Source organism: Rhamphochromis longiceps, linkage group LG23 (assembly GCF_057381845.1).
Source record: "Rhamphochromis longiceps isolate RC_006_pf linkage group LG23, R_longiceps_female_GT1.1, whole genome shotgun sequence".
Taxonomy (NCBI): domain Eukaryota; kingdom Metazoa; phylum Chordata; class Actinopteri; order Cichliformes; family Cichlidae; genus Rhamphochromis; species Rhamphochromis longiceps.
Window position 1 is genome coordinate 44959796 of NC_140578.1, and position 288358 is coordinate 45248153.

Consider the following 288358-nt stretch of genomic DNA (forward strand, 5'->3'; position numbering starts at 1 on the left):
CTATGAGAAGTTAATAAAGGAGTACTTGGTGAGCCATTGTGACAGCATGTTGTCTGTAACATTCTCATACAAATTGTGACGTTGCCTCAAATGCAAATCATTAAAATTAAAATTTTGAGATTAGCAACAAGACACCTGGTATTGGGGAAAGGATGTCTTGAATACCAAACAGTATTAAGCGTTGCAATAAAGAATTTCTGGAATTTGGTATTGGAAGGAAAGAAATTTATGCCTACTTAAACTTGATACACAAACATACAATGCATTTAACATGCATCAAGACTATATTGCTTTTGAATCTGTACTTGGATTAAAACAAGTCCTGTTGTTTTTTCATTGTTATGGTCATCAGTATTTGTAAATAGAAATGTCTATGAACTTTGAGCTGTTTAGTACTAACACTTCTATACCTGTTTTATTTTAGCAGCTGAGTTAGCCTTTTCTCGAGTCCTGTCCCCCTAAGTTACTCTTGCTACGTCCGACAAACAAATGGTTTCCTCTGCGCACCAATGGGTACCCGAATGTGCGAGCAGACATGCTTCATAATGTTCGGTACATTTACCTGGGAATGGGGCCATACACACTGTTTAATCCATTCACGTTGTTTTTGACTTTGTGAATGGAAAGAACACAACTCCTCCAGACACAATCTCTCGGCATATCGGTGGGCACACCGCTTCTCCATCTTGCTTGAGGTTAATGTTTGTCAGACACAGTAACGGTTGCTATAATGTGTAATTGGACAATGGCCCTTTCGGGGGAGGGGCCGGTGAGAGGTCAATTATGCCACCTCTTTTGACATGAGAGGTGTATTTTATAATTTATGTATTGGAGTAATTACTAACAACTACTTTAGTGGTGTAATTTTCTGTTTATTACTTTGACTACTTGGATTTTATGAACAGCATAGAAACAGTTGTTTAAACAATCTCTTAAATTTTACTTTGTTGTCTTATACTTTTTCATGTAGGATACGGACAGCGAGGCAAAAAGCTGCATGGAGCAAACTGTGATGGGGGTGTACATCATCCAGAAGGAGGGTGCTGAACCTGAAGATGACCCAGAGGACGTTGGTGTCGTGATTGAGGGTGTGGAGGCTAACACTGATTTGGGTAACATTGCACAAGCATGTGCTCTGTTGTTTGGACTCATATACCGTTTGAACCTGAGCTACCCACCAGAACTTAAATGCACCTTTGAAGTCCTCCAGAAGATACTTTTAAATCTTGATGGACAAAAGCTGTCTTCAAAGGTACAGTTTCTGAAAAACAAGCTTATGGGGTGAGAGCACTTGAAAATGACTGATAGGTCTTGAATGGTTCATTGGTGCAATGGTGATTTCCAATATATAATGTTAATATTTGAGTTGTTTATATTTTTTTTCTTTCATTTAAAACATTTTTTTTAAGTTTTTGGATTCTCTCTGTTGGGCAATTCACCTTTTATACAGCACTGCAGATGATTTTTGTTTGTCCTTATATAGATGGCTCAAAATGGATCAGAAGTACTGACAGAAGTACTATGTTGTGTTTATGTATCAAGGTCCTGTAAAGTTTAAGACCACTGCCACCTGTTAAGTTCACTGTATTATTGTTTCCATTTTGCTTGCTAGCATGTTTTAAAACACAGCAAAACTATATTGCTAGCTGTGGAGGACTGCAACCAAAATTAAAAAAATAAATACAGAAATATAAAAATTGGTCAAACTAATAATTATTTCAATGAGATACACCAAACAAATATAGATTTTCATCACCTATGGAATTTTTTGTTGTTGTTGTATTGCCCCCAAAATATTTCTAATTATTTTATTTTATTTTTCCAAATTCACACAATTCGATTTTGTCACATGTTTTAACTTGCCAAGTGGGAGATGTATTTTTATCTTTTAGTTTAATTTTTTAAAATGCAGTCGATATATTGAGCAAATTTTGCATCTGTTTTTAGTTGTGGAAGCTTTGGTTCCAACATATTACCTATGTAAATAAGTATTCTAACATTTTACCTTTTGAAGTATATGCTTGCAGGTGTACAAAAATGGTAAGCTTTTATATTGTCCACTAAATCCAGTTAATAAAGATAATGTTATCATAATCTGATTGTGACTTTTTTTGTAAAGTAGTGGGTTTCTAAATGTGTAACAAATGTAAACAAATCTAATTGAAATAATTTGGTTGAAATGAGTGAGATCATTGCCTTGATTAACAAAGTAGTTGTTGAAACAACAAGATTTAATTCTGTTTTCCTAAACTTTTTAAATTGTGTAGAATGAATTAAAACAAATTTCACTCTACATACTTAAATAAATCACTTCAAATCAATGTAAGTATAGTATGTTGATCCAACGTAATCTGATTACATTAAACCACCAAATGCTAAATGTGTTGGTTTGACATGATCGAAAAGGGTTTATTGTACTTGGTTAAATTGTGTGCAAAAAGGGTGCCATGATTAAATTGTGTTCATCCAACAACAGATTTTTTTGAGTGCATGCTCCCAGGATGTAGGCGTGCATTCCAGTGTGGAATACACACCAAGCCTTTGCAGCCTGCTAAAGATCACACATCCTATCAGTACACAATTGATTATACACCTCTAAGCATCAGAATCAGAATCAGAATCAGAAAGGGTTTTATTGCCAAATGTTGAGCAGGTTTACAACATTAGGAAATTGCTGCGGTGCTTCAGTGCAAACATACTGTCATAAAAATATAAAAATAAGAATAAGAATTAAAAGTGCTAAGTAGATAGATATATACATGATATATACATGAGTGCAGGTGGTGATCAGTGCCAAACATGGAATGATGCAGTGAACACAGCGTAGGGTGTTAGTGGTGGGAACAGTCATACGGTTATTGTTCATGTGTCCGACAGCAGAGGGGAAGAAACTGTTCTTATGGCGAGAGGTTCTGGTGCGAATGGACCGGAGCCTCCTGCCTGAGGGGAGCAGGTCAAACAGACTGTGTCCAGGGTGAGAAGGGTCAGCTGAGATCCGAGCTGCACGCCCCAGTGTCCTGGAGGTGTACAGGTCCTGCAGAGATGGGAGTCTGCAGCCAATCACCTTGTCAGCAGAGCGCACAACACGCTGCAGTCTCTGTTTGTCCCTGACAGTGGCTCCAGCGTACCACACAGTGATGGAGGAGGTGAGGATGGACTCGATGATTGCAGTGTAGAATTGCATCATCGTCCGTGTTGGCAGGTTGAATTTCTTCAGCTGCCTCAGGAAGTACATCCTCTGCTGGGCTTTCTTAATGACGGAGGTGATGGTGGGCTCCCACTTCAGGTCCTGGGTGATGGTGGTACCCAGGAAGCGGAATGAGTCCACAGAGGTGATGGGGGTGTCAGTCAGGATGATGGGGGGGAGTGGAGCTGTGTGCGTCCTGAAGTCCACAATAATCTCCACTGTCTTCTGGGCATTCAGCACCAGGTTGTTGTGGCTGCACCAGGACACCAGACGTTCAACCTCCCTCCTGTAGGCAGACTCATATATGGTTAAATATTTCTAAGCATAAATGACAATCAACAATACAAAACCTAACAGCGGGGCTCAGGCAGCTCCGCCCACACAGTGACAGTGAAGCAGGTGAAGAGTAATAAATGAAGACAGCAGACAGGATTTGATAAGCTGATGTACAAACATGTAGAAATGGGTCCATACAGACTGAAGCGTGTCTCCTTTGCATCTTCCATATTTGATACTGAGAGTTTCCAGAAGAGCAAACATCAAACACGCCTCCAAACATGTGACGAGTCAGACTGACATCATTTCTACAGAGAACAGTGTGAGCTCTCAGCAGGTCACTTCAATAAGAAGGACAAAGTGCAGCAGGAATGACTAAACCCACTAACAGTCTGATATCCCCGTGTTCCTGTTGTTCTACAGCGTCATCATTAATGCTGCTCCACCACCATCACTGCAGCTGACCAATCAGCTTCTGTCACGTCATGTGACGCTCTGTGACTCAGACTGGAGAAATGCTAAATGGCTAACCTGAAGCTAACCTGAGAAACAGTCAAAGTACTGATGATTCCTACAAAGTGTGTGTGTTCAGTATGAGATGAGTGTGAATGAAACCATGGAGGAGCGGGCCGTGGCTGCTCTCACACACGTTTGCTGCAGGGGCGGAGCTACAGAAATGTTCATAGGGGGCAAAATCAAAGCCATTATTGTTGACACATATGCAGCTGTTACATCCTGTAATATGCATTAAATATGGTTCAAATACATTAAATGCATTAAATATACATGTTTCATATAAATACAGTCTACAACGGTGTTTTCTTCAGCCCACATAAGGAAACAGTTGAGTCAGATAAAGACAGAAGGCCTTTTCCACGTCCATCTGCTCAGTGTTAAAGTGCTGATGATGTTCAAGCTCAGGCAGCAGGAGGGATTTCTAAGCATCCTTCACTGATCCACAACAAAGGTCCAGAGTTTGATCCATCCTAGTAGGACAGGAAACATTCTGATAAGAGTTTCAAAGTGTCTTTGTAAGCAGACATGATTGAAATGAGCCAGTCTGAGTTTGGTTCCTGCAGTTTGTGCTTCATAAACAGAGCTGAAGCAGAGGCAGCGTGTGCCTGCAGGTGAATGTACACTGCTGTTATAAGAGCTGTGGAAACTCAGGTCAAAAGGACGTAACCACACTGCTGACAGTTCCAGGACAGTCACAGAGTTACAGCATCATTTGTGAACATAAAGACAGAAAGCTCATCCAAATGCTGGGATTAAAAGTCTGTCCTGGTGGTGTCCAGTCAAATACGTCTCTGTGAAAGCTTCAGTCCAACAGGCTCCAAAGTCCTTCTGCTCATTTCCTCGCCGGGTTCTTGATGCTCCTGTACCATCTCTCTGTCATCCTCCTCGCTCCCTCTTTGCACTCACAGTCTTTGTGCATCATTAACACTCACATGTGGAAAACCAAAGTTTTACTGGGCAGAAGATGATCATCAGTGACGCTGTCTTTAAAACACTCTTGTTAGAAATGTTCGACTTTAATGTGAAACATTCAGAGTTTTTTCTCTTGTTGTGTTTGTTTGAAGCTGCTTCCTGTTGGCTTCAGCTGTTTGGAGTTTCCATTTTCTAAACTTCTACATTCTGAACCTTCTTCAGCTCTGAACAGATGATGAAACACTGAATGATTTCAAGCACTTTGTCTAATAAACTTACATCTTTCATTCTCTATACAGATTGAAGAGCTGTGGTTTGTCAGATATTGGCCTTGATTATCTGGCAGCAGCACTGAAGTCCAACCCCTCGTATCCCACAGAGGTGGACCTGAGTGGAACCTACAGCAACCTGAAGGACACAGGAGTGAAGCATCTGTGTGGTTTCCTGGAGAGTCCACGATGTCGATTTGAAACTCTGAGGTCAGTCAGCATGTTTTAGTTGTGCTGAGATGAATATGATGTGAAAGTTGTGCTGACACTAAACTGCAGACATCAGGCTGATATTATACTGATCCACACTGAGGATCTTCATGGTAAAGTCTGTTTTCTTCTTCTCTGGTTTAGTCCATTGACTGCAGCAGAACAATGTTCACATTTCAAACAGTGATACTCAACGTATGGCCCGCGGCCCACACGCGGCCTGCCCACCTTTCCTGATTCAGAGAGAGGGGACCCTGATTAACTGTGTAGCTTCTTCCTCACAGTTCTAAGTATCAGACACAACAATGAATAATCCACAGCTGACTGTCTTTAGCAGGTCAAAGGTCACGGCACACAGCACTCTGTGAAACAGTTTGAAGCAGGAATTCTTGCACATTTACAAACTGACACTGCTGCATGGCATGCTGGGTAATGCTAGCTGCTCAGGTATGGGTGTGGTAACGGCTGTGAGGCTCTGTGGCTGCAGAACACTGAAGAAGAAAAAAGAGAAGTGGAGGATGAAGAAAAGAGGCGGAGATGAAGCAGAAGTTTAGCTCTAGAGAGGAGATGTTTCTGTGTGGGCGGGTGATAGGTTTGTAGCTTGAACCTATTCGCTGGAACGTTGAAGACAATATAATTACACAGCAAGCAAGACACGAAGTAGTACGTGTACGACCGACAAACCTTACTGGACATAAAAGACGGTCTTTCTTATAACTTTCCGGAGTTCAAGTTTTGCAACACGGACGCTCCGTTTGCAGACCCCCCATTCATCTCACCTGAGACGCCTTTGTTCTCTGGCCCTGGAGGCCGCAAATGCCGACGCAGAGGGAGAAGATCTGGCATTCTTGTTCGACTGAGACGGCGCACTAACAGACCACCGTTACCCAGTTTATTACTGGCTAATATGCAGTCTCTGGAGAACAAGCTGTGCGAGCTTCGGGCACGGATCTCATTCCAGCGAGAGAAGCGAGACTGCTGCGTGATCTGCCTCACAGAAACCTGGCTATCGGACAAGGTACCGGACTCCGGAATACAACTACCGGGGTTCTCCATGCATCGCGCGGACAGGTCACAGGATCTTACTGGGAAAAGCAGAGGCGGTGGTGTATGTTTCATGATCAACAACAGATGGTGTGATTATGCGAACGTGCACCCGGTCAAATCCTTCTGCTCACCGGATCTGGAGTACCTGATGATTAAGTGCCGGCCATTCTGGCTACCGAGGGAATTTACAGCAGTGATTATTACGGCTGTTTACATTCCCCCACAAGCCGACACTGACCGAGCACTCAGGGAACTGTACAGCGCGATCAGCAGTGAGGAAACCGCACACCCAGAGGCAGCGTTTATCACAGCCGGAGACTTTAATAAGGGAAACCTGAAGAAAGTCTCACCCAAACTCCACCAACACATCCTTTTTAACACACGTGGAAACCGGCTACTTGACCACTGCTACACCTCTTTCCGGGATGCGTACAAAGCCCTCCCCCGCGCCCCATTCGGCCAATCAGATCACCGCTCCATCCTGCTCCTGCCCGCCTACAGGCAGAAGCTGAAACAGGAAGCTCCAACCCGGAGGGCGGTGCACTGTTGGACGGACCAATCGGAGTCTGCGCTGCGGGACTGTTTTGATCACGCGGACTGGGAAATGTTTCACGTGGCTGCTAGGAACATTGATGAGTACACAGACTCAGTCTGTGGATTTATCAGGAAATGCGTGGAAGATGTCGTCCCATCCATAACAGTTAAATCCTTCCCAAATCAAAAACCCTGGATTAACGGAGATGTTCGCGCGGTACTGGCGGAACGGAACACCGCCTTTGCCTCCGCGAACACATCGGACTACAAACACGCACATTACCAACTCCGGAAGACGATCAAAGCAGCCAAACGTGAGTACAGGGACAGGGTGGAGCAACAGTTTGACAACCCTCGGAGTATGTGGCAGGGACTAAACACGATCACAGACTTTAGAGGGAAAACCAGCACACCACAGACCACGGCCTCTCTGTGTGAGGATCTAAACGTATTCTACGCTAGATTCGACACAGCGAACACCATGAGACCGGACAGTGTGCGCACCGCGGATGACGTCAGTGCGCATGCTGTGTCTGAGGAGGATGTGCGGAAGTGCTTCAGGAAGGTGAACGCACGCAAAGCTACTGGTCCGGACGGGATTCCCGGCCGCGTCCTCAAGTCATGAGCGGCTCAGCTGGCTGGAGTGTTCACACACATCTTCAACCTTTCCCTCTCTCTGTCTGTAGTCCCAGCCTGCTTCAAAATGGCCACCATCGTCCCTGTACCCAAATCCTCCACCATCTCCTCATTGAACGACTGGCGACCTGTAGCCCTGACCCCCATCGTGAGCAAATGCTTCGAGAAGCTGGTCAGGGACTTCATCTGCTCTGCACTACCCGACTCACTGGACCCTCTACAGTTTGCGTACCGCCACAACAGGTCCACTGATGATGCCATAGCCCTGACACTACACACTGCCCTGTCACACCTGGAGAAGAGAGACACGTATGTGAGAATGCTGTTTGTAGATTACAGCTCAGCATTCAATACCATCGTTCCCTCGAAGCTGGACAGGAAACTGCAGGATCTAGGACTGAGCAGCTCCCTCTGCAGCTGGATCCTTAACTTCCTGTCTGACAGACGCCAGGTGGTCAGACTGGGCAGCATCACCTCATCCCCCATCACACTGAACACTGGTGCACCACAGGGGTGTGTACTGAGCCCTCTCCTGTACTCACTCTACACCTATGACTGCACAGCCACTAACAACTCCAACATCATTGTGAAGTTTGCGGACGACACTACAGTGGTGGGTCTTATCACCAATGGTGATGAGACGGCTTACAGGGAGGAGGTCAGCGCCCTGACCCACTGGTGTCAAGACAACCATCTCACCCTCAACGTCGCAAAGACAAAGGAGTTGATAGTGGACTTCCGGAGGTGCAGAGAAGTACACACCCCCATCACCATCAACGGCGCTGCTGTGGAGAGTGAGCAGCTTCCGGTTCCTTGGAGTACATCTGGCTGAGGATCTTACGTGGTCAGTACACATAAACAAAACAGTGAAGAAGGCGCAGCAGCGCCTCTTCTTTCTCAGGAGGCTGAAAAGATTCGGCATGAGCCCCCGCATCCTCAGGACCTTCTATCACTGTGCCATTGAGAGCATCCTCACTGGATGCATCACCACCTGGTACGGCAACAGCACCGCCTACAACTGCAAAGCTCTCCAGCGAGTAGTGCGGTGCTCTGAACGGATAATTGGAGGTGAGCTTCCCTCCCTCCAAGACATCTACAGGAAGCGGTGCCTGAGGAAAGCGGGGAGGATCATCAAGGACTCCAGTCCCCCCAGCCATAAACTGTTCAGACTGCTTCCATCAGGAAGGAGGTTCTGCAGCATCCGGTCCCCAACCAGCAGACTGAGAGACAGCTTCTTCCACCAGGCCATCAGACTGCTGGACACTTCATAGACACCTCACCTTCACTACTGGAACTTCAACATTATGCACTACATACTGTACAGTAATGCCACTGTTTTGCACATGTCTCAACTCAGTATATTTTTATATATTTATTGTTTACTCTATTTAATTTGTAAAATATGTGTACACACACACACACACACACACACACACACACACACACACACACGTAGGAAAATATTTAGTATACACATCCAGAAATGCATACACTATTATATATTGTACATATATTTATTAGTTTCAGATGTAGCCATTCTTGTATTCTGCTTGTTTACGTTATTGTATTTTTGCACACCTCTGTTGCTTGTGAAGCTCGCACACAAGAATTTCACTCACATGTGCTGTACCAGTGTACCTGCACATGTGATGTGACAATAAAAGTGATTTGATTTGATTTGATTCCTACAAAGTGTGTGTGTTCAGTATGAGATGAGTGTGAACGAAACCATGGAGGAGCGGGCCGTGGCTGCTCTCACACACGTTTGCTGCAGGGGCGGAGCTACAGAAATGTTCATAGGGGGCAAAATCAAAGCCATTATTGTTGACACATATGCAGCTGTTACATCCTGTAATATGCATTAAATATGGTTCAAATACATTAAATGCATTAAATATACATGTTTCATATAAATACAGTCTACAACGGTGTTTTCTTCAGCCCACATAAGGAAACAGTTGAGTCAGATAAAGACAGAAGGCCTTTTCCACGTCCATCTGCTCAGTGTTAAAGTGCTGATGATGTTCAAGCTCAGGCAGCAGGAGGGATTTCTAAGCATCCTTCACTGATCCACAACAAAGGTCCAGAGTTTGATCCGTCCTAGTAGGACAGGAAACATACTGATAAGAGTTTCAAAGTGTCTTTGTAAGCAGACATGATTGAAATGAGCCAGTCTGAGTTTGGTTCCTGCAGTTTGTGCTTCATAAACAGAGCTGAAGCAGAGGCAGCGTGTGCCTGCAGGTGAATGTACACTGCTGTTATAAGAGCTGTGGAAACTCAGGTCAAAAGGACGTAACCACACTGCTGACAGTTCCAGGACAGTCACAGAGTTACAGCATCATTTGTGAACATAAAGACAGAAAGCTCATCCAAATCCTGGGATTAAAAGTCTGTCCTGGTGGTGTCCAGTCAAACACGTCTCTGTGAAAGCTTCAGTCCAACAGGCTCCAAAGTCCTTCTGCTCATTTCCTCGCCGGGTTCTTGATGCTCCTGTACCATCTCTCTGTCATCCTCCTCGCTCCCTCTTTGCACTCACAGTCTCTGTGCATCATTAACACTCACATGAGGAAAACCAAAGTTTTACTGGGCAGAAGATGATCATCAGTGACGCTGTCTTTAAAACCCTCTTGTTAGAAATGTTCGACTTTAATGTGAAACATTCAGAGTTTTTTCTCTTGTTGTGTTTGTTTGAAGCTGCTTCCTGTTGGCTTCAGCTGTTTGGAGTTTCCATTTTCTAAACTTCTACATTCTGAACCTTCTTCAGCTCTGAACAGATGATGAAACACTGAATGATTTCAAGCACTTTGTCTAATAAACTTACATCTTTCATTCTCTATACAGATTGAAGAGCTGTGATTTGTCAGATATTGGCCTTGATTATCTGGCAGCAGCACTGAAGTCCAACCCCTCGTATCCCACAGAGGTGGACCTGAGTGGAACCTACAGCAACCTGAAGGATTCAGGAGTGAAGCATCTGTGTGGTTTCCTGGAGAATCCACGATGTCGATTTGAAACTCTGAGGTCAGTCAGCATGTTTTAGTTGTGCTGAGATGAATATGATGTGAAAGTTGTGCTGACACTAAACTGCAGACATCAGGCTGATATTATACTGATCCACACTGAGGATCTTCATGGTAAAGTCTGTTTTCTTCTTCTCTGGTTTAGTCCATTGACTGCAGCAGAACAATGTTCACATTTCAAACAGTGATACTCAACGTATGGCCCGCGGCCCACACGCGGCCTGCCCACCTTTCCTGATTCAGAGAGAGGGGACCCTGATTAACTGTGTAGCTTCTTCCTCACAGTTCTAAGTATCAGACACAACAATGAATAATCCACAGCTGACTGTCTTTAGCAGGTCAAAGGTCACAGCACACAGCACTCTGTGAAACAGTTTGGAGCAGGAATTCTTGCACATTTACAAACTGACACTGCTGCACGGCATGCTGGGTAATGCTAGCTGCTCAGGTATGGGCGTGCTAACGGCTGTGAGGCTCTGTGGCTGCAGAACACTGAAGAAGAGAAAAGAGAAGTGGAGGATGAAGAAAAGAGGCGGAGATGAAGCAGAAGTTTAGCTCTAGAGAGGAGATGTGTCTGTGTGGGTGGGTGATAGGTTTGTAGCTTGAACCTATTCGCTGGAACGTTGAAGACAATATAATTACACAGCAAGCAAGACACGAAGTAGGCAAAGTTCTTCTTGTTACTCATTCAATTCAATTCAATTCAATTTTATTTATATAGCGCCAAATCACAACAAAAGTCGTCTCAAGGCGCTTCATAGATACAGAGAAAAACCCAACAATCATATGACCCCCCTATGAGCAAGCACTTTGGCGACAGTGGGAAGGAAAAACTCCCTTTTTACAGGAAGAAACCTCCGGCAGAACCAGGCTCAGGGAGGGGCGGGGCCATCTGCTGGTTGGGGTGAGAGAAGGAAGACAGGATGAAGACATGCTGTGGAAGAGAGACAGAGGTTAATAACAGATATGATTCAATGCAGAGAGGTCTGTTAATACATAGTGAGTGAGAAAGGTGACTGGAAAGGAAAAACTCAATGCATCATGGGAGTCCCCCGGCAGCCTACGTCTATTGCAGCATAACTAAGGGAGGATTCAGGATCACCTGGTCCAGCCCTAACTATATGCTTTAGCAAAAAGGAAAGTTTGAAGCCTAATCTTAAAAGTAGAGATAGTGTCTGTCTCCCGAATCCAAACTGGAAGCTGGTTCCACAGAAGAGGGGCCTGAAAACTGAAGGCTCTGCCTCCCATTCTACTTTTAAATACTCTAGGAACAACAAGTAGGCCTGCAGAGCGAGAGCGAAGTGCTCTAATAGGGTGATATGGTACTACAAGGTCATTAAGATAAGATGGGGCCTGATTATTTAAGACCTTGTATGTGAGGAGCAGGATTTTGAATTCAATTCTGGATTTAACAGGAAGCCAATGAAGGGAAGCCAAAACAGGAGAAATCTGCTCTCTCTTTCTAGTCCCTGTCAGGACTCTTGCTGCAGCATTTTGGATTAGCTGAAGGTTTTCAGGGAGTTTTTTGGACATCCTGATAATAATGAATTACAGTCGTCCAGCCTGGAAGTAATAAATGCATGAACTAGTTTTTCAGCGTCACTCTGAGACAGGATATTTCTAATTTTAGAGATGTTGCACAAATGGGAGAAAGCAGTCTTACATATTTGTTTAATATGTGCGTTGAAGGACATGTCCTGGTCAAAAATGACTCCAAGGTTCCTCACAGCGTTACTGGAGGCCAAGGTAATGCCATCCAGAGTAAGAATCTGCTTAGATACCATATTTCTAAGCTTTTCAGGGCCGAGTACAATAAGCTCAGTTTGATCTGAATTAAGAAGCAGAAAGTTATGCATGAGGGAGACCTGCCTGGAGCCAAGTGTCGTTCCCCATAGCACTCCTTTTATTGTGGTTACATGAATATGCATAGGGTCATTAACATATGACGTCTACATAGGTATACATGTGAACAAAGAATACTGTGTGTGTGTGGGGGGGGGTCAGAGTGTGACCCCATAAATGACTTCCCTAAACCTGCTGGTCTGGAAGTCCAACAGTTCATCTAAACAAAAGGCACTTAGCATAAAACAGATACAGCCACGTTTATCCTGCCATAAAACAATAAAACAAGGTACGACCTCTTCCCATGCTCCCAGGATGTAGGCGTGCATTCCAGTGTGGAATACACACCAAGCCTTTGCAGCCTGCTAAAGATCACACATCCTATCAGTACACAATTGATTATACACCTCTAAGAATATATGGTTAAATATTTCTAAGCATAAATGACAATCAACAATACAAAACCTAACAGCGGGGCTCAGGCAGCTCCGCCCACACAGTGACAGTGAAGCAGGTGAAGAGCAATAAATGAAGACAGCAGACAGGATTTGATAAGCTGATGTACAAACATGTAGAAACGGGTCCATACAGACTGAAGCGTGTCTCCTTTGCATCTTCCATATTTGATACTGAGAGTTTCCAGAAGAGCAAACATCAAACACGCCTCCAAACATGTGACGAGTCAGACTGACATCATTTCTACAGAGAACAGTGTGAGCTCTCAGCAGGTCACTTCAATAAGAAGGACAAAGTGCAGCAGGAATGACTAAACCCACTAACAGTCTGATATCCCCGTGTTCCTGTTGTTTTACAGCATCATCATTAATGCTGCTCCACCACCATCACTGCAGCTGACCAATCAGCTTCTGTCACGTCATGTGACGCTCTGTGACTCAGACTGGAGAAATGCTAAATGGCTAACCTGAAGCTAACCTGAGAAACAGTCAAAGTACTGATGATTCCTACAAAGTGTGTGTGTTCAGTATGAGATGAGTGTGAATGAAACCATGGAGGAGCGGGCCGTGGCTGCTCTCACACACGTTTGCTGCAGGGGCGGAGCTACAGAAATGTTCATAGGGGGCAAAATCAAAGCCATTATTGTTGACACATATGCAGCTGTTACATCCTGTAATATGCATTAAATATGGTTCAAATACATTAAATGCATTAAATATACATGTTTCATATAAATACAGTCTACAACGGTGTTTTCTTCAGCCCACATAAGGAAACAGTTGAGTCAGATAAAGACAGAAGGCCTTTTCCACGTCCCTCTGCTCAGTGTTAAAGTGCTGATGATGTTCAAGCTCAGGCAGCAGGAGGGATTTCTAAGCATCCTTCACTGATCCACAACAAAGGTCCAGAGTTTGATCCGTCCTAGTAGGACAGGAAACATACTGATAAGAGTTTCAAAGTGTCTTTGTAAGCAGACATGATTGAAATGAGCCAGTCTGAGTTTGGTTCCTGCAGTTTGTGCTTCATAAACAGAGCTGAAGCAGAGGCAGCGTGTGCCTGCAGGTGAATGTACACTGCTGTTATAAGAGCTGTGGAAACTCAGGTCAAAAGGACGTAACCACACTGCTGACAGTTCCAGGACATTCACAGAGTTACAGCATGAACTGCAAACATGAATAATGACAGTAGATGATTGTGTGAAAGTGCTGGAAGCAAATGAGTGTGTGATGTTCTTTCAGTGTTGCACTTTGTAGACGCTCCCTGAGCACTGGTCTCACAGCCAGCTGCACATAGAGACCAGTGTTGTTAGTCCAGGTCAGAAGATGACTTGTTGGAATGAAAATGAGCTTGTAGTTTGTCTGCTTTAATAATGTGACTGGAAAAAGGTGTTGGACTTCAAATATGTCCATTTCTTTCACACTTCACCTTTAAAAGTGAAGCCATGTGGTTCCTGGAAGGAAAAACACGACTTTTTCAAGTCTTTGTCCTGTTTTTATGAGAAATGTACGACTTTAATGTGAAACATTCAGAGTTTTTTCCTCTTGTTGTGTTTGTTTTTAAGCTGCTTCCTGTTGGCTTCAGCTGTTTGGAGTTTCCATTTTCTAAACTTCTACATTCTGAACCTTCTTCAGCTCTGAACAGATGATGAAACACTGAATGATTTCAAGCACTTTGTCTAATAAACTTACATCTTTCATTCTTTATACAGATTGAAGAGCTGTGGTTTGTCAGATATTGGCCTTGATTATCTGGCAGCAGCACTGAAGTCCAACCCCTCGTATCCCACAGAGGTGGACCTGAGTGGAACCTACAGCAACCTGAAGGGTTCAGGAGTGAAGCATCTGTGTGATTTCCTGGAGAGTCCACGATGTCGATTTGAAACTCTGAGGTCAGTCAGCATGTTTTAGTTGTGCTGAGATGAATATGATGTGAAAGTTGTGCTGACACTAAACTGCAGACATCAGGCTGATATTATACTGATCCACACTGAGGATCTTCATGGTAAAGTCTGTTTTCTTCTTCTCTGGTTTAGTCCATTGACTGCAGCAGAACAATGTTCACATTTCAAACAGTGATGCTCAACGTATGGCCCGCGGCCCACACGTGGCCTGCCCACCTTTCCTAATTCAGAGAGAGGGGACCCTGATTACCTGTGTAGCTTCTTCCTCACAGTTCTAAGTATCAGACACAACAATGAATAATCCACAGCTGACTGTCTTTAGCAGGTCAAAGGTCACGGCACACAGCACTCTGTGAAACAGTTTGGAGCAGGAATTCTTGCACATTTACAAACTGACACTGCTGCACGGCATGCTGGGTAATGCTAGCTGCTCAGGTATGGGTGTGGTAACGGCTGTGAGACTCTGTGGCTGCAGAACACTGAAGAAGAGAAAAGAGAGGTGGAGGATGAAGAAAAGAGGCGGAGATGAAGCAGAAGTTAAGCTCTAGAGAGGAGCTGTCACTGTGTGGGCGGGGCTCAGGCTGCTCCGCCCACACAGTGACAGTGAAGCAGGTGAAGAGTAATAAATGAAGACAGCAGACAGGATTTGATAAGCTGATGTACAAACATGTAGAATGATGGTGGCAGCTACAGAAACAGGTCCATACAGACTGAAGCGTGTCTCAGTCTGAATGTACACTGCTGTTATAAGAGCTGTGGAAACTCAGGTCAAAAGGACGTAACCACACTGCTGACAGTTCCAGGACATTCACAGAGTTACAGCATCATTTGTGACCATAAAGACAGAAAGCTCATCCAAATCCTGGGATTAAAAGTCTGTCCTGGTGGTGTCCAGTCAAACACGTCTCTGTGAAAGCTTCAATCCAACAGGCTCCAAAGTCCTTCTGCTCATTTCCTCGCCGGGTTCTTGATGCTCCTGTACCATCTCTCTGTCATCCTCCTCGCTCCCTCTTTGCACTCACAGTCTTTGTGCATCATTAACACTCACATGAGGAAAACCAAAGTTTTACTGGGCAGAAGATGATCATCAGTGACGCTGTCTTTAAAACACTCTTGTTAGAAATGTACGACTTTAATGTGAAACATTCAGAGTTTTTTCTCTTGTTGTGTTTGTTTGAAGCTGCTTCCTGTTGGCTTCAGCTGTTTGGAGTTTCCATTTTCTAAACTTCTACATTCTGAAGCTTCTTCAGCTCTGAACAGATGATGAAACACTGAATGATTTCAAGCACTTTGTCTAATAAACTTACATCTTTCATTCTCTATACAGATTGGAGCGCTGTGATTTGTCAGAGATCAGCTGTGATTATCTGGAAGCAGTGCTGAAGCTCAACCCTTCGTATCCCATAGTGGTGGACCTGAGCTCCCACAAGCTGCAGGATTCAGGAGTGAAGCAGCTGTGTGTTCTTCTGGAGAATCCACAACATCAAATTGAAACTCTGAGGTCAGTCTCCACGTTTTAGTTGTGCTGACACTGTCGATCTGTGGAACTAAAACCTTTATACAGGAAGTCTGGTTCAGCTCTTTGTAGACCTTCTAATCTCTGATGCTCTGAGTCTTACTCAGTAGATGATGCAGAGTTGTGAAGCCGATGTGGGTGAGGACACTCGCCCAGCTCTAACTACTTTGACGTCCAGGCGGCTTCCCTGCTTGTCCTGATACAAACAAACCTGAGTAACGTTGCAGGTCAGATCTCATCAGTCACACCTGTTATGGCAGCTCTCCTCTAGATTGTAGTTCTTGTTAACCTGGGATGGTTTTAGAAGCCTGGACCACAGACTGCAAGGGAAGATATTACTGGGAAAGGCCAAAGCAACCTATTAGACCCATTAAACACTAACATAGATGAATACTCAGATTTAAACCTTTATTGTTTCACAAAGGGTTAAAAAGGGAACGTCCACAGTTTAGACTGCAGCAGATTTTATTAAAGCAGTTTGACAGGAGCAAAGCAAAAACACAAAGAATAAGTGTTTCACATATTAATACATATAACATAATAATAAAAGAAAAGCAAAAGAATGATAAAAAAGAATGAAAAAGTTGTCCAGAGCAGCAGGATGTCTGAGGTCTGCAGAAACACAAAAACACAGCAGCTAAAAATAGTTGTTGAAAGAAAACGAGGTGGGAGCTGCTGATTCCTGAGCTTTGATACTGGATTAGCTTCAGTAGTTATTCCCATCACTGCTGTAGGAGCTACATTTAGTCACAGCTGATTGTCTCCTTTGACCAATCAGAAGACTACTGTTGTAAAAACAAGCAGACAAAGAACCAATGAGAGTGAAGAACAGGATAAAGAGCTCGTGTGATGGAGGCAAAGCAATAATCAGCAGACTGTAGCAGTTTCTATCTGGATGAAAGTAGAAGGAGCTCAGCGGAGCTCAGTCCCATATCTTTGGTTAGAAACAACATCAGTGATTTCCTGCTGCTCGAGATGATTCCAGCAGCTCTCATTACAGCAGCTGATGAGAGAAACAGCTGATGGCTCACAGCTCGTGCACTGTTGGATCTCCAGATGTTCACGTGGCTGAAGTCTGTGAAGAAACTGTGGTCCACGTAGTTCACACGGCCTCAGATTGGACCGAGCTCCCTGGATCACTGCAGCATCCTCAGCTGGTACATGGACGTCTCTGCTCCTCAGTCTTGGAGCCCCTGCAGGTCCGTCCACACCACCGGGGTCTTCTCACTCACCTTTCCTTTGTCCTCGTCCTTCATCGGCCGTGCTGTGTCTTTGTTCCTGCGGTGTTGTTCCCACGATGCAGCGCTGATGTTCCCTCCTTGAATGCACAACAAGTACGGTGCTGGTCTTTCTCGGGTGGAGCAGAGACAGATTGAAGTCTTTCAGGCTTTAGTGCCGACTTCCCTGACAGAGGCTGGACTCCATGGTCTGCACAGGAGGCTTCTACACTGTGTGGAGGTGACTCCTGGACTCGAAGACAGGCTGCAGGTACATGTGTGATGAAGAGGAGCTACAGCAGTGTGATGGAGCTGCAGGTGTGAAGGAAGTCCTGCTGTCCTGTCCCACCCTCATCTTTGCTTCCTCTGTCTTCTCTGGACTTGTCCTCCTGTTTCAGAAACAGCACTGCTTCATGCCGAGGGTGGACGGGAGCGTTGGCTCTGATTCTTTTACCGTCCACCACAAGGAGACACTGATGCTGACCTCCTGATTCATCTGCATGTGTTCTGCTTCACACTGCTCACCTCCACCAAAGACTTCACAAACATCTTCTTTCTTTGAGTCCAGTTTGTCCCACAAACACTTCCAAATCTCCTCCTCTGAGATTCTGCAGCTTCTTGCAGTGTGACTCAGCTGACTTCTGACAGACCACAGACTGGCACAGCATCCACATGTGTCTCCTTTCAAACAGGCTCTTGATGTTTCCTCCCACATCATTCTGGCCTCTCAGTCTCCTTTGTTCTCCAGCTCTGTAGCTCCAGCTGGTGAAGCTTCAGTTTTCCATGTTGGTAACAGTAAACTACAGCCTCTGCTGTCAGCTGGGTAACTAAACAGAGCTGCAGCACGTCTCTGCGGTGGTGCTACATCCAGCCTGCAGACGGCCGTCTACATGTTGTAGTGGTTTACAGTCACCAGGGGGCGCTGTCCCAGCCATGCAGGCAGTGGGCTGCTCTGCTTGTGCTGTTGTTGGTGAAGCTGAAGTGAAAGCGAGAGTTAAAACCCTGAACAGTGTCCACTGAGCTTCTTATGCTCTTCTCATGCTCAAAGAAGTTTCACAGGAAGGACGACTCGTCCATCAGGCGTCCAGCTGTCCGTGACCGTGTCCACAGCAGAGTGTGACCGAGGCTTCATGCTAACACGCACACATGAAGCTAATACCACCACGAGCAGCTGCTCAGTGGATTTGGAGGACAAATGTCTGCAGCTTCTCACAGGCAGTATGCAGAATGTGGATCTCCACAAAGACTGTGGAGAGCTCGTCCCACACTCTAAATCCACACTTGTCTGCACAAAACTTCTCACACGTTCCCGTCACAAGTGTCTTCTAAGTGAAGCTACCAGGTTCAGGTGCAGCTTGTTTATCTGGAACTGCAGGAGATGATCCATCCTCACAAAGCAACACAGCAGATATGCAAACGCACAACACAACCAAAGGATTCTCTCTGCATGTCTGTGGCTGATGCTGCTGGAACGAAGCTGTTTGAAACCTTGTTGTTCTGCACTTTGGGACCAGAAGAGGAAACTGAAGCTCTGTGCAGAGGGTCCAATGGAAGCAGCCAAGCGCTGTAAGTGTCTGCTGTACAGGGATGCTGGTTCAGCTGTGGCTCAGTTTCACAGTGTGACTCAATAAAAGCAGCAGGAAATCAAAGCTTGATGCTTTCATCAGTGTGGAAATAAGAAAGTTTCCTGTGACAGACGCTGGAGCTCTTTCACTCTCAGCTTCACAGTTTCAGCTTCAAACTTCTTCCAACATGTTTCTAACACGGCCACATTCCACCTTAATGGAGCTGATATCTTGTGCATCAGCACATTTTCTAAAGGCAGTGATCACATCTTTAGTTTTGGATGTTTAACTGCAGATTGTTTATGTGTTTATAGCACATTAATTACAGCAGCAGCGTTGACCACAGTGCTGTACAAGAATCCAAAATAACGATTAAAATAACTCCTAATATTAATATCACACATCAAATATCAAATAACTCTCATGCTGTATTAAAAGCCAGTGAATACAAATGTGTTTTAAGAGCAGATTTACAGAGACTGACAGCAGGAGCTGGGGCTGTTCGATAGAACGATGTATATATGATGACCATATGAAAACGTCTATCGTTTCATATCACGCTCTTTGTTTCCTGCTTATGTGTTTGTGTTTTCCAGATAAACCTTTCAAAATAAATCTGAAGATCCTGTTGAGAGTTTTCAAAATAAACACAATACAGTACTGCGGTCGCTGGTTTATCGAGTTACGTTCTAAAAATAAGTCTCAGAATGAAGTAGCAGCTTTATGTTTTACAAGTATTATAGAAGTTTTAAGGCAGTTAAACCCTCACTGCACACTTTCTACACTTTTCTCAGACAGGCATGAACATTTTCACACTTTTCTCTCTTGTTTAAACAAAGTTCAAACCTTCATAGAAAAATAAGTTCATTATTAAAGAGTGAAAGCAAAGTGTTTCTGAAATGTGTCAAATCAGCCTTTGCTGGCATTAAATGAGCTTCTGTGTGAGGAGCACTCGTCCATGGCCTGGGCTCCTCGCTGTCAGGTAAAGTTTCATAAAGCTTTTGAGTTTTTCTGCAGATAATGTTGGTGTCCAGCACGATGTTCTTTTTCCTGCGGTCACTGAGCCACAAAGCCAAAGCTGACTCCATCCTTACGATGTTCTTGTTGTGGACAGTTACAACCTTTTTGCCTCCTTGTTGAAACTATGATGGTCAGCATCTTCCTCTGCCTTTGGCTGCTACCACAGGTGCAAAACGTCTCGTCATCATTGTTGTTTGTTGGGACAAAACGTGCAAACATACAGTGCAGCACTGCAGAGTCACACTGCTGTAAATTTGAACACATTCTGTACTGTACAGGAGACACGGCACGAGATTGGCTGACAATGGTCTACAGCCAATCAGGACGCAGAACACAATGCGCTGTAAAAAACAAAAACATGCAAAATTGCACAAAAAAGATCAGCGAAACAGCGAGGCCGCCAAAGGTGAACTGTGTTACAGCGAGGGACCAGCGTATATGTGGTTGTTGGGACGATAAATGTCTTTGAGCTTGTGTCAGAAGACGAGCTGCAGCTTTCTGGACCAGCTGCAGTCTTGCCAGGCAGGTCCCACTAACTCCAACATATAAGGAGTTACAATAATCCAGCTGGGACGTCATGAAAACGTGGATCGCCCGTTCAAGGTTTTTAAAAGATAGAAATGATCTCACCTTAGATAAAAGCCTCAGTTTGAAGAAAGACCGCTGTACAACTGAGCTCAGCTGTTTTTCAAAGGTCACATTGCCGTCAAATATAAGCCCCAAATGTAATAATCAGAATCAGAATCGTGTTTATTGGCCAAGTATATGTGCAGACACATACAGGGAATTTGGTTCCGGTAGATGGTGGCTCTCAAGCACAGCAATGTAAAACACACACACACACACACACACACACACACACACACACACACACACACACACACACACACACACACACACACACACACACACACACACACACATGTCTATATATACACATTACACATACATACACAAAGCTGTGTAAACCAACTGTAAATAACGAATCTAAACGTATATACATAAAATACAGAAATGAATGAGGTGGAATGAATACTACAAAATGTACATAAGGTGCAGCTGCAGTCTGGCAGTGGGAGCAGTGTGACAGGTCAACGGTTAAGAAGGGAGATGGCGAGGGGAAAGAAACTGTTCCTGTGTCGGGTGGTCCTGGTCTGCAGGCTTCTGTACCGTCTGCCAGAGGGCAGCAGATCAAAAAGTCTGTGTGCAGGGTGTGAGGGGTCTGTGATGATTTTCCCTGCCCGTTTCCTGGTTCTTGAGAGGTACAGATCCTGGATGGAGGGCAGGGACGTGCCGATGATCCTTTCTGCTGCCCGTACAGTCCGCTGCAGTCTGCTCCTGTCCTGTTTAGTGGCTGCTCCATACCAGACTGTGATGGAGGAGCACAGGACAGACTCAATGACCGCAGTGTAGAACTGGATCAGCAGCTCCTGTGGAAGACTGTACTTCCCCAGTTGTCTCAGGAAGTACATCGTCTGCTGGGTCTTTTTGAGGATGGCGTTGATGTTGGTCTCCCACTTCAGGTCCTGGGAGATGGTTGTACCCAGGAACTTGAAGGTCTTCACAGTTGACACAGGGCTGTCTGATATGGTGAGAGGGAGCAGAGTTGAGGGATGTCTCCTGAAGTCCACTGTCATCTCTACAGTCTTAAGAGTGTTCAGCTCCAGATTGTGCTGACTGCACCAGAGTACCAGCCGCTCAACTTCTTGCCGGTATGCAGACTCATCACCATCTTGAATGAGGCCAATGACAGTGGTGTCATCTGCAAACTTTAGGAGTTTGACAGCCGAGTTCTTGGAGGTGCAGTCGTTAGTGAAGAGGCAGAACCGTAGTGGTGAGAGGACACATCCTTGAGGGGCACCAATACTGAGGGACCGGGTTTCAGAGGTGATCTCCCCCAGCCTCACTTGTTGCTTTCTGTCTGTCAGGAAGCTGGTGATCCACTGACAGGTAGCTGGTGACACGATGAGCTGGGAGAGTTTGGAGGAGAGAAGTTCAGGCACAATGGTGTTAAAAGCCGAACTAAAGTCCACAAACAGGACCCTGGCATAAGTTCCCGGGCGGTCAAGGTGTTACAGGATGTAATGCAGCCCCATGTTCACTGCATCATCCACCGACCTGTTTGCCCGGTAGGCAAACTGCAGAGGGTCCAGCTGGTGGCCTGTAATGTCTTTCAGATGGGCTAACACCAGTCGTTCGAAGGATTTCATGACCACAGACGTCAAGGCGACAGGTCTGTAGTCATTCAGTCCTGTGATGGTGGGTTTCTTGGGAACAGGGATGATGGTGGAGCGTTTGAAGCAGGAGGGAACTTCACACAGCTCCAGGGATCTGTTGAAGATGCGAGTAAAGATGGGAGCAAGCTGTTCAGCACAGGTTTTGAGGCAGGAGGGTGAGACGCCATCTGGTCCGGGGGCTTTCCTGGGCTTCTGTTGGCTCACATCCTGAGTGTGTATTCTGAGTTTCAGGGAGGAGGAAAGGGGGGTGAGAGGTGTGGTGGAGGTCGTTGAATCTGGATGCGATTTAATAAAAGAGCTGAACCAGTCTAATAGAGCGCCCTTGATGCCGCCATGCTCCAATGGTGAGATCAAAATGCTGTGGTCAAGGCACCGGTCAGATCCAAAAGCACAGCTGAGTCTCCTGATCAGTGGCTGATAAAAGATCATTAAGAACTTTTCAAAGTGCAGTTTCAGTGCTGTGAAGAGCTTTAAAACCAGACTGAAACCTTTACAACAGATTGCAGCTGAACAAATATAATCTTTTACAAAATCTTCGACAGGAAGGGAAGCTTTGAAATAGGCCTGAAGTTTGAGCGGACAGAGGATCCAGATCAGGTTTTTAGTACAGGCTGTACAACAGCATGTTTAAAACAGGCTGTACAACACCTGAACTAAGACTGCTGTTAAAAATCGCTAAGATGTCGGAACCAACAACCTTTAAAATCTTTTTAAACACGTGTTGGAACAACATCATTTGGACAAGATGATGTCTTTATAGCATCACATCGTTCCTCCACCTGATCAAACCACACAGGCTCAAACTGATCAAAAACAGCTGAGCAGGTGAATATTTTAGCCCCGGTGCGATCTCGGGCGAGAGTATCGATGATGGCCAAAGGGCAGCGTCCAGCTCTACGGCCGCTGAAGAGCAGACTCAACAGACGCGCGTGATGTGGATCCTACTGCTCTAAAACTGGAGCTTCTTCAATCCATTAAAGAGGACATTAGTACGCTGTTAAAAGAAGAAGTCAGAAATGCATTGAAAGAAGATTTTGACAATATAAGGGCTGACGTGCAAGGACTGAGAAATGAGATCGCTAACAGCATGGCGGCGACGTGCGGCGAAGTTGATGGAGTAAAGGTTACAGTGAAAGAAGCTGAGGATGGGCTGTCAATGTGGAGCGATGAGGTGACCACCCTGCAGTCTACAGTAGAGAGTATGAAGGAGGAGCTGTCTGACCTGAAGGATAAATGTGATGAAGGCAGGAAGCGAAGAGCTAACATCCACATCATAGGGATCCCAGAGGGCCTGGACTCGAGCTCCTCCACGGCCGTATCCGTGCTACTACGTGAAGTGCTGGGTATGGATAAAGACGTTATTGTCGACCGCTCACACAGGAGCCCTATCCTGAGAAAGCCAGCTGGTAACCCGCACGCCGTCATAGCCGAGCGTCACTACTACCAGGATTGTGTGGCTACGCCGTGCCAGGGCCCAAGCCCCGCTTGAGTTTAACGGACAACCTATTGCAATATTACGACTGGGCGATATGACCCAAAGTTCATATCTCGATATTCTTTAGCTGGATGGCGATATACGATATATATCTCGATATTTTTAAAGCCAGAAAGTTCGAACAAAAAGAGAGTTCTTAGTCAAAGCTGTGTCCCAAATCTCACACAGGCACATTTATTAACATACAGCGTAGATGTACATGAAACAATTACTCAGAAATAAATGATCAGCATTTATTAAATAATAATGCTCCATAAATAAAAGAAAACTGTTGTTTTTGTGCATAACAAAAAGCTCACAATCGTGCAGTCAAAATGTAAACCAACAGACGCTGAGCATAATAACAAGCAGCTGCTCTGTTCCCAGGTTCTACTGCGTGACTGACAGCCTGGAGTTTGAAACCCTCTTTGTAACCGTGTCTCTTACAGGTGCCATTTATGGTCCTTATACACACTCAATACAGTAATATTACGTTGAAGCAGAGTACGTATCACTCCGCGAGGCTCCTCGTAGCTGTAATGCTCCAACAATCCATCAAGCGGTGCGGCCTCGTAGCTGAGCAAAGTCGTACCAAAACATCTTTTGAAAGGTTTCTGAGCGCCGTGTAGCACATAAAATCGGTTCGAGGTCAGTAAGCACAACCAGAATTCATCCATAAGCCGCACTGTCGATTTATGAGAAAATTACAGGATTTTAAGTGCAGAAAATATAGTTTATGGTTTTCCTTTGATCTTAGCAAATATCTACGCCTCTAATTGGGACGATCACAGATTTTTCACTAATGTCTTTGCGCGGCTCCCCAATATGTCATCACACAATATCATCTTTGAGGGAGACCTAAACTGCTCATTATCTGCTATGGACCACAGTTCACACAAAAGTACACTTAGTCCAAAGTCAGCATGCGTCATTCAGAGCTTTCTTGATAATTATGGGCTGGCTGATGTATGGAGATTTCATAATCCTGCTTCACATCAATACTCTTTTTTTCTAATGTCCATAAAACATATATTTGTATAGAAAAACGTCTCCCTTTAGTTACAGAATGTGATTATAAGACACTGGTGATTTCTCCTCTTGTTTTTTCAATGTGTATTCCTGATGCCTGCTCCAACTATCAGCCATGGAGATTCAACTCAGTGTTGTTAGCAGATGAAGAGTTTGTCAGTTACAAAAGGTCTCAAAGACATTTTTTTTCTATCAATCAGACCCCAGAGATGTCATCATCAGTCATTTGGGAATCTCTAAAAGCATCTGAGAGGCCAAATAATTTCATTTTGTGCCAAACAAAGTGCAACACTGAAAGAACATCATCCATAAATATTGAGTAAGAACTGGACTCTCATACAGCGAGACTCAAATGCCTTTAAACATCAGCTTATCCTGCTGATCCAAGTCCAACACTGAGTTTGTAAAAACATGTTTGTCAATCATTTTGTTTGGTTTCTGAGGAAAAAGATTCAATAAGTTGCTGCTAATACACAACATTTCATCATATTTCCTCATAACCCTCTTTTGTCTGACCATTTGATCCCATTTGAATTTGCAATAAAGGATCCACAGAGTTTGGTGACAATAATGACAGTAGATGTTTGTGTGAAAGTGCTGGAAGCAAATGAGTGTGTGATGTTCTTTCAGTGTTGCACTTTGTAGACGCTCCCTGAGCACTGGTCTCACAGCCAGCTGCACATAGAGACCAGTGTTGTTAGTCCAGGTCAGAAGATGACTTGTTGGAATGAAAATGAGCTTGTAGTTTGTCTGCTTTAATAATGTGACTGGAAAAAGGTGTTGGACTTCAAATATGTCCATTTCTGTCACACTTCACCTTTAAAAGTGAAGCCATGTGGTTCCTGGAAGGAAAAACACGACTTTTTCAAGTCTTTGTCCTGTTTTTATGAGAAATGTACGACTTTAATGTGAAACATTCAGAGTTTTTTCTCTTGTTGTGTTTGTTTGAAGCTGCTTCCTGTTGGCTTCAGCTGTTTGGAGTTTCCATTTTCTAAACTTCTACATTCTGAACCTTCTTCAGCTCTGAACAGATGATGAAACACTGAATGATTTCAAGCACTTTGTCTAATAAACTTACATCTTTCATTCTTTATACAGATTGAGGAGCTGTGGTTTGTCAGAGATCAGCTGTGATTATCTGGCAGCAGCACTGAAGTCCAACCCCTCCCATCTGAGACAGCTGGACCTGTGGGGAAACAACCTGCAGGATCCAGGAGTGAAGCATCTGTGTGGTTTCCTGGAGAGTCCAGGATGTAAACTTGAAACTCTGAGGTCAGTCAGCATGTTTTAGTTGTGCTGAGATGAATATGATGTGAAAGTTGTGCTGACACTAAACTGCAGACATCAGGCTGATATTATACTGATCCACACTGAGGATCTTCATGGTAAAGTCTGTTTTCTTCTTCTCTGGTTTAGTCCATTGACTGCAGCAGAACAATGTTCACATTTCAAACAGTGATACTCAACGTATGGCCCGCGGCCCACACGCGGCCTGCCCACCTTTCCTGATTCAGAGAGAGGGGACCCTGATTAACTGTGTAGCTTCTTCCTCACAGTTCTAAGTATCAGACACAACAATGAATAATCCACAGCTGACTGTCTTTAGCAGGTCAAAGGTCACGGCACACAGCAGACAGTCAGAAATATTCTAACTCTGATCATTTATCAGTTGTGACACTGTGAGACTTGATCAGAGGTGTGATCATCACAGCAGAGGCCTTTGTGTCAAAGTCACTGAGGATCAAACAGAAACACATGAAGCAGATTTTCCTCTTCTGGCTTTTTATAGCAGATAACCTTCAAAATATTCTGCAGTCGATCAAAAACTGAAGCAAACCATGAAGCAACATGTGAACATGAGCTGATGCTGCTGAAGTGAAGCAAAGTTACAGAGGTTTGATTACAGACACAGCTGAGAGTTTGTAATCTGTCATCATTTTAAAAAGTTTCCATGGAACAGCAGAAATGAGGCTTTACTGTCAGAGGCCGACAGCACTGAACACAACAGCAGACTGGTGGCTAATAAACAGTGAATGATGCAGAAACAGATGTTTGAAGCTGTTCTTGGAGTACACTGAGAGAGAGAGAGCTGTGCAGGCAGGAACAGCCAAAGTCAGAGAGAATTCATGAGCATATTGATCAAACGTGAAGCAGAGTTTGGATCTTCTTTTGCTGCTGCTTCACTCAGTTTTGGTTGGAGACAGATGAAACCTGCAGCTTCAGGATCTGTGAGCTGTCCACTTTCAGCCCCGACGGCGTGTCCGTGTACGTGCCGTCGAGTGAACGATCCACGCTGTGTTTCCATCTTTGTGTGTTTAGCTGCTCTCATTTACTGTTTTATCTGTTTGCTGCTTGTTGAAATAGTTTGTGAGCTTTAACCTGAGATTCTGGCAAAATACATTTATATTAAACATCGATTCAGGATTGAATGAATCAACATCGTTTTATTCAAATTAAAACCATTTAAATGGGAACATGAATTTTTTACAGCCGCCTCTAATGCTGGGTAATGTCAGCTGGTCCATGTGCAGCTGGCTGTGAGGCTCAGGGAGCGTCTACAAAGTGCAACACTGAAAGAACATCATCCATAAATATTGAGTAAGAACTGGACTCTCATACAGCGAGACTCAAATGCCTTTAAACATCAGCTTATCCTGCTGATCCAAGTCCAACACTGAGTTTGTAAAAAGATGTTTGTCAATCATTTTGTTTGGTTTCTGAGGAAAATGATTCAATAAGTTGCTGCTAATACACAACATTTCATCATATTTCCTCATAACCCTCTTTTGTCTGACCATTTGATCCCATTTGAATTTGCAATAAAGGATCCACAGAGTTTGGTGACAATAATGACAGTAGATGTTTGTGTGAAAGTGCTGGAAGCAAATGAGTGTGTGATGTTCTTTCAGTGTTGCACTTTGTAGACGCTCCCTGAGCACTGGTCTCACAGCCAGCTGCACATAGAGACCAGTGTTGTTAGTCCAGGTCAGAAGATGACTTGTTGCAATGAAAATGAGCTTGTAGTTTGTCTGCTTTAATAATGTGACTGGAAAAAGGTGTTGGACTTCAAATATGTCCATTTCTGTCACACTTCACCTTTAAAAGTGAAGCCATGTGGTTCCTGGAAGGAAAAACACGACTTTTTCAAGTCTTTGTCCTGTTTTTATGAGAAATGTACGACTTTAATGTTCTTTTTTTTTTATACTCAATTTTTATTATAATTTACAACATTGCAACTTGTACTTGTCGATGTTCACAAGTAGGACAGTTACAGGAACTGCAATGCAGAAATGTAGATTAAAATAAGAACTGCAATTAGGAAGCACAAAACAAAACCCAAGCAAAACAAAACCCAAACAAACAAACAAACAGACAACAACATAACAAAAAGAAAACAAAACAAAAACTTTATGTAATATTAAATAACATGTGACAAACTTAGCCGTAAATGGACAAAACGAAACAGACCTATGCTAAATTATTGAAACAGTAAAGCATGTATGGGTCGCCAACGCTCAGTAAACTATTCTCTCTGAATCCGCAGAGCAGATGTTATTTCCTCCATCTGGTAAATTTCTCTTGCTTTATCAATCCACATATTATATGAAGGTGGGTCAAGATTCAGCAATTTAATAGTGATACACTTTAGTGCTGCTGTAAGCAAGATTCTTAAGAGATACGTTTTATTGTTTTTCCCGCAAAACCCTTTGGTAAGACTCCTAAAATGGCTAACTGTTGGTCTTTTGTTAATGGTTGTTGGAAAACTGTACTGAGGACTTTAAATATGTCATTCCAAAGTGAGCAGATTTTTGGGCATGACCAGAATATATGTGAGTGGGTTCCTAAAGAAGTACCACAATTTCGCCAGCAGGTGTCAGGATTTGTAGGCTTCATTTTGGCAATTATCTCTGGGGTTCTAAAATATCTCATGACCACCTTCTATTTAAATTCTCTCCACAGCCCAGAATTAGTCACCAGATGGGCTTCACCGAACACCTCTTCCCAGGTGTCCTCTGAGATTTGAGTGCCAGTCTCAGCTTCCCACCTTGCCTTAATATCCAAAGTTGCATTTGTATTGAAACTCATAAATGTGTTATAAAAATGACTGATTAATTTTGGGGAGGAATTACTTTGAAATATTTTTAGAAATATTTCCTCAATGGGTGAGGGCTCCAAAACTTGCCTCCATTCTTTATGTTTTGTCAAAAAGCTTCTTAGCTGCAGAAATCTAAAAAAGTCAGAAGAAGGAAGCCGAAACTGACCTCAACTGTTCAAATGAGCTCAGGTGCCCATTCCTCACAACATGACAAAGTTGATGAAGCCCGCTATGTGACCATGCTCTGAAGCCAGAGTCTTCCACAATAGGAGAAAAACCCTGCAGGGAGGAGAGGCTTGATAACATTGAAATTTCTTTCGGAAGACCAAATGATTGTTTGATTCTACGCCAAATCTTTAGTGTGACCCTCGTCCGTTCCCCCATATGCACATTTTTAATTGAAATGTTAGAACAAAGCAGGGATTCCAATGATCTTTCGCACATTGTCTTCTCAATGTTTAGCCACTGAGTTTCAGACAAATCCCGCACCCATACAGTCAGGGGTCTCATCTGAGCTGCCCAGAAATAATATTTCAGGTTTGGAACAGCCAATCCCCCCTGCAGTTTTGACAGTTTTAATGTTTGGAACTTGATCATCCCTCATGTGTATTTAGTCTCTGTGTTTCATGTCTCTGTGTCGCATCGTCTGTGTTCCCACCCTCCATATTTTCATGCCCAGTCTTTTGTATTCTTAGCCATAGCTTTCCGTGTCTTCATGATTTATTATAGTATTAGTTCCCCAGTTTAGTTCTCTTCACTGTGATTCTGCCTACAATTTTTTTGTAGTTTATTGCACTTTTTTGCAATTAATGTAGTTACTATGGACTTAATGCATACATATTATTAAAATATGGGCTATAACAGTTGTATAGCAACTTGAAATGCTCCCACAAATGGCACTACAACATGTAAAAAAATAATATAAGCTCTGGCGGACTTGGTTCTATAGTAGGTCTTAAAGGGTTAAATAAATATCGTCAAATAATCGAGATTTCAATTTCAGTGAAAATAATCGTGATTATCATTTTTGTCATAATCGAGCAGCCCTACTTTTGTTTAATGAATCTGAAATTGCCCTCAATTTTCCCTCAATTTTCTCGTTTATTAAACTATTAAGCTCAGTACGTAACATTTTAAGATCGGAAAGCAAATTGGCTGTCCGTGCTTTTTTGTGTTGTTGCTCTAGGTGTTTAATTTTGGCCTCCAATTCACACCGCCTAGCCTCTTTTCTTTTCTTCCTGTCACTTGCAAATGATATTATGCGACCTCTAATGTATGCCTTGGCGCAATCCCAGAGAGTTAAAGGCGATATCTCCGGAGTTGTGTTCAACTGCAAGTAAGTATTTAGTTCAGTATGTATGAACTCACAAAACTGGCTGTCATTTAGGAGTGAGGCATTTAGTCGCCAGACTTTAATGTTCTTGATGCTCCTGTACCATCTCTGTGTCATCCTCCTCGCTCCCTCTTTGCACTCAGGCTTTGTGCATCATTAACACTCACATGAGGAAAACCAAAGTTTTACTGGGCAGAAGATGATCATCAGTGACGCTGTCTTTAAAATACTCTTGTTAGAAATGTTCGACTTTAATGTGAAACATTCAGAGTTTTTTCTCTTGTTGTGTTTGTTTGAAGCTGCTTCCTGTTGGCTTCAGCTGTTTGGAGTTTCCATTTTCTAAACTTCTACATTCTGAACCTTCTTCAGCTCTGAACAGATGATGAAACACTGAATGATTTCAAGCACTTTGTCTAATAAACTTACATCTTTCATTCTTTATACAGATTGGAGAGCTGTGGTTTGTCAGATATTGGCCTTGAATATCTGGCAGCAGCACTGAAGTCCAACCCCTCGTATCCCACAGAGGTGGACCTGAGTGGAACCTACAGCAACCTGAAGGATACAGGAGTGAAGCATCTGTGTGGTTTTCGGGAGAATCCACGATGTCGATTTGAAACTCTGAGGTCAGTCAGCATGTTTTAGTTGTGCTGAGATGAATATGATGTGAAAGTTGTGCTGACACTAAACTGCAGACATCAGGCTGATATTATACTGATCCACACTGAGGATCTTCATGGTAAAGTCTGTTTTCTTCTTCTCTGGTTTAGTCCATTGACTGCAGCAGAACAATGTTCACATTTCAAACAGTGATACTCAACGTATGGCCCGCGGCCCACACGCGGCCTGCCCACCTTTCCTGATTCAGAGAGAGGGGACCCTGATTAACTGTGTAGCTTCTTCCTCACAGTTCTAAGTATCAGACACAACAATGAATAATCCACAGCTGACTGTCTTTAGCAGGTCAAAGGTCACGGCACACAGCACTCTGTGAAACAGTTTGGAGCAGGAATTCTTGCACTTCTACAAACTGACACTGCTGCACGGCATGCTGGGTAATGCTAGCTGCTCAGGTATGGGTGTGGTAACGGCTGTGAGACTCTGTGGCTGCAGAACACTGAGGAAGAGAAAAGAGAAGTGGAGGATGAAGAAAAGAGTTGGAGATGAAGCAGAAGTTTAGCTCCAGAGAGGAGATGTTTCTGTGTGGGCGGGTGATAGGTTTGTAGCTTGAACCTATTCGCTGGAACGTTGAAGACAATATAATTACACAGCAAGCAAGACCCGAAGTAGGCAAAGTTCTTCTTGTTACTCATTCAATTCAATTCAATTTTATTTATATAGCGCCAAATCACAACAAAAGTCGTCTCAAGGCGCTTCATAGATACAGAGAAAAACCCAACAATCATATGACCCCCTATGAGCAAGCACTTTGGCGACAGTGGGAAGGAAAAACTCCCTTTTTACAGGAAGAAACCTCCGGCAGAACCAGGCTCAGGGAGGGGCGGCCATCTGCTGGTTGGGGTGAGAGAAGGAAGACAGGATCAAGACATGCTGTGGAAGAGAGACAGAGGTTAATAACAGATATGATTCAATGCAGAGAGGTCTGTTAACACATAGTGAATGAGAAAGGTGACTGGAAAGGAAAAACTCAATGCATCATGGGAATCCCCCGGCAGCCTACGTCTATTGCAGCATAACTAAGGGAGGATTCAGGGTCACCTGGTCCAGCCCTAACTATATGCTTTAGCAAAAAGGAAAGTTTTAAGCCTAATCTTAAAAGTAGAGATAGTGTCTGTCTCCTGAATCCAAACTGGAAGCTGGTTCCACAGAAGAGGGGCCTGAAAACTGAAGGCTCTGCCTCCCATTCTACTTTTAAATACTCTAGGAACAACAAGTAGGCCTGCAGAGCGAGAGCGAAGTGCTCTAATAGGGTGATATGGTACTACAAGGTCATTAAGATAAGATGGGGCCTGATTATTTAAGACCTTGTATGTGAGGAGCAGGATTTTGAATTCAATTCTGGATTCAACAGGAAGCCAATGAAGGGAAGCCAAAACAGGAGAAATCTGCTCTCTCTTTCTAGTCCCTGTCAGGACTCTTGCTGCAGCATTTTGGATTAGCTGAAGGTTTTCAGGGAGTTTTTTGGACATCCTGATAATAATGAATTACAGTCGTCCAGCCTGGAAGTAATAAATGCATGAACTAGTTTTTCAGCGTCACTCTGAGACAGGATATTTCTAATTTTAGAGATGTTGCACAAATGGAAGAAAGCAGTCTTACATATTTGTTTAATATGTGCGTTGAAGGACATGTCCTGGTCAAAAATGACTCCAAGGTTCCTCACAGCGTTACTGGAGGCCAAGGTAATGCCATCCAGAGTAAGAATCTGCTTAGAGACCATATTTCTAAGCTTTTCAGGGCCGAGTACAATAACCTCAGTTTGATCTGAATTAAGAAGCAGAAAGTTATGCATGAGGGAGACCTGCCTGGAGCCAAGTGTCGTTCCCCATTGCACTCCTTTTATTGTGGTTACATGAATATGCATAGGGTCATTAACATATGACGTCTACATAGGTATACATGTGAACAAAAAATACTGTGTGTGTGTGTGTGTGTGTGTGTGTGTGTGTGTGTGTGGGGGGTCAGAGTGTGACCCCATAAATGACTTCCCTAAACCTGCTGGTCTGGAAGTTCAACAGTTCATCTAAACAAAAGGCACTTAGCCTAAAACAGATATAGATACGTTTATCCTGCCATAAAACAATAAAACAAGGTACGACCTCTTCCCATGCTCCCAGGATGCAGGTGTGCATTCCAGTGTGGAATACACACCAAGCCTTTGCAGCCTGCTAAAGATCACACATCCTATCAGTACACAATTTATTATACACCTCTAAGAATATATGGTTAAATATTTCTAAGCATAAATGACAATCAACAATACAAAACCTAACAGCGGGGCTCAGGCAGCTCCGCCCACACAGTGACAGTGAAGCAGGTGAAGAGCAATAAATGAAGACAGCAGACAGGATTTGATAAGCTGATGTACAAACATGTAGAAATGGGCCCATACAGACTGAAGCGTGTCTCCTTTGCATCTTCCATATTTGATACTGAGAGTTTCCAGAAGAGCAAACATCAAACACGCCTCCAAACATGTGACGAGTCAGACTGACATCATTTCTACAGAGAACAGTGTGAGCTCTCAGCAGGTCACTTCAATAAGAAGGACAAAGTGCAGCAGGAATGACTAAACCCACTAACAGTCTGATATCCCCGTGTTCCTGTTGTTCTACAGCGTCATCATTAATGCTGCTCCACCACCATCACTGCAGCTGACCAATCAGCTTCTGTCACGTCATGTGACGCTCTGTGACTCAGACTGGAGAAATGCTAAATGGCTAACCTGAAGCTAACCTGAGAAACAGTCAAAGTACTGATGATTCCTACAAAGTGTGTGTGTTCAGTATGAGATGAGTGTGAATGAAACCATGGAGGAGCGGGCCGTGGCTGCTCTCACACACGTTTGCTGCAGGGGCGGATCTACAGAAATGTTCATAGGGGGCAAAATCAAAGCCATTATTGTTGACACATATGCAGCTGTTACATCCTGTAATATGCATTAAATATGGTTCAAATACATTAAATGCATTAAATATGCATGTTTCATATAAATACAGTCTACAACGGTGTTTCCTTCAGCCCACATAAGGAAACAGTTGAGTCAGATAAAGACAGAAGGCCTTTTCCACGTCCCTCTGCTCAGTGTTAAAGTGCTGATGATGTTCAAGCTCAGGCAGCAGGAGGGATTTCTAAGCATCCTTCACTGATCCACAACAAAGGTCCAGAGTTTGATCCCTCCTAGTAGGACAGGAAACATACTGATAAGAGTTTCAAAGTGTCTTTGTAAGCAGACATGATTGAAATGAGCCAGTCTGAGTTTGGTTCCTGCAGTTTGTGCTTCATAAACAGAGCTGAAGCAGAGGCAGCGTGTGCCTGCAGGTGAATGTACACTGCTGTTATAAGAGCTGTGGAAACTCAGGTCAAAAGGACGTAACCACACTGCTGACAGTTCCAGGACAGTCACAGAGTTACAGCATCATTTGTGACCATAAAGACAGAAAGCTCATCCAAATCCTGGGATTAAAAGTCTGTCCTGGTGGTGTCCAGTCAAACACGTCTCTGTGAAAGCCTCAATCCAACAGGCCCCAAAGTCCTTCTGCTCATTTCCTCGCCGGGTTCTTGATGCTCCTGTACCATCTCTCTGTCATCCTCCTCGCTCCCTCTTTGCACTCACAGTCTTTGTGCATCATTAACACTCACATGTGGAAAACCAAAGTTTTACTGGGCAGAAGATGATCATCAGTGACGCTGTCTTTAAAATACTCTTGTTAGAAATGTACGACTTTAATGTGAAACATTCAGAGTTTTTTCTCTTGTTGTGTTTGTTTGAAGCTGCTTCCTGTTGGCTTCAGCTGTTTGGAGTTTCCATTTTCTAAACTTCTACATTCTGTTTCTTGTTTTTGTTTTTCTATTGTGGACTGCTGTCCCCCACAATGGAGCTCAGAGTTTTAGGGACAATGGTGTTCTTTATCACATTTTTCACGGCATCTGTGTCCGGAGAGTGAGTGGAGGTCCGACCTCCCATTGTTTACAGCAGGGATCAGCTGTTTGCCCTCAGGGCCTCCGCTGCCCTGCCTACCGCCCTGCGAGCCAACATCCCCTGTGAGGAGGAAGAGACACGGTTCTCGGGCCGGGATCGGGTGTCGCAGTAAAGTTAGGAGGTACCGGCCAGTGATTCCATTTGTTATTACGGGGAATGTGAGATCGCTCCCCAATAAAGTAGCAATGATTGTTTTATAATAGAAAAGCTGTTTTTATATGTTGTTTTTGTTGTTGGTTAGGAAAAACAGATATAATGTATCTTATCACTCATTTACCACAAGGAGAAAAATAAATAAATAATACTGCTACTATACGATCACAGGTTTGGTTTCAGCTAGAACTTTTAAAAGAAAGACTTTGTTGATGTTGTGTTGTATAAATATATCTTAGTAATTTGTTAAGTGTTATGTTTAGAAAGAAAAAGGAAAAAAACTCCCAAGCTGGTGAACTGAATGTTGCAGTTGCTTTGCACACTGTTAATGAAGACTGTGTGCTGTGTTCTTTGTACCAGTTGCCAGAATAAAGAGGGAGCCCAGAGTAAGGGCAAGTCCAGCGTTGCAGTGCCATCCTTTCTACATGGGCATATCATACCACTTGCAAAATAGACTCACAGAACAGTAACAGCTACATTGTGTTTTGAGATGTAAGAGATTTGAGATGTTGTGTAGTTAGTGTGTAGTGTAGTCAATAGTTTTGTTGTGTGTGTCAGAACAATGAGGCGACTGCTGAATGTTACAGGTGTTACAGCAGTGATACATCTGCTGCTGTCAGGCCTGCAGGTATCAGGCTGTTGTTCTCCTTAATCTCATAGTGGACAGAAATTATTTTTGGAGTGGCACAAATAATTTGTGTGGCATCAGATTTGATGCAGAACAGCTGATTGTTCTGTAAATAGTTTGAAATGTTTGTTTTTAGGTAAACAGCTGCAAAAAACTTTGTTGTTTGCAAAACTCAGTAACTTTTTTTAAAGAACTATATAATTAATTGCCCAACATTGGTCTTTATTTACTGTATTTTGCAGACAGAGTTACAGACTCTCTCCCAGACCACAGACTCATAATACAGGTCAGAGCTTTAGATAAAAAAAAAAAAAAGAAAAAAGAAAGTTGTGTTTTCAAATTCGGAGTCCAAGTTATTTTTACTTCCAATAGTATTAAGATACTACACAGGTCATGAACAAGATTTTTTTTTATTTTCATTGTAAGTGGGCTAAAGCAGTTAATTGAAAGTAGTCTAAAATAAATGTAAATGCTGTAATTTGATTATTTTAATAAACCATGTAACTTGGATGGATTCGATGCTGGCGTGACCACAGTGCACACGTCTGCTGTCGCTCACAGTGGTCCAAAGGACCGCTCAGGGGGTTTGTGTGTTCGCTCAGACACATGAAAAATTAGAGGGAACATTGGTCGGACATGCTGTGGTTGACTTGTTAAATAGTCCGTAATCCAACCTAGCAGTGGGACATCCACCTGCATTTCCGTGAGCTTATTCCCCAGCAGTGATGGTCTGATTGTGTTAAAAGCACAAGTCAAAGAACATGACCCTCACAGTGCTCCCAACAATGTCCAGATGAGAATAAGCCTGGTCCAGCAGGTAGATGATGGCATCCTCCACGCCGATACGGGGTTGATAAGCAAACTGTAGGGGGTCCAGCCAGGGCTCCACGAGCAGACGCAGATGTTTCAAGATGAGTCTCTCTAGCGTCTTCATGACATGTGAGGTCAGAGCCACTGGCCTGTAGTCACCGAGGGTCGACGGGTTGATCTTTTTAGGGAAAGGAACCAGGCAGGATGTCTTCCAGAGTGATGGGACTCTCTGCATTTCCAGACTCATGTTGAAGATCTGTTGTAGAACTCCAGACAGCTGGGAAGCACATCACCTGAGGGTCCTGGGACTGACACCGTCAGGGCCAGCAGCTTTTCTGGAGTGGAGTCTGCCCAATTCTCTTTTGATGTCATCTGCTGAGAGGGACAGGGTGGAGGGGGCAGGAGAGGGGGGAGGAGAAAGGAGAAGATGGGAAGAGCTGGGTGTGGAGACAGGAGACGCAGAACAGTCAAACCTATTGAAGTGCAGATTTAGGTTGTTAGCACTTTCGACATCCCCATCCATCCCAACACCTCTCTTTTGTCTCAGGCCAGTGATGGCCCGCATCCCATTCCACACCTCCCTGTTGTATATGTGTCTTTCTGGCTGCTGTTACAACCAGATTTCCCCTTGTGGGAAAATTATAGGATTATTCTATTCTATTCTATTCTATTCTGAGCCTTCTTCAGCTCTGAACAGATGATGAAACACTGAATGATTTCAAGCTCACACTTTGTCTAATAAACTTACATCTTTCATTCTTTATACAGATTGAAGAACTGTGATTTGTCAGAGATCAGCTGTGATTATCTGGAAGCAGTGCTGAAGCTCAACCCTTTGTATCCCAGAGAGGTGGACCTGAGCTCCAACAAGCTGCAGGATTCAGGAGTGAAGCAGCTGTGTGTTCTTCTGGGGAATCCACAACATCAAATTGAAACTCTGAGGTCAGTCTCCACGTTTTAGTTGTGCTGACACTGTCGATCTGTGGAACTAAAACCTTTATACAGGAAGTCTGGTTCAGCTCTTTGTAGACCTTCTAATCTCTGATGCTCTGAGTCTCACTCAGTAGATGATGCAGAGTTGTGAAGCCGATGTGGGTGAGGACACTCGCCCAGCTCTAACTACTTTGACGTCCAGGCGGCTTCCCTGCTTGTCCTGATACAAACAAACCTGAGTAACCTTGCAGGTCAGATCTCATCAGTCACACCTGTTATGGCAGCTCTCCTCTAGATTGTAGTTCTTGTTAACCTGGGATGGTTTTAGAAGCCTGGACCACAGACTGCAAGGGAAGATATTACTGGGAAAGGCCAAAGCAACCTATTACACTCATTAAACACTAACATAGATGAATACTCAGATTTAAACCTTTATTGTTTCACAAAGGGTTAAAAAGGGAATGCCCACAGTTTAGACTGCAGCAGATTTTATTAAAGCAGTTTGACAGGAGCAAAGCAAAAACACAAAGAATAAGTGTTTCACATATTAATACATATAACATAATAATAAAAGAAAAGCAAAATAATGATGAAAAAGAATGAAAAAGTTGTCCAGAGCAGCAGGATGTCTGAGGTCTGCAGAAACACAAAAACACAGCAGCTAAAAATAGTTGTTGAAAGAAAACGAGGTGGGAGCTGCTGATTCCTGAGTTTTGATACTGGATTAGCTTCAGTAGTTATTCCCATCACTGCTGTAGGAGCTACATTTAGTCACAGCTGATTGTCTTCTTTGACCAATCAGAAGACTACTGTTGTAAAAACAAGCAGACAAAGAACCAATGGGAGTGAAGAACAGGATGAAGAGCTCGTGTTATGGAGGCAAAGCAATAATCAGCAGACTGTAGCAGTTTCTATCTGGATGAAAGTAGAAGGAGCTCAGCGGAGCTCAGTCCCATATCTTTGGTTAGAAACAACATCAGTGATTTCCTGCTGCTCGAGATGATTCCAGCAGCTCTCATTACAGCAGCTGATGAGAGAAACAGCTGATGGCTCACAGCTCGTGCACTGTTGGATCTCCAGATGTTCACGTGGCTGAAGTCTGTGAAGAAACTGTGGTCCACGTAGTTCACACGGCCTCAGATTGGACCGAGCTTCCTGGATCACTGCAGCATCCTCAGCTGGTACATGGACGTCTCTGCTCCTCAGTCTTGGAGCCCCTGCAGGTCCGTCCACACCACCGGGGTCTTCTCACTCACCTTTCCTTTGTCCTCGTCCTTCATCGGCCGTGCTGTGTCTTTGTTCCTGCGGTGTTGTTCCCACGATGCAGCGCTGATGTTCCCTCCTTGAATGCACAACAAGTACGGTGCTGGTCTTTCTCGGGTGGAGCAGAGACAGATTGAAGTCTTTCAGGCTTTAGTGCCGACTTCCCTGACAGAGGCTGGACTCCATGGTCTGCACAGGAGGCTTCTACACTGTGTGGAGGTGACTCCTGGACTCGAAGACAGGCTGCAGGTACATGTGTGATGAAGAGGACCTACAGCAGTGTGATGGAGCTGCAGGTCTGAAGGAAGTCCTGCTGTCCTGTCCCACCCTCATCTTTGCTTCCTCTGTCTTCTCTGGACTTGTCCTCCTGTTTCAGAAACAGCACTGCTTCATGCCGAGGGTGGACGGGAGCATTGGCTCCGATTCTTTTGCCATCCACCACAAGGAGACACTGATGCTGACCTCCTGATTCATCTGCATGTGTTCTGCTTCACACTGCTCACCTCCACCAAAGACTTCACAAACATCTTCTTTCTTTGAGTCCAGTTTGTCCCACAAACACTTCCAAATCTCCTCCTCTGAGATTCTGCAGCTTCTTGCAGTGTGACTCAGCTGACTTCTGACAGACCACAGACTGGCACAGCATCCACATGTGTCTCCTTTCAAACAGGCTCTTGATGTTTCCTCCCACATCATTCTGGCCTCTCAGTCTCCTTTGTTCTCCAGCTCTGTAGCTCCAGCTGGTGAAGCTTCAGTTTTCCATGTTGGTAACAGTAAACTACAGCCTCTGCTGTCAGCTGGGTAACTAAACAGAGCTGCAGCACGTCTCTGCGGTGGTGCTACATCCAGCCTGCAGACGGCCGTCTCATGAGCTTCTCATGCTCTTCTCATGCTCAAAGAAGTTTAACAGGAAGGACGACTCGTCCATCAGGTGTCCAGCTGTCCGTGACCGTGTCCACAGCAGAGTGTGACCGAGGCTTCATGCTAACACGCACACATGAAGCTAATACCACCACGAGCAGCTGCTCAGTGGATTTGGAGGACAAATGTCTGCAGCTTCTCACAGGCAGTATGCAGAATGTGGATCTCCACAAAGACTGTGGAGAGCTCGTCCCACACTCTAAATCCACACTTGTCTGCACAAAACTTGTCACACGTTCCCGTCACAAGTGTCTTCTAAGTGAAGCTACCAGGTTCAGGTCCAGCTTGTTTATCTGGAGCTGCAGTAGATGATCCATCCTCACAAAGCAACACAGCAGATATGCAAACGCACAACACAACCAAAGGATTCTCTCTGCATGTCTGTGGCTGATGCTGCTGGAACGAAGCTGTTTGAAACCTTGTTGTTCTGCACTTTGGGACCAGAAGAGGAAACTGAAGCTCTGTGCAGAGGGTTCAATGGAAGCAGCCAAGCGCTGTAAGTGTCTGCTGTACAGGGATGCTGGTTCAGCTGTGGCTCAGTTTCACAGTGTGACTCAATAAAAGCAGCAGGAAATCAAAGCTTGATGCTTTCATCAGTGTGGAAATAAGAAAGTTTCCTGTGACAGACGCTGGAGCTCTTTCACTCTCAGCTTCACAGTTTCAGCTTCAAACTTCTTCCAACATGTTTCTAACACGGCCACATTCCACCTTAATGGAGCTGATATCTTGTGCATCAGCACATTTTCTAAAGGCAGCGATCACATCTTTAGTTTTGGATGTTTAACTGCAGATTGTTTATGTGTTTATAGCACATTAATTACAGCAGCAGTGTTGACCACAGTGCTGTACAAGCATCCAAAATAACTATTAAAATAACTCCTAATATTAATATCACACATCAAATATCAAATAACTCTCATGCTGTATTAAAAGCCAGTGAATACAAATGTGTTTTCAGAGCAGATTTACAGAGACTGACAGCAGGAGCTGGGGCTGTTCGATAGAACGATGTATATATGATGACCATATGAAAACGTCTATGGTTTCATATCACACTCTTTGTTTCCTGCTTATGTGTTTGTGTTTTCCAGATAAAGCTTTCAAAATAAATCTGAAGATCCTGTTGAGAGTTTTCAAAATAAACACAATACAGTACTGCGGTCGCTGGTTTATCGAGTTACGTTCTAAAAATAAGTCTCAGAATGAAGTAGCAGCTTTATGTTTTACAAGTATTATAGAAGTTTTAAGGCAGTTAAACCCTCACTGCACACTTTCTACACTTTTCTCAGACAGGCGTGAACATTTTCACACTTTTCTCTCTTGTTTAAACAAGGTTCATAGAAAACTTTTTCATAGAAAAATAAGTTCATTATTAAAGAATGAAAGCAAAGTGTTTCTGAAATGTGTCAAATCAGCCTTTGCTGGCATTAAATGAGCTTGGTTCTGTGTGAGGAGCACTCGTCCATGGCCTGGGCTCCTCGCTGTCAGGTAAAGTTTCATAAAGCTTTTGAGTTTTTCTGCAGATAATGTTGGTGTCCAGCACGATGTTCTTTTTCCTGCAGTCACTGAGCCACAAAGCCAAAGCTGACTCCATCCTTACGATGTTCTTGTTGTGGACAGTTACAACCTTTTTGCCTCCTTGTTGAAACTATGATGGTCAGCATCTTCCTCTGCCTTTGGCTGCTACCACAGGTGCAAAACGTCTCGTCATCATTGTTGTTTGTTGGGGACAAAACGTGCAAACATACAGTGCAGCACTGCAGAGTCACACTGCTGTAAATTTGAACACATTCTGTACTGTACAGCAGACACGGCACGAGATTGACTGACGATGGTCTACAGCCAATCAGGACGCAGAACACAATGCGCTGTACATAACAAAAGCATGCAAAATTGCACAAAAAAGATCAGCGAAACAGCGAGGCCGCCAAAGGTGAACTGTGTTACAGCGAGGGACCAGCGTATATATGGTTTTTGGGACGATAAATGTCTTTGAGCTTGTGTCAGAAGACGAGCTGCAGCTTTCTGGACCAGCTGCAGTCTTGCCAGGCAGGTCCCACTAACTCCAACATATAAGGAGTTACAATAATCCAGCTGGGACGTCATGAAAACGTGGATCGCCCGTTCAAGGTTTTTAAAAGATATAAATGATCTCACCTTAGATAAAAGCCTCAGTTTGAAGAAAGACCGCTGTACAACTGAGCTCAGCTGTTTTTCAAAGGTCACATTGCCGTCAAATATAAGCCCCAAATGTAATAATGCGATTTAATAAAAGAGCTGAACCAGTCTAATAGAGCGCCCTTGATGCCACCATGCTCCAATGGTGAGGTCAAGATGCTGTGGTCAAGGCAGCGGTCAGATCCAAAAGCACAGCGGAGTCTCCTGATCAGTGGCTGATAAAAGATCATTAAGAACTTTCCAAAGTGCAGTTTCAGTGCTGTGAAGAGCTTTAAAACCAGACTGAAACCTTTATAACAGATTGCAGCTGAACAAATATAATCTTTTACAAAATCTTCGACAGGAAAGGAAGCTTTGAAATAGGCCTGAAGTTTGAGCGGACAGAGGATCCAGATCAGGTTTTTAGTACAGGCTGTACAACAGCATGTTTAAAACAGGCTGTACAACACCTGAACTAAGACTGCTGTTAAAAATCGCTAAGATGTCGGAACCGACAACCTTTAAAATCTTTTTAAACACGTGTTGGAACAACATCATTTGGACAAGATGATGTCTTTATAGCATCACATCGTTCCTCCACCTGATCAAACCACACAGGCTCAAACTGATCAAAAACAGCTGAGCAGGTGAATATTTTAGCCCCGGTGCGATCTCGGGCGAGAGTATCGATGATGGCCAAAGGGCAGCGTCCAGCTCTACGGCCGCTGAAGAGCAGACTCAACAGACGCGCGTGATGTGGATCCTACTGCTCTAAAATTGGAGCTTCTTCAATCCATTAAAGAGGACATTAGTACGCTGTTAAAAGAAGAACTCAGAAATGCATTGAAAGAAGATTTTGACAATATAAGGGCTGACGTGCAAGACTGAGAAATGAGATCGCAAACAGCATGGCGGCGACGTGCGGCGAAGTTGATGGAGTAAAGGTTACAGTGAAAGAAGCTGAGGATGGGCTGTCAATGTGGAGCGATGAGGTGACCACCCTGCAGTCTACAGTAGAGAGTATGAAGGAGGAGCTGTCTGACCTGAAGGATAAATGTGATGAAGGCAGGAAGCGGAGAGCTAACATCCACATCATAGGGATCCCAGAGGGCCTGGACTCGAGCTCCTCCACGGCCGTATCCGTGCTACTACGTGAAGTGCTGGGTATGGATAAAGACGTTATTGTCGACCGCTCACACAGGAGCCCTATCCTGAGAAAGCCAGCTGGTAACCCGCACGCCGTCATAGCCGAGCGTCACTACTACCAGGATTGTGTGGCTACGCCGTGCCAGGGCCCAAGCCCCGCTTGAGTTTAACGGACAACCTATTGCAATATTACGACTGGGCGATATGACCCAAAGTTCATATCTCGATATTCTTTAGCTGGATGGCGATATACGATATATATCTCGATATTTTTAAAGCCAGAAAGTACGAACAAAAAGAGAGTTCTTAGTCAAAGCTGTGTCCCAAATCTCACACAGGCACATTTATTAACATACAGCGTAGATGTACATGAAACAATTACTCAGGAATAAATGATCAGCATTTATTAAATAATAATGCTCCATAAATAAAAGAAAACAATGTTGTTTTTGTGCATAACAAAAAGCTCACAATCGTGCAGTCAAAATGTAAACCAACAGACGCTGAGCATAATAACAAGCAGCTGCTCTGTTCCCAGGTTCTACTGCGTGACTGACAGCCCATCCATTTTCATCCGCTTTATCCGAGGCCGGGTCGCGGGGGCAGCAGCCTAAGCAAAGAGGCCCAGACCTCCCTCTCCCCAGCCACCTCCTCCAGCTTATCCGGGGGAATACCAAGGCGTTCCCAGGCCAGCCGAGAGATATAATCTCTCCAGCGTGTCCTGGGTCTGCCCCGGGGCCTCCTCCCGGTGGGACATGCCTCGAACACCTCACCCAGGAGGCGCCCAGGGGGCATCCTTGTCAGATGCCCGAACCACCTCAGCTGACTCCTTTCGATGTGGAGCAGCAGCGGCTCTACTCTGAGCCCCTCCCGGATGGCCGAACTTCTCACCCTATCTCTAAGGGAGAGGCCAGCCACCCTTCGGAGGAAGCTCATTTCTGCCGCTTGTATCCGCGATCTCGTTCTTTCGGTCACTACCCACAGCTCGTGGCCATAGGTGAGGGTAGGGACGTAGATCGACCGGTAAATTGAGAGCTTCGCTTTTACACTCAGCTCCCTCTTCACCACGACGGACCGGTGCAGCGTCCGCATTACTGCAGCTGCAGCCCCAATCCGTCTGTCGATCTCCGGCTCCCTTCTCCCATCACTCGCGAACAAGACCCCGAGATACTTGAACTCCTCCACTTGGGGCAGGAACTCATCCCCGACCCGGAGTGGGCACTCCACCCTTTTCCGGCTGAGAACCATGGCCTCAGATTTGGAGGTGCTGATCCTCATTCCCGCTGCTTCACACTCGGCTGCGAACCGCTCCAGTGCGAGCTGGATGCCCTCACCCGATGAAGCCAACAGAACCACATCATCCGCAAAAATCAGAGATGAGATTCTGAGGCCACCAAAGCGAAAGCCCTCCGCCCCTTGGCTGCGCCTAGAAATCCTGTCCATAAAAATTATGAACAGAACCGGAGACAAAGGGCAGCCCTGGCGGAGCCCATCACCCACCGGGAACGAGTCCGACTTATTGCCGGCAATGCGAACCAAGCTCTTGCAACGGTTGTATAGTGATCGAATGGGATCGAGTGACTGACAGCCTGGAGTTTGAAATCCTCTTTGTAACCGTGTCTCTTACAGGTGCCATTTATGGTCCTTATACACACTCAATACAGTAATATTACGTTGAAGCAGAGTACGTATCACTCCGCGAGGCTCCTCGTAGCTGTAATGCTCCAACAATCCATCAAGCGGTGCGGCCTCGTAGCTGAGCAAAGTCGTACCAAAACATCTTTTGAAAGGTTTCTGAGCGCCGTGTAGCACATAAAATCGGTTCGAGGTCAGTAAGCACAACCAGAATTCATCCATAAGGCGCACTGTCGATTTATGAGAAAATTACAGGATTTTAAGTGCAGAAAATATAGTTTATGGTTTTCATTTGATCTTAGCAAATATCTACGCCTCTAATTGGGACGATCACAGATTTTTCACTAATGTCTTTGCGCGGCTCCCCAATATGTCATCACACAATATCATCTTTGAGGGAGACCTAAACTGCTCATTATCTGCTATGGACCACAGTTCACACAAAAGTACACTTAGTCCAAACTCAGCATGCGTCATTCAGAGCTTTCTTGATAATTATGGGCTGGCTGATGTATGGAGATTTCATAATCCTGCTTCACGTCAATACTCTTTTTTTCTAATGTCCATAAAACATATATTTGTATAGAAAAACGTCTCCCTTTAGTTACAGAATGTGATTATAAGACTCTGGTGATTTCTCCTCTTGTTTTTTCAATGTGTATTCCTGATGCCTGCTCCAACTATCAGCCATGGAGATTCAACTCAGTGTTGTTAGCAGATGAAGAGTTTGTCAGTTACAAAAGGTCTCAAAGACATTTTTTTCTATCAATCAGACCCCAGAGATGTCATCATCAGTCATTTGGGAATCTCTAAAAGCATCTGAGAGGCCAAATAATTTCATTTTGTGCCAAACAAAGTGCAACACTGAAAGAACATCATCCATAAATATTGAGTAAGAACTGGACTCTCATACAGCGAGACTCAAATGCCTTTAAACATCAGCTTATCCTGCTGATCCAAGTCCAACACTGAGTTTGTAAAAACATGTTTGTCAATCATTTTGTTTGGTTTCTGAGGAAAATGATTCAATAACTTGCTGCTAATACACAACATTTCATCATATTTCCTCATAACCCTCTTTTGTCTGACCATTTGATCCCATTTGAATTTGCAATAAAGGATCCACAGAGTTTGGTGACAATAATGACAGTAGATGTTTGTGTGAAAGTGCTGGAAGCAAATGAGTGTGTGATGTTCTTTCAGTGTTGCACTTTGTAGACGCTCCCTGAGCACTGGTCTCACAGCCAGCTGCACATAGAGACCAGTGTTGTTAGTCCAGGTCAGAAGATGACTTGTTGGAATGAAAATGAGCTTGTAGTTTGTCTGCTTTAATAATGTGACTGGAAAAAGGTGTTGGACTTCAAATATGTCCATTTCTGTCACACTTCACCTTTAAAAGTGAAGCCATGTGGTTCCTGGAAGGAAAAACACGACTTTTTCAAGTCTTTGTCCTGTTTTTATGAGAAATGTACGACTTTAATGTGAAACATTCAGAGTTTTTTCTCTTGTTGTGTTTGTTTGAAGCTGCTTCCTGTTGGCTTCAGCTGTTTGGAGTTTCCATTTTCTAAACTTCTACATTCTGAACCTTCTTCAGCTCTGAACAGATGATGAAACACTGAATGATTTCAAGCTCTTTGTCTAATAAACTTACATCTTTCATTCTTTATACAGTTTGTGGGACTGTGGTTTGTCAGAGATCAGCTGTGATTATCTGGCAGCAGCACTGAAGTCCAACCCCTCCCATCTGAGAGAGCTGGAGCTAGGCTTGAACAGCAACCTGCAGGATCCAGGAGTGAAGCATCTGTGTGGTTTCCTGGAGAGTCCAGGATGTAAACTTGAAACTCTGGGGTCAGTCAGCATGTTTTAGTTGTGCTGAGATGAATATGATGTGAAAGTTGTGCTGACACTAAACTGCAGACATCAGGCTGATATTATACTGATCCACACTGAGGATCTTCATGGTAAAGTCTGTTTTCTTCTTCTCTGGTTTAGTCCATTGACTGCAGCAGAACAATGTTCACATTTCAAACCTTCAAAGAAGAAGAAAAATCCTCCACTGGAAAATTCACTGTGAAACTCTCAAACTCTTCATTGCACCTTAAAGTCTGTCTGACACTGAAATCCAAAGCAAAATGTGCGTTTGCTTTACAGACAGCAGTCCAACACAAACATACACACATCATCCAAAACACAGTCCAACATCCAAATCTCCTCCACTGCCAGCATGAATGATGGGAAAGAGAAGGAGGAACACTCTGACATTCAGGGTTAGAATGAGTTTCATCAAGCAGACTGTGAAGATCAAAGCTGCATTAGAAAGCTTACATGAATGAATGAGTGGACAGAAGTGGACAGAGATCATCTGAAGCACTTCAAAGGCTTTAAATCAGCACATTTCTCTTTATTCTTTATCAACTCTGTTAGTTTCTCTCAGTTTTCTGTGGAATGAAGCTAACAGCAGGCTAATAAGATGCTGACCAATAGGTTTCTATTAAAGGTTGTAATTTGTATATGAAAAAGTGCTTTGGCTCAGCAGGGATCAGCTTACAGGTAGAATACAGCTGCTGGATGGGATTAGCATGTCATAGCTATCTACCAAACTGCTAACTGGGGGATTTCAGGCCATCTATGGATCATTTTTGCTAACTGTTTATTCAGCTTAGGCTCACAGGGCTGCAGCCTGTGCCCTAGCTGTCATAGGGCAAGAGGCGTGGTCCACCTGCACAGGTGAGCAGTCCATCACAGGGCCAACAGAGAGCGACAGAGAAGCACTCCCTCACATCCACACCTACAGCCAATCTAGAAGCACCAATGAACCTAAGCAGCATTTCATTGGACTGTGGGAGAACATCCAACCTCCACAGAAAGGCCCAGCTGACCAACAAGCTTCAACCTACAACCTTCTTGCTCTAAGGCACTAGTGCTAACCACTTTTGCCCATTTCAGCCCAAATCCTGCATCTTCCTGTTTCTGACTCCAGGCCAGCTCCACTAACACTTTCTCATCAGACACTGCCACCTAGTGGAGGAAGTCTTAGTTCCATTTGAAGCTTCAGATTACAGTTAGTTCCTTTACAAAGAGGTGGAGGTGGTGGGGCCACAGCACCATCATCACTGAGTGCCATAGGACACTTAACCTTTGTTTCCATATGCTGGGAACTTCCTGTTGTTCCAAGGAGGACTGGAAAATGTGTGAAAATCTCCCAGTCAGTTCCTCACAGCACACTTCAATCATTTCCCTCCCACAGCATCAGGACCAGGGCTTTTTCTCTCTTTGGTCCCACTAAGAGATTTCCACACAAACACCTCATCAGTGGGACTCTCAGAGCTACCAGCCCTTTGCTACAATCACAAAGCTCTTCATTGAAATCAATGATATCAAAGCTGGAATCAAATGAGTCCAAGTCTTCTGCTGATTCAGCATCACATTCATCTTTGCTCCTTGTTCTGCATCCCCACCATGGACTTCATTCCTTTCCAAGCCAGCCTTGAGTGTCCTTTATTCAGCTCATCCTCTGCTTTACTTTTACACCTGATTTTAGCTGCTTTATCTCTCTTTCAACAGGTTTCTGTGCCTCAATCTTTTTCTTCTCTCCCTCATAACAAGACAGCTTCTTCTGCCTGAGAACATGTTGGAGTGATTTACTAATCCAGGGCTGCTTATTGGGGAAAATACTTCCTGTTTCCAAAGTAATCCCCATTTTTCCCAGAAAGAAATGTCAGTAGAAATCGATGATCTAAGTGAGAACATGAGCCTTTAAAAAGTCCCAGTGGGTGCAGTCAAAGCAGTCCCTCAGTCCCAGTATAGAGTCTTTGGTCCAGACTGGAACAACTGTGTGCCCAGTTTGAGCTCTCTTCAGTGCTGTGACCTGACAGACCCAGAGGGGCCATCACATCACATTTAGAAGCTCCCCTGATGGAGCCACAACACATGTCCAATACTTAGTCTGTCTTGTTGGACCAACTGGAAGAAATGATTCAAGGACTTAGTCACAGAACAGAGATTCAAATCTCCAAAATCCAACTGGCTGCATCAGGACATATAGTCTGAAACTCTGCACAGTTTCCTGTTTGAAGCTGCTTCCTGTTGGCTTCAGCTGTTTGGAGTTTCCATTTTCTAAACTTCTACATTCTGAACCTTCTTCAGCTCTGAACAGATGATGAAACACTGAATGATTTCAAGCTCTTTGTCTAATAAACTTACATCTTTCATTCTTTATACAGATTGATGTGCTGTGGTTTATCAAAGATCAGTTGTGATTATCTGGCAGCAGCACTTAAGTCCAACCCCTCCCATCTGAGAGTGCTGGACCTGAGCTGGAACAACCTGAAGGATCCAGATGTGAAGCAGCTGTCTGATCTTCAGCAGAGTCCAGACTACAGACTGGAGACTCTGGTGTAAGTAGAGTGATGGAGTGAGTGGGTGGTGCTGTCAGCAGTATTGTACTAAACACAGTCAGTATGAAACAAAGATCCAGTGTTTCCTGTAAAGCTGCAGCTTCTCAGTGAAGCTGTGAGAGGAGAACGGTGACAGGCTTCAGGATTGGACACAAGCACTTCCTGTTTCTCACCTTTATGGTCACCGTAGTAACGGCTGACACGCTCTGATCAAACACTGTCAACAGCCAATCAGCTCTCTGAACAAAGCAGCATGCAGACCAATGACTGCATTGATTTCCAAGTTTAAAGCAGTGAAGAACACAGTCTGTAGGTGAGGAAGAATTTAGTGAGAGCAGATGTTTGGATGGAATTCCTCCAGTTAACAGCTGGAACCGTCCATCTGGATTGTTGGGCTTGTTGTTGGGGTTCCTACAGAGCTCAGAGTGGACACACCAAGGTTCTTCTAATGAATGAAAGTCCAAACTCAAACTAGGAGGGAAAAACATTTTCAGCAACTTCAATAAAAATCCAAAGATTAGAAAAAGTGAAGCAACAATGAGTCCTAGTACAGTCCCAGCACTGACGTCCCTGCTGCTCTTTATACTGGATGTGCTGCATCACTGACTGACAGCTGATGAAGAGTCTCTGGAAACACTCGTTTATCTCCTCTGCTCTTCCTCCTTCTCTCTGCAGGAGGTGGTGATGATGGTAAACAGGACGGTGTGTGTGCTGAGAGAGGAGCAGCTGTGTCCTGATGATCCAGAGAGGTTGAAGCAGCAGCAGCTTGTGTGTAGAGACGCTCTGACTGGGCCATGTTACTGGGAGGTGGAGAGGAGAGCTTCATCCAGCAGTGACTGACAGAGGAATGAAGTGCAGATGACTGTCAGTGCTGCAGAGTGAACTGCTCTGAGAACAGCTCCACTGTCAGACACAATGTAGAGTCCAGCATCAGCCCTGTGTGTCCCTCTGGATCTGACAGAGGATCATCAGTGTATCTGGACTGCTCTGCTGCTGCTCTGTCCTTCTACAGTCTCTGCACAGTCTCTGTCTCACTCTGGAAAGATTTTACAACTTGTTGTAATTACAGAACGTTAATATAATATTCAAACATGTGATCTTCTCTTTATTTCTGAATCTTTACCAAATAAAGAAAAACCAAACTAACAAACAGAAGCTGTCGTGTCCTTTTTCACCACATCTGTGAATCTTTTCTGTGTTTTTCCTCTTTTCCTCCTTCCTGCAGCTCCATCTTCATCATTCTGTGTCCAGTATATGTGAACACGTCCAAAGCATCTGAGCCTCATGTTACCCGTTTGTGTGAGTTACGCCTGTCGTTGTGTTGTGGTGTATAAATAAGGGGCAGGAGACAGCGCTGGATCTCTGAGTTCTTTACTCTCAATTTCTGCAACATCTGCAATATATAGAAATGCAAACCTGTGAGCTGTGTGTGTTGTGCGTCTGCTCGGCCACCTCTCCTCCGGCCGTGCTGGAAGCAGCTGTGCGTTTGACAGTTTTATCGACTCGACAATAATCGAACAAATTAAATGTTCAAAAATATCAACTTAAGCACTTCAAAGTCAACAAAAAGCTTAAAACAATGAAATAATATTTCACTGACAAAACAACAGCTCATAAGAACGATACACAAAATAATACAGAAACAAACAAATAAAAGTTATTAACCAGGATCCATGTTTTTGTCACAAACACTGAATCAGCTGATTCACTCTTTATGTTTCTGAGTTTGTTTTGTGATTATAGTTCTGGTTTCTGTTTCTGTGTCTTCACTGTGTCCCACGTCTCCTTACTTTGGACTCTGTGTTATATTTCCTGTTTTACTTTGACAGTCCTGTGTTACTGTTTCCTGTCTCGTGTGTGTAATTGGTCCCAGCTGTGTTTCCCTCCTGTCTCCCGTTCCCTGATTACTAAACTGCGTCCACGCCGCCGGCGCTCCTCTCCACAGCTGGATTCCAGGATTTCAGAGCATCCAGCTGTGGTGAGTGATGGAGACACTTTCTCTGCTCCCTCAGTAATCAGGACAGTTTATTGAACATCAGAGGACATAAAGGACTGTTTTTCACCTGCCCGTTCTGAACCTGGACATTAAAGACTGCTGGCTTCAAGGACATTAATCCCAGTGTCAGCCAGCCAATAACAGCCTGTGTTTTTCAGCTCTTTAGGAGTCAGAAATGAGAAAGACACAGACTGCTAACCTCTCCCTGCAGGAAATAAGCTCCGCCTCTTCCTTTCCTGTATATGAGTGATTCTGACATGAGACACAATGAGTTTCCTGTTTATTGTGACTTAAAGCGAGCAGCAAAGACACTAAACTGTGTGTTTCCAGCTGAAGCTGCTTTTTGTGTTGCTCCCACAATCCTGTCTAAAACAGTCAGTGAGGAAAACTCAATGTGACTTCAGAGTGTCAGAGGTAAGCGACTCATGTTGTAACTGACGTCAGACGCCGGAGATTTTGGCAGAAAATTAAAGCGAATGGTAGTTTAGAATTGAACAAATTCCTTTAAGCTTCAGTATTACCAAATACACTTATCAATAGTCTTCTAACTAACAATATTTGTCTAAATCATCTCCAACACCCTGGAGAACAACGGGGAGAGTTTAGAGGCTCTCCAAGATTACATTGATCAGTGCTTCCAGGATCTTGTGATGAAGAAGGCTCAGAGTGCAAAACCTTCATCAAAACCCACCTGAAGCTGCCGGAGGACACGGTGAAGAACATCGCCTTTGATAGAGTGCATCGCATCGGCCCCATGCGGGCTGCGACCGGGAGACCACGTCCTACTGTGGCCAAGTTCGGCCACTTCAAACAAAAGGAACAGGTGAAAAGTCTCCGTGTCCATCGGTGTTTCTCCACGTCTCTCTTCCTTCTTCGTGTCATCTCTGTGTTTCCCTGCTGCCCTCATGTTTTCTGCTTTGTCTGTTAGTTTGTCCCAGTTTAGGTTGATGTTCACTTCTTCCCTCACCTTTGTTATTTTCACTGTAAATAAATCTCCACTCGCATCTCCACCGCCGTCTGCATCTTGGTCCTCATTCACTCCACCACACGACTGCTGCCCCAGCCGTGACAACTTTTGATGTTTCCTCTACATTTACTTTTAAAAATTATTTACTTTGCCTTCTTTGGTATCATTTGGTATCAGATGGCCGACTTCTAAATGGCCACCATGGTCACCACCGAACTTGAGGAGTTTGCCCCCTCACCTATACTAATGTGCCACAAACAGGACTTTAACATCACCAACCATTCCTATGTTATTACGGTGTATCCATATAACTGGCCCACCCTGTACAGTTATGCTTTCATGTTGACATACTGTATTAACACAATTCAGGGAGGATTCTAGGATCAGAGCTTCGGGGGGCTGAGCACCCAGAGAGCTACCCAGCCAGCCAAGATACACGTTACTCGTCACAATGAGACTTCTTCCCCGTCTCTGTCCCTGCATCCTCCCTGTCCTCATCGTCTGTTGTCTTCGCCTCCTTTATCAGTCATCATAATTTTACCATCTCTGTGCAAGTCTGCAAATTTCTTTATTAAATCAAAAGATTCTTAAATCCATCAAGTCTCTCTGTGCCTGGGTCCTCGTCACAAAACATGCCATCACTGTTTTGTACTTTTTAACAATTTAATCCCACATTTGTGAAAGAAAAGCAAAACACTTTTTTGAAAAGTCTGTAACAAAACCATCAATTCTGATCAAGGTTATTTAAATGCTGCCAAAGAAGAATGGATTGGAATAAAAAAAATACATATCCTAACCTTAATTACTGGAGGAGAATAATGAATGATGCTCATAGTGAGTAAGAAGTAAACTGAGTGCATATTTTGGACAGAGATTCACTTTTAATGAGTTTGTATAATATAATACAGATGCATAAAAACACTCCTGAAACAGAATAAATTATTACAAATTAGTTATTACAAAATATTAAAAAATATTATGGATACTTTTGTTGTTAAAATGTTACCTCTCAACCAAGTTCTGCCTTTTATATTTTTAGTAGTGTGTCACACAAACAGGAAATATTGTTAAAAAAAAGTAAGTAAGTGCTGAAGCACCCCCAAAAATGAACCAAAGCACCCCAAAAATGAACCAAAGCACCCCAAAAATGAACCAAAGCACCCCAAAAATGGGCTAAAATCGCCCCTGTTAACAAATAATAGCCCAACAGTCGCTTTTATGCTTACTGTAGCTGTTAGCTAAAAACACTAATTTAGCTTAGTTTGCCCTGAATTCAGCTTTGACAGACATGATCGACTGTTTCCAGTAGAATTCCTCGTTGTCATCTTGTTCCCTCTCAGAGCCCCGTATGCTTGCAGAGACCCCTACAGTAGGGAAATGTGCCAAAGAACGTCCAAAACATTGCATTTTAGGTTTATTTATGCCTTACACACAATCCCAACTCTTTAGCTAACTTAACAACTTTGGCTAAAGTCTATAGTTAGTCTTACTCGTTTGTACAACATTTCTGGATCGCCACTGTTTGAAATGATATGACATATGACTCTCACTGAAACAGCAAACTTTGTAGAAAACAACACTTCTGATTCTCTATCTAGCTGTTTGCTCACAGCTGTAGATTACATTATAAGTGGTTGTTCACTCTTGTCAATAATTACATTTCTAAATTCTATTTGTGCAGTTACATGTAAACAAAGTCCAATATTGTATCTAAATGATTGTGTTATCGTGGGACAGTTTCCAAATTTGTTGTATTATTGTACTAGGTATGACTGTGCAAGAGTTATCTTATCTTCCTTGCTTGCACCACACTCTTTGCAGAAATGGTGCACAGCAGCACTGCATCATGTTATTGTGTTGTATAATATACCAGAACTAATACAAAGCAACATCCATGTACACTATAGGTCCATGCCAATGTGCCCAAATGGGACCTCCATAAATGGTAAGGGGCGCAAAGGCACTTTAAGACCAGTGGGCACACCGTCGGTGCACATCCGCTCGGATGCTTTTTTCTATTCATTTATTTCCCTGTTTATTTATCGATGCACAAAAGCAATTATCTCAGAGACACCATCCTCTTAACAGAGACTCAAATCAGGAACCTGCAGATTATTAGTCAGCAGCTTTAACTTCCTGTCTTTGTCTCACTAAACCTTCCACGTGGAAACTTGAGCTGCCCACTCAAGCACAGTAGGCTTTAACTGGCTCTGCTCAAGTCACTTCAGTATCTGAGAAACTGTCTCGATGCATGCCAAAGAACACTTTGACAATACGCTTGTGTTGAGTCAAATCCACCACAAGCATATTCTATGGCAGTTTAATTCCACTCCACATAAAAATAGTCACGTATTATTTCCCCCCACCACACTTCCTGCCAGTAGCTGGTGCCCCCACCCACAGTGCATTAGTGGTTCTCTGTGTTTAGTGGCTCACTCTGGGCGGCTGCTCGGTGGGGCCCGGCCCCCTGGCTCTGTTGGGCCTGTGCTGCGGGTGGGGTGCCCTCAGGTCTCGGCCCTCTGGGCCCATTTACTGCTCAGTAACATTTAATATCTATTATTTACTACTACTTACTAGCCTACTTACTGCATATTATTGGTTGTTGCTGTGGGTTCCCCACTGTGTTGGTTTTTCCTTGTGTTTTTCAGCAGATGATGAAATAGATTTTCAGTATTTTTTCTCTCTTCCTCTCCATCTATTTCTCTTCTTCTCTATTTTTCCCTCTTCTTCTGTTAACTTTCTCCCCAGCTTATCTTTTTTCTTCTTTCCTGACCCCCGTTCTGATTCTAATGACTCAAAATAAAGTAAAATCATCATCAAATATGACTATCAAGTGGACCAGTATAGCAAAAACCATAATGGTGGCAGAGGCCACAGAGCCAAGTGGCAGGATTTTCAACGTTCAAACCAGATAAAAAACAGAAATTAAATGGTGTTAAAAGCCATGAATTAAGGCAATTCATTCACAACATCATTACAAGTTTTACTGGACGTTAATATTTTTCTCTTTTTTCAGTGCAAAACAAACTAACAGTACACATGATGCTGGCAAGTTAAAATGTCAGTGTCTTTTATAGATAGCATGTCTAGCATCATAGTTTTATAGATCACGTAGTCAGGGTAAAAACTCCATCTCTGATTATTATTGTACATGACTGTGACATGCAGTGGCCTCAGCATCATGATGAAGGCGACCGGAGGAGATAGTTTGGTAGACATCGATGTTTTGCCGATGAAGGCTCATGTAGCGGTCCTCTTTGTCCTAAACAACAATTTACACTGTCATTTACATTTAATTAAAGTGCAGCTTAAAACACAGACATAATGCACTGCAGCCTCGGCACAATTAAGTGTAAAACAGAACTATGGAAAACTCACAAACATCTGGCGAGTTTCAGATCCTGTTAAGTTAGTTAGACCTGATCTGTTTTCTCTGTTAGGATAAAAACATCAGAGGTCATGGGGTGAAAAATACCTCAAAAACAAGACTAGCTATGTCTACAACTAATGTGTGGTGTTTGAAAAGAACCTATGAGATACTTTGAACACCACAGTGGCTGCTGTATGCAGTAATGTGCTCAAGTGATTTCAAAGGGTCATTTCATGAGTTTAAGTGCGTCAGTAAAAGTTTTCACCTGCGAGGATTTCTCCTCAGGCTGTAACCACAGGTTATCACAGCCACACTGATGAGTGAAGCAGCAGCAGAAATGATGGGAACTGTAGCCATGAACTTCATGCTAGAAGAATCTCCATCGTCTGTTGAATGTTGCCACACACACACAAAAAAACTTCATTTTGAAAACAGGAAAAGTCACGAAATTTGCATTAGCCTGTTATATTAAAGTGGAAAACATGTTTATCTTTTCATTACATTAGAGTTACAAATGCATCATTCAAACACTTCACTGATGAAATAACACCAAAGTTGTGATTGGAGCAGTTTTATAATGAAATTTTAAACAAATTAGCCAGAAGAAGAGCTTAAAAACATTCCAGATGTTCATCTCCTGACTGAAACCTTTCATTAATCCGCTGCAGGCGGGAATGACGACCTCAAACCATGTATGACAGAAAAGAAAGTGTTAACGCAGTTCCAAACATCCACCTTGAATCTGCGGTGTGGGTATAAATAGAAAATGTTTTTACCTCTCACAGTCACACTGAGATGGAGAACATACAATCCACCACGAAATCCACACTCACAGGTGTAGTTCCCACTGTCTTCAGATGTTAAGTTGAGCAGGTGGAGAAACACAGTCTCATTTTCTTTGATCAGTGTGAACCTGCAGTCACAGCCATGAATAAAGCCTCGGTCGTAACGATAGAGCAGACGACGCTGTTCTCCTCGGCTCCTCTCTGTGCTGATCTCACACAGTATCATCACAGTAATATTCAGAGTTGTTTTGCTGCATATTTGAGTGGAATCGGGTTTCTTTCCAATTGTCTTCACAAGAGTCTCTATAAATTGTTCCAGTTAAAATGAAACAAAATCGGGATTATAGTTTCTATATATTTGTTGTTGTGGGAAAATCAATCACATATATTATTTCACTAACCTAACTAAAGCTTTCTTCTTAAACACCTGGCTTTACAGCTTTTCTTTTTTAATTATATATATTTACCTTCACTGCTAAAAACCACAAGCAGAAGCAGGAGAAAGCAGAGTTTCCGTGCAGTCATGCTGGTGAGGAAGTAACTGTGGCTGACAGTGTGAGGTAGACTATAGTGAAAGCAGGAAGACTTGCACCCTCCTTATTTCACCTCTTGTGTCTACACTGAAACTTTTACTATGTCTAAAATAGAAGTGCATAAAAGTGGAAGGACAGTAGAAGGTAAACCACCAACATTGTTTAAGCCAGACTGATCTCTCTGTTTATCTGGATGGACATTGTGTTCAAATTATGATGAGATGTTTGTTAAAAAACAAAACTAGTCTGATACAAAGAGTCATGTTTGCCACAGTTTATTGTGTTTGTATTGTATTAAATCTGAGAGCCTGAGTTGGAGTATTATGACTGAATGGTCTCCATTACTGGGAAACAACTATCCAGTGTGAAAAGATGGACGTTTATTATAATATATGAATATTATTATATTAGTATGTCACCTAAAGTTTTATATACTTTAAAATGTTTCATAGAGCTTTATTATCCACTCCCACAGTTCCTGTGCTTCTTGCTGAGCGTGTCTTGTTGTCGTGTTGATGGTTCACTGAGATGATAGTCTGGTAGGAATCACTCGATGGCTGCTGAAGGTTTGTATAGGGCTGATCTGGCTCATCGTCATCCTTTAGAAAAGTGAAATATTTTAGGTATTAATCAAGTTCAACCCGGTCTACCCACACACTCTATTGATCTTTAAATCTCTCCATCTGTTGCCTGGATTATTTAATGTTTCTGCTCATTTCTGTAAGAGCTTCTTCACAAAATAAAGGACACTGAAGTTGGCACTAATAGTATTATAACACTAATCTGTAATTATCTATATAAGTAACATCCTAAAACATAAATGTACATGTTTTACCAAGTCTGCCAGAGCTCATATTATATTTTTACATGCTGTAGTGCCATTTTTGGGAGCATTTCAAGTTGATATACATCAATACAACCATTATAGCCCAAATTCTAATAATATGTCTGCATTAAGTGCACAGTAATTACATAAATTGCAAAAAAATGCAATAAACTACCAAAAAATTGAAAATCGTTTTTGTTTTTGAACATATATTTCTAGTTAGAGAAATTTAAGAGGCTTATCTCTCAAAACTGTAAATACAAAATAGTTGCACAACATAGTTTCCCACCACAGGAAATTTATTTTGAGTGTCTTCATAGTTTTATTTCTGAAATACACCAATTTTTATATAATGCAGGAAAAACAAAAATAAATATTATAATGCAAAATTAATCATCAAAATAAACTATTTCCAGCAGTGCAATATGAGTTCTAAGCATCCCAGAAATGAGACAGAAAGTCATAAAGTCAAACATAACTTTTAAAAACACCAGTATAGGCTCATAAGGCCCTGATGGTAAAAAACTACATTTCTGCAAACTTTTAACTAGCTGCTGTAGATCGTAGCAATAAATTGCTCACCAAACCGTTGGGATTTTCAGGTACAGACACTTCAGATGTTCCTGACCTTAAGCAGCCACGTTGATAAGAAAGGATGTCAGCATTAGTGTAACACTATTCACATTCAAACAGAGAAAAATCAAGTAAGAACATCTACATTTATATTATCTTCTATATTAATAATGATAATTATTTTTGGAAGGATAAAAAGTGTTCATTCTAGACATGATGTTTAACATACACCGAATTCTCATTTATTGAAATGTGATGTTTCCTTTTACTTTCTCTACATCTATATCATCTTTGAATTACTGCAGCAAAAATAGTCTCACCCATTACTTTTCCTCCAGTAGATAAATCCCACGATAACTCCAGTTATAAAGATGATCACAACACCGGGCAGATAAACGGAAAAAGATTTGTCTGCTGAAGTGTGGGCCTCGTTTGTGTCTAAATCATTGAAAAGATGCATTTGTCAGTAAAATCATTTACTTTCATTTCCTGGAAATCAAAACACAAATCAAACACAGTTTACGTCTACTGAAACTCTGAGTGAAGTAATGAAACCCCAGTTTTATAACCACAGAGCTTTAAATATTGTCACTGTGCTCTTTTCTTTTGTCTTCTTCTTCTTTTGCATCTTTTCTGAATATTACTATGAACTGAAATTGGTCCAGCTGCTTATATACATTCACTGGCCACTTTATGAGGTATACTTGTTCAGGGTGTAACACAAATATTTCAGTGTTCATTTCATTTGTCAATCACATGTCAGCTTCATCTTCCTGGTTAAATAAAGGTTAATAAAATAATAAAATGTCAGCAAATCAATGCTCAAACAGAGCAACATGGCACATGTTACTGGTCCCAGTGCTTCACAAACTGCTGATCTGCTGGGATTTTCACACACAATCATCTCTGTTCACAGACAATGGTCTGAAAAATAGAAAATATCCAGTGAGCTGTGATTCTCTGGGTAAAAATGCTGTTTACACATCAAACCTTGAGGCAGAGCGGACCACACTGGATATCACTGCTGTCCTCTAACAACAGCAAGCTGAGGCTACAGTTTGCAAGTCTGGACAACAGAAGACTAAAAAAACGATGCCTTGCCCGATGAGTTGATTTCTAACAGTTCAGACTGCTGGTGGTGTAATGCTCTGTGGGGGATTTTCTTTGCAAACTTTGGACCCTGTAGTAACCACTGAGCATCATTTAAACACCACAGCCTGCCTGAAGGTTGTTGCTGACCACATTCATGTCTTTATGCCCAAAAAATACCCATCGTCTGATGGCTGCTTCCAGCAGGATACCACACCATGTCACGGCGCTCAAATCATGTACGGCCTGCGCAGTCACCAGATCTCAATCCAGCAGAGCACCTTTGGGATGTGGTGGAACGGAAAGTTTGCTTCAAGTAAGAGCAGCTGACGAATCTGCAGCAACTGTGTGATGATGTAATTTCAATATGTCTTGAGAATCTTTGAGGAATGTTTTTAGCGCCTTGTTGTGCCACAAAAAATGAAGACATGTTTGATGGCTGAAGGTGGTCCAACTCGGTTCAAAGATGTACCTGATAAATGAGTCAGTGAGAGTATTTAAACTGCTGTAAGTGAAAATAAGAAGAAAAGAAATGAACAAATTACAAGAATAAAAAACACATAAGCAGGTCAATACAATGCTGACACAGTGCTGAATAACTGTGTCAGATAAAGAAACCAAAATGCATTTACCTTCCACAGTGACACTGATATGGACAATATAAGTCCCTTCAGTGTTTGTACACTCACAGGTGAAGTTCCCACTATCAGCTGGTGTTAAACTGGTCAGCTCCAGAAAGGCAGTCTGATTTTCTTTTGTTATTGAGAACCTGGGGTCACATTCCTGAGTAACGTTCTCTCCGTGTCGATACAGCAGATGACACTCTCCTCCTGTGTCCCTCTGTCTTTTGATCTTACAGATAATCAAAACAATAGTAGTCTGACTTTCCTTGTTGCAAATCCGAGTGACATCGTGTTCTCTCCTGACTGTCTTCACAACAGTCTCTGTAAACAGGGACAGCAAAATACGGTAAATACAAGATTCAGCCTGTGTCAGAGAGGACTTTAGTTTCTATATTTTGTGAATGTTAAACCATCTTTTTAATCCCATAATAATGTGTTTAGTTTAAACTAAAAGCAAGGAGGTTATAAATTTAAAAATATTAATAATGCATAATGAAAATAGTTTCCTTGTATTACCTTCAGCATCATGGGACACAGCTAGTGGTAACAGCAAAATCAAGCAAAGTTTTGATACGTCCATGCTTGTTAACATGTCTGTAAGCCACCGACAGTGAAGAGGAAGATGTGCGGAAAGAAACAAGCTGAAGCTTTCCTGGCTAAGCAGACGTCAGACTGTTGCCCTTCACGGGGCAAGTGTGAAATGATGTAAAAAGGAAGTGTACTGACAGGACTTTCATATTAAAAGGCTGTAAAGTTGAAACACTGTGCGAGCTCCCACACAAAAAGAAAACAGGCTAGTTTTTCTTTATCACAGAGGAATTATTACACTGCTAACTGTCATGTTCGCTGAAACTGAAGGATGGATAATATTGTAAAAGTAACAACAAAACTACCATTTATCATAACATTATAAGTATTTTAAACTAAAATAGCGTGTGTTATGGTTCAAAATATTGGGGATGGAGACAAGAGGAAAAACCACAATAACAACACTGGTCCGGTCGGGTTGAGTCAAACGATGATTTTAATGAACACACGCGTGGGAGATGGACACTGATGCAGACAGCCTCAGATCTCAAAATGGTGGAGCATTGCTCAAACTCTTATAGCCTCTGGTGCCTCCACCTTATCATAAAAAGCCTAAACATTCACATGCTTTCTCTCACACAGCGCCTAAGCTACGACCTTGGCTCCCCGTCTATCTGCTCCTGCTGAGATGGGGCAGAAAACTCCAGTATATTCTGTTCTCTTCTAATCAGACAAATAAGACAATTACTTTCTGCGAACAGTATTTCTTATAACTCAGCAGTATAATGCATCATAAAACAATATCATTCATTCACAACAAGTCAGCAGTTTAATGTAATGCAAATCAGTTTAACTAATGCAATAGTTATCAGCTTCTTCTAATTCAGGAGAATAATGCCAACTAAAACTACATAATAATTCACCATCTTTAATTAGGGGTCTAACATGGCATAAAATAATATTATAATCTAATACGTGTTACGTCATCAAACCGCTTCATCCAAGCACTCATATACTTACAAAGTTTTGACTGCATTACCTTTAAAATTTGTACGAAGATGAGCATAAAATGAATAAAACTGACATGCTTGCATTTGTTGTGTAGTGCAACAGGTGTATGTGGCTGAGGGATTCCCATGATGCAATGTGTATTTCTCCTTCAGTCACCTTTCCTACTCACTGTGTGTTAATGCAGCTCTCTGCATTGAATCATATCTGTTATTAACCTCTGTCTCTCTTCCACAGCGTGTCTTTATCCTGTCTTCCTTCTCTCATCCCAACCAGTCGCAGCAGATGGCCCCGCCCCTCCCTGAGCCTGGTTCTGCTGGAGGTTTCTTCCTGTTAAAAGGGAGTTTTTCCTTCCCACTGTCTCCAGACTGCTCACTCATAGGGAGTCATATGATTGTTGGGCTTTTTCTCTGTATGTATTATTGTAGGGTCTGCCTTACAATATAAAGCGCCTTGAGGCGACTTTATATTGTTGTGATTTGTCGCTGTGCAAATAAAATTGAATTGAAAATTGAATTGTGAAGGCCACACCAGAAGCTACACAATTGGGAAGTCAGTAACGTCAGACACCAGCATCTTTATTTTAATTTTAATGCACATTTCCACAAACATAAATAACGACACATGTCCCATAAACAATTTCTGGTTAATGTTTTACTGGTGCTGGAGGTCTGTTGGACTGCTGAGGGTAACTGGAGAGAAAATGATGTGTTTTTTTTCACTGGACGTTAAGGTGTCTGGGAAGGGATCTCAGACCATTTACATCCTGGGCCATCTGACCTCAGGAAATCACATGATAAGGTGGGGCCAGGTTTCACAATGAGCTCACCCGAAACCCTGGCTGATTAGGACCCACACCCGCTTTCACATCTTGGCTCATGTGATTAGGTAGAGGATCATCAGGGGTCCTTTGTCCCTCTTTGGGGGGAAACTCCCACTGGTTTTAAGTCTGGGACTCCCCACCATTGACCCTTAGAACTGAAGAAGCTTCTCGGATGAGAGGTGAAACGTCTTCAAGCAACTCAAGAAGTCCAGACGCTTTTCTTTCCAAGCTCCTTAGACTACGATGACCTGGATGACTGAGAACCTTCACAGACTTAAGTATTAAATTAATAGTTGGTTTTCATTCTTTGTTTTTAGATATTTTATTTTCTATTCTTATCCCCTCGTGTATTTAACTGGCCAGTTCAGTCCAATTTACTTTGGGAAATATTTAATCTGAGGTAGGGTTGCACTGATACCGGTATCTGGTATCGGCCTCGATACCGCATTTTCTAAAGTACTCGTTAAAAGTTCCCCGATACCGAGGACCGATACCACGGTCTGAGACCTGTCTATGTTTGAGCGGCATGTAAGGGGTTAATCACAGGCGCCGAGTACCTGCCCCCAGGCCCCGGCTGCATCTCAGAGCTGGGAGAAAGCGAGGCGAGACAAGTCAGCCGTGTGGAACTATTTCAAAGTGAACGAAGACACTAAAACAAAGGCGGACTGCAAATTGTGCTCATCGAAATTGTCCAGAGGAGGCTCTAAAGGTAGCGCATTTAACACAAGTAATTTAATCAAGCACCTAAAATCCCAACACGACAACGAGTACAAAGAGTTTGCCCACGCTTATTTACCCACGCTTATTAGCACAGAGGAGCATAGCTGATGCTAATTCCAAACCAGTCCCTTGTTTTTTTGTTGTTAAATTATAGGACTAAAGCTGTTACCTGTAAATTTAAATCATGTTTTTATTAAGTACTCGGTATCGGCGAGTACTGAAATGCAAGTACTCGTACTCGTACTCGTTTCCAAAAAGGTGGTATCGGTGCATCCCTTATCTGAGGTAAACATTTTGCTTTTCATTTGACCCCTGACCTGTCTGCTGTAATGCAGGAGGCAGGTTTATGACCTATACTGCAGACAGACACCACAGGAAGCCTTCCTCCATGTTTTCTTTACAGTAATTGATTCAGCCAGTTTAAGTCTCCTTTGTTTTTGTGCATTAGATCACTGTGTGGGTTGTGTTGAGTGGTTATGTATTTGTAAGTAGCCATTATGACTTGACTAGTGGTGTTTATCTCTTTTAAGGGTCTAGTATCATCAGTTAATTAGTTTTTACACTTTGCAGGCACTTTGCTGTAAATACAACAACACTGCTGAAAACTCTAATTTAAATAATTACTACTGATGCACCTATCAAATAAACTAACATTTGCACAGGTGTTGAAATGCTGGACTCTTCCTCTCCTAAATCTGTGGCAGAGAAAAAATGCTGCAGGAGTGTTTTTTTACATGATATGTAAGAAAAATAAGAAAAAGAAAGAAACCCTGTGATTTTAATGTGAATGCATTACTGACATCTTATCCAAACACACATTGTGCACACCACTTTATCCCCTATTACAACTGCAGCTTTTATTAGTGCATGTTCACGGGACTTCTGATTCTATAGGGTCTTGACAAAAGTCTCTGCAATCAATTGATTACAATCATGTGATTCAATTGAAACATGGAAATCAGCATTTCACCATTTTATACTATACATACATGTTTTGCTTTCAAGACTGGACAGGAGTGGCACGTGGGCGGCATTGTAGAGTGTGTTGACAGGAGGAAAACTTACACGCTCAGTAAATCACCCCCGTCACTACCTAAACCTCAAAGTCTCTAAATAGGAAGTGCATCTGCATGAAAGCTTCTGTTTTATATGCAGACAGATGACCTTTTGATGTAAAACCTTTCTCTGTATCTAGAGAAACACTTTAACTATATATTCAACTATATAGTTTAACATTTGGTCCGTAACTATCATTTAAAAACAATAAAAAGGTTTAAAAGAATATACATAGGCGGCTATAAAGACTGCAGGTCAAACATCGTGCAGATACAGAAGGACCTCCTGGGGTCCAAAATGTCGCACTATTACAGAGCAATGCTTACAATAGTCTTGCATGGTTAGCCAGTTAGACAGATGCAAATGTTAAAGAGCTAAAACAGACATGTAAATAAAATACAACATCATGTTAGCAGCTTTTTGGTATTAATGTCTCTTAAAGCTCTCCATGACCTAGCTGCATCTTAACTCTCTGAGCTGCCACAGTCTTATAAACCCACCCGCTGTCTCAGGTCAGCTGATCAGCTGTTCCTGAATGTTCCCAGGACTGAGCGTAAACTTAGAGGACATCGTGCTTTTGCTGCAGCATCTCTGAAACTGTGACACGATCTGCCTTTAGAGATTAGACAGGCTTCTTCTCTGCCTGTTCTTAAATCACTCCTGAAAACTCATCTCTTCACCCTGACCTTTGACACCTTGTAAGATGTTGGTTTTTAGTTTGAGTTTTTTAGTTTATTTTTGCTGTTTTATCTTGTTTTGAAATATAGGGCTGTTTACATTTTTTATGTATTATGTGTTTTATTTTTTTACTGTTATGTTTTATTCTATTGTTCTTAACTCATTTACTGTACAGCACTTTGGTTTTGTCCTGGGTTTTTTAAAGTGCTTTCTCAATAAAGATGGATTGGATTGGACTGGAAGATAAACACTTTAGTTTGCAGTACTGTGGTGAGTTCACAGTAAAGCACTGTGTTGGACTGGCGCACAGTGATTGTGGCGTTCATGGTCAGTGTTAGGTTACCTCAAGTACAGTGGATTCATTTGCATTTAAGCTGATGATGCTTCGATTAAGTCATCAAATTTCACCTTTATATCAGCTCTATAAGCCAATTCTCAGGATACTGTTAGTGTAGGAAATGGAAAGACAACCAAGATATCTGTGAAACGTCTGCTTACATCTTGAATTCAGCTCCGGCGTATGTGGTAAGTTGTTAATGAGTGACTTTAATTGATTCTTTCTTCAGATGTGGCTATACACTCTACTGAGAATAAGCATACTGTCATGATATGAGTGGATCTTCAAAATAGACATCAAAATAGGTCATGGAGAAAATAAGTAGAAAAAGTAAAGATCTTATTAGGAATAATACTGTTTGGATAATTATAACCATCATAATCAACCAAATCATCTCAACACGTATTTGCTCAAAAATGTATTTATTACCACAAACATGTATTTAATTATCAACAAAAGGAAAATCAACAGTTTCTAGAACTCCAACAGGGGCAGGACTTGGAGGTACTGGGATTTCAGGAGGCAGCAGAATGGTACACTGGTCAGTGTCATTATTATTGACCTGTGATGGTGGATGGCCTTGGAGGGAGCTGAGAGGTAACTCAGACCTCTTGTCTTCAGGACACGTAAAGCAAACATACTCCTTCTCAGCAGCTGGAGACTTAGAGACATCCCAACTCATCAGCCTCATGCGTTTGGGCATCAAATGTTCCTCTTCATCATTAACAGAAAAAGCAGTAGAATATCTGCGCTTTCTGCAGAGACCTACCTCTGCAGTGGGTGGAGGTCTCGGAGGCAGAGGAACATCGCTAGGACACATGAAAAACGTCACGTCATCATCCAGGGATGAACGATCGTTTTTCAAATCTGGATTAATGATCTTGTCTGTGTCCTTTGCATGAAAGCTGGCATCAGCAGGTGGTGGATTTGAAGAAACTGGAACATCAGAACTCATCAGCCTCATGCGTTTGGGCATCAAATGTTCCTCTTCATCATTAACAGAAAAAGCAGTAGAATACCTGCGCTTTCTGCAGAGACCTACCTCTGCAGTGGGTGGAGGTCTCGGAGGCAGAGGAACATCAGTAGGACACATGAAAAACATCACGTCATCATCCAGGGATGAACGATCGTTTTTCAAATCTGGATGCATGATCTTGTCTGTGTCCTTCGACTGAAAGCTGGCATCAGCAGGTGGTGGACTTAGGAGCTCACATGCAGGTGCGCTGATAGGTCGGAACATGAAAGCGGGAACTTCATTGTCCAGAGCACAACGGTCTGCACTGGATGAGCGTGGGAGCTTCTCCTTTGCCTGTGGAGGAGGCAGACTTTGACTTTGTGTTGCAGAGGAACATTTAAGTCATCTGACGTTTTGCTCTGTTACATATTATTATTGTTGTTGTTGGATTTTTCTTTAAAAATTCACACGATTTAATGTTTAGAAACAGACACAGTGAAGGGTAACTTACCACAGCTCGAGCCATTTTAGGCGTCTGTCAAGGCAAAGACGCAGGATTTGGTTTCTCTGTGTAAGATTACAGGACAGTTGTCAGTTTCTTTTTCAAGTCAGTTGGATAAATTCATATCAAACTTCTCAAACTGTATCATTAAAGCATTGTTCAGGTGGACAAATATGAAAGATATGAAGATAAAAACAGTAACAGCTGGCAATCAAGGGAAAACAACCTTACGAAAAAGGTCTTAATCATTATTGTTTTAAAGTAAATCTTTCAGTCCTTACTTCAGTGATTGTTTGAAGTCTCTGTGCTTGTTGTCAGTCGCAGATTTGTGTAAAATATTTGCAGTTTGTGAATAAAGTTTGCAGGAGCTCCAAAGTTTGTCTGTTCAATACCAAAGTAATGAGGAGACTGAGTGCAGGTTTGGAATCCTCAGTGACAGAAGAATGCAGCAATGTTTGAATTTGAATTTGTTATTGTTTTATTAACAACAACTACCAGGATCATACCATAGCAACACAGTGATGCCCAATCAAATGTCAGGTACAAGGGATAGCCCACATACACATCCAACAGCACAGTAAAGCAATGGGCACCAATGCCACCAGTCAGGCCTTAAAAATACCTGAGTTATATAACAGCACACTGACAGTGTCTCATCCAAAAATATAAAATGTATAAATACAGTTAATATCATTTTTATTTACATTTTATTTAATTCTCTTCATATAGTGCCAAACAGATGTCTCAAGTCGTCACTGTTACAACATAGATAAACATGAACATGAAATCCATTATTTAATTCTCTTCCATTCACTCCAGTTCAATTCAATAGCTATATAGATGGATAGACAGATACTGTATTATATACTATATTGATTCCAAATGGAGAATTAATGTGTTATATCACCAGGATAATGAATTCAAGTAGTACAATCTCCAATAAACAGACAACACAGTTCAAGTTCAAAGTGCAATATGTGCAGGATCCAGGCTTTATATTGTAAGATGCAAAATGTTTATATATACATAATATTGTTGAAAAACTAAAGAAAGTTAAAAATCAAAATAAGTTTATTGTCACTGTGGCTGATGTGATTGCAATATGAACCCGGAAGCAGACAAGGGAGAGATGGAACTGAATCTTAACAAAAAAACAAACCATTTATTAGGTTGAAAAACACGAACACAAAACAAGGCCCAGCAAACAGGGGCGGAAACTAAAACTAAAACCTATACTGGGAATAACTCGGTATGACTATGACAACTATGACAAGAAAAACATGAACATGAATCCGAGGAGGTGCATGCGAGAAACTCTGATGAAAAAACATGAACATGAACATGGACCTAAACAGAATCAGGAGATAACCTGAAACCCGGAATAACGTGAACGGAGGAAAACGCACCAACACTGCCCAGAGGAAGACAGCGGACTTAAATACACAGAAGAGAATGGAGGGAAGTGGAAACACAGCTGACACAAATGAACCTGACACCACAGGGGAAGCAAAATGAAACACACTGAACATGGAAACACAACCCTTTCATAATAAAAGACGAAACAAGGAGAGACGTGGACGTGTGATGGGCTGAGTTGCCAAATGGCTGGTAGGCTTTTAGCTAGGCTTTAGCTTCAGCCAAGTGGAAGCTAAATTGGCTAGTCATTCATATGTAAATTAGGTTGTTACCTGAGAATTCTGGAGGGGAGTGGGGGTGTGTGAATGATTGCTGATTTCTAACTGCCAACTGCCTCTTTGTTTGTCTGGGGGGGGAGCTGCTAAAAGCTGTGAACTTCCTTTTGTGTTCGTCTTGATGCATTCTCAATCATCCAGGAAAATAAATCTCCAAAAGTCACCAACTTGGAGTGGTTAGTTTCCTGAGCCACAAGGAAACTTGTGTTTCAGTTTGCCATCTTAGGGAGAAGGAGGATCATCACAGTTTTGGTGGTTGTATAAACTAATAATTTGTTTTAATTAAAAAACTTTCCCTCTGTCATTTCCTGAGTGTTTCAAAATAAAAGTCCTCTCTTTCATGTTTTGAATGTGAGGCTCTTCCTGTGATGCCTTCAAATCTGTTTCAGTTTGCAGATTTTTACATTTCAGACCCAAAGTGACTCAAACATTTACTTAAAAGAGGTTTTTGTTCGTCTGGGTTTTCCTGCTCAGCAGCGCTAAACAGGCAAAAGCAGAAACACACAAACAGAAAGAAACAGGAAAATATGTGTTTCTGTGAACAATGCAGCACCAAAATGAAAGACCAGGATTTATTTTTAATGATTGACCAGTGTTGGGTAAGTTACTTTAAATTAGTAACTTAGTTACATTACTAGTTACTTCTATCAAAAGTAACTCAGTTACTTCAAGTTACTCGTTACTTTCAAAGTAACTAGTTACTAGGGAAAGTAACTTTGGTTTTACTCAGAATTCTCTTGTTAATGTGTTGCTTCCATAACTTTGTCAGTCTTCTAGCTTGCTTACCTGCCACAAGTGCACTGTGCCACCTACCAATAGAAAGGAAAAGATAATGTGCATATTTCCACGAGAGAAATCCCACGCCTGGACCGCCACCATGATTCTAGCCTACGTCACAGCATCATGTGCGCCTTTTACATCCAACACAAAAACTGCAGTCGTGGTGCTGTCGATTGTACTCAGAACTCGGAAATTCTGCCTTCTGAATAGGAAGATGTAGGTAACACCAGACTGCAGATGAGCTGCATACAGGGCTGGACTGGGACAAAAAAATCAGCCTGGGCATTTTGACTAGAGACCGGCTCACCATTATAGCAAAAATCCTAAAGCCTTTGAATGAAAACAAACGCTGTTGTGACAGTGATGCTCACTGTCTTGATGGTGTATATGCATCAATCTATCAATCGTTTGTTGTAAGATTCAGATAATTATTTTTTAAAAGCGAGACATTTTAAACGAGAATAAGAAAGAAAAGTATTTCTTTGTGCCCCCCTCTCCCTGTTAATGCCCTACCTGGCCCCCCTGGCAAAACTTTGCTAGACCCGCCCCTGCACAGTTACCAGCTGTCAGCTACCTAAAAAAGGATCCTGGTGTTATTTGTCTCTCAGAAACAGTTCATAACTTCCCTTCAACTCATTCATGTCACCTAAAAGGTAAACCTGTTTCTCCATCACTGTTCAGCTCTGATGATTCAGTAAGGACATCTCCTGGTTTCATCTTCATGTTTCCCTCTCATCACATAACCAAACCGACATCATGACCAGCAGCTTTTTTGCAGCTGTGGCTCCAGCAAACATCAGCTGATACTAGAAATTAATATTAAATAAATTCTAACAACAGCTGATCAAGCTTAAACGTGCTGCTGTTGTTTAACGTGAACTCCGCTGGTTTCCTCTTTCTGATGCAAAGTGGGAGATAAACAAACAAGAGAGACGATCAGCTGATCATTGATCAGTTTTCATGATTGAAGTAGAAACAGGAGAGGGAGGGGGAGAATGAGAGAAGAAGAGGCAGCTGTGCAGCAAAGACACAGAATAACTCCAGCTTTGTGCCTTTTTCATTGTAGCTGAATTACGGGACTAACTGTTCCTTTTCACCTCAATAAGAAATGCGTAATATTTTCTCTGAATACCAGATGAGACGGTTGGCAATTCTAATAACTTATGAACAAAATAAAGTTCAACATCATTAACTTCATAGCACCCACCCAGCTGTATAGAAACTCTGTCATGCTAGCTAGCACGCAGTACGGAAAAAGTCAGAATAACAAAAATAAACTCCACCTAAACTTGGTTTATATCTGACCCAGAGAGACTGCAGGTCATAACTTCTTACCTGAAGTTCAGTTCACACTTGGACCGGCGGCTGCCTCGGGTCTCTTTTCCTTCTGCATCCCCCTTTCCCTCCTCCACCTGCTGGCTTCCACCACTTGCTAATGTTACTGAATCTGTGGAAGCTCCGCGATAGCCACCACACGAAGTAACGAGTAACGAGCCTATCTAAATCCCAGTAATGACTAACGCGTTCCTGATTTTAGCATAATAACTAGTTACCGTGCTCGTTACCACAATAATAACGTAGTTACTGTAACACGTTACTTAATAACGCGTTAGTCCCAACACTGTGATTGACAAAAACATTAAATGATCATGTTTATTTTCACATCAATGTTCCATCGGTCCTTCTTTTACAATAAGTTTAGAAATGAAAAATAATAATAACACACCAGGAAAAAGCCAACAGCACGAGTCCTGAAAGGCTTAAAGAGAAAATAAACGCACAAAGAATGAAACAAAAAGGCACAAAACCTCAAAACAAGAGTGAATTAAATCTGACCGACACACAAAGATGCTAAAAGCCCCAAACATGAACCTGTGAGGTCATTAATACCTGTGTGTGTGCATGTTTACATGTATTGTGGGGACCAAAATGCCCGTCCCCACAAGTTTGAAGACATTTTTGAGACTCAGAATGTGGTTTTAGTGTCAGGGACAGTCAGGTCAGGGTTAGGCATTCAGTCTTAATGGTTAGAGTAAAAGGCTGAGGAGAGCATGATGTCAAATAGATGTCCCCACAAGGATATGAAAACACAACCGTGTGTGTGTGTTACTGTGAATTTGTGAGACAAGTGAAGATTTCAGAATCAGTGAGAAATGTTTCACTTCCTGTTGGTGAAGAAGAGCAGACTCCTCTTCAGCCACAGAAATGAAGAAGCTTTTATTTTGTCAGCCTGACAAACACGAGCTCAGCCACGAGCAGAGGCGACCCTGCAGAGGTGAAGGTCACAGTCAGAATCAGCGCCAGAGAACCGCACAAGGACGGCCTCATTGGTCACGGCTGAGTTCATTATGTGATGGTAACAAGCTGATTATTACAGAACAGGAAACACACGTCTGCTCATCAAACACCAGCTGCTGCTGCTTTTATCAGTCTGACAACAAAACCTCACAAGAAAGAAGTTTTTATGAGTTTGCAGCGTTCCTCTAAACTGAAAACTAAAACAGACTGAAAATGGGAACATGCACCCACACTCGAGAGTCAGGCAGCTTAAATGTGTTTGTCTTCATCTGTAGTTACGTTTCATTGGCTGGAAATGTGCTAACTGGAATCATTCACGAGTCCAGATGAATAAAAACAAGTGTTTACTGCTCCACGCTGCACGAATCTGAATCAAAATCACTCAGACGCGCCCACGTAGGCATTCCACTAAAACCATGTGACCACCTTCACCTTTAAACCTGTCGTGAATATAAATTTAGACTTTTCACTTTATTTTGAAAGAACAGATTTGCAGGAAGTGCGGCTGCTGCAGAAACTCTTCACTTTTCACTGGCTTTAATCTTGAAGGTTTCTCCAGATGTGGAACATTCATGCTAAACATTCAACATCTGACGACCGTCTCCGTGTAAAACACTGACAAACTCAAACTTTATACGGTAACTGACAGATTTATTCCTCCATTTTCAGGCATTTCACAATGAACTTGGATTAGTTTGATGATTTTATTCACGTTGGTGAATAAAACCAGCCAAGAGGCTGATTCCTGCAGAAGAGGAGGCAGAGTGGAGGAATCTGCAGGTTCTGTCTCTAACACACAACCAGAGCTTCAATCATAACGTGCACATAATAAAACCATGATCCCCCCTGATCGACTCTTTTAGCCTGTTTTCTCTGGATCGAACAGGATCTAACAAACCCCAGCTTCTGCTGGGACACTGGTCATCATGGGAGGAAAAAGATGGCTGCCGTGTTGCCGTTTCCTGTCTTACACCAGGGTTATACTTCCTGTATCTGTGGGTCTGAGCTTTTAATCAGAGGATGAACTTAAAGCTTTCAGTCTGCTCTACAACCCACCACCTATCCACACGTCTGCTAAGTGGACTGGAAATCAGTAAAACTTCTACCAGACTTTAGTAAATATTGCATTAAGATGAGCAGACAGATTTTAATCTCAGCATCGTGCACACAGATTTTTCAGGACACTGGAAGAGTTCCTGCCGTGGATTTAGATGTTAGTGTTGTGTGGATGATCCCATTCTGTCATCTTTGTGTTACTAACACTGATGCTTTTACACTTTAGGACCCTCGAGACCTCTGCTGCTCAGCCGTCCTGATCGCTGCCTCCACTTTAACCAGAGGCTGTAACCTCTGATCATTTCACCTGCACCGACAGTAAAACTCTTCTCCAGAACCAAACGTGCCATAAACCCGTCACAGCTTCATCATCAGCTCAGTCTCAGCAACATGCAGACGACCGAGCAGCAGAAACTCTGCAGGGAACGTCTGAAGTCTGTTCTTCAGTTTTCCCAGCTCACTGTTTATTGAACATGAGACAGAAAAATAACTTCACCTTTAATGTGAAACTTTTATCGCCTGTGACATGTTTGCAGGAAGTTTTCATGCTGTGATTTAGTGTCACAGCCATAAATATCACACAAGGTAAAAACTACAAGTCCCAGCATCCTCTGTGTTTAGGGAGGAGCAGTGAAACAATGTACATTTCAAATTCCTTTAATTTTAAATATGTTTATATTGTCTATCCTGTAAAATAGTCAGATGTCTATTCATATTAATGTACAGAATTCACCTGCTTGCTGCTACTACTGTACATTCACCCAATATATATATATATATAATGTTCTTCCTCTACCCCCCCAATTTTTGCACATGTCGAGGAGCGTGTCAGGCTACATTTCACTGTGTGTTATACTTATATAACTATGCATGTGGCAAATAAAGAACCTTGAACCTTGAACCTTGAAAGTGAAAGTGTTGATCCTCCGTTCAGAGCAGCAGGAGGGGGAAGGTGGAGCTGAGGCAGGTGAGTGTTAACATGAATATGTTTCTTCTTATGACATAAAATAATTCCACGCTGTTCGTGTCTGTGGGTGAAACGTGAGGCCGCTCGGCTCCTCTGAGCGCTGGTTTCCTGTAAGTAGAGAGGAAGTGAGTTTAGCTGAGAGAGCAGGAGGAGAGTGAGAGCTGTGCTGAGGCAGGTGAGTGTTAACACCGCTCTGACATTACTGTGTCTCTGTGGCGGGAACAACAGGCTCCGTCAGTGGAGGCAAAAATAATCAGACTTTGGTTTTTCAAAGGAAACTACTTTATGTTGGGAGAAGCCGCGCGCTCATTGGATAACGACTTGTCAATCTCAAGTTATTAGCCAATGAGCGCGCAGGTTCACAGTAAGACCCGCCCTTATCACGACGGGTTTTAAAACTAAAATGGCGACAGAAACTCTGTGAGTGGAGTTCAGGCTGACTTTATGTAAGTGCGACGTTTGAGCCACTTCCTGTTCTCAGTCCCGGCGTCCTGATCACCGAGGTTTCTGTTGCTCTGATGTCTGATATTGATTATATCGGTAAACAGGCTGTAGGCAGAAACATCAGGTCTGATCTGAAAATCCCTTCAGAAACAAACTTTAAGAGTTTTATGTCCGTGAGGCTGTAAAACTGTAACGTGTCCTGTGATCCATAAACACTCTGTGATGAATAATCTGAAGTCATTTTGAGCCTGACAGTAGTTTCCTGTCACAGAGCAGAAGCTGCAGGCAGTTTTTGGCACCTTTATATTTAATTTATTCCAAAATAAATCAATAAAGGTAGAAAAGAACTCTCAGTGACATTAAAAATCTATTTTTAAAGACAGATGTGACCAAGTGCAACAAATATAAGATGACATGTTTACAGATATTTGAAGTATTGATCATATGTAGAACACAGAGCAGGTCCATTAACAGAGTCATGCTGCTCACAAACAGCAGTTTGGTTTCATGAGCTCACTTCCTGCAGTGATCCTCAGCTTCTCTCCAAAGGAGCCGTAACATGTGGGCTCCTCACCATGATGATGATCCCAAACACACTGAGTTCCTTCATCCACCTGATCATGTACTTATTAAATAATGTGATGGTTTTGGTGTTTTTTAAAGACGTTGAGCCTCTAAAATAACTGGTTTGGACTTTAGGGCCAAAGCTCCAACATTAGAAAGCCGTCAGTGTGATGCTTCCAGTACAACAGCACCTCTGAGTGTGTGTGTTTACCTCTCAGACTAACTCCACCCTGACATCAAGAAGATGGAGGAAGAGGACGGAGCAGCATCCAGCTGTATGTCTGTGAGGAGTGACGGAGTTACACAAACACCTCCACCTTACAGTCATGGACCTGCAGCAATAATGTAAGAACACTACTAACTTTATTAGTCATTTCAACATAACCATGACAGAATCATTGATCTGTGATTGGTTCAAACTGTTTGATCTGAGTTTGATTTTTATTGACTTGTTTTCTTGCTAAGATCTGAACTCTGTAAGTTTAAGTGAAGTCAGTGCAGCAGAATCAGAGAGAAGAGCTGAGAACAAACTGAGTTCATTCAGAGACAGAAAAAACTGGCTGATGATTGGCTGACCTGTCAGCGTTATGAGGCAGACACAATATCACAGAGGGATCAGCTGATCATATGGCTGTCAGAGAGAACTGATCAGTTATTGATGTTTGTGTTTGCAGAGGTCAGAGGTCACAGTCTCCAGCATCCAGCTGTGTGTCTGTGAGGAGTGACTGGTCCAAAGAAAAAGTTCCTCCACACTTCAGTCATGAACCTGCACCAACAATGTTCTTCAATCATGGAGCTCAGCTGACCATGTAAGAGAGCTGCTGACTCAGAGTTCAAAGGTTGTTTCTATAAATGTTCTGCCAGTGACATCATAACTTAACCTAACACTGGTCTGTGTATGAAGTATCATTTAGTGGCAGTTGTTAAAGTTGTATAATGATGATGCTAGTTTGGGGTGTATTTTCCTGCTGATGCAAATGCATCTACTTTGCCCTTTGTCTGGTGCTTTGGACAAAGACGTCCAATGAAACTCAGAACAACACAGTTTGCACCACCAGCAGGCAGAGGAAGTGGCTGACATCCAGAAATCCTACCAGTGGCTGAACAAAGCTGGACTGAAAGACAGCACAGAGGCACTAATCATGGCAGCACAGGAACAAGCTCCGAGCACAAGACCCATAGAGCCCGGGGTCTACATGGCTCTTTTTGGGGGGGTTGTGTTGTATTAATAGTGACTTTGTTTCTTTGGACCAAAATCTTTTGTTTTTCAGTTCAGTTGCAACATTGACTAACACTAATGCAGGGGTCGGCAACCTGCGGCTCTTTAGTCCTTACAGTGCGGCTCCTCGTGGTTTGGGAAAATAAATTAGAAGTATTTAGCTGAAGTGTATTTTATTTATGTTCTTTTTTAACTTGTAGTTCTAAATTGGAAGATTATTGTGATATTGAAATCTAAAAATAAAATTATATTTTATTATTTTTTCATCGCTCAAATAAGCGTCACACTCGTGGAAGCCGGTGTACCCGCCGAAACGCCGTGCATTTATCGAGACTTTCAGCCCCAGGTAGGCCAATTATGGATCTTCGGATCCACATTATGTCAGCAGCTGTTCTCCACCGTGAACTATGTTAAAAACAAACACCGCTCACGCCTCACAGACGACAGCTTACAGTCCTGTAAAGATGAAAGTGACTTCGTACAGCCCCGACCTGCAGACGCTGTGCGCAGAGGTTCAGGAGCAGAAGTCCCATTGTAAACATGTCACGGCAGACCCGACGATGTTTGCATGAACACGCTTTTCAGCTTCTCTTTATTGACCACTTTTCACACACGGTTGCTGTACGCACACAGCCGGCTGTAGCTTTGCAGCTCACAGCCCGACACACACCAACACAACAGCACAGACGTTAAGGCGGCGAGGCGTGATTGCGGGTGCCGCTCAGGTGCGTCCGCCTCCCCTGCAGCGGCGCTGCAGACCACGCCCCGCCACACACATTAACCAGGTAAAATACATATTTAGGCAGAATTTTGCAAATATCTATTTTTCATCTTTCAGCAGCATAGAGCTTTTTTTCCAATTATTTTTTAAAAGTCAGCTCAAGGCTCCAAAAGCCCAAAGGAGATATAAGGGTGGCGGCTCACAGCAGTTTTTGTTTGCTACATCATTTTAGTTCAGCTGGGTGTCTTTCCTTTGGTTATATTTCTTTAAGAGTTCAAATGTGTTCATTACATAAATAACATGTAATTTTCTCTGTAGCACTTCATGGATTTCATAAGCAACACACCTTAGTTGTTCACACAAAGCATAAAGGTAAAAAACAGTATATACAGTGTTATCTTCATTCTAGATGTCAAAAAGTATTTGTGGCTCCCAGTGTTTTCTTTTGCGTGGAAACTGGCTCCAAATGGCTCTTTGGGTCCTGAAGGTTGCTGACCCCTGACCTAATGGTATATTTTTTTTAGCTGGATCGTTCTATAAAAACATGAATCAAATCTGAGAAAAGTTTCCACCTGACCTGTTGAATGTTATTGAAGCCAGAAGTTTGCCTTCATACTGTGTTTCTTGCATGCCTTTTGTGGTGTACTAATTGATGTGAAATGAATGCAATGTGGTTGTGTTTGCAGAGGTCAGAGGTCACAGTCTCCAGTATCCAGCTGTGTGTCTGTGAGGAGTGACTGGTCCAAAGAATATCCTCCATATTTCAGTCATGAACCTGCAGCAACAATGTTCTTCAATCATGGAGCTCAGCTGACCATGTAAGAGAGCTGCTGACTCAGAGTTCAAAGGTTGTTTCTATAAATGTTCTACCAGTGACATCATAAATGATTCCTAATGGTGGTCCGGGTACGATAATGCTAGTATCAATCGTAGTAGTAATGCAATCCAAGGTAATGATTTCTTCTCTGCTGCTGTGAACGTCTCTGCAGCCGTCTGTACTCTAATCTGAGACAACTATTACTGACAGAAACCATCACATCATCCAGTTTGTGTGTTTGCAGCTGCTTAAAAGATTTTAAACAGAGATTAATCAGTAATTCATGTGATGTGTTTGTGTTTGCAGAGGTCAGAGGTCACAGTCTCCAGCATCCAGCTGTGTGTCTGTGAGGAGTGACTGCTCCAAAGACAAACCTCCAGTCTTCAGTCATGAACCTGCAGCAACAGTGAACTTCAATCATGGAGCTCAGCTGACCATGTAAGAGAGCTGCTGACTCATTTACGGGTGTTTGAAATTCTGTGACCACTTTGTAATTTTAGTTTATATTTTAAAGTGTTTTTATTTGTAGTTGCCTGTATTTTTATTACACTGTGTGTAACGTGGTGGTTTGTGCTGTTTGGGATTGTTTTGGTGTATTTGTGTCAGAACATCAGATAAATGATTTCATCACATTTTAAAAGAAAGTATCAGGATAATAATCTGAACTGAGTCATCAGAAATAGAAAGATGGTCTCAACAGGCCACTGAGCTGATCTCCAAAGAAATGCAGAAGATTGAAGAGTCCGAGGCTGTTTATTTGTCACAGGCATCGTCATACACGTACAACACAGTGAAATGTGCTGAGCTGCTCCTGTGACTGGACAAAACATTAGAAACAATCATTAAATGAAATAATGAAACATTGTGCAGATGTAATGTTAAAGTGCTTTGTGCCACATTAGCACAGCATGTACTGACAGAGCAGTGCAAGCAGAACAAAGCAAATGAGCAAAGTGATGTAAACAGAGTAACTGAACAGAGTGAGCAGAGTAATATCAGCAGTAATGAAGCAGCAGGATCAGTGTAGCAGCGTGTGACGTCATAATGAATCAGGTATGATCTGAAATATGACAGTGAGACAAGAACATGATGTAAGGTCCTGTTTAAACCCTGATGGTGATGCTATGAGGGGAGCATGTTCTGATTTAGGACTTGGATGGTCTGAGGATAGAAGCTCCTCTCTGTTTGTGTCCTGATGGTGCAGAAGCTTCTGCCTGATTGTAGAAGGAGCTGAAGCCAGCATCATCCCAGAGGTGAAGCTCCTCTGTGTGCAGACCTGAGGTCAGATTCCTCCAGGCTGATGTTCAGGATCTACAGAAACGTGTGGTTGTAGTTATTGCTGCACTGTGTGCTGACAGCAGATACTCAGAACAAAGCGCTGCACACGTGTTCTTTACAAACATCTGTACATAGAAAATATGGATCATGGCAGTGAATGAACACGTTTCTGTCATTTGTTTCATTGGCTTCTTTTTTCTGCCTGTGTTCATGTGATTAATGTCTAACACATAAACAGGTTTGTAATCAAACATCACATCATCAGGGAGGCATCATGAAACAAAGTTACTGCTGGAGGCTGAACTCAATTTGGTGGCAATGTTCAAAAATATCACTCAGATCATTTCAAAGCTTTTAGTTCTTCTTCTTCACTTCTGTAAAAGAATAGAAAGGAAATCAGAACCCAGAAGTTCACTTCCTGATGACTGAACTCTTTCAAAATAAAGCTGAAAGCTCTGAATGTGACACCGCTGCTCCACCACAGTTTTTAGAGGAGGTCAAAGGTCAGTTCAGAGTGATGGATCCCAAACTTCCAGTACATCCAGTGAAGGACATAATCAGCTCTGTGATGAAGGCTTTTACTGTGGAGTTTGTAGGCTGATCACTCTGTGTTTAATAAGACAGGCAGGAACAGCAAAGGAAACTTGGATTCTGAACTCAAACACAAGTTTCTCCACTTTGACTTTTCTCTGTGACCATCAGAGCTTCTGCACAGTGTCATCAAATCTGGATGTTTGTCACTGACAGTCAATGATTTTAGTGATAAAGAAATGTGTTCACAGAGGGAGGAAGAGGAAGAGGAGTGGTGTCTGTGAGGAGGAGCAGCTGTCCTGCTGTGCTTTGTGTCAGGACGTCCTGAAGGATCCAGTCTCTACCAGCTGTGGACACTGGTTCTGCAGACAGTGCATCTCCTCATACTGGGACCAGTCTGCTTCATCAGGAGACTGGTCCTGTCCCCAGTTTGGAGAAAGATCCAGAAGCAGAGCTGGACTGCAGACAGCCAGTCAGAGCAGCTGTGTACAAAGTAAGACTGAACATCTGTCTGCTGATGGACTCATTTCTGAAAACTGGACTTCTTGTTGTTGTTCAGACATTGAAGAGTTTTCTTTCTGTTTTTCTTTCTTTCAGCAGATGTTGGTCTGCAGGAGGTTTTAGATGAACATAAGATCAGTCTGAGGAGGAGATGTGAACGTGTGACTGAAGGAAGTGATGAAACAGGAAGTAGAACCCTCCTCAACAGGATCTACACTGAGCTCTACATCACAGAGGGACAGAGTGAAGAGGTTCATAGCCAACATGAGGTGAGGCAGCTGGAGACAGCTTCCAAGATGGACGCCCTCCATGACACTCCAATCAGGTGCCAGGACATCTTTAAAGCCTTACCTGACCAACAGAGACCCATCAGAGTGGTTCTGACCAACGGCGTGGCTGGTGTTGGAAAAACCTTCTCAGTGCAGAAGTTCACTCTGGACTGGGCAGAGGGCTTGGAGAACCAACATGTCAGTGTGGTGGTTCTGCTTTCATTCAGGGAGCTGAACCTGATCAGAGAGGAGCAGTACAGTCTTCTGGAGCTGCTCCATGTTTTCCATCCAACATTACAGAAGGTCACAGCAGAGAAGCTGGCTGTCTCTCAGCTTTTGTTCATCTTTGACGGCCTGGATGAAAGCAGACTTTCATTGGATTTCACCAACAGGAAGCTGCTGTCTGATGTCACACAGAAGTCATCAGTCAGCCAGCTGCTGACAAACCTCATCCAGGGGAATCTGCTTCCCTCGGCTCTTGTCTGGATAACTTCCCGACCTGCAGCAGCCAATCAGATCCCTCCTACATGTGTTGACAGGCTAACAGAAGTACGAGGATTCACTGACGCCCAGAAGGAGGAGTACTTCAGGAGGAGATTCAGTGATGAAGAGCTGTCCAGCAGAATCATCTCCCACATGAAGACATCCAGGAGCCTCCACATCATGTGTAGAATCCCAGTCTTCTGCTGGATCACTGCTACAGTTCTGGAGCACATGTTGACTACAGAGCAGAGAGGAGAGCTGCCCAAGACCCTGACTGACATGTACTCACACTTCCTGCTGGTTCAGACAAAGAGGAAGAAGAACAAGTACCACGAGGGACATGAGACGAGTCCACAGGAGCTGACGGAGGCTGACAGGGAAGTTCTTCTGAAGCTGGGGAGGCTGGCGTTTGAACACCTGGAGAAAGGAAACATCATGTTCTACCAAGAAGACCTGGAGCAGTGTGGTCTGGATGTGACAGAGGCCTCGGTGTACTCAGGAGTTTGTACAGAGATCTTCAAAAGAGAGTGTGTGATCTTCCAGAAACCAGTCTACTGCTTTGTTCATCTGAGCATCCAGGAGTTTCTGGCTGCAGTCTACATGTTCCACTGTTTCACCAACAGGAAGTCAGAGGTGCTGAAGGACTTCTTGGGAAAAAAATACAACGAGTCATCTCTGGATGATTTTTTGATGGAAACACTAATAAAATCCTTCAGGAGTAAAAATGGTCGTCTGGACCTGTTTGTTCGCTTCCTTCATGGCCTCTGTCTGGAGTCCAACCAGAGACTCTTAGGAGGTCTGCTGGGTCAGACAGAGAACAGTCCAGAAACCATCCAGAGAGTCATCAAGAATCTAAAAGGAAGGAAGACAAAATCCTCTCCTGACAGAAGCATCAACATCTTCCACTGTCTGATGGAGATGAACGACATCTTATTATCTCAGGAGATCCAAGAGTTCCTGAAGTCAGAGAACAAATCAAAGAAACTCTCTGAGATCCACTGCTCAGCTCTGGCCTTCATGCTGCAGATGTCAGAGGAGGTTCTGGATGAGTTGGACCTGAAGAAGTACAACACAACAAAGGAGGGACGACTGAGACTGATTCCAGCTGTGAGGAACTTCAGAAAGGCTCGGTGAGTCCAGATGTGATCATTAATATTATCAGTTGGTGATAGTTTAGTTACTCAGTCATAAACTGCAATCATTTCTTATTTGAGGTCACACTAGGGCTGCCACAAACGATTATTTTTGTGATTATTTGACTAATCAGATCAAAAATAAAACATACAGCTTATTGCACCAGCATGCATCTGCTGTTATATAACTATCATTAGCTTACAGCTTAGAGTTTTTAAGGTATGTGCTAACTAAAAATAAAGACCAGATGATAGTTTATTAAACTTTTAATGAAATTTGCAGATTGTAGCAACAAACAGAAAGGCCCCCAAAATGTGTGCCGAGTTCTTCAGTGTGATTTCTCCACGGTGAAAGCTCACTGTGCTCCACATAGTTATGAAGATCTTTGTTAACCACATTAGCTTCACATTAGTAACTTTGTCCTCGACAGCTCGGCCATCTTCAGAACCTGCCCAGGAATTGAACTGCACATGTGCACTGGCTCCAGACGTGGGGTTGTCCTGCATAGTCAGTGGTGTCAGTAGATCATTAAGTAAAATAATATGTAACTAGATTCCTTTGAAAGAGCAACCATGGACGACAAAGCTGGGCGGAGTCTGCTCTAAGACACCAAATGAGCAAATGTTTGCTGACCTGTATCAGTGATCACCTTTTTGTTGGCCTGGTCCCCCAGTCCTCCCACTCCCCCCGGTCCTCGGTGGATGCTGTCACTTCCTCTGACACTGGCTCACCATTTATGTTGTGTCAAAAATCAAACGTGAAGATCTAATTTACTCTAAACTCTCTGACTGTTACTAATATAGTCATAAAATATGCAACAACCACTGGAGATGGAGATGAAGCTTCAACTTGCAGAAAATAGTTTATTAAAATCAGTTTGAATAAACCCAAGGCTCAGAGCAAAAGAGACAAAAGCGCCCCCAAGTGGTCAGACTGTAGACGAACAGAATAAACCCTATCAAAGACAAACACGCTGGAAGCATCTTTTCTAACACTCCAGTATTTATTAGCATTTATTATAAATTTATTGTGACTTTGAAGACGTTCAGTGTTTCCTTTGGTATAACGGAGGTCTGACTACAGTCCAGTAAACACACTGATTAGGATTATAGATTAAACTGCAGTAATACTTTCACAGTGTGCAGTGATGCACAGGTCCGAGTGGTTTTACACTGAAATTCTCAACAACAGGAAACTATAAGAATTTGTTACTCTAATAATAAACAAAGAAGAAGAAAAACATTTTTCATTTAGAGTTGATGAATATAAATGAATTTGAACTTTACAAACCAATCAAAGACAAACTGATCCATGTGAGTTTATAACAATATTCAAAGGCTGCTGCTGGACACAGACAGGTAACATCATTTTGACTTGCTGTCACCTGGATCTGGAGTCATAAACACTGAAGCGCTGAACATTAATACAAGTCTGTTTCTGCCAACTAGTGATAAACCTGCAGACTAATGGCTCAGAAAGCTAAAACGAGCCAATCATTTCTGTGTTTAGTTCCCCTGAAATCAGATGTGATATCAGCAGCTCTGAGTTCATTCATCATTATTGTCCAGTGATGACATTTCTGCTCCGTTTGGTGACAGTCCGCAGATTTTTCCTGAGTGTGGACGTGAACAGTCGTACCTGACAGCAGCAGGTAGCAAACAGAGATCGTCTTTCCAGCTGGAACTCTTCACTGAGCTGAGCTCATTCAAAATGTTCTGGATTCAAGACAGGAAACAGTCCACATGTGTGTCTTCACTCTGACTCTGGATCAGATCTCACTGACAGACTGTGGACATTATGGAAGCCTAAATGTGACACCATCTTCCTCCTTCATCTGCAGATTAAAGCCAAACAAAGATTCTCATTAAAAGTCTGCAGGTCTGAGAGAGACTCAATCGTTGTGTCATGTCAAACACAGTAAGAAGAGCTGAAGCACAGATGTGAAGAGCAGATGTTCATCAGATTATGACCTCACTCTGTTTTGTCTTCATATACATTCAGTCTGTGTTTATAATGCAGACTTTCTGCTTTTATAATAACACATTTTGTATTTTCTATGATCACAGACTGGCTGACTGTGGACTCTCAGGGACTCATTGTGAAGTTGTGGCCTCGGCTCTGAAGTCCATCCCCTCCCATCTGACAGAACTGGACATGAGTGAGAACAAGCTGCAGGATTCAGCAGTGAAGCTTCTGTGTGCTGGACTGGAGAGTCCAAACTGTCGACTGGAGACTCTGAGGTGAGTTCACTGACTGCAGCTGTTGTTGTTTTTCTATATTTCTGATCTTTGATATTTGAAACGTTCTTTAGTTCCTAAATGTTCAGGATGTGTCTGAAGACAAATGTGTCTTTGAGTGCTTTCAGAAATGTTGTGTCTTTCCAAACGACTGAACAACAGTTTTTCCTCTTGGCTCCAAATAGAAGTGACAGACTTGAGCAGCGTTCATTTAAAGGCTGACAGAAGTGGAGTGGTGACGGGGAGATGTTTGTCAGGACAGCTTTTCAGCCTCCACAGGTTCATGTTGTGCTCCATCAGTCAGTGAAGATGAAGTCAGTACTGGTGAGGCTGTAGAGTGTGTGAGGGATGTGAATGAGGCTGTTGGAGATCTGATGATAGCAGATAAAAACAGGCTGCAGAGACTTTGAGCTTGTGTGGAAACAGACAGAGAAAAGAAAGACATGAATGTCAAAGCTAATAAAGGTGAAGTTAGGAGCTGTGATGATGTTCATGTATCAGAAGCTGTCGGGCTGCTACAGAGACGACCCACACAGCTGCTGTGGTGAGGTTTGTGTTAAAGCAGAGGAACACAGGCCCACACATGACAGCAAAGCAGGTTTCAGGCTCTGTGAGAGGATTTCAAACAGAAGCTGGAGAAGAGAAAGGACTACAGAAAGAAGGCAGCTGAGACCAGTCCAAGTGTTTCCATGGAGCCCAGTCTAACATTCATTTATACACTAACGTACAGAAGTGAACGGGAAAATGAATCCATAGTTTCAAATGTAGAAATAGTTCTCAGTTCATTTACAGAGTTTAATACATTTCATGAGGAAATGTTCAAAACAGCAGCTGAGAAGAAACCTGCTTCACAAAGTTGGATCCAATTCCAATAGTTTGTGATGCACTTGAACGCAGCGTGAGCAGTTCACTGCCTAACCCCACAGAGACTGTCAGTCTGGACTTTTCTTTATTGCTATTGGCTGTCAGTGAGATTTCAGAGCAATCAGAGACTGTGGGTCTGTGTATGAAGTATAATTCATGTGCAGTTGTTGAAGTTGTAGAATGAGAAATGGCAGTTTGGGGTATTTCCTGCTTTCATTGTCCTGCTTGTGCTGATGAAAATGTTTATTGACGTGTGAATTCATTCTTCAACGCTCGATTCTGCCTGAACAACGAGAAAACTTTGCTTTGTGTAACAATTCAAAGCACTGAAGCATCGACTTATTTCATTATCCAACAATGAAAACAGGAAACACAGACAGCTGGCCTTCAAAGTAAAAGCTGCTCCTTTTGAAACATGTTGGTGGTAAAATGTAAGAAGAGCTGAAGCACATAAATGATCTACATGCCAAAATATTAAACACAGTTGATATATTTGTGTGAGTGTTGTGATTCAGGTGTAGATGTAATAATGTACATATAGCAGAGTTTTCTCTTCTAGATCAGCTGATCAGAGTAAGGCCAATCAGCTCTGAGCATGCTCAGTCTGAGTTATGGAGCCACATACTATGATTCACCATGGCAACGGCATGAGCAGAGGCTCCGTGTGAATCCAGAGGAGCAGAAACATGAATGATGACAGTAGATGATTGTGTGAAAGTGCTGGAAGCAAATGAGTGTGTGATGTTCTTTCAGTGTTGCACTTTGTAGACGCTCCCTGAGCACTGGTCTCACAGCCAGCTGCACATAGAGACCAGTGTTGTTAGTCCAGGTCAGAAGATGACTTGTTGGAATGAAAATGAGCTTGTAGTTTTTCTGCTTTAATAATGTGACTGGAAAAAGGTGTTGGACTTCAAATATGTCCATTTCTGTCACACTTCACCTTTAAAAGTGAAGCCATGTGGTTCCTGGAAGGAAAAACACGACTTTTTCAAGTCTTTGTCCTGTTTTTATGAGAAATGTACGACTTTAATGTGAAACATTCAGAGTTTTTTCTCTTGTTGTGTTTGTTTGAAGCTGCTTCCTGTTGGCTTCAGCTGTTTGGAGTTTCCATTTTCTAAACTTCTACATTCTGAACCTTCTTCAGCTCTGAACAGATGATGAAACACTGAATGATGTCAAGCACTTTGTCTAATAAACTTACATCTTTCATTCTTTATACAGATTGGAGAGCTGTGGTTTGTTAGATATTGGCCTTGATTATCTGGCAGCAGCACTGAAGTCCAACCCCTCGTATCCCACAGAGGTGGACCTGAGTGGAACCTACAGCAACCTGAAGGATTCAGGAGTGAAGCATCTGTGTGGTTTCCTGGAGAATCCACGATGTCGATTTGAAACTCTGAGGTCAGTCAGCATGTTTTAGTTGTGCTGAGATGAATATGATGTGAAAGTTGTGCTGACACTAAACTGCAGACATCAGGCTGATATTATACTGATCCACACTGAGGATCTTCATGGTAAAGTCTGTTTTCTTCTTCTCTGGTTTAGTCCATTGACTGCAGCAGAACAATGTTCACATTTCAAACAGTGATGCTCAACGTATGGCCCGCGGCCCACACGCGGCCTGCCCACCTTTCCTAATTCAGAGAGAGGGGACCCTGATTAACTGTGTAGCTTCTTCCTCACACTTCTAAGTATCAGACACAACAATGAATAATCCACAGCTGACTGTCTTTAGCAGGTCAAAGGTCACGGCACACAGCACTCTGTGAAACAGTTTGGAGCAGGAATTCTTGCACATTTACAAACTGACACTGCTGCACGGCATGCTGGGTAATGCTAGCTGCTCAGGTATGGGTGTGGTAACGGCTGTGAGATTCTGTGGCTGCAGAACACTGAAGAAGAGAAAAGAGAAGTGGAGGATGAAGAAAAGAGGCGGAGATGAAGCAGAAGTTAAGCTCCAGAGAGGAAATGTTTCTGTGTGGGTGGGTGATAGGTTTGTAGCTTGAACCTATTCGCTGGAACGTTGAAGACAATATAATTACACAGCAAGCAAGACACAAAGTAGGCAAAGTTCTTCTTGTTACTCATTCAATTCAATTCAATTTTATTTATATAGCGCCAAATCACAACAAAAGTCGCCTCAAGGCGCTTCATAGATACAGAGAAAAACCCAACAATCATATGACCCCCTATGAGCAAGCACTTTGGCGACAGTGGGAAGGAAAAACTCCCTTTTTACAGGAAGAAACCTCCAGCAGAACCAAGCTCAGGGAGGGGCGGGGCCATCTGCTGGTTGGGGTGAGAGAAGGAAGACAGGATGAAGACATGCTGTGGAAGAGAGACAGAGGCTAATAACAGATATGATTCAATGCAGAGAGGTCTGTTAACACATAGTGAGTGAGAAAGGTGACTGGAAAGGAAAAACTCAATGCATCATGGGAATCCCCCGGCAGCCTACGTCTATTGCAGCATAACTAAGGGAGGATTCAGGGTCACCTGGTCCAGCCCTAACTATATGCTTTAGCAAAAAGGAAAGTTTTAAGCCTAATCTTAAAAGTAGAGATAGTGTCTGTCTCCCGAATCCGAACTGGAAGCTGGTTCCACAGAAGAGGGGCCTGAAAACTGAAGGCTCTGCCTCCCATTCTACTTTTAAATACTCTAGGAACAACAAGTAGGCCTGCAGAGCGAGAGCGAAGTGCTCTAATAGGGTGATATGGTACTACAAGGTCATTAAGATAAGATGGGGCCTGATTATTTAAGACCTTGTATGTGAGGAGCAGGATTTTGAATTCAATTCTGGATTTAACAGGAAGCCAATGAAGGGAAGCCAAAACAGGAGAAATCTGCTCTCTCTTTCTAGTCCCTGTCAGGACTCTTGCTGCAGCATTTTGGATTAGCTGAAGGTTTTCAGGGAGTTTTTTGGACATCCTGATAATAATGAATTACAGTCGTCCAGCCTGGAAGTAATAAATGCATGAACTAGTTCTTCAGCGTCACTCTGAGACAGGATATTTCTAACTTTAGAGATGTTGCACAAATGGAAGAACGCAGTCTTACATATTTGTTTAATATGTGCGTTGAAGGACATGTCCTGGTCAAAAATGACTCCAAGGTTCCTCACAGCATTACTGGAGGCCAAGGTAATGCCATCCAGAGTAAGAATCTGCTTAGATACCATATTTCTAAGCTTTTCAGGGCCGAGTACAATAACCTCAGTTTGATCTGAATTAAGAAGCAGAAAGTTATGCATGAGGGAGACCTGCCTGGAGCCAAGTGTCGTTCCCCATAGCACTCCTTTTATTGTGGTAACATGAATATGCAAGGCAAGGCAAGGCAAGTTTATTTGTATAGCACAATTCAACAACAAGGTGATTCAAAGTGCTTTACAGAGACATTAGAAACAAAAACAAATAAAAAGCATGATTTAAAATTGATTAAAACAAGCTAACTAATTAACAAACAAACAAAACAGTATATAAAATCAAAACAGATAAAATCAGAACAGTAGATAAAATCAGTAGTTAAATGTAAGTTTTGAAATTTAAGCTTAAAAGTGTGGATTTGGTGCTTTATTCAAATGCAGCTGAGAACAGGTGAGTCTTCAACCTGGATTTAAATAAACTGAGTGTTTCAGCTGATCTGAGGCTTTCTGGGAGTTTGTTCCAGATATAAGGAGCATAAAAGCTGAATGCAGCTTCTCCGTGTCTGGTTCTGACTCTGGGAACTGATAAAAGACCGGATCCAGATGACCTGAGGGATCTGGAAGGTTCATACTGGGTCAGGAGGTCATTGATGTATTTTGGTCCTAAACCATTCAGAGCTTTATAGACCAGCATCAGAACTTTAAAGTCTATCCTCTGACGGACAGGCAGCCAGTGTAAAGACCTCAGAGCTGGACTGATGTGGTCCACTTTTTTGGTCTTAGTGAGGACTCGAGCAGCAGAGTTCTGAATGAGCTGTAGTTGTCTGACTGATTTTTTAGGTAGACCTGTAAAGATGCTGTTACAGTAATCAAGCCTACTAAAGATGAATGCATGGACTAGTTTTTCCAGGTCCTGTTGAGACATCAGATCTTTTATCCTTGAAATATTCTTGAGGTGATAGTAAGCTGACTTTGTTATTGTCTTAATGTGTTTTTCTAAGTTTAGGTCTGCATCCATCACTACACCCAAATTTCTCGCCTGGTTTGTGGTTTTTAGATGTATAGATTGAAGTTCTCTGGTGACCTGTAATCGTTTTTCTTTGGCGCCAAAGACTATTACCTCAGTTTTGTTTTTGTTTAGCTGGAGAAAATTGTGGCACAACCAGTCATTGATTTCCTCAATGCATTTACCAAGAGCCTGTACAGGGCCTCGGTCTCCTGGTGACATTGTGATATATATTTGTGTGTCATCTGCATAGCTGTGATAGTTTATTTTGTTGTTGTTTATAATCTGTGCCAGTGGGAGCATGTAGATGTTAAACAGAAGGGGTCCCAAGATGGAACCTTGGGGAACTCCACATGTGATACTTGTCTGCTCAGATGTGAAGTTACCTATTGATACAAAGTATTTCCTGTTTTCTAAGTATGTTTTGAACCAGTTTAGTACAGTTCCTGAAAGACCTGTCCAGTTCTCCAGTCGTTTGAGTAATATGTTGTGGTCAACTGTATCAAATGCTGCACTGAGATCCAGTAAAACTAGGACTGACATTTTTCCACTGTCTGTATTCAGACATATGTCATTAAACACTTTGGTCAGAGCGGTTTCAGTGCTGTGGTTCTGTCTAAGACCTGACTGGAAGGCATCGTAGCAATTATTCTGTTTTAAGAAGTAACTGAGCTGTTGGGAAACTGCTTTTTCAATGATCTTACTTAAAAACGGGAGATTTGAGATCGGCCTGTAGTTGTTCATTTGTGTCTTGTCAAGATTGTCCTTTTTCAGTATAGGTTTGATTACAGCAGTTTTTAGTGATTCTGGAAACACACCTGATAATAAAGAAAAGTTGACGATCTGTAACAGGTCTGACTCTAAAGTCTTTGAGACCTTTTTGAAAAAACTTGTTGGCAGGACATCTAAACAGCAGGAGGAGGAGTTCAGTTGACCTAAGATGTCCTCCAGGTCTTTGCTGTTAATAGGTTGAAACTGTTTCATGGTGTTTAAACAGTTTTTTGGTGGACACAGTACATATCCTGGATCTCCTGTTGATGTACCAATTGCTTGTCTAATTTTTTGGATTTTTTCAGTGAAGAATTTGGCAAAGTCATTGCAGGCCATGGTCGAATGAAGTTCAGCTGCCACTGGCACAGGAGGGTTTGTTAGCCTGTCAACTGTAGAAAATAAGACCCGAGCATTATGGCTGTTTTTAGTGATGATGTCAGAGAAGTAGGACCTCCTTGCATTCCTCAGTTGTAAATTATAATTGTGAAGTTTCTCTTTATAAATGTCATAATGAACCTGGAGGTTTGTTTTTCTCCATCTGCGCTCAGCTTTCCTACACTCTCTTTTTTCATTTTTCACCAGTGTGGAGTTTCTCCATGGAGACTTTTTCCTTCCAGAGATAACCTTCACCTTAATGGGAGCAATAGTGTCCATTACATTTAACATGTTAGCATTGAAGCTATTGACGAGCTCATTGACTGACCCTCTGGACAGGTCAGGTGTTAAAGGGAAGACCTGGTTAAAAATTGCACTACTGTGTTCAGTTATACACCGTTTTGTGATCACTGTTGTTGATATATTTGTGTGGGCTGAGATTTTACTTTCAAAGAAAACACAGTAATGATCAGACAGGCCCACATCAGACACAGTAACCTTTGAAATGCTCAGGCCTTTGGAGATCAGTAGGTCAAGAGTGTGTCCTCTATTATGTGTGGCCTCTGTTACATGCTGAGTCAGCCCAAAGTTGCCCAGAGTGTTACTCAGGTCTTTAGTCCCTTTGTCCTGAGGGTTGTCCACATGAATGTTAAAATCCCCAGCAATAATTACACAGTCAAAATCAACACAGATCACAGACAGCAGTTCACTGAGGTCATTAAAAAAGTCTGTGCAGTATTTGGGAGGCCTGTAAACATTAAGAAACACAACTTTGGATGGGGCCTTCAGCTGTAAAGCCACATATTCAAAAGACTGAAAACTTCCAGGAGATAGCTGCTTACATTGAAATGATTCATTAAATAAGACAGCAACCCCTCCTCCTCTCCTGCTCACCCTGACCTCACTGATAAAACTGTAGTTAGGAGGGGTCGTCTCGATGAGAACAGCTCCACTGTTACTTTGGTCCAACCAAGTTTCAGTTAAAAACATAAAATCAAGGCTGTGCTCAGTGATTAAATCATTAATTAAAAATGTTTTCCCAGCTAGAGATCTAATGTTTAATGCATAGGGTCATTAACATATGACGTCTACATAGGTATACATGTGAACAAAGAATACTGTTTGTGTGTGTGTGTGTGTGGGGGGGGGGGGGTCAGAGTGTGACCCCATAAATGACTTCCCTAAACCTGCTGGTCTGGAAGTCCAACAGTTCATCTAAACAAAAGGCACTTAGCCTAAAACAGATACAGCCACGTTTATCCTGCCATAAAACAATAAAACAAGGTACGACCTCTTCCCATGCTCCCAGGATGTAGGCGTGCATTCCAGTGTGGAATACACACCAAGCCTTTGCAGCCTGCTAAAGATCACACATCCTATCAGTACACAATTGATTATACACCTCTAAGAATATATGGTTAAATATTTCTAAGCATAAATGACAATCAACAATACAAAACCTAACAGCGGGGCTCAGGCAGCTCCGCCCACACAGTGACAGTGAAGCAGGTGAAGAGTAATAAATGAAGACAGCAGACAGGATTTGATAAGCTGATGTACAAACATGTAGAAACGGGTCCATACAGACTGAAGCGTGTCTCCTTTGCATCTTCCATATTTGATACTGAGAGTTTCCAGAAGAGCAAACATCAAACACGCCTCCAAACATGTGACGAGTCAGACTGACATCATTTCTACAGAGAACAGTGTGAGCTCTCAGCAGCTCACTTCAATAAGAAGGACAAAGTGCAGCAGGAATGACTAAACCCACTAACAGTCTGATATCCCCGTGTTCCTGTTGTTCTACAGCATCATCATTAATGCTGCGCCACCACCATCACTGCAGCTGACCAATCAGCTTCTGTCACGTCATGTGACGCTCTGTGACTCAGACTGGAGAAATGCTAAATGGCTAACCTGAAGCTAACCTGAGAAACAGTCAAAGTACTGATGATTCCTACAAAGTGTGTGTGTTCAGTATGAGATGAGTGTGAACGAAACCATGGAGGAGCGGGCCGTGGCTGCTCTCACACACGTTTGCTGCAGGGGCGGAGCTACAGAAATGTTCATAGGGGGTAAAATCAAAGCCATTATTGTTGACACATATGCAGCTGTTACATCCTGTAATATGCATTAAATATGGTTCAAATACATTAAATGCATTAAATATACATGTTTCATATAAATATAGTCTACAACGGTGTTTTCTTCAGCCCACATAAGGAAACAGTTGAGTCAGATAAAGACAGAAGGCCTTTTCCACGTCCCTCTGCTCAGTGTTAAAGTGCTGATGATGTTCAAGCTCAGGCAGCAGGAGGGATTTCTAAGCATCCTTCACTGATCCACAACAAAGGTCCAGAGTTTGATCCGTCCTAGTAGGACAGGAAACATACTGATAAGAGTTTCAAAGTGTCTTTGTAAGCAGACATGATTGAAATGAGCCAGTCTGAGTTTGGTTCCTGCAGTTTGTGCTTCATAAACAGAGCTGAAGCAGAGGCAGCGTGTGCCTGCAGGTGAATGTACACTGCTGTTATAAGAGCTGTGGAAACTCAGGTCAAAAGGACGTAACCACACTGCTGACAGTTCCAGGACAGTCACAGAGTTACAGCATCATTTGTGAACATAAAGACAGAAAGCTCATCCAAATCCTGGGATTAAAAGTCTGTCCTGGTGGTGTCCAGTCAAATACGTCTCTGTGAAAGCTTCAGTCCAACAGGCTCCAAAGTCCTTCTGCTCATTTCCTCGCCGGGTTCTTGATGCTCCTGTACCATCTCTCTGTCATCCTCCTCGCTCCCTCTTTGCACTCACAGTCTTTGTGCATCATTAACACTCACATGTGGAAAACCAAAGTTTTACTGGGCAGAAGATGATCATCAGTGACTCTGTCTTTAAAACACTCTTGTTAGAAATGTTCGACTTTAATGTGAAACATTCAGAGTTTTTTCTCTTGTTGTGTTTGTTTGAAGCTGCTTCCTGTTGGCTTCAGCTGTTTGGAGTTTCCATTTTCTAAACTTCTACATTCTGAACCTTCTTCAGCTCTGAACAGATGATGAAACACTGAATGATATCAAGCACTTTGTCTAATAAACTTACATCTTTCATTCTTTATACAGATTGAAGAGCTGTGGTTTGTCAGATATTGGCCTTGATTATCTGGCAGCAGCACTGAAGTCCAACCCCTCGTATCCCACAGAGGTGGACCTGAGTGGAACCTACAGCAACCTGAAGGGTTCAGGAGTGAAGCATCTGTGTGATTTTCGGGAGAATCCACGATGTCGATTTGAAACTCTGAGGTCAGTCAGCATGTTTTAGTTGTGCTGAGATGAATATGATGTGAAAGTTGTGCTGACACTAAACTGCAGACATCAGGCTGATATTATACTGATCCACACTGAGGATCTTCATGGTAAAGTCTGTTTTCTTCTTCTCTGGTTTAGTCCATTGACTGAAGCAGAACAATGTTCACATTTCAAACAGTGATGCTCAACGTATGGCCCGCGGCCCACACGCGGCCTGCCCACCTTTCCTGATTCAGAGAGAGGGGACCCTGATTAACTGTGTAGCTTCTTCCTCACAGTTCTAAGTATCAGACACAACAATGAATAATCCACAGCTGACTGTCTTTAGCAGGTCAAAGGTCACGGCACACAGCAGTCTGTGAAACAGTTTGGAGCAGGAATTCTTGCACATTTACAAACTGACACTGCTGCACGGCATGCTGGGTAATGCTAGCTGCTCAGGTATGGGCGTGCTAACGGCTGTGAGGCTCTGTGGCTGCAGAACACTGAAGAAGAGAAAAGAGAGGTGGAGGATGAAGAAAAGAGGCGGAGATGAAGCAGAAGTTTTGCTCCAGAGAGGAGCTGTGTCTGTGTGGGCGGGGCTCAGGCAGCTCCGCCCACACAGTGACAGTGAAGCAGGTGAAGAGTAATAAATGAAGACAGCAGACAGGATTTGATAAGCTGATGTACAAACATGTAGTATGATGGTGGCAGCTACAGAAACAGGTCCATACAGGCTGAAGCGTGTCTCAGTCTGAATGTACACTGCTGTTATAAGAGCTGTGGAAACTCAGGTCAAAAGGACGTAACCACACTGCTGACAGTTCCAGGACATTCACAGAGTTACAGCATCATTTGTGACCATAAAGACAGAAAGCTCATCCAAATCCTGGGATTAAAAGTCTGTCCTGGTGGTGTCCAGTCAAACACGTCTCTGTGAAAGCTTCAATCCAACAGGCTCCAAAGTCCTTCTGCTCATTTCCTCGCCGGGTTCTTGATGCTCCTGTACCATCTCTCTGTCATCCTCCTCGCTCCCTCTTTGCACTCACAGTCTTTGTGCATCATTAACACTCACATGAGGAAAACCAAAGTTTTACTGGGCAGAAGATGATCATCAGTGACTCTGTCTTTAAAACACTCTTGTTAGAAATGTACGACTTTAATGTGAAACATTCAGAGTTTTTTCTCTTGTTGTGTTTGTTTGAAGCTGCTTCCTGTTGGCTTCAGCTGTCTGGAGTTTCCATTTTCTAAACTTCTACATTCTGAACCTTCTTCAGCTCTGAACAGATGATGAAACACTGAATGATTTCAAGCACTTTGTCTAATAAACTTACATCTTTCATTCTCTATACAGATTGGAGCGCTGTGATTTGTCAGAGATCAGCTGTGATTATCTGGAAGCAGTGCTGAAGCTCAACCCTTCGTATCCCAGAGAGGTGGACCTGAGCTCCCACAAGCTGCAGGATTCAGGAGTGAAGCAGCTGTGTGTTCTTCTGGAGAATCCACAACATCAAATTGAAACTCTGAGGTCAGTCTCCACGTTTTAGTTGTGCTGACACTGTCGATCTGTGGAACTAAAACCTTTATACAGGAAGTCTGGTTCAGCTCTTTGTAGACCTTCTAATCTCTGATGCTCTGAGTCTTACTCAGTAGATGATGCAGAGTTGTGAAGCCGATGTGGGTGAGGACACTCGCCCAGCTCTAACTACTTTGACGTCCAGGCAGCTTCCCTGCTTGTCCTGATACACCACCAAGGTCTTCTCACTCACCTTTCCTTTGTCCTCGTCCTTCATCGGCCGTGCTGTGTCTTTGTTCCTGCAGTGTTGTTCCCACGATGCAGCGCTGATGTTCCCTCCTTGAATGCACAACAAGTACGGTGCTGGTCTTTCTCGGGTGGAGCAGAGACAGATTGAAGTCTTTCAGGCTTTAGTGCCGACTTCCCTGACAGAGGCTGGACTCCATGGTCTGCACAGGAGGCTTCTACACTGTGTGGAGGTGACTCCTGGACTTGAAGACAGGCTGCAGGTACATGTGTGATGAAGAGGACCTACAGCAGTGTGATGGAGCTGCAGGTGTGAAGGAAGTCCTGCTGTCCTGTCCCACCCTCATCTTTGCTTCCTCTGTCTTCTCTGGACTTGTCCTCCTGTTTCAGAAACAGCACTGCTTCATGCCGAGGGTGGACGGGAGCGTTGGCTCTGATTCTTTTACCGTCCACCACAAGGAGACACTGATGCTGACCTCCTGATTCATCTGCATGTGTTCTGCTTCACACTGCTCACCTCCACCAAAGACTTCACAAACATCTTCTTTCTTTGAGTCCAGTTTGTCCCACAAACACTTCCAAATCTCCTCCTCTGAGATTCTGCATATGTGGTTGTTGGGACGATAAATGTCTTTGAGCTTGTGTCAGAAGACGAGCTGCAGCTTTCTGGACCAGCTGCAGTCTTGCCAGGCAGGTCCCACTAACTCCAACATATAAGGAGTTACAATAATCCAGCTGGGACGTCATGAAAACGTGGATCGCCCGTTCAAGGTTTTTAAAAGATAGAAATGATCTCACCTTAGATAAAAGCCTCAGTTTGAAGAAAGACCGCTGTACAACTGAGCTCAGCTGTTTTTCAAATTGCCGTCAAATATAAGCCCCAAATGTAATAATGCGATTTAATAAAAGAGCTGAACCAGTCTAATAGAGCGCCCTTGATGCCGCCATGCTCCAATGGTGAGGTCAAGATGCTGTGGTCAAGGCAGCGGTCAGATCCAAAAGCACAGCGGAGTCTCCTGATCAGTGGCTGATAAAAGATCATTAAGAACTTTCCAAAGTGCAGTTTCAGTGCTGTGAAGAGCTTTAAAACCAGACTGAAACCTTTACAACAGATTGCAGCTGAACAAATATAATCTTTTACAAAATCTTCGACAGGAAGGGAAGCTTTGAAATAGGCCTGAAATTTGAGCGGACAGAGGATCCAGATCAGGTTTTTAGTACAGGCTGTACAACAGCATGTTTAAAACAGGCTGTACAACACCTGAACTAAGACTGCTGTTAAAAATCGCTAAGATGTCGGAACCGACAACCTTTAAAATCTTTTTAAACACGTGTTGGAACAACTTCATTTGGACAAGATGATGTCTTTATAGCATCACATCGTTCCTCCACCTGATCAAACCACACAGGCTCAAACTGATCAAAAACAGCTGAGCAGGTGAATATTTTAGCCCCGGTGCGATCTCGGGCGAGAGTATCGATGATGGCCAAAGGGCAGCGTCCAGCTCTACGGCCGCTGAAGAGCAGACTCAACAGACGCGCGTGATGTGGATCCTACTGCTCTAAAACTGGAGCTTCTTCAATCCATTAAAGAGGACATTAGTACGCTGTTAAAAGAAGAAGTCAGAAATGCATTGAAAGAAGATTTTGACAATATAAGGGCTGACGTGCAAGGACTGAGAAATGAGATCGCTAACAGCATGGCGGCGACGTGCGGCGAAGTTGATGGAGTAAAGGTTACAGTGAAAGAAGCTGAGGATGGGCTGTCAATGTGGAGCGATGAGGTGACCACCCTGCAGTCTACAGTAGAGAGTATGAAGGAGGAGCTGTCTGACCTGAAGGATAAATGTGATGAAGGCAGGAAGCGGAGAGCTAACATCCACATCATAGGGATCCCAGAGGGCCTGGACTCGAGCTCCTCCACGGCCGTATCCGTGCTACTACGTGAAGTGCTGGGTATGGATAAAGACGTTATTGTCGACCGCTCACACAGGAGCCCTATCCTGAGAAAGCCAGCTGGTAACCCGCACGCCGTCATAGCCGAGCGTCACTACTACCAGGATTGTGTGGCTACGCCGTGCCAGGGCCCAAGCCCCGCTTGAGTTTAACGGACAACCTATTGCAATATTACGACTGGGCGATATGACCCAAAGTTCATATCTCGATATTCTTTAGCTGGATGGCGATATACGATATATATCTCGATATTTTTGAAGCCCGAAAGTTCGAACAAAAAGAGAGTTCTTAGTCAAAGCTGTGTCCCAAATCTCACACAGGCACATTTATTAACATACAGCGTAGATGTACATGAAACAATTACTCAGAAATAAATGATCAGCATTTATTAAATAATAATGCTCCATAAATAAAAGAAAACAATGTTGTTTTTGTGCATAACAAAAAGCTCACAATCGTGCAGTCAAAATGTAAACAGACGCTGAGCATAATAACAAGCAGCTGCTCTGTTCCCAGGTTCTACTGCGTGACTGACAGCCTGGAGTTTGAAACCCTCTTTGTAACCGTGTCTCTTACAGGTGCCATTTATGGTCCTTATACACACTCAATACAGTAATATTACGTTGAAGCAGAGTACGTATCACTCCGCGAGGCTCCTCGTAGCTGTAATGCTCCAACAATCCATCAAGCGGTGCGGCCTCGTAGCTGAGCAAAGTCGTACCAAAACATCTGTTGAAAGGTTTCTGAGCGCCGTGTAGCACATAAAATCGGTTCGAGGTCAGTAAGCACAACCAGAATTCATCCATAAGGCGCACTGTCGATTTATGAGAAAATTACAGGATTTTAAGTGCAGAAAATATAGTTTATGGTTTTCCTTTGATCTTAGCAAATATCTACGCCTCTAATTGGGACGATCACAGATTTTTCACTAATGTCTTTGCGCGGCTCCCCAATATGTCATCACACAATATCATCTTTGAGGGAGACCTAAACTGCTCATTATCTGCTATGGACCACAGTTCACACAAAAGTACACTTAGTCCAAAGTCAGCATGCGTCATTCAGAGCTTTCTTGATAATTATGGGCTGGCTGATGTATGGAGATTTCATAATCCTGCTTCACGTCAATACTCTTTTTTTCTAATGTCCATAAAACATATATTTGTATAGAAAAACGTCTCCCTTTAGTTACAGAATGTGATTATAAGACTCTGGTGATTTCTCCTCTTGTTTTTTCAATGTGTATTCCTGATGCCTGCTCCAACTATCAGCCATGGAGATTCAACTCAGTGTTGTTAGCAGATGAAGAGTTTGTCAGTTACAAAAGGTCTCAAAGACATTTTTTTTCTATCAATCAGACCCCAGAGATGTCATCATCAGTCATTTGGGAATCTCTAAAAGCATCTGAGAGGCCAAATAATTTCATTTTGTGCCAAACAAAGTGCAACACTGAAAGAACATCATCCATAAATATTGAGTAAGAACTGGACTCTCATACAGCGAGACTCAAATGCCTTTAAACATCAGCTTATCCTGCTGATCCAAGTCCAACACTGAGTTTGTAAAAACATGTTTGTCAATCATTTTGTTTGGTTTCTGAGGAAAATGATTCAATAACTTGCTGCTAATACACAACATTTCATCATATTTCCTCATAACCCTCTTTTGTCTGACCATTTGATCCCATTTGAATTTGCAATAAAGGATCCACAGAGTTTGGTGACAATAATGACAGTAGATGTTTGTGTGAAAGTGCTGGAAGCAAATGAGTGTGTGATGTTCTTTCAGTGTTGCACTTTGTAGACGCTCCCTGAGCACTGGTCTCACAGCCAGCTGCACATAGAGACCAGTGTTGTTAGTCCAGGTCAGAAGATGACTTGTTGGAATGAAAATGAGCTTGTAGTTTGTCTGCTTTAATAATGTGACTGGAAAAAGGTGTTGGACTTCAAATATGTCCATTTCTGTCACACTTCACCTTTAAAAGTGAAGCCATGTGGTTCCTGGAAGGAAAAACACGACTTTTTCAAGTCTTTGTCCTGTTTTTATGAGAAATGTACGACTTTAATGTGAAACATTCAGAGTTTTTTCTCTTGTTGTGTTTGTTTGAAGCTGCTTCCTGTTGGCTTCAGCTGTTTGGAGTTTCCATTTTCTAAACTTCTACATTCTGAACCTTCTTCAGCTCTGAACAGATGATGAAACACTGAATGATTTCAAGCACTTTGTCTAATAAACTTACATCTTTCATTCTTTATACAGATTGTGGAACTGTGGTTTGTCAGAGATCAGCTGTGATTATCTGGCAGCAGCACTGAAGTCCAACCCCTCCCATCTGAGAGAGCTGGACCTGAGTAATGACTCCTCCTCTTCTTCAACTAAGAACAACCTGCAGGATCCAGGAGTGAAGCATCTGTGTGGTTTCCTGGAGAGTCCAGGATGTAAACTTGAAACTCTGAGGTCAGTCAGCATGTTTTAGTTGTGCTGAGATGAATATGATGTGAAAGTTGTGCTGACACTAAACTGCAGACATCAGGCTGATATTATACTGATCCACACTGAGGATCTTCATGGTAAAGTCTGTTTTCTTCTTCTCTGGTTTAGTCCATTGACTGCAGCAGAACAATGTTCACATTTCAAACAGTGATACTCAACGTATGGCCCGCGGCCCACACGCGGCCTGCCCACCTTTCCTGATTCAGAGAGAGGGGACCGTGATTAACTGTGTAGCTTCTTCCTCACAGTTCTAAGTATCAGACACAACAATGAATAATCCACAGCTGACTGTCTTTAGCAGGTCAAAGGTCACGGCACACAGCAGACAGTCAGAAATATTCTAACTCTGATCATTTATCAGTTGTGACACTGTGAGACTTGATCAGAGGTGTGATCATCACAGCAGAGGCCTTTGTGTCAAAGTCACTGAGGATCAAACAGAAACACATGAAGCAGATTTTCCTCTTCTGGCTTTTTATAGCAGATAACCTTCAAAATATTCTGCAGTCGATCAAAAACTGAAGCAAACCATGAAGCAACATGTGAACATGAGCTGATGCTGCTGAAGTGAAGCAAAGTTACAGAGGTTTGATTACAGACACAGCTGAGAGTTTGTAATCTGTCATCATTTTAAAAAGTTTCCATGGAACAGCAGAAATGAGGCTTTACTGTCAGAGGCCGACAGCACTGAACACAACAGCAGACTGGTGGCTAATAAACAGTGAATGATGCAGAAACAGATGTTTGAAGCTGTTCTTGGAGTACACTGAGAGAGAGAGAGCTGTGCAGGCAGGAACAGCCAAAGTCAGAGAGAATTCATGAGCATATTTATCAAACGTGAAGCAGAGTTTGGATCTTCTTTTGCTGCTGCTTCACTCAGTTTTGGTTGGAGACAGATGAAACCTGCAGCTTCAGGATCTGTGAGCTGTCCACTTTCAGCCCCGACGGCGTGTCCGTGTACGTGCCGTCGAGTGAACGATCCACGCTCTGTGTTTCCATCTTTGTGTGTTTAGCTGCTCTCATTTACTGTTTTAGCTGTTTGCTGCTTGTTGAAATAGTTTGTGAGCTTTAACCTGAGATTCTGGCAAAATACATTTATATTAAACATCGATTCAGGATTGAATGAATCAACATCGTTTTATTCAAATTAAAACCATTTAAATGGGAACATGAATTTTTTACAGCCGCCTCTAATGCTGGGTAATGTCAGCTGGTCCATGTGCAGCTGGCTGTGAGGTTCAGGGAGCGTCTACAAAGTGCAACACTGAAAGAACATCATCCATAAATATTGAGTAAGAACTGGACTCTCATACAGCGAGACTCAAATGCCTTTAAACATCAGCTTATCCTGCTGATCCAAGTCCAACACTGAGTTTGTAAAAACATGTTTGTCAATCATTTTGTTTGGTTTCTGAGGAAAATGATTCAATAACTTGCTGCTAATACACAACATTTCATCATATTTCCTCATAACCCTCTTTTGTCTGACCATTTGATCCCATTTGAATTTGCAATAAAGGATCCACAGAGTTTGGTGACAATAATGACAGTAGATGTTTGTGTGAAAGTGCTGGAAGCAAATGAGTGTGTGATGTTCTTTCAGTGTTGCACTTTGTAGACGCTCCCTGAGCACTGGTCTCACAGCCAGCTGCACATAGAGACCAGTGTTGTTAGTCCAGGTCAGAAGATGACTTGTTGGAATGAAAATGAGCTTGTAGTTTGTCTGCTTTAATAATGTGACTGGAAAAAGGTGTTGGACTTCAAATATGTCCATTTCTGTCACACTTCACCTTTAAAAGCGAAGCCATGTGGTTCCTGGAAGGAAAAACACGACTTTTTCAAGTCTTTGTCCTGTTTTTATGAGAAATGTACGACTTTAATGTGAAACATTCAGAGTTTTTTCTCTTGTTGTGTTTGTTTGAAGCTGCTTCCTGTTGGCTTCAGCTGTTTGGAGTTTCCATTTTCTAAACTTCTACATTCTGAAGCTTCTTCAGCTCTGAACAGATGATGAAACACTGAATGATTTCAAGCACTTTGTCTAATAAACTTACATCTTTCATTCTTTATACAGATTGTGGAGCTGTGGTTTGTCAGAGATCAGCTGTGATTATCTGGCAGCAGCACTGAAGTCCAACCCCTCCCATCTGAGAGAGCTGAACCTGAGCTCCAACAACAACCTGCAGGATCCAGGAGTGAAGCATCTGTGTGGTTTCCTGGAGAGTCCAGGATGTAAACTTGAAACTCTGAGGTCAGTCAGCATGTTTTAGTTGTGCTGAGATGAATATGATGTGAAAGTTGTGCTGACACTAAACTGCAGACATCAGGCTGATATTATACTGATCCACACTGAGGATCTTCATGGTAAAGTCTGTTTTCTTCTTCTCTGGTTTAGTCCATTGACTGCAGCAGAACAATGTTCACATTTCAAACAGTGATACTCAACGTATGGCCCGCGGCCCACACGCGGCCTGCCCACCTTTCCTGATTCAGAGAGAGGGGACCCTGATTAACTGTGTAGCTTCTTCCTCACAGTTCTAAGTATCAGACACAACAATGAATAATCCACAGCTGACTGTCTTTAGAGGGTCAAAGGTCACGGCACACAGCAGACAGTCAGAAATATTCTAACTCTGATCATTTATCAGTTGTGACACTGTGAGACTTGATCAGAGGTGTGATCATCACAGCAGAGGCCTTTGTGTCAAAGTCACTGAGGATCAAACAGAAACACATGAAGCAGATTTTCCTCTTCTGGCTTTTTATAGCAGATAACCTTCAAAATATTCTGCAGTCGATCAAAAACTGAAGCAAACCATGAAGCAACATGTGAACATGAGCTGATGCTGCTGAAGTGAAGCAAAGTTACAGAGGTTTGATTACAGACACAGCTGAGAGTTTGTAATCTGTCATCATTTTAAAAAGTTTCCATGGAACAGCAGAAACTAGAAAAATTTGCATTTCCTGCGAAAATGCAGTGTGGATGCTTAAAGCTGAAGCTGTATGCAAAAAGTAGCTGAAAAAGCTGAAAAGTTGCAGAAATTGTAAAAACTTTGCAGAAGCAAAAGAAGTTTGCTAAAATGGAATAACTTAGCAGAACTGCAATATCTTAGAGGAAACATAATACTTGGCAGAAATACAATAGCATAGCAGAATTTAGCAGAAATATTGTAACTTACCAGAAACATGATAACTTCTCAAAAATACAAGAATTTAGGAGAAATAGTATAAGATAACAGAAAGAATATATTTAGCCAAAAATACTTAAACATTACAGAAACACTATGATTTAGAAAAATAGTACAACAGAGCAGAAATATTGTGATTTACCAGAGACACTGTGATGAAATATGAATATTGTAATTTTAAATTAAGACTATGTTTTAGCACAAATATTATAATTTGGCAGAAATACTATAATTTAGCACAAATACTATAAAAAGCAGAAATACTATAATTTAGCAGAAATACTATATTAAGCACAAACCCTATAAAAAGCAGAAATACTGTACTATGATTTGGTAGAAAAAACTATAATTAATCAGAAATACTATATTTGGCAGAAATACGGTATTTGGCACAAATCTTATAAAATAGCAGAAATAGTATGATTTAGCACAATAGTAATAACTTAAACAGAAAAATTGGAAAAGCAAAAATGGACAGCTGAAAAAATGATGAACATGCTGAAGGTCCCTCAACTATACTTGTTAAATGGAAAAAATCAGCAAAAAAATCTATAACAGCCACACAATCACAAATATGTACACATAAGAAAACACACATGCACAGAGAGACACACACACAAGATCCAATTCAGTCAACCAGTCTAAATATATTGAATTTGAATCTTAGAATGAGATCATCCCATTAAAAGCCTTTCTCTCTCTCTCTGTCACACACACACACACACACACACACACACACACACACACACACACACACACACACACACACACACACACACACAGGGAGAGAAAAGTGAGTTTCTAGGTCAGCCTGGGAGCTGCTGAATTTGAATCCACCAATCAGAGAGCCTGTGCACTCTTTCCCTCCAAAACAGGTGCATCTTTTTACACACGCAGCACAGAGAGACACAGGATTATTGCAGCCTATTTCTCATAGTGAGGACTCCCCTCAAACAAATGACCATAATTTCCTAACCGTAGGAGCTAGAACGGTCATTCTTACACCGTTTTGTTCAGAAGAGATGGGGGAATCTTCAAGTGTTGACAATTTATCATTAAAATATGAATTTTTAGAGATATATGACACGGATGACTTGTTGACTTAGAAGCCACGAATTCCCCAATATGCAAATTTGAATACCTGGAGCCCACATACATGATTGGCTGGCTGGGAAGCTGTGCAGGCCCTGATTTGTGGATTTGAATTCCTCAGCCCTCAGATATGATTGGCTGGCTTAGAAGCCATGAAGTCCCCAATATGCAAATTTGAATGCCTCAGGACACATATATGATTGGCTGGGAAACCGTGCAGGACCTGATTTGAAAATTTGAATGTCTAAGTCCTCACAGAGGATTGGCTGCCTGGGGACCAGGCAGAAATATATAGAAATACTATGATTAAGCATAAATACTACATTTAGTAGAAATACTATGTTTTAGCACAAATCCTATAAAAAGCAGAAATACTATAATTTAGCAGAAATACTATATTAAGCACAAATCCTATAAAAAGCAGAAATACTATATTAAGCACAAATTCTATAAAAAGCAGAAATACTATATTAAGCACAAATCCTATTAAAAGCAGAAATACTATATTAAGCACAAATCTTATAAAATAGCAGAAACAGTATGATTTAGCACAATAGTAATAAGTTAAACAGAAAAATTGGAAAAGCAAAATGGACAGCTGAAAAAATGCTGAACATGCTGAGGGTCCCTCAAATATACTTGTTAAATGAAAAAATCAGCATAAAAATGCACAGGGAGAGAGAAGTAAGTTTCTAGGTCAGCCTGGGAGCTGCTGAATTTGAATCCACCAATCAGAGAGCCTGTGTACTTTTTCCCGCCAAAACAGGTGCATCTTTTTACACACGCAGCAGAGAGAGGCACAGGATTATTGCAGCCTATTTCTCATAGTGAGGACTCCCCTCAAACAAATGACCATAATTTCCTAACCGTAGGGGCTAGAGCGGTCATTCTTACACCGTTTTGTTCAGAAGAGATGGGGGAATCTTCCAGTGTTAACAATTTATCATTAAAATGTGAATTTTTAGAGATATACGACATGGATGACTTGTTGACTTAGAAGCCACGAATTCCCCCAATATGCAAATTTGAATGCCTGAGGCCACATATATGATTGGCTGCCTGGGAAGCCGTGCAGGCCCTGATTTGTGGATTTGAATTCCTCAGCCCTCAGATATGATTGGCTGGCTTAGAAGCCATGAAGTCCCCAATATGCAAATTTGAATGCCTCAGGACACATATATGATTGGCTGGGAAACCGTGCAGGCCCTGATTTGAAAATTTGAATGTCTAAGTCCTCACAGAGGATTGGCTGCCTGGGGACCTGGCAGAAATATATAGAAATACTATGATTAAGCATAAATACTACATTTAGTAGAAATACTATGTTTTAGCACAAATACTATAAAAAGCAGAAATACTATAATTTAGCAGAAATACTATATTAAGCACAAATCCTATAAAAAGCAGAAATACTATATTAAGCACAAATTCTATAAAAAGCAGAAATACTATATTAAGCACAAATTCTATAAAAAGCAGAAATACTATATTAAGCACAAATCCTATTAAAAGCAGAAATACTATATTAAGCACAAATCTTATAAAATAGCAGAAACAGTATGATTTAGCACAATAGTAATAAGTTAAACAGAAAAATTGGAAAAGCAAAATGGACAGCTGAAAAAATGCTGAACATGCTGAGGGTCCCTCAAATATACTTGTTAAATGAAAAAATCAGCAAAAAAATGCACAGGGAGAGAGAAGTAAGTTTCTAGGTCAGCCTGGGAGCTGCTGAATTTGAATCCACCAATCAGAGAGCCTGTGTACTTTTTCCCGCCAAAACATGTGCCTCTTTTTACACACGCAGCACAGAGAGGCACAGGAATATTGCAGCCTATTTCTCATAGTGAGGACTCCCCTCAAACAAATGACCATAATTTCCAAACCGTAGGGGCTAGAGCGGTCATTCTTACACCGTTTTGTTCAGAAGAGATGGGGGAATCTTCCAGTGTTTACAATTTATCATTAAAATATGAATTATTAAAGATATTTGACTTCTAATGCACCATAACTGAGTAGAGCGAAGCAAAAACTGCCTTGACTTGCCCTCAAACAACGCTTTGTGACTTGAAATCTATTTGGAGTATCGATATCATTCTTTCACCGTAAGAGACAGCAGGCTTTGGTGAACAATCATGGAAATTTTCAGGTCTCTGTGGAAATCCAACAAAAAGTTATGACGAGAGAAAAAAGTGGTTCATTTCCACAGTTTGAAATCTGAAGAAATCTGAGCGAAGGACGAATTTCCTACCCTCAAACAAGTCCAACTCATTTCAGAACGGTAATAGGTGAGAAAGAAATTCTTGAATTGTGAGCGTCAGGGGTGTCTGAAGATATTCGGGGACAAGCCTCATGTCTTAACTTTGCTTCGTTAAGGAGATATGACGATTCGAATATGCCTCTCATTACAGAAATCCAGCAGTGATTTTGAACAAGCTCTCCATTCACTTCATATGGAGAGTTTTCTGACATTGTGTTGGTCTGAGGAGATTTGCGAAAATTCTATAAATCCCACAACAATGATAGTGACATTTCCTGAAAGCCAGCAAAAATACCTACGTTTTGATGTATAATTTGTGGAAGTTGAGTGAAAATTGAGCAAGTAGCAGGAAGTTGTTCGGACATGAAGTGAAAATTGCAAAACCTTCAGTGGCACACTGGAAGCCAAGAGCATAGCAACCATAACAACACATGTATTTTGTGAAAAATCACAATTTTGCAACTCAAAACTTTAAGAGGCATAAAAGTAAAACAGTAAAAGATTTGAAAAAGCTGAATCATACCTGAATAGCCCAATAATTTGTGAACATTTTAAAATTTAAATGGTTGTTCTAGGTGAAAGTATGAGGAAGTAGTTAAGTTTCAAAAACAAGCAAATTTTAGCAGAATTGCTGAAGTTTCCCATTCATTTCAATGGGACAAATTAAAGGAAAAAAGCTTAATATTTTAAAAAGTATAATAGCAAAAAATAGCAAAAGTCATAGCCGGAAAGAGCAAAAATAGCAGAATAGTTTAAAATTTGAACGGTGAAAATCGGCTGAAAATTGTGGAAGTAGTTCTACGGCGAAAAGTGTACGGAAGCAACTTGAAGAATAACTAGAAAAATTTGCATTTCCTGCGAAAATGCAGTGTGGATGCTTAAAGCTGAAGCTGTATGCAAAAAGTAGCTGAAAAAGCTGAAAAGTTGCAGAAATTGTAAAAACTTTGCAGAAGCAAAAGAAGTTTGCTAAAATGGAATAACTTAGCAGAACTGCAATATCTTAGAGGAAACATAATACTTGGCAGAAATACAATAGCATAGCAGAATTTAGCAGAAATATTGTAACTTACCAGAAACATGATAACTTCTCAAAACTACAAGAATTTAGGAGAAATAGTATAAGATAACAGAAAGAATATATTTAGCCAAAAATACTTAAACATTACAGAAACACTATGATTTAGAAAAATAGTACAACAGAGCAGAAATATTGTGATTTACCAGAGACACTGTGATGAACTATGAATATTGTAATTTTAAATTGAGACTATGTTTTAGCACAAATATTATAATTTGGCAGAAATACTATAATTTAGCAGAAATACTATATTAAGCACAAATCCTATAAAAAGCAGAAATGGTATGATTAAGCACAAATACTACATTTAGTAGAAATACTTTGTTTTAGCACAAATCCCATAAAAAGCAGAAATACTGTACTATGATTTAGTAGAAAAACTATAATTAATCAGAAATACTAAATTTAGCAGAAATACTATATTAAGCACAAATACTATGAAAAGCAGAAATAGTATGATTAAGCATAAATACTACATTTAGCAGAAATACTATATTAAGCACAAATCCTATAAAAGCAGAAATAGTATATTAAGCACAAATCTTATAAAATAGCAGAAATAGTATGATTTAGCACAATAGTAATAAGTTAAACAGAAAAATTGGAAAAGCAAAATGGACAGCTGAAAAAATGCTGAACATGCTGAGGGTCCCTCAAATATACTTGTTAAATGACAAAAATCTGCAAAAAAATTTATTACAGCCACACAATCACAAATATGTACACATGAGGAAACACACATGCACAGAGAGACCCACACACAAGATCCAATTCAGTCAACCAGTCTAAATATATTGAATTTAAATCTTAGAATGAGATCATCCCATTAAAAGCCTTTCTCTCTTTCTCTCTCTCTCTCTCTCTCTCTGTCACACACACACACACACACACACACACACACACACACACACACACACACACACACACACACACACACACACACAGGGAGAGAGAAGTAAGTTTCTAGGTCAGCCTGGGAGCTGGTGAATTTGAATCCACCAATCAGAGAGGCTGTGCACTTTTCCCCACCAAAACAGGTGCATCTGTTTACACACGCAGCAGCACAGAGAGACACAGGATTTTTGCAGTCTATTTCTCATAGTGACGACTCCCCTCAAACAAATGACCGTAATTTCCTAACCGTAGGGGCTAGAACGGTCATTCTTACACCGTTTTGTTCAGAAGAGATGGGGGAATCTTCCAGTGTTAACAATTTATCATTAAAATGTGAATTTTTAGAGATATACGACATGGATGACTTGTTGACTTAGAAGCCACGAATTCCCCAATATGCAAATTTGAATGCCTGAGGCCACATATGTGATTGGCTGGCTGGGAAGCTGTGCAGGCCCTGATTTGTGGATTTGAATTCCTCAGCCCTCAGATATGATTGGCTGGCTTAGAAGCCACGAAGGCCCCAATATGCAAATTTGAATGCCTCAGGACACTTATTTGATTGGCTGGGAAACTGTGCAGGCCCTGATTTGAAAATTTGAATGTCTCAGTCCTCACAGAGGATTGGCTGCCTGGGGACCTGGCAGAAATATATAGAAATACTATTATTAAGCATAAATACTACATTTAGTAGAAATACTATGTTTTAGCACAAATATTATAAAAAGAAGAAAAACTATAATTTAGCAGAAATACTATATTAAGCACAAATCCTATAAAAAGCAGAAATACTATAATTTAGAACAAATAGTATAAAAAGCAGAAATACTATAATTTAGCAGAAATACTATGTTAGGCACAAATCCTATAAAAAGCAGAAATACTATAATTTAGCAGAAATACTATGTTAGGCACAAATCCTATAAAAAGCAGAAATACTATAATTTAGCAGAAATACTATATTAGGCATAAATCCTATGAAAAGCAGAAATAGTATGATTTAGCAGAATAGTAATAACTTATTGAAACACAAATGCACAGAGGGACACACAAACACAGGCTCTAATCCAGTCAACCAGTCTAACTATGTTCAATTTAAATCCTACAATGACATGCTGTCAAATAAGGGCAGGGTCCTCTCTCTCCCACTAAACACACACACACACACACACACACACACACGGAGAGAGGACTAAGTTTCTAGGTCAGCCTGGGAGCTGCTGAATTTGAATCCACCAATCAGAGAGGCTGTTTACGTTTTCCCGCCAAAACAGGTGCATCTTTTTACACACGCAGCACAGAGACATAGACCTGCTTCTTTCAGTTTATTTCACATAGTGAGGATTCCCCTCAAACAAATGACCATAATTTCCTAACCATAGGGGCTAGAGCGGTCATTCTTACACCGTTTTGTTCAGAAGAGATGGGGGAATCTTCAAGTGTTGATAATTTATCATTAAAATATGAATTTTTAGAGATATATGACATGGATGACTTGTTGACTTAGAAGCCACGAATTCCCCAATATGCAAATTTGAATACCTGGAGCCCACATACATGATTGGCTGGCTGGGAAGCTGTGCAGTTCCTGATTTGTGGATTTGAATTCCTCAGCCCTCAGATATGATTGGCTGGCTTAGAAGCCATGAAGGCCCCAATATGCAAATTTGAATGCCTCAGGACACATATATGATTGGCTGGGAAGCCGTGCAGGCCCTGATTTGAAAATTTGAATTTCTCAGTCCTCACAGAGGATTGGCTGCCTGGGGACCTGGCAGAAATATATAGAAATACTATGATTAAGCATAAATACTACATTTAGTAGAAATACTATGTTTTAGCACAAATACTATAAAAAGCAGAAATACTATAATTTAGCAGAAATACTATATTAAGCACAAATCCTATAAAAAGCAGAAATAGGATGATTAAGCATAAACACTATATTTAGTAGAAATACTATGTTTGAGCAAAAATCCTATAAAAAGCAGAAATACTATATTAGGCACAAATCCCATAAAAAGCAGAAATAGTATGATTAAGCATAAATACTACATTTAGTAGAAATACTATGTTTTAGCACAAATAGTATAAAAAGCAGAAATATTGTAATTTAGCAGAAATACTATATTAGGCACAAATCTTATAAAATAGCAGAAATAGTATTATTTAGCACAATAGTAATAAGTTAAACAGAAAAATTGGAAAAGCAAAATGGACAGCTGAAAAAATGCTGAACATGCTGAGGGTCCCTCAAATATACTTGTTAAATGAAAAAATCAGCAAAAAAATGCACAGGGAGAGAGAAGTAAGTTTCTAGGTCAGCCTGGGAGCTGCTGAATTTGAATCCACCAATCAGAGAGCCTGTGTACTTTTTCCCGCCAAAACATGTGCCTCTTTTTACACACGCAGCACAGAGAGGCACAGGATTATTGCAGCCTATTTCTCATAGTGAGGACTCCCCTCAAACAAATGAAAATAATTTCCTAACCGTAGGGGCTAGAGCGGTCATTCTTACACCGTTTTGTTCAGAAGAGATGGGGGAATCTTCCAGTGTTTACAATTTATCATTAAAATATGAATTATTAAAGATATTTGACTTCTAATGCACCATAACTGAGTAGAGCGAAGCAAAAACTGCCTTGACTTGCCCTCAAACAACGCTTTCTAACTCTAAATCTATTTGGAGTATCGATATCATTCTTTCACCGTAAGAGACAGCAGGGTTTGGTGAACAATCATGGAAATTTTCAGGTCTCTGTGGAAATCCAACAAAAAGTTATGACGAGAGAAAAAAGTGGTTCATTTCCACAGTTTGAAATCTGAAGAAATCTGAGCGAAGGACAAATTTCCTACCCTCAAACAAGTCCAACTCATTTCAGAACGGTAATAGGTGAGAAAATAATTCTTGAATTGTGAGCGTCAGGGGTGTCTGAAGATATTCGGGGACAAGCCTCATGTCTTAACTTTGCTTCGTTAAGGAGATATGACGATTCGAATATGCCTCTCATTACAGAAATCCAGCGGTGATTTTGAACAAGCTCTCCATTCACTTTATATGGAGAGTTTTCTGACCTTGTGTTAGTCTGAGGAGATTTGCAAAAATTCTATAAATCCCACAACAATGATGGTGACATTTTCTGAAAGCCAGCAAAAATACCTACGTTTTGATGTATAATTTGTGGAAGTTGAGTGAAAATTGAGCAAGTAGCAGGAAGTTGTTCGGACATGAAGTGAAAATTGCAAAACCTTCAGTGGCACACTGGAAGCCAAGAGCATAGCAACCATAACAACACATGTATTTTGTGAAAAATCACAATTTTGCAACTCAAAACTTTAAGAGGCATAAAAGTAAAACAGTAAAAGATTTGAAAAAGCTGAATCATACCTGAATAGCCCAATAATTTGTGAACATTTTAAAGTTTGAATGGTTGTTCTAGGTGAAAATATGAGGAAGTAGTTAAGTTTCAAAAACAAGCAAATTTTAGCAGAATTGCTGAAGTTTCCCATTCATTTCAATGGGACAAATTAAAGGAAAAAAGTGGAATATTTTAAAAAGTATAATAGTTAAAAATACCAAAAGTCATAGCCGGCATTAGCAAAAATAGTTGAATAGTTTAAAATTTGAACGGTGAAAATCGGCTGAAAATTGTGGAAGTAGTTCTACGGCGAAAAGTGTACGGAAACACCCGGAATAATAACTAGAAAAATTTGCATTTCCTGCGAAAATGCAGTGTGGATGCTTAAAGCTGAAGCTGTATGCAAAAAGTAGCTGAAAAAGCTGAAAAGTTGCAGAAATTGTAAAAACTTTGCAGAAGCAAAAGAAGTTTGCTAAAATGGAATAACTTAGCAGAACTGCAATATCTTAGAGGAAACATAATACTTGGCAGAAATACAATAGCATAGCAGAATTTAGCAGAAATATTGTAACTTACCAGAAACATGATAACTTCTCAAAAATACAAGAATTTAGGAGAAATAGTATAAGATAACAGAAAGAATATATTTAGCCAAAAATACTTAAACATTACAGAAACACTATGATTTAGAAAAATAGTACAACAGAGCAGAAATATTGTGATTTACCAGAGACACTGTGATGAACTATGAATATTGTAATTTTAAATTAAGACTATGTTTTAGCACAAATATTATAATTTGGCAGAAATACTATAATTTAGCAGAAATACTATATTAAGCACAAATCCTATAAAAAGCAGACATGGTATGATTAAGCATAAATACTACATTTAGTAGAAATACTTTGTTTTAGCACAAATCCCATAAAAAGCAGAAATACTGTACTATGATTTAGTAGAAAAACTATAATTAATCAGAAATACTAAATTTAGCAGAAATACTATATTAAGCACAAATCCTATGAAAAGCAGAAATAGTATGATTAAGCATAAATACTACATTTAGCAGAAATACTATATTAAGCACAAATCTTATAAAAAGCAGAAATACTATATTAAGCACAAATCCTATAAAAAGCAGAAATACTATGATTAAGCATAAATACTACATTTAGTAGAAATACTATATTAAGCACAAATCTTATAAAAAGCAGAAATACTATATTAAGCACAAATCCTATAAAAGCAGAAATAGTATATTAAGCACAAATCTTATAAAATAGCAGAAATAGTATGATTTAGCACAATAGTAATAAGTTAAACAGAAAAATCGGAAAAGCAAAATGGACAGCTGAAAAAATGCTGAACATGCTGAGGTTCCCTCAAATATACTTGTTAAATGACAAAAATCTGCAAAAAAATTTATGACAGCCACACAATTATAAATATGTACACATGAGGAAACACACATGCACAGAGAGACACACACACAAGATCCAATTCAGTCAACCAGTCTAAATATATTGAATTTGAATCTTACAATGAGATCATCCCATTAAAAGGCTTTCTCTCTCTCTCTCTCTCTCTCTGTCACACACACACACACACACACACACACACACAAACACACACAAACACAAAGAGGGAGAGAGCTGCTGAATTTGAATCCACCAATCAGAGTGGCTGTGTACTTTTTCCCGCCAAAACAGGTGCTTCTGTTTACACACGCAGCACAGAGAGACACAGGATTATTGCAGTCTATTTCTCATAGTGACGACTCCCCTCAAACAAATGACCATAATTCCCTAACTGTAGGGGCTAGAGCGGTCATTCTTACACCGTTTTGTTCAGAAGTGATTGGGGAATCTTCAAGTGTTGACAATTTATCATTAAAATATGAATTTTTAGAGATATATGACATGGATGACTTATTGACTTAGAAGCCACGAATTCCCCAATATGCAAATTTGAATGGCTGAGGCCACATATATGATTGGCTGGCTGGGAAGCCGTGCAGGCCCTGATTTGTGGATTTGAATTCCTCAGCCCTGATATGATTGGCTGGCTTAGAAGCCATGAAGGCCCCAATATGCAAATTTGAATGCCTCAGGACACATATATGATTGGCTGGGAAGCCGTGCAGGCCCTGATTTGAAAATTTGAATGCCTCAGTCCTCACAGAGGATTGGCTGCCTGGGGACCTGGCAGAAATATATAGAAATACTATGATTAAGCATAAATACTACATTTAGTAGAAATACTATGTTTTAGCACAAATCCTATAAAAAGCAGAAATACTATAATTTAGCAGAAATACTATATTAAGCACAAATCCTATAAAAAGCAGAAATACTATATTAGGCACAAATCCTATAAAAAGCAGAAATCGTATGATTAAGCATAAGTACTACATTTAGTAGAAATACTATGTTTTAGCACAAATAGTATAAAAAGCAGAAATACTATAATTTAGCAGAAATACTATATTAAGCACAAATCCTATAAAAAGCAGAAATACTATATTAGGCACAAATCCTATAAAAAGCAGAAATAGTATGATTAAGCATAAATACTACATTTAGTAGAAATACTATGTTTTAGCACAAATAGTATAAAAAGCAGAAATACTATAATTTAGCAGAATAGTAATAACTTACAAAATGACAAATATGGAGGCATATTGAAACACAAATGCACAGAGGGACACACAAACACAGGCTCTAATCCAGTCAACCAGTCTAACTATATTCAATTTAAATCCTACAATGACATGCTGCCAAATAAGGGCAGGGTCCTCTCTCTCCCACTAAACACACACACACACACACACACACACACACACACACACACACACACACACACACACAGAGGGAGAGAGCTGCCGAATTTAAATCCACCAATCAGAGTGGCTGTTTACGTTTTCCCGCCAAAACAGGTGCATCTTTTTACACACGCAGCACAGAGAGGCACAGGATTATTGCAGCCTATTTCTCATAGTGAGGACTCCCCTCAAACAAATGACCATAATTTCCTAACCGTAGGGGCTAGAGCCGTCATTCTTACACCGTTTTGTTCAGAAGAGATGGGGGAATCTTCCAGTGTTAACAATTTATCATTAAAATATGAATTATTAAAGATATTTGACTTGTAATGCACCATAACTGAGTAGAGCGAAGCAAAAACTGCCTTGACTTGCCCTCAAACAACGCTTTGTGACTTGAAATCTATTTGGAGTATCGATATCATTCTTTCACCGTAAGAGACAGCAGGCTTTGGTGACCAATCATGGAAATTTTCAGGTCTCTGTGGAAATCCAACAAAAAGTTATGACGAGAGAAAAAAGTGGTTCATTTCCACAGTTTGAAATCTGAAGAAATCTGAGCGAAGGACGAATTTCCTACCCTCAAACAAGTCCAACTCATTTCAGAACGGTAATAGGTGAGAAAGAAATTCTTGAATTGTGAGCGTCAGGGGTGTCTGAAGATATTCGGGGACAAGCCTCATGTCTTAACTTTGCTTCGTTAAGGAGATATGACGATTCGAATATGCCTCTCATTACAGAAATGCAGCGGTGATTTTGAACAAACTCTCCATTGACTTTATATGGAGAGTTTTCTGACATTGTGTTGGTCTGAGGAGATTTGCGAAAGTTCTATGAATACCACAACAATGATAGTGACATTTTCTGAAAGCCAGCAAAAATACCTACGTTTTGATGTATAATGTGTGGAAGTTGAGTGAAAATTGAGCAAGTAGCAAACAGTTGTTCGGACATGAAGAGAAGACTGCAAAAGCTTCAGTGGCACACTGGAAGCCAAGAGCATAGCAACCATAACAACGCATGTATTTTGTGAAAAATCACAATTTTGCAACTCAAAACTTTAAGAGGCATAAAAGTAAAACAGTAAAAGATTTGAAAAAGCTGAATCATACCTGAATAGCCCAATAATTTGTGAACATTTTAAAGTTTGAATGGTTGTTCTAGGTGAAAATATGAGGAAGTAGTTAAGTTTCAAAAACAAGCAAATTTTAGCAGAATTGCAGAAGTTTCCCATTCATTTCAATGGGACAAATTAAAGGAAAAAAGTGGAATATTTTAAAAAGTATAATAGTTAAAAATAGCAAAAGTCATAGCCGGCATTAGCAAAAATAGCTGAATAGTTTAAAGTTTGAACGGTGAAAATAGCACAAAAATTGTGGAAGTAGTTCCACGGCGAAAAGTGTACGGAAGTCCTAAGAATAATAAAGAATAAAGAGAAACAGGAACTCAATAGTGTGGATGCTTAAGCATCCACACAATAATAAAGAATAAAGAGAAACAGGAACTCAATAGTGTGGATGCTTAAAGCATCCACACAACTAGAAAAATTTGCATTTCCTGCGAAAATGCAGTGTGGATGCTTAAAGCTGAAGCTGTATGCAAAAACTAGCTGAAAAAGCTGAAAAGTTGCAGAAATTGTAAAAACTTTGCAGAAGCAAAAGAAGTTTGCTAAAATGGAATAACTTAGCAGAACTGCAATATCTTAGAGGAAACATAATACTTGGCAGAAATACAATAGCATAGCAGAATTTAGCAGAAATATTGTAACTTACCAGAAACATGATAACTTCTCAAAAATACAAGAATTTAGGAGAAATAGTATAAGATAACAGAAAGAATATATTTAGCCAAAAATACTTAAACATTACAGAAACACTATGATTTAGAAAAATAGTACAACAGAGCAGAAATATTGTGATTTACCAGAGACACTGTGATGAACTATGAATATTGTAATTTTAAATTAAGACTATGTTTTAGCACAAATATTATAATTTGGCAGAAATACTATAATTAATCAGAAATACTACATTTAGCAGAAATACTATATTAAGCACAAATCCTATGAAAAGCAGAAATAGTATGATTAAGCATGAATACTACATTTAGCAGAAATACTATATTAAGCACAAATCTTATTAAAAGCAGAAATACTATATTAAACACAAATCTTATAAAATAGCAGAAATAGTATGATTTAGCACAATAGTAATAAGTTAAACAGAAAAATTGGAAAAGCAAAATGGACAGCTGAAAAAATGCTGAACATGCTGAGGGTCCCTCAAATATACTAGTTAAATGACAAAAATCTGCAAAAAAATTTATGACAGCCACACAATTACAAATATGCACACATGAGGAAACACACATGCACAGAGAGACACACACACAAGATCCAATTCAGTCAACCAGTCTAACTATATTCAATTTAAATCCTACAATGACATGCTGCCAAATAAGGGCAGGGTCCTCTCTCTCCCACTAAACACACACACACACACACACACACACACACACAGACAGACACAGAGGGAGAGAGCTGCCGAATTTAAATCCACCAATCAGAGTGGCTGTTTACGTTTTCCCGCCAAAACAGGTGCATCTTTTTACACACGCAGCACAGAGAGGCACAGGATTATTGCAGCCTATTTCTCATAGTGAGGACTCCCCACAAACAAATGACCATAATTTCCTAACCGTAGGGGCTAGAGCGGTCATTCTTACACTGTTTTGTTCAGAAGAGATGGGGGAATCTTCCAGTGTTAACAATTTATCATTAAAATGTGAATTTTTAGAGATATACGACATGGATGACTTGTTGACTTAGAAGCCACGAATTCCCCAATATGCAAATTTGAATGCCTGAGGCCACATATATGATTGGCTGCCTGGGAAGCCGTGCAGGCCCTGATTTGTGGATTTGAATTCCTCAGCCCTCAGATATGATTGGCTGGCTTAGAAGCCTTGAAGGCCCCAATATGCAAATTTGAATGCCTCAGGACACATATATGATTGGCTGGAAAACCGTGCAGGCCCTGATTTGAAAATTTGAATGTCTAAGTCCTCACAGAGGATTGGCTGCCTGGGCACCTGGCAGAAATATATAGAAATACTATGATTAAGCATAAATACTACATTTAGTAGAAATACTATGTTTTAGCACAAGTACTATAAAAAGCAGAAATACTATAATTTAGCAGAAATACTATATTAAGCACAAATCCTATAAAAAGCAGAAATAGGATGATTAAGCATAAACACTACATTTAGTAGAAATATTATGTTTGAGCAAAAATCCTATAAAAAGCAGAAATACTATATTAGGCACAAATCCCATAAAAAGCAGAAATAGTATGATTAAGCATAAATACTACATTTAGTAGAAATACTATGTTTTAGCACAAATAGTATAAAAAGCAGAAATACTGTAATTTAGCAGAAATACTATATTAGGCACAAATCTTATAAAATAGCAGAAATAGTATGATTTAGCACAATAGTAATCAGTTAAACAGAAAAATTGGAAAAGCAAAATGGACAGCTGAAAAAATGCTGAACATGCTGAGGGTCCCTCAAATATACTTGTTAAATGAAAAAATCAGCAAAAAAATGCACAGGGAGAGAGAAGTAAGTTTCTAGGTCAGCCTGGGAGCTGCTGAATTTGAATCCACCAATCAGAGAGCCTGTGTACTTTTTCCCGCCAAAACATGTGCCTCTTTTTACACACGCAGCACAGAGAGGCACAGGATTATTGCAGCCTATTTCTCATAGTGAGGACTCCCCTCAAACAAATGACCATAATTTCCAAACCGTAGGGGCTAGAGCGGTCATTCTTACACCGTTTTGTTCAGAAGAGATGGGGGAATCTTCCAGTGTTTACAATTTATCATTAAAATATGAATTATTAAAGATATTTGACTTCTAATGCACCATAACTGAGTAGAGCGAAGCAAAAACTGCCTTGACTTGCCCTCAAACAACGCTTTGTAACTCGAAATCTATTTGGAGTATTGATATCATTCTTTCACCGTAAGAGACAGCAGGCTTTGGTGAACAGTCATGGAAATTTTCAGGTCTCTGTGGAAATCCAAAAAAAAGTTATGACGAGAGAAAAAAGTGGTTCATTTCCAGAGTTTTAAATCTGAAGAAATCTGAGCGAAGGACGAATTTCCTACCCTCAAACAAGTCCAACTCATTTCAGAACGGTAATAGGTGAGAAAGAAATTCTTGAATTGTGAGCGTCAGGGGTGTCTGAAGATATTCGGGGACAAGCCTCATGTATTAAAGTCGCTTCGTTAAGGAGATATGACGATTCGAATATGCCTCTCATTACAGAAATCCAGCGATGATTTTGAACAAGCTCTCCATTGACTTTATATGGAGAGTTTTGAGACCTTGTGTTGGTCTGAGGAGATTTGCAAAAATTCTATAAATCCCACAACAATGATAGTGACATTTTCTGAAAGCCAGCAAAAATACCTACGTTTTGATGTATAATTTGTGGAAGTTGAGTGAAAATTGAGCAAGTAGCAAGAAGTTGTTCGGACATGAAGTGAAAATTGCAAAACCTTCAGTGACACACTGGAAGCCAAGAGCATAGCAACCATAACAACGCATGTATTTTGTGAAAAATCACAATTTTGCAACTCAAAACTTTAAGAGGCATAAAAGTAAAACAGTAAAAGATTTCAAAAAGCTGAATCATACCTGAATAGCCCAATAATTTATGAACATTTTAAAGTTTGAATGGTTGTTCTAGGTGAAAATATGAGGAAGTAGTTAAGTTTCAAAAACAAGCAAATTTTAGCAGAATTGCAGAAGTTTCCCATTCATTTCAATGGGACAAATTAAAGGAAAAAAGTGGAATATTTTAAAAAGTATAATAGTTAAAAATAGCAAAAGTCATAGCCGGCATTATCAAAAATAGCTAAATAGTTTAAAGTTTGAACGGTGAAAATAGCACAAAAATTGTGGAAGTAGTTCCACGGCGAAAAGTGTACGGAAGTCCTAAGAATAATAAAGAATAAAGAGAAACAGGAACTCAATAGTGTGGATGCTTAAAGCATCCACACAACTAGAAAAATTTGCATTTCCTGCGAAAATGCAGTGTGGATGCTTAAAGCTGAAGCTGTATGCAAAAAGTAGCTGAAAAAGCTGAAAAGTTGCAGAAATTGTAAAAACTTTGCAGAAGCAAAAGAAGTTTGCTAAAATGGAATAACTTAGCAGAACTGCAATATCTTAGAGGAAACATAATACTTGGCAGAGATACAATAGCATAGCAGAATTTAGCAGAAATATTGTAACTTACCAGAAACATGATAACTTCTCAAAAATACAAGAATTTAGGAGAAATAGTATAAGATAACAGAAAGAATATATTTAGCCAAAAATACTTAAACATTGCAGAAACACTATGATTTAGAAAAATAGTACAACAGAGCAGAAATATTGTGATTTACCAGAGACACTGTGATGAACTATGAATATTGTAATTTTAAATTAAGACTATGTTTTAGCACAAATATTATAATTTGGCAGACATACTAAATTTAGCAGAAATACTATATTAAGCACAAATCCTATGAAAAGCAGAAATAATATGATTAAGCATAAATACTACATTTAGCAGAAATACTATATTAAGCACAAATCTTATAAAATAGCAGAAATAGTATGATTTAGCACAATAGTAATAAGTTAAACAGAAAAATTGGAAAAGCAAAATGGACAGCTGAAAAAATGCTGAACATGCTGAGGGTCCCTCAAATATACTTGTTAAATGACAAAAATCTGAAAAAAAATTTATGACAGCCACACAATTACAAATATGTACACATGAGGAAACACACATGCACAGAGAGACACACACACAAGATCCAATTCAGTCAACCAGTCTAACTATATTCAATTTAAATCCTACAATGACATGCTGCCAAATAAGGGCAGGGTCCTCTCTCTCTCCCACTAAACACACACACACACACACACACACACACACACACACACACACACACACAGAGGGAGAGAGCTGCCGAATTTAAATCCACCAATCAGAGTGGCTGTTTACGTTTTCCCGCCAAAACATGTGCATCTTTTTACACACGCAGCACAGAGAGGCACAGGATTATTGCAGCCTATTTCTCATAGTGAGGACTCCCCACAAACAAATGACCATAATTTCCTAACCGTAGGGGCTAGAGCGGTCATTCTTACACCGTTTTGTTCAGAAGAGATGGGGGAATCTTCCAGTGTTAACAATTTATCATTAAAATGTGAATTTTTAGAGATATACGACATGGATGACTTGTTGACTTAGAAGCCACGAATTCCCCAATATGCAAATTTGAATGCCTGAGGCCACATATATGATTGGCTGCCTGGGAAGCCGTGCAGGCCCTGATTTGTGGATTTGAATTCCTCAGCCCTCAGATATGATTGGCTGGCTTAGAAGCCATGAAGGCCCCAATATGCAAATTTGAATGCCTCAGGACACATATATGATTGGCTGGGAAACCGTGCAGGCCCTGATTTGAAAATTTGAATGTCTAAGTCCTCACAGAGGATTGGCTGCCTGGGGACCTGGCAGAAATATATAGAAATACTATGATTAAGCATAAATACTACATTTAGTAGAAATACTATGTTTTAGCACAAATAGTATAAAAAGCAGAAATACTGTAATTTAGCAGAAATACTATATTAGGCACAAATCTTATAAAATAGCAGAAATAGTATGATTTAGCACAATAGTAATCAGTTAAACAGAAAAATTGGAAAAGCAAAATGGACAGCTGAAAAAATGCTGAACATGCTGAGGGTCCCTCAAATATACTTGTTAAATGAAAAAATCAGCAAAAAAATGCACAGGGAGAGAGAAGTAAGTTTCTAGGTCAGCCTGGGAGCTGCTGAATTTGAATCCACCAATCAGAGAGCCTGTGTACTTTTTCCCGCCAAAACATGTGCCTCTTTTTACACACGCAGCACAGAGAGGCACAGGATTATTGCAGCCTATTTCTCATAGTGAGGACTCCCCTCAAACAAATGACCATAATTTCCTAACCGTAGGGGCTAGAGCCGTCATTCTTACACCGTTTTGTTCAGAAGAGATGGGGGAATCTTCCAGTGTTTACAATTTATCATTAAAATATGAATTATTAAAGATATTTGACTTGTAATGCACCATAACTGAGTAGAGCGAAGCAAAAACTGCCTTGACTTGCCCTCAAACAACGCTTTGTAACTCTAAATCTATTTGGAGTATCGATATCATTCTTTCACCGTAAGAGACAGCAGGCTTTGGTGAACAATCATGGAAATTTTCAGGTCTCTGTGGAAATCCAACAAAAAGTTATGACGAGAGAAAAAAGTGGTTCATTTCCACAGTTTGAAATCTGAAGAAATCTGAGCGAAGGACGAATTTCCTACCCTCAAACAAGTCCAACTCATTTCAGAACGGTAATAGGTGAGAAAGAAATTCTTGAATTGTGAGTGTCAGGAGTGTCTGAAGATATACCGGGACAAGCCTCATGTCTTAACTTTGCTTTGTTAAGGAGATATGACGATTCGAATATGCCTCTCATTACAGAAATCCAGCGATGATTTTGAACAAGCTCTCCATTGACTTTCTATGCAGAGTTTTGAGACCTTGTGTTGGTCTGAGGAGATTTGCCAAAATTCTATAAATCCCACAACAATGATAGTGACATTTTCTGAAAGCCAGCAAAAATACCTACGTTTTGATGTATAATTTGTGGAAGTTGAGTGAAAATTGAGGAAGTAGCAAACAGTTGTTCGGACATGAAGAGAAGGCTGCAAAAGCTTCAGTGTCACACTGGAAGCCAAGAGCATAGCAACCATAACAACGCATGTATTTTGTGAAAAATCACAATTTTGCAACTCAAAACTTTAAGAGGCATAAAAGTAAAACGGTAAAATATTTGAAAAAGCTGAAACATACATGAATAGCCCAATAATTTGTGAACATTTTAAAGTTTGAATGGTTGTTCTAGGTGAAAATTTGAGGAAGTAGTTAAGTTTCAAAAACAAGCAAAATTTAGCAGAATTGCTGAAGTTTCCCATTAATTTCAATGGGACAAATTAAAGGAAAAAAGTGGAATATTTTAAAAAGTATAATAGTTAAAAATACCAAAAGATATAGCCGGAAAGAGCAAAAATAGCAGAATAGTTTAAAATTTGAATGGTGAAAATCGGCTGAAAATTGTGGAAGTAGTTCTACGGCGAAAAGTGTACGGAAACACCCGGAATAATAATAATAACTAGAAAAATTTGCATTTCCTGCGAAAATGCAGTGTGGATGCTTAAAGCTGAAGCTGTATGCAAAAAGTAGCTGAAAAAGCTGAAAAGTTGCAGAAATTGTAAAAACTTTGCAGAAGCAAAAGAAGTTTGCTAAAATGGAATAACTTAGCAGAACTGCAATATCTTAGAGGAAACATAATACTTGGCAGAAATACAATAGCATAGCAGAATTTAGCAGAAATATTGTAACTTACCAGAAACATGATAACTTCTCAAAACTACAAGAATTTAGGAGAAATAGTATAAGATAACAGAAAGAATATATTTAGCCAAAAATACTTAAACATTACAGAAACACTATGATTTAGAAAAATAGTACAACAGAGCAGAAATATTGTGATTTACCAGAGACACTGTGATGAACTATGAATATTGTAATTTTAAATTGAGACTATGTTTTAGCACAAATATTATAATTTGGCAGAAATACTATAATTTAGCAGAAATACTATATTAAGCACAAATCCTATAAAAAGCAGAAATGGTATGATTAAGCACAAATACTACATTTAGTAGAAATACTTTGTTTTAGCACAAATCCCATAAAAAGCAGAAATACTGTACTATGATTTAGTAGAAAAACTATAATTAATCAGAAATACTAAATTTAGCAGAAATACTATATTAAGCACAAATACTATGAAAAGCAGAAATAGTATGATTAAGCATAAATACTACATTTAGCAGAAATACTATATTAAGCACAAATCCTATAAAAGCAGAAATAGTATATTAAGCACAAATCTTATAAAATAGCAGAAATAGTATGATTTAGCACAATAGTAATAAGTTAAACAGAAAAATTGGAAAAGCAAAATGGACAGCTGAAAAAATGCTGAACATGCTGAGGGTCCCTCAAATATACTTGTTAAATGACAAAAATCTGCAAAAAAATTTATTACAGCCACACAATCACAAATATGTACACATGAGGAAACACACATGCACAGAGAGACCCACACACAAGATCCAATTCAGTCAACCAGTCTAAATATATTGAATTTAAATCTTAGAATGAGATCATCCCATTAAAAGCCTTTCTCTCTCTCTCTCTCTCTCTCTCTCTCTCTGTCACACACACACACACACACACACACACACACACACACACACACACACACACACACACACAGGGAGAGAGAAGTAAGTTTCTAGGTCAGCCTGGGAGCTGGTGAATTTGAATCCACCAATCAGAGAGGCTGTGCACTTTTCCCCACCAAAACAGGTGCATCTGTTTACACACGCAGCAGCACAGAGAGACACAGGATTTTTGCAGTCTATTTCTCATAGTGACGACTCCCCTCAAACAAATGACCGTAATTTCCTAACCGTAGGGGCTAGAACGGTCATTCTTACACCGTTTTGTTCAGAAGAGATGGGGGAATCTTCCAGTGTTAACAATTTATCATTAAAATGTGAATTTTTAGAGATATACGACATGGATGACTTGTTGACTTAGAAGCCACGAATTCCCCAATATGCAAATTTGAATGCCTGAGGCCACATATGTGATTGGCTGGCTGGGAAGCTGTGCAGGCCCTGATTTGTGGATTTGAATTCCTCAGCCCTCAGATATGATTGGCTGGCTTAGAAGCCACGAAGGCCCCAATATGCAAATTTGAATGCCTCAGGACACTTATTTGATTGGCTGGGAAACTGTGCAGGCCCTGATTTGAAAATTTGAATGTCTCAGTCCTCACAGAGGATTGGCTGCCTGGGGACCTGGCAGAAATATATAGAAATACTATTATTAAGCATAAATACTACATTTAGTAGAAATACTATGTTTTAGCACAAATATTATAAAAAGAAGAAAAACTATAATTTAGCAGAAATACTATATTAAGCACAAATCCTATAAAAAGCAGAAATACTATAATTTAGAACAAATAGTATAAAAAGCAGAAATACTATAATTTAGCAGAAATACTATGTTAGGCACAAATCCTATAAAAAGCAGAAATACTATAATTTAGCAGAAATACTATGTTAGGCACAAATCCTATAAAAAGCAGAAATACTATAATTTAGCAGAAATACTATATTAGGCATAAATCCTATGAAAAGCAGAAATAGTATGATTTAGCAGAATAGTAATAACTTATTGAAACACAAATGCACAGAGGGACACACAAACACAGGCTCTAATCCAGTCAACCAGTCTAACTATGTTCAATTTAAATCCTACAATGACATGCTGTCAAATAAGGGCAGGGTCCTCTCTCTCCCACTAAACACACACACACACACACACACACACACACGGAGAGAGGACTAAGTTTCTAGGTCAGCCTGGGAGCTGCTGAATTTGAATCCACCAATCAGAGAGGCTGTTTACGTTTTCCCGCCAAAACAGGTGCATCTTTTTACACACGCAGCACAGAGACATAGACCTGCTTCTTTCAGTTTATTTCACATAGTGAGGATTCCCCTCAAACAAATGACCATAATTTCCTAACCATAGGGGCTAGAGCGGTCATTCTTACACCGTTTTGTTCAGAAGAGATGGGGGAATCTTCAAGTGTTGATAATTTATCATTAAAATATGAATTTTTAGAGATATATGACATGGATGACTTGTTGACTTAGAAGCCACGAATTCCCCAATATGCAAATTTGAATACCTGGAGCCCACATACATGATTGGCTGGCTGGGAAGCTGTGCAGTTCCTGATTTGTGGATTTGAATTCCTCAGCCCTCAGATATGATTGGCTGGCTTAGAAGCCATGAAGGCCCCAATATGCAAATTTGAATGCCTCAGGACACATATATGATTGGCTGGGAAGCCGTGCAGGCCCTGATTTGAAAATTTGAATTTCTCAGTCCTCACAGAGGATTGGCTGCCTGGGGACCTGGCAGAAATATATAGAAATACTATGATTAAGCATAAATACTACATTTAGTAGAAATACTATGTTTTAGCACAAATACTATAAAAAGCAGAAATACTATAATTTAGCAGAAATACTATATTAAGCACAAATCCTATAAAAAGCAGAAATAGGATGATTAAGCATAAACACTATATTTAGTAGAAATACTATGTTTGAGCAAAAATCCTATAAAAAGCAGAAATACTATATTAGGCACAAATCCCATAAAAAGCAGAAATAGTATGATTAAGCATAAATACTACATTTAGTAGAAATACTATGTTTTAGCACAAATAGTATAAAAAGCAGAAATATTGTAATTTAGCAGAAATACTATATTAGGCACAAATCTTATAAAATAGCAGAAATAGTATTATTTAGCACAATAGTAATAAGTTAAACAGAAAAATTGGAAAAGCAAAATGGACAGCTGAAAAAATGCTGAACATGCTGAGGGTCCCTCAAATATACTTGTTAAATGAAAAAATCAGCAAAAAAATGCACAGGGAGAGAGAAGTAAGTTTCTAGGTCAGCCTGGGAGCTGCTGAATTTGAATCCACCAATCAGAGAGCCTGTGTACTTTTTCCCGCCAAAACATGTGCCTCTTTTTACACACGCAGCACAGAGAGGCACAGGATTATTGCAGCCTATTTCTCATAGTGAGGACTCCCCTCAAACAAATGAAAATAATTTCCTAACCGTAGGGGCTAGAGCGGTCATTCTTACACCGTTTTGTTCAGAAGAGATGGGGGAATCTTCCAGTGTTTACAATTTATCATTAAAATATGAATTATTAAAGATATTTGACTTCTAATGCACCATAACTGAGTAGAGCGAAGCAAAAACTGCCTTGACTTGCCCTCAAACAACGCTTTCTAACTCTAAATCTATTTGGAGTATCGATATCATTCTTTCACCGTAAGAGACAGCAGGGTTTGGTGAACAATCATGGAAATTTTCAGGTCTCTGTGGAAATCCAACAAAAAGTTATGACGAGAGAAAAAAGTGGTTCATTTCCACAGTTTGAAATCTGAAGAAATCTGAGCGAAGGACAAATTTCCTACCCTCAAACAAGTCCAACTCATTTCAGAACGGTAATAGGTGAGAAAATAATTCTTGAATTGTGAGCGTCAGGGGTGTCTGAAGATATTCGGGGACAAGCCTCATGTCTTAACTTTGCTTCGTTAAGGAGATATGACGATTCGAATATGCCTCTCATTACAGAAATCCAGCGGTGATTTTGAACAAGCTCTCCATTCACTTTATATGGAGAGTTTTCTGACCTTGTGTTAGTCTGAGGAGATTTGCAAAAATTCTATAAATCCCACAACAATGATGGTGACATTTTCTGAAAGCCAGCAAAAATACCTACGTTTTGATGTATAATTTGTGGAAGTTGAGTGAAAATTGAGCAAGTAGCAGGAAGTTGTTCGGACATGAAGTGAAAATTGCAAAACCTTCAGTGGCACACTGGAAGCCAAGAGCATAGCAACCATAACAACACATGTATTTTGTGAAAAATCACAATTTTGCAACTCAAAACTTTAAGAGGCATAAAAGTAAAACAGTAAAAGATTTGAAAAAGCTGAATCATACCTGAATAGCCCAATAATTTGTGAACATTTTAAAGTTTGAATGGTTGTTCTAGGTGAAAATATGAGGAAGTAGTTAAGTTTCAAAAACAAGCAAATTTTAGCAGAATTGCTGAAGTTTCCCATTCATTTCAATGGGACAAATTAAAGGAAAAAAGTGGAATATTTTAAAAAGTATAATAGTTAAAAATACCAAAAGTCATAGCCGGCATTAGCAAAAATAGTTGAATAGTTTAAAATTTGAACGGTGAAAATCGGCTGAAAATTGTGGAAGTAGTTCTACGGCGAAAAGTGTACGGAAACACCCGGAATAATAATAATAAAGAATAAAGAGAAACAGGAACTCAATAGTGTGGATGCTTAAAGCATCCACACAACTAGAAAAATTTGCATTTCCTGCGAAAATGCAGTGTGGATGCTTAAAGCTGAAGCTGTATGCAAAAAGTAGCTGAAAAAGCTGAAAAGTTGCAGAAATTGTAAAAACTTTGCAGAAGCAAAAGAAGTTTGCTAAAATGGAATAACTTAGCAGAACTGCAATATCTTAGAGGAAACATAATACTTGGCAGAAATACAATAGCATAGCAGAATTTAGCAGAAATATTGTAACTTACCAGAAACATGATAACTTCTCAAAAATACAAGAATTTAGGAGAAATAGTATAAGATAACAGAAAGAATATATTTAGCCAAAAATACTTAAACATTACAGAAACACTATGATTTAGAAAAATAGTACAACAGAGCAGAAATATTGTGATTTACCAGAGACACTGTGATGAACTATGAATATTGTAATTTTAAATTAAGACTATGTTTTAGCACAAATATTATAATTTGGCAGAAATACTATAATTTAGCAGAAATACTATATTAAGCACAAATCCTATAAAAAGCAGAAATGGTATGATTAAGCATAAATACTACATTTAGTAGAAATACTTTGTTTTAGCACAAATCCCATAAAAAGCAGAAATACTGTACTATGATTTAGTAGAAAAACTACAATTAATCAGAAATACTAAATTTAGCAGAAATACTATATTAAGCACAAATCCTATGAAAAACAGAAATAATATGATTAAGCATAAATACTACATTTAGCAGAAATACTATATTAAGCACAAATCTTATAAAAAGCAGAAATACTATATTAAGCACAAATCCTATAAAAGCAGAAATAGTTTATTTAGCACAAATCTTATAAAATAGCAGAAATAGTATGATTTAGCACAATAGTAATAAGTTAAACAGAAAAATTGGAAAAGCAAAATGGACAGCTGAAAAAATGCTGAACATGCTGAGGGTCCCTCAAATATACTTGTTAAATAACAAAAATCTGAAAAAAAATTTATGACAGCCACACAATTACAAATATGTACACATGAGGAAACACACATGCACAGAGAGACACACACACAAGATCCAATTCAGTCAACCAGTCTAACTATATTCAATTTAAATCCTACAATGACATGCTGCCAAATAAGGGCAGGGTCCTCTCTCTCCCACTAAACACACACACACACACACACACACACACACACAGACACAGAGGGAGAGAGCTGCCGAATTTAAATCCACCAATCAGAGTGGCTGTTTACGTTTTCCCGCCAAAACAGGTGCATCTTTTTACACACGCAGCACAGAGAGGCACAGGATTATTGCAGTCTATTTCTCATAGTGAGGACTCCCCTCAAACAAATGACCATAATTTCCTAACTGTAGGGGCTAGAGCGGTCATTCTTACACCGTTTTGTTCAGAAGTGATTGGGGAATCTTCAAGTGTTGACAATTTATCATTCAAATATGAATTTTTAGAGATATATGACATGGATGACTTATTGACTTAGAAGCCACGAATTCCCCAATATGCAAATTTGAATGGCTCAGGCCACATATATGATTGGCTGGCTGGGAAGCCATGCAGGCCCTGATTTGTGGATTTGAATTCCTCAGCCCTGATATGATTGGCTGGCTTAGAAGCCATGAAGGCCCCAATATGCAAATTTGAATGCCTCAGGACACATATATGATTGGCTGGGAAGCCGTGCAGGCCCTGATTTGAAAATTTGAATGTCTCAGTCCTCAGAGAGGATTGGCTGCCTGGGGACCTGGCAGATATATATATAGAAATACTATGATTAAGCATAAATACTACATTTAGTAGAAATACTATGTTTTCGCACAAATACTATAAAAAGCAGAAATACTATAATTTAGCAGAAATACTATATTAGGCACAAATAGTATAAAAAGCAGAAATACTATATTAGGTACAAATCCTATAAAAAGCAGAAATACTATATTAGGCACAAATCCTATAAAAAGCAGAAATACTATATTAGGCACAAATAGTATAAAAAGCAGAAATACTATAATTTAGCAGAAATACTATGTTAGGCACAAATCTTATAAAAAGAATAAATACTATAATTTAGCAGAAATACTATATTATGCACAAATCTTATGAAAAGCAGAAATAGTATGATTTAGCAGAAATACTGTATTTAGCACAAGTACCGAAAAGTACCAGAAATACTATGATTTAGCAGAATAGTAATAACTTACAAAATTACAAATATGGAGGCATATTGAAACACAAATGCACAGAGGGACACACAAACACAGGCTCTAATCCAGTCAACCAGTCTAACTATATTCAATTTAAATCCTACAATGACATGCTGCCAAATAAGGGCAGGGTCCTCTCTCTCCCACTAAACACACACACACACACACACACACACACACACACACACAGACAGACAGACACAGAGGGAGAGAGCTGCCGAATTTAAATCCACCAATCAGAGTGGCTGTTTACGTTTTCCCGCCAAAACAGGTGCATCTTTTTACACACGCAGCACAGAGAGGCACAGGATTATTGCAGCCTATTTCTCATAGTGAGGACTCCCCACAAACAAATGACCATAATTTCCTAACCGTAGGGGCTAGAAGGGTCATTCTTAAACCGTTTTGTTCAGAAGAGATGGGGGAATCTTCCAGTGTTAACAATTTATCATTAAAATGTGAATTTTTAGAGATATACGACATGGATGACTTGTTGACTTAGAAGCCACGAATTCCCCAATATGCAAATTTGAATGCCTGAGGCCACATATATGATTGGCTGCCTGGGAAGCCGTGCAGGCCCTGATTTGTGGATTTGAATTCCTCAGCCCTCAGATATGATTGGCTGGCTTAGAAGCCATGAAGGCCCCAATATGCAAATTTGAATGCCTCAGGACACATATATGATTGGCTGGGAAACCGTGCAGGCCCTGATTTGAAAATTTGAATGTCTAAGTCCTCACAGAGGATTGGCTGCCTGGGGACCTGGCAGAAATATATAGAAATACTATGATTAAGCATAAATACTACATTTAGCAGAAATACTATATTATAGCACAAATCCTATAAAAAGCAGAAATAGGATGATTAAGCATAAACACTACATTTAGTAGAAATACTATGTTTGAGCAAAAATCCTATAAAAAGCAGAAATACTATATTAGGCACAAATCCCATAAAAAGCAGAAATAGTATGATTAAGCATAAATACTACATTTAGTAGAAATACTATGTTTTAGCACAAATAGTATAAAAAGCAGAAATACTGTAATTTAGCAGAAATACTATATTAGGCACAAATCTTATAAAATAGCAGAAATAGTATGATTTAGCACAATAGTAATAAGTTAAACAGAAAAATTGGAAAAGCAAAATGGACAGCTGAAAAAATGCTGAACATGCTGAGGGTCCCTCAAATATACTTGTTAAATGAAAAAATCAGCAAAAAAATGCACAGGGAGAGAGAAGTAAGTTTCTAGGTCAGCCTGGGAGCTGCTGAATTTGAATCCACCAATCAGAGAGCCTGTGTACTTTTTCCCGCCAAAACATGTGCCTCTTTTTACACACGCAGCACAGAGAGGCACAGGATTATTGCAGCCTATTTCTCATAGTGAGGACTCCCCTCAAACAAATGACCATAATTTCCAAACCGTAGGGGCTAGAGCAGTCATTCTTACACTGTTTTGTTCAGAAGAGATGGGGGAATCTTCCAGTGTTTACAATTTATCATTAAAATATGAATTATTAAAGATATTTGACTTCTAATGCACCATAACTGAGTAGAGCGAAGCAAAAACTGCCTTGACTTGCCCTCAAACAACGCTTTGTGACTTGAAATCTATTTGGAGTATCGATATCATTCTTTCACCGTAAGAGACAGCAGGCTTTGGTGAACAATCATGGAAATTTTCAGGTCTCTGTGGAAATCCAACAAAAAGTTATGACGAGAGAAAAAAGTGGTTCATTTCCACAGTTTGAAATCTGAAGAAATCTGAGCGAAGGACGAATTTCCTACCCTCAAACAAGTCCAACTCATTTCAGAACGGTAATAGGTGAGAAAGAAATTCTTGAATTGTGAGCGTCAGGGGTGTCTGAAGATATTCGGGGACAAGCCTCATGTCTTAACTTTGCTTCGTTAAGGAGATATGACGATTCGAATATGCCTCTCATTACAGAAATCCAGCGGTGATTTTGAACAAGCTCTCCATTGACTTTATATGGAGAGTTTTCTGACATTGTGTTAGTCTGAGGAGATTTGCGAAAATTCTATAAATCCCACAACAATGATAGTGACATTTCCTGAAAGCCAGCAAAAATACCTACGTTTTGATGTATAATTTGTGGAAGTTGAGTGAAAATTGAGGAAGTAGCAAACAGTTGTTCGGACATGAAGAGAAGGCTGCAAAACCTTCAGTGTCACACTGGAAGCCAAGAGCATAGCAACCATAACAACGCATGTATTTTGTGAAAAATCACAATTTTGCAACTCAAAACTTTAAGAGGCATAAAAGTAAAACGGTAAAATATTTGAAAAAGCTGAAACGTACATGAATAGCCCAATAATTTGTGAACATTTTAAAGTTTGAATGGTTGTTCTAGGTGAAAATTTGAGGAAGTAGTTAAGTTTCAAAAACAAGCAAAATTTAGCAGAATTGCTGAAGTTTCCCATTAATTTCAATGGGACAAATTAAAGGAAAAAAGTGGAATATTTTAAAAAGTATAATAGTTAAAAATACCAAAAGATATAGCCGGAAAGAGCAAAAATAGCAGAATAGTTTAAAATTTGAATGGTGAAAATCGGCTGAAAATTGTGGAAGTAGTTCTACGGCGAAAAGTGTACGGAAGCAACTAGAATAATAAAGTATAAAGAATAAAGAGAAACAGGAACTCAATAGTGTGGATGCTTAAAGCATCCACACAATAAAGAACTAGAAAAATTTGCATTTCCTGCGAAAATGCAGTGTGGATGCTTAAAGCTTAAGCTGTATGCAAAAAGTAGCTGAAAAAGCTGAAAAGTTGCAGAAATTGTAAAAACTTTGCAGAAGCAAAAGAAGTTTGCTAAAATGGAATAACTTAGCAGAACTGCAATATCTTAGAGGAAACATAATACTTGGCAGAAATACAATAGCATAGCAGAATTTAGCAGAAATATTGTAACTTACCAGAAACATGATAACTTCTCAAAAATACAAGAATTTAGGAGAAATAGTATAAGATAACAGAAAGAATATATTTAGCCAAAAATACTTAAACATTACAGAAACACTATGATTTAGAAAAATAGTACAACAGAGCAGAAATATTGTGATTTACCAGAGACACTGTGATGAACTATGAATATTGTAATTTTAAATTGAGACTATGTTTTAGCACAAATATTATAATTTGGCAGAAATACTATAATTTAGCAGAAATACTATATTAAGCACAAATCCTATAAAAAGCAGAAATGGTATGATTTAGCAGAAATACTGTATTTAGCACAAGTACCGAAAAGTACCAGAAATACTATGATTTAGCAGAATAGTAATAACTTATTGAAACACAAATGCACAGAGGGACACACAAACACAGGCTCTAATCCAGTCAACCAGTCTAACTATGTTCAATTTAAATCCTACAATGACATGCTGTCAAATAAGGGCAGGGTCCTCTCTCTCCCACTAAACACACACACACACACACACACACACACACACACACACACACACACACACACACACACACACACACACACACACACACAGGGAGAGAAAAGTGAGTTTCTAGGTCAGCCTGGGAGCTGCTGAATTTGAATCCACCAATCAGAGAGGCTGTTTACGTTTTCCCGCCAAAACAGGTGCATCTTTTTACACACGCAGCACAGAGACCTGCTTCTTTCAGTTTATTTCACAAAGTGAGGATTCCCCTCAAACAAATGACCGTAATTTCCTAACCATAGGGGCTAGAGCGGTCATTCTTACACCGTTTTGTTCAGAAGAGATGGGGGAATCTTCAAGTGTTGACAATTTATCATTAAAATATGAATTTTTAGAGATATATGACATGGATGACTTGTTTACTTAGAAGCCACGAATTCCCCAATATGCAAATTTGAATACCTGGAGCCCACATACATGATTGGCTAGCTGGGAAGCTGTGCAGGCCCTGATTTGTGGATTTGAATTCCTCAGCCCTCAGATATGATTGGCTGGCTTAGAAGCCATGAAGGCCCCAATATGCAAATTTGAATGCCTCAGGACACATATATGATTGGCTGGGAAGCCGTGCAGGCCCTGATTTGAAAATTTGAATTTCTCAGTCCTCACAGAGGATTGGCTGCCTGGGGACCTGGCAGAAATATATAGAAATACTATGATTAAGCATAAATACTACATTTAGTAGAAATACTATATTAAGCACAAATCCTATAAAAAGCAGAAATAGGATGATTAAGCATAAACACTACATTTAGTAGAAATACTATGTTTGAGCAAAAATCCTATAAAAAGCAGAAATACTATATTAGGCACAAATCCCATAAAAAGCAGAAATAGTATGATTAAGCATAAATACTACATTTAGTAGAAATACTATGTTTTAGCACAAATAGTATAAAAAGCAGAAATATTGTAATTTAGCAGAAATACTATATTAGGCACAAATCTTATAAAATAGCAGAAATAGTATTATTTAGCACAATAGTAATAAGTTAAACAGAAAAATTGGAAAAGCAAAATGGACAGCTGAAAAAATGCTGAACATGCTGAGGGTCCCTCAAATATACTTGTTAAATGAAAAAATCTGAAAAAAAATGCACAGGGAGAGAGAAGTAAGTTTCTAGGTCAGCCTGGGAGCTGCTGAATTTGAATCCACCAATCAGAGAGCCTGTGTACTTTTTCCCGCCAAAACATGTGCCTCTTTTTACACACGCAGCACAGAGAGGCACAGGATTATTGCAGCCTATTTCTCATAGTGAGGACTCCCCTCAAACAAATGACCATAATTTCCTAACCGTAGGGGCTAGAGCGGTCATTCTTACACTGTTTTGTTCAGAAGAGATGGGGGAATCTTCCAGTGTTAACAATTTATCATTAAAATGTGAATTTTTAGAGATATATGACATGGATGACTTGTTGACTTAGAAGCCACGAATTCCCCAATATGCAAATATGAATGCCTGAGACCACATATATGATTGGCTGGCTGGGAAGCTGTGCAGGCCCTGATTTGTGGATTTGAATTCCTCAGCCCTCAGATATGATTGGCTGGCTTAGAAGCCATGAAGGCCCCAATATGCAAATTTGAATGCCTCAGGACACATATATGATTGGCTGGGAAGCCGTGCAGGCCCTGATTTGAAAATTTGAATTTCTCAGTCCTCACAGAGGATTGGCTGCCTGGGGACCTGGCAGAAATATATAGAAATACTATGATTAAGCATAAATACTACATTTAGTAGAAATACTATGTTTTAGCACAAATACTATAAAAAGCAGAAATACTATAATTTAGCAGAAATACTATATTAAGCACAAATCCTATAAAAAGCAGAAATAGGATGATTAAGCATAAACACTACATTTAGTAGAAATATTATGTTTGAGCAAAAATCCTATAAAAAGCAGAAATACTATATTAAGCACAAATCCTATTAAAAGCAGAAATAGTATATTAAGCACAAATCTTATAAAATAGCAGAAATAGTATGATTTAGCACAATAGTAATAAGTTAAACAGAAAAATTGGAAAAGAAAATGGACAGCTGAAAAAATGCTGAACATGCTGAGGGTCCCTCAAATATACTTGTTAAATGACAAAAATCTGAAAAAAAATTTATGACAGCCACACAATTACAAATATGTACACATGAGGAAACACACATGCACAGAGAGACACACACACAAGATCCAATTCAGTCAACCAGTCTAACTATATTCAATTTAAATCCTACAATGACATGCTGCCAAATAAGGGCAGGGTCCTCTCACTCCCACTAAACACACACACACACACACACACACACACACACACACACAGAGGGAGAGAGCTGCCGAATTTAAATCCACCAATCAGAGTGGCTGTTTACGTTTTCCCGCCAAAACAGGTGCATCTTTTTACACACGCAGCACAGAGACGCACAGGATTATTGCAGTCTATTTTTCATAGTGAGGACTCCCCTCAAACAAATGACCATAATTTCCTAACTGTAGGGGCTAGAGCGGTCATTCTTACACCGTTTTGTTCAGAAGTGATTGGGAAATCTTCAAGTGTTGACAATTTATCATTCAAATATGAACTTTTAGAGATATATGACATGGATGACTTATTGACTTAGAAGCCACGAATTCCCCAATATGCAAATTTGAATGGCTGAGGCCACATATATGATTGGCTGGCTGGGAAGCCATGCAGGCCCTGATTTGTGGATTTGAATTCCTCAGCCCTGATATGATTGGCTGGCTTAGAAGCCATGAAGGCCCCAATATGCAAATTTGAATGCCTCAGGACACATATATGATTGGCTGGGAAGCCGTGCAGGCCCTGATTTGAAAATTTGAATGTCTCAGTCCTCAGAGAGGATTGGCTGCCTGGGGACCTGGCAGATATATATATAGAAATACTATGATTAAGCATAAATACTACATTTAGTAGAAATACTATGTTTTCGCACAAATACTATAAAAAGCAGAAATACTATAATTTAGCAGAAATACTATATTAGGCACAAATAGTATAAAAAGCAGAAATACTATATTAGGTACAAATCCTATAAAAAGCAGAAATACTATATTAGGCACAAATCCTATAAAAAGCAGAAATACTATATTAGGTACAAATCCTATAAAAAGCAGAAATACTATATTAGGCACAAATAGTATAAAAAGCAGAAATACTATAATTTAGCAGAAATACTATGTTAGGCACAAATCCTATAAAAAGAACAAATACTATAATTTAGCAGAAATACTATATTGGGCACAAATCTTATGAAAAGCAGAAATAGTATGATTTAGCAGAAATACTGTATTTAGCACAAGTACCGAAAAGTACCAGAAATACTATGTTTTAGCAGAATAGTAATAACTTACAAAATTACAAATATGGAGGCATATTGAAACAGAAATGCACAGAGGGACACACAAACACAGGCTCTAATCCAGTCAACCAGTCTAACTATATTCAATTTAAATCCTACAATGACATGCTGCCAAATAAGGGCAGGGTCCTCTCTCTCCCACTAAACACACACACACACACACACACACACACACACACACACACACACAGACAGACACAGAGGGAGAGAGCTGCCGAATTTAAATCCACCAATCAGAGTGGCTGTTTACGTTTTCCCGCCAAAACAGGTGCATCTTTTTACACACGCAGCACAGAGAGGCACAGGATTATTGCAGCCTATTTCTCATAGTGAGGACTCCCCTCAAACAAATGACCATAATTTCCTAACCGTAGGGGCTAGAAGGGTCATTCTTACACCGTTTTGTTCAGAAGAGATGGGGGAATCTTCCAGTGTTAACAATTTATCATTAAAATGTGAATTTTTAGAGATATACGACATGGATGACTTGTTGACTTAGAAGCCACAAATTCCCCAATATGCAAATTTGAATGCCTGAGGCCACATATATGATTGGCTGCCTGGGAAGCCGTGCAGGCCCTGATTTGTGGATTTGAATTCCTCAGCCCTCAGATATGATTGGCTGGCTTAGAAGCCATGAAGGCCCCAATATGCAAATTTGAATGCCTCAGGACACATATATGATTGGCTGGGAAACCGTGCAGGCCCTGATTTGAAAATTTGAATGTCTAAGTCCTCACAGAGGATTGGCTGCCTGGGGACCTGGCAGAAATATATAGAAATACTATGATTAAGCATAAATACTACATTTAGTAGAAATACTATGTTTTAGCACAAATACTATAAAAAGCAGAAATACTATAATTTAGCAGAAATACTATATTAAGCACAAATCCTATAAAAAGCAGAAATACTATATTAAGCACAAATTCTATAAAAAGCAGAAATACTATATTAAGCACAAATTCTATAAAAAGCAAAAATACTATATTAAGCACAAATCCTATTAAAAGCAGAAATACTATATTAAGCACAAATCTTATGAAATAGCAGAAACAGTATGATTTAGCACAATAGTAATAAGTTAAACAGAAAAATTGGAAAAGCAAAATGGACAGCTGAAAAAATGCTGAACATGCTGAGGGTCCCTCAAATATACTTGTTAAATGAAAAAATCAGCAAAAAAATGCACAGGGAGAGAGAAGTAAGTTTCTAGGTCAGCCTGGGAGCTGCTGAATTTGAATCCACCAATCAGAGAGCCTGTGTACTTTTTCCCGCCAAAACAGGTGCATCTTTTTACACACGCAGCAGAGAGAGGCACAGGATTATTGCAGCCTATTTCTCATAGTGAGGACTCCCCTCAAACAAATGACCATAATTTCCTAACCGTAGGGGCTAGAGCGGTCATTCTTACACCGTTTTGTTCAGAAGAGATGGGGGAATCTTCCAGTGTTAACAATTTATCATTAAAATGTGAATTTTTAGAGATATACGACATGGATGACTTGTTGACTTAGAAGCCACGAATTCCCCCAATATGCAAATTTGAATGCCTGAGGCCACATATATGATTGGCTGCCTGGGAAGCCGTGCAGGCCCTGATTTGTGGATTTGAATTCCTCAGCCCTCAGATATGATTGGCTGGCTTAGAAGCCATGAAGGCCCCAATATGCAAATTTGAATGCCTCAGGACACATATATGATTGGCTGGGAAGCCGTGCAGGCCCTGATTTGAAAATTTGAATGTCTAAGTCCTCACAGAGGATTGGCTGCCTGGGGACCTGGCAGAAATATATAGAAATACTATGATTAAGCATAAATACTACATTTAGTAGAAATACTATGTTTTAGCACAAATACTATAAAAAGCAGAAATACTATAATTTAGCAAAAATACTATATTAAGCACAAATCCTATAAAAAGCAGAAATAGGATGATTAAGCATAAACACTACATTTAGTAGAAATACTATGTTTGAGCAAAAATCCTATAAAAAGCAGAAATACTATATTAGGCACAAATCCCATAAAAAGCAGAACTAGTATGATTAAGCATAAATACTACATTTAGTAGAAATACTATGTTTTAGCACAAATAGTATAAAAAGCAGAAATACTGTAATTTAGCAGAAATACTATATTAGGCACAAATCTTATAAAATAGCAGAAATAGTATGATTTAGCACAATAGTAATAAGTTAAACAGAAAAATAGGAAAAGCAAAATGGACAGCTGAAAAAATGCTGCACATGCTGAGGGTCCCTCAAATATACTTGTTAAATGAAAAAATCAGCAAAAAAATGCACAGGGAGAGAGAAGTAAGTTTCTAGGTCAGCCTGGGAGCTGCTGAATTTGAATCCACCAATCAGAGAGCCTGTGTACTTTTTCCCGCCAAAACATGTGCCTCTTTTTACACACGCAGCACAGAGAGGCACAGGATTATTGCAGCCTATTTCTCATAGTGAGGACTCCCCTCAAACAAATGACCATAATTTCCTAACCGTAGGGGCTAGAGCGGTCATTCTTACACCGTTTTGTTCAGAAGAGATGGGGGAATCTTCCAGTGTTTACAATTTATCATTAAAATATGAATTATTAAAGATATTTGACTTCTAATGCACCATAACTGAGTAGAGCAAAGCAAAAACTGCCTTGACTTGCCCTCAAACAACGCTTTGTAACTCGAAATCTATTTGGAGTATCGATATCATTCTTTCACCGTAAGAGACAGCAGGCTTTGGTGAACAGTCATGGAAATTTTCAGGTCTCTGTGGAAATCCAAAAAAAAGTTATGACGAGAGAAAAAAGTGGTTCATTTCCACAGTTTGAAATCTGAAGAAATCTGAGCGAAGGACAAATTTCCTACCCTCAAACAAGTCCAACTCATTTCAGAACGGTAATAGGTGAGAAAGAAATTCTTGAATTGTGAGCGTCAGGGGTGTCTGAAGATATTCGGGGACAAGCCTCATGTCTTAAAGTCGCTTCGTTAAGGAGATATGACGATTCGAATATGCCTCTCATTACAGAAATCCAGCGATGATTTTGAACAAGCTCTCCATTGACTTTATATGGAGAGTTTTGAGACCTTGTGTTGGTCTGAGGAGATTTGCAAAAATTCTATAAATCCCACAACAATGATAGTGACATTTTCTGAAAGCCAGCAAAAATACCTACGTTTTGATGTATAATTTGTGGAAGTTGAGTGAAAATTGAGCAAGTAGCAAGAAGTTGTTCGGACATGAAGTGAAAACTGCAAAACCTTCAGTGACACACTGGAAGCCAAGAGCATAGCAACCATAACAACGCATGTATTTTGTGAAAAATCACAATTTTGCAACTCAAAACTTTAAGAGGCATAAAAGTAAAACAGTAAAAGATTTCAAAAAGCTGAATCATACCTGAATAGCCCAATAATTTATGAACATTTTAAAGTTTGAATGGTTGTTCTAGGTGAAAATATGAGGAAGTAGTTAAGTTTCAAAAACAAGCAAATTTTAGCAGAATTGCAGAAGTTTCCCATTCATTTCAATGGGACAAATTAAAGGAAAAAAGTGGAATATTTTAAAAAGTATAATAGTTAAAAATACCAAAAGATATAGCCGGAAAGAGCAAAAATAGCTGAATAGTTTAAAATTTGAACGGTGAAAATCGGCTGAAAATTGTGGAAGTAGTTCTACGGCGAAAAGTGTACGGAAGCAACTAGAATAATAAAGTATAAAGAATAAAGAGAAACAGGAACTCAATAGTGTGGATGCTTAAGGCATCCACACAATAAAGAGAAACAGGAACTCAATAGTGTGGATGCTTAAAGCATCCACACAACTAGAAAAATTTGCATTTCCTGCGAAAATGCAGTGTGGATGCTTAAAGCTGAAGCTGTATGCAAAAACTAGCTGAAAAAGCTGAAAAGTTGCAGAAATTGTAAAAACTTTGCAGAAGCAAAAGAAGTTTGCTAAAATGGAATAACTTAGCAGAACTGCAATATCTTAGAGGAAACATAATACTTGGCAGAAATACAATAGCATAGCAGAATTTAGCAGAAATATTGTAACTTACCAGAAACATGATAACTTCTCAAAAATACAAGAATTTAGGAGAAATAGTATAAGATAACAGAAAGAATATATTTAGCCAAAAATACTTAAACATTACAGAAACACTATGATTTAGAAAAATAGTACAACAGAGCAGAAATATTGTGATTTACCAGAGACACTGTGATGAACTATGAATATTGTAATTTTAAATTAAGACTATGTTTTAGCACAAATATTATAATTTGGCAGAAATACTATAATTAATCAGAAATACTACATTTAGCAGAAATACTATATTAAGCACAAATCCTATGAAAAGCAGAAATAGTATGATTAAGCATGAATACTACATTTAGCAGAAATACTATATTAAGCACAAATCTTATAAAAAGCAGAAATACTATATTAAGCACAAATCCTATAAAAGCAGAAATAGTATGATTAAGCATGAATACTACATTTAGCAGAAATACTATATTAAGCACAAATCTTATTAAAAGCAGAAATACTATATTAAACACAAATCTTATAAAATAGCAGAAATAGTATGATTTAGCACAATAGTAATAAGTTAAACAGAAAAATTGGAAAAGCAAAATGGACAGCTGAAAAAATGCTGAACATGCTGAGGGTCCCTCAAATATACTAGTTAAATGACAAAAATCTGCAAAAAAATTTATGACAGCCACACAATTACAAATATGCACACATGAGGAAACACACATGCACAGAGAGACACACACACAAGATCCAATTCAGTCAACCAGTCTAACTATATTCAATTTAAATCCTACAATGACATGCTGCCAAATAAGGGCAGGGTCCTCTCTCTCCCACTAAACACACACACACACACACACACACACACACACAGACAGACACAGAGGGAGAGAGCTGCCGAATTTAAATCCACCAATCAGAGTGGCTGTTTACGTTTTCCCGCCAAAACAGGTGCATCTTTTTACACACGCAGCACAGAGAGGCACAGGATTATTGCAGCCTATTTCTCATAGTGAGGACTCCCCACAAACAAATGACCATAATTTCCTAACCGTAGGGGCTAGAGCGGTCATTCTTACACTGTTTTGTTCAGAAGAGATGGGGGAATCTTCCAGTGTTAACAATTTATCATTAAAATGTGAATTTTTAGAGATATACGACATGGATGACTTGTTGACTTAGAAGCCACGAATTCCCCAATATGCAAATTTGAATGCCTGAGGCCACATATATGATTGGCTGCCTGGGAAGCCGTGCAGGCCCTGATTTGTGGATTTGAATTCCTCAGCCCTCAGATATGATTGGCTGGCTTAGAAGCCTTGAAGGCCCCAATATGCAAATTTGAATGCCTCAGGACACATATATGATTGGCTGGAAAACCGTGCAGGCCCTGATTTGAAAATTTGAATGTCTAAGTCCTCACAGAGGATTGGCTGCCTGGGCACCTGGCAGAAATATATAGAAATACTATGATTAAGCATAAATACTACATTTAGTAGAAATACTATGTTTTAGCACAAGTACTATAAAAAGCAGAAATACTATAATTTAGCAGAAATACTATATTAAGCACAAATCCTATAAAAAGCAGAAATAGGATGATTAAGCATAAACACTACATTTAGTAGAAATATTATGTTTGAGCAAAAATCCTATAAAAAGCAGAAATACTATATTAGGCACAAATCCCATAAAAAGCAGAAATAGTATGATTAAGCATAAATACTACATTTAGTAGAAATACTATGTTTTAGCACAAATAGTATAAAAAGCAGAAATACTGTAATTTAGCAGAAATACTATATTAGGCACAAATCTTATAAAATAGCAGAAATAGTATGATTTAGCACAATAGTAATCAGTTAAACAGAAAAATTGGAAAAGCAAAATGGACAGCTGAAAAAATGCTGAACATGCTGAGGGTCCCTCAAATATACTTGTTAAATGAAAAAATCAGCAAAAAAATGCACAGGGAGAGAGAAGTAAGTTTCTAGGTCAGCCTGGGAGCTGCTGAATTTGAATCCACCAATCAGAGAGCCTGTGTACTTTTTCCCGCCAAAACATGTGCCTCTTTTTACACACGCAGCACAGAGAGGCACAGGATTATTGCAGCCTATTTCTCATAGTGAGGACTCCCCTCAAACAAATGACCATAATTTCCAAACCGTAGGGGCTAGAGCGGTCATTCTTACACCGTTTTGTTCAGAAGAGATGGGGGAATCTTCCAGTGTTTACAATTTATCATTAAAATATGAATTATTAAAGATATTTGACTTCTAATGCACCATAACTGAGTAGAGCGAAGCAAAAACTGCCTTGACTTGCCCTCAAACAACGCTTTGTAACTCGAAATCTATTTGGAGTATCGATATCATTCTTTCACCGTAAGAGACAGCAGGCTTTGGTGAACAGTCATGGAAATTTTCAGGTCTCTGTGGAAATCCAAAAAAAAGTTATGACGAGAGAAAAAAGTGGTTCATTTCCAGAGTTTTAAATCTGAAGAAATCTGAGCGAAGGACGAATTTCCTACCCTCAAACAAGTCCAACTCATTTCAGAACGGTAATAGGTGAGAAAGAAATTCTTGAATTGTGAGCGTCAGGGGTGTCTGAAGATATTCGGGGACAAGCCTCATGTATTAAAGTCGCTTCGTTAAGGAGATATGACGATTCGAATATGCCTCTCATTACAGAAATCCAGCGATGATTTTGAACAAGCTCTCCATTGACTTTATATGGAGAGTTTTGAGACCTTGTGTTGGTCTGAGGAGATTTGCAAAAATTCTATAAATCCCACAACAATGATAGTGACATTTTCTGAAAGCCAGCAAAAATACCTACGTTTTGATGTATAATTTGTGGAAGTTGAGTGAAAATTGAGCAAGTAGCAAGAAGTTGTTCGGACATGAAGTGAAAATTGCAAAACCTTCAGTGACACACTGGAAGCCAAGAGCATAGCAACCATAACAACGCATGTATTTTGTGAAAAATCACAATTTTGCAACTCAAAACTTTAAGAGGCATAAAAGTAAAACAGTAAAAGATTTCAAAAAGCTGAATCATACCTGAATAGCCCAATAATTTATGAACATTTTAAAGTTTGAATGGTTGTTCTAGGTGAAAATATGAGGAAGTAGTTAAGTTTCAAAAACAAGCAAATTTTAGCAGAATTGCAGAAGTTTCCCATTCATTTCAATGGGACAAATTAAAGGAAAAAAGTGGAATATTTTAAAAAGTATAATAGTTAAAAATAGCAAAAGTCATAGCCGGCATTAGCAAAAATAGCTAAATAGTTTAAAGTTTGAACGGTGAAAATAGCACAAAAATTGTGGAAGTAGTTCCACGGCGAAAAGTGTACGGAAGTCCTAAGAATAATAAAGAATAAAGAGAAACAGGAACTCAATAGTGTGGATGCTTAAAGCATCCACACAACTAGAAAAATTTGCATTTCCTGCGAAAATGCAGTGTGGATGCTTAAAGCTGAAGCTGTATGCAAAAAGTAGCTGAAAAAGCTGAAAAGTTGCAGAAATTGTAAAAACTTTGCAGAAGCAAAAGAAGTTTGCTAAAATGGAATAACTTAGCAGAACTGCAATATCTTAGAGGAAACATAATACTTGGCAGAAATACAATAGCATAGCAGAATTTAGCAGAAATATTGTAACTTACCAGAAACATGATAACTTCTCAAAAATACAAGAATTTAGGAGAAATAGTATAAGATAACAGAAAGAATATATTTAGCCAAAAATACTTAAACATTACAGAAACACTATGATTTAGAAAAATAGTACAACAGAGCAGAAATATTGTGATTTACCAGAGACACTGTGATGAACTATGAATATTGTAATTTTAAATTGAGACTGTTTTAGCACAAATATTATAATTTGGCAGAAATACTATAATTTAGCAGAAATACTATATTAAGCACAAATCCTATAAAAAGCAGAAATGGTATGATTTAGCAGAAATACTGTATTTAGCACAAGTACCGAAAAGTACCAGAAATACTATGATTTAGCAGAATAGTAATAACTTATTGAAACACAAATGCACAGAGGGACACACAAACACAGGCTCTAATCCAGTCAACCAGTCTAACTATGTTCAATTTAAATCCTACAATGACATGCTGTCAAATAAGGGCAGGGTCCTCTCTCTCCCACTAAACACACACACACACACACACACACACACACACACAGGGAGAGAGGACTAAGTTTCTAGGTCAGCCTGGGAGCTGCTGAATTTGAATCCACCAATCAGAGAGGCTGTTTACGTTTTCCCGCCAAAACAGGTGCATCTTTTTACACACGCAGCACAGAGACATAGACCTGCTTCTTTCAGTTTATTTCACATAGTGAGGATTCCCCTCAAACAAATGACCATAATTTCCTAACCATAGGGGCTAGAGCGGTCATTCTTACACCGTTTTGTTCAGAAGAGATGGGGGAATCTTCAAGTGTTGACAATTTATCATTAAAATATGAATTTTTAGAGATATATGACATGGATGACTTGTTTACTTAGAAGCCACGAATTCCCCAATATGCAAATTTGAATACCTGGAGCCCACATACATGATTGGCTGGCTGGGAAGCTGTGCAGGCCCTGATTTGTGGATTTGAATTCCTCAGCCCTCAGATATGATTGGCTGGCTTAGAAGCCATGAAGGCCCCAATATGCAAATTTGAATGCCTCAGGACACATATATGATTGGCTGGGAAGCCGTGCAGGCCCTGATTTGAAAATTTGAATTTCTCAGTCCTCACAGAGGATTGGCTGCCTGGGGACCTGGCAGAAATATATAGAAATACTATGATTAAGCATAAATACTACATTTAGTAGAAATACTATGTTTTAGCACAAATACTATAAAAAGCAGAAATACTATAATTTAGCAGAAATACTATATTAAGCACAAATCCTATAAAAAGCAGAAATAGGATGATTAAGCATAAACACTACATTTAGTAGAAATACTATGTTTGAGCAAAAATCCTATAAAAAGCAGAAATACTATATTAGGCACAAATCCCATAAAAAGCAGAAATAGTATGATTAAGCATAAATACTACATTTAGTAGAAATACTATGTTTTAGCACAAATAGTATAAAAAGCAGAAATATTGTAATTTAGCAGAAATACTATATTAGGCACAAATCTTATAAAATAGCAGAAATAGTATTATTTAGCACAATAGTAATAAGTTAAACAGAAAAATTGGAAAAGCAAAATGGACAGCTGAAAAAATGCTGAACATGCTGAGGGTCCCTCAAATATACTTGTTAAATGAAAAAATCAGCAAAAAAATGCACAGGGAGAGAGAAGTAAGTTTCTAGGTCAGCCTGGGAGCTGCTGAATTTGAATCCACCAATCAGAGAGCCTGTGTACTTTTTCCCGCCAAAACATGTGCCTCTTTTTACACACGCAGCACAGAGAGGCACAGGATTATTGCAGCCTATTTCTCATAGTGAGGACTCCCCTCAAACAAATGACCATAATTTCCTAACCGTAGGGGCTAGAGCGGTCATTCTTACACTGTTTTGTTCAGAAGAGATGGGGGAATCTTCCAGTGTTAACAATTTATCATTAAAATGTGAATTTTTAGAGATATATGACATGGATGACTTGTTGACTTAGAAGCCACGAATTCCCCAATATGCAAATATGAATGCCTGAGACCACATATATGATTGGCTGGCTGGGAAGCTGTGCAGGCCCTGATTTGTGGATTTGAATTCCTCAGCCCTCAGATATGATTGGCTGGCTTAGAAGCCATGAAGGCCCCAATATGCAAATTTGAATGCCTCAGGACACATATATGATTGGCTGGGAAGCCGTGCAGGCCCTGATTTGAAAATTTGAATTTCTCAGTCCTCACAGAGGATTGGCTGCCTGGGGACCTGGCAGAAATATATAGAAATACTATGATTAAGCATAAATACTACATTTAGTAGAAATACTATGTTTTAGCACAAATACTATAAAAAGCAGAAATACTATAATTTAGCAGAAATACTATATTAAGCACAAATCCTATAAAAAGCAGAAATAGGATGATTAAGCATAAACACTACATTTAGTAGAAATATTATGTTTGAGCAAAAATCCTATAAAAAGCAGAAATACTATATTAGGCACAAATCCCATAAAAAGCAGAAATAGTATGATTAAGCATAAATACTACATTTAGTAGAAATACTATGTTTTAGCACAAATAGTATAAAAAGCAGAAATACTGTAATTTAGCAGAAATACTATATTAGGCACAAATCTTATAAAATAGCAGAAATAGTATGATTTAGCACAATAGTAATCTGTTAAACAGAAAAATTGGAAAAGCAAAATGGACAGCTGAAAAAATGCTGAACATGCTGAGGGTCCCTCAAATATACTTGTTAAATGAAAAAATCAGCAAAAAAATGCACAGGGAGAGTGAAGTAAGTTTCTAGGTCAGCCTGTGAGCTGCTGAATTTGAATCCACCAATCAGAGAGCCTGTGTACTTTTTCCCGCCAAAACATGTGCCTCTTTTTACACACGCAGCACAGAGAGGCACAGGATTATTGCAGCCTATTTCTCATAGTGATGACTCCCCTCAAACAAATGACCATAATTTCCTAACCGTAGGGGCTAGAGCCGTCATTCTTACACCATTTTGTTCAGAAGAGATGGGGGAATCTTCCAGTGTTTACAATTTATCATTAAAATATGAATTATTAAAGATATTTGACTTGTAATGCACCATAACTGAGTAGAGCGAAGCAAAAACTGCCTTGACTTGCCCTCAAACAACGCTTTCTAACTCGAAATCTATTTGGAGTATCGATATCATTCTTTCACCGTAAGAGACAGCAGGCTTTGGTGAACAATCATGGAAATTTTCAGGTCTCTGTGGAAATCCAACAAAAAGTTATGACGAGAGAAAAAAGTGGTTCATTTCCACAGTTTGAAATCTGAAGAAATCTGAGCAAAGGACGAATTTCCTACCCTCAAACAAGTCCAACTCATTTCAGAACGGTAATAGGTGAGAAAGAAATTCTTGAATTGTGAGCGTCAGGAGTGTCTGAAGATATACCGGGACAAGCCTCATGTCTTAAAGTCGCTTCGTTAAGGAGATATGACGATTCGAATATGCCTCTCATTACAGAAATCCAGCGATGATTTTGAACAAGCTCTCCATTGACTTTCTATGCAGAGTTTTGAGACCTTGTGTTGGTCTGAGGAGATTTGCCAAAATTCTATGAATCCCACAACAATGATAGTGACATTTTCTGAAAGCCAGCAAAAATACCTACGTTTTGATGTATAATTTGTGGAAGTTGAGTGAAAATTGAGCAAGTAGCAAACAGTTGTTCGGACATGAAGAGAAGGCTGCAAAAGCTTCAGTGTCACACTGGAAGCCAAGAGCATAGCAACCATAACAACGCATGTATTTTGTGAAAAATCACAATTTTGCAACTCAAAACTTTAAGAGGCATAAAAAGTAAAACGGTAAAATATTTGAAAAAGCTGAAACATACATGAATAGCCCAATAATTTGTGAACATTTTAAAGTTTGAATGGTTGTTCTAGGTGAAAATTTGAGGAAGTAGTTAAGTTTCAAAAACAAGCAAAATTTAGCAGAATTGCTGAAGTTTCCCATTAATTTCAATGGGACAAATTAAAGGAAAAAAGTGGAATATTTTAAAAAGTATAATAGTTAAAAATACCAAAAGATATAGCCGGAAAGAGCAAAAATAGCTGAATAGTTTAAAATTTGAACGGTGAAAATCGGCTGAAAATTGTGGAAGTAGTTCTACGGCGAAAAGTGTACGGAAGCAACTAGAATAATAAAGTATAAAGAATAAAGAGAAACAGGAACTCAATAGTGTGGATGCTTAAAGCATCCACACAACTAGAAAAATTTGCATTTCCTGCGAAAATGCAGTGTGGATGCTTAAAGCTGAAGCTGTATGCAAAAAGTAGCTGAAAAAGCTGAAAAGTTGCAGAAATTGTAAAAACTTTGCAGAAGCAAAAGAAGTTTGCTAAAATGGAATAACTTAGCAGAACTGCAATATCTTAGAGGAAACATAATACTTGGCAGAAATACAATAGCATAGCAGAATTTAGCAGAAATATTGTAACTTACCAGAAACATGATAACTTCTCAAAAATACAAGAATTTAGGAGAAATAGTATAAGATAACAGAAAGAATATATTTAGCCAAAAATACTTAAACATTACAGAAACACTATGATTTAGAAAAATAGTACAACAGAGCAGAAATATTGTGATTTACCAGAGACACTGTGATGAACTATGAATATTGTAATTTTAAATTGAGACTATGTTTTAGCACAAATATTATAATTTGGCAGAAATACTATAATTTAGCAGAAATACTATATTAAGCACAAATCCTATAAAAAGCAGAAATGGTATGATTAAGCACAAATACTACATTTAGTAGAAATACTTTGTTTTAGCACAAATCCCATAAAAAGCAGAAATACTGTACTATGATTTAGTAGAAAAACTATAATTAATCAGAAATACTAAATTTAGCAGAAATACTATATTAAGCACAAATCCTATGAAAAGCAGAAATAGTATGATTAAGCATAAATACTACATTTAGTAGAAATACTATATTAAGCACAAATCTTATAAAAAGCAGAAATACTATATTAAGCACAAATCCTATAAAAGCAGAAATAGTATATTAAGCACAAATCTTATGAAATAGCAGAAACAGTATGATTTAGCACAATAGTAATAAGTTAAACAGAAAAATTGGAAAAGCAAAATGGACAGCTGAAAAAATGCTGAACATGCTGAGGGTCCCTCAAATATACTTGTTAAATGAAAAAATCAGCATAAAAATGCACAGGGAGAGAGAAGTAAGTTTCTAGGTCAGCCTGGGAGCTGCTGAATTTGAATCCACCAATCAGAGAGCCTGTGTACTTTTTCCCGCCAAAACAGGTGCATCTTTTTACACACGCAGCAGAGAGAGGCACAGGATTATTGCAGCCTATTTCTCATAGTGACGACTCCCCTCAAACAAATGACCATAATTTCCTAACCGTAGGGGCTAGAGCGGTCATTCTTACACCGTTTTGTTCAGAAGAGATGGGGGAATCTTCCAGTGTTAACAATTTATCATTAAAGTGTGAATTTTTAGAGATATACGACATGGATGACTTGTTGACTTAGAAGCCACGAATTCCCCCAATATGCAAATTTGAATGCCTGAGGCCACATATATGATTGGCTGGCTGGGAAGCCGTGCAGGCCCTGATTTGTGGATTTGAATTCCTCAGCCCTCAGATATGATTGGCTGGCTTAGAAGCCATGAAGGCCCCAATATGCAAATTTGAATGCCTCAGGACACATATATGATTGGCTGGGAAAAAGTGCAGGCCCTGATTTGAAAATTTGAATGTCTAAGTCCTCACAGAGGATTGGCTGCCTGGGGACCTGGCAGAAATATATAGAAATACTATGATTAAGCATAAATACTACATTTAGTAGAAATACTATGTTTTAGCACAAATACTATAAAAAGCAGAAATACTATAATTTAGCAGAAATACTATATTAAGCACAAATCCTATAAAAAGCAGAAATACTATATTAAGCACAAATTCTATAAAAAGCAGAAATACTATATTAAGCACAAATTCTATAAAAAGCAGAAATACTATATTAAGCACAAATCCTATTAAAAGCAGAAATACTATATTAAGCACAAATCTTATGAAATAGCAGAAACAGTATGATTTAGCACAATAGTAATAAGTTAAACAGAAAAATTAGAAAAGCAAAATGGACAGCTGAAAAAATGCTGAACATGCTGAGGGTCCCTCAAATATACTTGTTAAATGAAAAAATCAGCAAAAAAATGCACAGGGAGAGAGAAGTAAGTTTCTAGGTCAGCCTGGGAGCTGCTGAATTTGAATCCACCAATCAGAGAGCCTGTGTACTTTTTCCCGCCAAAACAGGTGCATCTTTTTACACACGCAGCAGAGAGAGGCACAGGATTATTGCAGCCTATTTCTCATAGTGAGGACTCCCCTCAAACAAATGACCATAATTTCCAAACCGTAGGGGCTAGAACGGTCATTCTTACACCGTTTTGTTCAGAAGAGATGGGGGAATCTTCCAGTGTTAACAATTTATCATTAAAATGTGAATTTTTAGAGATATACGACATGGATGACTTGTTGACTTAGAAGCCACGAATTCCCCCAATATGCAAATTTGAATGCCTGAGGCCACATATATGATTGGCTGCCTGGGAAGCCGTGCAGGCCCTGATTTGTGGATTTGAATTCCTCAGCCCTCAGATATGATTGGCTGGCTTAGAAGCCATGAAGGCCCCAATATGCAAATTTGAATGCCTCAGGACACATATATGATTGGCTGGGAAACCGTGCAGGCCCTGATTTGAAAATTTGAATGTCTAAGTCCTCACAGAGGATTGGCTGCCTGGGGACCTGGCAGAAATATATAGAAATACTATGATTAAGCATAAATACTACATTTAGTAGAAATACTATGTTTTAGCACAAATACTATAAAAAGCAGAAATACTATAATTTAGCAGAAATACTATATTAAGCACAAGTCCTATAAAAAGCAGAAATAGTATGATTAAGCATAAATACTACATTTAGTAGAAATACTATGTTTTAGCACAAATAGTATAAAAAGCAGAAATATTATAATTTAGCACAAATAGTATAAAAAGCAGAAATATTATAATTTAGCACAAATAGTATAAAAAGCAGAAATATTATAATTTAGCACAAATAGTATAAAAAGCAGAAATACTACATTTAGTAGAAATACTATGTTTTAGCACAAATAGTATAAAAAGCAGAAATATTATAATTTAGCACAAATAGTATAAAAAGCAGAAATATTATAATTTAGCACAAATAGTATAAAAAGGAGAAATATTATAATTTAGCACAAATAGTATAAAAAGCAGAAATACTACATTTAGTAGAAATACTATGTTTTAGCACAAATAGTATAATAAAGCAGAAATACTATAATTTAGCAGAAATACTGTATTTAGCACAAGTACCGAAAAGTACCAGAAATACTATGATTTAGCAGAATAGCAATAACTTACAAAATTACAAATATGGAGGCATATTGAAACAGAAATGCAGAGAGGGACACACAAACACAGGCTCTAATCCAGTCAATCAGTCTAACTATATTCAATTTAAATCCTACAATGACATGCTGCCAAATAAGGGTAGGGTTCTCTCTCTCCCACTAAACACACACACACACACACACACACACACACACACACACACACACACACACACACACAGACAGACACAGAGGGAGAGAGCTGCCGAATTTAAATCCACCAATCAGAGTGGCTGTTTACGTTTTCCCGCCAAAAAAGGTGCATCTTTTTACACACGCAGCAGAGAGAGGCACAGGATTATTGCAGTCTATTTCTCATAGTGACGACTCCCCTCAAACAAATGACCATAATTTCCTAACCGTAGAGGCTAGAACGGTCATTCTTACACCGTTTTGTTCAGAAGACATGGGGGAATCTTCCAGTGTTTACAATTTATCATTAAAATATGAATTATTAAAGATATTTGACTTGTAATGCACCATAACTGAGTAGAGCGAAGCAAAAACTGCCTTGACTTGCCCTCAAACAACGCTTTGTAACTTGAAATCTATTTGGAGTATCGATATCATTCTTTCACCGTAAGAGACAGCAGGCTTTGGTGAACAATCATGGAAATTTTCAGGTCTCTGTGGAAATCCAACAAAAAGTTATGACGAGAGAAAAAAGTGGTTCATTTCCAGACTTTGAAATCTGAAGAAATCTGAGCGAAGGACGAATTTCCTACCCTCAAACAAGTCCAACTCATTTCAGAACGGTAATAGTTGAGAAAGAAATTCTTGAATTGTGAGCGTCAGGAGTGTCTGAAGATATGCCGGGACAAGCCTCATGTCTTAACTTTGCTTCGTTAAGGAGATATGACGATTCGAATATGCCTCTCATTACAGAAATGCAGCGGTGATTTTGAACAAACTCTCCATTGACTTTATATGGAGAGTTTTCTGACCTTGTGTTAGTCTGAGGAGATTTGCGAAAGTTCTATGAATACCACAACAATGATAGTGACATTTTCTGAAAGCCAGAAAAAATACCTACGTTTTGATGTATAATTTGTGGAAGTTGAGTGAATATTGAGCAAGTAGCAAACAGTTGTTCGGACATGAAGAGAAGACTGCAAAAGCTTCAGTGGCACACTGGAAGCCAAGAGCATAGCAACCATAACAACGCATGTATTTTGTGAAAAATCACAATTTTGCAACTCAAAACTTTAAGAGGCATAAAAGTAAAACAGTAAAAGATTTGAAAAAGCTGAATCATACCTGAATAGCCCAATAATTTGTGAACATTTTAAAATTTGAATGGTTGTTCTAGGTGAAAGTATGAGGAAGTAGTTAAGTTTCAAAAACAAGCAAATTTTAGCAGAATTGCTGAAGTTTCCCATTCATTTCAATGGGACAAATTAAAGGAAAAAAGTGGAATATTTTAAAAAGTATAATAGTTAAAAATAGCAAAAGTCATAGCCGGAAAGAGCAAAAATAGCAGAATAGTTTAAAATTTGAACGGTGAAAATCGGCTGAAAATTGTGGAAGTAGTTCTACGGCGAAAAGTGTACGGAAGTCCTAAGAATAATAATAATAACTAGAAAAATTTGCATTTCCTGCGAAAATGCAGTGTGGATGCTTAAAGCTGAAGCTGTATGCAAAAAGTAGCTGAAAAAGCTGAAAAGTTGCAGAAATTGTAAAAACTTTGCAGAAGCAAAAGAAGTTTGCTAAAATGGAATAACTTAGCAGAACTGCAATATCTTAGAGGAAACATAATACTTGGCAGAAATACAATAGCATAGCAGAACTTTGCAGAAATATTGTAACTTACCAGAAACATGATAACTTCTCAAAAATACAAGAACTTAGGAGAAATAGTATAAGATAACAGAAAGAATATATTTAGCCAAAAATACTTAAACATTACAGAAACACTATGATTTAGAAAAATAGTACAACATAGCAGAAATACTGTGATTTACCAGAGACACTGTGATGAACTATGAATATTGTAATTTTAAATTAATACTATGTTTTAGCACAAGTACTATAATTTGACAGAAATACTATCATTTGGCAGAAATACTATGATACAGGAGAAGTACTGAGATGTAGTAAAAGTACTTTGATTTAACAGAAATACAATTATGGAGGAGTAATACTTTAAAATGGGAGAAATATTGATACACACACACACATACACAGAGCCTAAAGGGAAGAGTATTTGTGCCATGGAGTGTTAACAAGAATGTGAGGTCCATATTAGAAAAGCTCGTAAAATCACAAAAGTTTGCAGAATTGTAATAAATGATGAATATGAATTACTGGTCTGTGACAGTGTATTAATTTGTAGGGAAAAAAAATGTTGACCAAGGTGGAATCGAACCGGCGACCTTTGGCTTGCAGACCCGTGTCATTACCAACTGCGCCACTGGGAAAAAGAGCAGCTGCTTGGAAAAACAGGGTGATGAGCAGTCAGAATTAGATCGAGGTGAGAGGCGAAAAACGCAGTTTTTTGGAGTTACAAAACGTTGTGTAACTCAAACACTAGGTGGACTAGAAGCATAATCCTTGTACTGGGTGAATCAGCGGACTTTGGTGTACTTTGACTGCGATTTTCATTGCTCTATGTACATCCGTCGCTGAGATATGACGAGAGAGGAAACGAAAGACCTCAGACATGATTGGCTGGCTGGGAAGCCGTGCAGGCCCTGATATGTGATATGAGTCTGAGTCCTCACAGAGGATTGGCTGCCTGGCAGAAATATATAGAAATAGTATGATTAAGCATAAATCCTATAAAAAGCAGAAATAGTATATTAAGCACAAATCCTATAAGAAGCAGAAATAGTATATTAAGCACAAATCCTATTAAAAGCAGAAATAGTATATTAAGCACAAATCTTATAAAATAGCAGACATAGTATGAATTAGCAGAATAGTAATACGTTAAACAGAAAAATTGGAAAAGCAAAATGGACAGCTGAAAAAATGCTGAACATGCTGAGGGTCACTTAAATATACTTGTTAAATGAAAAAAATCAGCAAAAAAATATATATAACAGCCACACAATCAGAAATATGTACACATAAGGAAGCACACATGCACAGAGAGACACACACACAAGATCCAATTCAGTCACCCAGTCTAAATATATTGAATTTGAATCTTAGAATGAGATCATCCCATTAAAAGGCTTTCTCTCTCTCTCTCTCTCTCTCTCTCTCCCTGTCACACACACACACACACACACACACACACACACACACACACACACACACACACACACACAGGGAGAGAGAAGTAAGTTTCTAGGTCAGCCTGGGAGCTGCTGAATTTGAATCCACCAATCAGAGAGGCTGTGCACTTTTCCCCACCAAAACGGGTGCTTCTGTTTACACACGCAGCACAGAGAGAGACACTGGATTATTGCAGTCTATTTCTCATAGTGACGACTCCCCTCAAACAAATGACCATAATTTCCAAACCGTAGGGGCTAGAGCGGTCATTCTTACACCGTTTTGTTCAGAAGAGATGGGGGAATCTTCAAGTGTTGACAATTTATCATTAAAATATGAATTTTTAGAGATATATGACATGGATGACTTGTTGACTTAGAAGCCACGAATTCCCCAATATGCAAATTTGAATGCCTGAGGCCACATATATGATTGGCTGGCTGGGAAGCTGTGTAGGCCCTGATTTGTGGATTTGAATTCCTCAGCCCTCAGATATGATTGGCTGGCTTAGAAGCCATGAAGGCCCCAATATGCAAATTTGAATGCCTCAGGACACTTATATGATTGGCTGGGAAACCGTGCAGGCCCTGATTTGAAAATTTGAATGTCTCAGTCCTCACAGAGGATTGGCTGCCTGGGGACCTGGCAGAAATATATAGAAATAGTATGATTAAGCATAAATACTACATTTAGTAGAAATACTATGTTTTAGCACAAATACTATAAAAAGCAGAAATACTATAATTTAGCAGAAATACCATATTAAGCACAAATCATATAAAAAGCAGAAATACTATATTAAGCACAAATTCTATAAAAAGCAGAAATACTATATTAAGCACAAATCTTATGAAATAGCAGAAACAGTATGATTTAGCACAATAGTAATAAGTTAAACAGAAAAATTGGAAAAGCAAAATGGACAGCTGAAAAAATGCTGAACATGCTGAGGGTCCCTCAAATATACTTGTTAAATGAAAAAATCAGCAAAAAAATGCACAGGGAGAGAGAAGTAAGTTTCTAGGTCAGCCTGGGAGCTGCTGAATTTGAATCCACCAATCAGAGAGCCTGTGTACTTTTTCCCGCCAAAACAGGTGCATCTTTTTACACACGCAGCAGAGAGAGGCACAGGATTATTGCAGCCTATTTCTCATAGTGAGGACTCCCCTCAAACAAATGACCATAATTTCCAAACCGTAGGGGCTAGAGCGGTCATTCTTACACCGTTTTGTTCAGAAGAGATGGGGGAATCTTCCAGTGTTAACAATTTATCATTAAAATGTGAATTTTTAGAGATATACGACATGGATGACTTGTTGACTTAGAAGCCACGAATTCCCCCAATATGCAAATTTGAATGCCTGAGGCCACATATATGATTGGCTGCCTGGGAAGCCGTGCAGGCCCTGATTTGTGGATTTGAATTCCTCAGCCCTCAGATATGATTGGCTGGCTTAGAAGCCATGAAGGCCCCAATATGCAAATTTGAATGCCTCAGGACACATATATGATTGGCTGGGAAACCGTGCAGGCCCTGATTTGAAAATTTGAATGTCTAAGTCCTCACAGAGGATTGGCTGCCTGGGGACCTGGCAGAAATATATAGAAATAGTATGATTAAGCATAAATACTACATTTAGTAGAAATACTATGTTTTAGCACAAATACTATAAAAAGCAGAAATACTATAATTTAGCAGAAATACTATATTAAGCACAAATCCTATAATAAGCAGAAATACTATATTAGGCACAAATCCTATAAAAAGCAGAAATAGTATGATTAAGCATAAATACTACATTTAGTAGAAATACTATGTTTTAGCACAAATAGTATAAAAAGCAGAAATATTATAATTTAGCACAAATAGTATAAAAAGCAGAAATATTATAATTTAGCACAAATAGTATAAAAAGCAGAAATACTACATTTAGTAGAAATACTATGTTTTAGCACAAATACTATAAAAAGCAGAAATACTATAATTTAGTAGAAATACTATATTAAGCAAAAATCCTATAAAAAGCAGAAATACTATATTAGGCACAAATCCTATAAAAAGCAGAAATACTATATTAGGCACAAATCCTATAAAAAGCAGAAATACTATGTTAGGCACAAATCCTATAAAAAGCAGAAATACTATATTTAGCAGAAATACTATATTAGGCACAAATCCTATGAAAAGCAGAAATAGGATGATTTAGCAGAATAGTAATAACTTACAAAATTACAAATATGGAGGCATATTGGAACACAAATGCACAGAGGGACACACAAACACAGGCTCTAATCCAGTCAACCAGTCTAACTATATTCAATTTAAATCCTACAATGACATGCTGCCAAATAAGGGCAGGGTCCTCTCTCTCCCACTAAACACACACACACACACACACACACACACACACAGGGAGAGAGAAGCAAGTTTCTAGGTCAGCCTGGGAGCTGCTAAATTTGAATCCACCAATCAGAGTGGCTGTTTATGTTTTCCCGCCAAAAAAGGTGCATCTTTTTACACACGCAGCACAGAGAGGCACAGGATTATTGCAGTCTATTTCTCATAGTGACGACTCCCCTCAAACAAATGACCATAATTTCCTAACCGTAGGGGCTAGAACGGTCATTCTTACACCGTTTTGTTCAGAAGAGATGGGGGAATCTTCCAGTGTTAACAATTTATCATTAAAATATGAATTATTAAAGATATTTGACTTCTAATGCACCATAACTGAGTAGAGCGAAGCAAAAACTGCCTTGACTTGCCCTCAAACAACGCTTTGTAACTCGAAATCTATTTGGAGTATCGATATCATTCTTTCACCGTAAGAGACAGCAGGCTTTGGTGAACAGTCATGGAAATGTTCAGGTCTCTGTGGAAATCCAAAAAAAAGTTATGACGAGAGAAAAAAGTGGTTCATTTCCACAATTTGAAATCTGAAGAAATCTGAGCGAAGGACAAATTTCCTACCCTCAAACAAGTCCAACTCATTTCAGAACGGTAATATGTGAGAAAGAAATTCTTGAATTGTGAGCGTCAGGGGTGTCTGAAGATATTCGGGGACAAGCCTCATGTCTTAACTTTGCTTCGTTAAGGAGATATGACGATTCGAATATGCCTCTCATTACAGAAATGCAGCGGTGATTTTGAACAAACTCTCCATTGACTTTATATGGAGAGTTTTCTGACATTGTGTTGGTCTGAGGAGATTTGCGAAAGTTCTATGAATACCACAACAATGATAGTGACATTTTCTGAAAGCCAGCAAAAATACCTACGTTTTGATGTATAATTTGTGGAAGTTGAGTGAAAATTGAGCAAGTAGCAAACAGTTGTTCGGACATGAAGAGAAGACTGCAAAAGCTTCAGTGTCACACTGGAAGCCAAGAGCATAGCAACCATAACAACGCATGTATTTTGTGAAAAATCACAATTTTGCAACTCAAAACTTTAAGAGGCATAAAAGTAAAACAGTAAAAGATTTGAAAAAGCTGAATCATACCTGAATAGCCCAATAATTTGTGAACATTTTAAAGTTTGAATGGTTGTTCTAGGTGAAAATATGAGGAAGTAGTTAAGTTTCAAAAACAAGCAAATTTTAGCAGAATTGCAGAAGTTTCCCATTCATTTCAATGGGACAAATTAAAGGAAAAAAGTGGAATATTTTAAAAAGTATAATAGTTAAAAATAGCAAAAGTCATAGCCGGCATTAGCAAAAATAGCTGAATAGTTTAAAGTTTGAACGGTGAAAATAGCACAAAAATTGTGGAAGTAGTTCCACGGCGAAAAGTGTACGGAAGTCCTAAGAATAATAAAGAATAAAGAGAAACAGGAACTCAATAGTGTGGATGCTTAAAGCATCCACACAACTAGAAAAATTTGCATTTCCTGCGAAAATGCAGTGTGGATGCTTAAAGCTGAAGCTGTATGCAAAAACTAGCTGAAAAAGCTGAAAAGTTGCAGAAATTGTAAAAACTTTGCAGAAGCAAAAGAACTTTGCTAAAATGGAATAACTTAGCAGAACTGCAATATCTTAGAGGAAACATAATACTTGGCAGAAATGCAATAGCATAGCAGAACTTTGCAGAAATATTGTAACTTACCAGAAACATGATAACTTCTCAAAAATACAAGAACTTAGGAGAAATAGTATAAGATAAAAGAAAGAATATATTTAGCCAAAAATACTTAAACATTACAGAAACACTATGATTTAGAAAAATAGTACAACATAGCAGAAATACTGTGATTTACCAGAGACACTGTGATGAACTATGAATATTGTAATTTTAAATTAATACTATGTTTTAGCACAAATACTATAATTTGACAGAAATACTATCATTTGGCAGAAATACTATGATACAGCACAAATACTCTGGTTTAGCACAAATATTATAACATAGCAGAAATACAATTATATAGCAGAAATGCTATATTTAGAAAGAAAAATATAATATAGTAGAAATAGTATGATTTAGCAGAAATACTGTATTTAGCACAAGTACCAAAAAGTAGCAGAAATACTATGATTTAGCAGAAATACTATGATTGAGCAGAAGTACTGAGATGTAATAAAAGTACTTTGATTTAACAGAAATACAATTATGGAGGAGTAATACTTTAAAATGGGAGAAATATTGATACACACACACACACATACACAGAGCCTAAAGGGAAGAGTATTTGTGCCATGGAGTGTTAACAAGAATGTGAGGTCCATATTAGAAAAGCTGGTAAAATCATAAAAGTTTGCAGAATTGTAATAAATGATGAATATGAATTACTGGTCTGTGACAGTGTATTAATCTGTAGGGAAAAAAAATGTTGACCAAGGTGGAATCGAACCGGCGACCTTTGGTTTGCAGACCTGTGTCATTACCAACTGCGCCACTGGGAAAGAGAGCAGCCGTTTGGAAAAACAGGGTGATGAGCAGTCAGAATTAGATCGCGGTGAGAGGCAAAAAACACAGTTTTTTGGAGTTACAAAACGTTGTGTAACTCAAACACTAGGTGGACTAGAAGCATAATCCTTGTACTGGGTGAATCAGCGGACTTTGGTGTACTTTGACTGCGATTTTCATTGCTCTATGTACATCTGTCGCTGAGATATGGCGAGAGAGGAAACGGAAGACCTCAGACATGATTGGCTGGCTGGGAAGCCCTGCAGGCCCTGATATGTGATATGAGTCTGAGTCCTCACAGAGGATTGGCTGCCTGGCAGAAATATATAGAAAGAGTATGATTAAGCATAAATACTACATTTAGCAGAAATAGTATGATTAAGCACAAATCCTATAAAAAGCAGAAATAGTATATTAAGCACAAATCCTATAAAAAGCAGAAATACTATATTAAGCACAAATCCTATAAAAAGCAGAAATACTATATTAAGCACAAATCCTATTAAAAGCAGAAATAGTGTGATTTAGCACAATAGTAATAAGTTAAACAGAAAAATCGGAAAAGCAAAATGGACAGCTGAAAAAATGCTGAACATGCTGAAGGTCCCTCAAATATACTTGTTAAATGAAAAAAATCAGCAAAAAAAATATATAACAGCCACACAATTAGAAATATGTACACATAAGGAAACACACATGCACAGAGAGACACACACACAAGATCCAATTCAGTCAAGCAGTCTAAATATATTGAATTTGAAGCTTAGAATGAGATCATCCCATTAAAAGCCTTTCTCTCTCTCTCTCTCTCTGTCACACACACACACACACACACACACACACACACACACACACACACACACACACACACACACACACACACACACACACACAGGGAGAGAGAAGTAAGTTTCTAGGTCAGCCTGGGAGCAGCTGAATTTGAATCCACCAATCAGAGAGCCTGTGCACTTTTTCCCGCCAAAACAGGTGCTTCTGTTTACACACGCAGCACAGAGAGACACAGGATTATTGCAGTCTATTTCTCATAGTGACGACTCCCCTCAAACAGATGACCATAATTTCCTAACCGTAGGGGCTAGAGCGGTCATTCTTACACCGTTTTGTTCAGAAGAGATGGGGGAATCTTCAAGTGTTGACAATTTATCATTAAATAATGAATTATTAGAGATATATGACATGGATGACTTGTTGTCTTAGAAGCCACGAATTCCCCAATATGCAAATTTGAATACCTGGAGCCCACATACATGATTGGCTGGCTGGGAAGCTGTGTAGGCCCTGATTTGTGGATTTGAATTCCTCAGCCCTCAGATATGATTGGCTGGCTTAGAAGCCATGAAGGCCCCAATATGCAAATTTGAATGCCTCAGGACACATATATGATTGGCTGGGAAACCGTGCAGGCCCTGATTGGAAAATTTGAATGTCTCAGTCCTCACAGAGGATTGGCTGCCTGTGGACCTGGCAGAAATATATAGAAATAGTATGATTAAGCATAAATACTACATTTAGTAGAAATACTATGTTTTAGCACAAATCCTATAAAAAGCAGAAATACTATATTGGGCACAAATCCTATAAAAAGCAGAAATACTATATTAGGCACAAATCCTATAAAAAGCAGAAATACTATATTAAGCACAAATCCTATTAAAAGCAGAAATAGTGTGATTTAGCACAATAGTAATAAGTTAAACAGAAAAATCGGAAAAGCAAAATGGACAGCTGAAAAAATGCTGAACATGCTGAAGGTCCCTCAAATATACTTGTTAAATGAAAAAAATCAGCAAAAAAATATATATAACAGCCACACAATCAGAAATATGTACACATAAGGAAACACACATGCACAGAGAGACACACACACAAGATCCAATTCAGTCAAGCAGTCTAAATATATTGAATTTGAAGCTTAGAATGAGATCATCCCATTAAAAGCCTTTCTCTCTCTCTCTCTCTCTGTCACACACACACACACACACACACACACACACACACACACACACACACACACACACAGGGAGAGAGAAGTAAGTTTCTAGGTCAGCCTGGGAGCAGCTGAATTTGAATCCACCAATCAGAGAGCCTGTGCACTTTTTCCCTCCAAAACAGGTGCTTCTGTTTACACACGCAGCACAGAGAGACACAGGATTATTGCAGTCTATTTCTCATAGTGACGACTCCCCACAAACAAATGACCATAATTTCCTAACCGTAGGGGCTAGAAGGGTCATTCTTAAACAGTTTTGTTCAGAAGAGATGGGGGAATCTTCCAGTGTTAACAATTTATCATTAAAATGTGAATTTTTAGAGATATACGACATGGATGACTTGTTGACTTAGAAGCCACGAATTCCCCAATATGCAAATTTGAATGCCTGAGGCCACATATATGATTGGCTGCCTGGGAAGCCGTGCAGGCCCTGATTTGTGGATTTGAATTCCTCAGCCCTCAGATATGATTGGCTGGCTTAGAAGCCATGAAGGCCCCAATATGCAAATTTGAATGCCTCAGGACACATATATGATTGGCTGGGAAACCGTGCAGGCCCTGATTTGAAAATTTGAATGTCTAAGTCCTCACAGAGGATTGGCTGCCTGGGGACCTGGCAGAAATATATAGAAATACTATGATTAAGCATAAATACTACATTTAGCAGAAATACTATATTATAGCACAAATCCTATAAAAAGCAGAAATAGGATGATTAAGCATAAACACTACATTTAGTAGAAATACTATGTTTTAGCACAAATAGTATAAAAAGCAGAAATACTGTAATTTAGCAGAAATACTATATTAGGCACAAATCTTATAAAATAGCAGAAATAGTATGATTTAGCACAATAGTAATAAGTTAAACAGAAAAATTGGAAAAGCAAAATGGACAGCTGAAAAAATGCTGAACATGCTGAGGGTCCCTCAAATATACTTGTTAAATGAAAAAATCAGCAAAAAAATGCACAGGGAGAGAGAAGTAAGTTTCTAGGTCAGCCTGGGAGCTGCTGAATTTGAATCCACCAATCAGAGAGCCTGTGTACTTTTTCCCGCCAAAACATGTGCCTCTTTTTACACACGCAGCACAGAGAGGCACAGGATTATTGCAGCCTATTTCTCATAGTGAGGACTCCCCTCAAACAAATGACCATAATTTCCAAACCGTAGGGGCTAGAGCAGTCATTCTTACACCGTTTTGTTCAGAAGAGATGGGGGAATCTTCCAGTGTTTACAATTTATCATTAAAATATGAATTATTAAAGATATTTGACTTCTAATGCACCATAACTGAGTAGAGCGAAGCAAAAACTGCCTTGACTTGCCCTCAAACAACGCTTTGTGACTTGAAATCTATTTGGAGTATCGATATCATTCTTTCACCGTAAGAGACAGCAGGCTTTGGTGAACAATCATGGAAATTTTCAGGTCTCTGTGGAAATCCAACAAAAAGTTATGACGAGAGAAAAAAGTGGTTCATTTCCACAGTTTGAAATCTGAAGAAATCTGAGCGAAGGATGAATTTCCTACCCTCAAACAAGTCCAACTCATTTCAGAATGGTAATAGGTGAGAAAGAAATTCTTGAATTGTGAGCGTCAGGGGTGTCTGAAGATATTCGGGGACAAGCCTCATGTCTTAACTTTGCTTCGTTAAGGAGATATGACGATTCGAATATGCCTCTCATTACAGAAATCCAGCGGTGATTTTGAACAAGCTCTCCATTGACTTTATATGGAGAGTTTTCTGACATTGTGTTGGTCTGAGGAGATTTGCGAAAATTCTATAAATCCCACAACAATGATAGTGACATTTTCTGAAAGCCAGCAAAAATACCTACGTTTTGATGTATAATTTTTGGAAGTTGAGTGAAAATTGAGGAAGTAGCAAACAGTTGTTCGGACATGAAGAGAAGGCTGCAAAAGCTTCAGTGTCACACTGGAAGCCAAGAGCATAGCAACCATAACAACGCATGTATTTTGTGAAAAATCACAATTTTGCAACTCAAAACTTTAAGAGGCATAAAAGTAAAACGGTAAAATATTTGAAAAAGCTGAAACATACATGAATAGCCCAATAATTTGTGAACATTTTAAAGTTTGAATGGTTGTTCTAGGTGAAAATTTGAGGAAGTAGTTAAGTTTCAAAAACAAGCAAAATTTAGCAGAATTGCTGAAGTTTCCCATTAATTTCAATGGGACAAATTAAAGGAAAAAAGTGGAATATTTTAAAAAGTATAATAGTTAAAAATACCAAAAGATATAGCCGGAAAGAGCAAAAATAGCAGAATAGTTTAAAATTTGAATGGTGAAAATCGGCTGAAAATTGTGGAAGTAGTTCTACGGCGAAAAGTGTACGGAAGCAACTAGAATAATAAAGTATAAAGAATAAAGAGAAACAGGAACTCAATAGTGTGGATGCTTAAAGCATCCACACAACTAGAAAAATTTGCATTTCCTGCGAAAATGCAGTGTGGATGCTTAAAGCTGAAGCTGTATGCAAAAAGTAGCTGAAAAAGCTGAAAAGTTGCAGAAATTGTAAAAACTTTGCAGAAGCAAAAGAACTTTGCTAAAATGGAATAACTTAGCAGAACTGCAATATCTTAGAGGAAACATAATACTTGGCAGAAATACAATAGCATAGCAGAACTTTGCAGAAATATTGTAACTTACCAGAAACATGATAACTTCTCAAAAATACAAGAATTTAGGAGAAATAGTATAAGATAACAGAAAGAATATATTTAGCCAAAAATACTTAAACATTACAGAAACACTATGATTTAGAAAAATAGTACAACAGAGCAGAAATACTGTGATTTACCAGAGACACTGTGATGAACTATGAATATTGTAATTTTAAATTAAGACTATGTTTTAGCACAAATACTATAATTTGACAGAAATACTATCATTTGGCAGAAATACTATGTTTCAGCACAAATTATAACATAGCAGAAATACAATTATATAGCAGAAATGCTATATTTAGAAAGAAAAATATAATATAGTAGAAATAGTATGATTTAGCAGAAATACTGTATTTAGCACAAGTACCAAAAAGTAGCAGAAATACTATAATTTAGCAGAAATACTATGATTGAGCAGAAGTACTGAGATATAGTAAAAGTACTTTGATTTAACAGAAATACAATTATGGAGGAGTAATACTTTAAAATGGGAGAAATATTGATACACACACACACACACATACACAGAGCCTAAAGGGAAGAGTATTTGTGCCATGGAGTGTTAACAAGAATGTGAGGTCCATATTAGAAAAGCTGGTAAAATCATAAAAGTTTGCAGAATTGTAATAAATGATGAATATGAATTATTGGTCTGTGACAGTGTATTAATTTGTAGGGAAAAAAATGTTGACCAAGGTGGAATCGAACCGGCGACCTTTGGTTTGCAGACCCGTGTCATTACCAACTGCGCCACTGGGAAAGAGAGGAGCCATTTGGAAAAACAGGGTGATGAGCAGTCAGAATTAGATCGCGGTGAGAGGCGAAAAACGCCGTTTTTTGGAGTTAACAAAACGTTGTGTAACTCAAACACTAGGTGGACTAGAAGCATAATCCCTGTACTGGGTGAATCAGCGGACTTTGGTGTACTTTGACTGCGATTTTCATTGCTCTATGTACATCCGTCGCTGAGATATGACGAGAGAGGAAACGGAAGACCTCAGACATGATTGGCTGCTTGGGAAGCCGTGCAGGCCCTGATATGTGATATGAGTCTGAGTCCCCACAGAGGATTGGCTGCCTGGCAGAAATATATAGAAATAGTATGATTAAGCATAAATACTACATTTAGCAGAAATAGTATGATTAAGCACAAATCCTATAAAAAGCAGAAATACTATATTAAGCACAAATCCTATAAAAAGCAGAAATAGTATATTAAGCACAAATCCTATTAAAAGCAGAAATACTATATTAAGCACAAATCTTATAAAATAGCAGAAATAGTATGATTTAGCACAATAGTAATACGTTAAACAGAAAAATTGGAAAAGCAAAATGGACAGCTGAAAAAATGCTGAACATGCTGAGGGTCCCTCAAATATACTTGTTAAATGAAAAAAATCAGCAAAAAAAACTACATAACAGCCACACAATCAGAAATATGTACACATAAGGAAACACACATGCACAGAGAGACACACACACAAGATCCAATTCAGTCAACCAGTCTAAATATACTGAATTTGAATCTTAGAATGAGATCATCCCATTAAAAGCTTTTCTCTCTCTCTCTCTCTCTCTCTCTCTCTGTCACACACACACACACACACACACACACACACACACACACACACACACACATGCAACACACAGGGAGAGAGAAGTAAGTTTCTAGGTCAGCCTGGGAGCTGCTGAATTTGAATCCACCAATCAGAGAGCCTGTGGACTTTTTCCCGCCAAAACAGGTGCTTCTGTTTACACACGCAGCACAGAGAGGCACAGGATTATTGCAGTCTATTTCTCATAGTGACGACTCCCCTCAAACAAATGACCATAATTTCCTAACTGTAGGGGCTAGAAGGGTCATTCTTACACCGTTTTGTTCAGAAGAGATGGGGGAATCTTCAAGTGTTGACAATTTATCATTAAAATATGAATTTTTAGAGATATATGACATGGATGACTTGTTGACTTAGAAGCCACGAATTCCCCAATATGCAAATTTGAATGCCTGGAGCCCACATACATGATTGGCTGGCTGGGAAGCTGTGCAGGCCCTGATTTGTGGATTTGAATTCCTCAGCCCTCAGATATGATTGGCTGGCTTAGAAGCCATGAAGGCCCCAATATGCAAATTTGAATGCCTCAGGACACATATGTGATTGGCTGGGAAACCGTGCAGGCCCTGATTTGAAAATTTGAATGTCTAAGTCCTCACAGAGGATTGGCTGCCTGGGGACCTGGCAGAAATATATAGAAATAGTATGATTAAGCATAAATACTACATTTAGTAGAAATACTATGTTTTAGCACAAATACTATAAAAAGCAGAAATACTATAATTTAGGAGAAATACTATATTAGGCACAAATCTTATAAAAAGCAGAAATACTATAATTTAGCAGAAATACTATGTTAGGCACAAATCCTATAAAAAGCAGAAATACTATAATTTAGCAGAAATACTATATTAGGCATAAATCCTATGAAAAGCAGAAATAGTATGATTTAGCAGAAATACTGTATTTAGCACAAGTACCGAAAAGTACCAGAAATACTATGATTTAGCACAAATACTATAAAAAGCAGAAATACTATAATTTAGCAGAAATACTATATTAAGCACAAATCCTATAAAAAGCAGAAATAGGATGATTAAGCATAAACACTACATTTAGTAGAAATATTATGTTTGAGCAAAAATCCTATAAAAAGCAGAAATACTATATTAGGCACAAATCCCATAAAAAGCAGAAATAGTATGATTAAGCATAAATACTACATTTAGTAGAATTACTATGTTTTAGCACAAATAGTATAAAAAGCAGAAATACTGTAATTTAGCAGAAATACTATATTAGGCACAAATCTTATAAAATAGCAGAAATAGGATGATTTAGCACAATAGTAATCAGTTAAACAGAAAAATTGGAAAAGCAAAATGGACAGCTGAAAAAATGCTGAACATGCTGAGGGTCCCTCAAATATACTTGTTAAATGAAAAAATCAGCAAAAAAATGCACAGGGAGAGAGAAGTAAGTTTCTAGGTCAGCCTGGGAGCTGCTGAATTTGAATCCACCAATCAGAGAGCCTGTGTACTTTTTCCCGCCAAAACATGTGCCTCTTTTTACACACGCAGCACAGAGAGGCACAGGATTATTGCAGCCTATTTCTCATAGTGATGACTCCCCTCAAACAAATGACCATAATTTCCTAACCGTAGGGGCTAGAGCCGTCATTCTTACACCGTTTTGTTCAGAAGAGATGGGGGAATCTTCCAGTGTTTACAATTTATCATTAAAATATGAATTATTAAAGATATTTGACTTGTAATGCACCATAACTGAGTAGAGCGAAGCAAAAACTGCCTTGACTTGCCCTCAAACAACGCTTTCTAACTCGAAATCTATTTGGAGTATCGATATCATTCTTTCACCGTAAGAGACAGCAGGCTTTGGTGAACAATCATGGAAATTTTCAGGTCTCTGTGGAAATCCAACAAAAAGTTATGACGAGAGAAAAAAGTGGTTCATTTCCACAGTTTGAAATCTGAAGAAATCTGAGCGAAGGACGAATTTCCTACCCTCAAAGAAGTCCAACTCATTTCAGAACGGTAATAGGTGAGAAAGAAATTCTTGAATTGTGAGCGTCAGGAGTGTCTGAAGATATACCGGGACAAGCCTCATGTCTTAACTTTGCTTCGTTAAGGAGATATGACGATTCGAATATGCCTCTCATTACAGAAATCCAGCGATGATTTTGAACAAGCTCTCCATTGACTTTCTATGCAGAGTTTTGAGACCTTGTGTTGGTCTGAGGAGATTTGCCAAAATTCTATAAATCCCACAACAATGATAGTGACATTTTCTGAAAGCCAGCAAAAATACCTACGTTTTGATGTATAATTTGTGGAAGTTGAGTGAAAATTGAGGAAGTAGCAAACAGTTGTTCGGACATGAAGAGAAGGCTGCAAAAGCTTCAGTGTCACACTGGAAGCCAAGAGCATAGCAACCATAACAACGCATGTATTTTGTGAAAAATCACAATTTTGCAACTCAAAACTTTAAGAGGCATAAAAGCAAAACGGTAAAATATTTGAAAAAGCTGAAACATACATGAATAGCCCAATAATTTGTGAACATTTTAAAGTTTGAATGGTTGTTCTAGGTGAAAATTTGAGGAAGTAGTTAAGTTTCAAAAACAAGCAAAATTTAGCAGAATTGCTGAAGTTTCCCATTAATTTCAATGGGACAAATTAAAGGAAAAAAGTGGAATATTTTAAAAAGTATAATAGTTAAAAATACCAAAAGATATAGCCGGAAAGAGCAAAAATAGCAGAATAGTTTAAAATTTGAATGGTGAAAATCGGCTGAAAATTGTGGAAGTAGTTCTACGGCGAAAAGTGTACGGAAACACCCGGAATAATAATAATAAAGAATAAAGAGAAACAGGAACTCAATAGTGTGGATGCTTAAAGCATCCACACAACTAGAAAAATTTGCATTTCCTGCGAAAATGCAGTGTGGATGCTTAAAGCTGAAGCTGTATGCAAAAACTAGCTGAAAAAGCTGAAAAGTTGCAGAAATTGTAAAAACTTTGCAGAAGCAAAAGAAGTTTGCTAAAATGGAATAACTTAGCAGAACTGCAATATCTTAGAGGAAACATAATACTTGGCAGAAATACAATAGCATAGCAGAATTTAGCAGAAATATTGTAACTTACCAGAAACATGATAACTTCTCAAAAATACAAGAATTTAGGAGAAATAGTATAAGATAACAGAAAGAATATATTTAGCCAAAAATACTTAAACATTACAGAAACACTATGATTTAGAAAAATAGTACAACAGAGCAGAAATATTGTGATTTACCAGAGACACTGTGATGAACTATGAATATTGTAATTTTAAATTAAGACTATGTTTTAGCACAAATATTATAATTTGGCAGAAATACTATAATTAATCAGAAATACTACATTTAGCAGAAATACTATATTAAGCACAAATCCTATGAAAAGCAGAAATAGTATGATTAAGCATGAATACTACATTTAGCAGAAATACTATATTAAGCACAAATCTTATAAAAAGCAGAAATACTATATTAAGCACAAATCCTATAAAAGCAGAAATAGTATGATTAAGCATGAATACTACATTTAGCAGAAATACTATATTAAGCACAAATCTTATTAAAAGCAGAAATACTATATTAAACACAAATCTTATAAAATAGCAGAAATAGTATGATTTAGCACAATAGTAATAAGTTAAACAGAAAAATTGGAAAAGCAAAATGGACAGCTGAAAAAATGCTGAACATGCTGAGGGTCCCTCAAATATACTAGTTAAATGACAAAAATCTGCAAAAAAATTTATGACAGCCACACAATTACAAATATGCACACATGAGGAAACACACATGCACAGAGAGACACACACACAAGATCCAATTCAGTCAACCAGTCTAACTATATTCAATTTAAATCCTACAATGACATGCTGCCAAATAAGGGCAGGGTCCTCTCTCTCCCACTAAACACACACACACACACACACACACACACACACACACACAGACAGACACAGAGGGAGAGAGCTGCCGAATTTAAATCCACCAATCAGAGTGGCTGTTTACGTTTTCCCGCCAAAACAGGTGCATCTTTTTACACACGCAGCACAGAGAGGCACAGGATTATTGCAGCCTATTTCTCATAGTGAGGACTCCCCACAAACAAATGACCATAATTTCCTAACCGTAGGGGCTAGAGCGGTCATTCTTACACTGTTTTGTTCAGAAGAGATGGGGGAATCTTCCAGTGTTAACAATTTATCATTAAAATGTGAATTTTTAGAGATATACGACATGGATGACTTGTTGACTTAGAAGCCACGAATTCCCCAATATGCAAATTTGAATGCCTGAGGCCACATATATGATTGGCTGCCTGGGAAGCCGTGCAGGCCCTGATTTGTGGATTTGAATTCCTCAGCCCTCAGATATGATTGGCTGGCTTAGAAGCCTTGAAGGCCCCAATATGCAAATTTGAATGCCTCAGGACACATATATGATTGGCTGGAAAACCGTGCAGGCCCTGATTTGAAAATTTGAATGTCTAAGTCCTCACAGAGGATTGGCTGCCTGGGCACCTGGCAGAAATATATAGAAATACTATGATTAAGCATAAATACTACATTTAGTAGAAATACTATGTTTTAGCACAAGTACTATAAAAAGCAGAAATACTATAATTTAGCAGAAATACTATATTAAGCACAAATCCTATAAAAAGCAGAAATAGGATGATTAAGCATAAACACTACATTTAGTAGAAATATTATGTTTGAGCAAAAATCCTATAAAAAGCAGAAATACTATATTAGGCACAAATCCCATAAAAAGCAGAAATAGTATGATTAAGCATAAATACTACATTTAGTAGAAATACTATGTTTTAGCACAAATAGTATAAAAAGCAGAAATACTGTAATTTAGCAGAAATACTATATTAGGCACAAATTCTATGAAAAGCAGAAATAGTATGATTAAGCATAAATACTACATTTAGTAGAAATACTATGTTTTAGCACAAATCCTATAAAAAGCAGAAATACTGTACTATGATTTAGTAGAAAAACTATAAATAATCAGAAATACTATATTTGGCAGAAATACTATATTTTGCACAAATCTTATAAAATAGCAGAAATAGTATGATTTAGCACAATAGTAATAAGTTAAACAGAAAAATTGGAAAAGCAAAATGGACAGCTGAAAAAATGCTGAACATGCTGAGGGTCCCTCAAATATACTTGTTAAATGAAAAAATCAACAAAAAGATGCACAGGGAGAGAGAAGTAAGTTTCTAGGTCAGCCTGGGAGCTGCTGAATTTGAATCCACCAATCAGAGAGCCTGTGTACTTTTTCCCGCCAAAACAGGTGCATCTATTTACACACGCAGCACAGAGAGGCACAGGATTATTGCAGCCTATTTCTCATAATGACGACTCCCCTCAAACAAATGACCATAATTTCCTAACCGTAGGGGCTAGAGCGGTCATTCTTACACCGTTTTGTTCAGAAGAGATGGGGGAATCTTCCAGTGTTGACAATTTATCATTAAAATGTGAATTATTAAAGATATTTGACTTCTAATGCACCATAACTGAGTAGAGCGAAGCAAAAACTGGCTTGACTTGCCCTCAAACAACGCTTTCTAACTCGAAATCTATTTGGAGTATCGATATCATTCTTTCACCGTAAGAGACAGCAGGCTTTGGTGAACAGTCATGGAAATTTTCAGGTCTCTGTGGAAATCCAACAAAAAGTTATGACGAGAGAAAAAAGTGGTTCATTTCCAGGGTTTGAAATTTGAAGAAATCTGAGCGACGGACGAATTTCCTACCCTCAAACAAGTCCAACTCATTTCAGAACGGTAATACGTGAGAAAGAAATTCTTGAATTGTGAGCGTCACGAGTGTCTGAAGATATACCGGGACAAGCCTCATGTCTTAACTTTGCTTCGTTAAGGAGATATGACGATTCGAATATGCCTCTCATTACAGAAATGCAGCGGTGATTTTGAACAAACTCTCCATTGACTTTATATGGAGAGTTTTCCGACATTGTGTTGGTCTGAGGAGATTTGCGAAAGTTCTATGAATACCACAACAATGATAGTGACATTTTCGGAAACCCAGCAAAAATACCTATGTTTTGATGTATAATTTGTGGAAGTTGAGTGAAGATTGAGCAAGTAGCAAGAAGTTGTTCGGACATGAAGAGAAGACTGCAAAACCTTCAGTGGCACACTGGAAGCCAAGTGCATAGCAACCATAACAACGCATGTATTTTGTGAAAAATCACAATTTTGCAACTGAAAACTTTAAGAGGCATAAAGGTAAAACGGTAAAAGATTTGAAAAAGCTGAATCATACCTGAATAGCCCAATAATTTGAGAACATTTTAAAGTTTGAATGGTTGTTCTACGTGAAAATATGAGGAAGTAGTTAAGTTTCAGAAACAAGCAAATTTTAGCAGAATTGCAGAAGTTTCCCATTCATTTCAATGGGACAAATTAAGCTTAATATTTTAAAAAGTATAATAGTGAAAAATACCAAAAGACATAGCAGGAATTAGCAGAAATAGCAGAATATTTTAAAATTTGAACGGTGAAAATCGGCTGAAAATTGTGGAAGTAGTTAAGTGCCAAAAAGTGTACGGAAGTCCCAAGAGGAACTCAATAGTGTGGATGCTTAAAGCATCCACACAATAAAGAATAAAGAGAAACAGGAACTCAATAGTGTGGATGCTTAAAGCATCCACACAATAAAGAGAAACAGGAACTCAATAGTGTGGATGCTTAAAGCATCCACACAATAAAGAGAAACAGGAACTCAATAGTGTGGATGCTTAAAGCATCCACACAATAATAATAAAGAATAAAGAGAAACAGGAACTCAATAGTGTGGATGCTTAAAGCATCCACACAATGAGGCTTTACTGTCAGAGGCCGACAGCACTGAACACAACAGCAGACTGGTGGCTAATAAACAGTGAATGATGCAGAAACAGATGTTTGAAGCTGTTCTTGGAGTACACTGAGAGAGAGAGAGCTGTGCAGGCAGGAACAGCCAAAGTCAGAGAGAATTCATGAGCATATTTATCAAACGTGAAGCAGAGTTTGGATCTTCTTTTGCTGCTGCTTCACTCAGTTTTGGTTGGAGACAGATGAAACCTGCAGCTTCAGGATCTGTGAGCTGTCCGCTTTCAGCCCCGACGGCGTGTCCGTCTACGTGCCGTCGAGTGAACGATCCACGCTCTGTGTTTCCATCTTTGTGTGTTTAGCTGCTCTCATTTACTGTTTTAGCTGTTTGCTGCTTGTTGAAATAGTTTGTGAGCTTTAACCTGAGATTCTGGCAAAATACATTTATATGAAACATCGATTCAGGATTGAATGAATCAACATCGTTTTATTCAAATTAAAACCATTTAAACGGGAACATGAATTTTTTACAGCCGCCTCTAATGCTGAGTAATGTCAGCTGGTCCATGTGCAGCTGGCTGTGAGGTTCAGGGAGCGTCTGCAAAGTGCAACACTGAAAGAACATCATCAGAATCAGAATCAGAATCAGAATGGGGTTTATTGCCAAATGTTGAGCAGGTTTACAACATTAGGAAATTGCTGCGGTGCTTCAGTGCAAACATAGTGTCATAAATAGCACTTAAATAGACATGGAAAAAAATAAAAGTAGGGATAAGAATTAAAAGTGCTACGTGGGAAGATATGTGCATGAGATATACATGAGATATATACATGAGAATAAGAATTAAGAGTGCTACGTTGAAAGATATATACATGAGTGCAGGTGGTGATCAGTGCCAAACATGGAATGATGCAGTGAACACAGCGTAGGGTCATGTGTTAGTGATGGGAACAGTCATATGGTTATTGTTCATGTGTCCGACAGCAGAGGGGAAGAAACTGTTCTTATGGCGAGAGGTTCTGGTGCGAATGGACCGGAGCCTCCTGCCTGAGGGGAGCAGGTCAAACAGACTGTGTCCAGGGTGAGAAGGGTCAGCTGAGATCCGAGCTGCACGCCGCAATGTCCTGGAGGTGTACAGGTCCTGCAAAGATGGGAGTCTGCAGCCAATCACCTTCTCAGCAGAGCGCACAACACGCTGCAGTCTCTGTTTGCTGCAGTCTCTGTTTCATTCATCCATAAATATTGAGTAAGAACTGGACTCTCATACAGCGAGACTCGAATGCCTTTAAACATCAGCTTATCCTGCTGATCCAAGTCCAACACTGAGTTTGTAAAAACATGTTTGTCAATCATTTTGTTTGGTTTCTGAGGAAAAAGATTCAATAAGTTGCTGCTAATACACAACATTTCATCATATTTCCTCATAACCCTCTTTTGTCTGACCATTTGATCCCATTTGAATTTGCAATAAAGGATCCACAGAGTTTGGTGACAATAATGACAGTAGATGTTTGTGTGAAAGTGCTGGAAGCAAATGAGTGTGTGATGTTCTTTCAGTGTTGCACTTTGTAGACGCTCCCTGAGCACTGGTCTCACAGCCAGCTGCACATAGAGACCAGTGTTGTTAGTCCAGGTCAGAAGATGACTTGTTGGAATGAAAATGAGCTTGTAGTTTGTCTGCTTTAATAATGTGACTGGAAAAAGGTGTTGGACTTCAAATATGTCCATTTCTGTCACACTTCACCTTTAAAAGTGAAGCCATGTGGTTCCTGGAAGGAAAAACACGACTTTTTCAAGTCTTTGTCCTGTTTTTATGAGAAATGTACGACTTTAATGTGAAACATTCAGAGTTTTTTCTCTTGTTGTGTTTGTTTGAAGCTGCTTCCTGTTGGCTTCAGCTGTTTGGAGTTTCCATTTTCTAAACTTCTACATTCTGAACCTTCTTCAGCTCTGAACAGATGATGAAACACTGAATGATTTCAAGCACTTTGTCTAATAAACTTACATCTTTCATTCTTTATACAGATTGAAGAGCTGTGGTTTGTCAGATATTGGCCTTGATTATCTGGCAGCAGCACTGAAGTCCAACCCCTCGTATCCCACAGAGCTGGACCTGAGTGGAACCTACAGCCACCTGCAGGATCCAGGAGTGAAGCATCTGTGTGGTTTCCTGGAGAATCCACGATGTCGATTTGAAACTCTGAGGTCAGTCAGCATGTTTTAGTTGTGCTGAGATGAATATGATGTGAAAGTTGTGCTGACACTAAACTGCAGACATCAGGCTGATATTATACTGATCCACACTGAGGATCTTCATGGTAAAGTCTGTTTTCTTCTTCTCTGGTTTAGTCCATTGACTGCAGCAGAACAATGTTCACATTTCAAACAGTGATACTCAACGTATGGCCCGCGGCCCACACGCGGCCTGCCCACCTTTCCTGATTCAGAGAGAGGGGACCCTGATTAACTGTGTAGCTTCTTCCTCACAGTTCTAAGTATCAGACACAACAATGAATAATCCACAGCTGACTGTCTTTAGCAGGTCAAAGGTCACGGCACACAGCACTCTGTGAAACAGTTTGGAGCAGGAATTCTTGCACATTTACAAACTGACACTGCTGCACGGCATGCTGGGTAATGGTAGCTGCTCAGGTATGGGCGTGCTAATGGCTGTGAGGCTCTGTGGCTGCAGAACACCGAAGAAGAGAAAAGAGAGGTGGAGGATGAAGAAAAGAGGCGGAGATGAAGCAGAAGTTTTGCTCCAGAGAGGAGCTGTGTCTGTGTGGGCAGGGCTCAGACAGCTCCGCCCACACAGTGACAGTGAAGCAGGTGAAGAGTAATAAATGAAGACAGCAGACAGGATTTGATAAGCTGATGTACAAACATGTAGGTCGTGTCCAAATTCATGGGCTGCATCCTCCTGAGGCCGCATTTGTAGACCGATTACGTCACAGCGACACGTCGAAGGCTGTCCAAATTCGTAGACTCCTCCGAATGCAGCCAACAAATATGTCCTCCTTTTCCCCGAATTTGAAGGATGGGTCGGGTGTGTCCTTCGTGGCCTACCATATCCCAGAATTCATAGCGCGGCCCAGCCAAACTCCAGTTTCCAACAATGGCGGCCGCTACTAAGTTTTAAAATTACTCATACTAATCTTTTTCGGTCACAAAATAAACTTTTAACATATTTTCAGGCGAGAAAGTAGCTGTGTAAACATCAAATATCTGCTCGGTTTATCAAGATACCGCATATTTCCAAAAGTGCTTCGACGTTTTCGGAGACGTCTGCTACCCACCAGCTCGATAGCTCGCCGGGAGCTCGAGGGTCACTGAAGCCGCCGAGAACGGCACAACTCCCGGCACATCATTTTCAGATCACCGCGGACTTTCGCTACTCAGGTTAAACGTGATATATAAGTCACTTAGACAACCTCAAAATGTTATTGTTGGGCTTCTTTCAGTGTTTTGTTTGTTCGTGAGTAAATCGGTTTGGCTGAGATTAAAGTTATTAGATTAGATTAGATAAAATAAAACTTTATTAATCCCCCAGGTGGGTTCCTCCTTGGTCTTTACAGAGCTGACTAAACGTCAAACAGAAAACTGATTAAACAGAAGTATGAGACGGTCGAGAATTTACGCCAGTGTCCTGTTATATTTTAGATAGCAAGGAGCAGACGGCTGAGTTTATTAAACTCCACCGAGACAGCGGTGACGCTAATCAGAAGGCTAGACCGTCCAATTTCCCCAGCCGTTTATTTCCAGCCTACCCGACCTTCTGAGGACCCAGCCCACGTAGACCGCAAAGGCCGGGTCCTCGGGAGGATGCAGCCCATGAATTTGGACACGACCGTAGAATGATGGTGGCAGCTACAGAAACAGGTCCATACAGACTGAAGCGTGTCTCAGTCTGAATGTACACTGCTGTTATAAGAGCTGTGGAAACTCAGGTCAAAAGGACGTAACCACACTGCTGACAGTTCCAGGACAGTCACAGAGTTACAGCATCATTTGTGAACATAAAGACAGAAAGCTCATCCAAATCCTGGGATTAAAAGTCTGTCCTGGTGGTGTCCAGTCAAACACGTCTCTGTGAAAGCTTCAATCCAACAGGCTCCAAAGTCCTTCTGCTCATTTCCTCGCCGGGTTCTTGATGCTCCTGTACCATCTCTCTGTCATCCTCCTCGCTCCCTCTTTGCACTCATAGTCTTTGTGCATCATTAACACTCACATGTGGAAAACCAAAGTTTTACTGGGCAGAAGATGATCATCAGTGACTCTGTCTTTAAAACACTCTTGTTAGAAATGTACGACTTTAATGTGAAACATTCAGAGTTTTTTCTCTTGTTGTGTTTGTTTGAAGCTGCTTCCTGTTGGCTTCAGCTGTTTGGAGTTTCCATTTTCTAAACTTCTACATTCTGAACCTTCTTCAGCTCTGAACAGATGATGAAACACTGAATGATTTCAAGCACTTTGTCTAATAAACTTACATCTTTCATTCTCTATACAGATTGGAGAGCTGTGATTTGTCAGAGATCAGCTGTGATTATCTGGAAGCAGTGCTGAAGCTCAACCCTTCGTATCCCAGAGAGGTGGAGCTGAGCTACCACAAGCTGCAGGATTCAGGAGTGAAGCAGCTGTGTGTTCTTCTGGAGAATCCACAACATCAAATTGAAACTCTGAGGTCAGTCTCCACGTTTTAGTTGTGCTGACACTGTCAATCTGTGGAACTAAAACCTTTATACAGGAAGTCTGGTTCAGCTCTTTGTAGACCTTCTAATCTCTGATGCTCTGAGTCTTACTCAGTAGATGATGCAGAGTTGTGAAGCCGATGTGGGTGAGGACACTCGCCCAGCTCTAACTACTTTGACGTCCAGGCGGCTTCCCTGCTTGTCCTGATACAAACAAACCTGAGTAACCTTGCAGGTCAGATCTCATCAGTCACACCTGTTATGGCAGCTCTCCTCTAGATTGTAGTTCTTGTTAACCTGGGATGGTTTTAGAAGCCTGGACCACAGACTGCAAGGGAAGATATTACTGGGAAAGGCCAAAGCAACCTATTAGACCCATTAAACACTAACATAGATGAATACTCAGATTTAAACCTTTATTGTTTCACAAAGGGTTAAAAAGGGAACGTCCACAGTTTAGACGGCAGCAGATTTTATTAAAGCAGTTTGACAGGAGCAAAGCAAAAACACAAAGAATAAGTGTTTCACATATTAATACATATAACATAATAATAAAAGAAAAGCAAAATAATGATACAAAAGAATGAAAAAGTTGTCCAGAGCAGCAGGATGTCTGAGGTCTGCAGAAACACAAAAACACAGCAGCTAAAAATAGTTGTTGAAAGAAAACGAGGTGGGAGCTGCTGATTCCTGAGCTTTGATACTGGATTAGCTTCAGTAGTTATTCCCATCACTGCTGTAGGAGCTACATTTAGTCACAGCTGATTGTCTTTGACCAATCAGAAGACTACTGTTGTAAAAACAAGCAGACAAAGAACCAATGAGAGTGAAGAACAGGATAAAGAGCTCGTGTGATGGAGGCAAAGCAATAATCAGCAGACTGTAGCAGTTTCTATCTGGATGAAAGTAGAAGGAGCTCAGCGGAGCTCAGTCCCATATCTTTGTTTAGAAACAACATCAGTGATTTCCTGCTGCTCGAGATGATTCCAGCAGCTCTCATTACAGCAGCTGATGAGAGAAACAGCTGATGGCTCACAGCTCGTACACTGTTGGATCTCCAGATGTTCACGTGGCTGAAGTCTGTGAAGAAACTGTGGTCCACGTAGTTCACACGGCCTCAGATTGGACCGAGCTCCCTGGATCACTGCAGCATCCTCAGCTGGTACATGGACGTCTCTGCTCCTCAGTCTTGGAGCCCCTGCAGGTCCGTCCACTCCACCAGGGTCTTCTCACTCACCTTTCCTTTGTCCTCGTCCTTCATCGGCCGTGCTGTGTCTTTGTTCCTGCGGTGTTGTTCCCACAATGCAGCGCTGATGTTCCCTCCTTGAATGCACAACAAGTACGGTGCTGGTCTTTCTCGGGTGGAGCAGAGACAGATTGAAGTCTTTCAGGCTTTAGTGCCGACTTCCCTGACAGAGGCTGGACTCCATGGTCTGCACAGGAGGCTTCTACACTGTGTGGAGGTGACTCCTGGACTCGAAGACAGGCTGCAGGTACATGTGTGATGAAGAGGAGCTACAGCAGTGTGATGGAGCTGCAGGTGTGAAGGAAGTCCTGCTGTCCTGTCCCACCCTCATCTTTGCTTCCTCTGTCTTCTCTGGACTTGTCCTCCTGTTTCAGAAACAGCACTGCTTCATGCCGAGGGTGGACGGGAGCGTTGGCTCTGATTCTTTTACCGTCCACCACAAGGAGACACTGATGCTGACCTCCTGATTCATCTGCATGTGTTCTGCTTCACACTGCTCACCTCCACCAAAGACTTCACAAACATCTTCTTTCTTTGAGTCCAGTTTGTCCCACAAACACTTCCAAATCTCCTCCTCTGAGATTCTGCAGCTTCTTGCAGTGTGACTCAGCTGACTTCTGACAGACCACAGACTGGCACAGCATCCACATGTGTCTCCTTTCAAACAGGCTCTTGATGTTTCCTCCCACATCATTCTGGCCTCTCAGTCTCCTTTGTTCTCCAGCTCTGTAGCTCCAGCTGGTGAAGCTTCAGTTTTCCATGTTGGTAACAGTAAACTACAGCCTCTGCTGTCAGCTGGGTAACTAAACAGAGCTGCAGCACGTCTCTGCAGTGGTGCTACATCCAGCCTGCAGACGGCCGTCTACATGTTGTAGTGGTTTACAGTCACCAGGGGGCGCTGTCCCAGCCATGCAGGCAGTGGACTGCTCTGCTTGTGCTGTTGTTGGTGAAGCTGAAGTGAAAGTGATAGGTTTGTAGTTTGAACCTATCCACTGGAACGTTAAGGACAATCTGCTACGCAGCAAAAAGCAAGACACAAGGCACCAAAGTTCTCTGGTTTACTCATGCATGAGGGAGACCTGGCTGGAGCCAAGCGTCGTTCCACCACTTGACCACCATCAGACTCTCAGCCAGGCTCCTCATAGCACTCCTTTTATTGTGGTTACATGAATATGCATAGGGTCATTAACACATAGCATCTCACATAGGTATACATGTGAACAAAGAATACTGTGTGTGTGTGTGTGTGTGTGTGTGTGTGTGTGTGTGTGTGTGTGTGTGTGTGTGTGTGTGTGTGTGTGTGTGTGGTACTGCTGATCAAAGGGTCATATAACATCCTTGGTCAGGAAGAGGGTAGACCCCCCTTCACCCTAGATGGTTCACCCTAGATAACATGGTGAGGAAGTCCAGCAGTTCATCTAAACAAAAAGCACTTAGACTAGAACAGACGTAGCTACGTTAATCCTGCCATAAAACAATAAGAGAAGGTACGACCTCTCTCGTGCTCCCAGGATGTGGGTGTGCATTCCAGTGTGGAATACACACCAAGCCCCTGCAGCCTGCTAAAGATCACACATCCTATCACTACACAATTGATTATACACCTCTAAGAATATATGGTTAAATATTTCCTAATACAAATGACAATAATAAAATCTAAACCCATCATCACCACCCTGTATTGTCATTTTTTAAGGCTATACGGCATATATATATCTTCAGCTCTACACCACTTGTCAACATTTTCAGTGCAGGCTTCATTTCATACACACATATTAGCCTTAGCATCCATGTCACTCTGCTGCAACAGTATGAAATTGGTAAAGGTGTTAGCAATCATTTTATTCACCATCGATCTTACACATGGCAAGATGCAACCTGTAAACAAGCAAAGCAAAGCCAATAATGTAAGAATGGGAGTCAAAAACTTTAGAAACATATTCCACCATGGTCCAGATGTCAACCAGGCTATCCAGCCTTGTGACGTGTCTCCTCCTGATGTGTGGTCCGCCACATATTTCTGCAGAGCAGTTAAGTTCTGCAGTGCCTCATAGATGTCTCCTCCAGTCGTATATCCATCCGGAATAAACGTACAACATGTCTCTCCAATCAGCTTACACACTCCTCCTTGTGATGCTGTTATCAAGTCTAGGGTCAGCCTGTTCTGCAGTACCATCGTTCTGATGGCCTTTTGCTCCTCCGCTAAGGCTGTTCCCAGAGTCTTAGTGAGATTAATGTGTCGCAGTAAGGCATATCGGTTGATCTCCACATGATCCCGCACCTCTGCAACTCCGATGTTTGGGATCAAACTTTGGAAGAATTTAGCTCCTCCACTCCAAATGCGGAATTCTCGTGGCACTCCAGTGTCTACTGTCACTCCAAAAGAGTTAGGTGAGGCTATATTCACCTCACGCTTCCGTCGGTTGCTAGGGTGATGTTCAACTCTGTCCATGAAGAAGACATGATCCGATAACTTCACCACGGCACACAATCCTCCCCATCCCTCAGGGAGTGATAGATAGGCTTTATGTCCACACAAGAAATACCAATCAGCCAAAACTCTTGTTCCTTTACTGCTCGGCACCATCCTTGCACATCCTGTCCACTTCTGACTCTTTGCTTTTACTGGTATCCTGTAAGCCCGGTTGGACTTGCATTCAGTCCTCCTTAATGTCAAGTTCTCAGCTCACTTTGCACTGGTCAAGCATTTCATACACCTGCTCTCATTCTCTGGAGGGCAGTAGGTGTATATGTATCCACATAAACGAAGCGGCAGCTCCCCCACTGACAGTGATCCATTGTTCATCACACACAACGGCAGTTGAGCTGTATTCAGCTTGTTCAGCAATATTATGTCTGGCAGTGGGTCTGACACTTGAGGCCAGGCCAATAAGTCAGTTTGCTCAGAACAATTCACATCTATAAGTGGCGACTTACTCCAGGTGATGTTCAGAGGTGTACTATAGTTGGCCTGGGACCAGAGGACTCTGTTGCCAGGATGAGTTGCTAAGCCCAACAGACACCAACTCCTGTCCTCTGGTATGCTGTACGGCCACAGTCCAGATGTATATGCGGATAACGGCATATGAGCACACACATAGCAGTCCGTCCTATTGTTCAAGTGAGCAGTTGTATTCATAAACTGCCACCAAAAGTTTGTAGAATAGCCATGAGGGTATTGGGTGTGGTTTCCTTGGACATACAGGGTCTCCACAGCTGACCATGATGACATCAAAGCCATTACACCCAGCAGGGTAGACAACACTTTACCAGCCATTCTGATGAGTACCTGTGGCTCAGTTGGTTTCTTCACCGGATTGAGACGAAGGGCCCTAGAGGCTTTCCCCCCCTTTGTACCCGGTCTTCCTGCCACTTACTCCGAGCTGGCCTGGATGTGTGTCACCTTTTTGCAGTGGCTTTGGTGTATCCAGGTGGGTCGTTCTGCAATCTTCACAGCAGTTGGTGTTGTCAGCAGAGCCTGGTATGGTCCGTCCCACCGTGGCTTCGACCAGCACTTCCTCTTTATGACCTTTATCAGTACCCAGTCCCCTGGCTTCAGACGTTCTTCCTGTACAGAAACAGAATCATCTGGCAGATTATTTGCACTCATGACTTCTTTGCTTTTCAGCATTTTAATCATCCAGTCTGCTAGTGTGTTTTCTTCTTCTGCTTTATCATTATCATTACAAAACACTGGAACTCTAAATGGCCTGCCATATATTATTTCAAAAGGCGTTAGGCCATTATCAGTTGGCGTGATTCTCATATACATTTTCACTAGCTCAATGCAGTCTACCCATGTTCTGCCTGTTTCCTCCATTGTTTTCCTGAGTCTCAGCTTTACTGTGCCATTAGTCCTTTCAACCAGCCCTGCACTTTGTGGGTGATATGAGCAATGGTTTTTCAGCGTTATCCCCAGATGTTGTGACATTTTCTCAATTCATTCACAAAATGAGGACCATTGTCACTGTAAATAGTCTGGGGGATCCCATGCTCTGGGATCACATTTTTGCATATCACTTTAGCCACTGAAATAGCATCTGCTTTCTTAGTGGGGACAACTTCTACCCACTTTGAGAACGGGCACACAATCACCAGGCAGTACCTGTAGGTGTTACAGTTAGACAACTCAATGAAATCCATATGGATTACTTCAAATGGGTAGCTGGGTCTGGGAAACTTTCCTCTCCTAGGTCTGAGGTTTCCCTGAGCATTATGTTTACAACATATTAAACATGCTTTACAAAAATGTTTTGAATAAGCATTGAATCCCAGTGTGAAAAACTGCCGTTCGACTGCTGCCACCATCCCAGCTGTCGAGACATGGCAGAGCCCGTGGCTCAAACTTGCAGCAGTCCTATATAGGTTCTTAGGCAATATAGGTTTATCACAAAGATAGTAGACATCACCTCGCAGGCTTGCTCCTTTAGTGAGCCACAGCTGCTTCTCAGCTGGAGGTGAGTGTGACTGCATGTCTGCTAACACATCATGTGTGATGGGCGTAGTTTGCTCCTGTGACGCCAGAACATGAACCCCATGTGTTCCAAGGGCCGCTTCCTTTGCAATTTTATCTGCAAAGGCGTTGCCTAGTACAATGGGGTCAGTGCCACGTGTGTGTGCTGCACATTTACAAACCGCAACTTTACTAGGCAGTAAGACTGCTTTCAACAGGGCCTGCAACAATGTCGCATGCTCCACAGGTTTACCTGTTGATGTTGTCATGCCTCGTCTTGACCACTGAGCGGCAAAGAAATGAAGTGTAGCATATGCATACTGACTGTCAGTATATATAGTCACTGCCTCCTGTCTCTTCTGCGCCTGTTCTAACCACAATTTAGCGGACGCCACTTGTAACTCTCTCTCCTGTTTCAATTTCCCTGTCGCACAAGCTGCTTTCACTGTCAACTGGTCTACTAACATTTGACATTGTCCTACAACCAATTTACCTTCAAAATCATATTTCTTGCGCCAATGTCCTAAATACTTTGCGCTACCGGGAGCGAATTTCACCATAAACTTCTCATCACCCTCTGACACACTCTTGGTTGCTTGGGAACCCATAATAACAACAACAGCTGCCGACGTCACAGACCACGTGTTCTGCTCCGCTCACACAACAACAACAACAACAAAAAATATCCTCACACACAAACAACAAAAATTAGGCCTATTGTCTCAACGCAGTCTCACACAGTGACTGCGTGCTTTGTCGCACACAGTGGCAAAGACTTACATAGCAGTGATCACGCGCTTTATCGCACACAGTGATAAAGACTTTCAACGCAACCTCACACAGTGGATGCGCGCTTTGCTGCACACAGCGGCAAAGAATAGTCGCACACAGTGACTACACGCTTTATCGCACACAGTGATAAAGACTTTACAACTCAGCCTCACACAGTGGCTTAGATTTTTCACATACCTACTTGGTGTTGCTTATTGCGAGTAGCATCAGTCCCGAATCCCGTCAATCGTCATCCATCGAGGAGAAAAAACAGACGGCTAATCCACCGGCTCGATGACGAATTCTCACGCCTCGGGACTTTGCTGCAGGACCTCTATAAGTCCTGGCTGACGTCAGTCTGTCGGCGTGTCTCTTTTCCCCTCGGTGAATGTCGACTCCAGGGATCCGGCTCTCGAAGGACCAATTAATGATAGGTTTGTAGTTTGAACCTATCCACTGGAACGTTAAGGACAATCTGCTACGCAGCAAAAAGCAAGACACAAGGCACCAAAGTTCTCTGGTTTACTCATGCATGAGGGAGACCTGGCTGGAGCCAAGCGTCGTTCCACCACTTGACCACCATCAGACTCTCAGCCAGGCTCCCCATAGCACTCCTTTTATTGTGGTTACATGAATATGCATAGGGTCATTAACATATAGCATCTCACATAGGTATACATGTGAACAAAGAATACTCTGTGTGTGTGTGTGTGTGTGTGTGTGTGTGTGTGTGTGTGTGTGTGTGTGTGTGTGGTACTGCTGATCAAAGGGTCATATAACATCCTTGGTCAGGAAGAGGGTAGACCCCCCTTCACCCTAGATGGTTCACCCTAGATAACATGGTGAGGAAGTCCAGCAGTTCATCTAAACAAAAAGCACTTAGACTAGAACAGACGTAGCTACGTTAATCCTGCCATAAAACAATAAGAGAAGGTACGACCTCTCTCGTGCTCCCAGGATGTGGGTGTGCATTCTAGTGTGGAATACACACCAAGCCCCTGCAGCCTGCTAAAGATCACACATCCTATCACTACACAATTGATTATACACCTCTAAGAATATATGGTTAAATATTTCCTAATACAAATGACAATAATAAAATCTAAACCCATCAGAAAGCGAGAGTTAAAACACTGAACAGTGTCCACTGAGCTTCTCATGCTCTTCTCATGCTCAAAGAAGTTTAACAGGAAGGACGACTCGTCCATCTGGCGTCCAGTTGTCCGTGACCGTGTCCACAGCAGAGTGTGACTGAGGCTTCATGCTAACACGCACACATGAAGCTAATACCACCACGAGCAGCTGCTCAGTGGATTTGGAGGACAAATGTCTGCAGCTTCTCACAGGCAGTATGCAGAATGTGGATCTCCACAAAGACTGTGGAGAGCTCGTCCCACACTCTAAATCCAAACTTGTCTGCACAAAACTTCTCACACGTTCCCGTCACAAGTGTCTTCTAAGTGAAGCTACCAGGTTCAGGTCCAGCTTGTTTATCTGGAGCTGCAGGAGATGATCCATCCTCACAAAGCAACACAGACAGCAGATATGCAAACACACAACACAACCAAAGGATTCTCTCTGCATGTCTGTGGCTGATGCTGCTGGAACGAAGCTGTTTGAAACCTTGTTGTTCTGCACTTTGGGACCAGAAGAGGAAACTGAAGCTCTGTGCAGAGGGTCCAATGGAAGCAGCCAAGCGCTGTAAGTGTCTGCTGTACAGGGATGCTGGTTCAGCTGTGGCTCAGTTTCACAGTGTGACTCAATAAAAGCAGCAGGAAATCAAAGCTTGATGCTTTCATCAGTGTGGAAATAAGAAAGTTTCCTGTGACAGACGCTGGAGCTCTTTCACTCTCAGCTTCACAGTTTCAGCTTCAAACTTCTTCCAACATGTTTCTAACACGGCCACATTCCACCTTAATGGAGCTGATATCTTGTGCATCAGCACATTTTCTAAAGGCAGCGATCACATCTTTAGTTTTGGATGTTTAACTGCAGATTGTTTATGTGTTTATAGCACATTAATTACAGCAGCAGCGTTGACCACAGTGCTGTACAAGAATCCAAGATAACTATTAAAATAACTCCTAATATTAATATCACACATCAAATATCAAATAACTCTCATGCTGTATTAAAAGCCAGTGAATACAAATGTGTTTTCAGAGCAGATTTACAGAGACTGACAGCAGGAGCTGGGGCTGTTCGATAGAACGATGTATATATGATGACCATATGAAAACGTCTATCGTTTCATATCACGCTCTTTGTTTCCTGCTTATGTGTTTGTGTTTTCCAGATAAAGCTTTCAAAATAAATCTGAAGATCCTGTTGAGAGTTTTCAAAATAAACACAATACAGTACTGCGGTCGCTCGTTTATCGAGTTACGTTCTAAAAATAAGTCTCAGAATGAAGTAGCAGCTTTATGTTTTACAAGTATTATAGAAGTTTTAAGGCAGTTAAACCCTCACTGCACACTTTCTACACTTTTCTCAGACAGGCATGAACATTTTCACACTTTTCTCTCTTGTTTAAACAAAGTTCAAACCTTCATAGAAAAATAAGTTCATTATTAAAGAGTGAAAGCAAAGTGTTTCTGAAACGTGTCAAATCAGCCTTTGCTGGCATTAAATGAGCTTCTGTGTGAGGAGCACTCGTCCATGGCCTGGGCTCCTCGCTGTCAGGTAAAGTTTCATAAAGCTTTTGAGTTTTTCTGCAGATAATGTTGGTGTCCAGCACGATGTTCTTTTTCCTGCGGTCACTGAGCCACAAAGCCAAAGCTGACTCCATCCTTACGATGTTCTTGTTGTGGACAGTTACAACCTTTTTGCCTCCTTGTTGAAACTATGATGGTCAGCATCTTCCTCTGCCTTTGGCTGCTACCACAGCTGCAAAACGTCTCGTCATCATTGTTGTTTGTTGGGACAAAACGTACAAACATACAGTGCAGCACTGCAGAGTCACACTGCTGTAAATTTGAACACATTCTGTACTGTACAGGAGACACGGCACGAGATTTGCTGACAATGGTCTACAGCCAATCAGGACGCAGAACACAACGCGCTGTAAAAAACAAAAACATGCAAAATTGCACAAAAAAGATCAGCGAAACAGCGAGGCCGCCAAAGGTGAACTGTGTTACAGCGAGGGACCAGCGTATATGTGGTTGTTGGGACGATAAATGTCTTTGAGCTTGTGTCAGAAGACGAGCTGCAGCTTTCTGGACCAGCTGCAGTCTTGCCAGGCAGGTCCCACTAACTCCAACATATAAGGAGTTACAATAATCCAGCTGGGACGTCATGAAAACGTGGATCGCCCGTTCAAGGTTTTTAAAAGATAGAAATGATCTCACCTTAGATAAAAGCCTCAGTTTGAAGAAAGACCGCTGTACAACTGAGCTCAGCTGTTTTTCAAAGGTCACATTGCCGTCAAATATAAGCCCCAAATGTAATAATGCGATTTAATAAAAGAGCTGAACCAGTCTAATAGAGCGCCCTTGATGCCGCCATGCTCCAATGGTGAGGTCAAGATGCTGTGGTCAAGGCAGCGGTCAGATCCAAAAGCACAGCGGAGTCTCCTGATCAGTGGCTGATAAAAGATCATTAAGAACTTTCCAAAGTGCAGTTTCAGTGCTGTGAAGAGCTTTAAAACCAGACTGAAACCTTTACAACAGATTGCAGCTGAACAAATATAATCTTTTACAAAATCTTCGACAGGAAGGGAAGCTTTGAAATAGGCCTGAAGTTTGAGCGCACAGAGGATCCAGATCAGGTTTTTAGTACAGGCTGTACAACAGCATGTTTAAAACAGGCTGTACAACACCTGAACTAAGACTGCTGTTAAAAATCGCTAAGATGTCGGAACCAACAACCTTTAAAATCTTTTTAAACACGTGTTGGAACAACATCATTTGGACAAGATGATGTCTTTATAGCATCACATCGTTCCTCCACCTGATCAAACCACACAGGCTCAAACTGATCAAAAACAGCTGAGCAGGTGAATATTTTAGCCCCGGTGCGATCTCGGGCGAGAGTATCGATGATGGCCAAAGGGCAGCGTCCAGCTCTACGGCCGCTGAAGAGCAGACTCAACAGACGCGCGTGATGTGGATCCTACTGCTCTAAAACTGGAGCTTCTTCAATCCATTAAAGAGGACATTAGTACGCTGTTAAAAGAAGAAGTCAGAAATGCATTGAAAGAAGATTTTGACAATATAAGGGCTGACGTGCAAGGACTGAGAAATGAGATCGCTAACAGCATGGCGGCGACGTGCGGCGAAGTTGATGGAGTAAAGGTTAGAGTGAAAGAAGCTGAGGATGGGCTGTCAATGTGGAGCAATGAGGTGACCACCCTGCAGTCTACAGTAGAGAGTATGAAGGAGGAGCTGTCTGACCTGAAGGATAAATGTGATGAAGGCAGGAAGCGGAGAGCTAACATCCACATCATAGGGATCCCAGAGGGCCTGGACTCGAGCTCCTCCACGGCCGTATCCGTGCTACTACGTGAAGTGCTGGGTATGGATAAAGACGTTATTGTCGACCGCTCACACAGGAGCCCTATCCTGAGAAAGCCAGCTGGTAACCCGCACGCCGTCATAGCCGAGCGTCACTACTACCAGGATTGTGTGGCTACGCCGTGCCAGGGCCCAAGCCCCGCTTGAGTTTAACGGACAACCTATTGCAATATTACGACTGGGCGATATGACCCAAAGTTCATATCTCGATATTCTTTAGCTGGATGGCGATATACGATATATATCTCGATATTTTTGAAGCCAGAAAGTACGAACAAAAAGAGAGTTCTTAGTCAAAGCTGTGTCCCAAATCTCACACAGGCACATTTATTAACATACAGCGTAGATGTACATGAAACAATTACTCAGGAATAAATGATCAGCATTTATTAAATAATAATGCTCCATAAATAAAAGAAAACAATGTTGTTTTTGTGCATAACAAAAAGCTCACAATCGTGCAGTCAAAATGTAAACAGACGCTGAGCATAATAACAAGCAGCTGCTCTGTTCCCAGGTTCTACTGCGTGACTGACAGCCTGGAGTTTGAAATCCTCTTTGTAACCGTGTCTCTTACAGGTGCCATTTATGGTCCTTATACACACTCAATACAGTAATATTACGTTGAAGCAGAGTACGTATCACTCCGCGAGGCTCCTCGTAGCTGTAATGCTCCAACAATCCATCAAGCGGTGCGGCCTCGTAGCTGAGCAAAGTCGTACCAAAACATCTTTTGAAAGGTTTCTGAGCGCCGTGTAGCACATAAAATCAGTTCGAGGTCAGTAAGCACAACCAGAATTCATCCATAAGGCGCACTGTCGATTTATGAGAAAATTACAGGATTTTAAGTGCAGAAAATATAGTTTATGGTTTTCCTTTGATCTTAGCAAATATCTACGCCTCTAATTGGGACGATCACAGATTTTTCACTAATGTCTTTGCGCGGCTCCCCAATATGTCATCACACAATATCATCTTTGAGGGAGACCTAAACTGCTCATTATCTGCTATGGACCACAGTTCACACAAAAGTACACTTAGTCCAAAGTCAGCATGCGTCATTCAGAGCTTTCTTGATAATTATGGGCTGGCTGATGTATGGAGATTTCATAATCCTGCTTCACGTCAATACTCTTTTTTTTCTAATGTCCATAAAACATATATTTGTATAGAAAAACGTCTCCCTTTAGTTACAGAATGTGATTATAAGACTCTGGTGATTTCTCCTCTTGCTTTTTCAATGTGTATTCCTGATGCCTGCTCCAACTATCAGCCATGGAGATTCAACTCAGTGTTGTTAGCAGATGAAGAGTTTGTCAGTTACAAAAGGTCTCAAAGACATTTTTTTTCTATCAATCAGACCCCAGAGATGTCATCATCAGTCATTTGGGAATCTCTAAAAGCATCTGAGAGGCCAAATAATTTCATTTTGTGCCAAACAAAGTGCAACACTGAAAGAACATCATCCATAAATATTGAGTAAGAACTGGACTCTCATACAGCGAGACTCAAATGCCTTTAAACATCAGCTTATCCTGCTGATCCAAGTCCAACACTGAGTTTGTAAAAACATGTTTGTCAATCATTTTGTTTGGTTTCTGAGGAAAAAGATTCAATAAGTTGCTGCTAATACACAACATTTCATCATATTTCCTCATAACCCTCTTTTGTCTGACCATTTGATCCCATTTGAATTTGCAATAAAGGATCCACAGAGTTTGGTGACAATAATGACAGTAGATGTTTGTGTGAAAGTGCTGGAAGCAAATGAGTGTGTGATGTTCTTTCAGTGTTGCACTTTGTAGACGCTCCCTGAGCACTGGTCTCACAGCCAGCTGCACATAGAGACCAGTTTTGTTAGTCCAGGTCAGAAGATGACTTGTTGGAATGAAAATGAGCTTGTAGTTTGTCTGCTTTAATAATGTGACTGAAAAAAGGTGTTGGACTTCAAATATGTCCATTTCTGTCACACTTCACCTTTAAAAGTGAAGCCATGTGGTTCCTGGAAGGAAAAACACGACTTTTTCAAGTCTTTGTCCTGTTTTTATGAGAAATGTACGACTTTAATGTGAAACATTCAGAGTTTTTTCTCTTGTTGTGTTTGTTTGAAGCTGCTTCCTGTTGGCTTCAGCTGTTTGGAGTTTCCATTTTCTAAACTTCTACATTCTGAACCTTCTTCAGCTCTGAACAGATGATGAAACACTGAATGATTTCAAGCTCTTTGTCTAATAAACTTACATCTTTCATTCTTTATACAGATTGATGGACTGTGATTTGTCAGAGATCAGCTGTGATTATCTGGCAGCAGCACTGAAGTCCAACCCCTCCCATCTGAGAGAGCTGGACCTGAGCTCCAACAACAAGCTGCAGGATCCAGGAGTGAAGCATCTGTGTGGTTTCCTGGAGAGTCCAGGATGTAAACTTGAAACTCTGAGGTCAGTCAGCATGTTTTAGTTGTGCTGAGATGAATATGATGTGAAAGTTGTGCTGACACTAAACTGCAGACATCAGGCTGATATTATACTGATCCACACTGAGGATCTTCATGGTAAAGTCTGTTTTCTTCTTCTCTGGTTTAGTCCATTGACTGCAGCAGAACAATGTTCACATTTCAAACAGTGATACTCAACGTATGGCCCGCGGCCCACACGCGGCCTGCCCACCTTTCCTGATTCAGAGAGAGGGGACCCTGATTAACTGTGTAGCTTCTTCCTCACAGTTCTAAGTATCAGACACAACAATGAATAATCCACAGCTGACTGTCTTTAGCAGGTCAAAGGTCACGGCACACAGCAGACAGTCAGAAATATTCTAACTCTGATCATTTATCAGTTGTGACACTGTGAGACTTGATCAGAGGTGTGATCATCACAGCAGAGGCCTTTGTGTCAAAGTCACTGAGGATCAAACAGAAACACATGAAGCAGATTTTCCTCTTCTGGCTTTTTATAGCAGATAACCTTCAAAATATTCTGCAGTCGATCAAAAACTGAAGCAAACCATGAAGCAACATGTGAACATGAGCTGATGCTGCTGAAGTGAAGCAAAGTTACAGAGGTTTGATTACAGACACAGCTGAGAGTTTGTAATCTGTCATCATTTTAAAAAGTTTCCATGGAACAGCAGAAATGAGGCTTTACTGTCAGAGGCCGACAGCACTGAACACAACAGCAGACTGGTGGCTAATAAACAGTGAATGATGCAGAAACAGATGTTTGAAGCTGTTCTTGGAGTACACTGAGAGAGAGAGAGCTGTGCAGGCAGGAACAGCCAAAGTCAGAGAGAATTCATGAGCATATTGATCAAACGTGAAGCAGAGTTTGGATCTTCTTTTGCTGCTGCTTCACTCAGTTTTGGTTGGAGACAGATGAAACCTGCAGCTTCAGGATCTGTGAGCTGTCCACTTTCAGCCCCGACGGCGTGTCCGTGTACGTGCCGTCGAGTGAACGATCCACGCTCTGTGTTTCCATCTTTGTGTGTTTAGCTGCTCTCATTTACTGTTTTAGCTGTTTGCTGCTTGTTGAAATAGTTTGTGAGCTTTAACCTGAGATTCTGGCAAAATACATTTATATTAAACATCGATTCAGGATTGAATGAATCAACATCGTTTTATTCAAATTAAAACCATTTAAATGGGAACATGAATTTTTTACAGCCGCCTCTAATGCTGGGTAATGTCAGCTGGTCCATGTGTAGCTGGCTGTGAGGCTCAGGGAGCGTCTACAAAGTGCAACACTGAAAGAACATCATCCATAAATATTGAGTAAGAACTGGACTCTCATACAGCGAGACTCAAATGCCTTTAAACATCAGCTTATCCTGCTGATCCAAGTCCAACACTGAGTTTGTAAAAACATGTTTGTCAATCATTTTGTTTGGTTTCTGAGGAAAAAGATTCAATAAGTTGCTGCTAATACACAACATTTCATCATATTTCCTCATAACCCTCTTTTGTCTGACCATTTGATCCCATTTGAATTTGCAATAAAGGATCCACAGAGTTTGGTGACAATAATGACAGTAGATGTTTGTGTGAAAGTGCTGGAAGCAAATGAGTGTGTGATGTTCTTTCAGTGTTGCACTTTGTAGACGCTCCCTGAGCACTGGTCTCACAGCCAGCTGCACATAGAGACCAGTGTTGTTAGTCCAGGTCAGAAGATGACTTGTTGGAATGAAAATGAGCTTGTAGTTTGTCTGCTTTAATAATGTGACTGGAAAAAGGTGTTGGACTTCAAATATGTCCATTTCTTTCACACTTCACCTTTAAAAGTGAAGCCATGTGGTTCCTGGAAGGAAAAACACGACTTTTTCAAGTCTTTGTCCTGTTTTTATGAGAAATGTACGACTTTAATGTGAAACATTCAGAGTTTTTTCTCTTGTTGTGTTTGTTTGAAGCTGCTTCCTGTTGGCTTCAGCTGTTTGGAGTTTCCATTTTCTAAACTTCTACATTCTGAACCTTCTTCAGCTCTGAACAGATGATGAAACACTGAATGATTTCAAGCACTTTGTCTAATAAACTTACATCTTTCATTCTTTATACAGATTGATGTACTGTGGTTTGTCAGAGATCAGCTGTGATTATCTGGCAGCAGCACTGAAGTCCAACCCCTCCCATCTGAGAGAGCTGGACCTGGGTAATGCCTACTCCTCTTCTTCAACTAAGAACAACCTGCAGGATCCAGGAGTGAAGCATCTGTGTGGTTTCCTGGAGAGTCCAGGATGTAAACTTGAAACTCTGAGGTCAGTCAGCATGTTTTAGTTGTGCTGAGATGAATATGATGTGAAAGTTGTGCTGACACTAAACTGCAGACATCAGGCTGATATTATACTGATCCACACTGAGGATCTTCATGGTAAAGTCTGTTTTCTTCTTCTCTGGTTTAGTCCATTGACTGCAGCAGAACAATGTTCACATTTCAAACCTTCAAAGAAGAAGAAAAATCCTCCACTGGAAAATTCACTGTGAAACTCTCAAACTCTTCATTGCACCTTAAAGTCTGTCTGACACTGAAATCCAAAGCAAAATGTGCGTTTGCTTTACAGACAGCAGTCCAACACAAACATACACACATCATCCAAAACACAGTCCAACATCCAAATCTCCTCCACTGCCAGCATGAATGATGGGAAAGAGAAGGAGGAACACTCTGACATTCAGGGTTAGAATGAGTTTCATCAAGCAGACTGTGAAGATCAAAGCTGCATTAGAAAGCTTACATGAATGAATGAGTGGACAGAAGTGGACAGAGATCATCTGAAGCACTTCAAAGGCTTTAAATCAGCACATTTCTCTTTATTCTTTATCAACTCTGTTAGTTTCTCTCAGTTTTCTGTGGAATGAAGCTAACAGCAGGCTAATAAGATGCTGACCAATAGGTTTCTATTAAAGGTTGTAATTTGTATATGAAAAAGTGCTTTGGCTCAGCAGGGATCAGCTTACAGGTAGAATACAGCTGCTGGATGGGATTAGCATGTCATAGCTATCTACCAAACTGCTAACTGGGGGATTTCAGGCCATCTATGGATCATTTTTGCTAACTGTTTATTCAGCTTAGGCTCACAGGGCTGCAGCCTGTGCCCTAGCTGTCATAGGGCAAGAGGCGTGGTCCACCTGCACAGGTGAGCAGTCCATCACAGGGCCAACAGAGAGCGACAGAGAAGCACTCCCTCACATCCACACCTACAGCCAATGTAGAAGCACCAATGAACCTAAGCAGCATTTCATTGGACTGTGGGAGAACATCCAACCTCCACAGAAAGGCCCAGCTGACCAACAAGCTTCAACCTACAACCTTCTTGCTCTAAGGCACTAGTGCTAACCACTTTTGCCCATTTCAGCCCAAATCCTGCATCTTCCTGTTTCTGACTCCAGGCCAGCTCCACTAACACTTTCTCATCAGACACTGCCACCTAGTGGAGGAAGTCTTAGTTCCATTTGAAGCTTCAGATTACAGTTAGTTCCTTTACAAAGAGGTGGAGGTGGTGGGGCCACAGCACCATCATCACTGAGTGCCATAGGACACTTAACCTTTGTTTCCATATGCTGGGAACTTCCTGTTGTTCCAAGGAGGACTGGAAAATGTGTGAAAATCTCCCAGTCAGTTCCTCACAGCACACTTCAATCATTTCCCTCCCACAGCATCAGGACCAGGGCTTTTTCTCTCGTTGGTCCCACTAAGAGATTTCCACACAAACACCTCATCAGTGGGACTCTCAGAGCTACCAGCCCTTTGCTACAATCACAAAGCTCTTCATTGAAATCAATGATATCAAAGCTGGAATCAAATGAGTCCAAGTCTTCTGCTGATTCAGCATCACATTCATCTTTGCTCCTTGTTCTGCATCCCCACCATGGACTTCATTCCTTTCCAAGCCAGCCTTGAGTGTCCTTTATTCAGCTCATCCTCTGCTTTACTTTTACACCTGATTTTAGCTGCTTTATCTCTCTTTCAACAGGTTTCTGTGCCTCAATCTTTTTCTTCTCTCCCTCATAACAAGACAGCTTCTTCTGCCTGAGAACATGTTGGAGTGATTTACTAATCCAGGGCTGCTTATTGGGGAAAATACTTCCTGTTTCCAAAGTAATCCCCATTTTTCCCAGAAAGAAATGTCAGTAGAAATCGATGATCTAAGTGAGAACATGAGCCCTTAAAAAGTCCCAGTGGGTGCAGTCAAAGCAGTCCCTCAGTCCCAGTATAGAGTCTTTGGTCCAGACTGGAACAGCTGTGTGCCCAGTCTGAGCTCTCTTCAGTGCTGTGACCTGACAGAGCCAGAGGGGCCATCACATCACATTTAGAAGCTCCCCTGATGGAGCCACAACACATGTCCAATACTTAGTCTGTCTTGTTGGACCAACTGGAAGAAATGATTCAAGGACTTAGTCACAGAACAGAGATTCAAATCTCCAAAATCCAACTGGCTGCATCAGGACATATAGTCTGAAACTCTGCACAGTTTCCTGTTTGAAGCTGCTTCCTGTTGGCTTCAGCTGTTTGGAGTTTCCATTTTCTAAACTTCTACATTCTGAACCTTCTTCAGCTCTGAACAGATGATGAAACACTGAATGATTTCAAGCACTTTGTCTAATAAACTTACATCTTTCATTCTTTATACAGATTGAGTTTCTGTGGTTTGTCAAAGATCAGCTGTGATTATCTGGCAGCAGCACTGAAGTCCAACCCCTCCCATCTGAGAGAGCTGGAGTTGAGCTGGAACAACCTGAAGGATCCAGATGTGAAGCAGCTGTCTGATCTTCAGCAGAGTCCAGACTACAGACTGGAGACTCTGGAGTAAGTAGAGTGATGGAGTGAGTGGGTGGTGCTGTCAGCAGTATTGTACTAAACACAGTCAGTATGAAACAAAGATCCAGTGTTTCCTGTAAAGCTGCAGCTTCTCAGTGAAGCTGTGAGAGGAGAACGGTGACAGGCTTCAGGATTGGACACAAACACTTCCTGTTTCTCACCTTTATGGTCACCATAGTAACGGCTGACACGCTCTGATCAAACGCTGTCAACAGCCAATCAGCTCTCTGAACAAAGCAGCACGCAGACCAATGACTGCATTGATTTCCAAGTTTAAAGCAGTGAAGAACACAGTCTGTAGGTGAGGAAGAATTTAGTGAGAGCAGATGTTTGGATGGAATTCCTCCAGTTAACAGCTGGAACCGTCCATCTGGATTGTTGGGCTTGTTGTTGGGGTTCCTACAGAGCTCAGAGTGGACACACCAAGGTTCTTCTAATGAATGAAAGTCCAAACTCAAACTAGGAGGGAAAAACATTTTCAGCAACTTCAATAAAAATCCAAAGATTAGAAAAAGTGAAGCAACAATGAGTCCTAGTACAGTCCCAGCACTGACGTCCCTGCTGCTCTTTATACTGGATGTGCTGCATCACTGACTGACAGCTGATGAAGAGTCTCTGGAAACACTCGTTTATCTCCTCTGCTCTTCCTCCTTCTCTCTGCAGGTGGAGGCCATGATGGTAAACAGGACGGTGTGTGTGCTGAGAGAGGAGCAGCTGTGTCCTGATGATCCAGAGAGGTTGAAGCAGCAGCAGCTTGTGTGTAGAGACTAGAGATGGACCGATCCGATATTACGTATCGGTATCGGTCCGATACTGACCTAAATTACTGGATCGGATATCGGAGAAAAATAAAAAATGTAATCCGATCCATTAAATATCATGAAAGCACCTCACAAAACTTGCAACACGCCGTAACTCGCCTCAGAACGTTAGCACTCGGAGCAGTATGCATCACGTGATAGAGCAGCTGTGGCATGGACCTGTCGGTAGTCTGGATAGCATTTGGAGCTTTGCTAGCAACCTGGCATTTCATCTCCGACAAAGTTATCCCCGAGAGAAGTAAAGCAAGTGTGTAAGTCCATCTCTGAATGTTTGTAAAGCATTCCCACATTAAGCTTAACAAGCGACTGCCTCTCGCTCTCCGGCTGCTACTTCAATCGTGAAACTGCTTAAATGATCAGCTGATCGGCTTTTCTGTCGCGAGTCCGTGTCTCTTGTTTGTTTTTGGTCCACTTTGCGCCAGAAAGAGCAAACCAGCGGCTGAACAACAGCAGCCCATTAAAGCTTGATAAGCTGTTGTTGGAATTTATTTAATATTACTTTCTACACCAGGATCCTTTTTCTATGCAGCTGACGGCTGGTAACTGTGCAGGGGCGGATCTAGCAAAGTTTAGCCAGGGGGGCCGATAGGGCATTAACAGGGAAAAGGGGGCACAAAGACATACTTTTCTTTCTTATTCTCATTTAAAATGTCGAGCTTTTAATAAATAATTATCTGACACCCAAAGTTTTAATTTGATGTAAAATGAATAGAAGTCAATTACTGTATATAGTGACTATTAAGTCTAATATATATACCCTAGTAAGCTATAGTACTTTTTACTTTGGGAAGGTACCATCTGTGCAGTCTGCAATTTTGTTGAAGAAAGATGTTGAATCTATTTAATATTTCTTGAAAAATAATTGATTTCTGTGCATTTTTTTTCACACTGCATCAAATTAAGGTTGATTACGTTGATTAAGCATCATGAGGTGGAGCGTGAGGGGTGGTTCCCTATTTTTTATTTATTTATTTTTGTTGTTGCTGGGAGTTGGAACCCTATTAGTTAGGTTGCTTAATATTTACGCTAAGTACTCTTTAAAATACCAGAATAGGGAGGATGGTGTAGGTTTATGTTTATTAGATTGATCAGTATTGCTGAACTATGAAATATTTTTTATGTATACAGGTATAACAGAATAGCTTTAGTGTAGTTGTTGTTTTAAACTTGAGTATGAACTTGCAGACTTGCAAAATGCAGCAAGATATTTAAAAAACAGTTTTGTTGATTAAAAAACACTATATCGGATTCATATCGGTATCGGCAGATATCCAAATTTATGATATCGGTATCGGACATAAAAAAGTGGTATCGTGCCATCTCTAGTAGAGACGCTCTGACTGGGCCATGTTACTGGGAGGTGGAGAGGAGAGCTTCATCCAGCAGTGACTGACAGAGGAATGAAGTGCAGATGACTGTCAGTGCTGCAGAGTGAACTGCTCTGAGAACAGCTCCACTGTCAGACACAATGTAGAGTCCAGCATCACCCCTGTGTGTCCCTCTGGATCTGACAGAGGATCATCAGTGTATCTGGACTGCTCTGCTGCTGCTCTGTCCTTCTACAGTCTCTGCACAGTCTCTGTCTCACTCTGGAAAGATTTTACAACTTGTTGTAATTACAGAACGTTAATATAATATTCAAACATGTGATCTTCTCTTTATTTCTGAATCTTTACCAAATAAAGAAAAACCAAACTAACAAACAGAAGCTGTCGTGTCCTTTTTCACCACATCTGTGAATCTTTTCTGTGTTTTTCCTCTTTTCCTCCTTCCTGCAGCTCCATCTTCATCATTCTGTGTCCAGTATATGTGAACACGTCCAAAGCATCTGAGCCTCATGTTACCCGTTTGTGTGAGTTACGCCTGTCGTTGTGTTGTGGTGTATAAATAAGGGGCAGGAGACAGCGCTGGATCTCTGAGTTCTTTACTCTCAATTTCTGCAACATCTGCAATATCTAGAAATGCAAACCTGTGAGCTGTGTGTGTTGTGCGTCTGCTCGGCCACCTCTCCTCCGGCCGTGCTGGAAGCAGCTGTGCGTTTGACAGTTTTATCGACTCGACAATAATCGAACAAATTAAATGTTCAAAAATATCAACTTAAGCACTTCAAAGTCAACAAAAAGCTTAAAACAATGAAATAATATTTCACTGACAAAACAACAGCTCATAAGAACGATACACAAAATAATACAGAAACAAACAAATAAAAGTTATTAACCAGGATCCATGTTTTTGTCACAAACACTGAATCAGCTGATTCACTCTTTATGTTTCTGAGTTTGTTTTGTGATTATAGTTCTGGTTTCTGTTTCTGTGTCTTCACTGTGTCCCACGTCTCCTTACTTTGGACTCTGTGTTATATTTCCTGTTTTACTTTGACAGTCCTGTGTTACTGTTTCCTGTCTCGTGTGTGTAATTGGTCCCAGCTGTGTTTCCCTCCTGCCTCCCGTTCCCTGATTACTAAACTGCGTCCACGCCGCCGGCGCTCCTCTCCACAGCTGGATTCCAGGATTTCAGAGCATCCAGCTGTGGTGAGTGATGGAGACACTTTCTCTGCTCCCTCAGTAATCAGGACAGTTTATTGAACATCAGAGGACATAAAGGACTGTTTTTCACCTGCCCGTTCTGAACCTGGACATTAAAGACTGCTGGCTTCAAGGACATTAATCCCAGTGTCAGCCAGCCAATAACAGCCTGTGTTTTTCAGCTCTTTAGGAGTCAGAAATGAGAAAGACACAGACTGCTAACCTCTCCCTGCAGGAAATAAGCTCCGCCTCTTCCTGTCCTGTATATGAGTGATTCTGACATGAGACACAATGAGTTTCCTGTTTATTGTGACTTAAAGCGAGCAGCAAAGACACTAAACTGTGTGTTTCCAGCTGAAGCTGCTTTTTGTGTTGCTCCCACAATCCTGTCTAAAACAGTCAGTGAGGAAAACTCAATGTGACTTCAGAGTGTCAGAGGTAAGCGACTCATGTTGTAACTGACGTCAGACGCGGAGATTTTGGCGGAAAATTAAAGCGAATGGTAGTTTAGAATTGAACAAATTCCTTTAAGCTTCAGTATTACCAAATACACTTATCAATAGTCTTCTAACTAACAATATTTGTCTAAATCATCTCCAACACCCTGGAGAACAACGGGGAGAGTTTAGAGGCTCTCCAAGATTACATTGATCAGTGCTTCCAGGATCTTGTGATGAAGAAGGCTCAGAGTGCAAAAACTTCATCAAAACCCACCTGAAGCTGCTGGAGGACACGGTGAAGAACATGGCCTTTGATAGAGTGCATCGCATCGGCCCCATGCGGGCTGCGACCGGGAGACCACGTCCTACTGTGGCCAAGTTCGGCCACTTCAAACAAAAGGAACAGGTGAAAAGTCTCCGTGTCCATCGGTGTTTCTCCACGTCTCTCTGCCTTCTTCGTGTCATCTCTGTGTTTCCCTGCTGCCCTCATGTTTTCTGCTTTGTCTGTTAGTTCTTCCCAGTTTAGGTTGATGTTCGCTTCTTCCCTCACCTTTGTTATTTTCACTGTAAATAAATCTCCACTCGCATCTCCACCGCCGTCTGCATCTTGGTCCTCATTCACTCCACCACACGACTGCTGCCCCAGCCGTGACAACTTTTGATGTTTCCTCTACATTTACCTTTAAAAATTATTTACTTTGCCTTGTTTGGTATCATTTGGTATCAGATGGCCGACTTCTAAATGGTCACCATGGTCACCACCGAACTTGAGGAGTTTGCCCCCTCACATATACTAATGTGCCACAAACAGGACTTTAACATCACCAACCATTCCTATGTTATTACGGTGTATCCATATAACTGGCCCACCCTGTACAGTTATGCTTTCATTTTGACATACTGTATTAACACAATTCAGGGAGGATTCTAGGATCAGAGCTTCGGGGGGCTGAGCACCCAGAGAGCTGCCCAGCCAGCCAAGATACACTTTACTGGTCACAATGAGACTTCTTCCCCGTCTCTGTCCCTGCATCCTCCCTGTCCTCATCGTCTGTTGTCTTCGCCTCCTTTATCAGTCATCATAATTTTACCGTCTCTGTGCAAGTCTGCAAATTTCTTTATTAAATCAAAAGATTATTAAATCCATCAAGTCTCTCTGTGCCTGGGTCCTCGTCACAAAACATGACATCACTGTTTTGTACTTTTTAACAATTTAATCCCACATTTGTGAAAGAAAAGCAAAACACTTTTTTGAAAAGTCTGTAACAAAACCATCAATTCTGATCAAGGTTATTTAAATGCTGCCAAAGAAGAATGGATTGGAATAAAAAAAATACATATCCTAACCTTAATTACTGGAGGAGAATAATGAATGATGCTCATAGTGAGTAAGAAGTAAACTGAGTGCATATTTTGGACAGAGATTCACTTTTAATGTGTTTGTATAATATAATACAGATACATAAAAACACTCCTGAAACAGAATAAATTATTACAAATAAATTATTACAAAATATTAAAAAATATTATGGATACTTTTGTTGTTAAAATGTTACCTCTCAACCAAGTTCTGCCTTTTATATTTTTAGTAGTGTGTCACACAAACAGCAAATATTGTCAAAAAAAAGTAAGTAAGTGCTGAAGCACCCCAAAAATGAACCAAAGCACCCCAAAAATGAACCAAAGCACCCCCAAAAATGAACCAAAGCACCCCAAAAATGAACCAAAGCACCCCAAAAATGGGTTAAAATCGCCCCTGTTAACAAATAATAGCCCAACAGTCACTTTTATGCTTACTGTAGCTGTTAGCTAAAAACACTAATTTAGCCTAGTTTGCCCTGAATTAAGCTTTGACAGACATGATCGACTGTTTCCAGTAGAATTCCTCGTTGTCATCTTGTTCCCTCTCAGAGCCCCGTATGCTTGCAGAGACCCCTACAGTAGGGAAATGTGCCAAAGAACGTCCAAAACATTGCATTTTAGGTTTATTTATGCCTTACACACAATCCCAACTCTTTAGCTAACTTAACAACTTTGGCTAAAGTCTATAGTTAGTCTTACTCGTTTGTACAACATTTCTGGATCGCCACTGTTTGAAATGATATGACATATGACTCTCACTGAAACAGCAAACTTTGTAGAAAACACAACACTTCTGATTCTCTATCTAGCTGTTTGGTCACAGCTGTAGATTACATTATAAGTGGTTGTTCACTCTTGTCAATAATTACATTTCTAAATTCTATTTGTGCAGTTACATGTAAACAAAGTCCAATATTGTATCTAAATGATTGTGTTATGGTGGGACAGTTTCCAGTTTTGTTGTATTATTGTACTAGGTATGACTGTGCAAGAGTTATCTTATCTTCCTTGCTTGCACCACACTCTTTGCAGAAATGGTGCACAGCAGCACTGCATCATGTTATTGTGTTGTATAATATACCAGAACTAATACAAAGCAATATCCATGTACACTATAGGTCCATGCCAATGTGCCCAAATGGGACCTCCATAAATGGTAAGGGGCGCAAAGGCACTTTAAGACCAGTGGGCACACCATCGGTGCACATCCGCTCGGATGCTTTTTTCTATTCATTTATTTCCCTGTTTATTTATCGATGCACAAAAGCAATTATCTCAGAGACACCATCCTCTTAACAGAGACTCAAATCAGGAACCTGCAGATTATTAGTCAGCAGCTTTAACTTCCTGTCTTTGTCTCACTAAACCTTCCACGTGGAAACTTGAGCTGCCCACTCAAGCACAGTAGGCTTTAACTGGCTCTGCTCAAGTCACTTCAGTATCTGAGAAACTGTCTCGATGCATGCCAAAGAACACTTTGACAATACGCTTGTGTTGAGTCAAATCCACCACAAGCATATTCTATGGCAGTTTAATTCCACTCCACATAAAAATAGTCACGTATTAGTTCCCCCCACCACACTTCCTGCCAGTAGCTGGTGCCCCCACCCACAGTGCATTAGTGGTTCTCTGTGTTTAGTGGCTCACTCTGGGCGGCTGCTCGGTGGGGCCCGGCCCCCTGGCTCTGTTGGGCCTGTGCTGCGGGTGGGGTGCCCTCAGGTCTCGGCCCTCTGGGCCCATTTACTGCTCAGTAACATTTAATATCTATTATTTACTACTACTTACTAGCCTACTTACTGCATATTATTGGTTGTTGCTGTGGGTTCCCCACTGTGTTGGTTTTTCCTTGTGTTTTTCAGCAGATGATGAAATAGATTTTCAGTATTTTTTCTCTCTTCCTCTCCATCTATTTCTCTTCTTCTCTATTTTTCCCTCTTCTTCTGTTAACTTTCTCCCCAGCTTATCTTTTTTCTTCTTTCCTGACCCCCGTTCTGATTCTAATGACTCAAAATAAAGTAAAATCATCATCAAATATGACTATCAAGTGGACCAGTATAGCAAAAACCATAATGGTGGCAGAGGCCACAGAGCCAAGTGGCAGGATTTTCAACGTTCAAACCAGATAAAAAACAGAAATTAAATGGTGTTAAAAGCCATGAATTAAGGCAATTCATTCACAACATCATTACAAGTTTTACTGGACGTTAATATTTTTCTCTTTTTTCAGTGCAAAACAAACTAACAGTACACATGATGCTGGCAAGTTACAATGTCAGTGTCTTTTATAGATAGCATGTCTAGCATCATAGTTTTATAGATCACGTAGTCAGGATAAAAACTCCATCTCTGATTATTATTGTACATGACTGTGACATGCAGTGGCCTCAGCATCATGATGAAGGCGACCGGAGGAGATAGTTTGGTAGACATCGATGTTTTGCCGATGAAGGCTCATGTAGCGGTCCTCTTTGTCCTAAACAACAATTTACACTGTCATTTACATTTAATTAAAGTGCAGCTTAAAACACAGACATAATGCACTGCAGCCTCGGCGCAATTAAGTGTAAAACAGAACTATGGAAAACTCACAAACATCTGGCGAGTTTCAGATCCTGTTAAGTTAGTTAGACCTGATCTGTTTTCTCTGTTAGGATAAAAACATCAGAGGTCATGGGGTGAAAAATACCTCAAAAACAAGACTAGCTATGTCTACAACTAATGTGTGGTGTTTGAAAAGAACCTATGAGATACTTTGAACACCACAGTGGCTGCTGTATGCAGTAATGTGCTCAAGTGATTTCAAAGGGTCATTTCATGAGTTTAAGTGCGTCAGTAAAAGTTTTCACCTGCGAGGATTTCTCCTCAGGCTGTAACCACAGGTTATCACAGCCACACTGATGAGTGAAGCAGCAGCAGAAATGATGGGAACTGTAGCCATGAACTTCATGCCAGAAGACTCTCCATCGTCTGTTGAATGTTGCCACACACACAAAAAAACTTCATTTTGAAAACATGAAAAGTCACGAAATTTGCATTAACCTGTTATATTAAAGTGGAAAACATGTTTATCTTTTCATTACATTAGAGTTTCAATTGCATCATTCAAACATTTCACTGATGAAATAACACCAAAGTTGTGATTGGAGCAGTTTTATAATGAAATTTTAAAAAATTAGCCAGAAGAAGAGCTTAAAAACATTCCAGATGTTCATCTCCTGACTGAAACCTTTCATTAATCCGCTGCAGGCGGGAATGACGACCTCAAACCATGTATGACAGAAAAGAAAGTGTTAACGCAGTTCCAAACATCCACCTTGAATCTGCGGTGTGGGTATAAATAGAAAATGTTTTTACCTCTCACAGTCACACTGAGATGGAGAACATACAATCCACCACGAAATCCACACTCACAGGTGTAGTTCCCACTGTCTTCAGATGTTAAGTTGAGCAGTGTGAACCTGGAGTCACAGCCATGAATAAAGCCTCGGTCGTAACGATAGAGCAGACGACACTGTTCTCCTCGGCTCCTCTCTGTGCTGATCTCACACAGTATCATCACAGTAATATTCAGAGTTGTTTTGCTGCATATTTGAGTGGAATCGGGTTTCTTTCCAATTGTCTTCACAAGAGTCTCTATAAATTGTTCCAGTTAAAATGAAACAAAATCAGGATTATAGTTTCTATATATTTGTTGTTGTGGGAAAATCAATCACATATATTATTTCACTAACCTAACTAAAGCTTTCTTCTTAAACACCTGGCTTTACAGCTTTTCTTTTTTAATTATATATATTTACCTTCACTGCTAAAAGCCACAAGCAGAAGCAGGAGAAAGCAGAGTTTCCGTGCAGTCATGCTGGTGAGGAAGTAACTGTGGCTGACAGTGTGAGGTAGACTATAGTGAAAGCAGGAAGACTTGCACCCTCCTTATTTCACCTCTTGTGTCTACACTGAAACTTTTACTATGTCTAAAATAGAAGTGCATAAAAGTGGAAGGACAGTAGAAGGTAAACCACCAACATTGTTTAAGCCAGACTGATCTCTCTGTTTATCTGGATGGACATTGTGTTCAAATTATGATGAGATGTTTGTTCAAAAACAAAACTAGTCTGATACAAAGAGTCATGTTTGCCACAGTTTATTGTGTTTGTATTGTATTAAATCTGAGAGCCTGAGTTGGAGTATTATGACTGAATGGTCTCCATTACTGGGAAACAACTATCCAGTGTGAAAAGATGGACGTTTATTATAATATATGAATATTATTATATTAGTATGTCACCTAAAGTTTTATTTACTTTAAAATGTTTCATAGAGCTTTATTATCCACTCCCACAGTTCCTGCGCTTCTTGCTGAGCGTGTCTTGTTGTCGTGTTGATGGTTCACTGAGATGAGAGTCTGGTAGGAATCACTCGATGGCTGCTGAAGGTTTGTATAGGGCTGATCTGGCTCATCGTCATCCTTTAGAAAAGTGAAATATTTTAGGTATTAATCAAGTTCAACCCGGTCTACCCACACACTCTATTGATCTTTAAATCTCTCCATCTGTTGCCTGGATTATTTAATGTTTCTGCTCATTTCTGTAAGAGCTTCTTCACAAAATAAAGGACACTGAAGTTGGCACTAATAGTATTATAACACTAATCTGTAATTATCTATATAAGTAACATCCTAAAACATAAATGTACATGTTTTATGTTTACTGGCAAACTTTTAACTAGCTGCTGTAGATCGTAGCAATAAATTGCTCACCAAACCGTTGGGATTTTCAGGTACAGACACTCCAGATGTTCCTGACCTTAAGCAGCCACGTTGATAAGAAAGGATGTCAGCATTAGTGTAACACTATTCACATTCAAACAGAGAAAAATCAAGTAAGAACATCTACATTTATATTATCTTCTCTCTTAATAATGATAATTATTTTTGGAAGGATAAAAAGTGTTCATTCTAGACATGATGTTTAACATACACCGAATTCTCACTTATTGAAATGTGATGTTTCCTTTTACTTTCTCTACATCTATATCATCTTTGAATTACTGCAGCAAAAATAGTCTCACCCATTACTTTTCCTCCAGTAGATAAATCCCACGATAACTCCAGTTATAAAGATGATCACAACACCGGGCAGATAAACGGAAAAAGATTTGTCTGCTGAAGTGTGGGCCTCGTTTGTGTCTAAATCATTGAAAAGATGCATTTGTCAGTAAAATCATTTACTTTCATTTCCTGGAAATCAAAACACAAATCAAACACAGTTTACGTCTACTGAAACTCTGAGTGAAGTAATGAAACCCCGGTTTTATAACCACAGAGCTTTAAATATTGTCACTGTGCTCTTTTCTTTTGTCTTCTTCTTCTTCTTTTGCATCTTTTCTGAATATTACTATGAACTGAAATTGGTCCAACTGCTTATATACATTCACTGGCCACTTTATGAGGTATACTTGTTCAGGGTGTAACACAAATATTTCAGTGTTCATTTCATTTGTCAATCACATGTCAGCTTCATCTTCCTGGTTAAATAAAGGTTAATAAAATAATAAAATGTCAGCAGATCAATGCTCAAACAGAGCAACATGGCACATGTTACTGGTCCCAGTGCTTCACAAACTGCTGATCTGCTGGGATTTTCCCACACAATCATCTCTGTTCACAGACAATGGTCTGAAAAATAGAAAATATCCAGTGAGCTGTGATTCTCTGGGTAAAAATGCTGTTTACACATCAAACCTTGAGGCAGAGCGGACCACACTGGATATCACTGCTGTCCTCTAACAACAGCAAGCTGAGGCTACAGTTTGCAAGTCTGGACAACAGAAGACTAAAAAAACGATGCCTTGCCCGATGAGTTGATTTCTAACAGTTCAGACTGCTGGTGGTGTAATGCTCTGTGAAGGATTTTCTTTGCAAACTTTGGACCCTGTAGTGACCACTGAGCATCATTTAAACACCACAGCCTGCCTGAAGGTTGTTGCTGACCACATTCATGTCTTTATGCCCAAAAAATACCCATCGTCTGATGGCTGCTTCCAGCAGGATACCACACCATGTCACGGCGCTCAAATCATGTACGGCCTGCGCAGTCACCAGATCTCAATCCAGCAGAGCACCTTTGGGATGTGGTGGAACGGAAAGTTTGCTTCAAGTAAGAGCAGCTGACGAATCTGCAGCAACTGTGTGATGATGTAATTTCAATATGTCTTGAGAATCGTTGAGGAATGTTTTTAGCGCCTTGTTGTGCCACAAAAAATGAAGACATGTTTGATGGCTGAAGGTGGTCCAACTCGGTTCAAAGATGTACCTGATAAATGAGTCAGTGAGAGTATTTAAACTGCTGTAAGTGAAAATAAGAAGAAAAGAAATGAACAAATTACAAGAATAAAAAACACATAAGCAGGTCAATACAATGCTGACACAGTGCTGAATAACTGTGTCAGATAAAGAAACCAAAATGCATTTACCTTCCACAGTGACACTGATATGGACAATATATGTCCCTTCAGTGTTTGTACACTCACAGGTGAAGTTCCCACTATCAGCTGGTGTTAAACTGGTCAGCTTGAGAAAGGCAGTCTGATTTTCTTTTGTTATTGAGAACCTGGGGTCACATTCCTGAGTAACGTTCTCTCCGTGTCGATACAGCAGATGACACTCTCCTCCTGTGTCCCTCTGTCTTTTGATCTTACAGATAATCAAAACAATAGTAGTCTGACTTTCCTTGTTGCAAATCCGAGTGACATCGTGTTCTCTCCTGACTGTCTTCACAACAGTCTCTGTAAACAGGGACAGCAAAATACGGTAAATACAAGATTCAGCCTGTGTCAGAGAGGACTTTAGTTTCTATATTTTGTGAATGTTAAACCATCTTTTTAATCCCATAATAATGTGTTTAGTTTAAACTAAAAGCAAGGAGGTTATAAATTTAAAAATATTAATAATGCATAATGAAAATAGTTTCCTTGTATTACCTTCAGCATCATGGGACACAGCTAGTGGTAACAGCAAAATCAAGCAAAGTTTTGATACGTCCATGCTTGTTAACATGTCTGTAAGCCACCGACAGTGAAGAGGAAGATGTGCGGAAAGAAACAAGCTGAAGCTTTCCTGGCTAAGCAGACGTCAGACTGTTGCCCTTCACGGGGCAAGTGTGAAATGATGTAAAAAGGAAGTGTACTGACAGGACTTTCATATTAAAAGGCTGTAAAGTTGAAACACTGTGCGAGCTCCCACACAAAAAGAAAACAAGCTAATTTTTCTTTATCACAGAGGAATTATTACACTGCTAACTGTCATGTTCGCTGAAGCTGAAGGATGGATAATATTGTAAAAGTAACAAAACTACCATTTATCATAACATTATAAGCATTTTAAACTAAAATAGCGTGTTACGTCATCAAACCGCTTCATCCAATCACTCAGATACTTACAAAGTTTTGACTGCATTACCTTTAAAATTTGTACGAAGATGAGCATAAAATGAATAAAACTGACATGCTTGCATTTGTTGTGTAGTGCAACAGGTGTATGTGGCTGAGGGATTCCCATGATGCAATGCGTATTTCTTCTTCAGTCACCTTTCCTACTCACTGTGTGTTAATGCAGCTCTCTGCATTGAATCATACCTGTTATTAACCTCTGTCTCTCTTCCACAGCGTGTCTTTATCCTGTCTTCCTTCTCTCATCCCAACCAGTCGCAGCAGATGGCCCCGCCCCTCCCTGAGCCTGGTTCTGCTGGAGGTTTCTTCCTGTTAAAAGGGAGTTTTTCCTTCCCACTGTCTCCAGACTGCTCACTCATAGGGAGTCATATGATTGTTGGGCTTTTACTCTGTATGTATTATTGTAGGGTCTGCCTTATAATATTGTTGTGATTTGTCGCTGAGAAAATAAAATTGAATTGAAAATTGAATTGTGAAGGCCACCCCAGAAGCCACACAATTGGGAAGTCAGTAACGTCAGACACCAGCATCTTTATTTTAATTTTAATGCACATTTCCACAAACATAAATAACGACACATGTCCCATAAACAATTTCTGGTTAATGTTTTACTGGTGCTGGAGGTCTGTTGGACTGCTGAGGGTAACTGGAGAGAAAATGATGTGTTGTTTTCACTGGACGTTAAGGCGTCTGGGAAGGGATCTCAGACCATTTACATCCTGGGCCATCTGACCTCAGGAAATCACATGATAAAGTGGGGCCAGGTTTCACAATGAGCTCACCCAAAACCCTGGCTGATTAGGACCCACATCCGCTTTCACACCTTGGCTCATGTGATTAGGTAGAGGATCATCAGGGGGTCCTTTGTCCCTCTTTGGGGGGAAACTCCCACTGGTTTTAAGTCTGGGACTCCCCACCATTGACCCTTAGAACTGAAGAAGCTTCTCGAATGAGAGGTGAAACGTCTTCAAGCAACTCAAGAAGTCCAGAGGCTTTTCTTTCCAAGCTCCTTAGACTATGATGACCTGGATGACTGAGAACCTTCACAGACTTAAGTATTAAATTAATAGTTGGTTTTCATTCTTTGTTTTTAGATATTTTTTTTCTATTCGTATCCCCTCGTGTATTTAACTGGCCAGTTCAGTCCAATTTACTTTGGGAAATATTTAATCTGAGGTAGGGTTGCACCGATACCGGTATCTGGTATCGGCCTCGATACCACATTTTCTAAAGTACTCGTTAAAAGTTCCCCGATACCGAGGACCGATACCACGGTCTGAGACCTGTCTATGTTTGAGCGGCATGTAAGGGGTTAATCACAGGCACCGAGTGCCCGCCCCCAGGCCCCGGCTGCGTATCAGAGCGGGGAGAAGGCGAGGCGAGACAAATCAGCCGTGTGGAACTATTTCAAAGTGAACGAAGACACGAAAACAAAGGCGGACTGCAAATTGTGCTCATCGAAATTGTCCAGAGGAGGCTCTAAAGGTAGCGCATTTAACACAAGTAATTTAATCAAGCACCTAAAATCCCAACACGACAACGAGTACAAAGAGTTTGCCCACGCTTATTTACCCACGCTTATTAGCACAGAGGAGCATAGCTGATGCTAAAGCAGTGGGACGGAAAATAGTTGGGCATTTTAAACATTCCGACTTAGCCTACTCCCGCCTCGAGGACATTCAGGGACAGCTCAACCAGCCAATAAAGAGACTGCAGCAGGACGTACAGACACGCTGGAACAGCACATATTACATGACATCAGTCCTATTTTTCCACATATTAATACATTTATGAATTTTGTGCAGGTATAAAGAGCGCTTCTTCTCCAACACTGCTCCAGAGGCCAAGCTGCACCTGAAGCAGGAGCTTCTAGAGGTGAGGCAGAGGGGAGTCGGGCAGAAGCTGCAGAACCTCCTGCTAAACTGTTCCTCAAGGCCCAGGCTGCCGCTGGCAGCAGGTGCTGCCATTGAGCTCGACACATACCTCGGAGAGGCCCCAAGCCTTCGTGAAGACAGTCCTCTGAAGTACTGGGGTGTCAACAAAATCAGGTTCCCCACTTTGACTAAAATAGCCTGTAAATAGCTCTCAGCCCCATGTAGCAGTGTGGACAGTGAAAGGCTTTTTAGCTCAGTGTCACACATTATAGATGAAAACAGAAACAGTCTGACTGCTGATGATGCAGAAAAGCTACTTTTCTTAAAAAACCCTGCCACTCACTGTTTCTCTCCATTTAGTGAGTCATCTTAGACTTGATGTTAATACCTACCTCAGTTGCACTGACTGCCACAGTTCTATGTCAGTGGATGTTGTTAGTTTATTCACATATTGTGCACTAAATGGCAAAGATGTTTATTAATGCCCCTTGTGTTGTCCAAAGCGGCAGAGTTTAAAATAAACTGAAAAATACTTGAGTTGCACTGTCACTGTTTAAATTTTTTTTATAATTATTTATTCTGTAATATGTTGCATACAACATGCTTTTCATTTTAAATAAATGTTCTTAATTCCAAACCAGTCCCTTGTTTTTTTGTTGTTAAATTATAGGACTAAAGCTGTTACCTGTAAATTTAAATCATGTTTTTATTAAGTACTCGGTATCGGCGAGTACTGAAATGCAAGTACTCGTACTCGTTTCCAAAAAAGTGGTATCGGTGCATCCCTTATCTGAGGTAAACATTTTGCTTTTCATTTGACCCCTGACCTGTCTGCTGTAATGCAGGAGGCAGGTTTATGACCTATACTGCAGCCAGACACCACAGGAAGCCTTCCTCCATGTTTTCTTTACAGTAATTGATTCAGCCAGTTTAAGTCTCCTTTGTTTTTGTGCATTAGATCACTGTGTGGGTTGTGTTGCGTGGTTATGTATTTGTAAGTAGCCATTATGACTTGACTAGTGGTGTTTATCTCTTTTAAGGGTCTAGTATCATCAGTTAATTAGTTTTTACACTTTGCAGGCACTTTGCTGTAAATACAACAACACTGCTGAAAACTCTAATTTAAATAATTACTACTGATGCACCTATCAAATAAACTAACATTTGCACAGGTGTTGAAATGCTGGACTCTTCCTCTCCTAAATCTGTGGCAGAGAAAAAATGCTGCAGGAGTGTTTTTTTACATGATATGTAAGAAAAATAAGAAAAAGAAAGAAACCCTGTGATTTTAATGTGAATGCATTACTGACATCTTATCCAAACACACATTGTGCACACTACTTTATCCCCTATTACAACTGCAGCTTTTATTAGTGCATGTTCACGGGACTTCTGATTCTATAGGGTCTTGACAAAAGTCTCTGCAATCAATTGATTACAATCAAGTGATTCAATTGAAACATGGAAATCCGCATTTCACCATTTTATACTATACATACATGTTTTGCTTTCAAGACTGGACAGGAGTGGCATGTGGGCGGCATTGTAGAGTGTGTTGACAGGAGGAAAACTTACACGCTCAGTAAATCACCCCCGTCACTACCTAAACCTCAAAGTCTCTAAACAGGAAGTGCATCTGCATGAAAGCTTCTGTTTTATATGCAGACAGATGACCTTTTGATGTAAAACCTTTCTCTGTATCTAGAGAAACACTTTAACTATATATTCAACTATATAGTTTAACATTTGGTCCGTAACTATCATTTAAAAACAATAAAAAGGTTTAAAAGAATATACATAGGCGGCTATAAAGACTGCAGGTCAAACATCGTGCAGATACAGAAGGACCTCCTGGGGTCCAAAATGTCGCACTATTACAGAGCAATGCTTACAATAGTCTTGCATGGTTAGCCAGTTAGACAGATGCAAATGTTAAAGAGCTAAAACAGACATGTAAATAAAATACAACATCATGTTAGCAGCTTATTGGTATTAATGTCTCTTAAAGCTCTCCATGACCTAGCTGCATCTTAACTCTCTGAGCTGCCACAGTCTTATAAACCCACCCGCTGTCTCAGGTCAGCTGATCAGCTGTTCCTGAATGTTCCCAGGACTGAGCGTAAACTTAGAGGACATCGTGCTTTTGCTGCAGCATCTCTGAAACTGTGACACGATCTGCCTTTAGAGATTAGACAGGCTTCTTCTCTGCCTGTTCTTAAATCACTCCTGAAAACTCATCTCTTCACCCTGACCTTTGACACCTTGTAAGATGTTGGTTTTTAGTTTGAGTTTTTTAGTTTATTTTTGCTGTTTTATCTTGTTTTGAAATATAGGGCTGTTTACATTTTTTATGTATTATGTGTTTTATTTTTTTACTGTTATGTTTTATTCTATTGTTCTTAACTCATTTACTGTACAGCACTTTGGTTTTGTCCTGGGTTTTTTAAAGTGCTTTCTCAATAAAGATGGATTGGATTGGACTGGAAGATAAACACTTTAGTTTGCAGTACTGTGGTGAGTTCACAGTAAAGCACTGTGTTGGACTGGCGCACAGTGATTGTGGCGTTCATGGTCAGTGTTAGGTTACCTCAAGTACAGTGGATTCATTTGCATTTAAGCTGATGATGCTTCGATTAAGTCATCAAATTTCACCTTTATATCAGCTCTATAAGCCAATTCTCAGGATACTGTTAGTGTAGGAAATGGAAAGACAACCAAGATATCTGTGAAACGTCTGCTTACATCTTGAATTCAGCTCCGGCGTATGTGGTAAGTTGTTAATGAGTGACTTTAATTTATTATTTGTTCACATGTGGCTATACACTCTACTGAGAATAAGCATACTGTCATGATATGAGTGGATCTTCAAAATAGACATCAAAATAGGTCATGGAGAAAATAAGTATAAAAAGTAAAGATCTTATTAGGAATAATACTGTTTGGATAATTATAACCATCATAATCAACCGAATCATCTCAACATGTATTTGCTCAAAAATGTATTTATTACCACAAACATGTATTTAATTATCAACAAAAGGAAAATCAACAGTTTCTAGAACTCCAACAGGGGCAGGACTTGGAGGCACTGGGATTTCAGGAGGCAGCAGAATGGTACACTGGTCAGTGTCATTATTATTGACCTGTGATGGTGGATGGCCTTGGAGGGAGCTGAGAGGTAACTCAGACCTCTTATCTTCAGGACACGTAAAGCAAACATACTCCTTCTCAGCAGTTGGAGACTTAGAGACATCCCAACTCATCAGCCTCATGCGTTTGGGCATCAAATGTTCCTCTTCATCATTAACAGAAAAAGCAGTAGAATACCTGCGCTTTCTGCAGAGACCTACCTCTGCAGTGGGTGGAGGTCTCGGAGGCAGAGGAACATCGCTAGGACACATGAAAAACATCACGTCATCATCCAGGGATGAACGATCGTTTTTCAAATCTGGATTAATGATCTTGTCTGTGTCCTTTGCATGGAAGCTGGCATCAGCAGGTGGAGGATTTGAAGAAACTGGTACATCAGAACTCATCAGCCTCATGCGTTTGGGCATCAAATGTTCCTCTTCATCATTAACAGAAAAAGCAGTAGAATATCTGCGCTTTCTGCAGAGACCTACCTCTGCAGTGGGTGGAGGCACTGGGATTTCAGGAGGCAGCAGAATGGTACACTGGTCAGTGTCATTATTATTGACCTGTGATGGTGGATGGCCTTGGAGGGAGCTGAGAGGTAACTCAGACCTCTTGTCTTCAGGACACATAAAGCAAACATACTCCTTCTCAGCAGCTGGAGACTTAGAGACATCCCAACTCATCAGCCTCATGCGTTTGGGCATCAAATGTTCCTCTTCATCCTCCACAGAAAAAGCAGTAGAATATCTGCGCTTTCTGCAGAGACCTAACTCTGTAGTGGGTGGAGGTCTCGGAGGCAGAGGAACATCAGTAGGACACATGAAAAATGTCACGTCATCATCCAGGGATGAACGATCGTTTTTCAAATCTGGATGCATGATCTTGTCTGTGTCCTTCGACTGAAAGCTGGCATCAGCAGGTGGTGGACTTAGGAGCTCACATGCAGGTGCGCTGATAGGTCGGAACATGAAAGCGGGAACTTCATTGTCCAGAGCACAACGGTCTGCACTGGATGAGCGTGGGAGCTTCTCCTTTGCCTGTGGAGGAGGCAGACTTTGACTTTGTGTTGCAGAGGAACATTTAAGTCATCTGACGTTTTGCTCTGTTACATATTATTATTGTTGTTGTTGGATTTTTCTTTAAAAATTCACACGATTTAATGTTTAGAAACAGACACAGTGAAGGGTAACTTACCACAGCTCGAGCCATTTTAGGCGTCTGTCAAGGCAAAGACGCAGGATTTGGTTTCTCTGTGTAAGATTACAGGACAGTTGTCAGTTTCATTTTCAAGTCAGTTGGATAAATTCATATCAAACTTCTCAAAATTTATCATTAAAGCATTGTTCAGGTGGACAAATATGAAAGATATGAAGATAAAAACAGTAACAGCTGGCAATCAAGGGAAAACAACCTTACGAAAAAGGTCTTAATCATTATTGTTTTAAAGTAAATCTTTCAGTCCTTACTTCAGTGATTGTTTGAAGTCTCTGTGCTTGTTGTCAGTCGCAGATTTGTGTAAAATATTTGCAGTTTGTTAATAAAGTTTGCAGGAGCTCCAAAGTTTGTCTGTTCAATACCAAAGTAATGAGGAGACTGAGTGCAGGTTTGGAATCCTCAGTGACAGAAGAATGCAGCAATGTTTGAATTTGAATTTGTTATTGTTTTATTAACAACAACTACCAGGATCATACCATAGCAACACAGTGATGCCCAATCAAATGTCAGGTACAAGGGATAGCCCACATACACATCCAACAGCACAGTAAAGCAATGGGCACCAATGCCACCAGTCAGGCCTTAAAAATACCTGAGTTATATAACAGCACACTGACAGTGTCTCATCCAAAAATATAAAATGTATAAATACAGTTAATATCATTTTCATTTAAATTTTATTTAATTCTCTTCATATAGTGCCAAACAGATGTCTCAAGTCGTCACTGTTACAACATAGATAAACATGAACATGAAATCCATTATTTAATTCTCTTCCATTCACTCCAGTTCAATTCAATAGCTATATAGATGGATAGACAGATACTGTATTATATACTATATTGATTCCAAATGGAGAATTAATGTGTTATATCACCAGGATAATGAATTCAAGTAGTACAATCTCCAATAAACAGACAACACAGTTCAAGTTCAAAGTGCAATATGTGCAGGATCCAGGCTTTATATTGTAAGATGCAAAATGTTTATATATACATAATATTGTTGAAAAACTAAAGAAAGTTAAAAATCAAAATAAGTTTATTGTCACTGTGGCTGATGTGATTGCAATATGAACCCGGAAGCAGACAAGGGAGAGATGGAACTGAATCTTAACAAAAAAACAAACCATTTATTAGGTTGAAAAACACGAACACAAAACAAGGCCCAGCAAACAGGGGCGGAAACTAAAACTAAAACCTATCCTGGGAATAACTCGGTATGACTATGACAACTATGACAAGAAAAACATGAACATGAATCCGAGGAGGTGCATGCGAGAAACTCTGATGAAAAAACATGAACATGAACATGGACCTAAACAGAATCAGGAGATAACCTGAAACCCGGAATAACGTGAACGGAGGAAAACGCACCAACACTGCCCAGAGGAAGACAGCGGACTTAAATACACAGAAGAGAAAGGAGGGAAGTGGAAACACAGCTGACACAAATGAACCTGACACCACAGGGGAAGCAACATGAAACACACTGAACATGGAAACACAACCCTTTCATAATAAAAGACGAAACAAGGAGAGACGTGGACGTGTGATGGGCTGAGTTGCCAAATGGCTGGTAGGCTTTTAGCTAGGCTTTAGCTTCAGCCAAGTGGAAGCTAAATTGGCTAGTCATTCATATGTAAATTAGGTTGTTACCTGAGAATTCTGGAGGGGAGTGGGGGTGTGTGAATGATTGCTGATTTCTAACTGCCAACTGCCTCTTTGTTTGTCTGGGGGGGGAGCTGCTAAAAGCTGTGAACTTCCTTTTGTGTTCGTCTTGATGCATTCTCAATCATCCAGGAAAATAAATCTCCAAAAGTCACCAACTTGGAGTGGTTAGTTTCCTGAGCCACAAGGAAACTTGTGTTTCAGTTTGCCATCTTAGGGAGAAGGAGGATCATCACAGTTTTGGTGGTTGTATAAACTAATAATTTGTTTTAATTAAAAAACTTTCCCTCTGTCATTTCCTGAGTGTTTCAAAATAAAAGTCCTCTCTTTCATGTTTTGAATGTGAGGCTCTTCCTGTGATGCCTTCAAATCTGTTTCAGTTTGCAGATTTTTACATTTCAGACCCAAAGTGACTCAAACATTTACTTAAAAGAGGTTTTTGTTCGTCTGGGTTTTCCTGCTCAGCAGCGCTAAACAGGCAAAAGCAGAAACACACAAACAGAAAGAAACAGGAAAATATGTGTTTCTGTGAACAATGCAGCACCAAAATGAAAGACCAGGATTTATTTTTAATGATTGACCAGTGTTGGGTAAGTTACTTTAAATTAGTAACTTAGTTACATTACTAGTTACTTCTATCAAAAGTAACTCAGTTACTTCAAGTTACTCGTTACTTTCAAAGTAACTAGTTACTAGGGAAAGTAACTTTGGTTTTACTCAGAATTCTCTTGTTAATGTGTTGCTTCCATAACTTTGTCAGTCTTCTAGCTTGCTTACCTGCCACAAGTGCACTGTGCCACCTACCAATAGAAAGGAAAAGATAATGTGCATATTTCCACGAGAGAAATCCCACGCCTGGACCGCCACCATGATTCTAGCCTACGTCACAGCATCATGTGCGCCTTTTACATCCAACACAAAAACTGCAGTCGTGGTGCTGTCGATTGTACTCAGAACTCGGAAATTCTGCCTTCTGAATAGGAAGATGTAGGTAACACCAGACTGCAGATGAGCTGCATACAGGGTTGGACTGGGACAAAAAAATCAGCCTGGGCATTTTGACTAGAGACCGGCTCACCATTATAGCAAAAATCCTAAAGCCTTTGAATGAAAACAAACGCTGTTGTGACAGTGATGCTCACTGTCTTGATGGTGTATATGCATCAATCTATCAATCGTTTGTTGTAAGATTCAGATAATTATTTTTTAAAAGCGAGACATTTTAAACGAGAATAAGAAAGAAAAGTATTTCTTTGTGCCCCCCTCTCCCTGTTAATGCCCTACCTGGCCCCCCTGGCAAAACTTTGCTAGACCCGCCCCTGCACAGTTACCAGCTGTCAGCTACCTAAAAAAGGATCCTGGTGTTATTTGTCTCTCAGAAACAGTTCATAACTTCCCTTCAACTCATTCATGTCACCTAAAAGGTAAACCTGTTTCTCCATCACTGTTCAGCTCTGATGATTCAGTAAGGACATCTCCTGGTTTCATCTTCATGTTTCCCTCTCATCACATAACCAAACCGACATCATGACCAGCAGCTTTTTTGCAGCTGTGGCTCCAGCAAACATTAGCTGATACTAGAAATTAATATTAAATAAATTCTAACAACAGCTGATCAAGCTTAAACGTGCTGCTGTTGTTTAACGTGAACTCCGCTGGTTTCCTCTTTCTGATGCAAAGTGGGAGATAAACAAACAAGAGAGACGATCAGCTGATCATTGATCAGTTTTCATGATTGAAGTAGAAACAGGAGAGGGAGGGGGAGAATGAGAGAAGAAGAGGCAGCTGTGCAGCAAAGACACAGAATAACTCCAGCTTTGTGCCTTTTTCATTGTAGCTGAATTACGGGACTAACTGTTCCTTTTCACCTCAATAAGAAATGCGTAATATTTTCTCTGAATACCAGATGAGACGGTTGGCAATTCTAATAACTTATGAACAAAATAAAGTTCAACATCATTAACTTCATAGCACCCACCCAGCTGTATAGAAACTCTGTCATGCTAGCTAGCACGCAGTACGGAAAAAGTCAGAATAACAAAAATAAACTCCACCTAAACTTGGTTTATATCTGACCCAGAGAGACTGCAGGTCATAACTTCTTACCTGAAGTTCAGTTCACACTTGGACCGGCGGCTGCCTCGGGTCTCTTTTCCTTCTGCATCCCCCTTTCCCTCCTCCACCTGCTGGCCTCCACCACTTGCTAATGTTACTGAATCTGTGGAAGCTCCGCGATAGCCACCACACGAAGTAACGAGTAACGAGCCTATCTAAATCCCAGTAATGACTAACGCGTTCCTGATTTTAGCATAATAACTAGTTACCGTGCTCGTTACCACAATAATAACGTAGTTACTGTAACACGTTACTTAATAACGCGTTAGTCCCAACACTGTGATTGACAAAAACATTAAATGATCATGTTTATTTTCACATCAATGTTCCATCGGTCCTTCTTTTACAATAAGTTTAGAAATGAAAAATAATAATAACACACCAGGAAAAAGCCAACAGCACGAGTCCTGAAAGGCTTAAAGAGAAAATAAACGCACAAAGAATGAAACAAAAAGGCACAAAACCTCAAAACAAGAGTGAATTAAATCTGACCGACACACAAAGATGCTAAAAGCCCCAAACATGAACCTGTGAGGTCATTAATACCTGTGTGTGTGCATGTTTACATGTATTGTGGGGACCAAAATGCCCGTCCCCACAAGTTTGAAGACATTTTTGAGACTCAGAATGTGGTTTTAGTGTCAGGGACAGTCAGGTCAGGGTTAGGCATTCAGTCTTAATGGTTAGAGTAAAAGGCTGAGGAGAGCATGATGTCAAATAGATGTCCCCACAAGGATATGAAAACACAACCGTGTGTGTGTGTTACTGTGAATTTGTGAGACAAGTGAAGATTTCAGAATCAGTGAGAAATGTTTCACTTCCTGTTGGTGAAGAAGAGCAGACTCCTCTTCAGCCACAGAAATGAAGAAGCTTTTATTTTGTCAGCCTGACAAACACGAGCTCAGCCACGAGCAGAGGCGACCCTGCAGAGGTGAAGGTCACAGTCAGAATCAGCGCCAGAGAACCGCACAAGGACGGCCTCATTGGTCACGGCTGAGTTCATTATGTGATGGTAACAAGCTGATTATTACAGAACAGGAAACACACGTCTGCTCATCAAACACCAGCTGCTGCTGCTTTTATCAGTCTGACAACAAAACCTCACAAGAAAGAAGTTTTTATGAGTTTGCAGCGTTCCTCTAAACTGAAAACTAAAACAGACTGAAAATGGGAACATGCACCCACACTCGAGAGTCAGGCAGCTTAAATGTGTTTGTCTTCATCTGTAGTTACGTTTCATTGGCTGGAAATGTGCTAACTGGAATCATTCACGAGTCCAGATGAATAAAAACAAGTGTTTACTGCTCCACGCTGCACGAATCTGAATCAAAATCACTCAGACGCGCCCACGTAGGCATTCCACTAAAACCATGTGACCACCTTCACCTTTAAACCTGTCGTGAATATAAATTTAGACTTTTCACTTTATTTTGAAAGAACAGATTTGCAGGAAGTGCGGCTGCTGCAGAAACTCTTCACTTTTCACTGGCTTTAATCTTGAAGGTTTCTCCAGATGTGGAACATTCATGCTAAACATTCAACATCTGACGACCGTCTCCGTGTAAAACACTGACAAACTCAAACTTTATACGGTAACTGACAGATTTATTCCTCCATTTTCAGGCATTTCACAATGAACTTGGATTAGTTTGATGATTTTATTCACGTTGGTGAATAAAACCAGCCAAGAGGCTGATTCCTGCAGAAGAGGAGGCAGAGTGGAGGAATCTGCAGGTTCTGTCTCTAACACACAACCAGAGCTTCAATCATAACGTGCACATAATAAAACCATGATCCCCCCTGATCGACTCTTTTAGCCTGTTTTCTCTGGATCGAACAGGATCTAACAAACCCCAGCTTCTGCTGGGACACTGGTCATCATGGGAGGAAAAAGATGGCTGCCGTGTTGCCGTTTCCTGTCTTACACCAGGGTTATACTTCCTGTATCTGTGGGTCTGAGCTTTTAATCAGAGGATGAACTTAAAGCTTTCAGTCTGCTCTACAACCCACCACCTATCCACACGTCTGCTAAGTGGACTGGAAATCAGTAAAACTTCTACCAGACTTTAGTAAATATTGCATTAAGATGAGCAGACAGATTTTAATCTCAGCATCGTGCACACAGATTTTTCAGGACACTGGAAGAGTTCCTGCCGTGGATTTAGATGTTAGTGTTGTGTGGATGATCCCATTCTGTCATCTTTGTGTTACTAACACTGATGCTTTTACACTTTAGGACCCTCGAGACCTCTGCTGCTCAGCCGTCCTGATCGCTGCCTCCACTTTAACCAGAGGCTGTAACCTCTGATCATTTCACCTGCACCGGCAGTAAAACTCTTCTCCAGAACCAAACGTGCCATAAACCCGTCACAGCTTCATCATCAGCTCAGTCTCAGCAACATGCAGACGACCGAGCAGCAGAAACTCTGCAGGGAACGTCTGAAGTCTGTTCTTCAGTTTTCCCAGCTCACTGTTTATTGAACATGAGACAGAAAAATAACTTCACCTTTAATGTGAAACTTTTATCGCCTGTGACATGTTTGCAGGAAGTTTTCATGCTGTGATTTAGTGTCACAGCCATAAATATCACACAAGGTAAAAACTACAAGTCCCAGCATCCTCTGTGTTTAGGGAGGAGCAGTGAAACAATGTACATTTCAAATTCCTTTAATTTTAAATATGTTTATATTGTCTATCCTGTAAAATAGTCAGATGTCTATTCATATTAATGTACAGAATTCACCTGCTTGCTGCTACTACTGTACATTCACCCAATATATATATATATATAATGTTCTTCCTCTACCCCCCCAATTTTTGCACATGTCGAGGAGCGTGTCAGGCTACATTTCACTGTGTGTTATACTTATATAACTATGCATGTGGCAAATAAAGAACCTTGAACCTTGAACCTTGAAAGTGAAAGTGTTGATCCTCCGTTCAGAGCAGCAGGAGGGGGAAGGTGGAGCTGAGGCAGGTGAGTGTTAACATGAATATGTTTCTTCTTATGACATAAAATAATTCCACGCTGTTCGTGTCTGTGGGTGAAACGTGAGGCCGCTCGGCTCCTCTGAGCGCTGGTTTCCTGTAAGTAGAGAGGAAGTGAGTTTAGCTGAGAGAGCAGGAGGAGAGTGAGAGCTGTGCTGAGGCAGGTGAGTGTTAACACCGCTCTGACATTACTGTGTCTCTGTGGCGGGAACAACAGGCTCCGTCAGTGGAGGCAAAAATAATCAGACTTTGGTTTTTCAAAGGAAACTACTTTATGTTGGGAGAAGCCGCGCGCTCATTGGATAACGACTTGTCAATCTCAAGTTATTAGCCAATGAGCGCGCAGGTTCACAGTAAGACCCGCCCTTATCACGACGGGTTTTAAAACTAAAATGGCGACAGAAACTCTGTGAGTGGAGTTCAGGCTGACTTTATGTAAGTGCGACGTTTGAGCCACTTCCTGTTCTCAGTCCCGGCGTCCTGATCACCGAGGTTTCTGTTGCTCTGATGTCTGATATTGATTATATCGGTAAACAGGCTGTAGGCAGAAACATCAGGTCTGATCTGAAAATCCCTTCAGAAACAAACTTTAAGAGTTTTATGTCCGTGAGGCTGTAAAACTGTAACGTGTCCTGTGATCCATAAACACTCTGTGATGAATAATCTGAAGTCATTTTGAGCCTGACAGTAGTTTCCTGTCACAGAGCTGAAGCTGCAGGCAGTTTTTGGCACCTTTATATTTAATTTATTCCAAAATAAATCAATAAAGGTAGAAAAGAACTCTCAGTGACATTAAAAATCTATTTTTAAAGACAGATGTGACCAAGTGCAACAAATATAAGATGACATGTTTACAGATATTTGAAGTATTGATCATATGTAGAACACAGAGCAGGTCCATTAACAGAGTCATGCTGCTCACAAACAGCAGTTTGGTTTCATGAGCTCACTTCCTGCAGTGATCCTCAGCTTCTCTCCAAAGGAGCCGTAACATGTGGGCTCCTCACCATGATGATGATCCCAAACACACTGAGTTCCTTCATCCACCTGATCATGTACTTATTAAATAATGTGATGGTTTTGGTGTTTTTTAAAGACGTTGAGCCTCTAAAATAACTGGTTTGGACTTTAGGGCCAAAGCTCCAACATTAGAAAGCCGTCAGTGTGATGCTTCCAGTACAACAGCACCTCTGAGTGTGTGTGTTTACCTCTCAGACTAACTCCACCCTGACATCAAGAAGATGGAGGAAGAGGACGGAGCAGCATCTGCAGCATCCAGCTGTGTGTCTGTGAGGAGTGACGGAGTTACACAAACACCTCCACCTTACAGTCATGGACCTGCAGCAATAATGTAAGAACACTACTAACTTTATTAGTCATTTCAACATAACCATGACAGAATCATTGATCTGTGATTGGTTCAAACTGTTTGATCTGAGTTTGATTTTTATTGACTTGTTTTCTTGCTAAGATCTGAACTCGGTAAGTTTAAGTGAAGTCAGTGCAGCAGAATCAGAGAGAAGAGCTGAGAACAAACTGAGTTCATTCAGAGACAGAAAAAACTGGCTGATGATTGGCTGACCTGTCAGCGTTATGAGGCAGACACAATATCACAGAGGGATCAGCTGATCATATGGCTGTCAGAGAGAACTGATCAGTTATTGATGTTTGTGTTTGCAGAGGTCAGAGGTCACAGTCTCCAGCATCCAGCTGTGTGTCTGTGAGGAGTGACTGGTCCAAAGAAAAAGTTCCTCCACACTTCAGTCATGAACCTGCACCAACAATGTTCTTCAATCATGGAGCTCAGCTGAACATGTAAGAGAGCTGCTGACTCAGAGTTCAAAGGTTGTTTCTATAAATGTTCTGCCAGTGACATCATAACTTAACCTAACACTGGTCTGTGTATGAAGTATCATTTAGTGGCAGTTGTTAAAGTTGTATAATGATGATGCTAGTTTGGGGTGTATTTTCCTGCTGATGCAAATGCATCTACTTTGCCCTTTGTCTGGTGCTTTGGACAAAGACGTCCAATGAAACTCAGAACAACACAGTTTGCACCACCAGCAGGCAGAGGAAGTGGCTGACATCCAGAAATCCTACCAGTGGCTGAACAAAGCTGGACTGAAAGACAGCACAGAGGCACTAATCATGGCAGCACAGGAACAAGCTCCGAGCACAAGACCCATAGAGCCCGGGGTCTACATGGCTCTTTTTGGGGGGGTTGTGTTGTATTAATAGTGACTTTGTTTCTTTGGACCTGACCAAAATCTTTTGTTTTTCAGTTCAGTTGCAACATTGACTAACACTAATGCAGGGGTCGGCAACCTGCGGCTCTTTAGTCCTTACAGTGCGGCTCCTCGTGGTTTGGGAAAATAAATTAGAAGTATTTAGCTGAAGTGTATTTTATTTATGTTCTTTTTTAACTTGTAGTTCTAAATTGGAAGATTATTGTGATATTGAAATCTAAAAATAAAATTATATTTTATTATTTTTTCATCGCTCAAATAAGCGTCACACTCGTGGAAGCCGGTGTACCCGCCGAAACGCCGTGCATTTATCGAGACTTTCAGCCCCAGGTAGGCCAATTATGGATCTTCGGATCCACATTATGTCAGCAGCTGTTCTCCACCGTGAACTATGTTAAAAACAAACACCGCTCACGCCTCACAGACGACAGCTTACAGTCCTGTAAAGATGAAAGTGACTTCGTACAGCCCCGACCTGCAGACGCTGTGCGCAGAGGTTCAGGAGCAGAAGTCCCGTTGTAAACATATCACGGCAGACCCGACGATGTTTGCATGAACACGCTTTTCAGCTTCTCTTTATTGACCATTTTTCACACACGGTTGCTGTACGCACACAGCCGGCTGTAGCTTTGCAGCTCACAGCCCGACACACACCAACACAACAGCACAGACGTTAAGGCGGCGAGGCGTGATTGCGGGTGCCGCTCAGGTGCGTCCGCCTCCCCTGCAGCGGCGCTGCAGACCACGCCCCGCCACACACATTAACCAGGTAAAATACATATTTAGGCAGAATTTTGCAAATATCTATTTTTCATCTTTCAGCAGCATAGAGCTTTTTTTCCAATTATTTTTTAACACTAGGAAGGCCCAGAGCCCAGCCATTTGGCTTTTCTACCTTTAAAACCCGGAGAGCAGCCAAATGGCTGGTAGGCTTTTAGCTAAGCTTTAGCTTCAGGCAAGTGGAAGCTAAATTGGCTAGTCATTCATATGTAAATTGGGTTGTTACCTGGGAATTCTGGAGGGAGGGGAGTGGGGGTGTGTGGATGAGGGGGTGGGGGAGCTGCTAAAAGCGGTGAGCTTCCTTTTGTTTCATCTTGATGCATTCTCAATCATCCAGGGAAACAAATCTCCAAAAGTCACCAACTTGGAGTGTTTCAGTTTGCCATCTTAGGGAGAAATCAACACACATGGGTGTATGTCCTTTGTTGCTGAGATTTATTGATAAAAACAGTACAAAAAATCAACCATTTGTACACATTTTTACAAATAATTATAAAAAGTGAGTGAGTACATTTCAACATTTTCAGCAATCACTCACAATCCTGGCACTGCCATGGTATCTGTAGTCTGCATTTACCACATGTGTATCTGTTGCAGTGAACACATCGCACAGTGGCACAGCGAACTTATCAGTCTTTGCTCGATCACTGCGGGTGGACTTGTCATCAAAGCGTAGGTGTTGCATGATTTCTTTGAAGCGGTTTCGTGCCATAGTTCCAATTATCTGTGGGTTTCCCAGGTTTGCTGACCAGCAGTCACGTAAAGATGGAACCCTGTTAACCCCCCGCAAGATGACAATTGCAATAAATGCCATTAGTTCAGGGAGGTCCATGAACCAATGAACATGCTCCGTTTGCTGTGCATGTTGAACAGTCCATTCTTGAATGCTACGAAGCATGTCAAGAGTGATGAAACACAGGAAGCTCCGAAGGCGACTCGTGATATTTCTCCTGGCCTTAGCCGTTGGCTCTCCATCTGCAGCGTACGCTTCTATTGGGGTGAAAGGGAGACAGGTCCCCACCTGTTCTTCACGCCACACTGTGCCATCTTTCGCTGTCTCAGTCCCCAAACAAGCTCTCTTTTTAGGTGCAGAAGCAGTCTCCTCATCTGCAGTGTGAACAAATTCAAATTGTGAGCAATGGGAAGGTCCAGTATCTCCTCCTCTGTATCAGAATAATGTCTGAAATATCTTACTTACAAACTACATCCACTTACTTATTTGAAATGAAATAGGAAATAACATGAAATGCAACTAACCGGAAGACTGATCAGACAGCTCTGAGTCCGAATCCGGCTGAACTTGTAGGTCTTCTCCATCCGAGTCACAAGGGTCGACTTCCCTCAGGATCATTTCCAAGGCCTGCTGAGTGGTGAGTCTTCTCTGCATTTTCTTTCCTTGGAGAGGAGGTCCGTACACCACAGAATTCTTCAGGGCAATGAAGGATTAGGCTAAGTGTAGTGAGATTGTATCATATATATAGGGCTTGGCTTCCTGATCAATGCTCCACTACCAAAAGGAAGCCAAGCCCTGCCACCCTTTACAACAAAACAAGGTGTGATCACATTGATGCCACAATGGACGACTGATCAATGCTCCACTACCAAAAGGAAGCCAAGCCCTGCCACCCTTTACAACAAAACAAGGTGTGATCACATTGATGCCACAATGGACGACTGATCAATGCTCCACTACCAAAAGGAAGCCAAGCCCTGCCACCCTTTACAACAAAACAAGGTGTGATCACAGGGCTTGGCTTCCTTTTGGTAGTGGACAATTGATCAGGAAGCCAAGCCAAGGTAAATGCAGACTACAGATACCATGGCAGTGCCAGGATTGTGAGTGATTGCTGAAAATGTTGAAATGTACTCACTCACTTTTTATAATTATTTGTAAAAATGTGTACAAATGGTTGATTTTTTGTACTGTTTTTATCAATAAATCTCAGCAACAAAGGACATACACCCATGTGTGTTGATTTCTCCCTAAGATGGCAAACTGAAACACTCCAAGTTGGTGACTTTTGGAGATTTGTTTCCCTGGATGATTGAGAATGCATCAAGATGAAACAAAAGGAAGCTCACAGCTTTTAGCAGCTCCCCCACCCCCTCATCCACACACCCCCACTCCCCTCCCTCCAGAATTCCCAGGTAACAACCCAATTTACATATGAATGACTAGCCAATTTAGCTTCCACTTGCCTGAAGCTAAAGCTTAGCTAAAAGCCTACCAGCCATTTGGCTGGTGGCGGGTTTTAAAGGTAGAAAGGTAGAAGCCTGGGCCTTCCTAGTGTTAAAAGTCAGCTCAAGGCTCCAAAAGCCCAAAGGAGATATAAGGGTGGCGGCTCACAGCAGCTTTTGTTTGCTACATCATTTTAGTTCAGCTGGGTGTCTTTCCTTTGGTTATATTTCTTTAAGCGTTCAAATGTGTTCATTACATAAATAACATGTAATTTTCTCTGTAGCACTTCATGGATTTCATAAGCAACACACCTTAGTTGTTCATACAAAGCATAAAGGTAAAAACAGTATATACAGTGTTATCTTCATTCTAGATGTCAAAAAGTATTTGTGGCTCCCAGTGTTTTCTTTTGCGTGGAAACTGGCTCCAAATGGCTCTTTGGGTCCTGAAGGTTGCTGACCCCTGACCTAATGGTATATTTTTTTTAGCTGGATCGTTCTATAAAAACATGAATCAAATCTGAGAAAAGTTTCCACCTGACCTGTTGAATGTTATTGAAGCCAGAAGTTTGCCTTCATACTGTGTTTCTTGCATGCCTTTTGTGGTGTACTAATTGATGTGAAATGAATGCAATGTGGTTGTGTTTGCAGAGGTCAGAGGTCACAGTCTCCAGTATCCAGCTGTGTGTCTGTGAGGAGTGACTGGTCCAAAGAATATCCTCCATATTTCAGTCATGAACCTGCAGCAACAATGTTCTTCAATCATGGAGCTCAGCTGACCATGTAAGAGAGCTGCTGACTCAGAGTTCAAAGGTTGTTTCTATAAATGTTCTACCAGTGACATCATAAATGATTCCTAATGGTGGTCCGGGTACGATAATGCTAGTATCAATCGTAGTAGTAATGCAATCCAAGGTAATGATTTCTTCTCTGCTGCTGTGAACGTCTCTGCAGCCGTCTGTACTCTAATCTGAGACAACTATTACTGACAGAAACCATCACATCATCCAGTTTGTGTGTTTGCAGCTGCTTAAAAGATTTTAAACAGAGATTAATCAGTAATTCATGTGATGTGTTTGTGTTTGCAGAGGTCAGAGGTCACAGTCTCCAGCATCCAGCTGTGTGTCTGTGAGGAGTGACTGCTCCAAAGACAAACCTCCAGTCTTCAGTCATGAACCTGCAGCAACAGTGAACTTCAATCATGGAGCTCAGCTGACCATGTAAGAGAGCTGCTGACTCATTTACGGGTGTTTGAAATTCTGTGACCACTTTGTAATTTTAGTTTATATTTTTAAAGTGTTTTTATTTGTAGTTGCCTGTATTTTTATTACACTGTGTGTAACGTGGTGGTTTGTGCTGTTTGGGATTGTTTTGGTGTATTTGTGTCAGAACATCAGATAAATGATTTCATCACATTTTAAAAGAAAGTATCAGGATAATAATCTGAACTGAGTCATCAGAAATAGAAAGATGGTCTCAACAGGCCACTGAGCTGATCTCCAAAGAAATGCAGAAGATTGAAGAGTCCGAGGCTGTTTATTTGTCACAGGCATCGTCATACACGTACAACACAGTGAAATGTGCTGAGCTGCTCCTGTGACTGGACAAAACATTATAAACAATCATTAAATGAAATAATGAAACATTGTGCAGATGTAATGTTAAAGTGCTTTGTGCCACATTAGCACAGCATGTACTGACAGAGCAGTGCAAGCAGAACAAAGCAAATGAGCAAAGTGATGTAAACAGAGTAACTGAACAGAGTGAGCAGAGTAATATCAGCAGTAATGAAGCAGCAGGATCAGTGTAGCAGCGTGTGACGTCATAATGAATCAGGTATGATCTGAAATATGACAGTGAGACAAGAACATGATGTAAGGTCCTGTTTAAACCCTGATGGTGATGCTATGAGGGGAGCATGTTCTGATTTAGGACTTGGATGGTCTGAGGATAGAAGCTCCTCTCTGTTTGTGTCCTGATGGTGCAGAAGCTTCTGCCTGATTGTAGAAGGAGCTGAAGCCAGCATCATCCCAGAGGTGAAGCTCCTCTGTGTGCAGACCTGAGGTCAGATTCCTCCAGGCTGATGTTCAGGATCTACAGAAACGTGTGGTTGTAGTTATTGCTGCACTGTGTGCTGACAGCAGATACTCAGAACAAAGCGCTGCACACGTGTTCTTTACAAACATCTGTACATAGAAAATATGGATCATGGCAGTGAATGAACACGTTTCTGTCATTTGTTTCATTGGCTTCTTTTTTCTGCCTGTGTTCATGTGATTAATGTCTAACACATAAACAGGTTTGTAATCAAACATCACATCATCAGGGAGGCATCATGAAACAAAGTTACTGCTGGAGGCTGAACTCAATTTGGTGGCAATGTTCAAAAATATCACTCAGATCATTTCAAAGCTTTTAGTTCTTCTTCTTCACTTCTGTAAAAGAATAGAAAGGAAATCAGAACCCAGAAGTTCACTTCCTGATGACTGAACTCTTTCAAAATAAAGCTGAAAGCTCTGAATGTGACACCGCTGCTCCACCACAGTTTTTAGAGGAGGTCAAAGGTCAGTTCAGAGTGATGGATCCCAAACTTCCAGTACATCCAGTGAAGGACATAATCAGCTCTGTGATGAAGGCTTTTACTGTGGAGTTTGTAGGCTGATCACTCTGTGTTTAATAAGACAGGCAGGAACAGCAAAGGAAACTTGGATTCTGAACTCAAACACAAGTTTCTCCACTTTGACTTTTCTCTGTGACCATCAGAGCTTCTGCACAGTGTCATCAAATCTGGATGTTTGTCACTGACAGTCAATGATTTTAGTGATAAAGAAATGTGTTCACAGAGGGAGGAAGAGGAAGAGGAGTGGTGTCTGTGAGGAGGAGCAGCTGTCCTGCTGTGCTTTGTGTCAGGACGTCCTGAAGGATCCAGTCTCTACCAGCTGTGGACACTGGTTCTGCAGACAGTGCATCTCCTCATACTGGGACCAGTCTGCTTCATCAGGAGACTGGTCCTGTCCCCAGTTTGGAGAAAGATCCAGAAGCAGAGCTGGACTGCAGACAGCCAGTCAGAGCAGCTGTGTACAAAGTAAGACTGAACATCTGTCTGCTGATGGACTCATTTCTGAAAACTGGACTTCTTGTTGTTGTTCAGACATTGAAGAGTTTTCTTTCTGTTTTTCTTTCTTTCAGCAGATGTTGGTCTGCAGGAGGTTTTAGATGAACATAAGATCAGTCTGAGGAGGAGATGTGAACGTGTGACTGAAGGAAGTGATGAAACAGGAAGTAGAACCCTCCTCAACAGGATCTACACTGAGCTCTACATCACAGAGGGACAGAGTGAAGAGGTTCATAGCCAACATGAGGTGAGGCAGCTGGAGACAGCTTCCAAGATGGACGCCCTCCATGACACTCCAATCAGGTGCCAGGACATCTTTAAAGCCTTACCTGACCAACAGAGACCCATCAGAGTGGTTCTGACCAACGGCGTGGCTGGTGTTGGAAAAACCTTCTCAGTGCAGAAGTTCACTCTGGACTGGGCAGAGGGCTTGGAGAACCAACATGTCAGTGTGGTGGTTCTGCTTTCATTCAGGGAGCTGAACCTGATCAGAGAGGAGCAGTACAGTCTTCTGGAGCTGCTCCATGTTTTCCATCCAACATTACAGAAGGTCACAGCAGAGAAGCTGGCTGTCTCTCAGCTTTTGTTCATCTTTGACGGCCTGGATGAAAGCAGACTTTCATTGGATTTCACCAACAGGAAGCTGCTGTCTGATGTCACACAGAAGTCATCAGTCAGCCAGCTGCTGACAAACCTCATCCAGGGGAATCTGCTTCCCTCGGCTCTTGTCTGGATAACTTCCCGACCTGCAGCAGCCAATCAGATCCCTCCTACATGTGTTGACAGGCTAACAGAAGTACGAGGATTCACTGACGCCCAGAAGGAGGAGTACTTCAGGAGGAGATTCAGTGATGAAGAGCTGTCCAGCAGAATCATCTCCCACATGAAGACATCCAGGAGCCTCCACATCATGTGTAGAATCCCAGTCTTCTGCTGGATCACTGCTACAGTTCTGGAGCACATGTTGACTACAGAGCAGAGAGGAGAGCTGCCCAAGACCCTGACTGACATGTACTCACACTTCCTGCTGGTTCAGACAAAGAGGAAGAAGAACAAGTACCACGAGGGACATGAGACGAGTCCACAGGAGCTGACGGAGGCTGACAGGGAAGTTCTTCTGAAGCTGGGGAGGCTGGCGTTTGAACACCTGGAGAAAGGAAACATCATGTTCTACCAAGAAGACCTGGAGCAGTGTGGTCTGGATGTGACAGAGGCCTCGGTGTACTCAGGAGTTTGTACAGAGATCTTCAAAAGAGAGTGTGTGATCTTCCAGAAACCAGTCTACTGCTTTGTTCATCTGAGCATCCAGGAGTTTCTGGCTGCAGTCTACATGTTCCACTGTTTCACCAACAGGAAGTCAGAGGTGCTGAAGGACTTCTTGGGAAAAAAATACAACGAGTCATCTCTGGATGATTTTTTGATGGAAACACTAATAAAATCCTTCAGGAGTAAAAATGGTCGTCTGGACCTGTTTGTTCGCTTCCTTCATGGCCTCTGTCTGGAGTCCAACCAGAGACTCTTAGGAGGTCTGCTGGGTCAGACAGAGAACAGTCCAGAAACCATCCAGAGAGTCATCAAGAATCTAAAAGGAAGGAAGACAAAATCCTCTCCTGACAGAAGCATCAACATCTTCCACTGTCTGATGGAGATGAACGACATCTTATTATCTCAGGAGATCCAAGAGTTCCTGAAGTCAGAGAACAAATCAAAGAAACTCTCTGAGATCCACTGCTCAGCTCTGGCCTTCATGCTGCAGATGTCAGAGGAGGTTCTGGATGAGTTGGACCTGAAGAAGTACAACACAACAAAGGAGGGACGACTGAGACTGATTCCAGCTGTGAGGAACTTCAGAAAGGCTCGGTGAGTCCAGATGTGATCATTAATATTATCAGTTGGTGATAGTTTAGTTACTCAGTCATAAACTGCAATCATTTCTTATTTGAGGTCACACTAGGGCTGCCACAAACAATTATTTTTGTGATTATTTGACTAATCAGATCAAAAATAAAACATACAGCTTATTGCACCAGCATGCATCTGCTGTTATATAACTATCATTAGCTTACAGCTTAGAGTTTTTAAGGTATGTGCTAACTAAAAATAAAGACCAGATGATAGTTTATTAAACTTTTAATGAAATTTGCAGATTGTAGCAACAAACAGAAAGGCCCCCAAAATGTGTGCCGAGTTCTTCAGTGTGATTTCTCCACGGTGAAAGCACACTCTGCTCCACATAGTTATGAAGATCTTTGTTAACCACATTAGCTTCACATTAGTAACTTTGTCCTCGACAGCTCGGCCATCTTCAGAACCTGCCCAGGAATTGAACTGCACATGTGCACTGGCTCCAGACGTGGGGTTGTCCTGCATAGTCAGTGGTGTCAGTAGATCATTAAGTAAAATAATATGTAACTAGATTCCTTTGAAAGAGCAACCATGGACGACAAAGCTGGGCGGAGTCTGCTCTAAGACACCAAATGAGCAAATGTTTGCTGACCTGTATCAGTGATCACCTTTTTGTTGGCCTGGTCCCCCAGTCCTCCCACTCCCCCCGGTCCTCGGTGGATGCTGTCACTTCCTCTGACACTGGCTCACCATTTATGTTGTGTCAAAAATCAAACGTGAAGATCTAATTTACTCTAAACTCTCTGACTGTTACTAATATAGTCATAAAATATGCAACAACCACTGGAGATGGAGATGAAGCTTCAACTTGCAGAAAATAGTTTATTAAAATCAGTTTGAATAAACCCAAGGCTCAGAGCAAAAGAGACAAAAGCGCCCCCAAGTGGTCAGACTGTAGACGAACAGAATAAACCCTATCAAAGACAAACACGCTGGAAGCATCTTTTCTAACACTCCAGTATTTATTAGCATTTATTATAAATTTATTGTGACTTTGAAGACGTTCAGTGTTTCCTTTGGTATAACGGAGGTCTGACTACAGTCCAGTAAACACACTGATTAGGATTATAGATTAAACTGCAGTAATACTTTCACAGTGTGCAGTGATGCACAGGTCCGAGTGGTTTTACACTGAAATTCTCAACAACAGGAAACTATAAGAATTTGTTACTCTAATAATAAACAAAGAAGAAGAAAAACATTTTTCATTTAGAGTTGATGAATATAAATGAATTTGAACTTTACAAACCAATCAAAGACAAACTGATCCATGTGAGTTTATAACAATATTCAAAGGCTGCTGCTGGACACAGACAGGTAACATCATTTTGACTTGCTGTCACCTGGATCTGGAGTCATAAACACTGAAGCGCTGAACATTAATACAAGTCTGTTTCTGCCAACTAGTGATAAACCTGCAGACTAATGGCTCAGAAAGCTAAAACGAGCCAATCATTTCTGTGTTTAGTTCCCCTGAAATCAGATGTGATATCAGCAGCTCTGAGTTCATTCATCATTATTGTCCAGTGATGACATTTCTGCTCCGTTTGGTGACAGTCCGCAGATTTTTCCTGAGTGTGGACGTGAACAGTCGTACCTGACAGCAGCAGGTAGCAAACAGAGATCGTCTTTCCAGCTGGAACTCTTCACTGAGCTGAGCTCATTCAAAATGTTCTGGATTCAAGACAGGAAACAGTCCACATGTGTGTCTTCACTCTGACTCTGGATCAGATCTCACTGACAGACTGTGGACATTATGGAAGCCTAAATGTGACACCATCTTCCTCCTTCATCTGCAGATTAAAGCCAAACAAAGATTCTCATTAAAAGTCTGCAGGTCTGAGAGAGACTCAATCGTTGTGTCATGTCAAACACAGTAAGAAGAGCTGAAGCACAGATGTGAAGAGCAGATGTTCATCAGATTATGACCTCACTCTGTTTTGTCTTCATATACATTCAGTCTGTGTTTATAATGCAGACTTTCTGCTTTTATAATAACACATTTTGTATTTTCTATGATCACAGACTGGCTGACTGTGGACTCTCAGGGACTCATTGTGAAGTTGTGGCCTCGGCTCTGAAGTCCATCCCCTCCCATCTGACAGAACTGGACATGAGTGAGAACAAGCTGCAGGATTCAGCAGTGAAGCTTCTGTGTGCTGGACTGGAGAGTCCAAACTGTCGACTGGAGACTCTGAGGTGAGTTCACTGACTGCAGCTGTTGTTGTTTTTCTATATTTCTGATCTTTGATATTTGAAACGTTCTTTAGTTCCTAAATGTTCAGGATGTGTCTGAAGACAAATGTGTCTTTGAGTGCTTTCAGAAATGTTGTGTCTTTCCAAACGACTGAACAACAGTTTTTCCTCTTGGCTCCAAATAGAAGTGACAGACTTGAGCAGCGTTCATTTAAAGGCTGACAGAAGTGGAGTGGTGACGGGGAGATGTTTGTCAGGACAGCTTTTCAGCCTCCACAGGTTCATGTTGTGCTCCATCAGTCAGTGAAGATGAAGTCAGTACTGGTGAGGCTGTAGAGTGTGTGAGGGATGTGAATGAGGCTGTTGGAGATCTGATGATAGCAGATAAAAACAGGCTGCAGAGACTTTGAGCTTGTGTGGAAACAGACAGAGAAAAGAAAGACATGAATGTCAAAGCTAATAAAGGTGAAGTTAGGAGCTGTGATGATGTTCATGTATCAGAAGCTGTCGGGCTGCTACAGAGACGACCCACACAGCTGCTGTGGTGAGGTTTGTGTTAAAGCAGAGGAACACAGGCCCACACATGACAGCAAAGCAGGTTTCAGGCTCTGTGAGAGGATTTCAAACAGAAGCTGGAGAAGAGAAAGGACTACAGAAAGAAGGCAGCTGAGACCAGTCCAAGTGTTTCCATGGAGCCCAGTCTAACATTCATTTATACACTAACGTACAGAAGTGAACGGGAAAATGAATCCATAGTTTCAAATGTAGAAATAGTTCTCAGTTCATTTACAGAGTTTAATACATTTCATGAGGAAATGTTCAAAACAGCAGCTGAGAAGAAACCTGCTTCACAAAGTTGGATCCAATTCCAATAGTTTGTGATGCACTTGAACGCAGCGTGAGCAGTTCACTGCCTAACCCCACAGAGACTGTCAGTCTGGACTTTTCTTTATTGCTATTGGCTGTCAGTGAGATTTCAGAGCAATCAGAGACTGTGGGTCTGTGTATGAAGTATAATTCATGTGCAGTTGTTGAAGTTGTAGAATGAGAAATGGCAGTTTGGGGTATTTCCTGCTTTCATTGTCCTGCTTGTGCTGATGAAAATGTTTATTGACGTGTGAATTCATTCTTCAACGCTCGATTCTGCCTGAACAACGAGAAAACTTTGCTTTGTGTAACAATTCAAAGCACTGAAGCATCGACTTATTTCATTATCCAACAATGAAAACAGGAAACACAGACAGCTGGCCTTCAAAGTAAAAGCTGCTCCTTTTGAAACATGTTGGTGGTAAAATGTAAGAAGAGCTGAAGCACATAAATGATCTACATGCCAAAATATTAAACACAGTTGATATATTTGTGTGAGTGTTGTGATTCAGGTGTAGATGTAATAATGTACATATAGCAGAGTTTTCTCTTCTAGATCAGCTGATCAGAGTAAGGCCAATCAGCTCTGAGCATGCTCAGTCTGAGTTATGGAGCCACATACTATGATTCACCATGGCAACGGCATGAGCAGAGGCTCCGTGTGAATCCAGAGGAGCAGAAACATGAATGATGACAGTAGATGATTGTGTGAAAGTGCTGGAAGCAAATGAGTGTGTGATGTTCTTTCAGTGTTGCACTTTGTAGACGCTCCCTGAGCACTGGTCTCACAGCCAGCTGCACATAGAGACCAGTGTTGTTAGTCCAGGTCAGAAGATGACTTGTTGGAATGAAAATGAGCTTGTAGTTTGTCTGCTTTAATAATGTGACTGGAAAAAGGTGTTGGACTTCAAATATGTCCATTTCTGTCACACTTCACCTTTAAAAGTGAAGCCATGTGGTTCCTGCAAGGAAAAACACGACTTTTTCAAGTCTTTGTCCTGTTTTTATGAGAAATGTACGACTTTAATGTGAAACATTCAGAGTTTTTTCTCTTGTTGTGTTTGTTTGAAGCTGCTTCCTGTTGGCTTCAGCTGTTTGGAGTTTCCATTTTCTAAACTTCTACATTCTGAACCTTCTTCAGCTCTGAACAGATGATGAAACACTGAATGATGTCAAGCACTTTGTCTAATAAACTTACATCTTTCATTCTTTATACAGATTGGAGAGCTGTGGTTTGTTAGATATTGGCCTTGATTATCTGGCAGCAGCACTGAAGTCCAACCCCTCGTATCCCACAGAGGTGGACCTGAGTGGAACCTACAGCAACCTGAAGGATTCAGGAGTGAAGCATCTGTGTGGTTTCCTGGAGAATCCACGATGTCGATTTGAAACTCTGAGGTCAGTCAGCATGTTTTAGTTGTGCTGAGATGAATATGATGTGAAAGTTGTGCTGACACTAAACTGCAGACATCAGGCTGATATTATACTGATCCACACTGAGGATCTTCATGGTAAAGTCTGTTTTCTTCTTCTCTGGTTTAGTCCATTGACTGCAGCAGAACAATGTTCACATTTCAAACAGTGATGCTCAACGTATGGCCCGCGGCCCACACGCGGCCTGCCCACCTTTCCTAATTCAGAGAGAGGGGACCCTGATTAACTGTGTAGCTTCTTCCTCACACTTCTAAGTATCAGACACAACAATGAATAATCCACAGCTGACTGTCTTTAGCAGGTCAAAGGTCACGGCACACAGCACTCTGTGAAACAGTTTGGAGCAGGAATTCTTGCACATTTACAAACTGACACTGCTGCACGGCATGCTGGGTAATGCTAGCTGCTCAGGTATGGGTGTGGTAACGGCTGTGAGATTCTGTGGCTGCAGAACACTGAAGAAGAGAAAAGAGAAGTGGAGGATGAAGAAAAGAGGCGGAGATGAAGCAGAAGTTAAGCTCCAGAGAGGAAATGTTTCTGTGTGGGTGGGTGATAGGTTTGTAGCTTGAACCTATTCGCTGGAACGTTGAAGACAATATAATTACACAGCAAGCAAGACACAAAGTAGGCAAAGTTCTTCTTGTTACTCATTCAATTCAATTCAATTTTATTTATATAGCGCCAAATCACAACAAAAGTCGCCTCAAGGCGCTTCATAGATACAGAGAAAAACCCAACAATCATATGACCCCCTATGAGCAAGCACTTTGGCGACAGTGGGAAGGAAAAACTCCCTTTTTACAGGAAGAAACCTCCAGCAGAACCAAGCTCAGGGAGGGGCGGGGCCATCTGCTGGTTGGGGTGAGAGAAGGAAGACAGGATGAAGACATGCTGTGGAAGAGAGACAGAGGCTAATAACAGATATGATTCAATGCAGAGAGGTCTGTTAACACATAGTGAGTGAGAAAGGTGACTGGAAAGGAAAAACTCAATGCATCATGGGAATCCCCCGGCAGCCTACGTCTATTGCAGCATAACTAAGGGAGGATTCAGGGTCACCTGGTCCAGCCCTAACTATATGCTTTAGCAAAAAGGAAAGTTTTAAGCCTAATCTTAAAAGTAGAGATAGTGTCTGTCTCCCGAATCCGAACTGGAAGCTGGTTCCACAGAAGAGGGGCCTGAAAACTGAAGGCTCTGCCTCCCATTCTACTTTTAAATACTCTAGGAACAACAAGTAGGCCTGCAGAGCGAGAGCGAAGTGCTCTAATAGGGTGATATGGTACTACAAGGTCATTAAGATAAGATGGGGCCTGATTATTTAAGACCTTGTATGTGAGGAGCAGGATTTTGAATTCAATTCTGGATTTAACAGGAAGCCAATGAAGGGAAGCCAAAACAGGAGAAATCTGCTCTCTCTTTCTAGTCCCTGTCAGGACTCTTGCTGCAGCATTTTGGATTAGCTGAAGGTTTTCAGGGAGTTTTTTGGACATCCTGATAATAATGAATTACAGTCGTCCAGCCTGGAAGTAATAAATGCATGAACTAGTTTTTCAGTGTCACTCTGAGACAGGATATTTCTAACTTTAGAGATGTTGCACAAATGGAAGAACGCAGTCTTACATATTTGTTTAATATGTGCGTTGAAGGACATGTCCTGGTCAAAAATGACTCCAAGGTTCCTCACAGCATTACTGGAGGCCAAGGTAATGCCATCCAGAGTAAGAATCTGCTTAGATACCATATTTCTAAGCTTTTCAGGGCCGAGTACAATAACCTCAGTTTGATCTGAATTAAGAAGCAGAAAGTTATGCATGAGGGAGACCTGCCTGGAGCCAAGTGTCGTTCCCCATAGCACTCCTTTTATTGTGGTAACATGAATATGCAAGGCAAGGCAAGGCAAGTTTATTTGTATAGCACAATTCAACAACAAGGTGATTCAAAGTGCTTTACAGAGACATTAGAAACAAAAACAAATAAAAAGCATGATTTAAAATTGATTAAAACAAGCTAACTAATTAACAAACAAACAAAACAGTATATAAAATCAAAACAGATAAAATCAGAACAGTAGATAAAATCAGTAGTTAAATGTAAGTTTTGAAATTTAAGCTTAAAAGTGTGGATTTGGTGCTTTATTCAAATGCAGCTGAGAACAGGTGAGTCTTCAACCTGGATTTAAATAAACTGAGTGTTTCAGCTGATCTGAGGCTTTCTGGGAGTTTGTTCCAGATATAAGGAGCATAAAAGCTGAATGCAGCTTCTCCGTGTCTGGTTCTGACTCTGGGAACTGATAAAAGACCGGATCCAGATGACCTGAGGGATCTGGAAGGTTCATACTGGGTCAGGAGGTCATTGATGTATTTTGGTCCTAAACCATTCAGAGCTTTATAGACCAGCATCAGAACTTTAAAGTCTATCCTCTGACGGACAGGCAGCCAGTGTAAAGACCTCAGAGCTGGACTGATGTGGTCCACTTTTTTGGTCTTAGTGAGGACTCGAGCAGCAGAGTTCTGAATGAGCTGTAGTTGTCTGACTGATTTTTTAGGTAGACCTGTAAAGATGCTGTTACAGTAATCAAGCCTACTAAAGATGAATGCATGGACTAGTTTTTCCAGGTCCTGTTGAGACATCAGATCTTTTATCCTTGAAATATTCTTGAGGTGATAGTAAGCTGACTTTGTTATTGTCTTAATGTGTTTTTCTAAGTTTAGGTCTGCATCCATCACTACACCCAAATTTCTCGCCTGGTTTGTGGTTTTTAGATGTATAGATTGAAGTTCTCTGGTGACCTGTAATCGTTTTTCTTTGGCGCCAAAGACTATTACCTCAGTTTTGTTTTTGTTTAGCTGGAGAAAATTGTGGCACAACCAGTCATTGATTTCCTCAATGCATTTACCAAGAGCCTGTACAGGGCCTCGGTCTCCTGGTGACATTGTGATATATATTTGTGTGTCATCTGCATAGCTGTGATAGTTTATTTTGTTGTTGTTTATAATCTGTGCCAGTGGGAGCATGTAGATGTTAAACAGAAGGGGTCCCAAGATGGAACCTTGGGGAACTCCACATGTGATACTTGTCTGCTCAGATGTGAAGTTACCTATTGATACAAAGTATTTCCTGTTTTCTAAGTATGTTTTGAACCAGTTTAGTACAGTTCCTGAAAGACCTGTCCAGTTCTCCAGTCGTTTGAGTAATATGTTGTGGTCAACTGTATCAAATGCTGCACTGAGATCCAGTAAAACTAGGACTGACATTTTTCCACTGTCTGTATTCAGACATATGTCATTAAACACTTTGGTCAGAGCGGTTTCAGTGCTGTGGTTCTGTCTAAGACCTGACTGGAAGGCATCGTAGCAATTATTCTGTTTTAAGAAGTAACTGAGCTGTTGGGAAACTGCTTTTTCAATGATCTTACTTAAAAACGGGAGATTTGAGATCGGCCTGTAGTTGTTCATTTGTGTCTTGTCAAGATTGTCCTTTTTCAGTATAGGTTTGATTACAGCAGTTTTTAGTGATTCTGGAAACACACCTGATAATAAAGAAAAGTTGACGATCTGTAACAGGTCTGACTCTAAAGTCTTTGAGACCTTTTTGAAAAAACTTGTTGGCAGGACATCTAAACAGCAGGAGGAGGAGTTCAGTTGACCTAAGATGTCCTCCAGGTCTTTGCTGTTAATAGGTTGAAACTGTTTCATGGTGTTTAAACAGTTTTTTGGTGGACACAGTACATATCCTGGATCTCCTGTTGATGTACCAATTGCTTGTCTAATTTTTTGGATTTTTTCAGTGAAGAATTTGGCAAAGTCATTGCAGGCCATGGTCGAATGAAGTTCAGCTGCCACTGGCACAGGAGGGTTTGTTAGCCTGTCAACTGTAGAAAATAAGACCCGAGCATTATGGCTGTTTTTAGTGATGATGTCAGAGAAGTAGGACCTCCTTGCATTCCTCAGTTGTAAATTATAATTGTGAAGTTTCTCTTTATAAATGTCATAATGAACCTGGAGGTTTGTTTTTCTCCATCTGCGCTCAGCTTTCCTACACTCTCTTTTTTCATTTTTCACCAGTGTGGAGTTTCTCCATGGAGACTTTTTCCTTCCAGAGATAACCTTCACCTTAATGGGAGCAATAGTGTCCATTACATTTAACATGTTAGCATTGAAGCTATTGACGAGCTCATTGACTGACCCTCTGGACAGGTCAGGTGTTAAAGGGAAGACCTGGTTAAAAATTGCACTACTGTGTTCAGTTATACACCGTTTTGTGATCACTGTTGTTGATATATTTGTGTGGGCTGAGATTTTACTTTCAAAGAAAACACAGTAATGATCAGACAGGCCCACATCAGACACAGTAACCTTTGAAATGCTCAGGCCTTTGGAGATCAGTAGGTCAAGAGTGTGTCCTCTATTATGTGTGGCCTCTGTTACATGCTGAGTCAGCCCAAAGTTGCCCAGAGTGTTACTCAGGTCTTTAGTCCCTTTGTCCTGAGGGTTGTCCACATGAATGTTAAAATCCCCAGCAATAATTACACAGTCAAAATCAACACAGATCACAGACAGCAGTTCACTGAGGTCATTAAAAAAGTCTGTGCAGTATTTGGGAGGCCTGTAAACATTAAGAAACACAACTTTGGATGGGGCCTTCAGCTGTAAAGCCACATATTCAAAAGACTGAAAACTTCCAGGAGATAGCTGCTTACATTGAAATGATTCATTAAATAAGACAGCAACCCCTCCTCCTCTCCTGCTCACCCTGACCTCACTGATAAAACTGTAGTTAGGAGGGGTCGTCTCGATGAGAACAGCTCCACTGTTACTTTGGTCCAACCAAGTTTCAGTTAAAAACATAAAATCAAGGCTGTGCTCAGTGATTAAATCATTAATTAAAAATGTTTTCCCAGCTAGAGATCTAATGTTTAATGCATAGGGTCATTAACATATGACGTCTACATAGGTATACATGTGAACAAAGAATACTGTTTGTGTGTGTGTGTGTGTGTGTGGGGGGGGGGGGGGGGGGGGTCAGAGTGTGACCCCATAAATGACTTCCCTAAACCTGCTGGTCTGGAAGTCCAACAGTTCATCTAAACAAAAGGCACTTAGCCTAAAACAGATACAGCCACGTTTATCCTGCCATAAAACAATAAAACAAGGTACGACCTCTTCCCATGCTCCCAGGATGTAGGCGTGCATTCCAGTGTGGAATACACACCAAGCCTTTGCAGCCTGCTAAAGATCACACATCCTATCAGTACACAATTGATTATACACCTCTAAGAATATATGGTTAAATATTTCTAAGCATAAATGACAATCAACAATACAAAACCTAACAGCGGGGCTCAGGCAGCTCCGCCCACACAGTGACAGTGAAGCAGGTGAAGAGTAATAAATGAAGACAGCAGACAGGATTTGATAAGCTGATGTACAAACATGTAGAAACGGGTCCATACAGACTGAAGCGTGTCTCCTTTGCATCTTCCATATTTGATACTGAGAGTTTCCAGAAGAGCAAACATCAAACACGCCTCCAAACATGTGACGAGTCAGACTGACATCATTTCTACAGAGAACAGTGTGAGCTCTCAGCAGCTCACTTCAATAAGAAGGACAAAGTGCAGCAGGAATGACTAAACCCACTAACAGTCTGATATCCCCGTGTTCCTGTTGTTCTACAGCATCATCATTAATGCTGCGCCACCACCATCACTGCAGCTGACCAATCAGCTTCTGTCACGTCATGTGACGCTCTGTGACTCAGACTGGAGAAATGCTAAATGGCTAACCTGAAGCTAACCTGAGAAACAGTCAAAGTACTGATGATTCCTACAAAGTGTGTGTGTTCAGTATGAGATGAGTGTGAACGAAACCATGGAGGAGCGGGCCGTGGCTGCTCTCACACACGTTTGCTGCAGGGGCGGAGCTACAGAAATGTTCATAGGGGGTAAAATCAAAGCCATTATTGTTGACACATATGCAGCTGTTACATCCTGTAATATGCATTAAATATGGTTCAAATACATTAAATGCATTAAATATACATGTTTCATATAAATATAGTCTACAACGGTGTTTCCTTCAGCCCACATAAGGAAACAGTTGAGTCAGATAAAGACAGAAGGCCTTTTCCACGTCCCTCTGCTCAGTGTTAAAGTGCTGATGATGTTCAAGCTCAGGCAGCAGGAGGGATTTCTAAGCATCCTTCACTGATCCACAACAAAGGTCCAGAGTTTGATCCGTCCTAGTAGGACAGGAAACATACTGATAAGAGTTTCAAAGTGTCTTTGTAAGCAGACATGATTGAAATGAGCCAGTCTGAGTTTGGTTCCTGCAGTTTGTGCTTCATAAACAGAGCTGAAGCAGAGGCAGCGTGTGCCTGCAGGTGAATGTACACTGCTGTTATAAGAGCTGTGGAAACTCAGGTCAAAAGGACGTAACCACACTGCTGACAGTTCCAGGACAGTCACAGAGTTACAGCATCATTTGTGAACATAAAGACAGAAAGCTCATCCAAATCCTGGGATTAAAAGTCTGTCCTGGTGGTGTCCAGTCAAATACGTCTCTGTGAAAGCTTCAGTCCAACAGGCTCCAAAGTCCTTCTGCTCATTTCCTCGCCGGGTTCTTGATGCTCCTGTACCATCTCTCTGTCATCCTCCTCGCTCCCTCTTTGCACTCACAGTCTTTGTGCATCATTAACACTCACATGTGGAAAACCAAAGTTTTACTGGGCAGAAGATGATCATCAGTGACTCTGTCTTTAAAACACTCTTGTTAGAAATGTTCGACTTTAATGTGAAACATTCAGAGTTTTTTCTCTTGTTGTGTTTGTTTGAAGCTGCTTCCTGTTGGCTTCAGCTGTTTGGAGTTTCCATTTTCTAAACTTCTACATTCTGAACCTTCTTCAGCTCTGAACAGATGATGAAACACTGAATGATATCAAGCACTTTGTCTAATAAACTTACATCTTTCATTCTTTATACAGATTGAAGAGCTGTGGTTTGTCAGATATTGGCCTTGATTATCTGGCAGCAGCACTGAAGTCCAACCCCTCGTATCCCACAGAGGTGGACCTGAGTGGAACCTACAGCAACCTGAAGGGTTCAGGAGTGAAGCATCTGTGTGATTTTCGGGAGAATCCACGATGTCGATTTGAAACTCTGAGGTCAGTCAGCATGTTTTAGTTGTGCTGAGATGAATATGATGTGAAAGTTGTGCTGACACTAAACTGCAGACATCAGGCTGATATTATACTGATCCACACTGAGGATCTTCATGGTAAAGTCTGTTTTCTTCTTCTCTGGTTTAGTCCATTGACTGAAGCAGAACAATGTTCACATTTCAAACAGTGATGCTCAACGTATGGCCCGCGGCCCACACGCGGCCTGCCCACCTTTCCTGATTCAGAGAGAGGGGACCCTGATTAACTGTGTAGCTTCTTCCTCACAGTTCTAAGTATCAGACACAACAATGAATAATCCACAGCTGACTGTCTTTAGCAGGTCAAAGGTCACGGCACACAGCAGTCTGTGAAACAGTTTGGAGCAGGAATTCTTGCACATTTACAAACTGACACTGCTGCACGGCATGCTGGGTAATGCTAGCTGCTCAGGTATGGGCGTGCTAACGGCTGTGAGGCTCTGTGGCTGCAGAACACTGAAGAAGAGAAAAGAGAGGTGGAGGATGAAGAAAAGAGGCGGAGATGAAGCAGAAGTTTTGCTCCAGAGAGGAGCTGTGTCTGTGTGGGCGGGGCTCAGGCAGCTCCGCCCACACAGTGACAGTGAAGCAGGTGAAGAGTAATAAATGAAGACAGCAGACAGGATTTGATAAGCTGATGTACAAACATGTAGTATGATGGTGGCAGCTACAGAAACAGGTCCATACAGGCTGAAGCGTGTCTCAGTCTGAATGTACACTGCTGTTATAAGAGCTGTGGAAACTCAGGTCAAAAGGACGTAACCACACTGCTGACAGTTCCAGGACATTCACAGAGTTACAGCATCATTTGTGACCATAAAGACAGAAAGCTCATCCAAATCCTGGGATTAAAAGTCTGTCCTGGTGGTGTCCAGTCAAACACGTCTCTGTGAAAGCTTCAATCCAACAGGCTCCAAAGTCCTTCTGCTCATTTCCTCGCCGGGTTCTTGATGCTCCTGTACCATCTCTCTGTCATCCTCCTCGCTCCCTCTTTGCACTCACAGTCTTTGTGCATCATTAACACTCACATGTGGAAAACCAAAGTTTTACTGGGCAGAAGATGATCATCAGTGACACTGTCTTTAAAACACTCTTGTTAGAAATGTACGACTTTAATGTGAAACATTCAGAGTTTTTTCTCTTGTTGTGTTTGTTTGAAGCTGCTTCCTGTTGGCTTCAGCTGTCTGGAGTTTCCATTTTCTAAACTTCTACATTCTGAACCTTCTTCAGCTCTGAACAGATGATGAAACACTGAATGATTTCAAGCACTTTGTCTAATAAACTTACATCTTTCATTCTCTATACAGATTGGAGCGCTGTGATTTGTCAGAGATCAGCTGTGATTATCTGGAAGCAGTGCTGAAGCTCAACCCTTCGTATCCCAGAGAGGTGGACCTGAGCTCCCACAAGCTGCAGGATTCAGGAGTGAAGCAGCTGTGTGTTCTTCTGGAGAATCCACAACATCAAATTGAAACTCTGAGGTCAGTCTCCACGTTTTAGTTGTGCTGACACTGTCGATCTGTGGAACTAAAACCTTTATACAGGAAGTCTGGTTCAGCTCTTTGTAGACCTTCTAATCTCTGATGCTCTGAGTCTTACTCAGTAGATGATGCAGAGTTGTGAAGCCGATGTGGGTGAGGACACTCGCCCAGCTCTAACTACTTTGACGTCCAGGCAGCTTCCCTGCTTGTCCTGATACACCACCAAGGTCTTCTCACTCACCTTTCCTTTGTCCTCGTCCTTCATCGGCCGTGCTGTGTCTTTGTTCCTGCAGTGTTGTTCCCACGATGCAGCGCTGATGTTCCCTCCTTGAATGCACAACAAGTACGGTGCTGGTCTTTCTCGGGTGGAGCAGAGACAGATTGAAGTCTTTCAGGCTTTAGTGCCGACTTCCCTGACAGAGGCTGGACTCCATGGTCTGCACAGGAGGCTTCTACACTGTGTGGAGGTGACTCCTGGACTTGAAGACAGGCTGCAGGTACATGTGTGATGAAGAGGACCTACAGCAGTGTGATGGAGCTGCAGGTGTGAAGGAAGTCCTGCTGTCCTGTCCCACCCTCATCTTTGCTTCCTCTGTCTTCTCTGGACTTGTCCTCCTGTTTCAGAAACAGCACTGCTTCATGCCGAGGGTGGACGGGAGCGTTGGCTCTGATTCTTTTACCGTCCACCACAAGGAGACACTGATGCTGACCTCCTGATTCATCTGCATGTGTTCTGCTTCACACTGCTCACCTCCACCAAAGACTTCACAAACATCTTCTTTCTTTGAGTCCAGTTTGTCCCACAAACACTTCCAAATCTCCTCCTCTGAGATTCTGCATATGTGGTTGTTGGGACGATAAATGTCTTTGAGCTTGTGTCAGAAGACGAGCTGCAGCTTTCTGGACCAGCTGCAGTCTTGCCAGGCAGGTCCCACTAACTCCAACATATAAGGAGTTACAATAATCCAGCTGGGACGTCATGAAAACGTGGATCGCCCGTTCAAGGTTTTTAAAAGATAGAAATGATCTCACCTTAGATAAAAGCCTCAGTTTGAAGAAAGACCGCTGTACAACTGAGCTCAGCTGTTTTTCAAATTGCCGTCAAATATAAGCCCCAAATGTAATAATGCGATTTAATAAAAGAGCTGAACCAGTCTAATAGAGCGCCCTTGATGCCGCCATGCTCCAATGGTGAGGTCAAGATGCTGTGGTCAAGGCAGCGGTCAGATCCAAAAGCACAGCGGAGTCTCCTGATCAGTGGCTGATAAAAGATCATTAAGAACTTTCCAAAGTGCAGTTTCAGTGCTGTGAAGAGCTTTAAAACCAGACTGAAACCTTTACAACAGATTGCAGCTGAACAAATATAATCTTTTACAAAATCTTCGACAGGAAGGGAAGCTTTGAAATAGGCCTGAAATTTGAGCGGACAGAGGATCCAGATCAGGTTTTTAGTACAGGCTGTACAACAGCATGTTTAAAACAGGCTGTACAACACCTGAACTAAGACTGCTGTTAAAAATCGCTAAGATGTCGGAACCGACAACCTTTAAAATCTTTTTAAACACGTGTTGGAACAACTTCATTTGGACAAGATGATGTCTTTATAGCATCACATCGTTCCTCCACCTGATCAAACCACACAGGCTCAAACTGATCAAAAACAGCTGAGCAGGTGAATATTTTAGCCCCGGTGCGATCTCGGGCGAGAGTATCGATGATGGCCAAAGGGCAGCGTCCAGCTCTACGGCCGCTGAAGAGCAGACTCAACAGACGCGCGTGATGTGGATCCTACTGCTCTAAAACTGGAGCTTCTTCAATCCATTAAAGAGGACATTAGTACGCTGTTAAAAGAAGAAGTCAGAAATGCATTGAAAGAAGATTTTGACAATATAAGGGCTGACGTGCAAGGACTGAGAAATGAGATCGCTAACAGCATGGCGGCGACGTGCGGCGAAGTTGATGGAGTAAAGGTTACAGTGAAAGAAGCTGAGGATGGGCTGTCAATGTGGAGCGATGAGGTGACCACCCTGCAGTCTACAGTAGAGAGTATGAAGGAGGAGCTGTCTGATCTGAAGGATAAATGTGATGAAGGCAGGAAGCGGAGAGCTAACATCCACATCATAGGGATCCCAGAGGGCCTGGACTCGAGCTCCTCCACGGCCGTATCCGTGCTACTACGTGAAGTGCTGGGTATGGATAAAGACGTTATTGTCGACCGCTCACACAGGAGCCCTATCCTGAGAAAGCCAGCTGGTAACCCGCACGCCGTCATAGCCGAGCGTCACTACTACCAGGATTGTGTGGCTACGCCGTGCCAGGGCCCAAGCCCCGCTTGAGTTTAACGGACAACCTATTGCAATATTACGACTGGGCGATATGACCCAAAGTTCATATCTCGATATTCTTTAGCTGGATGGCGATATACGATATATATCTCGATATTTTTGAAGCCCGAAAGTTCGAACAAAAAGAGAGTTCTTAGTCAAAGCTGTGTCCCAAATCTCACACAGGCACATTTATTAACATACAGCGTAGATGTACATGAAACAATTACTCAGAAATAAATGATCAGCATTTATTAAATAATAATGCTCCATAAATAAAAGAAAACAATGTTGTTTTTGTGCATAACAAAAAGCTCACAATCGTGCAGTCAAAATGTAAACAGACGCTGAGCATAATAACAAGCAGCTGCTCTGTTCCCAGGTTCTACTGCGTGACTGACAGCCTGGAGTTTGAAACCCTCTTTGTAACCGTGTCTCTTACAGGTGCCATTTATGGTCCTTATACACACTCAATACAGTAATATTACGTTGAAGCAGAGTACGTATCACTCCGCGAGGCTCCTCGTAGCTGTAATGCTCCAACAATCCATCAAGCGGTGCGGCCTCGTAGCTGAGCAAAGTCGTACCAAAACATCTGTTGAAAGGTTTCTGAGCGCCGTGTAGCACATAAAATCGGTTCGAGGTCAGTAAGCACAACCAGAATTCATCCATAAGGCGCACTGTCGATTTATGAGAAAATTACAGGATTTTAAGTGCAGAAAATATAGTTTATGGTTTTCCTTTGATCTTAGCAAATATCTACGCCTCTAATTGGGACGATCACAGATTTTTCACTAATGTCTTTGCGCGGCTCCCCAATATGTCATCACACAATATCATCTTTGAGGGAGACCTAAACTGCTCATTATCTGCTATGGACCACAGTTCACACAAAAGTACACTTAGTCCAAAGTCAGCATGCGTCATTCAGAGCTTTCTTGATAATTATGGGCTGGCTGATGTATGGAGATTTCATAATCCTGCTTCACGTCAATACTCTTTTTTTCTAATGTCCATAAAACATATATTTGTATAGAAAAACGTCTCCCTTTAGTTACAGAATGTGATTATAAGACTCTGGTGATTTCTCCTCTTGTTTTTTCAATGTGTATTCCTGATGCCTGCTCCAACTATCAGCCATGGAGATTCAACTCAGTGTTGTTAGCAGATGAAGAGTTTGTCAGTTACAAAAGGTCTCAAAGACATTTTTTTTCTATCAATCAGACCCCAGAGATGTCATCATCAGTCATTTGGGAATCTCTAAAAGCATCTGAGAGGCCAAATAATTTCATTTTGTGCCAAACAAAGTGCAACACTGAAAGAACATCATCCATAAATATTGAGTAAGAACTGGACTCTCATACAGCGAGACTCAAATGCCTTTAAACATCAGCTTATCCTGCTGATCCAAGTCCAACACTGAGTTTGTAAAAACATGTTTGTCAATCATTTTGTTTGGTTTCTGAGGAAAAAGATTCAATAAGTTGCTGCTAATACACAACATTTCATCATATTTCCTCATAACCCTCTTTTGTCTGACCATTTGATCCCATTTGAATTTGCAATAAAGGATCCACAGAGTTTGGTGACAATAATGACAGTAGATGTTTGTGTGAAAGTGCTGGAAGCAAATGAGTGTGTGATGTTCTTTCAGTGTTGCACTTTGTAGACGCTCCCTGAGCACTGGTCTCACAGCCAGCTGCACATAGAGACCAGTGTTGTTAGTCCAGGTCAGAAGATGACTTGTTGGAATGAAAATGAGCTTGTAGTTTGTCTGCTTTAATAATGTGACTGGAAAAAGGTGTTGGACTTCAAATATGTCCATTTCTGTCACACTTCACCTTTAAAAGTGAAGCCATGTGGTTCCTGGAAGGAAAAACACGACTTTTTCAAGTCTTTGTCCTGTTTTTATGAGAAATGTACGACTTTAATGTGAAACATTCAGAGTTTTTTCTCTTGTTGTGTTTGTTTGAAGCTGCTTCCTGTTGGCTTCAGCTGTTTGGAGTTTCCATTTTCTAAACTTCTACATTCTGAACCTTCTTCAGCTCTGAACAGATGATGAAACACTGAATGATTTCAAGCACTTTGTCTAATAAACTTACATCTTTCATTCTTTATACAGATTGTGGAACTGTGGTTTGTCAGAGATCAGCTGTGATTATCTGGCAGCAGCACTGAAGTCCAACCCCTCCCATCTGAGAGAGCTGGACCTGAGTAATGACTCCTCCTCTTCTTCAACTAAGAACAACCTGCAGGATCCAGGAGTGAAGCATCTGTGTGGTTTCCTGGAGAGTCCAGGATGTAAACTTGAAACTCTGAGGTCAGTCAGCATGTTTTAGTTGTGCTGAGATGGATATGATGTGAAAGTTGTGCTGACACTAAACTGCAGACATCAGGCTGATATTATACTGATCCACACTGAGGATCTTCATGGTAAAGTCTGTTTTCTTCTTCTCTGGTTTAGTCCATTGACTGCAGCAGAACAATGTTCACATTTCAAACAGTGATACTCAACGTATGGCCCGCGGCCCACACGCGGCCTGCCCACCTTTCCTGATTCAGAGAGAGGGGACCGTGATTAACTGTGTAGCTTCTTCCTCACAGTTCTAAGTATCAGACACAACAATGAATAATCCACAGCTGACTGTCTTTAGCAGGTCAAAGGTCACGGCACACAGCAGACAGTCAGAAATATTCTAACTCTGATCATTTATCAGTTGTGACACTGTGAGACTTGATCAGAGGTGTGATCATCACAGCAGAGGCCTTTGTGTCAAAGTCACTGAGGATCAAACAGAAACACATGAAGCAGATTTTCCTCTTCTGGCTTTTTATAGCAGATAACCTTCAAAATATTCTGCAGTCGATCAAAAACTGAAGCAAACCATGAAGCAACATGTGAACATGAGCTGATGCTGCTGAAGTGAAGCAAAGTTACAGAGGTTTGATTACAGACACAGCTGAGAGTTTGTAATCTGTCATCATTTTAAAAAGTTTCCATGGAACAGCAGAAATGAGGCTTTACTGTCAGAGGCCGACAGCACTGAACACAACAGCAGACTGGTGGCTAATAAACAGTGAATGATGCAGAAACAGATGTTTGAAGCTGTTCTTGGAGTACACTGAGAGAGAGAGAGCTGTGCAGGCAGGAACAGCCAAAGTCAGAGAGAATTCATGAGCATATTTATCAAACGTGAAGCAGAGTTTGGATCTTCTTTTGCTGCTGCTTCACTCAGTTTTGGTTGGAGACAGATGAAACCTGCAGCTTCAGGATCTGTGAGCTGTCCACTTTCAGCCCCGACGGCGTGTCCGTGTACGTGCCGTCGAGTGAACGATCCACGCTCTGTGTTTCCATCTTTGTGTGTTTAGCTGCTCTCATTTACTGTTTTAGCTGTTTGCTGCTTGTTGAAATAGTTTGTGAGCTTTAACCTGAGATTCTGGCAAAATACATTTATATTAAACATCGATTCAGGATTGAATGAATCAACATCGTTTTATTCAAATTAAAACCATTTAAATGGGAACATGAATTTTTTACAGCCGCCTCTAATGCTGGGTAATGTCAGCTGGTCCATGTGCAGCTGGCTGTGAGGTTCAGGGAGCGTCTACAAAGTGCAACACTGAAAGAACATCATCCATAAATATTGAGTAAGAACTGGACTCTCATACAGCGAGACTCAAATGCCTTTAAACATCAGCTTATCCTGCTGATCCAAGTCCAACACTGAGTTTGTAAAAACATGTTTGTCAATCATTTTGTTTGGTTTCTGAGGAAAATGATTCAATAACTTGCTGCTAATACACAACATTTCATCATATTTCCTCATAACCCTCTTTTGTCTGACCATTTGATCCCATTTGAATTTGCAATAAAGGATCCACAGAGTTTGGTGACAATAATGACAGTAGATGTTTGTGTGAAAGTGCTGGAAGCAAATGAGTGTGTGATGTTCTTTCAGTGTTGCACTTTGTAGACGCTCCCTGAGCACTGGTCTCACAGCCAGCTGCACATAGAGACCAGTGTTGTTAGTCCAGGTCAGAAGATGACTTGTTGGAATGAAAATGAGCTTGTAGTTTGTCTGCTTTAATAATGTGACTGGAAAAAGGTGTTGGACTTCAAATATGTCCATTTCTGTCACACTTCACCTTTAAAAGCGAAGCCATGTGGTTCCTGGAAGGAAAAACACGACTTTTTCAAGTCTTTGTCCTGTTTTTATGAGAAATGTACGACTTTAATGTGAAACATTCAGAGTTTTTTCTCTTGTTGTGTTTGTTTGAAGCTGCTTCCTGTTGGCTTCAGCTGTTTGGAGTTTCCATTTTCTAAACTTCTACATTCTGAACCTTCTTCAGCTCTGAACAGATGATGAAACACTGAATGATTTCAAGCACTTTGTCTAATAAACTTACATCTTTCATTCTTTATACAGATTGTGGAGCTGTGGTTTGTCAGAGATCAGCTGTGATTATCTGGCAGCAGCACTGAAGTCCAACCCCTCCCATCTGAGAGAGCTGAACCTGAGCTCCAACAACAACCTGCAGGATCCAGGAGTGAAGCATCTGTGTGGTTTCCTGGAGAGTCCAGGATGTAAACTTGAAACTCTGAGGTCAGTCAGCATGTTTTAGTTGTGCTGAGATGAATATGATGTGAAAGTTGTGCTGACACTAAACTGCAGACATCAGGCTGATATTATACTGATCCACACTGAGGATCTTCATGGTAAAGTCTGTTTTCTTCTTCTCTGGTTTAGTCCATTGACTGCAGCAGAACAATGTTCACATTTCAAACAGTGATACTCAACGTATGGCCCGCGGCCCACACGCGGCCTGCCCACCTTTCCTGATTCAGAGAGAGGGGACCCTGATTAACTGTGTAGCTTCTTCCTCACAGTTCTAAGTATCAGACACAACAATGAATAATCCACAGCTGACTGTCTTTAGAGGGTCAAAGGTCACGGCACACAGCAGACAGTCAGAAATATTCTAACTCTGATCATTTATCAGTTGTGACACTGTGAGACTTGATCAGAGGTGTGATCATCACAGCAGAGGCCTTTGTGTCAAAGTCACTGAGGATCAAACAGAAACACATGAAGCAGATTTTCCTCTTCTGGCTTTTTATAGCAGATAACCTTCAAAATATTCTGCAGTCAATCAAAAACTGAAGCAAACCATGAAGCAACATGTGAACATGAGCTGATGCTGCTGAAGTGAAGCAAAGTTACAGAGGTTTGATTACAGACACAGCTGAGAGTTTGTAATCTGTCATCATTTTAAAAAGTTTCCATGGAACAGCAGAAACTAGAAAAATTTGCATTTCCTGCGAAAATGCAGTGTGGATGCTTAAAGCTGAAGCTGTATGCAAAAAGTAGCTGAAAAAGCTGAAAAGTTGCAGAAATTGTAAAAACTTTGCAGAAGCAAAAGAAGTTTGCTAAAATGGAATAACTTAGCAGAACTGCAATATCTTAGAGGAAACATAATACTTGGCAGAAATACAATAGCATAGCAGAATTTAGCAGAAATATTGTAACTTACCAGAAACATGATAACTTCTCAAAAATACAAGAATTTAGGAGAAATAGTATAAGATAACAGAAAGAATATATTTAGCCAAAAATACTTAAACATTACAGAAACACTATGATTTAGAAAAATAGTACAACAGAGCAGAAATATTGTGATTTACCAGAGACACTGTGATGAAATATGAATATTGTAATTTTAAATTAAGACTATGTTTTAGCACAAATATTATAATTTGGCAGAAATACTATAATTTAGCACAAATACTATAAAAAGCAGAAATACTATAATTTAGCAGAAATACTATATTAAGCACAAACCCTATAAAAAGCAGAAATACTGTACTATGATTTGGTAGAAAAAACTATAATTAATCAGAAATACTATATTTGGCAGAAATACGGTATTTGGCACAAATCTTATAAAATAGCAGAAATAGTATGATTTAGCACAATAGTAATAACTTAAACAGAAAAATTGGAAAAGCAAAAATGGACAGCTGAAAAAATGATGAACATGCTGAAGGTCCCTCAACTATACTTGTTAAATGGAAAAAATCAGCAAAAAAATCTATAACAGCCACACAATCACAAATATGTACACATAAGAAAACACACATGCACAGAGAGACACACACACAAGATCCAATTCAGTCAACCAGTCTAAATATATTGAATTTGAATCTTAGAATGAGATCATCCCATTAAAAGCCTTTCTCTCTCTCTCTGTCACACACACACACACACACACACACACACACACACACACACACACACACACACACACACAGGGAGAGAAAAGTGAGTTTCTAGGTCAGCCTGGGAGCTGCTGAATTTGAATCCACCAATCAGAGAGCCTGTGCACTCTTTCCCTCCAAAACAGGTGCATCCTTTTTACACACGCAGCACAGAGAGACACAGGATTATTGCAGCCTATTTCTCATAGTGAGGACTCCCCTCAAACAAATGACCATAATTTCCTAACCGTAGGAGCTAGAACGGTCATTCTTACACCGTTTTGTTCAGAAGAGATGGGGGAATCTTCAAGTGTTGACAATTTATCATTAAAATGTGAATTTTTAGAGATATACGACATGGATGACTTGTTGACTTAGAAGCCACGAATTCCCCAATATGCAAATTTGAATACCTGGAGCCCACATACATGATTGGCTGGCTGGGAAGCTGTGCAGGCCCTGATTTGTGGATTTGAATTCCTCAGCCCTCAGATATGATTGGCTGGCTTAGAAGCCATGAAGTCCCCAATATGCAAATTTGAATGCCTCAGGACACATATATGATTGGCTGGGAAACCGTGCAGGACCTGATTTGAAAATTTGAATGTCTAAGTCCTCACAGAGGATTGGCTGCCTGGGGACCAGGCAGAAATATATAGAAATACTATGATTAAGCATAAATACTACATTTAGTAGAAATACTATGTTTTAGCACAAATCCTATAAAAAGCAGAAATACTATAATTTAGCAGAAATACTATATTAAGCACAAATCCTATAAAAAGCAGAAATACTATATTAAGCACAAATTCTATAAAAAGCAGAAATACTATATTAAGCACAAATCCTATTAAAAGCAGAAATACTATATTAAGCACAAATCTTATAAAATAGCAGAAACAGTATGATTTAGCACAATAGTAATAAGTTAAACAGAAAAATTGGAAAAGCAAAATGGACAGCTGAAAAAATGCTGAACATGCTGAGGGTCCCTCAAATATACTTGTTAAATGAAAAAATCAGCATAAAAATGCACAGGGAGAGAGAAGTAAGTTTCTAGGTCAGCCTGGGAGCTGCTGAATTTGAATCCACCAATCAGAGAGCCTGTGTACTTTTTCCCGCCAAAACAGGTGCATCTTTTTACACACGCAGCAGAGAGAGGCACAGGATTATTGCAGCCTATTTCTCATAGTGAGGACTCCCCTCAAACAAATGACCATAATTTCCTAACCGTAGGGGCTAGAGCGGTCATTCTTACACCGTTTTGTTCAGAAGAGATGGGGGAATCTTCCAGTGTTAACAATTTATCATTAAAATGTGAATTTTTAGAGATATACGACATGGATGACTTGTTGACTTAGAAGCCACGAATTCCCCCAATATGCAAATTTGAATGCCTGAGGCCACATATATGATTGGCTGCCTGGGAAGCCGTGCAGGCCCTGATTTGTGGATTTGAATTCCTCAGCCCTCAGATATGATTGGCTGGCTTAGAAGCCATGAAGTCCCCAATATGCAAATTTGAATGCCTCAGGACACATATATGATTGGCTGGGAAACCGTGCAGGCCCTGATTTGAAAATTTGAATGTCTAAGTCCTCACAGAGGATTGGCTGCCTGGGGACCTGGCAGAAATATATAGAAATACTATGATTAAGCATAAATACTACATTTAGTAGAAATACTATGTTTTAGCACAAATACTATAAAAAGCAGAAATACTATAATTTAGCAGAAATACTATATTAAGCACAAATCCTATAAAAAGCAGAAATACTATATTAAGCACAAATTCTATAAAAAGCAGAAATAGTATATTAAGCACAAATTCTATAAAAAGCAGAAATACTATATTAAGCACAAATCCTATTAAAAGCAGAAATACTATATTAAGCACAAATCTTATAAAATAGCAGAAACAGTATGATTTAGCACAATAGTAATAAGTTAAACAGAAAAATTGGAAAAGCAAAATGGACAGCTGAAAAAATGCTGAACATGCTGAGGGTCCCTCAAATATACTTGTTAAATGAAAAAATCAGCAAAAAAATGCACAGGGAGAGAGAAGTAAGTTTCTAGGTCAGCCTGGGAGCTGCTGAATTTGAATCCACCAATCAGAGAGCCTGTGTACTTTTTCCCGCCAAAACATGTGCCTCTTTTTACACACGCAGCACAGAGAGGCACAGGAATATTGCAGCCTATTTCTCATAGTGAGGACTCCCCTCAAACAAATGACCATAATTTCCAAACCGTAGGGGCTAGAGCGGTCATTCTTACACCGTTTTGTTCAGAAGAGATGGGGGAATCTTCCAGTGTTTACAATTTATCATTAAAATATGAATTATTAAAGATATTTGACTTCTAATGCACCATAACTGAGTAGAGCGAAGCAAAAACTGCCTTGACTTGCCCTCAAACAACGCTTTGTGACTTGAAATCTATTTGGAGTATCGATATCATTCTTTCACCGTAAGAGACAGCAGGCTTTGGTGAACAATCATGGAAATTTTCAGGTCTCTGTGGAAATCCAACAAAAAGTTATGACGAGAGAAAAAAGTGGTTCATTTCCACAGTTTGAAATCTGAAGAAATCTGAGCGAAGGACGAATTTCCTACCCTCAAACAAGTCCAACTCATTTCAGAACGGTAATAGGTGAGAAAGAAATTCTTGAATTGTGAGCGTCAGGGGTGTCTGAAGATATTCGGGGACAAGCCTCATGTCTTAACTTTGCTTCGTTAAGGAGATATGACGATTCGAATATGCCTCTCATTACAGAAATCCAGCGGTGATTTTGAACAAGCTCTCCATTCACTTCATATGGAGAGTTTTCTGACATTGTGTTGGTCTGAGGAGATTTGCGAAAATTCTATAAATCCCACAACAATGATAGTGACATTTCCTGAAAGCCAGCAAAAATACCTACGTTTTGATGTATAATTTGTGGAAGTTGAGTGAAAATTGAGCAAGTAGCAGGAAGTTGTTCGGACATGAAGTGAAAATTGCAAAACCTTCAGTGGCACACTGGAAGCCAAGAGCATAGCAACCATAACAACACATGTATTTTGTGAAAAATCACAATTTTGCAACTCAAAACTTTAAGAGGCATAAAAGTAAAACAGTAAAAGATTTGAAAAAGCTGAATCATACCTGAATAGCCCAATAATTTGTGAACATTTTAAAATTTAAATGGTTGTTCTAGGTGAAAGTATGAGGAAGTAGTTAAGTTTCAAAAACAAGCAAATTTTAGCAGAATTGCTGAAGTTTCCCATTCATTTCAATGGGACAAATTAAAGGAAAAAAGCTTAATATTTTAAAAAGTATAATAGCAAAAAATAGCAAAAGTCATAGCCGGAAAGAGCAAAAATAGCAGAATAGTTTAAAATTTGAACGGTGAAAATCGGCTGAAAATTGTGGAAGTAGTTCTACGGCGAAAAGTGTACGGAAGCAACTTGAAGAATAACTAGAAAAATTTGCATTTCCTGCGAAAATGCAGTGTGGATGCTTAAAGCTGAAGCTGTATGCAAAAACTAGCTGAAAAAGCTGAAAAGTTGCAGAAATTGTAAAAACTTTGCAGAAGCAAAAGAAGTTTGCTAAAATGGAATAACTTAGCAGAACTGCAATATCTTAGAGGAAACATAATACTTGGCAGAAATACAATAGCATAGCAGAATTTAGCAGAAATATTGTAACTTACCAGAAACATGATAACTTCTCAAAAATACAAGAATTTAGGAGAAATAGTATAAGATAACAGAAAGAATATATTTAGCCAAAAATACTTAAACATTACAGAAACACTATGATTTAGAAAAATAGTACAACAGAGCAGAAATATTGTGATTTACCAGAGACACTGTGATGAACTATGAATATTGTAATTTTAAATTAAGACTATGTTTTAGCACAAATATTATAATTTGGCAGAAATACTATAATTAATCAGAAATACTACATTTAGCAGAAATACTATATTAAGCACAAATCCTATGAAAAGCAGAAATAGTATGATTAAGCATGAATACTACATTTAGCAGAAATACTATATTAAGCACAAATCTTATAAAAAGCAGAAATACTATATTAAGCACAAATCCTATAAAAGCAGAAATAGTATGATTAAGCATGAATACTACATTTAGCAGAAATACTATATTAAGCACAAATCTTATTAAAAGCAGAAATACTATATTAAACACAAATCTTATAAAATAGCAGAAATAGTATGATTTAGCACAATAGTAATAAGTTAAACAGAAAAATTGGAAAAGCAAAATGGACAGCTGAAAAAATGCTGAACATGCTGAGGGTCCCTCAAATATACTAGTTAAATGACAAAAATCTGCAAAAAAATTTATGACAGCCACACAATTACAAATATGCACACATGAGGAAACACACATGCACAGAGAGACACACACACAAGATCCAATTCAGTCAACCAGTCTAACTATATTCAATTCAAATCCTACAATGACATGCTGCCAAATAAGGGCAGGGTCCTCTCTCTCCCACTAAACACACACACACACACACACACACACACACACACAGACAGACACAGAGGGAGAGAGCTGCCGAATTTAAATCCACCAATCAGAGTGGCTGTTTACGTTTTCCCGCCAAAACAGGTGCATCTTTTTACACACGCAGCACAGAGAGGCACAGGATTATTGCAGCCTATTTCTCATAGTGAGGACTCCCCACAAACAAATGACCATAATTTCCTAACCGTAGGGGCTAGAGCGGTCATTCTTACACTGTTTTGTTCAGAAGAGATGGGGGAATCTTCCAGTGTTAACAATTTATCATTAAAATGTGAATTTTTAGAGATATACGACATGGATGACTTGTTGACTTAGAAGCCACGAATTCCCCAATATGCAAATTTGAATGCCTGAGGCCACATATATGATTGGCTGGCTGGGAAGCTGTGCAGGCCCTGATTTGTGGATTTGAATTCCTCAGCCCTCAGATATGATTGGCTGGCTTAGAAGCCATGAAGTCCCCAATATGCAAATTTGAATGCCTCAGGACACATATATGATTGGCTGGGAAACCGTGCAGGACCTGATTTGAAAATTTGAATGTCTAAGTCCTCACAGAGGATTGGCTGCCTGGGGACCAGGCAGAAATATATAGAAATACTATGATTAAGCATAAATACTACATTTAGTAGAAATACTATGTTTTAGCACAAATCCTATAAAAAGCAGAAATACTATAATTTAGCAGAAATACTATATTAAGCACAAATCCTATAAAAAGCAGAAATAGTATGATTAAGCATAAATACTACATTTAGTAGAAATACTATGTTTTAGCACAAATCCTATAAAAAGCAGAAATACTATAATTTAGCAGAAATACCATATTAAGCACAAATCATATAAAAAGCAGAAATACTATATTAAGCACAAATTCTATAAAAAGCAGAAATACTATATTAAGCACAAATCCTATTAAAAGCAGAAATACTATATTAAGCACAAATCTTATGAAATAGCAGAAATAGTATGATTTAGCACAATAGTAATAAGTTAAACAGAAAAATTGGAAAAGCAAAATGGACAGCTGAAAAAATGCTGAACATGCTGAGGGTCCCTCAAATATACTTGTTAAATGAAAAAATCAGCATAAAAATGCACAGGGAGAGAGAAGTAAGTTTCTAGGTCAGCCTGGGAGCTGCTGAATTTGAATCCACCAATCAGAGAGCCTCTGTACTTTTTCCCGCCAAAACAGGTGCATCTTTTTACACACGCAGCAGAGAGAGGCACAGGATTATTGCAGCCTATTTCTCATAGTGAGGACTCCCCTCAAACAAATGACCATAATTTCCTAACCGTAGGGGCTAGAGCGGTCATTCTTACACCGTTTTGTTCAGAAGAGATGGGGGAATCTTCCAGTGTTAACAATTTATCATTAAAATGTGAATTTTTAGAGATATACGACATGGATGACTTGTTGACTTAGAAGCCACGAATTCCCCCAATATGCAAATTTGAATGCCTGAGGCCACATATATGATTGGCTGGCTGGGAAGCCGTGCAGGCCCTGATTTGTGGATTTGAATTCCTCAGCCCTCAGATATGATTGGCTGGCTTAGAAGCCATGAAGGCCCCAATATGCAAATTTGAATGCCTCAGGACACATATATGATTGGCTGGGAAACCGTGCAGGCCCTGATTTGAAAATTTGAATGTCTAAGTCCTCACAGAGGATTGGCTGCCTGGGGACCTGGCAGAAATATATAGAAATACTATGATTAAGCATAAATACTACATTTAGTAGAAATACTATGTTTTAGCACAAATACTATAAAAAGCAGAAATACTATAATTTAGCAGAAATACTATATTAAGCACAAATCCTATAAAAAGCAGAAATACTATATTAAGCACAAATTCTATAAAAAGCAGAAATACTATATTAAGCACAAATTCTATAAAAAGCAGAAATACTATATTAAGCACAAATCCTATTAAAAGCAGAAATACTATGTTTTAGCACAAATAGTATAAAAAGCAGAAATACTGTAATTTAGCAGAAATACTATATTAGGCACAAATCTTATAAAATAGCAGAAATAGTATTATTTAGCACAATAGTAATAAGTTAAACAGAAAAATTGGAAAAGCAAAATGGACAGCTGAAAAAATGCTGAACATGCTGAGGGTCCCTCAAATATACTTGTTAAATGAAAAAATCAGCAAAAAAATGCACAGGGAGAGAGAAGTAAGTTTCTAGGTCAGCCTGGGAGCTGCTGAATTTGAATCCACCAATCAGAGAGCCTGTGTACTTTTTCCCGCCAAAACATGTGCCTCTTTTTACACACGCAGCACAGAGAGGCACAGGATTATTGCAGCCTATTTCTCATAGTGAGGACTCCCCTCAAACAAATGACCATAATTTCCAAACCGTAGGGGCTAGAGCGGTCATTCTTACACCGTTTTGTTCAGAAGAGATGGGGGAATCTTCCAGTGTTTACAATTTATCATTAAAATATGAATTATTAAAGATATTTGACTTGTAATGCACCATAACTGAGTAGAGCGAAGCAAAAACTGCCTTGACTTGCCCTCAAACAACGCTTTGTGACTTGAAATCTATTTGGAGTATCGATATCATTCTTTCACCGTAAGAGACAGCAGGCTTTGGTGAACAATCATGGAAATTTTCAGGTCTCTGTGGAAATCCAACAAAAAGTTATGACGAGAGAAAAAAGTGGTTCATTTCCAGAGTTTGAAATCTGAAGAAATCTGAGCGAAGGACGAATTTCCTACCCTCAAACAAGTCCAACTCATTTCAGAACGGTAATAGTTGAGAAAGAAATTCTTGAATTGTGAGCGTCAGGAGTGTCTGAAGATATGCCGGGACAAGCCTCATGTCTTAACTTTGCTTTGTTAAGGAGATATGACGATTCAAATATGCCTCTCATTCCAGAAATCCAGCGGTGATTTTGAACAAACTCTCCATTGTCTTTATATGGAGAGTTTTCTGACCTTGTGTTAGTCTGAGGAGATTTGCGAAAGTTCTATGAATACCACAACAATGATAGTGACATTTTCTGAAAGCCAGCAAAAATACCTACGTTTTGATGTATAATTTGTGGAAGTTGAGTGAAAATTGAGCAAGTAGCAAACAGTTGTTCGGACATGAAGAGAAGACTGCAAAACCTTCAGTGACACACTGGAAGCCAAGAGCATAGCAACCATAACAACGCATGTATTTTGTGAAAAATCACAATTTTGCAACTGAAAACTTTAAGAGGCATAAAAGTAAAACAGTAAAAGATTTGAAAAAGCTGAATCATACCTGAATAGCCCAATAATTTGTGAACATTTTAAAATTTGAATGGTTGTTCTAGGTGAAAGTATGAGGAAGTAGTTAAGTTTCAAAAACAAGCAAATTTTAGCAGAATTGCTGAAGTTTCCCATTCATTTCAATGGGACAAATTAAAGGAAAAAAGTGGAATATTTTAAAAAGTATAATAGTTAAAAATAGCAAAAGTCATAGCCGGAAAGAGCAAAAATAGCTGAATAGTTTAAAATTTGAACGGTGAAAATCGGCTGAAAATTGTGGAAGTAGTTCTACGGCGAAAAGTGTACGGAAGTCCTAAGAATAATAATAACTAGAAAAATTTGCATTTCCTGCGAAAATGCAGTGTGGATGCTTAAAGCTGAAGCTGTATGCAAAAAGTAGCTGAAAAAGCTGAAAAGTTGCAGAAATTGTAAAAACTTTGCAGAAGCAAAACAACTTTGCTAAAATGGAATAACTTAGCAGAACTGCAATATCTTAGAGGAAACATAATACTTGGCAGAAATGCAATAGCATAGCAGAATTTAGCAGAAATATTGTAACTTGCCAGAAACATAACTTCTCAAAAATACAAGAATTTAGGAGAAATAGTATAAGATAACAGAAAGAATATATTTAGCCAAAAATACTTAAACATTACAGAAACACTATGATTTAGAAAAATAGTACAACATAGCACAAATACTGTGATTTACCAGAGACACTGTGATGAACTATGAATATTGTAATTTTAAATTAATACTATTTTTTAGCACAAATACTATAATTTGACAGAAATACTATCATTTGGCAGAAATACTATGTTTCAGCACAAATACTCTGGTTTAGCACAAATATTATAACATAGCAGAAATACTATTATATAGCAGAAATGCTATATTTAGAAAGAAAAATATAATATAGTAGAAATAGTATGATTTAGCAGAAATACTGTGTTTAGCACAAGTACCACAAAGTAGCAGAAATACTATGATTGAGCAGAAGTACTAAGATGTAATAAAAGTACTTTGATTTAACAGAAATACAATTATGGAGGAGTAATACTTTAAAATGGGAGAAATATTGATACACACACACACACATACACAAAGCGTAAAGGGAAGAGTATTTGTGCCATGGAGTGTTAACAAGAATGTGAGGTCTATATTAGAAAAGCTGGTAAAATCATAAAAGTTTGCAGAATTGTAATAAATGATGAATATGAATTACTGGTCTGTGACAGTGTATTAATTTGTAGGGAAAAAAAAACATGTTGACCAAGGTGGAATCGAACCCACGATCTTTGGCTTGCAGACCCGTGTCATTACCAACTGCGCCACTGGGAAAGAGAGCAGGCGTTTTGAAAAACAGGCTGATGAGGAGTCAGAATTAGATCGCGGTGAGAGGCGAAAAATGCCATTTTTGGAGTTACAAAACAGTGTGTAACTCAAAAACTAGGTGGACTAGAAGCATAATTCTTCTACTGGCTGAATCAGCGGACTTTGGTGTACTTTGACTGCGATTTTCATTGCTCTCTGTACATCTGTCGCTGAGATATGACGAGAGAGGAAACGGGAGACCTCAGATATGATTGGCTGGCTGGGAAGCCGTGCAGGCTGTGATCTGTATACTTGAATGTCTGAGTCCTCACAGAGGATTGGCTGCCTGGGGACCTGGCAGAAATATATAGAAATAGTATGATTAAGCATAAATCCTATAAAAAGCAGAAATAGTATATTAAGCACAAATCCTATAAAAAAGCAGAAATAGTATGATTTAGCACAATAGTAATAACTTAAACAGAAAAATTGGAAAAGCAAAATGGACAGCTGAAAAAATGATGAACATGCTGAGGGTCCCTCAAATATACTTGTTAAATGACAAAAATCTGCAAAAAAATTTATGACAGCCACACAATTACAAATATGTACACATGAGGAAACACACATGCACAGAGAGACCCACACACAAGATCAAATTCAGTCAACCAGTCTAAATATATTGAATTTGAATCTTACAATGAGATCATCCCATTAAAAGTCTCTCTCTCTCTCTCTCTCTGTCTCTCTCTCTCTCTCTCTCTCTCTCTCACACACACACACAGACACACACACACACACACACACACACACACACACACACAGGGAGAGAGAAGTAAGTTTCTAGGTCAGCCTGGGAGCTGCTGAATTTGAATCCACCAATCAGAGAGGCTGTGCACTTTTCCCCACCAAAACGGGTGCTTCTGTTTACACACGCAGCACAGAGAGAGACACTGGATTATTGCAGTCTATTTCTCATAGTGACGACTCCCCTCAAACAAATGACCATAATTTCCTAACCGTAGGGGCTAGAGCGGTCATTCTTACACCGTTTTGTTCAGAAGAGATGGGGGAATCTTCCAGTGTTAACAATTTATCAATAAAATGTGAATTTTTAGAGATATACGACATGGATGACTTGTTGACTTAGAAGCCACGAATTCCCCAATATGCAAATTTGAATGCCTGAGGCCACATATATGATTGGCTGCCTGGGAAGCCGTGCAGGCCCTGATTTGTGGATTTGAATTCCTCAGCCCTCAGATATGATTGGCTGGCTTAGAAGCCATGAAGGCCCCAATATGCAAATTTGAATGCCTCAGGACACATATATGATTGGCTGGGAAACTGTGCAGGCCCTGATTTGAAAATTTGAATGTCTAAGTCCTCACAGAGGATTGGCTGCCTGGGGACCTGGCAGAAATATATAGAGATACTATGATTAAGCATAAATACTACATTTAGTAGAAATACTATGTTTTAGCACAAATACTATAAAAAGCAGAAATACTATAATTTAGCAGAAATACTATATTAAGCACAAATCCTATAAAAAGCAGAAATACTATATTAGGTACAAATACTATAAAAAGCAGAAATACTATATTAAGCACAAATCTTATGAAATAGCAGAAATAGTATGATTTAGCACAATAGTAATAACTTAAACAGAAAAATTGGAAAAGCAAAATGGACAGCTGAAAAAATGCTGAACATGCTGAGGGTCCCTCAAATATACTTGTTAAATGAAAAAAATTGGCAAAAAAATCTATAACAGCCACACAATCACAAATATGTACACATAAGGAAACACACATGCACAGAGAGACACACACACAAGATCCAATTCAGTCAACCAGTCTAAATATATTGAATTTGAATCTTAGAATGAGATCATCCCATTAAAAGCCTTTCTCTCTCTCTCTCTCTCTCTCTCACACACACACACACACGCACACTCACACACACACAGGGAGAGAGAAGTAAGTTTCTAGGTCAGCCTGGGAGCTGCTGAATTTGAATCCACCAATCAGAGAGCCTGTGCACTTTTTCCCTCCAAAACAGGTGCTTCTGTTTACACACGCAGCACAGAGACACAGGATTATTGCAGTCTATTTCTCATAATGACGACTCACCTCAAACAAATGACCATAATTTCCTAACCGTAGGGGCTAGAACGGTCATTCTTACACGGTTTTGTTCAGAAGAGATGGGGGAATCTTCAAGTGTTGACAATTTATCATTAAAATATGAATTTTTAGAGATATATGACATGGATGACTTGTTGACTTAGAAGCCACGAATTCCCCAATATGCAAATTTGAATGCCTGAGGCCACATATATGATTGGCTGGCTGGGAAGCTGTGCAGGCCCTGATTTGTGGATTTGAATTCCTCAGCCCTCAGATATGATTGGCTGGCTTAGAAGCCATGAAGGCCCCAATATGCAAATTTGAATGCCTCAGGACACATATATGATTGGCTGGGAAGCCGTGCAGGCCCTGATTTGAAAATTTGAATGTCTCAGTCCTCACAGAGGATTGGCTGCCTGGGGACCTGGCAGAAATATATAGAAATAGTATGATTAAGCATAAATACTACATTTAGTAGAAATACTATGTTAGGCACAAATCCTATAAAAAGCAGAAATACTATAATTTAGCAGAAATACTATATTAAGCACAAATCCTATAAAAAGCAGAAATACTATTTTAGGCACAAATAGTATAAAAAGCAGAAATAGTATAATTTAGCAGAAATACTATGTTAGGCACAAATCCTATAAAAAGCAGAAATACTATAATTTAGCAGAAATACTATATTAGGCACAAATCTTATGAAAAGCAGAAATAGTATGATTTAGCAGAAATACTGTATTTAGCACAAGTACCGAAAAGTACCAGAAATACTATGATTTAGCAGAATAGTAATAACTTATTGAAACACAAATGCACAGAGGGACACACAAACACAGGCTCTAATCCAGTCAACCAGTCTAACTATGTTCAATTTAAATCCTACAATGACATGCTGCCAAATATGGGCAGGGTTCTCTCTCTCCCACTAAATACACACACACACACACACACACACAGACACACACACACACACACACACACACACACACACACACACACACACACACACACACACACACACAGGGAGAGAGGACTAAGTTTCTAGGTCAGCCTGGGAGCTGCTGAATTTGAATCCACCAATCAGAGAGGCTGTTTACGTTTTCCCGCCAAAACAGGTGCATCTTTTTACACACGCAGCACAGAGACATAGACCTGCTTCTTTCAGTTTATTTCACATAGTGAGGATTCCCCTCAAACAAATGACCATAATTTCCTAACCATAGGGGCTAGAGCGGTCATTCTTACACCGTTTTCTTCAGAAGAGATGGGGGAATCTTCAAGTGTTGACAATTTATCATTAAAATATGAATTTTTAGAGATATATGACATGGATGACTTGTTGACTTAGAAGCCACGAATTCCCCAATATGCAAATTTGAATACCTGGAGCCCACATACATGATTGGCTGGCTGGGAAGCTGTGCAGGCCCTGATTTGTGGATTTGAATTCCTCAGCCCTCAGATATGATTGGCTGGCTTAGAAGCCATGAAGGCCCCAATATGCAAATTTGAATGCCTCAGGACACATATATGATTGGCTGGGAAGCCGTGCAGGCCCTGATTTGAAAATTTGAATTTCTCAGTCCTCACAGAGGATTGGCTGCCTGGGGACCTGGCAGAAATATATAGAAATACTATGATTAAGCATAAATACTACATTTAGTAGAAATACTATGTTTTAGCACACATACTATAAAAAGCAGAAATACTATAATTTAGCAGAAATACTATATTAAGCACAAATCCTATAAAAAGCAGAAATAGGATGATTAAGCATAAACACTACATTTAGTAGAAATACTATGTTTGAGCAAAAATCCTATAAAAAGCAGAAATACTATATTAGGCACAAATCCCATAAAAAGCAGAAATAGTATGATTAAGCATAAATACTACATTTAGTAGAAATACTATGTTTTAGCACAAATAGTATAAAAAGCAGAAATATTGTAATTTAGCAGAAATACTATATTAGGCACAAATCTTATAAAATAGCAGAAATAGTATTATTTAGCACAATAGTAATAAGTTAAACAGAAAAATTGGAAAAGCAAAATGGACAGCTGAAAAAATGCTGAACATGCTGAGGGTCCCTCAAATATACTTGTTAAATGAAAAAATCAGCAAAAAAATGCACAGGGAGAGAGAAGTAAGTTTCTAGGTCAGCCTGGGAGCTGCTGAATTTGAATCCACCAATCAGAGAGCCTGTGTACTTTTTCCCGCCAAAACAGGTGCATCCTTTTTACACACGCAGCACAGAGAGGCACAGGATTATTGCAGCCTATTTCTCATAGTGAGGACTCCCCTCAAACAAATGACCATAATTTCCTAACCGTAGGGGCTAGAGCGGTCATTCTTACACCGTTTTGTTCAGAAGAGATGGGGGAATCTTCCAGTGTTTACAATTTATCATTAAAATATGAATTATTAAAGATATTTGACTTCTAATGCACCATAACTGAGTAGAGCGAAGCAAAAACTGTCTTGACTTCCCCTCAAACAACGCTTTGTAACTCGAAATCTATTTGGAGTATCGATATCATTCTTTCACCGTAAGAGACAGCAGGCTTTGGTGAACAGTCATGGAAATTTTCAGGTCTCTGTGGAAATCCAACAAAAAGTTATGACGAGAGAAAAAAGTGGTTCATTTCCACAGTTTGAAATCTGAAGAAATCTGAGCGAAGGACAAATTTCCTACCCTCAAACAAGTCCAACTCATTTCAGAACGGTAATAGGTGAGAAAGAAATTCTTGAATTGTGAGCGTCAGGGGTGTCTGAAGATATTCGGGGACAAGCCTCATGTCTTAACTTTGCTTCGTTAAGGAGATATGACGATTCGAATATGCCTCTCATTACAGAAATGCAGCGGTGATTTTGAACAAACTCTCCATTGACTTTATATGGAGAGTTTTCTGACCTTGTGTTAGTCTGAGGAGATTTGCGAAAGTTCTATGAATACCATAACAATGATAGTGACATTTTCTGAAAGCCAGCAAAAATACCTACGTTTTGATGTATAATTTGTGGAAGTTGAGTGAAAATTGAGCAAGTAGCAAACAGTTGTTCGGACATGAAGAGAAGACTGCAAAAGCTTCAGTGTCACACTGGAAGCCAAGAGCCTAGCAACCATAACAACGCATGTATTTTGTGAAAAATCACAATTTTGCAACTCAAAACTTTAAGAGGCATAAAAGTAAAACAGTAAAAGATTTGAAAAAGCTGAATTATACCTGAATAGCCCAATAATTTGTGAACATTTTAAAATTTGAATGGTTGTTCTAGGTGAAAGTATGAGGAAGTAGTTAAGTTTCAAAAACAAGCAAATTTTAGCAGAATTGCTGAAGTTTCCCATTCATTTCAATGGGACAAATTAAAGGAAAAAAGTGGAATATTTTAAAAAGTATAATAGTTAAAAATAGCAAAAGATATAGCAGGAAAGAGCAAAAATAGCTGAATAGTTTAAAATTTGAACGGTGAAAATCGGCTGAAAATTGTGGAAGTAGTTAAACGGCGAAAAGTGTACGGAAGTCCTAAGAATAATAATAATAACTAGAAAAATTTGCATTTCCTGCGAAAATGCAGTGTGGATGCTTAAAGCTGAAGCTGTATGCAAAAAGTAGCTGAAAAAGCTGAAAAGTTGCAGAAATTGTAAAAACTTTGCAGAAGCAAAAGAACTTTGCTAAAATGGAATAACTTAGCAGAACTGCAATATCTTAGAGGACACATAATACTTGGCAGAAATACAATAGCATAGCAGAATTTAGCAGAAATATTGTAACTTACCAGAAACATGATAACTTCTCAAAAATACAAGAATTTAGGAGAAATAGTATAAGATAACAGAAAGAATATATTTAGCCAAAAATACTTAAACATTACAGAAACACTATGATTTAGAAAAATAGTACAACAGAGCAGAAATATTGTGATTTACCAGAGACACTGTGATGAACTATGAATATTGTAATTTTAAATTAAGACTATGTTTTAGCACAAATATTATAATTTGGCAGAAATACTATAATTTAGCAGAAATACTATATTAAGCACAAATCCCATAAAAAGCAGAAATACTGTACTATGATTTAGTAGAAAAACTATAATTAATCAGAAATACTACATTTAGCAGAAATACTATATTAAGCACAAATCCTATGAAAAGCAGAAATAGTATGATTAAGCATAAATACTACATTTAGCAGAAATAGTATATTAAGCACAAATCTTATAAAATAGCAGAAATAGTATGATTTAGCACAATAGTAATAAGTTAAACAGAAAAATTGGAAAAGCAAAATGGACAGCTGAAAAAATGCTGAACATGCTGAGGTTCCCTCAAATATACTAGTTAAATGACAAAAATCTGCAAAAATATTTATGACAGCCACACAATTACAAATATGCACACATGAGGAAACACACATGCACAGAGAGACACACACACAAGATCCAATTCAGTCAAACAGTCTAAATATATTGAATTTGAATCTTACAATGAGATCATCCCATTAAAAGGCTTTCTCTCTCTCTCTCTCTCTCTGTCACACACACACACACACACACACACACACACACAGGGAGAGAGAAGTGAGTTTCTAGGTCAGCCTGGGAGCTGCTGAATTTGAATCCACTAATCAGAGAGCCTGTGCACTCTTTCCCTCCAAAACAGGTGCATCCTTTTTACACACGCAGCACAGAGAGGCACAGGATCATTGCAGTCTATTTCTCATAATGACGACTCCCCTCAAACAAATGACCATAATTTCCTAACCGTAGGAGCTAGAACGGTCATTCTTACACCGTTTTGTTCAGAAGAGATGGGGGAATCTTCAAGTGTTGACAATTTATCATTAAAATATGAATTTTTAGAGATATATGACACGGATGACTTGTTGACTTAGAAGCCACGAATTCCCCAATATGCAAATTTGAATACCTGGAGCCCACATACATGATTGGCTGGCTGGGAAGCTGTGCAGGCCCTGATTTGTGGATTTGAATTCCTCAGCCCTCAGATATGATTGGCTGGCTTAGAAGCCATGAAGGCCCCAATATGCAAATTTGAATGCCTCAGGACACATATATGATTGGCTGGGAAGCCGTGCAGGCCCTGATTTGAAAATTTGAATTTCTCAGTCCTCACAGAGGATTGGCTGCCTGGGGACCTGGCAGAAATATATAGAAATACTATGATTAAGCATAAATACTACATTTAGTAGAAATACTATGTTTTAGCACAAATACTATAAAAAGCAGAAATACTATAATTTAGCAGAAATACTATATTAAGCACAAATCCTATAAAAAGCAGAAATACTATATTAGGTACAAATCCTATAAAAAGCAGAAATACTATATTAGGCACAAATAGTATAAAAAGCAGAAATACTATAATTTAGCAGAAATACTATGTTTGGCACAAATCCTATAAAAATAATAAATACTATAATTTAGCAGAAATACTATATTAGGCACAAATCTTATGAAAAGCAGAAATAGTATGATTTAGCAGAAATACTGTATTTAGCACAAGTACCGAAAAGTACCAGAAATACTATGATTTAGCAGAATAGTAATAACTTACAAAATTACAAATATGGAGGCATATTGAAACACAAATGCACAGAGGGACACACAAACACAGGCTCTAATCCAGTCAACCAGTCTAACTATATTCAATTTAAATCCTACAATGACATGCTGCCAAATAAGGGCAGGGTCCTCTCTCTCCCACTAAACACACACACACACACACACACACACACAGAGGGAGAGAGCTGCCGAATTTAAATCCACCAATCAGAGTGGCTGTTTACGTTTTCCCGCCAAAACAGGTGCATCTTTTTACACACGCAGCAGCACAGAGAGGCACAGGATTATTGCAGCCTATTTCTCATAGTGAGGACTCCCCTCAAACAAATGACCATAATTTCCTAACCGTAGGGGCTAGAGCGGTCATTCTTACACTGTTTTGTTCAGAAGAGATGGGGGAATCTTCCAGTGTTAACAATTTATCATTAAAATGTGAATTTTTAGAGATATATGACATGGATGACTTGTTGACTTAGAAGCCACGAATTCCCCAATATGCAAATATGAATGCCTGAGACCACATATATGATTGGCTGGCTGGGAAGCTGTGCAGGCCCTGATTTGTGGATTTGAATTCCTCAGCCCTCAGATATGATTGGCTGGCTTAGAAGCCATGAAGGCCCCAATATGCAAATTTGAATGCCTCAGGACACATATATGATTGGCTGGGAAGCCGTGCAGGCCCTGATTTGAAAATTTGAATTTCTCAGTCCTCACAGAGGATTGGCTGCCTGGGGACCTGGCAGAAATATATAGAAATACTATGATTAAGCATAAATACTACATTTAGTAGAAATACTATGTTTTAGCACAAATACTATAAAAAGCAGAAATACTATAATTTAGCAGAAATACTATATTAAGCACAAATCCTATAAAAAGCAGAAATACTATAAAAAGCAGAAATACTACATTTAGTAGAAATACTATGTTTTAGCACAAATACTATAAAAAGCAGAAATACTATAATTTAGTAGAAATACTATATTAAGCACAAATCCTATAAAAAGCAGAAATACTATATTAGGCACAAATCCTATGAAAAGCAGAAATAATATGATTAAGCATAAATACTACATTTAGCAGAAATACTATATTAAGCACAAATCTTATAAAAAGCAGAAATAGTATGATTTAGCACAATAGTAATAAGTTAAACAGAAAAATTGGAAAAGCAAAATGGACAGCTGAAAAAATGCTGAACATGCTGAGGGTCCCTCAAATATACTTGTTAAATGACAAAAATCTGAAAAAAAATCTATAACAGCCACACAATCACAAATATGTACACATAAGAAAACACACATGCACAGAGAGACACACACACAAGATCCAATTCAGTCAACCAGTCTAAATATATTGAATTTGAATCTTAGAATGAGATCATCCCATTAAAAGCCTTTCTCTCTCTCTCTCTCTCTCTCTCTCTCTCTCTCTCTCTCTCTGTCACACACACACACACACACACACACACACACACACACACACACACACACACACACACACAGGGAGAGAGAAGTGAGTTTCTAGGTCAGCCTGGGAGCTGCTGAATTTGAATCCACTAATCAGAGAGCCTGTGCACTCTTTCCCTCCAAAACAGGTGCATCCTTTTTACACACGCAGCACAGAGAGGCACAGGATCATTGCAGTCTATTTCTCATAATGACGACTCCCCTCAAACAAATGACCATAATTTCCTAACTGTAGGAGCTAGAACGGTCATTCTTACACCGTTTTGTTCAGAAGAGATGGGGGAATCTTCAAGTGTTGACAATTTATCATTAAAATATGAATTTTTAGAGATATATGACACGGATGACTTGTTGACTTAGAAGCCACGAATTCCCCAATATGCAAATTTGAATACCTGGAGCCCACATACATGATTGGCTGGCTGGGAAGCTGTGCAGGCCCTGATTTGTGGATTTGAATTCCTCAGCCCTCAGATATGATTGGCTGGCTTAGAAGCCATGAAGGCCCCAATATGCAAATTTGAATGCCTCAGGACACATATATGATTGGCTGGGAAGCCGTGCAGGCCCTGATTTGAAAATTTGAATTTCTCAGTCCTCACAGAGGATTGGCTGCCTGGGGACCTGGCAGAAATATATAGAAATACTATGATTAAGCATAAATACTACATTTAGTAGAAATACTATGTTTTAGCACAAATACTATAAAAAGCAGAAATACTATAATTTAGCAGAAATACTATATTAAGCACAAATCCTATAAAAAGCAGAAATACTATATTAGGTACAAATCCTATAAAAAGCAGAAATACTATATTAGGCACAAATAGTATAAAAAGCAGAAATACTATAATTTAGCAGAAATACTATGTTTGGCACAAATCCTATAAAAATAATAAATACTATAATTTAGCAGAAATACTATATTAGGCACAAATCTTATGAAAAGCAGAAATAGTATGATTTAGCAGAAATACTGTATTTAGCACAAGTACCGAAAAGTACCAGAAATACTATGATTTAGCAGAATAGTAATAACTTACAAAATTACAAATATGGAGGCATATTGAAACACAAATGCACAGAGGGACACACAAACACAGGCTCTAATCCAGTCAACCAGTCTAACTATATTCAATTTAAATCCTACAATGACATGCTGCCAAATAAGGGCAGGGTCCTCTCTCTCCCACTAAACACACACACACACACACACACACACACAGAGGGAGAGAGCTGCCGAATTTAAATCCACCAATCAGAGTGGCTGTTTACGTTTTCCCGCCAAAACAGGTGCATCTTTTTACACACGCAGCAGCACAGAGAGGCACAGGATTATTGCAGCCTATTTCTCATAGTGAGGACTCCCCTCAAACAAATGACCATAATTTCCTAACCGTAGGGGCTAGAGCGGTCATTCTTACACTGTTTTGTTCAGAAGAGATGGGGGAATCTTCCAGTGTTAACAATTTATCATTAAAATGTGAATTTTTAGAGATATATGACATGGATGACTTGTTGACTTAGAAGCCACGAATTCCCCAATATGCAAATATGAATGCCTGAGACCACATATATGATTGGCTGGCTGGGAAGCTGTGCAGGCCCTGATTTGTGGATTTGAATTCCTCAGCCCTCAGATATGATTGGCTGGCTTAGAAGCCATGAAGGCCCCAATATGCAAATTTGAATGCCTCAGGACACATATATGATTGGCTGGGAAGCCGTGCAGGCCCTGATTTGAAAATTTGAATTTCTCAGTCCTCACAGAGGATTGGCTGCCTGGGGACCTGGCAGAAATATATAGAAATACTATGATTAAGCATAAATACTACATTTAGTAGAAATACTATGTTTTAGCACAAATACTATAAAAAGCAGAAATACTATAATTTAGCAGAAATACTATATTAAGCACAAATCCTATAAAAAGCAGAAATACTATAAAAAGCAGAAATACTACATTTAGTAGAAATACTATGTTTTAGCACAAATACTATAAAAAGCAGAAATACTATAATTTAGTAGAAATACTATATTAAGCACAAATCCTATAAAAAGCAGAAATACTATATTAGGCACAAATCCTATGAAAAGCAGAAATAATATGATTAAGCATAAATACTACATTTAGCAGAAATACTATATTAAGCACAAATCTTATAAAAAGCAGAAATAGTATGATTTAGCACAATAGTAATAAGTTAAACAGAAAAATTGGAAAAGCAAAATGGACAGCTGAAAAAATGCTGAACATGCTGAGGGTCCCTCAAATATACTTGTTAAATGACAAAAATCTGAAAAAAAATCTATAACAGCCACACAATCACAAATATGTACACATAAGAAAACACACATGCACAGAGAGACACACACACAAGATCCAATTCAGTCAACCAGTCTAAATATATTGAATTTGAATCTTAGAATGAGATCATCCCATTAAAAGCCTTTCTCTCTCTCTCTCTCTCTCTCTCTCTCTCTCTCTCTCTCTCTGTCACACACACACACACACACACACACACACACACACACACACACACACACACACACACACACACACACACACAGGGAGAGAGAAGTGAGTTTCTAGGTCAGCCTGGGAGCTGCTGAATTTGAATCCACTAATCAGAGAGCCTGTGCACTCTTTCCCTCCAAAACAGGTGCATCCTTTTTACACACGCAGCACAGAGAGGCACAGGATCATTGCAGTCTATTTCTCATAATGACGACTCCCCTCAAACAAATGACCATAATTTCCTAACTGTAGGAGCTAGAACGGTCATTCTTACACCGTTTTGTTCAGAAGAGATGGGGGAATCTTCAAGTGTTGACAATTTATCATTAAAATATGAATTTTTAGAGATATATGACACGGATGACTTGTTGACTTAGAAGCCACGAATTCCCCAATATGCAAATTTGAATACCTGGAGCCCACATACATGATTGGCTGGCTGGGAAGCTGTGCAGGCCCTGATTTGTGGATTTGAATTCCTCAGCCCTCAGATATGATTGGCTGGCTTAGAAGCCATGAAGGCCCCAATATGCAAATTTGAATGCCTCAGGACACATATATGATTGGCTGGGAAGCCGTGCAGGCCCTGATTTGAAAATTTGAATTTCTCAGTCCTCACAGAGGATTGGCTGCCTGGGGACCTGGCAGAAATATATAGAAATACTATGATTAAGCATAAATACTACATTTAGTAGAAATACTATGTTTTAGCACAAATACTATAAAAAGCAGAAATACTATAATTTAGCAGAAATACTATATTAAGCACAAATCCTATAAAAAGCAGAAATAGGATGATTAAGCATAAACACTACATTTAGTAGAAATACTATGTTTGAGCAAAAATCCTATAAAAAGCAGAAATACTATATTAGGCACAAATCCCATAAAAAGCAGAAATAGTATGATTAAGCATAAATACTACATTTAGTAGAAATACTATGTTTTAGCACAAATAGTATAAAAAGCAGAAATACTGTAATTTAGCAGAAATACTATATTAGGCACAAATCTTATAAAATAGCAGAAATAGTATGATTTAGCACAATAGTAATAAGTTAAACAGAAAAATTGGAAAAGCAAAATGGACAGCTGAAAAAATGCTGAACATGCTGAGGGTCCCTCAAATATACTTGTTAAATGAAAAAATCAGCAAAAAAATGCACAGGGAGAGAGAAGTAAGTTTCTAGGTCAGCCTGGGAGCTGCTGAATTTGAATCCACCAATCAGAGAGCCTGTGTACTTTTTCCCGCCAAAACATGTGCCTCTTTTTACACACGCAGCACAGAGAGGCACAGGATTATTGCAGCCTATTTCTCATAGTGAGGACTCCCCTCAAACAAATGACCATAATTTCCAAACCGTAGGGGCTAGAGCAGTCATTCTTACACCGTTTTGTTCAGAAGAGATGGGGGAATCTTCCAGTGTTTACAATTTATCATTAAAATATGAATTATTAAAGATATTTGACTTCTAATGCACCATAACTGAGTAGAGCGAAGCAAAAACTGCCTTGACTTGCCCTCAAACAACGCTTTGTGACTTGAAATCTATTTGGAGTATCGATATCATTCTTTCACCGTAAGAGACAGCAGGCTTTGGTGAACAATCATGGAAATTTTCAGGTCTCTGTGGAAATCCAACAAAAAGTTATGACGAGAGAAAAAAGTGGTTCATTTCCACAGTTTGAAATCTGAAGAAATCTGAGCGAAGGACGAATTTCCTACCCTCAAACAAGTCCAACTCATTTCAGAACGGTAATAGGTGAGAAAGAAATTCTTGAATTGTGAGCGTCAGGGGTGTCTGAAGATATTCGGGGACAAGCCTCATGTCTTAACTTTGCTTCGTTAAGGAGATATGACGATTCGAATATGCCTCTCATTACAGAAATCCAGCGGTGATTTTGAACAAGCTCTCCATTCACTTTATATGGAGAGTTTTCTGACATTGTGTTGGTCTGAGGAGATTTGCGAAAATTCTATAAATCCCACAACAATGATAGTGACATTTTCTGAAAGCCAGCAAAAATACCTACGTTTTGATGTATAATTTTTGGAAGTTGAGTGAAAATTGAGGAAGTAGCAAACAGTTGTTCGGACATGAAGATAAGGCTGCAAAAGTTTCAGTGTCACACTGGAAGCCAAGAGCATAGCAACCATAACAACGCATGTATTTTGTGAAAAATCACAATTTTGCAACTCAAAACTTTAAGAGGCATAAAAGTAAAACGGTAAAATATTTGAAAAAGCTGAAACATACATGAATAGCCCAATAATTTGTGAACATTTTAAAGTTTGAATGGTTGTTCTAGGTGAAAATTTGAGGAAGTAGTTAAGTTTCAAAAACAAGCAAAATTTAGCAGAATTGCTGAAGTTTCCCATTAATTTCAATGGGACAAATTAAAGGAAAAAAGTGGAATATTTTAAAAAGTATAATAGTTAAAAATACCAAAAGATATAGCCGGAAAGAGCAAAAATAGCAGAATAGTTTAAAATTTGAATGGTGAAAATCGGCTGAAAATTGTGGAAGTAGTTCTACGGCGAAAAGTGTACGGAAGCAACTAGAATAATAAAGTATAAAGAATAAAGAGAAACAGGAACTCAATAGTGTGGATGCTTAAAGCATCCACACAACTAGAAAAATTTGCATTTCCTGCGAAAATGCAGTGTGGATGCTTAAAGCTGAAGCTGTATGCAAAAACTAGCTGAAAAAGCTGAAAAGTTGCAGAAATTGTAAAAACTTTGCAGAAGCAAAAGAAGTTTGCTAAAATGGAATAACTTAGCAGAACTGCAATATCTTAGAGGAAACATAATACTTGGCAGAAATACAATAGCATAGCAGAATTTAGCAGAAATATTGTAACTTACCAGAAACATGATAACTTCTCAAAAATACAAGAATTTAGGAGAAATAGTATAAGATAACAGAAAGAATATATTTAGCCAAAAATACTTAAACATTACAGAAACACTATGATTTAGAAAAATAGTACAACAGAGCAGAAATATTGTGATTTACCAGAGACACTGTGATGAACTATGAATATTGTAATTTTAAATTAAGACTATGTTTTAGCACAAATATTATAATTTGGCAGAAATACTATAATTTAGCAGAAATACTATATTAAGCACAAACCCTATAAAAAGCAGAAATACTGTACTATGATTTGGTAGAAAAAACTATAATTAATCAGAAATACTATATTTGGCAGAAATACGGTATTTGGCACAAATCTTATAAAATAGCAGAAATAGTATGATTTAGCACAATAGTAATAACTTAAACAGAAAAATTGGAAAAGCAAAAATGGACAGCTGAAAAAATGATGAACATGCTGAAGGTCCCTCAACTATACTTGTTAAATGAAAAAAATCAGCAAAAAAATCTATAACAGCCACACAATCACAAATATGTACACATAAGAAAACACACATGCACAGAGAGACACACACACAAGATCCAATTCAGTCAACCAGTCTAAATATATTGAATTTGAATCTTAGAATGAGATCATCCCATTAAAAGCCTTTCTCTCTCTCTCTCTCTCTCTCTGTCACACACACACACACACACACACACACACACACACACACACACACACACACACACACACACACACAGGGAGAGAAAAGTGAGTTTCTAGGTCAGCCTGGGAGCTGCTGAATTTGAATCCACCAATCAGAGAGCCTGTGCACTCTTTCCCTCCAAAACAGGTGCATCCTTTTTACACACGCAGCACAGAGAGACACAGGATCATTGCAGTCTATTTCTCATAATGACGACTCCCCTCAAACAAATGACCATAATTTCCTAACCGTAGGAGCTAGAACGGTCATTCTTACACCGTTTTGTTCAGAAGAGATGGGGGAATCTTCAAGTTTTGACAATTTATCATTAAAATATGAATTTTTAGAGATATATGACACGGATGACTTGTTGACTTAGAAGCCACGAATTCCCCAATATGCAAATTTGAATACCTGGAGCCCACATACATGATTGGCTGGCTGGGAAGCTGTGCAGGCCCTGATTTGTGGATTTGAATTCCTCAGCCCTCAGATATGATTGGCTGGCTTAAAAGCCATGAAGGCCCCAATATGCAAATTTGAATGCCTCAGGACACATATATGATTGGCTGGGAAGCCGTGCAGGCCCTGATTTGAAAATTTGAATTTCTCAGTCCTCACAGAGGATTGGCTGCCTGGGGACCTGGCAGAAATATATAGAAATACTATGATTAAGCATAAATACTACATTTAGTAGAAATACTATGTTTTAGCACAAATACTATAAAAAGCAGAAATACTATAATTTAGCAGAAATACTATATTAAGCACAAATCCTATAAAAAGCAGAAATACTATAATTTAGAACAAATAGTATAAAAAGCAGAAATACTATAATTTAGCAGAAATACTATGTTAGGCACAAATCCTATAAAAAGCAGAAATACTATAATTTAGCAGAAATACTATGTTAGGCACAAATCCTATAAAAAGCAGAAATACTATAATTTAGCAGAAATACCATATTAGGCATAAATCCTATGAAAAGCAGAAATAGTATGATTTAGCAGAAATACTGTATTTAGCACAAGTACCGAAAAGTACCAGAAATACTATGATTTAGCAGAATAGTAATAACTTATTGAAACACAAATGCACAGAGGGACACACAAACACAGGCTCTAATCCAGTCAACCAGTCTAACTATGTTCAATTTAAATCCTACAATGACATGCTGTCAAATAAGGGCAGGGTCCTCTCTCTCCCACTAAACAAACACACACACACACACACACACACACACACACACACACACACACACACACACACACACACACACACACAGGGAGAGAGGACTAAGTTTCTAGGTCAGCCTGGGAGCTGCTGAATTTGAATCCACCAATCAGAGAGGCTGTTTACGTTTTCCCGCCAAAACAGGTGCATCTTTTTACACACGCAGCACAGAGACATAGACCTGCTTCTTTCAGTTTATTTCACATAGTGAGGATTCCCCTCAAACAAATGACCATAATTTCCTAACCATAGGGGCTAGAGCGGTCATTCTTACACCGTTTTGTTCAGAAGAGATGGGGGAATCTTCAAGTGTTGACAATTTATCATTAAAATATGAATTTTTAGAGATATATGACATGGATGACTTGTTGACTTAGAAGCCACGAATTCCCCAATATGCAAATTTGAATACCTGGAGCCCACATACATGATTGGCTGGCTGGGAAGCTGTGCAGGCCCTGATTTGTGGATTTGAATTCCTCAGCCCTCAGATATGATTGGCTGGCTTAGAAGCCATGAAGGCCCCAATATGCAAATTTGAATGCCTCAGGACACATATATGATTGGCTGGGAAGCCGTGCAGGCCCTGATTTGAAAATTTGAATTTCTCAGTCCTCACAGAGGATTGGCTGCCTGGGGACCTGGCAGAAATATATAGAAATACTATGATTAAGCATAAATACTACATTTAGTAGAAATACTATGTTTTAGCACAAATACTATAAAAAGCAGAAATACTATAATTTAGCAGAAATACTATATTAAGCACAAATCCTATAAAAAGCAGAAATAGGATGATTAAGCATAAACACTACATTTAGTAGAAATACTATGTTTGAGCAAAAATCCTATAAAAAGCAGAAATACTATATTAGGCACAAATCCCATAAAAAGCAGAAATAGTATGATTAAGCATAAATACTACATTTAGTAGAAATACTATGTTTTAGCACAAATAGTATAAAAAGCAGAAATATTGTAATTTAGCAGAAATACTATATTAGGCACAAATCTTATAAAATAGCAGAAATAGTATTATTTAGCACAATAGTAATAAGTTAAACAGAAAAATTGGAAAAGCAAAATGGACAGCTGAAAAAATGCTGAACATGCTGAGGGTCCCTCAAATATACTTGTTAAATGAAAAAATCAGCAAAAAAATGCACAGGGAGAGAGAAGTAAGTTTCTAGGTCAGCCTGGGAGCTGCTGAATTTGAATCCACCAATCAGAGAGCCTGTGTACTTTTTCCCGCCAAAACATGTGCCTCTTTTTACACACGCAGCACAGAGAGGCACAGGATTATTGCAGCCTATTTCTCATAGTGAGGACTCCCCTCAAACAAATGACCATAATTTCCAAACCGTAGGGGCTAGAGCGGTCATTCTTACACCGTTTTGTTCAGAAGAGATGGGGGAATCTTCCAGTGTTTACAATTTATCATTAAAATATGAATTATTAAAGATATTTGACTTGAAATGCACCATAACTGAGTAGAGCGAAGCAAAAACTGCCTTGACTTGCCCTCAAACAACGCTTTCTAACTCGAAATCTATTTGGAGTATCGATATCATTCTTTCACCGTAAGAGACAGCAGGCTTTGGTGAACAATCATGGAAATTTTCAGGTCTCTGTGGAAATCCAACAAAAAGTTATGACGAGAGAAAAAAGTGGTTCATTTCCACAGTTTGAAATCTGAAGAAATCTGAGCGAAGGACGAATTTCCTACCCTCAAACAAGTCCAACTCATTTCAGAACGGTAATAGGTGAGAAAGAAATTCTTGAATTGTGAGCGTCAGGGGTGTCTGAAGATATTCGGGGACAAGCCTCATGTCTTAACTTTGCTTCGTTAAGGAGATATGACGATTCGAATATGCCTCTCATTACAGAAATCCAGCGGTGATTTTGAACAAGCTCTCCATTCACTTTATATGGAGAGTTTTCTGACCTTGTGTTAGTCTGAGGAGATTTGCAAAAATTCTATAAATCCCACAACAATGATAGTGACATTTTCTGAAAGCCAGCAAAAATACCTACGTTTTGATGTATAATTTGTGGAAGTTGAGTGAAAATTGAGCAAGTAGCAGGAAGTTGTTCGGACATGAAGTGAAAATTGCAAAACCTTCAGTGGCACACTGGAAGCCAAGAGCATAGCAACCATAACAACACATGTATTTTGTGAAAAATCACAATTTTGCAACTCAAAACTTTAAGAGGCATAAAAGTAAAACAGTAAAAGATTTGAAAAAGCTGAATCATACCTGAATAGCCCAATAATTTGTGAACATTTTAAAGTTTGAATGGTTGTTCTAGGTGAAAATATGAGGAAGTAGTTAAGTTTCAAAAACAAGCAAAATTTAGCAGAATTTTGGAAGTTTCCCATTCATTTCAATGGGACAAATTAAAGGAAAAAAGTGGAATATTTTAAAAAGTATAATAGTTAAAAATAGCAAAAATCATAGCATGAAAGAGCAAAAATAGCTGAATAGTTTAAAATTTGAACGGTGAAAATCGGCTGAAAATTGTGGAAGTAGTTTAACGGCGAAAAGTGTACGGAAACACCCGGAATAATAATAATAAAGATAAAGAATAAAGAGAAACAGGAACTCAATAGTGTGGATGCTTAAAGCATCCACACAATAATAATAAAGAATAAAGAGAAACAGGAACTCTATAGTGTGGATGCTTAAAGCATCCACACAACTAGAAAAATTTGCATTTCCTGCGAAAATGCAGTGTGGATGCTTAAAGCTGAAGCTGTATGCAAAAAGTAGCTGAAAAAGCTGAAAAGTTGCAGAAATTGTAAAAACTTTGCAGAAGCAAAAGAAGTTTGCTAAAATGGAATAACTTAGCAGAACTGCAATATCTTAGAGGAAACATAATACTTGGCAGAAATACAATAGCATAGCAGAATTTAGCAGAAATATTGTAACTTACCAGAAACATGATAACTTCTCAAAAATACAAGAATTTAGGAGAAATAGTATAAGATAACAGAAAGAATATATTTAGCCAAAAATACTTAAACATTACAGAAACACTATGATTTAGAAAAATAGTACAACAGAGCAGAAATATTGTGATTTACCAGAGACACTGTGATGAACTATGAATATTGTAATTTTAAATTGAGACTATGTTTTAGCACAAATATTATAATTTGGCAGAAATACTATAATTTAGCAGAAATACTATATTAAGCACAAATCCTATAAAAAGCAGAAATGGTATGATTAAGCACAAATACTACATTTAGTAGAAATACTTTGTTTTAGCACAAATCCCATAAAAAGCAGAAATACTGTACTATGATTTAGTAGAAAAACTATAATTAATCAGAAATACTAAATTTAGCAGAAATACTATATTAAGCACAAATCCTATGAAAAGCAGAAATAGTATGATTAAGCATAAATACTACATTTAGTAGAAATACTATATTAAGCACAAATCTTATAAAAAGCAGAAATACTATATTAAGCACAAATCCTATAAAAGCAGAAATAGTATATTAAGCACAAATCTTATGAAATAGCAGAAACAGTATGATTTAGCACAATAGTAATAAGTTAAACAGAAAAATTGGAAAAGCAAAATGGACAGCTGAAAAAATGCTGAACATGCTGAGGGTCCCTCAAATATACTTGTTAAATGAAAAAATCAGCATAAAAATGCACAGGGAGAGAGAAGTAAGTTTCTAGGTCAGCCTGGGAGCTGCTGAATTTGAATCCACCAATCAGAGAGCCTGTGTACTTTTTCCCGCCAAAACAGGTGCATCTTTTTACACACGCAGCAGAGAGAGGCACAGGATTATTGCAGCCTATTTCTCATAGTGACGACTCCCCTCAAACAAATGACCATAATTTCCTAACCGTAGGGGCTAGAGCGGTCATTCTTACACCGTTTTGTTCAGAAGAGATGGGGGAATCTTCCAGTGTTAACAATTTATCATTAAAGTGTGAATTTTTAGAGATATACGACATGGATGACTTGTTGACTTAGAAGCCACGAATTCCCCCAATATGCAAATTTGAATGCCTGAGGCCACATATATGATTGGCTGGCTGGGAAGCCGTGCAGGCCCTGATTTGTGGATTTGAATTCCTCAGCCCTCAGATATGATTGGCTGGCTTAGAAGCCATGAAGGCCCCAATATGCAAATTTGAATGCCTCAGGACACATATATGATTGGCTGGGAAAAAGTGCAGGCCCTGATTTGAAAATTTGAATGTCTAAGTCCTCACAGAGGATTGGCTGCCTGGGGACCTGGCAGAAATATATAGAAATACTATGATTAAGCATAAATACTACATTTAGTAGAAATACTATGTTTTAGCACAAATACTATAAAAAGCAGAAATACTATAATTTAGCAGAAATACTATATTAAGCACAAATCCTATAAAAAGCAGAAATAGTATGATTAAGCATAAATACTACATTTAGTAGAAATACTATGTTTTAGCACAAATAGTATAAAAAGCAGAAATATTATAATTTAGCACAAATAGTATAAAAAGCAGAAATATTATAATTTAGCACAAATAGTATAAAAAGCAGAAATATTATAATTTAGCACAAATAGTATAAAAAGCAGAAATACTACATTTAGTAGAAATACTATGTTTTAGCACAAATAGTATAAAAAGCAGAAATATTATAATTTAGCACAAATAGTATAAAAAGCAGAAATATTATAATTTAGCACAAATAGTATAAAAAGGAGAAATATTATAATTTAGCACAAATAGTATAAAAAGCAGAAATACTACATTTAGTAGAAATACTATGTTTTAGCACAAATAGTATAATAAAGCAGAAATACTATAATTTAGCAGAAATACTGTATTTAGCACAAGTACCGAAAAGTACCAGAAATACTATGATTTAGCAGAATAGCAATAACTTACAAAATTACAAATATGGAGGCATATTGAAACAGAAATGCAGAGAGGGACACACAAACACAGGCTCTAATCCAGTCAATCAGTCTAACTATATTCAATTTAAATCCTACAATGACATGCTGCCAAATAAGGGTAGGGTTCTCTCTCTCCCACTAAACACACACACACACACACACACACACACACACACACACACACACACACACACACACACACACACACACAGACAGACACAGAGGGAGAGAGCTGCCGAATTTAAATCCACCAATCAGAGTGGCTGTTTACGTTTTCCCGCCAAAAAAGGTGCATCTTTTTACACACGCAGCAGAGAGAGGCACAGGATTATTGCAGTCTATTTCTCATAGTGACGACTCCCCTCAAACAAATGACCATAATTTCCTAACCGTAGAGGCTAGAACGGTCATTCTTACACCGTTTTGTTCAGAAGACATGGGGGAATCTTCCAGTGTTTACAATTTATCATTAAAATATGAATTATTAAAGATATTTGACTTGTAATGCACCATAACTGAGTAGAGCGAAGCAAAAACTGCCTTGACTTGCCCTCAAACAACGCTTTGTAACTTGAAATCTATTTGGAGTATCGATATCATTCTTTCACCGTAAGAGACAGCAGGCTTTGGTGAACAATCATGGAAATTTTCAGGTCTCTGTGGAAATCCAACAAAAAGTTATGACGAGAGAAAAAAGTGGTTCATTTCCAGACTTTGAAATCTGAAGAAATCTGAGCGAAGGACGAATTTCCTACCCTCAAACAAGTCCAACTCATTTCAGAACGGTAATAGTTGAGAAAGAAATTCTTGAATTGTGAGCGTCAGGAGTGTCTGAAGATATGCCGGGACAAGCCTCATGTCTTAACTTTGCTTCGTTAAGGAGATATGACGATTCGAATATGCCTCTCATTACAGAAATGCAGCGGTGATTTTGAACAAACTCTCCATTGACTTTATATGGAGAGTTTTCTGACCTTGTGTTAGTCTGAGGAGATTTGCGAAAGTTCTATGAATACCACAACAATGATAGTGACATTTTCTGAAAGCCAGAAAAAATACCTACGTTTTGATGTATAATTTGTGGAAGTTGAGTGAATATTGAGCAAGTAGCAAACAGTTGTTCGGACATGAAGAGAAGACTGCAAAAGCTTCAGTGGCACACTGGAAGCCAAGAGCATAGCAACCATAACAACGCATGTATTTTGTGAAAAATCACAATTTTGCAACTCAAAACTTTAAGAGGCATAAAAGTAAAACAGTAAAAGATTTGAAAAAGCTGAATCATACCTGAATAGCCCAATAATTTGTGAACATTTTAAAATTTGAATGGTTGTTCTAGGTGAAAGTATGAGGAAGTAGTTAAGTTTCAAAAACAAGCAAATTTTAGCAGAATTGCTGAAGTTTCCCATTCATTTCAATGGGACAAATTAAAGGAAAAAAGTGGAATATTTTAAAAAGTATAATAGTTAAAAATAGCAAAAGTCATAGCCGGAAAGAGCAAAAATAGCAGAATAGTTTAAAATTTGAACGGTGAAAATCGGCTGAAAATTGTGGAAGTAGTTCTACGGCGAAAAGTGTACGGAAGTCCTAAGAATAATAATAATAATAAAGAATAAAGAGAAACAGGAACTCAATAGTGTGGATGCTTAAAGCATCCACACAACTAGAAAAATTTGCATTTCCTGCGAAAATGCAGTGTGGATGCTTAAAGCTGAAGCTGTATGCAAAAAGTAGCTGAAAAAGCTGAAAAGTTGCAGAAATTGTAAAAACTTTGCAGAAGCAAAAGAAGTTTGCTAAAATGGAATAACTTAGCAGAACTGCAATATCTTAGAGGAAACATAATACTTGGCAGAAATACAATAGCATAGCAGAATTTAGCAGAAATATTGTAACTTACCAGAAACATGATAACTTCTCAAAAATACAAGAATTTAGGAGAAATAGTATAAGATAACAGAAAGAATATATTTAGCCAAAAATACTTAAACATTACAGAAACACTATGATTTAGAAAAATAGTACAACAGAGCAGAAATATTGTGATTTACCAGAGACACTGTGATGAACTATGAATATTGTAATTTTAAATTGAGACTATGTTTTAGCACAAATATTATAATTTGGCAGAAATACTATAATTTAGCAGAAATACTATATTAAGCACAAATCCTATAAAAAGCAGAAATGGTATGATTAAGCACAAATACTACATTTAGTAGAAATACTTTGTTTTAGCACAAATCCCATAAAAAGCAGAAATACTGTACTATGATTTAGTAGAAAAACTATAATTAATCAGAAATACTAAATTTAGCAGAAATACTATATTAAGCACAAATACTATGAAAAGCAGAAATAGTATGATTAAGCATAAATACTACATTTAGCAGAAATACTATATTAAGCACAAATCTTATAAAAAGCAGAAATACTATAATTTAGCAGAAATACTATATTAAGCACAAATCCTATAAAAAGCAGAAATACTATATTAGGCACAAATCCTATAAAAAGCAGAAATAGTATGATTAAGCATAAATACTACATTTAGTAGAAATACTATGTTTTAGCACAAATAGTATAAAAAGCAGAAATATTATAATTTAGCACAAATAGTATAAAAAGCAGAAATATTATAATTTAGCACAAATAGTATAAAAAGCAGAAATATTATAATTTAGCACAAATAGTATAAAAAGCAGAAATACTACATTTAGTAGAAATACTATGTTTTAGCACAAATAGTATAAAAAGCAGAAATATTATAATTTAGCACAAATAGTATAAAAAGCAGAAATATTATAATTTAGCACAAATAGTATAAAAAGCAGAAATATTATAATTTAGCACAAATAGTATAAAAAGCAGAAATACTACATTTAGTAGAAATACTATGTTTTAGCACAAATAGTATAATAAAGCAGAAATACTATAATTTAGCAGAAATACTGTATTTAGCACAAGTACCAAAAAGTACCAGAAATACTATGATTTAGCAGAATAGCAATAACTTACAAAATTACAAATATGGAGGCATATTGAAACAGAAATGCAGAGAGGGACACACAAACACAGGCTCTAATCCAGTCAATCAGTCTAACTATATTCAATTTAAATCCTACAATGACATGCTGCCAAATAAGGGCAGGGTCCTCTCTCTCCCACTAAACACACACACACACACACACACACACACACACACACACAGGGAGAGAGGACTAAGTTTCTAGGTCAGCCTGGGAGCTGCTGAATTTGAATCCACCAATCAGAGAGGCTGTTTACGTTTTCCCGCCAAAAAAGGTGCATCTTTTTACACACGCAGCACAGAGACATAGACCTGCTTCTTTCAGTTTATTTCACATAGTGAGGATTCCCCTCAAACAAATGACCATAATTTCCTAACCATAGGGGCTAGAGTGGTCATTCTTACACCGTTTTGTTCAGAAGAGATGGGGGAATCTTCAAGTGTTGACAATTTATCATTAAAATGTGAATTTTTAGAGATATACGACATGGATGACTTGTTGACTTAGAAGCCACGAATTCCCCAATATGCAAATTTGAATGCCTGAGGCCACATATATGATTGGCTGGCTGGGAAGCTGTGCAGGCCCTGATTTGTGGATTTGAATTCCTCAGCCCTCAGATATGATTGGCTGGCTTAGAAGCCATGAAGGCCCCAATATGCAAATTTGAATGCCTCAGGACACATATATGATTGGCTGGGAAGCCGTGCAGGCCCTGATTTGAAAATTTGAATTTCTCAGTCCTCACAGAGGATTGGCTGCCTGGGGACCTGGCAGAAATATATAGAAATACTATGATTAAGCATAAATACTACATTTAGTAGAAATACTATGTTTTAGCACAAATAGTATAAAAAGCAGAAATATTATAATTTAGCACAAATAGTATAAAAAGCAGAAATATTATAATTTAGCACAAATAGTATAAAAAGCAGAAATATTATAATTTAGCACAAATAGTATAAAAAGCAGAAATATTATAATTTAGCACAAATAGTATAAAAAGCAGAAATACTACATTTAGTAGAAATACTATGTTTTAGCACAAATAGTATAAAAAGCAGAAATATTATAATTTAGCACAAATAGTATAAAAAGCAGAAATATTATAATTTAGCACAAATAGTATAAAAAGCAGAAATATTATAATTTAGCACAAATAGTATAAAAAGCAGAAATACTATAATTTAGCAGAAATACTGTATTTAGCACAAGTACCGAAAAGTACCAGAAATACTATGATTTAGCAATAACTTACAAAATTACAAATATGGAGGCATATTGAAACAGAAATGCAGAGAGGGACACACAAACACAGGCTCTAATCCAGTCAATCAGTCTAACTATATTCAATTTAAATCCTACAATGACATGCTGCCAAATAAGGGCAGGGTCCTCTCTCTCCCACTAAACACACACACACACACACACACACACACACACACACACACACACACACACACACACACACAGACAGACACAGAGGGAGAGAGCTGCCGAATTTAAATCCACCAATCAGAGTGGCTGTTTACGTTTTCCCGCCAAAAAAGGTGCATCTTTTTACACACGCAGCAGAGAGAGGCACAGGATTATTGCAGTCCATTTCTCATAGTGACGACTCCCCTCAAACAAATGACCATAATTTCCTAACCATAGGGGCTAGAACGGTCATTCTTACACCGTTTTGTTCAGAAGACATGGGGGAATCTTCCAGTGTTTACAATTTATCATTAAAATATGAATTATTAAAGATATTTGACTTCTAATGCACCATAACTGAGTAGAGCGAAGCAAAAACTGCCTTGACTTGCCCTCAAACAACGCTTTGTAACTTG

The 288358-nt window shown here is 40.0% G+C and overlaps 5 protein-coding genes and 1 pseudogene across 5 annotated transcripts; 5 read left to right on the forward strand and 1 right to left on the reverse strand.

The window, feature by feature from the left end:
- The first annotated feature begins 4504 nt into the window (after positions 1-4504).
- LOC146642816 (ribonuclease inhibitor-like) lies at positions 4505-196353 on the forward strand. Its single transcript, XM_085399324.1, has 8 exons — positions 4505-4590; positions 5191-5370; positions 10429-10608; positions 14614-14793; positions 37315-37488; positions 46273-46449; positions 195197-195370; positions 196046-196353. Exons 1-8 carry the CDS (start codon positions 4505-4507, stop codon positions 196056-196058), a joined length of 1164 nt encoding a protein of 387 aa, XP_085255450.1. The 3' UTR covers positions 196059-196353.
- On the forward strand, positions 77415-85641 carry LOC146642817 (NLR family CARD domain-containing protein 3-like). Its single transcript, XM_085397247.1, has 4 exons — positions 77415-79226; positions 79331-81116; positions 83187-83360; positions 85443-85641. The coding sequence occupies exons 1-4, from the start codon at positions 78953-78955 to the stop codon at positions 85639-85641; spliced, it is 2433 nt and encodes an 810-aa protein (XP_085253373.1). The 5' UTR covers positions 77415-78952.
- On the forward strand, positions 91943-101268 carry LOC146642818 (ribonuclease inhibitor-like). The gene is made up of 5 exons (XM_085398065.1): positions 91943-92028; positions 92629-92808; positions 94148-94321; positions 98768-98965; positions 101073-101268. The coding sequence occupies exons 1-5, from the start codon at positions 91943-91945 to the stop codon at positions 101266-101268; spliced, it is 834 nt and encodes a 277-aa protein (XP_085254191.1).
- On the reverse strand, positions 180106-181629 carry LOC146642819 (uncharacterized; annotated as a pseudogene).
- Positions 196354-227491: 31138 nt separating the features above from the next.
- Positions 227492-233397, forward strand: LOC146642820 (NLR family CARD domain-containing protein 3-like). Its single transcript, XM_085397229.1, has 3 exons — positions 227492-229259; positions 229364-231149; positions 233220-233397. The coding sequence occupies exons 1-3, from the start codon at positions 228986-228988 to the stop codon at positions 233395-233397; spliced, it is 2238 nt and encodes a 745-aa protein (XP_085253355.1). The 5' UTR covers positions 227492-228985.
- Positions 233398-234271: 874 nt separating this feature from the next.
- On the forward strand, positions 234272-251312 carry LOC146642821 (ribonuclease inhibitor-like). Its single transcript, XM_085399325.1, has 7 exons — positions 234272-234288; positions 235476-235655; positions 236143-236247; positions 242673-242852; positions 244192-244365; positions 248812-249009; positions 251117-251312. The coding sequence occupies exons 1-7, from the start codon at positions 234272-234274 to the stop codon at positions 251310-251312; spliced, it is 1050 nt and encodes a 349-aa protein (XP_085255451.1).
- Positions 251313-288358: the final 37046 nt, after the last annotated feature.

What these genes read in the sequence shown, in the direction of transcription:
- LOC146642816 (XM_085399324.1), top strand. Translation starts at nt 4,505, where the DNA reads ATGATTGAAATGAGCCAGTCTGAGTTTGGTTCCTGCAGTTTGTGCTTC. An exon ending in TGTCGATTTGAAACTCTGAG is followed by an intron (nt 10,609 to 14,613) that starts GTCAGTCAGCAT and finishes TTCTTTATACAG; the next exon opens with ATTGAAGAGCTGTGGTTTGT. An exon ending in TGTAAACTTGAAACTCTGGG is followed by an intron (nt 46,450 to 195,196) that starts GTCAGTCAGCAT and finishes TTCTTTATACAG; the next exon opens with ATTGAGTTTCTGTGGTTTGT.
- LOC146642817 (XM_085397247.1), top strand. Translation starts at nt 78,953, where the DNA reads ATGATTTTAGTGATAAAGAAATGTGTTCACAGAGGGAGGAAGAGGAAG. An exon ending in TCAGAGCAGCTGTGTACAAA is followed by an intron (nt 79,227 to 79,330) that starts GTAAGACTGAAC and finishes TCTTTCTTTCAG; the next exon opens with CAGATGTTGGTCTGCAGGAG. An exon ending in TGTCGACTGGAGACTCTGAG is followed by an intron (nt 83,361 to 85,442) that starts GTGAGTTCACTG and finishes TTCTTTATACAG; the next exon opens with ATTGGAGAGCTGTGGTTTGT.
- LOC146642818 (XM_085398065.1), top strand. Translation starts at nt 91,943, where the DNA reads ATGATTGAAATGAGCCAGTCTGAGTTTGGTTCCTGCAGTTTGTGCTTC. An exon ending in CATCAAATTGAAACTCTGAG is followed by an intron (nt 94,322 to 98,767) that starts GTCAGTCTCCAC and finishes TTCTTTATACAG; the next exon opens with ATTGTGGAACTGTGGTTTGT. An exon ending in TGTAAACTTGAAACTCTGAG is followed by an intron (nt 98,966 to 101,072) that starts GTCAGTCAGCAT and finishes TTCTTTATACAG; the next exon opens with ATTGTGGAGCTGTGGTTTGT.
- LOC146642820 (XM_085397229.1), top strand. Translation starts at nt 228,986, where the DNA reads ATGATTTTAGTGATAAAGAAATGTGTTCACAGAGGGAGGAAGAGGAAG. An exon ending in TCAGAGCAGCTGTGTACAAA is followed by an intron (nt 229,260 to 229,363) that starts GTAAGACTGAAC and finishes TCTTTCTTTCAG; the next exon opens with CAGATGTTGGTCTGCAGGAG. An exon ending in AGGAACTTCAGAAAGGCTCG is followed by an intron (nt 231,150 to 233,219) that starts GTGAGTCCAGAT and finishes CTATGATCACAG; the next exon opens with ACTGGCTGACTGTGGACTCT.
- LOC146642821 (XM_085399325.1), top strand. An exon ending in TCTGTGTGGGTGGGTGATAG is followed by an intron (nt 236,248 to 242,672) that starts GTTTGTAGCTTG and finishes TTCTTTATACAG; the next exon opens with ATTGAAGAGCTGTGGTTTGT. An exon ending in TGTAAACTTGAAACTCTGAG is followed by an intron (nt 249,010 to 251,116) that starts GTCAGTCAGCAT and finishes TTCTTTATACAG; the next exon opens with ATTGTGGAGCTGTGGTTTGT.